Consider the following 288,358-nt stretch of genomic DNA (forward strand, 5'->3'; position numbering starts at 1 on the left):
TTTAGCTCATTCACCTAACCTATCCATATCCATTTGTAAATTTCTTATTTCTTTATTGCAACTTATTATCCCACCTATTTTAATGTTATCTGCAAATTTGGCTACAGTACCTTCTATCCCTGCATCCAAGTCATTTATATAGATTGTAAATAGTTGGGGCCCGAGGACCGAACCCTGTGGCATCCCAATAGTTACATCTTGCCAAACAGAAAAGGACCCGTTTATCCCGACTCCCTGTTTTCTGTTCGTAAGCCAATCCTCTATCCAAGCTAATAAATTGCCCCTAACCCCATGTGATCTTACCTTGTGTATTAACCTTTTGTGCGGCACCTTATCAAATGCCTTCTGGAAGTTCAGATACACTGCATCTACAGGATCCCCATTACCCACTTTACTTGTTACATCTTCGAAGAACTCTAGCAAATTAGTCAACCACGAATTACCCTTCATAAAACCATGCTGACTCTGATGGATTGCGTTTTGACTTTCTAAATGTCCTGTTATTACTTCCTTAGTAATGGATTCTAACAATTTCCCAATGACAGATGTTAAACTAACTGGTCTATAGTTTCCTACTTTCTGCCTCCCTCCCTTTTTGAATAAGGGTGTTATATTAGTATTTTTCCAATCCACTGGAACCTTTCCTGCATCCAGGGAATTTTGGAATATTATAACCAATGGATCCACTATCTTCACGGCCACTTCCTCTTCGACCCCAGAATGGAGGCCATCAGGCCCTGGGGACTTGTCTGCCTCCAATCCCAATAGTTTGCTCAGTACTTTTTCCCTAGTGATGATGATTGTTCTAACGTCCTCCCTTTCTATAACCTCTGCATTACCTGTTACTATTGGGATGGTACTAGTTTCCTCCACCGTGAAAACTGAGGCAAAATACTGATTTAGTGTCTCCGCCATTTCTGTGTTCCCTACAATTATCTCCCCAACCTCATCCTCCAAGGGACCAACATTCACTTTAGCTACTCTCTTCCCTTTTATATACTTATAGAAGCTTTTGCTATCATTTTTTATATTTTGCGCTAGTTTTCTTTCATAATTTACCTTTGCTCTTTTTATTACTTTTTTAGTAACCCTTTCTTGATCTTTAAAATTTTCCCGATCTTCCAGCCTGCCACTGGCCTTTGCAATATGGTATGCCTTAGTTTTTGTCTTTATGTTATCCTTAACTTGCTTGCTTAGTCATGGATGTTCCCTCCCCCCCCCCCCCCACACCCCCCCTCTTACAATCTTTCTTCCTCTCTGGAATATATTTTAGTTGGGAGGAATTGAATATCTCCTTAAACATCTGCCACTGCTCATCAACTGTCCGACCTTTTAGTCTTCCTGCCCAGTCCACCAGGGCCAAATCTGTCCTCATGCCTATGTAATTACCTTTTGCCTGATTACGCTCCTGTGAAGCATCTTGGGATATTTTACTACGTTGAAGGTGATATATAAATACAAGTTGTTGTTTGGGGGCTCCTTATTACCCCTCCACCAGTTTCCACTATACACCGACATGGAGGCAACTTCAGTTCAGGTGGCCAATTAAGATTGCGCATTGTCCTTGTTCGAATTAGTGTTACCTTTCAATAACCCCTCTCTGATGAAGGCTTTTGGCATTATTCCTACTCGAGTTCCAGGATCTCTGCACATTCCAGATGGCATCGTTACTGGAGAAGGTGCAGAGTCAGTAGGAGGTGTTCGAGTAACATGGAACCAACTACAGACAGACAAGCATTTGATTTCTCTTGAGATTTATTGCAAAACAAAACCATTCCCACTTTCAACCCAAGATTGTTCATGAGTTCTCTTTTACTGTGTTTTATATCCCTGTGCACTATTGGGGAGAATTAGAGGCTGAGGTTTGTGTTGTAAGACTCTTAAAAAGGGGGTCTCACTTCCCTTTAGGGTCCTGACCCCGTACTGAATATCAATCGCACAAAACATACTTTGAATACAATTTCCAGTCTATGTGGAACACCTTTATTAACTTACCAAGTGATAGGATATACTTGCAACACCGGTTGCTTAGTAGACCCACGCACAGGGCTCGTTCCCGGATGGTCAGGCCCGCTGAACGACTTCTCCTGCACGACTTCCTGCATCCAGAACCAGGGGTCACAGTCGAAGGATACGGGGTAAACATTTCAGGACTGAGATGAGGAGAAATTTCTTCACCCAGAGAGTGGTGAACCTGTGGAATTCGCTACCACAGAAAGCAGTTGAGGCCAAAACATTGTATGTTTTCAAGAAGGAGTTAGCTATAGCTCTTGGGTCTAAAGGCATCAAAGGGTATGAGGCGAAAGCAGGAACAGGTTCCTGAGTTGGATGATCAGCCAGGATCATGATGAATGGCGGAGCAGGCTCGAAGGGCCGAATGGCCGACTCCTGCTCCTATTTTCTATGTTTCTGTGACTGACCAAGTCACACTTCCTGGCTGCAGCAAAAATGTCCTTGTGAGCTGTGGCTTTCTCCTCCTTTCTGACCCTGGCACCTTAACATATAAGGTCATGTTTTGAATTGGGTCATCCGATTGGGTTTCGGTGCCTTATCAAACCCACCCTGGCTATGCAAGACCACCTGCATGTGGTCATATCCTGCTCTCAGGAGGGTGAGGTCTTTGGTGCATATCACCCATGGATATGATATCTGCATCTTGATAAGGCAAGAAGGAAATCATTCACACATATTTCAAAAGGCCAATGGCCATGAGAGTGGTTGTAGACAGGCTGCTTGATGTTTTAACAACCCAGGCTGCCACATCAGTGGCGTGTCCTGACTTGTCTGTCTGTTTAGTTTCGAGATACAGCACTGAAACAGGCCCTTCGGCCCACCGAGTCTGTGCCGACCATCAACCACCCATTTATACTAATCCTACACTAATTCCACAGTCCTACCACATCCCCACCTGTCCCTATATTCCCCTACCACCTACCTATACTAGGGGCAATTACTAATGGCCAATTTACCTACCAACCTGCAAGTCTTTGGCATGTGGGAGGAAACCGGAGCAGCCGGAGGAAACCCACGCAGACACAGGGAGAACTTGCAAACTCCACACAGGCAGTACCCAGAATTGAACCCGGGTCGCTGGAGCTGTGAGGCTACAGTGCTAACCACTGCGTCACTGTGTGTCTGTGTGTGTATGTGGGTGGCTTTGTTTAGTTACATTGTCTTTTATTTTTTAAAAGTCCAACATGAACCCCAGTGATAATGTCTTCAGTCAGAAGTCTCCTTCCTTCGTCCCGATGCCCTTCGCCTTCACATTTTTACCACCCAGTGAGCTCCACACGCTGGTCCACACCACAACTGGTTACATTTTACTTATGAACAGAAATTCTGGAGATATGAACAAATGCCTCACAGCAAAACAAAAATATAAGAGATATTCAAATGCCTTACAGTGCGCATTACCAAATGATATTACAAATAAATCTTTTTTTGCAAAAAAAAATCTGTTTGAAATATCAAGTTGTTCAGATGTTTCAGCAATGAATGTATCTGCAGATTTTTTAAAGTAGTTTTTCTCCACTTTTTGCTGACGTGCACCTTTTTCCAGTTTGTTTCTCCGTCATGAGGGTTTTTAATCTTTCATTCCCCACTCTGCACACCACTTGTTTTGTAGCCGGCAAAATGGGCACACTTTCTTCCAAGCCTTACTAAAACTGCTCTGAAGCAACTGTTGAAGACTCCCAGAGTGAGTGATCTGATGTCCCATATTCCCAGATACCCTCCCAACGTGAGTGATGCTCGTATTCCCACATGCCGATACATAATATATGCCAGTCATATTAAGACATCATGTAAATTAGGATAAATAGTTTCCAGCCCATTTTATCTCAGGAAAGCCCCACGGTGTCCTCATTACCATATTCTTTTCGAATATCTGAAATGGTTCCTGTGCTCAGCTACTCTTCCGAGTAAACAACTGACTGCCATTGAACTACTGTCAGCCTAAAGGGCAACTTCAAGAGATTGATCAAACAATTTTTATCAAGTGTGCAGTGACTTCAAGGCTGGCTGACATCATGCGAAGCCCTTGAAGTAATTACTGCTTTATTATGGCACCAAAATATTAATATTTAGAGTAATATAATTGCAGATTATCAATATTTCCTTCATCATTTAACAAAATTCTATGCGGTCCTGAGGGACTGCTGCACAGTTGGAGGTGCTGTCTTTGGGATGCGACGTTAAAGCAAGGCTGTATCTGCCATCTCGGGTCCATGTAAAAGGTGCCGTGGGTATTATTGGAAGAAGAACAAGGGAGTCCTCCCCAGTGTCCCGGCCAATATTTATCTTCCAACAAGATCATCTAGTCATTATCACATTATTGTTTGTGGGATCTTGCTGTGTTTAATTGGCTGCCGTGTTTCCTATATTACAACAGTGACTGCACTTCAAAAGTGCTTCATTGGCTTTAAAGCACTTTGGGACGTTCTGAGGTTGTGAAAGATGCCTTCGAAATGCAGGTTTTTACTTCTTTCGCCTGCTTGCAATTCTGCATTGGATGTCTGTGTGGCCATGACATTTTTTGAGTCAGTTTATAATCTGCAGGATCTACAGATGAATCTTCCATTAGATTTGGCGGTGAAGGGGTCTGTAAGCGCCCAATTTCCAAGTTGCAGAATGCATATCAAAAAATCGTGGCGTCGGTCACAGAATTTACCCTCAGTTCGTATCACCCTTGCAGTAATATTTTTCTAAAAAGAAGCAGAATCGGAAAAATCTTTTCTAGTCTTGTGTTGTCATATTTTTCGAGGAGGGGATCAGCTGGAGGAGAAATTGCCAGGTACTGTCTTGTTAAATTAATGCAATGGGTGACGATAGTGCAACTTGACCAACTCTGGAAAATTGTTTTCCCTGGGGAAATTTAAATGTTGCAAAGTTCTCTTGTTTATAAATGTTAACATCCGTATCAAAGAGCACTGTAGACGAGTACCTGGTAAAAGTGCTGCTGGCCTTGTGCTCGACTCCTTGCTGTGTGTGCACACACAGTAAACCACAACAGCACCGATTCAGAAATCTGTGCCAGGCAGCTCAATCTCCATTCTGTTTTCCTGCCTGTTTCACGGGGTTACAACTTAATGCTGTCGATTCAAAACAGAGTGTCAAAGCTTGTTAAATCTCCCAACTTGGGAGACAGTTCAAGCTGTGCTTCAGGACCTCAGCCTCTGATCAAGGCTGATGCTCCCAGTGCCAGTGCTGAGGGATGAGATGTTAAACCCAAGCCCTGTCTGCCCTCTCAAGTGGATGTAAAATAGCCTGCGGCATTCTTGGATGAAGAGGAGAGGGTTCACCCAGTGTTCTGGGCAACATTCCTCCAGGCTCATGTGAAGCATAAACACGGCCAGGTGCCAGTTAGGTCGAATGTGCTGAACATTCTTCGTGACCAACATCAGGTCAACAGATTAACTGGTCATTTATTTCATTGCTGTTCGTGGGACCTTGCTGTGCACAATTTGGCTGTGATGCTTATCTTCGTGATGGCACAAATATGAGGTCGGAAGCTCATCTCAGGGTCAAATGTAACACCAAAGTTGCAAACAGACTGGCTTAATCACAGACTGTTGCCATGAAGTCGGTAACTAGGCAACAGAGTTTGGCCTGAGGACCAAAAACAATGGCTTCAGTCTTCCCAATATTTAATTGGAGGAGATTTCGGCTCATCCAGCACTGGATGTCGGAGGAGTTGAGAGAGGTGCTGGTGAGCAATGTCCATTGTGCCTTCACTAAGACTGCCTACTTACACCTTGGAGCAGGAGTAGGCCATTCAGCCCTTCGAGCCTGTCCCGCCATTCAATGAGATCATGGCTGATCCACGGCCGAACTCCATATACCTGCCTTTGGCCCGTATCCCTTAATATCTTTGCTTAACAAAAATCAATCTATCTCAGATTTGAAATTAACTGTCCGAGCTTCAACTGCTATTTGTGGGAGCAAGTTCCAAACCTCTACCACCCTTTGTGTGAAGAAGTGCTTCCGAACATCTCTCCTAAACGGTCTGCTCCTAATTTTTAGACTATGCCCCCTAGATTTAGAATCTCCAACCAGTGGAAATAGTTTATCTTTATCTAGCCTGTCTTTTCCTGTTAATATCTTGAAGACTTCGATCAGATCACCCCTTAACCTTCTAAATTCTAGCGAAAACAGGCCCAATTTGTGCAGATCTCTCCTCGTAACGTAGTCCAGGCACATCGCCCGCCTTCGCCCCTGTCTCAGCTCATCTGCTGCTGAAACTCTCATTCATCACTTTGTTACCTCTAGACTTGACTATTCCAATGCACTCCTGGCTGGTCTCCCACATTCTGCCCTCCGTAAACTTGAGGTCATCCAGAACTCTGCTGTCTGTGTCTTAACAATTACACCACCACCTGCAAATTTCCCTCCAAGCCACGCACCATCCTGACATGGAACGATGTCGCCACGGCTTCACTGTTGCCGGTTCGAAATCTGGAACTCCATTCCTAGCAGCACTGTGGGTGTACCTACAACACAAGGACTGGACTAGTTCGAGAAGGCTGCTCACCAGCACCTCCTCAAGGGCAATTAACGATGAGCAACAAATGCTGACCTTGCCAGCGATGCCCACATCCCACGAAATGAAATAAACCTCCCACCAAGTTCCGTTCCGCAGTCACCCCTGTCCTTGTTGACCTACTTTGGCTTCTGGTCACTTTTCATCCTTGTTTTCAAATCACTCCATGGCCTCACCCCTCCCTATCTCTGTTATCTCCTGCAGTTCCACAACCCTAAGATATCTGCACTCCTTCAATTTTGTTATCTTGTTCATCCCCAATTTCAAGTGTCCTTTTGGTGGCACAGTGGTGCAGTGGTTAGCACCGCAGCCTCACAGCTCCAGTCACCCTGAGTTCAGTTCTGGGTACTCTCTGTGCAGAGTTTGAAAGTTCTCCCTGTGACCGCATGGGTTTCAACTGGGTGCTCCGGTTTTCTCCCATATGCCAAAGACTTGCAGGTTGATAGGTAAATTGGCCATTGTAAAGAAAAATTGCCCCTCGTGTAGGTAGGTGGGAAGAGAATTGAGGGGAGGTGAGAGGGAAAACGGGGTTAATGTAGGATTAGTATAAAAGAAGGAATTTTCCTCCACACAAGATCAGGGGGCAGGTTGTTCAACCTTGCCCGTCTAAGAGCGAAGTCCAAAGTACGGAAAGTCCTCATCAGGGAACTCCTCTTTGCTGACGATGCTGCTTTAACATCTCACACTGAAGAGTGCCTGCAGAGTCTCATCGATAGGTTTGCGGCTGCCTGCAATGAATTTGGCCTAACCATCAGCCTCAAGAAAACGAACATCATGGGGCAGGACGTCAGAAATGCTCCATCCATCAATATTGGCGACCACGCTCTGGAAGTGGTTCAAGAGTTCACCTACCTAGGCTCAACTATCACCAGTAACCTGTCTCTAGATGCAGAAATCAACAAGCGCATGGGAAAGGCTTCCACTGCTATGTCCAGACTGGCCAAGAGAGTGTGGGAAAATGGTGCACTGACACGGAACACAAAAGTCCGAGTGTATCAAGCCTGTGTCCTCAGTACCTTGCTCTATGGCAGCGAGGCCTGGACAACGTATGTCAGCCAAGAGCGACGTCTCAATTCATTCCATCATCGCTGCCTCCGGAGATTACTTGGCATCAGGTGGCAGGACCGTATCTCCAACACAGAAGTCCTCGATGCGGCCAACATCCCCAGCTTGTACACACTACTGAGTCAGCGGCGCTTGAGATGGCTTGGCCATGTGAGCCGCATGGAAGATGGCAGGATCCCCAAAGACACATTGTACAGCGAGCTCGCCACTGGTATCAGACCCACCGGCCGTCCATGTCTCCGCTTTAAAGATGTCTGCAAACGCGACATGAAATCCTGTGACATTGATCACAAGTTGTGGGAGTCAGTTGCCAGCGTTCGCCAGAGCTGGCAGGCAACCATAAAGACGGGGCTAAAGTGTGGCGAGTCGAAGAGACTTAGTAGTTAGCAGGAAAAAAGACAGAGGCGCAAGGGGAGAGCCAACTGTGTAACAGCCCCGACAAACAAATTTCTCTGCAGCACCTGTGGAAGAGCTTGTCACTCTAGAATTGGCCTTTATAGCCACTCCAGGCGCTGCTTCACAAACCACTGACCACCTCCAGGCGCATATCCATTGTCTCCCGAGATAAGGAGGCCAAAGAAGAAAAAGTATAAAAGGGTGTTTGATGGTCAGTGCAGACTCGTTGGGCTGAAGGGCCTGTTTCGGTGCTGCATCTCTCGATGACTCTATGGTGTTTGCACTTTCAGTTGCCTCGGCCCCAAACTCTGGAATGCCCTCCCGACACCTCTCTGTCTCTCCACCTAACTTTCCTCCTTTAAGGCACTCTTTAAACCTCTCTCTTTGACCTAGCTTTTGGTCATCTGACCTAATATCTCCTTCTGTGGCTCAGTGCAATGCTTTGTTTTGTGATGCTCCTGTGAAGTGCCTTGGGATGTTTTATTGCATTAAAGGCACTATATAGATATAAGTTGTTGTTTGTATCCATAACAGCACTTCAAAGGTAATTCTTTGGGACATCCTGATCTTGGGTTAAGGTGCTTATATAAATGCAGACTGTTTCTTCATGTGCTGATTTGTTCTGCCAGAACTGTTTCAAACCTCAGGAACATAACATCAGCCAGTGCATGTTATTAATATGGATGAGTTATTATTCGTGAGAGGTGTTACGAGGTTGACTTTTGCAATGAATTCCAAGGTGAATCACTATCTTACCTGAAAGAGCCAAGTCTTCGTGTATTGAATAGTGACTGCTTCACAAGGCGTTGGCAATGCTCTGCAGATTGCGACATTTTTCCCACCCCATTCCAGTCACATCTCAAGAGAATGATGAGTCAAAGATTTTAGCGTTTCATGATTCCCATACATTTTCAGTATCGGGTCAGGAGAAGGCAGCACTGGCCCCTGACCTGTATGTGTGTGACAAGATTCTGCTGCATTAACGGGTTCTGTTGTGGCTTCAGTCGCGTTGGCATGAAACTGTGGCAGAAATTTATTTGAGACGAAGCTGTAAATATGAATAAAATTAGAGCGTTTGTGTCACTACTGAAGCCGTCCCTCCGTATTTTTAAAATTGACATTTAGTTTGCTTGTTAAGCAAAAGCGTTTCAGCTGAAGGAGTCAAATGGAGCAGGTACATTTCATGTTTATGCACAGTGGAAGGGTCTGTTTGGCTGATTTTTCATCATATGTTGTGGGTCCAAGGCTGGGAATTTCCTGCTGGCTGGTTTTTTTCGATATTCTTTCTTGGGATGTAGGCGTTACTGACAGGCCAGCATTTGTTGCATGTTCCCTAATTGCCCTTGAACTGAGTGGTTTGCTCGGCCTTGTCAGCGGGCAGTTAAGAGTCAACCACATTGCTGTGGATCTTCAGGTAAGACAGTGCTTTACAATGGAGTCACATGTCGGCCAGACCAGGTAAGGATGGCAGATTTCCTTCCCGAAAGGACATTAGTGAACTGGATGGGTTTTTAACGACAATCGATGATAGTTTCATGGCACCATTGCTGAGACTAGCTTTCAATTCCAGATTATAATTAATTGAATTTAAATTCCACCAGCTGCCGAGGTGGGATTTGAATCTGTGCCTTCATGGCATTAGCCCAGGCCTCTGGATTATTAGTCCAGTGTCATTAGCACTATGCCACCGTCTCCTGCCCCACCTATGTAACTGAGCTGGAAGTGTGAAAAAACACTGGGATTTCCTGGCACCTAGCCAAGGCTGCAATACTAACTAGGCAGGAGAACTGTCCTGCTGTTCTTTGAAATAGCGGCCGTGGGATTTTTCATTAGCATTTGAGAAGGAGACTTGAGTATGTCGTCATGTAATTGGATCTGAGTCACAAGCTTGTGTGTGTAAGCGTCCCCCTCCTGAAACTTGGACACAAAAATCTAGGCTGACGTTCCTAGTGCCATACTGTTGGAGTGTTACATTGTCAGATGTGCCATCTTTTGGATGAGACATTAAACAGAGGTCCTGTCTGCCCTCTCAGGTACGTATAAAAGATCCCATCGTCACTATTGGAAGAAGAGCAGGAGCATTTTCCTTGGTGTTCTGGCCAATAATTATCCCTTGACCAACATCACCAAAACAGACAATGTGGTTATCTTATTTCTGTTTTTGGGAGCTTGCTGTGCGCAAATTGGCTGCCACGTGACCAACCTTACAACAGTGACTGCACTTAAAAAGTACTTCATTGGCTGTCAAGTATTTTGTAAAAGGCACTTTGGAACTGCAAGTCTTTCTTTTGGTAGGATGAAAGTCGCCAAACTCCTCCAGAATGGAACAAGCCAAGCCACAGAACTTTCCAATTCCCATGCGAGCTGTGAACTTGCAGAGCAATATTTGAATGTGATTCTGAAACCATGAGGTACGGCCGCTGGGGGACCTCATGTCTGAGGTTGGAACAGGATCCCGGGTTTTTGCAATCCTGCCTTCAAACACACTCCCGCACAGTTGGCAGTTCTGAGAGGAAGATGAAACTTTGCACTTCAGTGCTTCCACAAGAAGCTCCATTCGTGCCCCAAACCCAAACCCAAACCAAACCCAAACCAAACCCAAACCCAAACCCAAACCCAAACCCAAACCCAAACCCAAACAAAACCCAAACCCAAACCAAACCCAAACCAAACTAAACCCAAAACCAAACCAAACCCAAACCCAAACCCAAACCAAACCAAACCCAAACCCAAACCAAACCAAACCCAAACCAAACCAAACCAAACCCAAACCAAACCAAACACAAACCAAACCAAACCCAAACCCAAACACAAACCAAACCAAACCAAACCCAAACCCAAACACAAACCAAACCAAACCCAAACCCAAACCAAACCAAACCCAAACCCAAACCAAACCAAACACAAACCCAAACCAAACCAAACCCAAACCCAAACACAAACCAAACCAAACCAAACCCAAACCCAAACCAAACCCAAACTCAAACCAAACCAAACACAAACCAAACCAAACCCAAACCAAACCAAACCCAAACCCAAACCAAACCCAAACCCAAACTAAACCAAACCCAAACCCTCTGCATCGGAATGTTGTAAAACTGAGATCAAGTTGTTGCCAAACAGGCATCATCCAGCATAAGTTTGTACCAGCCTCAAGACAGCCCTGTGATGTGGTATCTTTCATTTGCTTCCATCAGGGACCAGTATAAACACAGACTAAATGACATTGACAATTTGATGTTCAGAAGAAGCTTGTGGTGAAGTTTAGGAACCTTTAACTTGCCAGTAAAATACAAATAGATATTAAATTTGGCCCTTTACTGTATTAAGAGTCTTGTGTGTAGTGCTCACTTCCTGTGAACGGTACTTACTTCCTGTCACACTTTAGCCTATCCTCTAATTCACAGTGAACAACATCACAATATATTTGTTGTGCCTACAATACTGGGCATCCAACTTTCAGTCCTAACTGCAAAGTTTCAGCCTTTACTGCCAGACTCGGCAGTCCCATGCTGAGGTAGATGGTTGGCTCTCAATAAATTCGTTGGATGCAGAGTCTCACAGTGACTTCGAACTGTCTGGAGGTGATCAACTGGGAGACACAAAATATCCCTCAGAGGCTCATATCCTTCAAACAGGGCACACCTCTAACCAGGTCTGAATAGGTGTGGGGTGCTCACTGACTAACTGTGTGGGTAAATGGCCTGCATGTGCACAACCAGATCAAAATATGGAGCCACGGTCATGACAGAACAGGTTCAATGAGCTCAATGGCCTAATCCTGTTCCTCCAGCATTGTAGACAGTCTAGATGATAGCATAAAATTTTCAGGAGATATTGACAGACTAGGTGAATGGGCAAAACTGTGGCAGATGTGAGGTTATCCATTTTGGACCAAAAAGGACAGAGCAGGGTACTTTCTAAATGGGAAGAGGTTAAGTACAGTGGATGTCCAAAGAGACTTGGGGGTTCAGGTGCATAGATCTTTAAAATGCCACGAGCAAGTGCAGAAAATAATCAAAAAGGGTAATGGAATGCTAGCCTTTATATCTAGAGGACTGGAGTATAAAGACACAGAGGTTATGCTGCAGCTGTACAAAACCCTGGTTAGACCCCACTTGGAATACTGTGAGCAGTTCTGGGCACCACACCTTAGGAAGGATATATTGGCCTCGGAGGGAGTGCAACGTAGGTTTACAAGAATGATACCTGGACTACAGGGGCTAAATTACGAGAAGAGATTACACAAATTAAGCCTGTTTTTGCTCGAATTTAGAAGGTTAAGGGGTGATCTGATCGAAGTCTTCAAGATATTAACAGGAAAAGACAGGCTAGATAAAGATAAACCATTTCCACTGGTTGGAGATTCTAAATCTAGGGGGCATAGTCTAAAAATTAGGACCAGACCGTTCAGGAGAGATGTTAGGAAGCACTTCTTCATGCAAAGGGTGGTCGAGGTTTGGAACTCTCTCCCACAAACAGCAGTTGAAGCTAGAACAGTTGTTAATTTTAAATCTGAGATCGAAAGATTTTTGTTAAGCAAAGATATTAAGGGATATGGGCCAAAGGCAGGTATATGGAGTTAGGCCGCGGATCAGCCATGATCTCATTGAATGGCGGAGGGGCTGAATGGCCTACTCCTGTTCTTATGTTCCGACATTTTCGGTGAAATGCATACAATTGAACTGGCTCCCATGAGCCACTTGACTTTTGCACTGTATATCACTGTTTCATAATGTCATGTGAGTATCCCCCCCCCCCCCCCCCCCCCACCACCCCGGCCGCCAAGAATGAGGCACATTAATTTTGTCATGAACATTGATTTTAAACTGTCAACTGGAGTGAAGAAAGGACTTGTTAGACAGATCAGCCGTGGCTGGAAAAGACATTTGCATATTAACAGAGAGTCTTAGAGGGGCAAAGGACCATTCCCTGACACATTCAACCCACAATGGACCTTGATCACCAGATCTTGTGTGTAAGAGGAGCATTCCAGAGACTGCGAAGGTGATACAATCCAAGACGTGGACAAACCAGTTAGTCATATGACTGAACTGCTTGGCAACCTGGGTTTCTCTGAATTGTACAAACAATTTGAACTCTGAGTGTCTGTTTGCTGCTGGACTGAGAAGATCTCTCCTGTCTGGCTCTCCATCTCTTTCTCGCGGAACTCCAAATCCACTGAAGATGCATGAACCCCAAGAGAGAAAAGTCTCTCGCAGCGAGCAAGGTTTAAGCAGAATACTGGGCCCCAATGAAAAGCAAGATCTATCTACAATCAAGGACTCTGCAGTGAGCTCGAAGACTCGTAACAAAAACCCTCTTCAAATATTGTCTCAAACTTTTCCCCTTTATTTTCTTCTGCTCTTTTCTGTCCCTATCTGCATGTGTATATCGCGTATGCATGCCAGCGTGGGCGCGTCGTGTATACATAGTCAACTTCTCTTCTTTAAACTGAAGAAAGCCTGTTTGTGCTGGTTTCTTTGCCTTATAATTGGAAAGCAGTGAACAAACAGTCACCAAGAGGGAGCTAAAAACACGGTGTTTAAAATTAAACCCTGTTACAATCAGACCAGGTGAAGGCTGACAGGGTGACCCCTGGATACCTTTCTCACCTGGTTGTAACACATAAACAAAACTACTGCCTCAGTGTAAAGTTAAGTATTTACTTTAATGTGAAATATTTGTCTACACCCCAGATCCCTATCTAAAAGTAGAGCTGGGGCATGAAGGAGCGAAATCAGGAAACTATTTTTCATACACATTGCAGTAGAAATCTGGAACTCTCTTCCCTAAAAGGCAATGAATGTTGGGGGCCGATTTTGAGCTTGCAGGACTGAGATGGGTTAGTTTTGCTGGGTAAGGGTATTGAGAGATCTGGAATAAAGGCGGGTAAAGTGTGTTGAGGCAAAAATCAGCCATGATCTGATTAAATCACGGCGGAGGCTTGAGGGGCTGAATGGCCTCCTCCTTTTCCTAACATTTCTGCCACAGCAGGTTATTTGATCCCACAAACACTTTTAGATGATGTTCAGTCGCCTCATTCAAGGAGCAGTTTGGGACAGACCTTGAGCAAGCATTATCACAAAGGCGAGTGTTTAGCAAATGATTAAAGTGACTGTCCCCTGCAGGAGTTCAGAACAGGGCCAGGTCTTTTACTCCAGGCGAAGATGCTGAGATTTGTCCTCTTGGTGGAAGCCATTCACTCAGGTCCCACCACCCTGGTCTGGAATGGTACCTGCTGTGAAATCGTTTCTCAAAGGAAGCCTAAAGATGGCATTATTTATTCAACAGACCACATTCTATCAAACACAACACCAAAATATCATCTTCAAATTCCACTTTAACTAACATTAGAAATAACAAAGAAAACAACAGATGAACTCCAAGTAGTTTCCTTCGTTTGTATATATTCCTGTTTATGTTATTGAAATGATACACTATACAATGACTGTGTAATTCCATAGGCAGCTCGCAAAAGCAATGCAAGCTGGGACAGACATCTATTACTGCATGAAACACACTTCTAGAAAGTTCAGAACCAAAGGAGGAAATATTTTTTACACGTAAACAGAACTTGTACGTTCCTTGGATATAAATGATATTGAGTGTAGAAAACTGTGGGAGTTTTAACACACCGGTATCTCCCTTCGGCTCCAAGAACAGCAGGTGGGTTGGGGGCTGAATGTACATACAATAAAACAGAGTAGTGGTTTTACACAACCGTTAATCACTGCAGCCGTGGCACTAAATTGGAATCCTGTCCCTCAGCCTTGAACCGTTGGGTGAGGAATATACGGTGATCCAACTCGGAAGGCTTTGCTTAAGCCTAATTGGTTACTGAAGTCCAATAAGCAGCCCAGTACTGAAGCTCCGGCGTACAGCTAGGCTTGAAGAGGCAGTCGTGCTTTTTCTTGTTTAAGCAAGCAAGGCCCCAGCCTGTTCACAGCATCGTGTCTGTGAAAAGCCAACGCTTTGGGAACTACGATTTAGTTAACACATTTCTACCAAAGCAATCACAACTTTCCCTTGCCCTCTCTCCCTTAAAATTCAATTTATTTGTATTATCTCCACAGGGTTATCATTTTTTTTTTCAATTAAGTAGGATGGACGTGGACACTTTTCTTGGGCTCCTCGAGGCTCCTATGATGTCAGGATAGTTATGATGAAATAGGAAATTGCTACCCATGCCACACTAGCACAGATGCATGTACCGAATGATTTCCCATTCCTTGGATCCGTGTAGCTTGTTACTTTTTCCATGTCTTTAATCTTGTCTTTGTTCAGTGCTGGAACTTGCGTCTGAAAGAGGAAAGAGTGTCTGTCACTCACTTGATTTTTTTTTGACAAAATGTTGTCCTTTTTTTTTTCACCCTCTGCTGGCAGCTTGTCACAGACTTGAATCTCGTCTTTGTGTCCTGATGCCTCCCGTGGCCACGCCCCTCCCTTTCTCTGTTACCTCCTCCAGCCCAGCAACCCTCCAAAAATGTCGCGTCCCGCCAATCCTGGCCTCGTGTGCATCTCCAACTTGAACCGCTGCACAATTGGTGGCTGGGCCCCTAAGCTCTCCGCCTCTCTCTACTCCTTTCAGATTTCCTTAAAACCTCCCTCTTTGACCAAGCTTTTGCTCACCTCCCTGAATAACTCCTTATATCACATCAACGGCAAATTTTGTTTGATAACGCTCCTGTGAAGCGCCTTGGACTGTTTCACGACTTTAAAGGGGTTTTTCTCCCACCAGCAGCAACCGAACAATCTGGGCCACAGCCAGATTGTGAACAACTGTTGAGGAGAGCACTGAGTGACTCACTATCAGGCCTGGCGATTGAAAGAAGCTTAGCCTCTGAAGCGAGTGGGGTCACTATCATTCACTGGTTAAAATGGCTCCCGAGCTGAAGGTCACTCAGCTGAGGTGCAAGCCATGAGCTTTGCTCATCAAAGGTTCCCCCCTGATCCATACAATTTCATTATACTTCAGTGCTCAAAGAAAAATGTGATTCGTATAGACCCCGCATCAAAATTAAATGTACCTCGGGGAGGCAGAGACTCTGATCTTTGGAATTATTGAACTTTGGTCCATCATCCTGCAACAAGAAGACAAGACAATCATTGATTAAACTATCAGAAATGTAATGTAAACTCCTGAGACTTCCTCTTTGTCACATCTGCTTCCTCTTCTTATGATCGAGTAACATTTTGTCACATTGAACATTCCTGAAAGATGATGCTAACATTTTTACTTCCTTTAATCGATGGCTCTGTAAAGCCTGCTACTGCATCGCCACCACTGATGGCGATAAGGCCCAGGTCTCCCCAACATTTTGTGCCATTTCCTCTCCATGGCTGTGAGCAGGAGAACAAATCTATCTGTACATGTGTTTATTCATTCATGGGATGTGACCGTCGCTGGCCAGGCCAGCATTTGTTGCCAATCCCCGGTTACCCTTGAGAAGGTGGTGGTGAGCTGCCTTCTTGAACTGCTACACTCCATGTGGGGTAGGTACACCCACAGTGCTGTTAGGAAGGGAGCTCCAGGATTCTGACTCAGCGACAGTGAAGGAAAGGCGATATAGTTCCGAGTCAGCATGCAACGTGGTAAAGCTTGTGGGTGTGGGATGAGCTGTCGAAGGAGGCTTGGTGAATTGCTGCAGTGTATCTTGCCGATGGTACACACTGCTGTGGTGGAGGGAGTGAATGTTGAAGGTGGTCGATGGGGTGCCGATCAAGCAAGCTGCTTTGTGCTGGATGGTGTCGAGCTTCAAGTGTTGTTGGAGCTAAACTCATCCAGGCAATTGGAGAGTTTTTAGTTTTAGAGATACAGCACTGAAACAGGCCCTTCGGCCCACCGAGTCTGTGCCGACCATCAACCACCCATTTATAGTAATCCAATACTAATTCCATATTCCTACCACATCCCCACCTGTCCCTATATTTCCCTACCACCTACCTACCTATACTCGGGGCAATTGCTAATGGCCAATTTACCTATCAACCTGCAAGTCTTTGGGCTTGTGGGAGGAAACCGGAGCACCCGGAGGAAACCCACGCAAACACAGGGAGAACTTGCAAACTCCACACAGGCAGTACCCAGATTTGAACCCGGGTCACTGGAGCTGTGAGGCTGCGGTGCTAACCACTGCGCCACTGTCCATCACACTCCTGACTTGTGCTTTATGGATGGTGGACAGGCTTTGTCAAGAGGTGAGTTACTTGCCACAGAATTCTCAGCCTCTGACCTGTTCTGGCCACAGTATAATGTATTAATATATGAAAATTGTATGTCCAGTGCATGTGGGTATCACACCTGCAGATGCAAAGCAGTTTTAAAATATTTCTGGCCAGCACCTGAAAGTTGCAAGAATTTTCCCAATTTGCATAGTTTCCTGACCACACAACATGTAAACTCTGAATGACTTGAGTTGGTGTTTACCTAACAACAAATCAACCATGTCACCTTAAATGGACAGAGTTAACTCCAAACATTTGAATTATACACAGCACAGTCAGTTGTTTCATACTCCTGTCCTTCGAAAATGTGATATGAATAACAGCAACAGTGACCATTGTAAATTAAGAATTATCCACTGATACGTACATACACACTTGGCATGCATTTAAAGACACCTTCAGTTGAAAGCTTCAGTGTGACAACTTCTTATTTGTAAATTAATTATATGTAAAAGTTGCTTAAATAAAAGTGCCAGATCAGAAATGAGCAGACAGAGAATATAGAAAAAGTAAAGGAAAAGCTGGCATAGGGAACTACGAAGGACATCTGAGAAGCAACAAATTAACGAGACGCAATCAGCAAATTCTATCAGTCCAATTGTTGTGAAATTTGCTTTGAAAATTCTTTTAGTCGCCATATTTGTTTTCTCAGCAACTGAACGGGTCGAGTTTTCCAGTGCCCGGCCTGGTGTCCAACTGGAGTTATGGATTGCCCCCACCCCCATTACACAAACCAACAGCAACATCAACTTACATTTGTATAGCGCCTTTAACAGAATAAAATGCTTCGCAGCAGCGGCATCAAGCACAATTTGACACTGAGCCATGCATGGAAACATCAGGACAGGTGACCAAAGGCTTCGTCAAAGAGTTGGGCTTCATGGAACATCTTAAAGGACAGGGAGGTGGAGAGGTTTCGGCAGGGAATTCCAGAGCCTAGGGCCCAGGCAGCAGAAGAAGCAGCCGCCAGTGGTGGGCCAGAATTAGCGGAGCGCAGGGATCTCGGCGGGTTCTGGGGCTGGAGCGGATGACTGAGATCGAGAGGGTATGAGACCAAGAAGGGATTTGAAAACGAGGATGAGAATTTCTAAACTGAGACATGGCCAGACCAGGAGCTAATGTAGGTCAGTGACCACAGGGAGTGATGGATGAACGAGGCTGGGCGTGATCCTGTGATGTAATTGCATTGTTATACATAGAGTTCAGTAAAGGAATCTTATCTCATTTGTTCTCACTTACTCTTTCCTTTTGTCATCAGTTCTCTATCAAATATAAGGGTCTCAAATGTCTGTGCAGCACAGCTTAGATTTGTTTAACTTGCATCATTTGTGAAGATCTAGCCCCACATTTACATGTGAAAAATTGTTTAAATCCCTAAAAAAAATGACTGACCTTGAACGCAGGTAGAGGAAGACTGTAAAAAATAGTGATAAGGTCACGCAACTCGTTTTTGATATGTAAATGAAATGAGTTTCTCAAGTAGGTCAGCGTTTCTCGTCAAGCCTTTTCTTTCTTCCATGTTAACAGCACAGTGATCAGAAAACCCTTCCCATCAATCTTTGTCTGACGACCAATAATCTCCGGGGAAATTAAATGAATTCAGACACCACTTATTCCTGGATCACAAGCATGTGTTTTCATAATATTTTCAATGTCAGCTGTGATGCAGTGAGTCACATTCTTGCTCTTGAGTCAGAAGGTTTGTGAGTTCAATTCCCCGTCCAGGACTTGAGCACAAACTGCAGGCTGATATTCACAGTGCAGGATTGAGGGGGTGCTGCACTGTCAGAGGAGCCATCTTTTGGATGAGACATTGAACTGAGGCCTGTCTAACTGCCTCAGGTGGATATGAAAGATTCCATGGTACTATTTCGGTCGAAAAGCAATGGAGGTGTCCCATCCAGCATCAATAAGAACAAACGATCTGGATCATTATCACATTGCTGTTTGTGGGATCTTGCTATTGTTACGAACAGGTGAGAAGGGGTCCAGGTTTCCCTCTCAGCTTTCACCTGGTCTTCCCGTAACAGGTTTAATTTTAAACACACTGTGTTTTTAGCTCCCCCTTGGTGAGTCTTTGTTCACTGCTTTCCAATTGTAAGGCAAAGAAACCAGCCAAACAGGTTTTCTTCAGTTTAAAGAAGAAAGGTTGAACTTTATGAAACGTAAACTCTAATTCAGTTAACGCCTACGGATTTGTGACGCGCCCACACGAGCACACATATGCGATACACACATGCAGATAGAGACAGGAAAGAGCAGAAGAAATAAAGTGGAAAAGTTTGAGGCAATATCTGAAGATGGCTTTTGTTACTGTTCTTTGAGCTGACTGTAGAGTCCTTGATTGCAGGCAGGTCTTGCTTTTCATTGGGGCCCAGTATTCTTAAACCTTGTGCGATGTAGGAGACTTTTCTCTCTTAAGGATCATGTGTCCTCAGTGGTTCCAGAGGCTTGTGATAAAGAGATGGGAGCAGACAGGAGAGGTCTTCTCAGTCCAGGAGCTAACAGTCTCTCATCTCAAACTGTTTGCACAATTCAAATAAAGTCAGGTTGCCCAGCAGATTAGTCATGTGACTAGTTGGTTTGACCATGTCTGTTTGTGGATTCGGCCATCTTAGCAGTCATCCTGGAATGTGAGCTTCCTCACCTTCACCGTTTGGTAATCAAAGTCCATTGTGGGTTGAATGTGTCAGGGAATGGTCCTTTGTCTCTACAAGCACTGTCTGTTAGTATGTAAATGTTTTTTCCAGCCACGGCTGATCTGTTTACCAAGTCATTTCCCATCTCCAGCAACAGTTTAAAATCAATGTTCATATGACAAAATTAATATGCCTCATTCTTGGCAGGTGAGGGTCTGCATGATACTATGCACCTACTGGCTGCTGCCTTTCCCACATTATCACAGTGGCTGCACTTCAAATAAAGCACTTCATTGGCTGTTAAGTACTTTGGGATGTCCTGAGGTTGTAAAAGGTGCTATATAAAAGCAAGTCAATTTCCTTTTAATGATAAGTTGTTTTCGTGACCATTATATGTTCACTTCAGTCCATCAGATCCTCACCGTTAGGATGGGGAAGGTTTTGCCAATTAGATCAGTTTAGTCTCTTCTGCTTTGCCTTTTTAATTGCATTCAGTTTACCGCCAAATCTAAATTTCTGAATCAGCTGTCAAACAGGATTCTCTGTGTCCATCGAGAATCAGTAGTCGTGTCTTCAAATACATTTGATCTGATTGAGCCAGGCTCTATTGGCCAGGAGTGGAGAAATTGGTTACCTGACGTAAAAAAAAACATTCTCCGTTGAGATATAAACCTTTACGTATTTGGCCATCTTTCTGGTAATCCTTTTCTGACCATGTTCGCAGAACAGTGTTTAAAGTGTAGCATCAAAGAGGTGAAGTTACAGATGTCTGCATTTAATGTGAATCGTAATCTTGTAATGAAGCTGCTGTTTCTCATTGTCAAATGCTTCCTGTCCCATCCATCCATAACTGTTAGGGGTATCGCCCCTCATCGGTGTGCAATCCTTGTGGTAGGGTGAGTTTCATCATTTTAACTCTTGTGAATTGCTGCATGTTAAGTTATGCAATCAAGGCTTTTGAGTGAGGCTTGAACCCAAAATCTTCTGACTGAGAGGCAAGAACTGGGCAAAACCAACACTTGAAGACTTAAAGAGGAATCATTTTTCTTGTCCCGATGGATGCAGACTGACTTCAGAAATTACTTTAAGCATCTGACCCACATTGTCTCCACCACAAACACCGCCTACTTCCCCGTCCGTAACACTGCCTGACCCTGCCCCTGTCTCAGCCCATCAGCCACTGCAACCCTCATTCATGTCTCCGTCACCTACAGATTTGATTATTCCATTGCCCTCCTGGCTGCTCTCCCACCATCTGTAAGCTTCAACTCTTCCAAAGCTCTTCTTGCCGTATCCTGTCCCACAAACAAGTCCCATTCAGTTGGCACCCCTGTGCTCATAATGTACTTTAGTTCCCTTCCTGACTTTGACCCTTCCTATCTCCGTTACCACCTTCAGCTCTACAACCTTCTCCGCCACCAACGACCCCTACAGCGAAACTCTCCAATCTTGTGACTCTGGCCTTTTGTCTTTTCTCTCTCCCTTAACCGCCCTTTTGCTCCACCGTCGGTGGTCATGCTTTCAGCTGCCGAGGCCCTAAACACTTGACGTCCCTCCCTGAACCTCTCCGCTTCTCTCTTCGTTTAAGACATACTGGGATGAATGGCCTCCTTCTGCACTGTAACGATTCTGTGATTCTGTGGAAGTCCTTCAATAATACCCAGCATGTGGATCAAGCTTTTGGTCATTCTCATTCATAGCTTTGTCTTTGGCTGTGCTTCCATTTTTTTTGATTGCGCCTCTTTGGGATTACATTAAAGGTACTCATGGGAAACAAGTCCCTATTGTTACATAATGGTGACTAAATGACCAATCTGTCATGAAGCAAATCTAAAACCATTGCGAAGAGATATCGCAATGCTGCACAACCCAGGATGTCTCTTAAAATAAGACGCGAAAACACAGACATATCGGGAGGAAGACTCCTGTGCATTTTAGCCATTTGTGTCCGTTGCAGCAAAAAACATAATTTTGATCAATATTGGCTCAAAAATTGGGGAAAAAATAGTTGCGTGGGATTGACCTCCTTCACTGCAGCCATCGGTCCTTATCGCTTGGGTCCTGGTAACTCATTCCTAATCCAACCATGATTCCATTCAGCTGAAGCCAGGCACTCTTTGCATGAGTTTGCATGGAGTGCTTTCTGTCTGCTGGTTCATTGGCTTAGAGACATCCTTAAATCACTTTATATTATGCTCCCAATCCCTCTTGACTGGCAAGGCTTGACTTGACCTTCTCTCAAATGCAGCTGTGATATATTGACCCAGGACATTGCTTCTTTGTTTTGAGGGAATTCTCAATGAAGAAGTTGTCATGCAGGCCCCCACCTGCTAAGAATGAGGCATATATATTTCGCCACATGGACATTAAATTTTTTAATTGTTACTGGGAAGAGAAGAAGGCCTATTACAAGGGGTTGCCAAGCCCCTGACTGGAAAGACATTTTTTTTTCATACTATCAGACAGTGTTGGAACAAAGGAACGAGTCCCTGCCCCAATACACAGGTCATACCAGTCAGTCCCGTGACCACCTGCTGGCCAACTAGGGGAGTTTTTATAATTGGCGAAACAGTGTTTGAGGACAGAAAGCTCTTTACTCCTGGACTGAGAACATCCTGTCTGCACTCATCTCGTTCTCTCACCACCTTCGGAATCCATTGAATACACATGAACCCCAAGAGAGAAAAGTCTCCTGCAGTGAACAAGGTTTCAGAAGAATACTGGGCCCCAACGAAAAGCAAGATCTACCGACAAGCAAGGACTACAGCGAGCTCGAAGCACAGTAACAAAAACTCCTCCTGTTTGTGCTCATTTCTTTGCCTTATAATTGGAAAGCAGTGAACAAGGATTCGCCAAGGGAGAGCTCAAAACACAGTGTGATTAAACAAAACCCTGTTAACAATAAGACAAGGTGAAGGCTAAAAGAGACCCCGAGACACCTTTCCCACTTGGTCGGAACAATGTTCTGACCATCAATGCTGTAACTGCGGGTAATTATTTGAGCATTTTTACTCTCCATTACCTTCGAGCACAGATTCAGTATCCATTCGCGTCAACAACATCAACTGCTTCTCAGTCAAGAGTGACGCTTGCTGTACTGGATCTATCCTCTGAATGATGGGGATTTCGAAAAAGCAACTCATTACCCTTCAGGAATCATAGAAACAGGAGTAGGCCATTTAGCCTGTCAAAGTACTTTTTGCAGCATAGTCACTGTCGTCATGCAGGAAACCCGGCAGCCTATTTGTGCACAGCAAGATCCCACGAGGAGCAATGTCACAATAACTGGGCGATCTTTTTTATTTTTTAGCAATGCTGGTTGAGAGCTGAATAGTGGACGAGGCATCAGGAAGAATTGCCCTGCTCTTCTTCTTCGAAATGGTGCCCTGGATCTTTTACATGCGTCTGAGCGGGCAGATGCAGCCTCATTTTAAGTTTTGTCCCAAAAACAGCATCTCTGGCAGTGCGGCACTCGCTCAGTACTGCACTGGGGAGTGTCAGCCTGGATTAGGTGCTCGAGGTGTCTGGAGTGGGACTAGAATATGTGATCTTTTGATTGAGAGGTGAGAGTGCTGCCCACTGAGGCATGGCTGGCACCTATTCCATTTAAAAAGAGGTGTTGATGATGAGACTCTTTAAGATACAGGCATGTTTGAAATAAATCCGCTTTTCATGTTTAGTACAATGAGACGTGCACCTCTTTATAAAAAAAATACACACTTGACATCAAATGATTGTGTTGTACTGAATGCCCTGCCTGGCCGATCCCGAGTGTGCCTGGAATACAGATGCGGAATGCTGCTTCTGCTCTGTGGACACCAGTAATTGCAACCCAGGTTTCACTGCCAATTATAAGAGGCACTTTGTACAGTCCCACTCATAAGATAATTTCGCTCCGGAGTGACTTATGGGAGGCAGAACTCTACTCCCAGCATTATTAATCGGCTCTCCGCACATGACACGGTGATTTGACAGCCTGGTCAAGTGTACCAGCACCGCACATCAAAAGCATTACACTCTTGGTTTCTTTTTTTGCAAATGAATGATATGTTGAGTGAAAAGATATAATCGTCAAGATTTTATTGCCTCATTCTCCAGCCTCGTTCATCAAGTGTGTCTTCCAGTCTCACTCTTCGCTAAACCAGCTGTTGGCGAACTTAATGTCATACACTTGACAAGTTGGCACGACACTCCGTCTGCTATTTTAACAGTTCTAATTTCATCTACCCTTCTGTCCTGACGAATTCATTTCTTTCCTCTGCTGCTTGGCTTTGCTTTTACAATTCTCATCCTCAGTCAAATCCCTCCATTCCCTCCCTATCTCTGTAAACTCCTCCTGCCCCTCAGCCCTCCGAGATCTCTGCGCTCCTCCAATTCTGCAACCTTGATTTTAATTGTCCCACCATTGGCAACCGTGCTTTCAGCTGCTGAAGCCCAAAGCTCTGGAATTGCCCTTCTGAACCTTTCTACCTCTCTACCAATCTCTCCTCATTTAAGAAGCTCCTTAAAACCTAACTCATCGACCAAGCTTTTAGTCACCTATCCTGAATATCTCTTGATGTCACTGAGATTAATTTTTGTCTGATAGCGCTCCTGTGAAGCCACTTGGGAATTTTTACTGCATTAAAAGGCGCTGTATAAATGCAAGTTGTTGTTCTGTTGCTTTCCTCTGTCAGTTGTGTCAGAATTAAATGGGAATATATGTGCAACCAGTATCCTTTCTGAAGAAATAAACTTGTCATGTGTTTGGATCTGTGATTAAATATGTGCAGATTTGTGAAGTGTTCAGAATAAGACAGAACTATTTTGGAGAATTATTTTTGGACCATCCTCTTCCTTGCTTCTGGCTGTATGATTCAGAAATTGTTCTTTGACTTGAATTTGTAAAAGCCAATGTCACTGCTTCAGTGCCAACAATGTTGCAGATGAAAAATCTCCTGTTTATAGAACTGACTCGCTGATGAGTTACACCACAGCGTCTATGAGACCCCAGTGTTTATAGCTGCAGAAGAGTTAGCAATAATGGCCCTTGACCAACAGTTTTGAGTTCAGATTGTACTGTGACAAGACTCGACATTGACTACAATCAATCTGCTAACTTGTGGCTGGACCAAGAATAATACTGACCATGTAAACAGCAGGTTTGTTGTAAATACCCAACCAGCTGAGCACTGCCGCACTGTGGGAGGGGCAGTACTGAGGGAGTGCTGTATTGTCAGAGGGTCAGTATTGAGGGAGTGCTGCACTGTTGGAGGGGCAGTACTGAGGGAGCACTGCACTGTCGAAGGGTCAGTACTGAGTGAATGCTGCTCGATCAGAAGGTCAGTACTGAGGGAGTGCTGCACTGTCAGAGGGTCAGTACTGAGGGAGTGCTGCACTGTCGGAGGGGCAGTACTGAGAGAGCACTGCACTGTCGGAGGGGCAGTACTGAAGGAGTGCTGCACTGTCGGAGGGGATGTACTGAGGGAGTGCTACACTGTAGGAGGGGCAGTACTGAGGGAGTGCTGCACTGTCGGAGGGGCAGTACTGAGGGAGTTCTGTAATGTTGGAGGGTCAGTACTGATGGAGTGGTATACTGTCGGAGGAGCAGAACGGTGGGAGTGCTGTATTGTTGGAGGGTCAGTACTGAGGGAGTGCTGTAATTTTGGAGGGTCAGGACTGTGGGAGTGCTGCAGTAATTCACAGAACAGAAGGGGAGTTCTCCCTGGTGCCTCGACAAGAATTTATCCCTCGACCAACAGAATAACTGGTCACTTATCTCATTTCTATCTGTGGGATCTTGCCGTGCAGAAATTGGCTGCCACATTTCCTACATTATAACAGCGACTTAAAAAGTACTTCATTGGCTGTAAAGCGCTTTGGAATATCCTGAGGTTGTGAAAGGCGCTGAATAAATACAAGTTATTTCTTTGTTTAATATCCTTTGGGAAGGATCTGTGTCACTGCTTACCCATTCCAGCACACGTGTGACAACAGCCCATAACAAGGGTGGTGGGTGCCTGGAACGCATTGCCAGCGGAGGTGGTAGACGCGGGCACGATAGTGTCTTTTAAGATGTATCTAGACAGATACATGAATGGGCAGGAAGTAAAGAGATACAGACCCTTCGAAAATAGGCGACAGGTTTAGATAGAGGATCTGGATCGGCGCAGGCTTGGAGGGCTGAAGGGCCTGTTCCTGTGCTGTAATTTTCTTTGTTCTATAACCACATTCTGTCCAGAATGGCCAATCAGAAAGAGGAACAACTGTGACTCAGCAGGTAGGGTGCACAGTGAAAGGCCATGAACGCGAGCTTGCCTGCCCACTGCTCCAGAACAAATTGAAAGGCTGCACGCAAGCTGGATGTACCATTTGCCCTGGAGCTGTGCAGCTGCATCTAACGCATGTCCTTCAGGTGTCACATTTTGTCACAAGCAAAAGCAATCTTTAAAAATAGAGAAGTTTGAAAAAAGATAAGTTTTTCCCCTGACCTTGCTAATCTGCTGTCCTTCCCACAAGGCGGGTGTGACAGCCAACCCAAGTCAGCTGCATTGGCAGGCTGGATGCATTGTGCCTCAGGACATTTTAGTTGAATGCGCTATATAAATGCAAATTGTTGTAGTAGTTTTAAAAAAAAAGAAATCTAACATTTTTGAACAGGTTCTTGTGCGCAATTAATTGTCATTTTCTAACTGAACAGTTCATAAGTCGGGACGTGGGATAAGCTTCCAACTAAAAATACTTTCGTCTCCTCTGTGTACTGGCTGACCTCCCGTGGCATTGCTCTGGGATAGTTTGGAGGGTGGTGGAGATCATTTGTCACAGACCACGCCTGTCCCTTTAAGGCTGTTTCTCAGGTTCTCCCTTCCCTTTTGTAGTGTTTTTAAAGATGGTTCAGTTTGATCTGTCCTCTAAGTATGGCACCCAAACTGCAGTACTTACTCTCAAACCTTTAAAATGAACAAATCTCCCAAGCTGCGCTCATTAAGAAGATAAGAAACTGTATCAGGAGTAGACCATAAGGCCCCTCGAGCCTGCTGTGCCATTCAGTACAATCATGGCTGATCTTCTGATCATTGGTTGTCTGGGGCATGGTTGAGATGCTTCCCTACTAACTTGCTTTGTCCACATAAGCAAATGAAAGTTGTTGTAAACTGCTGAGATCGCTAACTGACTGCAAATTTCAGGTTGCAGCTCAGTGACCGGCTTTTCCTTTTTTTTTGCTTTGAATCTATCTCAAGGTGTAAAACATCTGGGTCTGTAAGCTCCAGCATGGATACGATCTGGATGTTGGAGTGAAAAGTGTGCCCAATGTCGCACCTATTTTCCGGTTGTCAAGATCCGCCCAAGTATCTTCCCAAGCTCCTGAGATGGAGCAGAATGGACCCATTGCTCTGTTGAGTTTAGCAGAATAAGAGGTGATCTCACGGAAACATTTTAAATGCTCGAGGGTTTGACAGTGTCGATGCTGAGACGCTGGAGAGTCTAACTCTGTGCCAGATTTTGTCTGATAATGCTCCTGTGACGCACTTTGAGACGTTTCACCCAGTTAAAGGTGCTATATAAATGCAAGTTGTTGTAATACACTTGCGCCCCAAATTCCACACGCTGTAACTCATGTGATTGGTTTGCGATTGGATTACGCATTTAAAGGAAACTCTCAGTCCTGTTAGGGTGTGGCAACAAACGGTCAACAGGCATTTTTTTAAATACACAAATGTATACATATGTGTGTGTTAAATACTGCATTTGTAATTATCAATAAATTATCTGTGAATAATTAACAAGCACTTATGGAACGCAGTTCTGTTGATTAGACAAACCCCAGCACAAAGCACAAACACTGGCATGAACCTGATAGGCACACTGGCCTGTTTGTGTACAGTACAAGTTGCAATATTTTGAATACTTAATGTTTGGCCTTTAGAAGTTGGCGAAGTTCATCAGAAAAATCTTTACACCCACACAGCAGGTGGTCGAAGCAGGGAGCTGTGCAATTCAAGCTGGCCAAGTCTGCAAATGCTTGACGAACAAATTCATGACTTATGAGCAGGTTGTGTAAAGGCTATGTGCGTGCCCTCATCTGTTGATGCCAGGGGTCTGTGACTTTTCTCCTGGACTGGAAAAGACCTCTGTCCTGTCTGCTCTTATCTCGCTCTCACCATCTTCAGAAACCATTGGAGACATATGAACCCCAAGAGAGAAAAGTTTCCTACAGTGAACAAGGTTTAAGAAGAATACTAGGTGCCAACGAAAAGTAAGAACTGTCTACAATCAAGGACTCTACGGCGAGCTGGAAACACAGAAACAGTAACAAGAAACCCCTGTTTAGAGACTGCCTCAAACCTCTCCATTTTATTTTTCTTCTGCTCTTTTTTGTCCCTATTTGCATGTGTGTATCGCGTATGCATGCGAGCGTGGGCGCATTGTACATCCGTAGGCGTTAACCATATTAGAGTTTAAGTTTAAGGTTTAATAAATTTCACTTTTCTTCTTTAAATCTAAAGAAAACCTGCTGTGCTCATTTATTTGCCTTATAGTTGGAAAGCTGTGAACGAGGATTCACAGAAGAGGAGATCAAAACACAGTGTGTTGAAAATTAAACCCTGTGAGAATAAGACCAGGCGAAGACAGTAAAAGACCCCTAGAGACCTTTATCATCTGGTCGTAACATGGGGCTATATGAAAGACCAAGGGCGTGGGACTAATTGAATCACCCTTTGAAAGAGCTGGCAGTGAGATAATGGGCCAAATGGCCTGCTTCTGTATTGCATCATTCCATGATTCTATGAATCTTGCTCTCCTACAGCTAGGTCAAAATCCTGGAACTCTCTCTCTAACTCAAACAAATTAGCATTGAAAGGGAGGAGTTATTAGCACTTTTAGCGGGCTTAAAAGTGGATAAATCAGGCCCAGATGAGATGTATCCCAGGCTGTTATGTGAGGCAAGGGAGGAGATAGCAGGGACTCTGACACAAATTTTCAAATCCACTCTAGCCACAGAAGAGGTACCAGAGGACTGGAGGACGGCGAATGTGGTACCATTATTCAAGAAGGGTAGCAGGGATAAACCAGGTAATTACAGGCCAGTGAGTCTAACATCAGTGGTAGGGAAACTATTGGAAAAAATTCTGAGGGACAGGATAAATCTCCACTTGGAGAGGCAGGGATTCATCAAGAATAGTCAGCATGGCTTTGCCAGGGGAGATCATGTCTAACAAACTTGATTGAATTTTTCGAGGAGGTGACTAGATGTGTAGATGAGGGTAAAGCAGTTGATGTAGTCTACTTGGACTTCAGTAAGGCTTTTGATAAGGCCCCGCATGGGAGATTGCTTAAGAAGGTAAGAGCCCATGGGATCCAGGGAAATTTGGCAAATTGGATCCAAAATTGGCTTAGTGGCAGGAGGCAGAGCGTGATGGTCGAGGGTTGTTTTTGTGATTGGAAGCCTGTGACAAGTGGTGTACCGCAGGGATCGGTGCTGGGACTCTTGCTGTTTGTAGTGTCCATTAATGATTTAGACGTGAATATAGGAGGTATGATCAGTAAGTTCGCAGATGACACGAAAATTGGTGGTGTCGTAAATAGTGAGGAGCAAAGCCTTAGATTACAGGGAGATATAGATGGGCTGAAAAGATGGGCAGGGCAGTGTCAAATGGAATTTAATCCTGAGAAGTGTGAGGTGATGCATTTTGGGAGGACTAACAAGGAAAGGGAATATACAATGGATGGTAGGACCCAAGGAAGTAGAGAGGGTCAGAGGGATCTTGGTGTACTTGTCCATAGATCACTGAAGGCAGCAGCACAGGTCGATAAGGTGGTTAGGAAGGCATATGGGATACTTGCCTTTATTAGCTGAGGCATAGAATATAAGAACAGGGAGGTTATGATGGAGCTGTATAAAATGTTAGTTCGGCCACAGCTGGTGTACTGTGTACAGTTCTGGTCACCACACTATAGGAAGGATGTGATTGCACTGGAGAGGGCGCAGAGGAGATTCACCAGGATGTTGCCTGGGCTGGAGCATTTCAGCTATGAAGAGAGATTGAAAAGGCTAGGGTTGTTTTCCTTCGAGCAGAGAAGGCTGAGAGGGGACCTGATTGAGGTATACAAAATTATGAGGGGCATTGATCGGATAGATAGGAAGAATCTTTTTCCCTTCGCGGAGTTGTCAATAACCAGGGAGCATAGATTTAGGGTAAGGGGCAGGAGGTTTAGAGGCGATTTGAGGAAATATTTTTTCACCCCGAGGGTGGTTGGTATCTGGAACACACTGTCTGAAGAGGTGGTAGAGGGAGGAACCTTCACAACATTTAAGAAGTATTTAGATGAGCACTTGAAACGCCATAGCATACAAGGCTACGGGCCAAGTGCTGGAAAAAATGGGACTAGAATAGATAGGTGCTTGATGATCGGCATGGACACATGGGCCGAATGGCCTGCTTCTGTGCTGTATAACTCTATGACTAACAGCACTGTGGGTGTACCTACACCACATGGACTGCAGTGGTTCAAATAGGCAGCTCACCACCAGCGTCTCAGGGGGCAATTAGAGTAGGGTAATAAATTGTGGGCTTGTCAGTGATGGCCAAATCCCAAGAATGAATAAAACAAAAGTTATTGGGCTGGATTTTACGACGGGCGGACGGGAGCTGGCCACCGACGTAAAAGTCGGTGGCGAACCCGCATCCGCCCAGCCCGAGGATCTGACCCACATTTTACGGGTCCCTGGGCTTTGATTGTTCTGAGGCGGGACTTCCACCCGCTTGAGGGAGGAAGTTCCGCCTCAGTGCGCTGCCGGCCAATCATCGGGCTGGCAGCTCTCAGTCTCAGCAGTGCCACCGGGAGCAGTGGCCACTGCTGGGACTGCATCCCAGCGGAGGACACGGAGACGGGACGGCAGGTAAGTTTGGTTTGCCTTGCCGGGCAGATCGGTCGCGGCCCAGCGAGGCAAAGGTAGTCGTTTGAGAGGAAGGCAGGCGTCTCGGGTCCTGGGGTGGTCGGGGAGGTGGGCGAATGTGGCCACTTAAGGGCTTCGATTGGCCTGGGGCGGGCGGCCCATTTCTCGTAACCCCCCCACGGCCCACGTTAAGTGGGGCGGAGGAGGGAGCCGGCCGGGAAGGCCTCCCAGAGCCTCTCGATCCATTTTACGCCACCCCCGCACCCTCCTCACCCCCCCCCCCCCCCCCCTCATCCCCACGCCACCATCCGGCTCGCCGGGGTGCCGTAAAATTCCGGCCATTGTGTGGACTCTCCAGGTCAGTTTAGGAGAAGGCACTCCGGAGTTTTAAAAATAAATTCTTACACGGGATGTGAGTGTCGCTGGCAAGGCCAGCATTTATTGCCCATCCCGAATTGCCCTTGACAACTGAGTGGCTTGCTGCGCCATTTTAGAGGGCAGTTTACAGTCGACCACATGGGTCTGGAGTCACATATCGGTCGGACCAGATAACGACGGCAGACTTCCTTCTCTGAAGGGCATTCGTGAGCCAGATGCGTTTTTTTTTACAACAATCAATCATAGTTTCATGACATTATCACTGAGACTAATTCATTCAATTTAAATTCAAGGGGGTTTTGAACTCTTGTTTTCAGGGCATTCGTCTGGGTTTCTGGATTAGTTGTTGAGTGATATAACCACGATGCCATCAGTTAGAGTGCACTGGAACTGACTCCTCTCTCAGATCTGCACAGACTTGGGCCTGTTTAGCTCAGTTACCGCCCCTGCTTTATCTCTAAGCTATCGCAGGATGCTCCTTGCCATATCTGGGCAGAAGGGGTTGTACCTGCAGGTCAGAACACATGGTGAGAATGCTAGCGTCATCCGCTGTGGTAATCTCCTTAATGTGGTCGGAAGACTGCGCATTCTCAACTGTCTTCTCTGTCTTCATCAGCGAGGTGGCCAGAGTGGGCAGGCTCGTTTTCCACATATTCACGTCCGTCCCATTCCCGAAAGCTTGCATGGCATTTCCTTCAGAGAAAAAACACATTTTAAAAAAGGAAAGTCATTCCGAGAGGTCAGGGCATTCATTTTGCCAGGTTAGCTCACTAACATAAATCTGAAAGAAGTTGTATTGAAATGCACAGGTTGCCCTGTTATCTGATTCTTCGTTCCTGCAGCAACAACTTGCATTTCTATAGTTCTTTTAACGTAGCGAAACATCCTAAGATGTTTCACAGGAGCATTATCCGACATAATTTGACACCGAGCCAATTAAAGACAATGGGGCCGGCGACCAAAAGCTTGGTCAAAGAGGTAGGTTTTGGGGAGCATCTTAAAGGAGGAGAGACCGGTAGAGAGGCGGAGAGGTTTAGAGAGGGAATTCCAAAGCTTTGGGCTTAGGCAGCTGAAGGCACGACCACCAGTAGTGGCGCGATTAAAATCTGGGATGTGCCCTCGCAGAGTTGTGGGGCTGGAGGAGATTACAGAGATAGGGAGGGGCAGTGCTGCGGTGGGATTTGAAAACAAAAGGATGAGAATTTTAAAATCGAGGTGTTGGTGGACCACGCGTCACACTGCAGGTCAGCGAGCACTGGGCGATAGGTGAACGGGACTTGGTGTGAGTTAGGATATGGGCAGCAGAGTTTTGGGTGAGCTTAAGTTGATGAGGAGTGCAAGGTGAAAACACTTCGGTAGTTTACGGACTTCGATTCAAACTTCCAGGTCCTGACTCCGTTGTGCTACAAGTGTAGGAGGACAGACTGCAAGAACAAAGAAACAGCAAAGAATTTGTACAAAGTAATGGTTCAGGCACAGTTGGAGTACTCTGTGCAGTCTTGCTCGACAGTTATAGAAAGGACATTAAGGCCCCTTCGAGACTGTTCTGTATTGATGAGGACACTGGGCAGAATATTTCCACAGTTTCAAATTTGAAACATCCCCTGGAGATTGATCCTGTGCAGATCTTCCCCTGGGCCTGTTCACCAGTTCTTGTGTCTCCATAGCAACAGACAGACAGCCCCCTGTCCACAGAAATGTGTTCACTGAATTAGAATTGTTGGAGACCGAGTTAATTCACTCAGTAAACTTTCCGGAATAATCAGTAACTCTTCCCCAAATAGGGGTGTATTCTCCAGAACCTGTATTATTTTGCATTTATTCAGGTAAGGTTGGTTTTACAGATACACATTTTTCTGCATTTGAAGATGTTTGTATTTACTGAGCTGGGAAAAAAAAAATCTACATAATGGAAGTGACTAGAAGGATATGTTGATGGGGTGAGATGAAGGACGATGGGAGAGACTCATGTGGAACATAAAAACCAGTACGGACCAGTTGGTCCCTGCGCACTTACAGCCAATGAGATACTTCTGAAGTGTAGTCACTGTTGTAACGTAGGGAAACGCAGCAGCCATTTGCACACAGCAAGATCCCACAAGGGATATTGGCCAGATAATCTGTACTTCAGAGATGTTCTTTGAGGGATAGATATTGGCCCAGGCCACCATGAAGAACTATTCCTCAAAGTTGCACCATGGGATTTTTCATATCCATCTTTGAGGACAGATCGAGCTTCGGTTCAACATCTCGTTTGAGAGATGGCAGCTCTGACAGTGCAACACCTCCTCAGTACGACACTGGGAGCGTCAGCCTGGATTATTTGCTCAAGTGTTTGCAGTGGGGCATGATTCCATGACTTTCTGACTTAAAAGCAAGAGTGCTACCCCCTAAGCTAGTCATGACACCGACCTGATTGTTGAACATGATGAGAGACTCAGCCCTGCATTGTGCAAATCGCAAGCATTTGAACAATTATCAAAGATTGCTGTGACACTGCCCCCCTGACATTGAGATACCATTGTGCTTACACTGTTTTCTCCTTGCTATTTGTGATTTAAGAGATGACTGCCGAAGACGCTGTCACCAGCTGCTTTTATATTTTATGTAAGCCTGTGCCTCAGGGATATGTGGAGGTTGCATCTGAAAATACACCTTTCGGAGGAGAACAAAGGAGGCGCATTACTTGAGTCTGTGCAACGTTACAACACTTACTGAGGCAGGTGTTCGCTTTGAAATAGTTCAGAAACTTGTCGCATTCTTCCTTCTGGTTCCCGCTGCTGCTACACGTACACCAGGGAGCCACTACAATGTCAGTTGTGTCAATGTAGTTTGGGGTCATGTCACTTCCTGCGGCGAACAAAAAGAGGCAAAATGAAACCAAACCGATTGAGACATGTCACCTCATGGATATTAAAGAAATTGCGTTTTCTGTAGCACCTCACATGTCCACAGGACATCCCAGACCGCTTCACAGCTGATGAGGTACTTTCTGGAGTAGTTGCTGTTGCAGGAAACATGACAACCGATTTTGACACAGCAAGATCCCACAAACAGCAATGTGATCATCTGTTTGTTAGGTGTTGTTCGGTGGAAAAATTGTGGCCCAGGAGAACAATGAGTGTCGGCAGACAACAGGTTAGGCTGCTGGAGACTCAGAAAAACTAGTGAGAATTTGCAGTAGTTTTCCTCCAATTTTGGGTCCTCAAACAGTCATTGGACTACAGATTAGAACCTGCTAGGAGCCCAGTGCCTGCTTCAGGTGGATATCTGAGGCACCCAAATACTTTCTCTTCCAATTTTGCGTTGGAAATACATCAGGAGTGAATTGGGCATGGGACACAGTTAGTGGAATTAGTGGATTTGGCACATACTTTACGCGTGAAAACCAGCCACAACATCCTTTCCCTCTTTAACTCCCCAAAGCCTGTCCACCATCTACAAGGCACAAGTCAGGAGTGTGATGGAATACTCTCCACTTGTCTGGATGGGTACAACTCCAGCAACACTCAGAAAGCTCGACATCATTCAGGACAAAGCAGCCCGCTTGATCGGCACCCCGTCCACCACCTTCAACATTCAGTCCACCCCCCCCCCCACAACAGTGTGTACCATCTACGAGATGCACTGCAGCAACTCGCCAAGGCTCTGACGACAGCACCTTCCAAACCCACGACCTCTAACACCGAGAAGGACAAGGGCAGCTGGCGATTGGGAAAAGCACCACCAGCAAGTTCCCCTCTAAGTCACACATCATCCTGACTTGGAACTGTATCGCCGTTCCTTCACTGGGTCAGAATCCTGGAACTCCTTCCCAAACAGCGCTGTGTTCCCATACCACACAGACTGCAGCGGTTCAAGAAGGTGACTCACCACCACCTACTCTCGGGCAATCAGGAATGGGCAAAAATGCTCGGAATACCTCAGGACTGCAATGAGACAGGGCAGGATCAACAACTGAAAATCCTGTTGTGCTCCTGCCCGTACCCTGTCTATCATCAGTTAGTGTTAGAAACTGCAATTCAGACTGTCCAAGACTTTTTTTTACATATCTCAATCAGACACCACTGCCAGAATTTAAAAAAGGTCAGCGCTAGCAGACGGAATGTGTGGAAAGGATGATTTCCTTAAAGAGGAAGGAATTTAACTCCATATGCCTATTCCTGGAATTAAACCTGAGGCAGAAAGCTTTCAATAGAGCAATTTCTCACCCAAGCAATTTGCTTGAAAACTGCTTCCCATGAAATCGATGCTTCCATCTGTGTCCCTGAAATGTACTCAGTGCACCCTCAGCCTGGTAGAAATAGCAGCACCTTTGAGGTTTTCTGCTCTGTGTGATATTTGCCTGAATTTGTAAAATAATTCAGATTAAAGCCCTTTTGGTGAGCTCGACTTTTCTTGTGTTCTTTATGCACCGAGCGTCTATGAGATGCTGAGCTTTATTGATTGGTAATGAGAGGACAAATGACACAGCAGCTTTAACTGAAGAAAATTGCTGAGGGTTTGAACGGGAAATTACTTTTTAAGTCCAACAAAAAATCCAATTTTGAACATTTTTGTTCTAACAGGTTGCAATGCAGCAATTTTCAGGAATTGTTTTTTTTTGCTTTTCAGGAGCAATCCGACAACCAAGTTATTTTTAGAAGCCTTACATAGCCATCTGACGCCATGTTCCGAGCCAGTGGGAATGCAGAGACCCCGGTCTGTCTCACCCCAATTGATCTCAGTATCCCTGCAGCTGGGAACAGAGTTGACAGGGATGGGTAGGGGAGAGAGAGAAAGGGAGAAACCTAGCGTGATACCCTGCTCCTGATTTATCAGCCCCAACTGGAATCTTCACATGAAGCACAGGAGCACAAACATACATACGAACATAGGAATTAGCAGCAGGTGTAAGCCTGCCGCATCCATAGCCCTCTCTGGGCCGACAGCTGCCATGAAGACCGGGAGAGGCACTGGTGGGCTGCGCACGCCCGACGAATTTTATGGCTCCAGAGAAAGGTTGAGAGGAACAGCAAGAAAATCAAAACTGTCGAAATGCATTTTATTTTTCGACAGACACATCTTCCATTTAAATTGTCTAACTTCCCTGCCTGTCTGTTTTTTCTCCTGCTTCTTCTGATGTTCTGCATTGATCACCGTCTCAGGCCAAGATTCCCGAAACACTACTCTTGAATTGGCCGATGGAGGGGACTGGTGGAAAAGAACGTGCATTTGTATACCAACTTACACATCCTCCGGACACCCCAAAGTGCTTCAGAGACAAAGAAGTACTTTTTAAAGTGTCATCACTGTTCTAGTGTCGGAAATGCAACATCCATTTTGCACACAGCAAAATTCCACAAGCTACAATGCAACAATGACCAGAAAGACTGTTCCAGTAATATTGATAGAGGGATAAATACGGGCCAGGACTCTGGGTAAGGCTTGCCTGCTCTTCTCTTCCATCTACCTGAGAGAGAAAATTGAGTCATTGTTTAATGTCTCATTTAAAGACAGCATCTCCAGCCATCACTGCTCAACTGGGAGCATCAGCTTGGATTCTCTGTTTTGGAGTCGGATTTAAACCCATTGTTACCTGCCTTAGAGGTGAGAGTGCGACCAACTGAACCACAGCTCACAACAGTAATTCTTTCTCCTGTGGTGTATCTTCAGTTGGTAGCTCTCCACAGTGAGTTCCATCTTCTATTCTGCACTGTGGTGCCAAATGCACACTTCAGTCACGACAGATAAACAGTCGTGTGTTAGCATGCGGCTGGTGTACAGGAAGGGAAGCATCCTCGGTGTTATCAGCAGATGAATCATTAAGGAGCTCGGAATACATTGTTCTATTTTTAATGAGTTAACCCACTCCCACTAAACAGGAAGTGGAAATATCTCACTCACAAGCGGAACCAAATAGCTCCGTTAGTTTCGAAGGGAGAGAATGAAAAGGTGAAAGGAACAGAACTTGATTGTCTGGAGCACCTTATTATGATTTCAGAATATTAAAATAAGACTTGCATTGATTGGGCAAATGAACAAAACATTCACGGCAAGGCCAGCATTTATTGCCCACCCCTAATTGCCCTTGAGAAGGTTGTGGTGAGCCATCGCCTTGAGCTGCTGCAGTCCGTAAAGTGTAGGGACACCCACAGTGCTGTTAAGGAGGGAATTCCAGGATTTTGACTCAGCGACAGTGAAGGAACGATGATATAGTTCCAAGTCAGGATGACGTGTGACTTGGGTGGGAACTTGCAAGTGGTGGTATTGCCGTGCATCTGCTGCCTTTGTTCTTTTAGGTGGTAGAGATTGCGAGATTGGAAGGTGCTGTCGAAGGAGCCTTGGTGAGTTGTTGCGGTGCATCGTGTAGATGGTACACACTGCAGCCACTTTGAGCTGGTGGTGGAGGGAGTGGATGTTTGTGGATGGGGTGCCGATCAAGCGATCTGCCTTGTCCTGGATGGTGTCGAGCTTCCTGAGAATTGTTGGAGCTGCACTCAACCCGGCAAATGGAGAGTATTCCAGCGCACTCCTGAGTTGTGCCTGACAGATGGTGGACAGGCACTGGGGAGTCAGGAGGTGAGTTACTCGCTGCAAAATTCCCAGCCTCTGACCTGCTCTTTAGGCACAGTATGTACATGGCTGGTCCATAAAGTGACCTTCATGACCTCAGGAAATGTCAAAGTGCTTTGCAGCCAGTAAGTTACATTTGAGGTGCAGCTGCATCGAACAAGAAACCATATGCATGCAAAACCAGCAGCCATTTTGTTCAGAGGAAGAACCAAGAAGCAAATGAGATAAATGACCAGATAATTGGTGGCGTTGGGTGAGGGATAGGTTTAGTCAAGACACTTGGGAAAACTCCCCTGCTCTTCTTCAAATAGCATTCGTGGGATCTTTCGCATGCACCTGACAGAGCAACAGGGGCCTCGGTTTGATGCCTCATCTAAAAGACTGCACTGCACTGGGGGTGTCAGCCTCAATTATTTGTTCAAGTCTTTGTAGGGTTGACAACTCTCCAGGATTGACCAAAATTCTCCCGAAATTGAAGATTAATCTCCAGGTCACTACGCATGTAGTAAAATCGATGGGGCATCAAAAACAATTTTTTCATTTTCTTTGAGAAATTTCCCTTATTAGTTCTAAAAATATTGGATGTGGGAGAAAAGGTTTGTTTGACTGAGAGTCAAGAATCGTCCAATCGGTAACACAGAGTCTGTTTCTCAGTTGGCTCTGGGAAGGTGTGTGTTCTGGTAAGGATGGACATGTCGGGCAACCAGTGGTGGGAGTGTGGGATGGTCCAAGGCAGCAGGTCACGTGAGGAAACCTCCAGGAATACGTCAAATCAGAGACGGCAACCCTCAGACCCTGGAGTCTTACTGTTTACACTCAGATGGAGAAAAAAACATTTTCCCGAGCAGAATTAGAGCTGACCTGGCTCCACATGGGACTCAGAGCGAAAATGCCACATCCAACCTCCACATCTTATCAGTAGACTGACAGGAGTCTCCACTCACCTATGAGTCCTGAGTAGGAGAGTAAGCAAGCCGCGTAGTTCTCTCGGAAGCAGCCGCTCACTGATTGAGCGGAGGGTTGGCAGTTTGACAGGAAGTCTGCGAGTCGCGACCTGCAGAATGAAACAAAGAAGGAGTTAGCAGGTTTACTGGTTGGGAGCTGGTGAGGGGGGCAGAGTTGATATTCCAGCTTCACCACTTTAATCACTGAGGAAACTGAGAAGGTAGTGGAAGGAATGCGCAGGATATCGGAAAAGGTAACAGTGCAACATTACACGGGATTGGCAGTCCGTGAAGATGCCACTTTGCTGTGGTGGAAAACGGAGGACCAGATAGAGAGGGAATCTGTTAGGGGACAGTGAGAATTTGTAGCCTCACCTTTGCAAGGAGTTCGATTTTCCAAATGGCACGATGGAGAGATAATTCTGTAAGCAACATTATTCTCACGAGCAGTGGCAACTTAATTCCTTATTTAATACAAGGATGAAATAGGGTATGTTCCCAGAACACCCTGAGGTTGTGAAAGGCATTATATAATTGTAAGGTCCTTCTTTTACTAACCACATGTGCTGTTGGTTGCGAATAAAAGACTTGTATAACGTTTGAAGGATAAATATTGGCCAAGACACCTGTGCTCTTCTCCAAATTATTGCTGTGGGATCTTTTGTCCATCTTGGAGGGCAGATGAAGCCTTGGTGTAACATCTCATCCGGAAGAATAGCAGTGATGTAGACAGAGTCAGAATGAGAGAGAGAGAGACACACACACACACAAAAAAAGGCAAAAATAGGCACACAGGTATGTAAATTGGTCTCTTGTGACCTGAACTGGATATTTGTGTTTTCCATACATGCAATGCTTCAATCTGTCCTGAGGGAGGCTGGCCGAACACGCAGCAGATGAAGCCTAATTTGAATCAGTGAGGTGCTTTATTTTGCAGCATAAAGTGGGCTGTAGTCAGACTCACTTCATTCAAACATCACGACATATCTTTGCAACATGGTGCAACTTGTCCAAAAGAATTTAAGAAGATATTTCAGGATTCTGGATTTATTAATTGACCCTCAGCATGTCACGAGTTTTCTCCAGTCTTCTCAACAACAAATAAATGTCACCAGTATGCCCTTTATTTATTGGGACACGTCTAAGAAAGGAACTTAAAGATAAAGTATACTTTTCAACAAATCACATAGAAACTTATAAAACTCATCACAACATTGTCACTCGTGTCTGAATGGCACTGTAGTTCTTGTGGTTCACAGGGGTTTTGTTTATACGTTCTTGCGATGTGGGTGTCGCTGGGAAGGCCAGCATTTATTGCCCATCCCGAGTTGCTGTTGAGAAGGTGGTGGAGAGCCAGCTTCTTGAACCGCTGCAGTCCTTGTGGGGTAGGTACACCCACAGTGCTGTTGGGAAGGGAGTTCCAGGTTTTTGACCCAGCGACAGTGAAGGAATGGCGATATAGTTCCAAATCAGGATGGTGTGTGACTTGGAGGGGAACTTGCAGGTGGTGGTGTTCCCATGTGTCTGCTGCCTTGTCCTTCTAGGTGGTAGATATCACAGGTTTGGAAGGTGCTGTTGAAGGAACGTTGGTGAGTTTCATTGCATCTTGTAGATGGTACACACTGCTGCCACTGTGTGCCAGCTGTAGAGGGAGCAAATGTTTAAGGTGGTGGATGGGGTGTCGATCAAACAGGTTGCTTGATCCTGGATGTTGTCAACCTTCTTGAGTGTTTTTGGAGCTGCACCCATCCAGTCAAGTGGGGAGTATTCCATCACACTCTGGCTTTTGCCTTTTCGATGGTGGACAGGCTTTGGGGAGTCAGGAAGTGAGTTCCTTGCCGCAGAATTCCCAGCCTCTGACCTGTTCTTGTTGCCACAGTATTTATGTGGCTGGTCCAGTTCAGTTTCTGGTCAGTGGTAACTCCCAGGATGTTATTGTGGTGCGGGGGGTGGGGGTGGTGGGGGGGGGAGGTGTTCAGTGATGGTCATAAGGTTGAACATCAAGGGGAGATGGTTAGAATCTCTCTTGTTGGAGATGGTCATTGTCCAGCACATGTTACTGATGGAATATTTCTCATGCTTTCTGTTGTTATTGAAGCACAATGGGAGACAGAACTGACGAGCAGATTAAAAAGTCACATCATCAAATGGAAAGAGAATTGTCGAAGGCAACGTTAAAAAAATTGAAGAAGATGAAACAATTGAAAGCTTCCCTTTTAGAAAGCTGCTGTCTTGCTCAGATCCTCTTGGGAACACATTTGTGACAATCTTACTTTGTCTCCTTTTCATCTCGAGTGTTTGAATCTTACAGCTTAACCCAGCTGTGTTAGTGCACAGCACCGCAGTTCTGGAGTGACACAGGAGCCCTGCTCACATCTGCGTTCAGACATACCATGTCCTAACTTCATGTCAAAAATGCTTTGCTTTGCTTCCTTAGTCCTAACTTGCTGACAAGCCCAAGAGAGGGCCAGTTGTTCACAAGTTCTTGGCTGGTCGAGGAAGCTCACATTTTTGCCTCAAGAAGGTGGTTCTGAATCTTCTCCTTTGGGCGATTGCTAAGCCACTTAAGAGGGCAGCAAGCAAAAATGGCAAAGTGCAGGATTGGAGTCTCTTGTCGGCTGCTGTGCCGCACTGGTGGAGGTGCCATCTTTCAGATGAGGCATTCAGCCGAGGCCCCATCTGCCCTCCCGGGTGGAAGTTGAAGATCCCACAGCTACTATTTGGAAGAAGAGCAGGGGTCTCTACCGAGTGTCCTGGGCTCAATATTTTTCCGTCAGCCAACGAAACTACAAAGCACATTATCTGCTCATTATTTCATTGCTGTTTGGGGGATCTTGCTGTGCTTCCTACATTACAACAGTGACTACACTTCAAAGATACTGGTCCTGAGGTCACAAAAGGTGCTACAGAAATGCAAGTCTTTCTTTGTTTCTTTAATGCCTTAGTCAAGACTGATATTTGTATTCTTATGCACAAGGTTGACCCTGAATCAACTCTTCTAGCCTGTCTTCACATTAGATTAGCATGGTTGTCATGGGGTTATGTGTCTGCACTCAGAGATCAGAGTTTGTCAGTGATGTCTCACCATTGGCAAGTTGTGAAATTGAATTCAGTAAAACTGGTGATTCTGAAAGCTGCCAGCATGTTGTAAAAACCCAACTGGATCATTGGTGTTTCCTGAGCAGAAGTGACCTTCAACCCCCTCCTCAGTGTAGCCTATACGTATCTCCAATCCTGCCCTATTCGGGATGGGCAACAAATGTTGGCCTTGCCAGCGATGCTTACATCTCATGAATGAATAAAAGAAAACTATGGGACGATTTTTGATATCCTTTGAAATGGCCTGACAATCACCAAAGAACGCGGTCGATTACCATCTCCGCAAGGCAAAAATTGCAACCTGGCTATCTCTGCTCACATTCTGAGAAAAAAATACTTTTTTTCAAAAATTCCACCTGGAAAGGCTTTTACTACATTTTTAATACAGGCAACAGATCTCCCTGGCGCAGCTCGTGGTAAATCAGCTCCTTGCTCAGTATGAACTTATTATTTATCCCGCTGTGTATTTTATACATGTTCGCAAAACCACTTTTAACATAAACTGTAGAGCTCAAAGGAAAGGGTATTTTTAGCTCAGCAACAAGCGAGCATAAATAATATTCATAAAGCAGCTCTGACCAAGATCAATGATTTATCTGGAAAAGCAACTTGCAGATGCTTGCACTGGAGGAAAAGCACTGAGTTGTTCCTCGAGAGAACTAAAAAAAAAATGTCACACATCAAAAACAAACTTTGCCTTGATGTTACTTTGCATTTTTTTTTTTCTGCTGCAGATCTGCTGGGTTTAAATGTATAACACTGAGCTTGCAAGACTCAGTTATCACTGGGATATTAAAATACAGAGTTTGATTGAAAAATCATCTTTGATCTGTCAGATAGATGGGTGCTGAAATTTGTTCAAGAGGAAGCCATCAATTGCCTCCTTTTCTTTCATTTTTTCATGGAGATCATCAGTCTTCTTACTGCCAGTGCAGTCACTTGGCTCCAAATGTCAGTCCAAAGCACTTGCATCATTTGTGCATCCTGGATAAGAACACACTAATTCGCATGGCCAAAATCTCTGATGGCTGAAGGCAGTCACGGTTCTCTTGCATTTACCAGTTTCATGCAAATTGGATATTTTTGAACCTTACAACACAGAATGAGGACATTCAGCCCATCAAGCCTTTGGCGGCTCTTGGAAAGAGTGATCCAATTTGTCCCACTCCACTCCTCTTTTCCGATAGCCCTGCAGATAGTTCCTCTTCAGGTATTTATCCAATACCCTTTTGAAAGTTACTGTTGAATCTGGTTCCTTTCAGGCAGAGCTGCATAATAATAATTCTCCTCAGGTTCCTTCGCCAATGATTTTAACCCTGTTTCTTTTGGTGGAAACAGTTTCTCCTTATTCGCTCCGTCGAAATCCCTCATCATAAGCCCAGCTTCTCTTGTCTCTCCACATAACAGAAGTCCTTCACCCCGAGCTTTACTGCCAATCTCATTGTTTTGGTCACCAAGGTAAAAAGTTGGGATCTGGAAATTGAATTTTTTTCATTCAAGTACCTTGGGCTGAATTTTACCACCCCTCTGGAAGACGGCTGGGAGGCGGGAGGGGTAGTAAACTGGCATTGGGAGGGAAGCCCGGTGTATTCCTACCCTCATGGGATCTCACCAGAAGTGGGAACAACAGTGGTGCGGTCACCTGCGGACTGGAGGCGGGCAACCAATTATTTCAATTTAGTGGCCATTTAACGCCCACTTGATGCCCTCGCCGGCATGTTACAAGTATCGGGATGGGACCCTGCCATGTGGGCAAACTGCCAGGTAAACCATGGCGGTTTGCCAGCAGGTTCATGAGGACGGGGTGCGGGTTTTGGCCCCGCAGACAAGCCACCACCACCCCCCTCCCCCACCCCCACCACCCCTAGCACCAGTGGCCACATTCACGGCTCCAACCCCACCACTTGAGGGAGGGAGACAGAAAGCAAGAAACTACAGGCTAGTTAGCGTAACATCTGTCAAAGGGAAAATATTAGAAGCTATCATTAAAGACGTGATAGCAGGGCACTTGGAAAAATTCAAGATAATCAAGTGGAGTCAAAATGGTTTGTGAAAGGGAAATCGTGTTTAACCAATTTATTGGAGTTCTTTGAAGAAGTAACATGTGCCCTGGATAAAGGGAAACTGATGGATGTACTGTACTGAGGTTTCCAGAGGCATTTGATAAGGTGCTACATCGAAGTTTATTGTGGAAAATAAAAGCTCATGGTGTAGGGGGTATCATATTGGCATGGATAGAAGATTGACTAGCTAACAGGAAACAGAGAGTAGGCATAAATGGGTAATTTTCTGGTTTGCAAGATGTAACAAGTGCTGTGCTGCAGGGATCAATGAAGGGGCCTCAACTTTTTACAATTTATAGAAATGGATTGGATGAAGGGACCGAAGGTATGGTTGCTAAATTTGCTGAAGACACAAAGATAGGTAGGAAAGTAACTTGTGAAGAGGAAATAAGGTGGCTACAAAGAAATATAGATAGGTTAGTGAGTGGGCAAAGATTTGGCAAATGGAGTATACTGTGGAAAAATGTGAAATTGTCTATCTTGGCAGGAAGAATAAAAAAGAAGCATATTATCTAAATGGTGAGAGATTGCAGAGCTCTGAGATGCAGAGGGATCTGGATATCTGAGTGCATGAATCTCAAAAGGTTAATCTGCAGTTATAGCATGTAATTAGGAAAGCGAATAGAATGTCGTCGTTTACTGTGAGGGGAATTGAATACAAAAGTAGGGAGGTTATGCTTCAGTCATACAGGGCATTTATGAGACTACTTCTGGAGTACTGTTGTCACGGATTTGTAATTATTTTTCTCGGTTTAAAAAGTGTGTGTGCCTTTCAGACTCTGTTAAAAACAGTGCACCTTTAAGAGAGAGAAGGTTCTAGAATTCTGAGACACAGTGTGCAGCAGCTGCATTTTTGTTACCTTGGGCAACAGTAGGAGAGAGAGGACACATGGTAATGATTCCACTTGGCTGTGTGTGGAACTGACAGAAACCAGCTAAAACCAGTTAGTTTTGGAGAGACTTTCCAGTGAAGCATACTGAAGAGAAGAAAGCTGTCTATTTCCTCTCAGCAAAAATTCTACGATGAGCTACAAGCCAAGTTAATTCCCTGAGTAAAGAAGAAAAGCCTTTTTTTTCAAAAAAAACATTTGTATGTGTAATGCTTGCCGCAGTCGAAGATTTGAATGCCTATCTGTTGAAGGACTATTTTCATCACATCCACATGAAGACTTCAGGGGGCCGTTGACTATTTCCACATTAGAATTCCTCATCCATCAGGAAGGTAACCTGCAAAGATTTTCTTATTTTATTTATTCTTCAGAGGCAGCTTTTTTTTAAAACTCCACTTTTAAAACCAGTTAACTGTTAGTTTTTGAATGTATGTGTGTGAATGCGGGAGTTAGGTTAAAATAAGAAGTTATAAGGTCTTTGGACATAGGTTTATCTTAATAGTGTTTCAAATTTAGTTTTTCAATAAATAGTTAATTTGTTATTGTCTAAAGATACCTGGTTTGGTCTGTTTCATTCTGGGGTTACTAGATTGTTTAATTTGGCTGTTTTCTAATTGGGTGTGAAAGCTGAAAAATATGCTGCGACCTGTGGAGTGACGGGACTGAATTGACAATGTGTTGCTCTCGGCCCGGTCCTAACACTGTATGCAGTATTGGTCTCCTTATTTCAGGAAGGATGTAAATGCGTTGGAAGCAGTTCAGAGAAGGTTTATTCGAGTAATACCTGGAATGGGCAGGTTGTCTTATGAGGAAAAGTTTGACAGGTTCGGCTTGTATCTGCTGGAGTTTAGAAGAGTAAGAGGTGACGTGATTGAAACAGAAAAGATCCTGAGTGGGTCTTGACAGGGTGGATGTGGAAAAGATATTTCCCCTTGTGGGAGAATCTAGAATTAGGGGTCACTGTTTAAAAATAAGGGGTCACCCATTTAAGACAGAAATGAGGAGAAATTTTTTTTCTCAGAGGCTCGTCAGTCGTTTGAACCGCCTTCCTGAAAAGGCGGTGGAAGCGGGGTCTTTAAATATTTTTAGGGCAGAGGTAGATAGATTCTTGATAAGCAAGGGGGTGAAAGATTATTGGGGTAGGCGGGAATGTGGAATTGAGGTGACAATCAGATCAGCCAGAAACCTGTTGAATGGAGAACCAGGCTAGGGGGGCCATGTGACCAACTCCTGCTCCTAGTTGGTATGTTCATATAGAGGGTGCAACCTTCCGATAACCAGGGCCTGCCTGCCTGGCCCCAGCACATTAAAACATTTCTCACCATCCTTTTGAGGGTACTGCTGAGCTGCTAGTAATTCTGAGAGGCGGGTGGCAGTCCCGGTGGCAACCTTTGAATTGGCCGCCGCCAGTAAAATTGCCCCCGGCATCCTGCCGTCCACCTGCCAGGGCTTGGGAGCCGCTTTCAGTCCCGGCGGCGGGACTTCACTCTTCCCAGTAAAATTCTGGCCTCTGTGTCTTCGTCAAGTTAGCACTGAGCAATGAAACTCTACCCAATTTGGCAGCAAGGTTCGGATTGCAACTCTTCATATTCAGACACCCAGTGTTGGCATCAAACACTCCCAACTCAGATACAATACAGTTGGATGTGAACCCATATTTTTTGTCTTCTGCCCCAACAACATGGCTAGTCCCGACTTCTAAATGAGACCCCCTCCTGCAATATGGTGATGTTTTCCCCATTCTTCCTTCCTTCCCTTGCAAAAGGTTCCCATCTACTCTCCCTTCCATACATAATCACCCTCATCGCCTCTTCCTCTGAGACTCCCTCCGAAGTCATTTCTCTGTGTCTGACTAATCGCCAGATCTTTCAAACAAACACGACTGAATGATGCGGCTTTGAAAAGTAAATCGCCAGTGGATGAAATGTCTGAGTAAATAACAACAACAAGAAGTAGCCTTGACTATGCAACTTGCGATTTATCACAAATCAGCAGAAGTGAGACATCAATGGTGAGGACAAATATGTGTACAAATTGCATATGAATGTGCAGATAGAATTAGGAGACAATCATCTGCTTCCTTTCATGACTTTTTCATTTTATGGCCATTGAAAGTAATTTTCCCAATTATATTCTGATATTGCATTAGTCTTCGAGTTATTCTAATTTGGAGAATATCAATTGACTGAAGCTGAGAGAACAGTATGGAACAGAAATCATAAATTCTTTGATGCAGCACTTTCATCTTTGTATCCAAATTGGTTTTACACAAGAAGATCAACTCACATTGAAACGGAACAGCGGGATTTCATGGGATTTATCATCACTTTCATTAAGCGCTCATTCATCAGACGATCATTTCATGAAGATAAAATTGTGCAAATGAGAACGGGTTACTGACCCGCACGTAATGGTGCTTTCATAACATTTCAATTTTAAAACACAAGCTTCGCACTGTTGCTGCTTGACAATTTACTTTGTCTTCCCTCCTACTCCTTCAACCCTGACATGGCCTAATGGTGCTCAGCACCCATACTCAGCAACAGAAGGGGAGTTGTGGGAGGGGGTGGGTATGACAGAGGTTCTGGACTGGAGCTTCTGAAACTTATTGCAGTGGAATTGGAACTTGCCCAGTGATATTCCTACATGGTGTTGAATGTTTGTGTGTAATCGACTGATTCGTTAATTATTTCTGTCATTTAATTCAAATCTCTTTAGGGTTTGAGTTTGAATTTTGAAGTACTTGGTGACACAAGGACCTTATGTGGGTCAGCAAAAGTAATTGCAACATGGGCCTGGAAGAAAATGTCAGGGCAAAAAACTGGTGGTAAAAACCGCCCAATTTCCATTTCTAAATGACAAAAGTGAAATTGTGGTAACAAACTGTGATTTACAAGTAGTTCTGTTCTTCTTCCCATTCCTGTTTTTAAATGGAGAGGTGTTGAAATTTGCTGCGAGGTGTTAGGAACTCGCCTGCTTGCCCCCATCTCCTGTTGTAACATAGACACCGCCTCGTTAACTTTAACCTAGCCTTGCGCTGGTCATGCCGCACCTTGACTAATGCATTCTGGTCACAGGAACACAAGGGGAATCACCAACGTCTGGAAGCACTGCAGAGAAGGACCAAAAGGCGATTCCTATTGTCGGAGATCTGACCTACGAGGGAAGGTTACCAAGCTCAAGGCTCCTCCTTCTCGTCAGGTTGGTAAATAAGAGGGGAGCTTAAAGACAGATATCAGATAGGAAATAAAATAGGAGAGGTTAATCCAGGGTATTATTTTCTGGTAATTCACAAATGTAGGGCTCGGGACCTAGGTATAAAGTGATGTCGGGAAGCATTTCACGTAGAAGATCAGTGGGCTCCATGCAGGGTACTGAAGGCAAGGCAAGAATGTTCTTGAGCACTGCAATACATGGGTTGCTGCGAGTACCTTCATCACCTGGAACACAGTGGTTCAAGAAGGTGGTTCACCACCACATTCTCAAGGGGCAACTAGGAATGGGCAGTCATTGCCAGTGACGTCCACTCCGAAGAATGAATATTAAAGTTCTGTGGTCATTCAGGAGGCAGTTGAACACTGTGATGGGGTGGCCAAGGGTTTCGAGAAAAGGGTTAGGTCGTTGTCCTCCTGTGACCTTTCTGTAACCTTTCATCAGAACACTCTACTTCAGCCCAATGATGGACCTCAGCCCCAACCTCTGAAAAACCATGCCTTCCTGCCTTCCCATTTCCCTCATCTGCCCTCCTTATAGCTGTCTGAGTGAGACTGGATAATGGACATAATTGCATGCTGCAGCAACATGTCTGCAAGGAACCTGATTGAGAACATCCAAACTCATCGGACTTTTGCAGTTATTAAAGACAGAAGACCTTTATCCCAACAATTCCGGCTTGCCTTGATCCCGGGAATGAAAGTTCACAGACCCTCGCTGAGCTTTTGAACTGGGACAGACTCCTCAGGTTCAGCTAGAGCAGATCAAAGACCTCGTAACCTGTGTGGGACCAGGCAGGAATCTTGTTCCTTGCCTCGGTGAAGCCCTTCTGAGCTCTGCACACTTCCAACTGTCAGAAGTCTAAGACTGGGAGCTGGAATTTTACCAGCTCTTTTGCGATAGGCTGGGAGGCAGGAGGGGTGGTAAAAAGGTGGCGGAGGGAAGCCCGGCATGTTCCCGCTGCCAGGAGATATTCCCAACGGCAGGAATGGCAGCAGCTCGTTTAAGTAATTAATCGGCCATTTTATCACCCCGCCAGCATTTTACTGGCGTCAGACTGGTTCCCCACCGTATACGTTTACCGCCAGCTACATTGTGGGGGGGGGGGCTCCCAGTGGCGTCAGGGGAGGGCGGGGGGGAAATCCTTCCTTTCTGGAACTTACATGTCCCAAAGAGGGTAACCCAGTGGCATCGGCCGCCACGGCCCTGACACCGCCGCTGCAGGGCTCACGCCTACGATCACCGGTGTCTGCTTAACTGGCCCTGGCACATCAATTACAAGTCCTTCGAGGGCACCTCAATATGCAGGCACCCCTGGCATCTGTATCAGCATACCACACTGCCACCCACTCCCAACAGGCTGTGTGAAGAAGCCTTCCTAACTCGCACCGAGTCCCATTCACCCAACACCCGCTGCGCTCGCTGGCCGACTGTAGCTCCCAGTCTGGCAACACCTTTATTTAGTTTCTAATCCTTGTTTGCAAATCACCTCCCCCCACCATGGCCTCGTTCCTCCCTATCTCTGTGATATCCTCCAGCCCCACAACACCTCTGAGATCTCTGCGCTCAATTTTAATTTCTCCACCGTTGGTGCCTTCCGCAGCCTGGGCCCTAAGTTCTGGAATTCCCTCCCTAAACCGTTCCACCTCTGTCCTTCTCTCTCCTCCTTGAAGCCTACCTCTTTGACTGAGCTTTTGGTCACAAGAGCAGTATCTCCTTATGTGGCCCGATGTCAAATTTTGTTTGATAAATCTCCTGTGAAGTGCCTTGCGATGTTTTACTACCTTGAAGGTGCTATATAAATGAAAGTTATTGTTGTTCTGAATGAAGGCTGGAAAAGCTGGTGGAGTGTGCTGCCTGGGTACAAGGTCTCCATTATCCAGCTGATGGGGAGGAGTTGTGTTGGGCAGTGTATTCTCTATTTCGTGCTCGAGCAGCAGGCACTGGGGAGGGGAGAGAGAGAGCTGAATAGTCATGACCTCACAGCACTTCGCAGCTGTCTGCTGAGGCTGGTGAAATGAATTTTTTTTTTTTCGAAGATTATAGAATCATTGATGCCTGTTAAGTGCTTAAAGGGGACATAATTGCCTCATTCGGAGACTTTTCAGGGCAGCTGAGTTTCTGGAAAGCCTATTCTGAGTGATTCTCTGGTGACTGTGCTCTACTGCTTGTCGGGAAAGTGCAGCTTGTGTGTTGCCTTTTTGAAGCATGAAGTACTGCAATGCAGGTTTTACAGATGGGACTGAGCTTGTACGTCACAAGCCTGATTGGTGACTGGCATTACATGATCTCTGGACTCATATATGACCGTTTCCCAATATCTGCTACAATGGTGCATGAGACGTGGTTCCCTGACAGCCAGACTGTTGGGTTTTTCTTTCCCCTCCCTCTCATTTTCTTCGCCTGCATGACAATAGTGACTACACTTCAGAAGTATCTGATAGCCTGCCAAGCGCTTTTTGACGTACTGAGATCGTGAAAGGCGCTACGGAAATGCAAATGCTTCCTCTTTTCCCTGCTAATGATAAGGACCTTTTTGCTGGAGTATGGTTCCGTGGCACCAGGCATATACCAGTGCCTCCCACAAGTGAGCCAGTTGAACAGTCAAACCCTATCCACAAATTTGCACTGCCAGCAGAGGTTTGTGGGGTAAGGCTTTGGAGCAGATATTTGGGCCATGCCTGTGTCCAGGGGACTCTCAAGGATCTGTTAGCTGCCTCCAGCTGAACTGTATGGGGCAGTTATTGAATGGGAGACCCACACACACTTTCCTGATCATGCTCATAGCTGGAAAAATATCATACTGATCAATATATTTCAGGCTAAATCAAAAACTATGTTAATGTAAGATGTAAGTTTGCACAGAGACAAAGATCAGCATATAGCTCAAAGTCCGAACAATTATCCAAAAGTGGATAAGCTCACATTTTTCCACATTATATTCTATCTGCCACGTTCCTGTAAGTCTCAATAAGTCTGAGATGAGGAGAAATTTCTTTTGTCAGAGGGTTGTGCGTCTTTGGAATTCTCTCCCCCAGAGAGCTGTGGAGGATGAGTCATTGAATATATTGAAGGCTGAGATGGACAGGTTCTGTAGGAGAGTCAGGGGTTATGGGGACCAAGCAAGAAAGTGGAGTTGAGGCCAAGATCAGATCAGCCATGATCTTATTGAATGATGGAGCCGGTTTGAGAGGCCGAATGTCCTCCTCCTGCTTCTGTTTTTTTTCAGTTATGTAAAAACCACTTACACTACTATTAAGGACAGAGCCCAAGTCTGTCAAACAAGTTTCAGAGCATCACTGCCTCTAAGGAATCAGGGCAGCTGATGATGCTTATTTAAATTGTATTCCAAAGAATTAGAGGGGTCAATCTAATTTAAGAATTGGTTGATCAGTAGCACTGACGGCAATTGACTCCACAGTGCATAGAACGCACACGAACTTGCAAAGACCTGTCGCTAATTTAAACATATCTACTAACTGACAAGCAAGATCACAGCTAGGAATTTCCTCCGAGGCACACCAGCTCCGCTGCCCTAACTTTCCCGGGGAAGTGTCATCAAAATCCCACTTATGCACGTCCACTGGTGTTGCAGGAAAGTTGCTGTGATGGAACCGGGTGAGCTTGGAGGAAATTCCGGTCTATGTCAAAGTGTCAAAGGGAAATTCATGCAAACAAACCACACGGGTTGAAGTTACACATCTGACTTGGAGTTATTCCCCTGTTAGGGAAATAATTCTGGTATCCATTGGTATATATTCAGTCCTTATTGTGAAAATGGAAAATGCTGAAAATATGGAACCATTTTTTCAGTACAGGTAAAGAGAGGACACAGGTTCATATTTTATGAACTGTACTTCCATCATTTGCAGTGTTTCCTTTGACTAAACACCAACATTTCCTTGATGGTCTGAATGGCCTGCCTCCTCTTTTATCCTGCTTGGGGTAGCTGGTTCATTATCCCACGGAGAAAGTTTAACAGCAACGAAATGACACAAGCCTGGACTTTCTGAAATCACAAGTGTCAAGTGACTGAGCTTCACACCACAACCTTTCAATCACAAAGCTCTTTCTCTTCAGTCCACACCGGACCTGACGCCTCAAGACATTTTTAATTGAGGCGACTGGGACCTAATCCCCGTCCATTTGAACTGGAAGGAGTCATTTTTCATGCTCCGTGACTGGCCTCTCAGCCGATCAATGATATTAATTAAAGTTCACTTCTGCTTTAAACAATCCCTGGCGAGATCACAGTGACCCTGTGTTCTACCACACTGCTTTGCTATTGATGGCTGCGCTATGATTGAACACATAACATGTAGAACAAGTGAAGGACACCAACTAAACTCTTGTCATGACTGCTCCACATGGCTGACTCAGTCTGCTTCTTCTGAGGTTTCTTGTTATTGAACCATAGAACTTTCAGGACACGAGGAGACCATTCAGTCCACTCAACCAATACTGGCTCCAAGCTGTTCAACTGGATCTATCTGGTTTAATCCCATTTCTCTGCTCCTTCCCTGTGTCCAAGTTTCCCTGTCAAAGGGAAATTTATCTAAACAAACCACTGTCCACACAGGTTGAGGTTACCCGTTTGCTTTTGTTGGCAGTGTCTGAAGCCCTTTACTCGGTTAATTCAGGGAATAACTCTCTGCTTTCAAAGTACACTGGTTATATATCAGATTTTTATTTATTGTTTTTTTTTTCCCGACAAATCATCTTTGGCAGCGAACAAATGTGCAACTTCCAAAAGACATTCAGTACTCAAAAGGGTATATCTGCGGCATTTCGTTTCCAGTGGCAAAACATATGATTTGGGTCTTTTTTTTGTTGCGGTTAACTGCTGTTGCAACTGGTTTCCTTTGAACATTCCCCCTTTTTGTAAATCTGATTGCATGTTAGTAATTCAAATAGTGGAATCTTCATGGCAGCTGTGGCTCACTTGGTAGCACTGTTACCTCTAAGTCTCTGATATTGACCAATACCCCTTCATTGTTCTTGCTACCACCTTTGTCGTCATTATTCTAACTCCATTCTTACGTTCTCCAGCACCGCAGGGGGCCCAGGTCTGCCTTCATCACTACCACTGTTTAAATTAGATTCCATGACTAACTATGGGTGAATACTTGGTGAGTACCCTGACTCTTCCAAGGTGACTGGCCATTTGTCCTTAAGCACCATGACTCTACCCTGGATATGTCACACATTTTGCTGTTGTGCCTTCTGAGCCATTGATGCTGAATAGTGAGTTCTTCTGCCTCAGCCGCCGGTCCAAGCTTCCTGCACTTGAAAAGGGTGACGCTCCTTGTACGACATCTTGTGAAGAGTGTGTAAGGACAGCACAGGACGGACAGGGGTGGAGACAGTCAACCTTCTGGAAGAAGATGACACCAACCAACAAACGAATGAACCTTTCAGTCCTAAGGTTCCCATTTCAAACCGCACTCCAGGGCTTGAGTACAAAAAAATCCAGGCTGACACTCCAGGGCAGTACTGAGGGAGTGCTGCACTGCCGGGAGTGTTGTCTTTCGGATGAGATATTCAACTGAGGGACCAGCTGCTTGCTTAGGTGGATGTATAAGATCCCATGATACTATATCTAAGAAAAGCAGGGGATTGCTTATATCTCCTGGCTAATATTTATCCCTCAACCGACGTTAGAAAAACAGATTATCTGGTCATTATTACATTGCTGTTTGTGGGAGTTTGCACATACTGGCTGCAGCATTTCCTGCATTAAAACAGTGACTTCTGATATGATCAGGTGAGGAGGGATCACATGGCTCCCCTCTTGTCTTTCTGCTTGTTTGACCGCAACAGGGTTATTCCTTGTTAAACAGTGGATGTGCTTACTAATTAAGTGAGTATTTCATCCTTTGCCTTTGTTGTGATCATAAAAGATCCAATCAGACAGGTTTTCTTGAGTTTAAACAAGAAAGAGATTAATTTATTGCACTTACAATCTAAACCCAATCTATGTACAGAGGGTGGTAGTAGATGGAAAGTATTCAGCATGGAGCTCGGTGACCAGTGGTGTTCCGCAGGGATCTGTTCTGGGACCTCTGCTCTTTCTGATTTTTATAAATGACTTGGATGAGGAAGTGGAAGGCTGGGTTAGCAAGTTTGCCAATGACACGAAGGTTGCTGGAGTTGTGGATAGTGTGGAAGGTGTGGAAGGCTGTTGTAGGTTGCAACGGGACATTGACAGGATGCAGAGCTGGGCTGAGAAGTGGCAGATGGAGTTCAACCTGGAAAAGTGTGAAGTGATTCATTTTGGAAGGTCGAATTTGAATGCAGAATACAGGCTTAAAGACAGGATTCTTGGTAGTGTGGAAGAACAGAAGGATCTTGGGGTCCATGTCCATAGATCGCTCAAAGTTGCCACTCAAGTTGATAGGGCTGTTAAGAAAGCGTATGGTGTGTTGGCTTTCATTAACAGGGGGATTGAGTTTAAGAGCCACGAGGTTATGCTGCAGCTCTATAAAGCCCTGGTTAGACCACACTAGGAATATTGTGTTCAGTTCTGGTCGCCTCATTATAGGAAGGATGTGGAAGCTTTAGAGAGGGTGCAGAGGAGATTTACCAGGATGCTGCCTGGACTGGAGGGCATGTCTTACGAAGAAAGGTTGAGGGAGCTAGGGCTTTTCTCATTGGAGCGAAGAAGGATGAGAGGTGACTTGATAGAGGGGTACAAGATGATGAGAGGCATAGATAGAGTGGATAACCAGAGACTTTTTCCCAGGGCAGAAAGGGCTATCACCAGGGGGCATAATTTTAAGGTGATTGGAGGAAGGTTTCGGGGAGATGTCAGAGGTAGGTTCTTTACACAGAGAGTGGTGGGTGCGTGGAATGCATTGCCAGCGGTGGTGGTAGAAGCAGATACATTAGGGACATTTAAGCGACTCTTGGATAGGTACATGGATGATAGTAGTATGAAGGGTATGTAGGTAGTTTGATCCTAGAGTAGGTTAAAGGTTCAGCACAACATCGTGGGCCGAAGGGCCTGTACTGTGCTGCACTGTTCTATGTTCTATGTTCTAAGTAAAGTAATAAAACTATGCTACACTTTTGCACACACCCACACGAGAATCACACATGCACAAATAGGTGACAGAGTGATGAGGAATAGTTTGGGTTGGATTAGAGTCTAGAACAAGTAAAAATAATATTCAGTCTGTGGGGTCTGGTAATTCAGCTGTCTTCCGTCGAAAGTTGTGATCTTGAAGTATCTCGCTGGTTGAAGTGCACTTTGCAGCTTGCCCACCTGGTTCAGGTTTTCCTTGAAGACAGAGTTGTAGGTGGCTTTCTTCCACAGGTTCTCTGTCTGTAGCAATGGTAGACTTGGGTGTTCCACTGTCGCAGACAGGTTTGAAAACTTGCAGTGTATCTGGAGAAAAAAAAGAGACACACAGCCCCACTGGGGTCTTGTCTGGTTAGCACTCAAAGCTTGTCTGCTTCCAAACGACTGCCAGTTTTTTCCCAGATGGGAAGGTGGTCACATGAATGTCCAGCGCCCTCATTTACAATTTAATTAGATTCAAGCCGAGGAGTTCTCAATCTCTCTCGGGTCTCATTGTTTCAATGTTAACGCCCTGAAGGTACGTCTCCACTTTTAATGTTCCAAGATGGCTTTGAATGTTTTGCCATTCGAAGTGAAGCTGTTAGTTGATTCCAAATTCATGAGGCATTGTTCTAGTGGCGGTTATCTCCTTTGATACCTTGATGTGTAAGGTATTCAGCTGCAAATTATGGTGGCTATCTTGACTGCCATCTTTTTAGAAGTTCAATGTGGGATCTCAGCTTTCCTTTTTAAAAGTTTAGTGCAGGTTTCCAACTGATGAATTAAAAATCCTCACTTGGCATAGCATGTTTCCTCGACATTACACTTCAAAAAATACTTCACTGCTGTCAAGCACTTTGAGACATCCGGTGGTCATGAAAGGTGCTATTTAAATGCAAGTCTTTTTCCCCTTCTCAGTTCCTCGAAATCGGAATCAAAGGACTGGAGAATGGCAAGACAGCACTCAACATGTTCAAGACTGCCATTTCTGATTTGCATGGAAAAATCTAAACAGACTTTGGCTTGGCCACATGACATTTTGTTTCTATTAATGCAGACTGCATCCTGAAGATATGTGTACATTTATTAGGAAGGGGAATATTGAAAGATTTGCGGTAGGTTTTGGGTGGACGAATCATGGTATGAGCTAGGTACTCACCCGCTGCCCCAGAAATGAGGCCTGGGCTATTGTAACACCCCGGCCTCATGTGAATCCTGTTGGTCAACTGCCCAACCAGATGGGCGGGAAATTAACAGGAGGTATTGGAAAACCGCATGGTCCAGAATCCACCATCATCTTCAGGCATTGTCTCTGCCGATCTCTCCCTCCACCTTTAAGACATTCCTTAACAGCTACCTCTTTGCCCAAGCTTTTGGTCACCAGTGCCTCTACCGCCTTCTGTGACTGTGTCAAATTTTGTTTGATAATCGCTCCTGTGAAGTGATTTGGAACATTTTACTCCGTTAAAGGGGCCATATTTATCCCCATAAGGTCAAAAAGAAATTACTGTTTTAAACCTGAGATCACTTAGAGATTCATCACCACTTAAAGTCTATGGACTGGGTGGTGCTTCTATCTTTGCTGCTCTGGATCAGCAGAATCTAGGGTGAATAAATGTCCTTTCCATAAGTGCCAACACTTGGAATGTGGGCACGGACTCAATGGGCTGAATGACCTCCTCCTTTGCCATAAATGACTCGATGACTCTGTGTTTACTGGACAGAGTCACAGGATATTCTGTTTTACAGTTGTGACTCACTGGCTGGCACTCTTGCCTCTGAGCTCGAAAGTTGTGGTTTCAAGTCCCACTTAAGAACTTGGTGCAAAAATATCAAGGCTGACGTCCAGAGCAGTATTATGGAAGTGTTGCACTGTCAGACGTGATGTCTTTGCGATAAGACATTAAATCGAGGCTCAATCTGCCCTCTCAGGTGGATCCCATGGCACTACTTTGAAGAAGAAGAAGGGAGTACTCATGGCCAATATTTAATCCCTCAACCAACATGACAAAAAACACATGACCTGCTCAATATCACATTGCTCTTTGTGGGATCTTGCTGTGCAAAAATTGCCGGTCGCATTTCCTGGATTACAGCAGTGACAAAACTTCAAAAGTACTTCATTGGCTGTAAACCCCTTAGGACCGTACTGAGGTCGTGAAAAGAGCTACATAAATGCAAGTTCTTTATTAACAGAAACCGCTTACGAGTCACAGATGTTGCAATGACGGCACCATTTTAGCCACCTGCAGCAATTTTACAAAGTAATTTGGACAATGCAACAACCACTGTTCAGTAACTGAGGGAATAAAGCGCGTGCTTTATAAAGGACACTTGCAAACTCTGTGTCGGTCTTAACCATTTTACCAGCAAATGCACAAGGAAGATTGATGTTTACACACACATAGCAAGCGAATATGAGGACAGAGATCACATGGTCAACAACAATGTCGATTCTTCATTTTTTATTCACTATTTGGAAATGCAGTTAACCACCTCTGGATTCCCAATTATCCACATTTTACGAGTGGGTAATGAATGACTGTTTTTTGTACTGGAGGTGTTATGCATCAACATATTATTAGCCACTCCATCGATTTATGGTCCTGAATACATCCAAGCTCCAATTTCGTTATATTGTACTGTGGGATTTTTATTGGTGTTTCGGGATCTTATTTGTTGACTGTCCATTTTTCCCTGAAACTATACATCAGTCGCTTTTATTATTATCTGTTTCTTTACTTTATGTATTCAGCATTTATCTCTTGGTTCAACTTGCCAAGGCAAACAGCATACTCTCTGAATAATCCAGTGTGAGGCCCACATGCATGTGGAACAGGCAGGAATCACTGCTCGGATGATAGGGTTTGAACCCAACTGAGGCATTGGCAGTGAGGCCCTGAACTGGCTGTTGGGGCTGCTCGTGTGACTACTTAACGGCAGGTGCCAACCAACAATACGCCAAGCGTAAAGGAACATGCTTCAAACTCGGCTAGGCAGGCGTGTTTAAAAGGAATAAACACCTTTGCGGTCAAATAAGAGGAAGGGCAAGAGGGTCGACTGTCACCTCCTCCTCACTTGGTCGTAATAGAACATAGGAACAGGAGTCGACCATTCAACGCCTCGAGCCTGTCCCGCCATTCAGTTAGAGGGCGGCACAGTGGCGCAGTGGTTAGCACCGCAGCCTCACAGCTCCAGCGACCCGGGTTCAATTCTGGGTACTGCCTGTGTGGAGTTTGCAAGTTCTCCCTGTGTCTGCGTGGGTTTTCTCCGGGTGCTCCAGTTTCCTCCCACAAGCCAAAAGACTTGCAGGTTGGTAGGTAAATTGGCCATTATAAATTGTCACTAGTATAGGTAGGTGGTAGGGAAATGTAGGGACAGGTGGGGATGTGGTAGGAATATGGGATTGGTGAAGGATTAGTATAAATGGGTGGTTGATGGTCGGCACAGACTCGGTGGGCAGAAGGGCCTGTTTCAGTGCTGTATCTCTAAACTAAACTAAACTAAACTATTGCCAAGAAATAGCAGGGGACTTATCCCTGGTGTCCTGGTCAACATTTATCCCTTTACCTAATATCTACAAATATCCCCATCCTCAACGATGGGGGAACCCAGCACATAAGTGCAAAAGATAAGGCTAAAGCATTTGCATCCATCTTCAGCCAGAAGTGCCGAGTTGATGATCCCTCTCAGCCTCCTCCTGTGGTCCCCAGCATCACAGATGCCAGTCTTCAGCCAATTCGATTCACTCCATGTGATAGCAAGCAACAGCTGAAGGTACTGGATACAGCAAAGGCTATGGGCCCTGACAATATTCCAGCTGTAGTACTGAAGACTTGTGCTCCAGAACGAGCCATGCCCTTAGCCAAGCTGTTCCAGTACAGCTGCAACACTGGCATCTACCTGGCAACGTGGAAAATTGCCCAGGTATGTCCTGTACACAAAAAGCAGGACAAATCCAACCCGGTCAATTACCGCCCAATCAGCCTACTCTCGATCGTTAGTGAAGTGATGGATGCTGTCATCGACAGTGCTATCATTCAGCATTTGCTTAGCAATAACCCGCTCATTGATTCTCAGTTTGGGTTCCGCCAGGGCCACTCAGCTCCTGACCTCATAACAGCCTTGGTCCTAACATGGACAAAAGAGCTGAAATCCAGAGGTGAGGTGAGAGTGACTGCCTTTGACATCAAGGCAGCATTTGACCAAGTACAGCATTAAGGAGCCTGAGCAGAACTGGAGTCAATGGGAATCGGGAAAAATCTCCATTGGTTGGAGTCATTCCTAGCACAAAGGAAGATGGTTGTGGTTGTTGGAGGTCAGTCATCTCAGTCCCAAGACATTTACTGCAGGAGGTCCTCGGGGTAGTGTCCTATCCCCAAACATCTTCAGCTGCTTCATCAATGACCTTCCCTTCATCATAAGGTCAGAAGTGGGGATATTCACTGATGATTGCACAATGTTCAGCACCATTTGCAACTCCTCAGATACGGAAACAGCCCATGTCCATGTGCAGCAAGACCTGGACATCCAGGCTTGGGCTGATAAGTGGCAAGTAACATTCGTGCCACGCAAGTGCCAGGCAATGAATATCTCAAACAAGTGAGAATCTAATCTCCCCTTAACGTTCAATGGCATTACCATCGCTGAATCCCCCACTATCAACATCCTGGGGGTCACCATTAACCAGAAACTGAACTGAGCCAGCCATATAAATGCTGTGGTTACAAGAGCAGATCACAGGCTGGGATTTCTGCGGCAAGTAACTCACCTCCTGTCTCCCCAGTGGTTGTCCACCATCTACAAGGCACAAGCCAGGAGTGTGATGGAATACTCTGCACTTGCCAACACCATTCAAGAAGCTCGACAAAGCAGGACAAAGTAGCCCGCTTGATTGGCACCCCATCCACAAACACTCACTTCCTCCACCACTGACACACAATTGCAACAGTAGGTACCATCCACAAGATGCACTGCAGCAACACACCAAGGCTCCTTCAACAACACCTTACAAACCCACTACCTCTACCACCTAGAAGGACAAGAGCAGCAGATGCATGGGGACACCACCACCTACAAGCTCCCCTTCAAGCCATACACCATCCTAACTTGGAACTTTATCGCCGTCCCTTCACTGTCGCCGAGTCAAAATCCTGGACATTCCTTCCTAACAGCACTGTGGGTGTACCTATACCCCAGGGACTGCAGTGGTTCAAGAAGGCAGCTCACCACCACCTTTTCAAGGGCAATTAGGGATGGGCAATATATGTTGGCCTAGCCAGCGACGCCCACATCTCCCGAACGAATATATATATATAAAAAAATGAACTGGTCTTGTTTTTGATTGTGAAAGCTTGCTGTGCACACATTGGCTGCCCTGTTTCCGACATTACAACAGTGCTTCAAAAAGGACTTCAGGAGCTGTCAAGTGCTTTGCAACATCCTGAGGTCGTGGAAGGCACTTTAGTAATGCAAGTCCTCACTTGTCCTTTTATTGGTGATTGTTGCAAACTGAAAACATTGCTGGAGAAGAGGACGGATGTTGACAAGGTTTTAGATTGCTTACCTCTTGTACCAAGGCTGGCTGTGGCTCTGTGCCTTTTAAAATATCCACAGCGAAACAGTCCCCATGTACCTGACTGAGCAGAGCTGGTGTGCACGCTGTTGCGCAATTTTAATGTAGCATCATAATTAGTCATGGAATTGGGTGCCTCCTTCCCATTGGCTCAGTGAGTAAATGCCCCTCATGGTGTAGTACAGAGACATATGGTGATCGAGGCTCTGAGATTTCCTTATTGTAGAGAGGAGAATCGTCAACTCCTGATCGCTATTGTGTAATCTACCAGGGGAAGAACACTCAGTGAAAAAAGTCTTGCACTTAGCAATCCTCTCAGACGTATCAAAGCAATACACAAGTATTGAGTGCAATGGCAGCTGCTTCCGAGACAGAGGTAGTAGCATTTCATACGTAGCAGTCCCCACAAACAGCAATGAAAAGCATGACTGGTTAATACATATGTCCCAGTCTTGGCTGAGAGAAAAATTTGGCGAAGAGACTGGGAGGATTCCCTGCTCTTCTTCTGCAAGTCTGTGTGTCTGAGAGCCAAACCGTTTGCCACTGTCACAACCCAGGAAAATATGACAGGGTGAATAATCTAAGATTTCTGCTGTTGGAATGAGGAAACGAGCTTTCTAAAGTGAAAGCTTGGAGTCACCGCACAAGTGTCATTACCCTGTGATGCAAAGTATAGAAGTTTCGTACGTAAACATGCTCACTGTCACGCTCCATGTAAACATGCTCACTGTCACCTCCATTTAAACATGATCACTGTCACGCTCCGTATAAATATGCTCACTGTCAAGCTCTGTGTAAAAGTGCTCACTGTCACGTTCCATGTAAACGTGCTCACTGTCACGCTCCATGTAAACGTGCTCACTGTCACGCTCCATGTAAACGTGCTCACCGTCACGCTATGAGCTGTAAAACAGCCTCCATTACAAGGCGATTTGCTTTCCACGTTCGTGTTACATTCTGTGCTATGTTACGAGACACACATTCTGTTCTCGCTGTAATCTGCAAAGTGAGTCGCTCAAATGAGCTATTTTTATGAGAGTGGAGTCCACAGCTAACATATGATCTCGTCATCCCAGAGAAAATGATCTTGTAATATTCAGCTCCCTGTTTAGATGATATTTTCTCTTATATTGTTCGTACCATGTGATTTGCACCATCACTAATGTACAGACCCATTCTTGCAAATTAAATTGATTGATGCTGTGCACACGATGTCAAATAACAGATAACAATGAAGGAGTTAGATCAATGTTAGGCTTCACATCATGTTCATAAACCACACCAGTAATGGCTTTTGTGATTTACTATATTGTCTGAGCCACTTGACTGCCACTGTCTTCTCGCTCTGTCCCAATTTTTTACAATCTGAAGCATATACCTGAGAAAGATCTTCAAAATTCTGAAAGGGTTTGGATGGATTAGATGTTAAGAAAATGTTTCCACTTGTGTGGGGGAGTCCAAATAAGGTCGGTCAATATAAGATCGTCAGCAATAAATCCAGCAGGCAATTCAGGAGAAACCTCTTTACCCAGAGATGTCGAATTCGCTACCACAAGGAGTATTAACATTGAGATTTCAGCATTGCACAGCTCGCCGAAGTGAAATCTCACGGGCCTTATTGGTATTCTATCAGAAACAAAAGTGCATTAATACAGCCCCCAAAAAAAAACAGAATGCATCTCGTTACTTTCAGTCACATGATTCCCTGAAGCGACATGAAGGGGATTTAGTTCCAGCCATGCACAGCAATTATAACTCACAAGACTGTTCCCACTCATGAATTTATCTCCAGCCTGTGGGGAAAAAAAAACTTTTTTTTTTTTTTTTGCAGGCTTCCTGCCGAATGAAACACAATTTCAAATTGATGTTTTAATCCCAAATCAAGTGGTAAGAAACGAGAATTTGTGTGAAGGTGTAAAATGGAGAATCTCGGGTAAGATTCGCAAGAAGGCACTCCTGAGGGACAAAAGTGCAGCCGTTGTGGCACTGCAATCTACACTGCACTCCCTCCAAGGCCATTTGATCTTTCCTAAGGTGTAGAACCCAGACTGCTCACGGTGTTCCAGGTGTGGTCTGTCTCAGGCTTCGCATCGCTCTCGCATAACTTCCACCCCCTTGTATTCTCGTCAGCTAGATATTGTTATGAAGACCCCACCTGCCAAGAATGAGGCATTTTAGTTTTGTCACTAAAATAAAAGCAAAATACTGTGGATGCTGGAAATCTGAAATAAAAACAGAAAGTGCTGGAAATACTCAGCAGGTCTGGCAGCATCTGTGGAGAGAGAAACAGAGTTAACGTTTCAGGTCAGTGACCCGAAGAAGGGCCAATGACCTGAAACGTTAACTCTGCTTCTCTCTCCACAGATGCTGCCAGACCTGCTGGGGTTTTCCAGCACTTTCTGTTTTAATTTTATATTAATTTCATCATATGAAACATTAATTTTGAACTGATACTGGGCTGAAAAGATGACTTGTTTAAAGAGATCACGGCAGTGGCGGGAAACATTTGCATTCTAAGTGTCAGTTGCCTGGAGGAGACAATGGAACTGCTCCCTGATCCAATTAACCCTAATGGATTTTGATCACCAGGCACTGAATGTATAACAAGCCAGCATTCCATTCCACCACCCCCACCCCCACACCCACTGAGGGTGTCTGCTCAGACGGAGAATCCACAAGAAATGTGGGAGAGTTTGTTCAAAAATAAAAGCTGTTCACATGACTAACCTGCTGGCCCAGGTTTGGTTTTGAATTGTGTTCACAGAACAGTTTGAGTCAGCCAGCAATTTGAAGACAAAACAGAAGGAAGATCTCTCATCTGGCTCTCTTTCACGAATTTCCAGATCCACCGAAGCCACTTAAACCTCAAGAGAGAGGACTTCTGCATTGAAACAAGTTTGAAGACGTACACTGGGCCCCAATGAAACGGCCAGGTTTAACTGCAAAGACTCTACATCAAACTCAAAAGACAGTAAATGAACTCCAGCTATTGCTTCAAACTGTTCCCCTTTATTCTTTCTCCTTTTCCATCTCTATCTGCATGTGTGTTTATCGCGTGTGCATGCTAGCATGGTCGCGTCGCGTGTTCGTAGTAGCTTGTAACCGCATTAGAGTTTCAAGGTTAATAAACTTACACCTTTCTTGTTGAAATCTATGAAAACCTGTCTGGTTGATTTCTTTGCCTTACAATTGGAGAGCAGTGAACAGGGATTCACTGAGGGGAAGCTAACTCACGGTGTTTTAAAAATTAAACCCTGTTGCGGGCAAACCAGGAAAAGGCTGAGAGGGAACCTCGAGACCCCTTCCTCACCTGGTCGTAACAATATAAAGACCAGCTTTCCTCGCTGAGGAAACACAACTATCTATATCTTTCTCAATGTCGATCTGTATTTGCATTTCTGACATGACAACAGTGACCGCGCTTTAGAAGAGAGTAATTGGACTGTTAAGTGCTTTGAGATCTCTTGATATACACAACATTCAAGTTTGGATCTTCGAGATTTCACTCTAGTGTATAATCGGACATAAAAATCATATTTGTAAAATGCAATGTGATGGTCTGAATTATTGCATTAAAACAATAATTCAGGATGATACAGTACATACCATTCTGTGTGCAATTACAATTTGCTGTATTTACATTCAGATGCGCTCTTTTTGTTCCCAATTAATCAGTTCCCATTGAACAGATTATCAGATTTACATAAAAACATTTCAAAGTTTAGCACGAGCTATATTACCGAGCTCTAAAAACATCTAATTAAGCTCAGCAATTATCCTCATAATGGTACAACACTTCACAATGTTGTTATTTGACTCAAACAGAACACGCCACCGTTACAATGTTAACTTGGGTTGGTCTCACTCACCCCGTTGCGGTGCACATGACAGCTTCCCTCTGAGTGAACCATTTGGAAATATATGAGATGCTAAATGGGATGGAGGTAGTTCCATCAAAAGGAGACTGTTGTGATGGTGCATTTGTGAATCTGCAGTCATTTAAATATATGATTATGTTGATATTTATATCACCATAGGAAGTGATGACAGATCACATGATTCAGTTCTCTTGCACAGTCAGTTAGCACATGTAAGCTCAAGCAACAAGTCTCCATTAAAGCTCTGTGCTCAACTTCTGTGCCTGCCCTTCAACTTCATTTCTATTAATCTCAAAAGAGATAACACAACAAAGACTATCAGATATTCCAGGGCAGCAGCATAACATAGAGTTATAAATTCATTACAGCACAGAAGGAGGCTATTCGACCCATCGACTCCATGCCGGTTCTCTGTGGAGCAGTCCAGTCCCACTCCCCTGCTCTATCCCCGTAGCCCTCTAAGTTTATTTCCCTCAAGTGCCCATCCAATTTCCTTTTGAAATCATTGCTTGTCTCCACTTCCACCACCCTCATAGGCTGAGTGTTCCAGGTCATTATCACTTGCTGGGTAAAAAAATTCTTCTTTGCATTCCCCCGCCCACATCTCTCGCCCAAAACCTTAAATCTGTGTCCCCTGCTCCTTGCACCACCAGCTAATGGAAACAGTTTTGCTTTGTCTGCCTTATCTAAACCTGTCATAGTCTTGTACACCTCTATCAAACCTCCCTTCAATCTCCTTTGTTTCAAGGAGAACAACCCCAGCTTCTCCAACCTAACGTCGCTAAAATCTCTCATTCCTGGAACCATTCTGGCAAGTCCCCTTTGCACCCTTTCAAGGATCCTCACATCCTTCCTAGTTGTGGCCGAATCAGAGATTTATAAAGGTTCAGCATAACTTCTCTGCTTTTGTACTCAACACCTCTATTTATGAAGCCCAAGGTCCCTTATGCTTTGACAATTACTCTCTCAATATGTCCTGCCACCTTCAAGGATCTGTGCACTTGGACCCCCGGGTCCCTCTGACACTCCACAGAACTGTGCCGTTTAGCCTAAATTGCCTCTCCCTATCCCTTCTACCAAAATATCTCACCTCACACTTCTCTGTATTCAATTCCATCTGTCAATTGTCTTCCTGTTCTGCCAGCCTATCTATGTCCTGCTGCACAGGTTTGTAAGGGGCAAAATCAAGGCAGACATCAGGGTCATAAGAACATAAGAAATTGGAGCAAGAGTTGTCCATATGGCCCACCGAGCCATTCAATATCATGGCTGCTCTGCGACATCAACTCAGCTTGAATCGTCTCAACAACTGAGCACTCACTGACCTCCAAAGATTCACAAACTTCTGAGTGAAGAAATCTCTCATCTCAGTTCTAAATGGCCGAGCCTATATCCTGAGACTAGACGCTCCAGCCAGGGGAAACAGCCTCTCAGCATCTGCCCTGTCAAGCCCTTTGAAAATGTCATACATTTCATGGAGATCGTCTCATTCTTCTAAAGTCTGTGGAATATAGGTCCATTCTACTAAATCTCTCCTCCTCTCCTCATTGGACGACTCTCTCATCCCAGAAATATACTTCCTTATTTGGAGGTTGACCAGCAGCTGGAGCAGGGGACCTGCGAGGGTGGTTGGGGCCAGGGCACTGGATTCATTGAGAGAGCAGCTGGATGTTGTAATGACGAGCTGGTCAGGTTGACATTCTGGAAGGATGGGATGGGGTGACACGAGATGAAGGGTCCTCTTGAGCTGAACTGACTTCACCAGCACAGAACGCGATGAACTTCTATCATTTGTCTGCCAAGAGGGAGCAGGAATGCTGGATGAGATCTGTTGGAATTTGCACTCACACCACGGTGTTGCCTTTATAGGGTGGGCTACGCATCAGTCATGCACCACATTTGCCCACATACACGCTGTGGTGCATGGCATGGACAACTACTGGGTCGTAGCAGCAGCCCTGGGCAATGGGCAAAAAACTCAATCAACAGCGTTTAATTTTATGGAAGGTCCATAGGCACAAAGGTAATGCAGATGAGGGCAAAAATTCATCCCCTTTCACCACTCCTTCCAAAGATACCCATCATTCTACATCCATCACCGGATCGAACTCTCTGAAACAGCCATCCCCACATTCTACTGTATTTTTCTGTTTGCAAATCTTTTTTCATCTTTTCAAAGCGTTTCTAAATTTTGCTTCCCCCTCTGTTCCTAGTGGGGCATAAACAACTCTCTGGGTTTCCAAAAAAAAAAAACAGTTTTCAGAAAAATTCCTCCCTCCCACTCTCTCTCTCTGTGTTCTGTTGGTGATAGACTTACACCCTGTATCTTGTCTCATTGATAACTCAGCTAAACACAAACCATTCTGGGCATGAATCACTCTTTGTGTGAAGCAGCACTTCCTGACATCAGTCCTGCAACTGTGTGACAATATGTAAATCAGCAGACCAAAGGTAGTGGAAAGGTAATGCAGACAAGGATCTGGTTTTTTGCTCACAGGATGGAAAAGTGAGCCACATACAGAACTACAAAGAATGTACAGCACTGAAACAGGCCATTTGGCCCAACTGGTCCAGGCCGGTGTATAAGACCCACAGGAACATTAGCAGTCCATTCAGACCCTTCAGCCTGTTCTACCATTTGGTTCGATCCTGGCTGATCGCCACCTGAACTCCATGAACCCCAGCATGCACAGCCTTTTGTGTGGAGAGTCGCCGATTTCCTCAACTCTTTTGTGATAAAGTTCTTCCTTATGACCCTCCTGAACAGCCTAACTCCACTTTTAAGATTCTGCACCCCCGCCCCCATTCTTGACTCCCCCTACCAGAGGAAATGTTCACAGAGCACTGCAGCACCATCCCAAGAAAGACATTGTTTCCAACATCAACATCAGTAGGCAAAATATTTTTTGCCGGCTATCGGGACACAGCTTCTGTTTGACTTGATCTCCGGAATAAGTTCCAAAGGTCTGTTAAATAAATAACACTACAGTAGTAATTATTCCAGCATTCTCAGTTGAGGAGACTGGTCGGGAAAGATTTTTAGCGGAAGCAACAGATGGGAATGAGGAAGAACCAGCAACAGATTGAGCCTCTCGACTAATGTACCACAATAGACGTTTACAGTTTTAATTTCATGAGCTGCTTCAGCTGTAGTCATTCTGTGTGTTTGTTTAAATGAGCACCTCTCTAATATACTTCATAACTACACTGTTAACTGATTGATGAACTAATTGGTCTAAAATTCACTGTGCAGCAGAATCTCTCCTGTCGCCCCGATAACACGTTTCTTCAGTTCAGCCTCTTGTACTTTGGACATACTTATCTTCTAAAGTTGCAGTGATTCAGTTCTAAGATGAATTCCACATGCTTCCTTGAGAACATATATTTTCAAGGTACGCATCAGAGAATGTCTTTGTCCATTCTGCAGCTTTCATGCAAGTGGAGCATTCCCGACGTCAGTCAGCATGTCATTTTTTTGGGGGTCGCAGCTGCAAAACAGTCTTTAAAATAAAAGAGAATGAGAGCCAAGCATTTTGTGCTGGTTTCTTTTAACCTGGATCCTGAAATTTTACAAGGATCTCAGGATTTAACTATTCCCCCAACGATGTAGCTGCATTCCCAAAGAAATCTTTTGAGCAGTGGCCTTGATGGGACAGGACAGCTTAGCAGCTGAACATCACAACCACGCTCTGTATTTTACACTAAGTTTTAAGATGCTCATTTTTTGAAGAAGGAGATGACCTAATTTTGGGCAAAGATGAAAAGGAAAAATACAAATGCTGAAAATCTGAAATATTGACAGGGATTGCTGGAATTGCACCGAATGATCCCTCAGTGTCTGAAAAGATTTTGACCCAGCGAAGATGAAGCAGCGGCCAATCTATGTCTAAGCCAAGAAGGTGTGTGATTTTACAATTCTCATATCTTCTTTTCAGATTCCTCCACGGCCTTTCCCTCCCTATTTCTGGAACCTCCTCCAGCCCTACGATCCTCAAGATCTCGAAACTTCTCCAATTCTGGTCTTCTGAGCATCCCCAGTTTGAGTTGTTTCACCACTGGCAGCTGTGCCTTCAGCTGCCCAGGCCCTAAGCTATGGAATTCCTACCCTAAACCTCTCCGTCTCTTTGCCTCTCCATACTCCTTTAAGACGCTCTCCTAAAAACCTATCTCTTCCACCAAGCTTTTGGGCACCTGTCCTAATGTCTTCTTATGCGGCTTGATTTCAGACATCTGATCATGCTCCGATGAAGTGTTTCGGGATGTGTTACTCCGTTAAAGGTGCTGTATAAATGCAAGTTTACGTTATCCTGGAAAGCATCAAACTTGTTGAGTGCATTGATCCAGGCAACTGGAGAGTCCTCCATCACACTCCTGGCTTGTGCCTTGTGGGTGGTAGAGGGTGTTTTTGCGGAGCTGCTGCCATTATGTGCACGCAAGAGGTTACCTCCTCAGTCAGGTTTCTTCTGCCCTTTTATCTTGCAATTTGGATCCCAACCACCTGAGTGAGTTCTTGACAATTTGATAAAATGCATGCAAATTACCTTTAAAAAAAAACGACTGTTAATGGAATCTCTGGTCATAACAGAACCTGTCACTGTCCCCTGATGAGAGATTACTGCCGTGCCTTTTGGACTTTTATTTTTAGCAGTGTAGGTGTCTGAGTGTTAAAATGCATTTAAGTCATTATATCTTGAAAAAAGCTGTCTGGCTTTCAGCTGTGATGAGAAACTGATGGCTTTTAATGCAGAAACTTTATGACTATTGATGGGGTGCAGCTTGATGTTTGATGGCCGTCTAATAACTATCTCTCTGCAGCACACAAAAGAGCAGACATGTATCAAAATGATAGCACCATCGGCAACAGCATAATAACATCCAATACACTGAGCTATATTCTCAAGCTATGAGAATTGTAAAACCACACACACCATCCTGACTTCGACACATATTGGCTGCTCCTTCATCATTGCTGGGTCAAAATCCGGGAACTCTCCAAGCGCACCGTGGGAGCACCCTCACCACATAGACTGCAGTGGTTCAAGAAGAAAGCCGAACCCCTGCTTCTCAAGGGAAAACCAGGGATGGGCAATAGGTGCAGGGCTTGCCAGCGACACTCGCATCCAGTGAATGAATAGTTGGTTTACAGTTCTGGCATTGGGGGAAATATGCAGTGGCTGAGGGGATGGAGGGGGAGGCAAATAGAATTGGAGAGTGGGGGAAAGAGGGAACAATAGGTGAATGGAGAGGTGGGGAAAGAGACCAACATGGGCATTTCTCATGAACTGTTTCATGGGACTGTGTTTGGAGCCACTTGTGCTGCTTGCTTGCAGCAGTGAGACCAAACAGGAACAGTAAACAGTCGGGCTGCCCATAGAGGGACGTGCAGTTTGTTTCGGTGAAGGAAACTCCCCCCCACCCCCCCCAAAGAAAAGCAAGAGACGAGAAATGAGCATTGGCAACATTAATTGACAAGCGCATCATGCATTTGTGTGACTTTGCTGTATCTGTCGCTTAACGTAGACATCAACCCATTTCACCAGGTTGCTATCAGTGTTAAAACAGAAGGAGGCCAAACATCACCAACCATAATTTCAAGCCTCATACGCACATTAGGGCGGCACAGTGGCGCAGTGGTTAGCACCACAGCCTCACAGCTCCAGGGACCCGGGTTCGATTCCGGGTACTGCCTGTGTGGAGTTTACATGTTCTCCCTGTGTCTGTGTGGGTTTTCTCCGGGTGCTCCGGTTTCCTCCCACAAGCCAAAAGACTTGCAGGTTGATAGGTAAATTGGCCATTATAAATTGTCACTAGTATAGGTAGGTGGTAGGGAAATATAGGGACAGGTGGGGATGTTTGGTAGGAATATGGGATTAGCGTAGGATTAGCATAGATGGGTGGTTGATGTTCGGCACAGACTCGGTGGGCCGAAGGGCCTGTTTCAGTGCTGTATCTCTAATCTAATCTAATCTAATTGCGTCTAATTTTTCCGGATTGTGGCATGGCCTGCTTATTGCACTGTGCAGTGCATTCAAGATTGCTGCACAGCCACGAAGCTGAGAGGAGACACTGCTCGTGTGATATGAAAGTCTCGAGCTAGTACTTTTTATTATCTTTCATGTATTAAATGTTTTGTCGATTGCATGCACTTTCTATCTGTCACCCTTACTTCCAGTGATATTTCCCCCGTCACACTCTGTCAATAACACGCCTATTTTTGTAAAACAGCATTTCCTGTGGCTCACTGAGAGCAGCAGGCTGATGTTCAAGTGATACAATGAAGATTTTGTGTCCAGCACACAACCCTTGCAAGAATCACGCTTACTTCCTGTCACGCTTCAGCCATCACACTTCAGCCATTATACTTCACTTTATCCTCTGATTCATCCTGAGCAAACCCACCAGAGCCACCTTACAATATTGCACGTAATGTAACATGTCAGATGTCCCGCACACGCAAAATCTATGCCGCACCTGCAAATGATTGACTCGAATATCATTGATAAAGCAAAAGAAAAGAAAGACTTGCATTTATATAGCGCCTTTCACGACTTCAGGTCATCCCGAAGCACTTCACAGCCAATCGAGTACTTTTTTCAAGTATGGTCACTGTTGTAGGAAATGCGGCAGCCAATTTATGCACAGCAAGCTCTCACTAAACAGCAATCTGACGTCGACCAGATAATCTGCTTTTGTGATGTTGGTTGAGGGATCAATATTGGCCAGGATACCAGAGAGAACTCCCCTGCTCTCCTTCGAAATACTACCACAGGATCTTTTATGTCCATCAGAGAGGGCAAACGGGGCCTCTGTTTAAGCTCTCATCCAGAAGATAGCTCCTTCGACATGCAGCACGCTCAGTACTAAATTCAGTCTGGATGATGTGCTCAAGTCCCATTTGAAACTTCAGTAACAATGAAACATTGGTAATGGTGAACTTGATATCAAAGAAACATCAGGCCTTAGAGCGCATCACAGCACTGTGTTGAGGCAAAGCACCAATTGCACTGCAATCCAGTCCTCCCAACAGGGAGCTGCCCTCGTAGGGAACTCCGGTCAGATCAAACTCCAACAGAATAGCCCCAATTCTCCAATGCCTGCTCACTGGGAGTGTAGGATGACCCCCCCAATCACAATGTCCAGGCCCTTTGAATGGGTGGTTGGCTATTTGTGTTATTGTCTAACCCCACTGAGTGAAGCTGCAGGTGAGGCAAGGGTGGTTTAATTTGTTCCACACTTATTGAAAACTCTGGTGAAAGCCATCGCGTGATCCAAGGATATGTAAATGACCCGAGCACCGTTCAGAAAGGAGCAGTAACCTCTCCCCGATATCCTCGGCCAACATTGCGCCTTCCATCACAGAGTAACAGAATTGTTACAGCGCATGATGCTTGTGGGACGACAAGCTTCAGACCACAGCCCCAACTAACTCCAGAACTGGCCTCTCCCCTCTGGGCGACTCAGCTGGGCCGCTGAATGGAGCTTCTCCAGCAGACAAACACTCCAATCTCAGGGCTCTGGCGAATCGGAATCAGCAGGGAGGGATATCTGTGCCTATTCTCTACTAAATAGGTCACAATCTTTCAGCTGAAACACAGCCCATTCAGCCCATCGTGTCCGCACTGGCTCTCTGAAAGAGCAATTCCCTCAGTTCCATTCCCCTGCCTTCTCCCTGTAACCCTGCACACTCTTCCTTTTCATATAACCGTCTGATTCCCTTCTGAATGCTTTAATTGAACCTGCCTCCACCACACTCTCAGGCAGTGCATTCCAGACCTTAACCACTCGCTGCGTGAAAAAGTTTTTCCTCATGTCACTTTTGCTTCCGTTACCAATTATTTTAAATCAGTGACCTCTCATTCCTTATCCTTTCATGAGTGGGAACAGTTTCTCCCTATCTACTCTGTCCAGCCCCTTCATGAACTTGAATACATAGAAACACAGAAAATAGGAGCAGGAGTAGGCCATTCGGCCCTTCGGTCCTGCTCCGCCATTCAAAAAAAGATCATGGCTGATCGTCTAATTCAGTACCCTGTTCCCGTTTCCTCCCCATATCCCTTGATCCCTTTGGCATTAAGAAATATATCTATCTCCTTCTTGAATATATTTAATGATTTGGCCTCCACTGCCTTCTGCTGCAGAGAATTCCACAGGTTCACCACCCTCTGAGTGAAGAGATTTCTCCTCATCTCGGTTCTAAATGACATACCCCGTATCCTGAGACTGTAACCCCTGGTTCTGGGCTCTCCAGCCTTTGGGAACATCTTCCCTGCATTTAGCCTGTTTTGTCCTGTTAGAATTTTATAGGTTTCTATGAGATTTTTTATTTATTTAATTTAGAGATACAACACTGAAACAGGCCCTTCAGCCCACCAAGTCTGTGATGACCATCAACCACCTATTTTATACCAATCCTACATCAATCCCATATTCTCTACCGCATCCCCACAATTCTCCTACCACCTACCTACACTAGGGGTAATTTACAATGGCCAATTTACCGATCAACCTGCAAGTCTTTGGCTGTGGGAGGAAACCGGAGCACCCGGCGAAAACTCATGCAGTCACAGAAAGAACTTGCAAACTCCACACAGACAGTACCCAGAATCGAACCCGGGTCGCTGGAGCTGTGAGGCTGCGGTGCTGGCCACTGCGCCACTGTGCTGCCCTCAAGATCCCCTCTCATTCTTCTAAACTCATGAATATAGGCCTAGTTGACCCAATCTCTCCTCATACGTCAATCCTGCCATCCTGGGAATCAGCCTCGTAAATCTTCTTTGCACTCCCTCCATGGCAAGAACATCCTGCCTGAGATAAGGAGACCAAAACTGTACACAATATTCCAGATGCGGTCTCACCAAGGCCCTGTATAACTGCAGGAAGACATCCTTGCTCCTGAACTCAAATCCTCTTGCAATGAAGGCCAAAATACCATTCGGCTTCCAAACTGCTTGCTGCACCTGAATGCTTGCTTTCAGCGACTGGTGTACAAGGACACCCAGGTCTCATTGCACCTCCCCCTTTCCCAATCTATCACCATTCAGATAATAATCTGCCTTTCTGTTTTTACAACCAAAGTGGATAACCTCACATTTATCCATGGTATACTGCATCTGCCATGCATTTGCCCACTCACCCAACTTGTCCAAATCACATTGGAGCCTCTTTGCATCCTCCTCACAGCTCACATTCCCCCCCTAGCTTTGTGTCATCTGCAAACTTGGAAATGTTACATTTAGTTCCCTCACCCAAGTCATTGACATATATTGTGAATAGCTGGGGCCCAAGCACTGATCCCTGCGGTACCCCACTAGTCACTGCCTGCCACCCTGAAAAAGACCCATTTATTCCGACTCTCTGTTTCCTGTCTGTCAACCAATTCTCAATCCATGCCAGTATATTACCCCCAATCCCATGTGCTTTAATTTTGCACACGAACCTCTTATGTGGGACCTTATCAAAAGCCTTCTGAAAATCCAAATACAGCACATCCACTGGCGCTCCCTTATCTATTCTACTAGTAACATCCTCAAAAAACTCCAGGAGATTTGTTAAGCATGATTTCCATTTCGTAAACCCATGCTGACTTTACCTCTATCAAATCTCTTCTCAGCCTTCTTTTCTCCAAGGAAAACAGTCCTAACTTCTCCAATCTTCTCCTGAATCTTTTCTGCAATCATCCCAATGCCTTCATGTCTTTCCTAAAGGGTGGCACCCAGAACTGAGGCAGTTCTCCAGCTGAGGCCGAACGAATGTTTTGTCCAAGTTTAACGTAACCTTCTTGCTCTAACTCATATTACCAAAACAGATTTTCCTTGTAATATATTCTCATTGCTGTTTCCAGGACCTTGATGTGCACAAATTGGCTGCTGCATTGGCCAACATAACAGCAGTGACTACACGGCACAAAGTAATACCATAACTCCTTGGGATGTGATGAGGGATGATATCTATTCAAATTCTGCATTGCTTTCCTGGCGGTTTTACAACCAGGGCAAGGCATTGACATGAGGATGGCCTGGAGCGTGCAGGCTTGTGGGATGACGGGCTTCAGACCACAGCCTCAACTAACTCCAAAACTGGCCTCTCCCCTCTGGGCGACTCAGCTGGGCTGCTTAATGAATCTTCTGCAGCAGACAAACACTCCAATCTCAGGGCTCTGGAATCAGCAGGGAGGGATATCTGTGCCTATTCTCCACTAAATAGGTCACCATCTGTCAGCTGAAACACAGCCCAGTGCTGTAGATCCCACTAGAGACTCGTGAGCTCTGAACGTCCGTGTATCACATCAAGCACTTTCACTCTTGGGGATTTGTTAAATCTGGGTTGACTGAACAATCTTCACATGATCTGAACAGTTTCGTCTCTCTCTTTCCAACAAACCAACTGCCCATCAGAGAGTTGGACAATGAACTTTTTGACACTATCATTCTGACTGTTCAGTAGATTCACTATTAAGTCACCCACACCAACCATTTTGTCATGCACCACAGTACATGGCGTCTAGAGTTGAATGCCAACTGCACAAACCGTGGAGAGAGGATTGAGAAAACAACTGTGGGCTGTGCGATGATGGCTGGCTGTAATCTCAATGCAATGGCAAAGAAACCTAAGGGTTAATTCCACCATCCTCAGCTGCCAGCTTGATGGGATGTGGGTTGGAGACAGAGTCTGTCGGAGACCTGCACTCCCAGGCAGGTGTCATTCCCCACTTCGAGAATGGAATTCTGGAATCAGACCCAAACGTTCACTCAACACATGAAAGTTCTTGAGCCTGGAATTCTGCAGGACGTTTTTAGGGCAGGGCAGCACGCAATGAGAAAAAGAGGAAAGTTCAGACAACAGAGAGCGTGCTCCATCACTCTCTATGCCCTGTAAGAAAGAAAAACTTGCATTTCTATAGCGCCTTTTTCTGACCTCAGGATGTCCCAAAGCACTTCACAGCCAATTAAGTAGTTTTGAAGCGTAGTCACTGTTGTAATGTAGGAAATGCAGCAGTCAGTTTGCACACAGCAAGCTCCCATGAACAACAATGTGGTCATGAACAGATCGTCTGTTTTTGTGGTGACGTTGATCCAGGCATTCGTATTGGCCAGCTCACCGGGGGTAAATCCATTGCTCTTCGAAATGGTGCCATGAGATCTTTTACATGCACCTGAGAGGACAGATGAGGCCTCAGTTTAACATCTCATCCAAAAGACGGCACCTCTGACAGGCAGCACCTCCTTGTTTCGGCACAGCACTGTCCGCCTAGATTTCTGTGCTCACTTCTCCTGGGTGAGCGAATGAAGTCACAACTTTCTGACCAAGAAGCGAGAGTTCTACCCACTGAGTCATGACTGACACTGGTCAATTTGTGGCACCATTCCCTGCTCTCACACAAACTTTCACAGGTTTTCAAAACTGTGGGGTGCCTCATCTCCTTCAATCCTCCCTCACTTGTACAGTCTAATCACGCCCTTTGTAGACTTAATCTAACCTCACTCCTACTCCTTAGAAACTTGGCGGTGTGTTGCAGGATGGAGTTTATCCCTTGGCTTGCATGTCTGAACAGCTCAAGGCTGGGCTGCTGAGACATTTGCGAGAATGACTTGTTGAGGGAGCATCTCTTCTGTGACATTGGGGACGGGGAGAATGCCTCTGTCTCCCACAGCAGCACACGGCAAAATAGACCCCAACCCAACCACTCCGTGTTGTAAATCCTTAGATCGCCAAATTGTACCATGGATGTTCCCCGGGTGGGTTTGTTTCTGCAACAGTGGAAACGATTAAAAGTTTAAAAAAAAGCTTGGATTATTGTTTTGGGGGGTAAAGGGGAAATTAAAACAAAATGGAAAGGGAGACTCGATGCCGACTGTAAATACTGTCTATTAGCAGCTTGAACAGGCAGTGCAGCGGAGGGGAGATCAGGGTAGATTCAGGAGCACTCAGTCATCATGTTCTAGTAACTGGAAACTGCGATCAGAGAACTGAACGCAGTCATATCAGATCTTAACAAACATCAGGGGGCAGGCACACTGACATCACTCAGAACAATCTACTGTCCGCTGTAAAGTCATAAAACCCGACCCAATAGAACATAGAACATTACAGCACAGTACAGGCCCTTCGGCCCTCGATGTTGCGCCGGCCTCTGAAACCATCTGACCTACACTATTCCATTTTCATCCATATGTCTATCCAATGACCACTTAAATGCCCTTAAAGAACATAGATGTTTTTTATGTTGTTTAATTGCTTATTTAGCAAGTAAAAGACGCAAAATTATCAACTACTTCAGTTGCAAAACCAATTACTTCTAGACATTGGCAAAAGAACCAGAGGCAACATGAGGAAATAAATTTACTCAAGGAGTTGTTGTAATCTGGAATGCACTGCTCAAAAGGGCGGTGGAAACGTATACAATAATAACTTTCAAAAGGGAACTGGATAGATAATAGAAGTGGAAAAATTTGCAGGCTGTGGGGAAAGAGTAGAGAGAGTGGGACCATGGTACAGGAAACCATTTAAATGGAGGGAGGAAAAAGGAATATAGTGGTAGTAGGGGACAGTATAGTTGGGGGGATTGACGCTGCTCTCTGCAGCAAAGAGCGAGAGTCCAGACGGCTGTGTTGCTTGCCCGGTGCCAGGGTTTGGGACATATTCTCAGGGCTGGAGAGGAACTTACAGTGGGAGGGGGAGGATCCAGTCATCGTGGTCCATGTACGTACTAACGACAGAGGCAGGACAAGGAAAGAGGTTCTGCATAGTCAGTATGGGGAACTAGGCACCAAATTAAGAAGCAGAACCTCAAAGGTAATAAACTCTGGATTATTACCTGAGCCACGTGCAAATTGGCATAGGGCAAATAAGATTAGTGAAATTAATGCGTGGCTCAAAGACTGGTGTGGTAGAAGTGGGTTCCGGTTCGTGGGGCACTGGCACCAGTACTGGGGAAAGTGGTGGCTGTTGGGGCTGGTGTTCGAGTGAGCCACATAACTAGGGAAGTAGAGAGGGTTTCAAACTGAATAGTAGGGGCAGGGATCAAATTTGGGAAGATATGGTCCATCAAGGAGTAGAGACAAGGCAAGAGAGAAAGGTATTAATATGGGAAATGATAAACAGACTTACAGGAAGGGATAGTGCATACAAATCTATGAGTTTTTTTTTATTCATTCATGGGGCATGGGCATCGCTGGCTAGGACAGCATTTGTTGTCCATCTCTAATTGCCCTTGAACTGAGTGGCTTGCGAGGCCATTTCATAGGGCATTTAAGAGTCAGCCACATTCCTGTGGGTCTGGAGTCACATGTAGGCCAGACCAAGTGAGGATGACAGATTTGCTTCCCTGAAGAACATTCGAGAACCAGCCGGTTTTTTTACAACAATCGACAATGGTTTCATGGCCATTATTAGACTAGCTTTTTTAATTCCAGATTTATTAACTGAGTTCAAATTTCACCATCTGCCATGGTGGCATTCAAACCCATATCCCCAGAGCTTTAGACTGGGGCGTCTGGATTACTAGTCCACTGATACTACCACTACACCACAGCAACAGATAAGGCTAGAGGTTAGAAAAAATAATAAAAGGGTACAATTAAAGGCTCTGTATCTGAATGCATGTAGCATTCGAAACAAAACAGATGAACTGAGAGCGCAAATGGAAATAAATAATAGCCATTACAGAGACATGGCTACAGGATGACATTGGGATTGGGACCTGAATATTGAAGGGTATATGACATTTAGAAAGGACAGGAAACTAGGAAAAGGTGGAGCGATAGCTGTGTTAATTAATGATGGCATTAGAGCAATAGAGAGGGATGACCTATGTTCAGGAGACCAGGACATAGAAGCAGTTTGGGTAGAGATGAGAAATCCTAAAGGCAAGAAGTCACTAATGGAGTGGTGTACAGGCCACCTAACATTAACCACACTGTAGGACGGGGTATAAAGGAAGAAATAATGGCAGCTTGTCAGAAAGGTACAGCGATAATTATGGGCGATTTTAACCTACGTCTGGACTGGAAAAATCAGATGGGCAGAGGTAGCCTAGATGAGGAATACATAGAATGGTTTCGGGATAATTTCTTGGAACAATACGTTCTGGAGCAAACCAGAGAGCAGGCTATACCAGACCTGGTATTGTGCAACGAGATAGGATTAATTAATGATCTCATCGTTAAGGCGCCCATAGGTAGCAGCGATCATAATATGACTGAATTTTACATTCAGTTTGAGGGAGTAAAGAGTGGGTCCAAGACCAGTATTTTAAACTGAAAGAAGGGCAATTATGAGGGCATGAAAGCAGAGATAGCTAAAGTGAACTGGCAAAGCAGGTTAAGGAATAGGTCAATAGAGATGCAGTGGCAGACATTTAAGGGGATATTTCAGAATACATAGAATAGATACAGTTCAACGAGAAAGAAAAATTCCAAGGGCAGGATCCGCCATCTGTGGTTAACTAAAGTTTCAAGCTTAAAGAAAAAGCTTATAATTGCGCGAAGATAGGAGGCAGGTCAGAAGATTGGACAGAATATAAAAAACAGCAAAGAATGACGAAAAGATTAATAAGGAAGGTAAAATTAGAGTCCGAGAGAAAGCTAGCTGGAAATATAAAGACAGAGTTTCTCTAGATATTTTAAAAAGAAAAATTAACAAAATGAGCGTTGGTCCTATAGAAAGTGAGTCTGGGGAATTAATAATGGAAAATAAGGAGATGGTAGATGAATTGAATAGATATTTTGCATCGGTCTTCACTATTGATACAAGTAACATCCCAGTATTAGCTGTAAGTCAGGAAATGGAAGGGAGGGAGAAACTCAAGAAAATTACAATCACCAGGGAAGTGGTACTGAACAAATTGTTGGAGCTGCAGGCTGACCAGTCCCCAAGTCCTGATGGACTTCATCCTAGGGTGTTAAAAGAAGTGGCTAGTGAGATAGTTGATGCGTTAGTTTTAATTTTCCAAAATTCCCTAGATTCAGGGAAGGTTCCGTTAGATTGGAAAATAGCGAATTTAACTCCTTTATTCAAAAAGGGAGGGAAACAGGAAGCAGGAAACTCCAAGCCAGTTAGCTTAATATCTGTCTTAGGGAAAATGTTAGAAGCTGTTATTAAAGACAGTGTAACAGGACATTTAGAAAAATTCAAGGTAATCCGGTTGAGCCAACATGGTTTTGTGAAAGGGAAATCATGTTTAACCAATTTATTGGAGTTCTTTGAGGGAGTTACCTGTGCTGTGGATAATGGGGAACCGGTGGATGTACTGTACTTAGATTTCCAGAAGGCATTTGATAAGGTGCCACATCAAAGGTTTTTGCAAAAAATAAAAGCTCATGGTATCGGGGGTAACATAATGGCATTGATAGAAGATTGGCTAGCTAACAGGAAACAAAGAGTAGGCATAAATGGGTCATTTTCTGGTTGGCAAGATCTAATGAGTGGTGTGCCATAGGGATCTATGCTGTAGCCTCAACTTTTTACAAGTTATATAAATGACTTCGAAGGGACCAAAGGTATGGTTGCTAATTTTGCTGATGACACAAAGATAGATAGGAGAGTAAGTTGTGAAGAGGACATAAGGAGGCTACAAAGGAATATAGATAGGTTAAGTGAGTGGGAAAAGACCTTGCAAATAGAGTATAATGTGGGAAAGTGGGAAATCGTCCACTTTGGCAGGAAGAATAAAAAAGCATACTATCGAAATCTTGAGAGATTGCTGAGCTCTGAGTTGCAGAGGGATCTGGGTGCCCTAGTGCATGAATCGCAAAAGGTTCGTATACAGGTACAGCACATAATTCGGAAAACTAATAGAATGTTATCATTTATCGTGAGGGGAATTGATTCCAAAAGTAGGGAGGTTATGCTTCAGCCAAATAGGGTATTGGTGAGACCACATCTGCAGTACTGTGTACAGTACTGGTCTCCTTATTTGAGGATGGATGTAAATGCATTGCAGGCAGTACAGAGAAGGTTGACTAGACTAATACCTGGAATGGGCAGCTTGTCTGATGAGGAAAGGTTGGACAGGCTAGACTTGTATCCGCTGGAATTTAGAAAGGAGGCGACTTGATTGAAACATATAAGATTCTGAGGGGTCTTGACAGGGTGGATGTGGAAAGGATGTTTCCCCTTGTGGGAGTATCTGGAACTAGGGGGTCACTGTTTAAAAATAAGGGGTCGCCCATTTAAGACAGAGATGAGAAGAAACTTTTCCTCTCAGAGGGTCGTGAGTCTTTGGGATTCTTTTCCTCAAAAGGCGGTGGAAGCAGAGTTTCTGAATATTTTTAAGGCAGAGGTGGATAGATTCTTGATAAGCAAGGGGGTGGAAGGTTATCAGGGGAAGGTGGAAATGTGGAGTAAGCAGCTCAGCCATGAACCTATTGAATAGCGGAGCAGGCTTGACGGGCCGAGTGGCCTAATTCGTCTGTTCGTATGAATAGCTCTTTCCAAAAGCTGGCACAAGCACGATGGGCCGTATGCCCTCCTTCTGCGTTGTATGATTCTATGGCAGTCTGTGTGAGCTTTACCTGGTTGCCTCAATGGTTGGATTGGAATTTGTTGGGGTTGCTCCCAGACTGGCCTCAGGGTTTATTCTCCGGTTGTTTTTGTCTCTCCCAGAACATTTCATGTTTGGGAATGCATCAGTGGTAGACATGGCAGGACCATATCTTCTGGATGAACTTCGTGGTTCAAAGACCCTCCTGCCTTCCCCCCAACCCCATTTCCCCATGGGTATCTGCCTCAGCTCAATTGGTAGTGCTTTGTGGGTTTGAGTCCCACTCCAGAGACTTTAGCACAATAATCCAGACCAACAGTCCCACTGTAATACTGAGGGAGTGCTGCACTGTCAGAGGTGCCGTCTTTTGGATAAGATGTTAAAATGAGGCTCCGTCTGCTCTATCAAGTGGGCGTAAAAGATTTCGGTACTATTTGAAGATGAGCAGTTGCAGTGTCCAGGCCAGTCACTAATTGGTCATTTAACTGTGCTGTTTGTGAGATCTTGCTATGCACGATTTGATTGCCATGTTTTCTTAGGTTACAACAGTGACTACACACTAAAAATACTTCAGAGCTGTGAAGCATTTTGGGGCATCCTGAGTTTGTCAGAAGTGCTGTAGAAATACATGTTTTTTCTTTTTATCTGTCCATGTCTTCACTGGGGAACTCAAGCTTTTGCCAATCCAAATCTTATTAAAAAATCTAGAGCAAACATCCTGTTCTCAAACATCTCTCTCTTCAGCCTTTAAAATTGAAATTCCTGCTGTAAATCTTTACAATTTAATTTTACAACACAAACGGTTACGCAAACATCTTGTGCATCACTTTTCAAAAAATTTTAACCCGTCATTTTTTTCTCGCTAACTGAAATTAGTGAAAATTAACTGAAACTAACTGCGAAATAAAGTTTCAAGATTTTGAACGTATGAACAATTCCACATTTTCGCAATAGCATGATAAAATGAACCCATTTTAATCTCTTCAGTAAAGTTTTCAGAACTTCCTGAAAGTCTGAACTTTGATTCAGTATTTTCGCCCGCTCGCTCGGCTGCTCAGAGCTGACCAAGGACGTTCTGAGCAAGTGCAGGCTGAGGAGTGTTCCAGCCTGCAGTCTGTGCCTTGACAGGAGTTGAAGGACTGAATGTCGTCATGCGAGGATTTTGAGAGTTTCTTTACTATTCTACCAGCCCTGCCAAAAGACTTTGAAAGAAACTGGTGGTTGAATTCTCTGAAGATTTATTCCAGGTCAGTCTCATTTGAGACTTCAGTCAACACGAGCTGTGACCAACACACCTAAACAGTTCTCAGTCGCTGAGCTTCTCTGCAAGCCAGCAATGCTTGTTCGGGAAGAATTGAGATTCCTTCCTTTCCTCAGTCAAAAGGTTGAAGATTGAGGCCAAAAAAAATCTTTTTCAGCTCAACCTGGGATCTGAGAGCAGTTTTTTAAAAATTAAGAAATGGCAAATTGCATAAGCAATGAATATTGCAGCATTTTATTGAGATTTTTTAAAATATTGCTGACAACAATTTATGTTCATTGAAAGACTGCATAAGGCAAGTGCATTAACAGCACGCAAACTGCTTTCACACAGAACATGGAGCAACAGAAGCAGCTGAGAGCTGGGGCGGAAGAAAGGATGGGGGTGAGGTAGTGGATACTGAGGTGGAGAAAGGGACAGGGAGGGCTGTGGGTGGGGGGAATGGAGGTGGGTGGGGATGTGGAGCGGGTTGTGAATGGGCAGGCTGTATGTGATGGTGTTCGATGGGCCAGAGATGTGCAGGGGACGGCTGGAGGTCAACAGGACCTCGGCTAACGAGACAATGGAGAGCTGCCCTTTCGCTGACACGTTGCACCTTCAGTACTGCACTGAAGTGGCAGCCTAATTTATGTGGTCATTGTGTATCCCTTGAACCCATGGCCCCCTGACTCGGAGCAGCTGAGTGAAGCAGATTCCAATTATCCAAGGCACTAGTCCCCAGAAAGTCAGAGCTGTAAACTAACATACACAGGCAGAACAGAGAAAATCTCTGAAACATTTCCAGTTCACACAGCTCGTAACTAATGTCAGTTTGCCACAGCTTAATCAGTCCGTGGTTCTGTGAAACCTCAGTGCTCAAACTCTGTATTCCAGTAACAAGGATCAACAGAAGGAATTGAAAGTTAATCAATTTTTAAATATCAAACTAATTTAAAAGAACACTTTCTGATAATTGTGTATCTTTATTGAGAAAGCTATCATTTCAAGTCGATCTCTTCACTGGATCTGTACAATAACATGCCCTGGGGTAATGACCCTCCTGTCATGGCCCATTCACAACTTAAGTTACAAGGTCAGACCAATCAGTATCAAACTCGGATATCTTCCATTCACAGACTTCACAATCAAGAGAAGTTTTACAAGATAGAATCGACAGTTCTCGTGCCAAAGTCCCTCAGTACAGCCAAATTGGTTGGAGATTGAGATACTGCTTCAGGCATCCCGAAGCCTTGGGGAGTCTGTTAAGTACGGAATAAACAATGGAATCACAGCACAGAAAAAGGCCAAGGTTCACCGTGCCTGTCCTCGCTGCACAGCGGATCTATTTACTCCAATGCCATTTGCCCACTCCTATTCTGCATCTTTTAATTCAGCTTTCTCTTAAATGCCATTCCTAGACTTGAATGTCAACTTGTGTAATCTGCATTTTAATAGTAACCTCCCAATGACCCTTCTCTTACTCGTCCTATGTATGCTCTGTCTTGTTATTGATTCTCTGTCCAGTAGAAGTAATTTTCCTGTTGAGTTTACTCTCCCAATATTTCGAACACAATTATCAAATCCCCTTTTAATCTCTGCTGCAGTGAACATAGTCCCAGTTTTCCTGAGTCTCCCATTCCTGAGATCATCTTCTCGAATCCACTTGTACCTTTTTCATTGCTCTGATACCGTTTGAGCCCAGGTACCAGGTACATTGCACAGAGCACTCCAACTGTGGCTCAATCTGTGCCCTGCACAAACTCATCATCGCCTCCTTGCTCCTGTGCACCAGTAAATATAAAGTCCTGAGGTCATTCAAAAGTGCAGGTGACAGTACTGAGGTGAGAGCTTGCCTCGGCAATGAGGCTGTGTTGCACGGTTGGTACCCTGTTACTCAGATGCTCCAGGGTTTGAAAAGAAATGTTTAAAATGCACAAGTTCTCAGCGTGAGGCTGAATTAAAACCGGAGTGTGCTCCCTATTATTTCAAGTGAACACCTTGCAATTTTCCAAAAGCACTGTGAATAGTCTCATTGAGGCTTTTTATTCAAAATGGAGGCCATGAATAAGCTGCTTTCAGAGTAAATATGTGACGGTTGTCACTCTGATTGCACACATCTTTCGACAGCACTGCTGCACTCTGCTTGACCGCTGGGAAGCTTCTGAGAAGGCACATTGTCCATTGCTGTTATGGGTTCACCAATGATGTGTTATTAATCACAAGAGGCAACTCACAAGGCCTGGTAGGCTGTTTGACATTGTTCGGCTGGATTAGACCGAATGCACTACTTGGTGACTGTGCTATTTCTTTTAAGACAGCAGATCTCATCGCCTGATATTGGAAGAATGGCAGACTCTCCCCTTATCAGCAGCTGGAGGGAAGGGTGCCAAATGTTACAGGGTGGGTTATCCGTCCTCCCAACTTGAACTGGACTGCGAGTGCGCCCTCTGCCCACCAATTGGCCAACTGTGTGAAAATCACTGTCGAGTGATTGTTCCCGACACCCTGTGGGGTCTGGACCCGCATTTCATTCCAATTTTGGGGCCCCGACACCAAATGGAAAATAAGGAATAGTAAGGATATATGGGAAGGAGGGAATGGGAGAGCGATAAGTAGCGAACAAAGAGGAGAAGAGATGAGAGAGAGAAAGAACGTGAAAAATTAGGGAATAAATGAACGATTGAATGAGAAACAAGATTAAGATAATTGGCAAAAGAACAAGAGGAGACTTAGGAATTTCATTTTCTGCAATAGAATGCACTGCTTAAAAGGGTGGAGGAAGCAGATTCAACAGGCAGTTGGATATATCCTTGAAAAGGAAACAATTTCAGTGCTATGAGAAAAGAGCGCGGGGGGGGGGGGGGGTGTGGAATGGGGCAAATTGAATAGCTCTTTCAAAGAGCCAGCGCAGTAAGGATGGGCCGAATGGCCTCCTTCTAATATTCACAAGATGGAATGAGAGAGAGAAAATGAAGGAGGGAGGGAATGAGATTAACAGAGAGGGGAAAGTGAAGTGGGTGAAGAGCAAAACTGAAGAGAATGAGGGAAAGGAGAAGGAAGAACCAGATTGGGTGGGAATGAAAAAGAAAGACAAAAGATGGCAACAGAGATAGAGAGAACGAATGAAAAGCCAATGAAGAGATTGACAGATACACAAAGCCTTACAGATCATTGACAGACAGGGTATAGGATGATGGTAGAGTCCCTGTGGGGTCCATTTGAAGACGTTCTACCATCTGGGAACCATGGTTAGGAAGCTTGTAATCAGTAACAATGCAAGCCACTGTGCAACACTGCTCCTCCATCTTTTTCAGGTATCTGGGTTAGCTGAACGATCTAAACTGGGTCAGATCTATTCACATGCTGTTAAACTGTGTCGTTTTTAGTACACTTACATCTGTCTCTCTAACTTTCGGCATGCTTCCAAAGGAAACGTGTCGATGTTGATGGATTCAGTTTTTTCATTACTCGGTCATGGCTCTGTACAGAGGTTTGTCGATGGGAAGAAAATGCTCCAAGCTAGTGTCTTCCCCTCTTAATCTGTGAGCATCTCGCAATTTGGAATCAGAGGGTTAAAAGGACAAGGATATAAAATATATGGGCAGAGAGCGAGAAAGAATGAGAGGGAAAAGTAGAGAGGAAGACAAATAGAAAAAAGTAGTGATAGAATTAGAGTTGGAGAACGAGTTACAAGGAAAGTGTAAGTTATTCAAACGCTGTTGTGTGAAGCAGAGGAAATACAGCAATGTGAGAGGAAAAGAAGAGTAATGCGGTCTCCAATCGTGCACAGATGCTCCACTGTGCAAAGAATTATATAATTATTTACAGTACAGTATTACTCCCTTCTGCTTAATCCGACTGATTGCAATTGACCCAACAGATCATTGCATTATTACAGATAGGTTTGCAAGGGTGAGACTCGTCAAGTTATCTCCATGTCCCTCTGTGTCCTTTGACAAGAGAGGATATTTCAGGTGTTGGGTCATCCTCTCTTTTTGTACAGGTCAATTTGCCAGAGTTTGGTGCTGAACTTTGATAACCAACTATTTTAATAATAAAAAAACCGCACTGCTGAATCCAATTTCTGTGTTATCTTGGCCTGCGTCTTTCTCAGATGTCACTAAATTATCGTGCCAGAATAGTAATTCAAGCCGTCCATTGGCTGTCACATCTCCAGAGGGAGTGTAGGAGGTTATGAAAAGACCAGTCAGTCTTGGGTTTCTTTTTGAAATACTCTTACATTTGCTTCTCATTTGTATGGGATGGTCTCTCCATCATCCTTCTGGGTTCACTGGTAGCAAAGACCAAGTATTTCTGTGGCTTTTCAGATCTTCTTTTGGGGATTCTAAACCTCATGGCCAATTTCATTGAGGTGACTGATTTAGCTCGCAGGCTGAGGGATAAGTGTAACTCAGTGTATGAGAACACAATTACAAAAATGCAGTTTTTATAGTGACTTGCATTTCCATCGTGCTTCCCAGATGCAGGAATGATCCTGAGCCAAGGTGGCGATTTACAGGATAGGCACGGACTATGTCAGGTGGGGATTGGTGGCTGTGGCTGCCGCTGCCTCTCTTCCGCTGTCCTGACTGTGCCCCAGTGGCCTGGAGAAGGGAGCATGTGATGTCCGTGTATGATGCCTTCCACAACTGGTGGGAATAAGAGCGTCTGATGGATTCTGTTAGCAAGATTTTTGTTCAGTTGCAAAGGTTTATTGCTTCACTTACAAGATTTCATAGTTTAATTGGGCTACCTCTTTGTTTATCATTAATGGTGTCTTGAAAGGGGCTCTTGTCGTGCTGATTCCTGTCAGGTTGGGACGCTTGGGTTACCCCTATTGGCCCAATTGCAGTTGGTATAAACGCAGGAAGATCTCAAAATGCTGTATAAGGAGAGAAAGGATAGGGTGGGCACCGAGCATTGGGAAGGGGACAGGAATGGGTTAAAACCTCTGTCTCAAACCCCATTTAACAGAAGGGACTAACGCCATTGTTTAATGGTGGGCAGAGATATGGCACATGGATGATTTGTCCACTAATATCACCAAACCGCATTAGCCCCATGTTAACTAGCTAACAGCTGACACACAACCTGATAGTTTCTTCACTTCATGGGCTGGATTTTGTTCTTCCCCCAGGCGTCTGATCCGGGGGTTGGGGGGCCCGACGATGACTCCGGGTGATGCCCGACGCCAGTAAGGTCCGGCCCGATCCTCCCGACGGCAGCAAGGATCCGTGACGGTCCCCACCAACCCCCCAGCTGCTGGCCGACGGGACCACGATTTAAATAGGCAAATCGATAAAAATTAATAAATTTAAATACACTTACCTCCAATCTTGAGGGCCAGCCGCGATCTTCGGCGCGGCAGATGGCACTCCCGTGCCTTCAGATCTCTGGGGAAACACGATGCCACACTGGGGGATAGCGGGGAGGAGGTAAGTTTGTCAGGTGCGGGGATTGGGGGGGATCGGGGTCAAATACATATCATGGCTGTGGGGAATGGTGGGAAGAGTTGGTGCAGTTTGTGGGGGGAGAAGGTCAAATGTAAAAAGTAAGTGTTTTGGGAGGGAAAGGGCAAATAGTTACTGTAATTGTTTTGTTGTGGGGGCGGTCGGAAAGGGGCATAAAAAATTTCTTCATTTAATTTTGGGAGACCTTGAAACATTTAAATATGGCAGCCGGGCTGGTTGCCCTTTAAAAATGGCACTCACGCCTGCGCACAGACAGCTGACATCATTGATGGGGATGGACAGCCCGCCTCCTCCATGTGATTGTGGGGGGGTGGGGGTGGGGTGGACTGCCCCGGCTACTTAAATCAGCCGCAGCGTTTAGGATCGCAGGGGCTCTTTGGCATATGGCCCGCGTGGGTGGGCCGCCATTCTTTGGGCTCGCCACCTAGACGGGCGGGGGGCTCTTAAAATCCAGCCCAATGTGCGTAATGTTCCAGTGATAGATGCTGGAACAATTGCGCAGAGCGTTTCCCCCTTACCTGCACACGTGGTCAGTCTTGCAGATCTGGTGGAGCACCAGGCAGTTTAGCTTGTCCATGTCTTCGTATGAGCACACGGGTACAATGGTTTGCCGTCGCCTCTCCGCGCAGGCTGGGTCGTTGCAGGAGCAGAAGAGCAGCCGGTAGCTGTACTCTGCCGGCACCCGATCAAAGAACTGCCTCAGTGATTTGTGGCACTTGCGGCGATTGCAGGTGTCGGAGGGAGAGGTGCGCTTGACGCAGGTGGAGATGTAGATCGAGCGGTACCTTTTGCAGGTGTCGTTGAGGTTGCAAGCCTTGGCTGCATCCAGACACTGGTTTCCTCGAGCCCCAGTGGGTTCCATTCCTGCAACACGATGATAAAGAGAGGAAGAAAATAAATTACTTGGGCTTTAATCAAGAGTTTGTGCAGAAAATAAAAACTGACTCCTGAGAGCAGGTGATGTTTCCGCAATCTTAAATACTTGACCCCAATCGCAGATGCAGTGCTGCAGATAAATACAAGTACTCTCTTGCATTCCTTGTGGTTCCCAGGATGCCTCAACAGGATAGAAAAATCTAGATTTGGATATCTTCAAGTCTGCTGCAAAGTAATTTTGAATATAATAAAATTCCAAGTAGGCCAGGGTTGCCCAAACTTAAGCCGGGGGCCAGAAGATGCCCCTTAAAGTCCAAACAATGTTCTGCTATTAACCTTGCGAAAGGGGGAACAGGTTACTGAGTTGGATGATCAGCCACGATCATAATGAATGGCGGAGAAGGCTTGAAGGGCCGAATGGCCTACTCCTGCTCCTATTTTCTATGTTACTATGAAATCTTTACACAGTATTTCCAGCACAGAAACAGGCCACTCAACCCAACCAGTCCATGCTAGCATTTATGCTCCACTCAAACCTCCTTCCATCCTTCCTTATCTCACCGTCTCAGCTTATCTTTCTATTCCTTTCTCCCACATGTGCTCATCCAGCTCCCCCTTAAATCTATCTATTTTGCTAGCCTCAACCACTCCCCGTGGCAGCGAGTCCCGCATTCTCACCACTCTCTGGGTAAAGAAATTTCTCCTGAATTCCCTCTTGGATTTCTTGGTGACTACCTTATATTGATGACCTCTCGTTTTGTTCTTCCCAACAAATGGCAGTAATCTCCCTTATCAAAACGTTTCATCATTATACACACCTCTATTAGGTCATCCCTCAGCCTTTGCATCTCAAAAGAGGCTCAGCCTGTTCAACCTTACCTCTCAGTTGCAGGAATGATCCCTGTAAATCGTTGATGCACCAACTCTAACCCCTTTACATTCTTTTTATAATAAGGAGTCCACAACTGTGTACAGTACTTCAAGTGTGGTCCAACAAAAGTTCGATACAACTTCTCTATTTTTTAATTCTATCCTCTGGAAATAAATCTTAGAATCTTGAGGGCTTGAAATTTCGTAAACGGCCCTTAATTGCCGTTGCCTCATTGGTGAACAAATGTTAGATCAGAATAAATAACACGATCCGTCAGTAATCGCAGCTTGAGGTATCTGGGAATCAGAAGGTGCAGGGATACAAACTTGATGGTGGCCTTTGAGTACATATCCATGCACCGCACAATGGCAAAAGTTCGTCCTCTCTGCAGTAATCCATCAAGCTGCATTCAGTGATATTTCTAAACTTGAAACCTAATTAGTTCAATGTAACACAATAAAGATGGCAGGGCAAGTGATGTGTTGCAATATCTGCAGATCGAGGAACCTTGGCTCAGAGTTGATGAGCTGGAGTGCAAAATTCATTCCAGGAGGCAGTCACACCCCTTAGGCTTCAGATTTGGTCTGTTCTCAGGGACAGGTGGGTGTGACCACGAGTGAGACAGATATGGGAATCCAGAAGGTGACAATGGAGGAGCCTCAGCCCTTGCACGTGTCCAACTGGGTTCGAGGTTGTTGCAGCTTGTGTGGACAAGAGGAGGGACTGCAGGCAGGATGAGCAAACTGACCACAGCACTGCAGTGCAGGGGCCATTCAAGTGGGGGGAGTAAAAAGGCATGTAGTAGTACTATGGGACAGTATAGTAGGGGCATAGATACTGTTCTCTGCAAATGAGAGCATGAGTCCCAAAGGCTGTGTTGCCTGCCTGGTGCCAGGGTGAAGGACTTCTCTTTGGGCCCGGAGAGGAACTTGGAGTGGGAGGGGAAGGATGCAGTTGTCGTGGTCCATTTGGGTACTAGTAACATGGGTAGGACTGAAAAAAGAGGTTCTGCTGAGGGACTATAAGCAGCTGGGGGCTAAAATAAAAAGCAGAACCACAAAGGATATAATCTCTGGATTACTACCTGAGCCACGGGCAAATTGGCATAGGGTAAATAAGATCAGAGAGTTGAATGCGGGGCTCAAAGATTGGTGTGGGAGAAATGGGATTCGATTCATGGGGCACTGGCACCAGTACTGGGGAAAGAGGAAGCTGTGCTGTTGGGGTGGCCTTCACCTGAACCGCACTGGGACCAGTGCCTTGGCGAATTGTAAAACTTGGGCTGTAGAGAGGGCTTTAAACTAAATAGTTGGGGGGAGGGTTCAGGGAAGGGGAAATTTAGAAAGTTAACGAGCAAGGGTAAGGCAGGGTAGCGATAAGGGTAATGAAAACCAAGGTGTGACAGGAAGGGACAGAGATAGAGTGCACCAGCAACTAAAGTCAGAGTAGGGAAAAATGTTAAAAAGACAGAATTAAAGGCTCTTTATCTGAATGCACACAACATTTGCAATAAGATAAATGAATTGACAGCACAAACAGAAATAAATGGAGATGTTATGATAGCCCTAACAGAGATGTGGTTGCAAGGCTCGGAAGTAAATATTCAAGAGTACTTGACCTTTTAGAAGGCTGGGAAGAAAGGAAAAGGACGTGGAGTAGCTCTGTTAATAAAGGATGAGATCAGTACCATAGTGAGAAATGATCTTCACTCGGAAGATCAAAATGTAGAATCAGTTTGGGTGGAGATAAGAAATAGCAAAGGAAAGAAGTCGCTGGTGGGCAAAGCTGAGAGGCCCCTAACAGTAGCTACACTGTAGGACAAAGTATAAATCAAGAAATAATGGGGGCTTGTAGGAAAAGTACTGCAGTAATCATGGGCAATTTTAATATTCATATAGATTGGACTAATCAAATTGGCAAAGGTAGCCTGGAGAATTAGTTCATAGGGACAGTTTCTAAAAACAATACGTTCTGGAACCAACCTAGGAACAGGCTATTTTAGAACTGGTAATGTGTAATAAGACAGGATTAACAATTGACCTCATAGTAAAGGATTGTCTAGGCAAGAGTGATCATAACATAATAGAATTTCACATTCAGTTTGAGGGTAAGAAATCTGGGTATGAAACTGGTGTCTTAAACTTAAATAAAGGCAATTACAAGGGTATGAAGACAGAGTTGGCTAAAGTGGACTGGGAAAATAAGTTAAAAGGTAAGACAGTAGAGATGCAGTGGCAGACATTTAAGGAGATATTTCATAATTCTCAACAAAGATATATTCCATTGAGAAAAAAAAACTCTCTGAGAAGGATGGACCATCTGTGCCCCAGTACGGAAGTTAAGGATGGTATCAAAATGAAAGAAAAGGTGCACAATGCTGCAAAGATTACTGGTAGGCCAGAAGATTGGGAAAATTTTAGAAACCAGCAGAGGATGACTAAAAAAGGTCAAGGGGAAGAAATTAGAGTATGAGAGCAAATGAGCAAGAAATATAAAAGCAGAAAGTAAAAGCTTCCACAAATATATAAAAAGGAAGAGAGTAGCTAAAGGAAGTGTTGGTCCCTCAGAGGATGAGACTGGAAAATTAATAATGGGAAACAAGGAAATGGCAGAGACTTTGAACAATTATTTTGTATCTGTCTTCACAGCAGAAGACACAAAAAGCGTCCTAAGAATAATAGAAAATCAAGAGGCTAAAGGGAGGGAGAAACTGAAAACAATTGTCATCACTGGAGAAAAAGTACTGGGAAAACCAGTGGGACCAAAGGCTGACAAGTCCCCTGGACCTGATGGCCTGCATCCTTGGATTTTAAAAGAAGTGGCTGCAGAGATGGTGGATGCATTGATTGTCATCTTCGAAAAATTCCCTAGATTCTGGGAAGGTCCCAGCTGATTGGAAAACTGCAAATGTAACACTTCAAGAAAGGATGGGGACAGAAAGCAGGAAACAGTAGGCCAGTTAGCTCAACATCTGTCATTGGGAAGATGCTAGAATTCATTATTAAGGAAGTATTCACAGCTCCAGCGACCCGGGTTCAATTCTGGGTACTGCCTGTGTGGGATTTGCAAGTTCTCCCTGTGTCTGCGTGGGTTTTCTCCGGGTGCTCCTGTTTCCTCCCACATGCCAAAGACTTGCAGGTTGATAGGTAAATTGGCCATTAGCAATTGTCCCTAGTATAGGTAGGGAAATATAGGGACAGGTGGGGATGTGGTAGGAATATGGAATTAGTGTGGGATTAGTATAAATGGGTGGTTGATGGTCGGCACAGACTCGGTGGGCCGAAGGGCCTGTTTCAGTGCTGTATCTCTAAACTAAACTAAACTATTCGCAGGACATTTGGAAAATTATAATGCAATCATGCAGAGTCAACATGGTTTTAGGTAATGGAAATCATGTTGGACAAATTTATTAGAGTTCTTTGAGGATGTAACGAGCAGAGTGGATAAAGGGGAACCAACAGATGTCGTGAATTTGGATGTCCTAAAGGCATTCGATAAGGTGCCACATAAAAGGTTACTACACAAGATAAGAGCTCATTCTGTTGGGGGTAATATATGAGCGTGGATCGATGATTGTCTAACTAATATGAAACAGAGAGTCAGGATAAATGGGGCATTTTCAGTTTGGCAAACTGGAACTAGTGGAATGCCACAGGGATCTGTGCTGGGACCTCAACTATTTACTATCGATAAGAATGACCTGATCGAAAGGAACGAGTGTTTTGTCGCCAAATTTGCAAAAGCAAGTTGTGAGGAAGACACAAAGAGATATAGATAGGTTAAGTGAGTGGGCAAAAAATTGGCAGATGGAGTATCATGTGGGAAAATGTGAGGTTGGCAGGAGGAATAGAAAAGCAGAATATTATTGACATTGAGAGAGACTGCAGAATGCTGCAGGACAGTGGGATCTGATGTCCTTATATATGAATCACAAAAAGTTAGCATGTAGGTACAGCAACTAATTAGGAAGGCAAATGGAATGTTGGCCTTTATTGCGAGGGGGTTGGAGTATACAAGTAGGAAAGTTTTGCTCCAACTGTACAGGGCATTGGTGAGACCGCACCGAGAGTACTGCGTACAGTTTTGGCCTCCTTACTTAAGGAGGGATATACTTGCATTGGAAGCAGATCAGAGAAGGTTCACTGGGCTGATTCGTGGCTTGTCTTCTGAGGACAGGTTGAGCAGGTTGGGCCTGTACTCATTGGAGTTTAGAAGAATGAGAGGTGATCTTATTGAAACATAAAAGATTCTGAGGGGGCTTAATCAGGGTAGTTGCTGAGAGGATGTTTTCCCTCGTTGGTGAATCTAGAATTAGGGCACAGTTTCAAATTAAGGGGTTTCCCACTTAAGATGGAGATGAGGAGGAATTTCTGCTCTCAGAGGGTCGTTAGTGTTTGGAATTCTCTTCCCCAGAGAGCAGTGGAAGGTGGATTATTGAATATATTCAAGGCTGGCTTGGACAGATTTTTGATCGATAAGGGAGTCAAGGGTTATGAGGGTCTGGCAGAAAAGTGGAAGTGAGGCCACTATCGGGTCAGCCAAGATCTTATTGAATGGCGGAGCAGGCTTAAGGGCACGAATAGCCTACTGCTGCTCCCATTTCTTCTGATCTTATGCATGATTACCAGCTGGATATAGGACCATAGTAACAGACATAGGCCATTCAACCCTTCGAGCCCGCTTTATTATTCAATCAGATCATAGTTGATCTGGACCACAAATCCATTTTGCTGCCTTCGTTCCACTTCCCTTCATAACCTTCCCTCAGAAAAAGATGTTCGGCTCAGACTAGGAGATATTTAACTGACCCCCAGCATCTACAGCTTTTTCGAGGAGAGAGTCCCAGATTTCCACTATCCTTTGTGTGAAGAAGTGCTTCCCGATTGCACTGCTAAATGGCATGCTCTAATTATAAGGCTATGTCCCCTTGTTCTGGATTCCCCCACCGGAGGAGATAGATTCTCACTATCTACCCTATCGAATCCTTTTATTATTTTTAATACCTTCATTACATCACCTCTCAATCTTCTAAATGTAAGGACATAAAGCCAAGTTTATGCAATTTGTCCACATAATTTAACCTTTTAAAGCTCCCCCGTCCCTTTGATGGTGTGTTCAAGACACTGTCGACATGAAAGTTGTTGCATTCAGCGTTTACACTGGAAATGCTAGTGCTCTAAGCTGGTGAGTCAGTTTGACTGTATAGCTGGGTTACAGATGGTCTGGACACTGACCCCAGATTGTGGTGTTGTGGGTCCTGCTTCATCTCTGGCCCATGGCCCAGTGAGTCTTGGTTGTGGCACGAGGCCGGTCACCCGATCCAAGTAGAGGGTGCAGCACTTGCCAATGTGCAATTTGGGTGGTGGCTGCTTTTGGTGTGCCAACCAGCCGCTTGTCACGAATCAGAAACAGGGGCCAAATTTCAACAAATTTCTTCTGGCTCAACCTCGGGGACACGTCACTTTCTTGGACCGGGCTCCGTCTACAGCCCCTAACCTGGGGAGGGAGGGAACCTTTTGCCAAGTCGCAAAATATTTCTTACACTGGAAAATCTGATCAAATTTCTGCTCATCATCAACTGAACAATTCCATTAACTGCAGTATTAACCATCGAGAGCTACAACTGCAATGGAATCAGATCTCCAATTAAGATCAAATCGACAAAAGATCATTGTGAGAGAGCTGAATTAACAGGGACAAGCCCTGAGCGTCACAAGCATCGATTGACCAGAGTAAAAATACAAATGCTGGAAATTTGAAATAAAAGCAGAGAATTCCAGAAATGCACAGCATCTGAGCCACAAATGTGGGATGTTATTTTGGTCGTCACTCTTCTGGCGGCTGTGAATTTATTCTTTGATTACCGGAGCCCTATGGAGGAGAAAGATTTGCCTCCAAGGGGATCTCAGGAACGGGAAGGGTAGGGGAGTTGCAACTAACCTCGAGTCCTGCGGTAGGGAAGGAGGGGACGGTGAGTGGTGGGGGGAAAGGAGCCTGGATTGCCCTTCCCAATTGATAACTCCTGTCAGAAGTGCAAGCATGTCGGTGTCGAGTTCAGCAATGATGCCACCCAGATTTACGTTTCTATTGACGTGGCTCACAGTGAATAATTGTGATTTAGGTGAGGTGCCAAGGAAGGGGGTAAGGAAGGGACAAAGTGCTTCACAGCCAGTGAGTGACTTTTGGAAATACAATCGCTATTGTTACATCGGCAGCCAGTTTGTGCAGAGCAAGTGAGACGAATAATCAATTAATCACGTCATCGAGATCTTGGTTGAGGGATGAATATTGGCCAGAACAACTTGAAGAGTCCTTCCTCTTTCTGAATAGTGCCACTGCACAGAGAGACCCTGGAACGCTTCCGCCTGAAGTTGGCACCCCAACTATGTAGCACTCCCTCAGTCCTTCGCTGTCGCCTGGATTGCATGCTCATGACTGCGAAATTGAACCCAGAACCTTCTGATTCCGAGGCAGAGAGTTCCACCGACTGAGCAAAGCTGGCCTTGAGAGTAAAGTGATTGATGAGAACATTTTTTTTTTCAATGTGAGCTTGTCATTTCAGCCTCATGTGCTAAAATAGCCCCCTCACACAAGCATTCAGTAACTCATCAGATTCCTTAAGTCACTCGAGCTGCAGAAACTTAAATTGTATTTGATGTGATTCTTGATAGCTGTTCACTTTGACAATGAGTCTTGCTGAGGTGACTCTCTTTGCAATTCAAGCGTTTGCCACACCCTTCCCTGCAGAAATAATTTGTCACTAACACTAATTGAAAACTGTTTCACTCTCACCTCATCCCCAAAGCTACTCAGGACTGAACAGGCCACAAGCCACTGTATTGTTAGATACTTTATTTGCCTGCTGTGGCTCAGTTTGTAGCACCCTCATCCTTGAATCATAAAGTTCTGGGTTCGATTCCTACTTCAGGACTTGAACATAAAAATCACTGCTACACTTCCAGTGCAGTACTAATGCAGTGCTGTCTTTCGGATGGGATGTGAAACCGAGGCCCTGTCTGCCCTCTCAGGTGGAAGTAAAAGATCTCACATCATGATTTAGAAGAAGAGTTGTGCCCAGTATTCTGGCAAATATTTATTCCTCAGTCAACATGACATGAACAGTTAGTCTGATCATTATTACATTGCTGTTTGTGGCAGCTTGCTCTGTGCCATGTGACAACACTACATCAGTGATGACACTTCTAAAGTATTTCATTGGCAGTAAAGTTCTTTGAGATATCTGGTGGTCGTGAAAGGTGCGATATAAAAGCAAGTCATTTTTCATTTCACTTCAGTTACACAGGCAAGGTTAACGGGGCGATCATCACAAGCACAACGTTAGATGCTTTCAGAATTGCAAGAATGCAACAATCCCCAGATTCACATTAACAACCAGCTGCATTTCGTAGTTTGCAGGGTTATTAGATGTCGTAGGCAAAGCTGACGCGCTTTCAGTTTCTGTAGCAACCTGACGTACAACAGTCACATACTCTGAAGTCGACAGCTTGATCAATGTTGATATAAAGGATGGACCTTTCCATCAAGTTGCAGTTTGATAGAAACAAGCTATTTTCAGCCCTCAATTCACTGGTCCTGACCTGAGAGCCTTTGTTCTTTATCTCATCAGTTTTATATTAGTGTGAGTTACCAGTTGTAGTCTATTGTTCCATTTCTGATATCAGCCATGCCTCTGAGGGTAGAGATATTGTCTCTGAGTCAGGATAAATCCCACTCCTGAAACTTGAGCACAAAGGTCCAGGTTGACACTCCAGCGCAGTACTGGGGGAATGCTGCACCTGCGGAGGTGTTGTCTTTTCAAAGAGACGTTAAAGCGAGATCTAATCTGCCCTTTCAGGTGGACATAAAAGATCGCATTACACAAGCTTCAAGAAGAGTTGCAGGGGCTTATCACATTTGCGTTGCTGGGAGCTTGCTGTGCGCAAATTGGGTGGCACCTTTCCGACATTACAACAGTGACTACTGTCATGCTCGGCCCCCCACCTGCCAAGAATGAGGCACATTAATTTTGTCATGAACATTGATTTTTAACTGTTGTTGGAGCGAGGAAATGACTTGTTAAACAGCTCAGCCGTGGCTGGAAAAAATATATTTATGCACTAACAGACAGTGAAGGTGAGGAAGCGCATTCCAGGGCCTCCTAAGGAGGATACAGTCCGCAACGGTCAGGACTGGTTAGACCAGCTGGTCACATGACTACCTGGTTGTTCCAGGGTTTTCATTTGAACTGGCCTCTGAATCCACTGAAGACACGAGAGAAAGGTCTCCTACAGCAAACAAGGTTTAAGAAGAATACTGGGCCCCAACGAAAAGCAAGATCTACCTGCAATCAAGGATTCTCCAGTGAGCTCAAAGAACAGTAACAAAAACTCTTCAGATATTGCCGCAAACTTTTTCACTTTATTTTTCTTCTGCTCTTTTCTGTCTCTTGCATGTGTGTATCGGGTATGCATGCGAACGTGGGCGCGTCATGTATCCGTAGATGTTAACCGAATTAGAGTTTAAGTTTGATAAATTTCAACTTTTCTTCTTTAAACCTAAGAAAGCCTGTTTGTGCTGCTTTCTTTGCCTGATAATTGCAAGGCGGTGACCCAGGATTCACCAGGGAAGAGCTAAAAACCTGTTCCAGTGAGACCAGGTGAAGGCTGGCTTCCTTATTGTCTCTTTACTGACTGACAGTAACCTTGTACTGCAGGATCCGCTCCTGTTTTCCCTACATTCTTCAACGTAATTGTCAAGCTGCAGAGTAAATCTTAGCTATGTTCTTCATCCAAAGATTACAAAAACAGAACACGTTCGTTATTGCTCTGCACAATTAGCTGTGAGAAAACATTGCGAAGATCCATTTTTCAAAACATTATTTACATCGGTGACAGTATGCTCGCCAGCATCAACAGGTGGACTGCAAACTAAGCTGTAAACAGGGCAACACTGGAGATCGGGCGTGGGGGATGTGAGAGAATTCTCCAAGCCTGTTTGTGAAGAAGACACTGAGACTAGGATGCTTTGGTGGAGATTGTTTATTGCTTGCCACAGAGCTTACTTCTGCTCACCTAACAACACCCAACACTTGTTCACCCTATTATCTTGAACTGCCAAGTATTTATCATCCATTAACAGAACTTCAGACCTAAACAGAGGATACAGTGGTGGGGGGACAGTAGGATAAACAACAAATGCCAGTTATTGCCTGTTGAGTTCTTTGGCGATCTGCTCCCCAATGACAGACAGTAGTCCTCATTAAATCCCCCAACTGCAGGAATAGAACAGTAGCTACAATCCACTGGACATTTAGAGAGTGAGAGGCTGTGGGGAATCTGGAATCTAGGGCTATGCATAAAAACCTAAGAACGGAAGAAATAGGAGGAGGAGTAGGCCATTCAGCCCCTCAATCCTGCTCTGCCATTTAATAAGATCATGGCAGATCTGAGGTTGGCCTCAATTCCACTTTCCTGCCAGTCCGCATAACCCTTCACTCCCCTATAGTCGAAGTATCTGTCAAACTCAGCTTTGAATATATTCAATGACCCAGCCTCCACTGCTCTCCGGGGTAGAGAATTCCAAAGATTCACTCTGAGAAAAGAAATTCTGACTCATCTCTGTCTTAAATGGGAGTCCATTTCTGAAACTGTGCTCCCTAGTTCTAGATTCCCCCATGAGGGGAAACATCCTCTCAGCATCTACCCTATCAGGCCCTCTCAGAATCTTGTATGTTTCAATAAGATCACCTCTCATTCTTCTGAACTCCAATGACTACAGGCCCAACCTGCTCGGCCTTTCCTCATAACACAACCCCTTTATCCCAGCAATCGGCCGAGTGAAGCTTCTCTGATCTGCTTCCAATGCAAGTATACCCCTCCTTTAGTAAGGAGACCAAAACTGTACACACTACTCTCGGTATGGTCTCACCAATGTTTTGTATAGTTGTAGCAAGAGTTCCCTACTTTTATATTCCATCCCCCTTGTAATAAAGGCCAACTGGAGGTTGAGAATTCAAATCCTATCTTGGCAGGTCCAATACCATGCAATAAATTTGGTAATTTTTAGGTTGATAAAAACCCAACCTGCCCTCCCTGTTCCAGCTAATACCCATCTAACTCCAGTTCCACACTCTTCACAGCCTCCGGAGTGGATTTGTAAGCTTTCAGTTGCTCAATCACAAACTAGGAATGGGCAATAATTGCCACTGTCACCAATATCCCAGAAACAGTGGGCTTTTACCAGTCTTCTGGGGATGGGGTGGGTTGGGGGAAGGAGGGTCTGTAAAATTGTGAGACAAGGTCGCCTGTTGTCTCCCGCCGCCATGCTATCTTGCCAAAGGTGGGAAGGTGGCAGATGGCCCTCCCACCCAGAGGCCAGTTGAGCCACTGAAGTGGACAACTAAGGGCCCCTTCCCGCACCACTGGCTTCTTACCAGCGGTGGGTGGGCCCTCTGCTGTGTGGGGTGACCGCCAGCCAAACCATGGTCGCCTCCCAGTGGGTTCGTTGGTGGGGCGCCTCCTGCTCAGGCACCCTTTGGGCCACGGTGGAGCTCCTGGCAGCAATGGCCGCTCCTCTGGCAACGGCGCCGCCTGCCCTCATCAACACCTCCACCCCCACTTCATGGGGCCTACCTGACTGGTCCCAGCACCCCCAGACACCACTTAACTGGTTGAGAGGATGGCGTCCTTTCTTCTCGGCACAGTCCCAACAGTGGCCACCGCTCCCGGTGGCAATGCTGATCTGCTAGCCCTCTGACTGGCCGGCAGCTCTTGGGGGCGGGCAGCCGTCCTTAATAGGGACGGCATCCCCGATGGCAACCAATTAGTTGCCTGATCCCCTTAAAATGCCGCTCCGGATCCTGCAGATGGCTTTCGTGCTTATCGTCGGGGCCCCTGTCCCAAGAACAAAATTCAAGCCAATGGGTGTAATATCCCTGCCTGCCTGTTTGTTGAATAAAATACAATTTCTGCTTTACTGCTCTCCCAAGTAGCCTGTCCCATCGCTGTGGTAGAGCAATCCATAATTTGTACCATGGTTTTACATTCCGTCCTTCCTGCCAAAAGCTGTTGAACAGAAACTCAGAACCAACAAGCAGTACCGTCTGGAATGTTCACCCTCAGTGGAGAGTCAGGGGGTGGCCAAGCTCCCACAGTCTCCCTGTTCCAGAACCAACAGGTGCTTTGAATTACACAAGTTGTACAAGATATCAACCCTTCAACATTTCGTCCCAAGTGACCCAACTTTTATTATGATTACCTGGAAAACTAGTCTGCAAAAAAAATATTTGAAGCATAACACTGGGAGCTGATCAAAAGCCAGAGGGTGATGGAGGTCTGGAACTCACTGCCTGAAAGGGCGGTAGAGGCAGAAACCCGCAATGCATTGAAAAAAAAACACTTGGAAATGCAGTTGAAATGCTGTAACCTACAGGCCTATGGAACAGGAGTTGGGAAGGGCTGAATGGCCTCCTTCTGTGCTGCCAATTTCCGTGATTCTAAAATCCCCTCTGAATCAGGAAGAAGAACAGTACTCTGGTTATCTGACCACAGAAAAACAACAGCTTGCATTTGTAAAGCAAAGTCAGGACTGACACCAATGCGTCAACCAATGAGTTGCAGGTGGTGCAGAGATTCAGGCAGCAGCAAACAGAGCCTGTTTGAACAAAGTCACTCCCGAACTACAGCCAAACAGAACTCATGTTTGAAACTACAGCAAAGTATCCCGATAAAAACAGGATTATTGCTCCAGCAAAATGCAGCGAGTGGAGGACAGTTACATAACACTTGTGCGCATAAAATCAATCCCAGTCACTTGCAGCAGTGTGGATTCCAGGCATGATTAATAATGGAGGAATAAGTCAATCATCAGTATTCTGTACAGCACTTGGGTGTCACTGTATGTCACCAATAATAAAATGGCTTGCAGGCTCATTGTGTGTCACTATATGCAACCATTTTTCCAGCTATGAATAATCAATGTTAGGTCATTTGATATTTGTGAGATGAAATAAATAAAAACATGGAAATAATTGGGGATCACTCTACCACAGTAATGAGACTGGCCAGCTGGGAGAGCAGAAAAGGAGATATTTTGTGTTGTTGAACAGTTTTTTGGGGGTTTATTTCTCAGATGAGACATTAAACCAAGGCCCTATCTGCCCTCTCAGGTGGTAGAAGTGCAGGGGAGCCCTCCCCGATGTCCAAGGATAATAATTATCCCTCAACCAATACCTAAAATCAGATTGTCTGGTCATTTATGTCATTGCTGTTTGTGGAATCTTCCTGTACAAAGATTGACTGTCACATTTCCCACATTACAGCAGTGACTGCACTTCAAACAAAGTGCTTTATTGGCTGTAGGGTTCAGGAGGATGGCCTGAGGTGAAAGTGTTACAGAAATGCACATCTTTCTTTCATATTATAACATTTAACAAAGCAGATTGAAACTTCTTCAAAGAATGGATTGATTATCGACCTGCCCCAATTTCTAACACTGTCGCAGTAATGTCTTGAGCCAAATTGCCTTCAAAGACTGCTGGTCTCTGGGGAAAAAACGTTTGACAAATAATGTGTCGGGGATAGAAAATAAGCAAATTACCCACAGTGTAGCTCATGTTCTGTCTGCCGCCTGCGGTAAGCATCCTGCAATCCAAAGGGGCAAGTTAGCCTGCTGCTTTAAGACCAGTGCTCAGTGACGGAAAGCACTACTTCAACAACATTTGATCTATTTGGATCACTTCCCCACAGAGAGTGCTTTGTGGCAGAGATTTGGTCTAAGTAAGCATATCCGAGTATTTGTATCTGCTTGTAAATTTCTGGCTCCAGATCACAAGAACCCAGCATCAAATAACTGGCCTTATTCCTCTCTTCTTCAAAAATTTATTTTGCCTCTCGATAGAGTAAATAGGGAGAAGCTGCTTCGACTGGCGGGAGGGTTGGTAAACAGACGACGCAACATTTCGATAATTAGCAAAGGAATCAGAGGGGAAGATGAGAATTTCTTTCAAACACATTGATCTTGTTATGATCTGGAATGCGTTGGCATGAAAAGGACGGTGGAAGCCGATTCAACAGTAACTTTCAAAAGGGAATTGGATAAATACTTGAAAAGGAAAAAATTTGTAAAGTTATTGGGGAAGAACAGAGGGGAATGGGACTAATTAAATAGCTCTTTCAAAAAGCTGGCACAGGCACGATGTGCCAAATGGCCTTCTTCTGTGGTGCTGCAAGATTCTATGATTTACAACAAAATGTGACACTTGAGGTGTGACATGTAGAGTGATACACAAATATGTTACGTACCAGACCCTTTTTTTCCAAGATATAGACTGTGAGGATTAAACCAAAAACATTGGTGCTCTCGTAAGGTTTTCAATTGAAGGTCTATACTTTTGAGACACAACCATTGACAAGTGATTTAAATAAAGCGGAGTAGGAGTTTACACATTTACGATGATTCATCGTTAGAAGGCATGATAGTGACACCTAGTGACAGAGCAAGCAATGCGACAAGCCTTGGTTTGTTTTGTTCCAGGACATGGATATTGTCGGCAGTGACGGAAATGGGGTTACGAAGTGCGAGTTCTTGGGTTTCAACCTGGTCATGACAGTCTACGTCCAGCTAACTGCAGTCAGAGCTTAATCCACCAATCAGGAAAAGGTCCAAGTAAGTTGCACTGGTCCACAGTCTGTATCTCTGCTCAAGTTATTGATGAGGGAGGCCAGCGAGCATCTCTTTGCCCAGAAACATATGATCCTCCCATCACAGCATCTAACTGTCTTTTGAATGACTCGTGAGTTTTTGTCTCCCTACTCAGAGTACATTTCAGGTCTTGAAACTCGTGTGTGTGTGTGTGGAACGGGTATCTCCTGAACTTGTCTTTTCCCAGACTGTACCTTTCACATTCCCTTGTCCTAAAGTTATCCTTTCATTTGAAATGGTGCTCAGGAACAGCCTTTTCTGTTCTTGGTTAGGCTCCCTCTACATCCTGGCTGGAACCCCAAGCTCAGTGAGAAGCGCCATTGCTGAGGAACGGACTCTTGAAGACATGTCAAGAAGAAATCGTCAACTGTCAGGCCAGTGTCCACTTGTACACTGAGTCTACACAAGTACTAACCTTGACAAAGTGTCATTGTAGCTACATTGTTCAAAATTATAGAGTGAAGCAATGATAAATTGAATCAGAGGGATTATGACACTGATCCATCACTATTAAAAGACATTTTATCCAGGTAACTGGGCCAGCTTTCTCCACTGTTACATTTCCTGAACTATTGGTGACACCAGTTATTACGGGCAGTGTGACACAACCCTGCCACATTTTGGAGGTTTGACACGATCTGAAAGTCAGTCGAAAGTTGATGTCCAAAAACCCAGTTTCATCAGCATTTCGGTGGCAAACCAGCATCAATATAAACAAACACAACTTCCTCTGTGCTAGCTGGAACAATTAGAGCTCATTTCTAACTTCGTCTCCAAACTCCTGACTCCCAAATCACCTGTACTCCTCTCCACTTCCCATCATATACTGCCTGTAAGCCAGCCAGTAATTCCATATTTGACTGGAGTTTTATTTTAAGAGAGCTGTAAGTTTCGAAAATATATTCAGCTTCCAGTCACAGAGCAGCCCTGCTCAGGGGAGCCTCTGCAACCAAGGCCCCTCCAATTGACCCACCCACACAGACTTTAGAAAGCAGGCAAGGATTACAAGGTTAGCTCTCAGTATAACTGGAAGACAGGCCATCAGTGTATTAATCCAAGGGCAGACAATTTTCACAATGTTTCACAATTTCTGATGTGTAGTCACTGTTGTTTTGCAACCAGATGCTGTAGCAATAACCAGATGACTTGTTTTGGTAATGTTGTTTTGAGTGATGAATGTTGGATGTGACACCGGGAGAATTCTCTGTACTTCTCGCTCATAAAAATGCAGTGGGATATTTCATCCGTTAAACAAGCTGACGGGGCCTCAGTTAACATTGCCTTCATTGAGGTAGGACCTCTGATAATGCTGCACTTGCTCAGTACTGCACTGAACTGATCCAGACAATGGGGTCAATATCTGTTTGGGGTTCCTACCATTTTTCCCAGGGTTTCTACAGCTCCTCCAGTTATGTCATGAGGAGACCCTCGAGTCTGTTGAAGGTCTTGAGTGGGGCTTGGACTCACGACTTTCTGACTCAGAGGCAAAGCTGTTAGCATTTGAGCCAACCTAACTATCAAATAATTTGGCAAGTACCTTTTATCTGCAAAAGCCTTTCTCCTATTATATGGCATACTGAACCATGCTAAAATATATTTCCAGTCATTGACAATGTTCCGTCACTGTTCCATTCACCTTCATGACCAATCCTCAACTTTATTCGTTCATTGGACGTGGGTGTCACGGGCAAGGCCAGCATTTGTTGCCCGTCCATAATTACACTTGAGAAGGTGGTGCTGAGCCATCTTCTCAAACTGCTGTAGTCCATGCGGTGAAGGTACCCCCCGCAGTGCTGCTAGGGAGGGAGTTACATGATTTTGACCGAGCCACAGTAAAGGAACAGTGATATATTTCCAAGCCAGGATAGTGTGTGGCTTGGAGGGGAACTTCTCAGTGGTGTATTCGCACACAACCACTGCCCTTGCTCTTCTCGTGGCAGAGTTTGCGGGTGTGGAAAGTGCTGTCGAATGAGGCTTGGTAAGTTGCTGCAGTGCATTTTGTATATTGGACACACTGCTGCCACTGTGCACCGGTGGTGGTGGGAGTGAATGTTTAACGTGATAAGCAATGAAAAATTTCAAATACCCAAACGGAAGTGAATTAACAGAAAATGGCGAGGTAATGCCTGAATTGTAGATATGAACTCCCAGGGGCAGAGACTCTGCCTGAAGCATGATTTCCTAAAATTACTGCTCCCGCTTCAGCCCATAGACCAACCAGCGTTTATTTGCTGAATTTAATTCTACATCAGAGCTGTGTTTATTGACAACAAAGGACTCAAGAGGGGACGATAAATGTTTCCTGCTCGTCTCCTTTGTCTTCTTTTCCGCATCAGTTTCCACACATCTTTCCATTTTCACAAGGTGACTGACAGCTGGAAGAAGTATAAAATGTATTTACCTGATATATTCAGCCCTGGCATAATTACAGCCAGTTAGAGGTTGATTTAATTAAAGTCAGGTCTTTGCTCTGAATCACCTCCGAAGCACTACACACAACAGCACAGCTTCTAATTAAAGGATTCACGATGTTTAAGAAGAACAGAGACACACTTAATGGGAATCCAAGGAAAGAGTGCAAACACTATCCTTTCCAAAAATGCATTGAGTGCGGTTTCAGGAAGATACACTTGCTGCGCAAGGGAGGATTCAGAGTAATAGATGTTGCTTCTTTTACATACAAAAATGATCTAATTGTGTGTGCGCACATACACACCCAGCACAAACATGGATCATATTTGACACTCTAGTGCTGCTCGATCAGAGGTACTGGTTTTGGAAGAGTTTTTATATTTGTTCTTGGGATGTGAGCATCGCTGGCCAGGCCAGCATTTATTGCCCATCCCTAATTGCCCTCGAGCGGTTGGTGGTGAGCTGCCTTCTTGAACCGCTGCATCCCATATGATAAACCTACCTTACATCCATTTGAGTGGATGGAAAATAACTCATGGCGCTATTCAAATAATAGTGAGTACTCTTGAGTGTCCAGGCTGCTGTTTCTCCTTCAATCAAATGTGAAAAGCAGGTTAACCATTCTCAACTGTGCTTCCAAACGTGGTCAATTGGCTGTTAAACATTTGAGACGCTTCTGAGGATATCAGGAATGATATACATACCATATTAGGCTCTCTTCCTTAAAATACTCAGAATAATGTAAACTTTTCAAGTGCATGTATCTTTTAATTTATTATGAGTTATTTTGACTGTGCACGGAGAGGCTGTTTACAACTAGGCCTCATCTTTATCTGTCTCTTTTATCTGCCAAACTGCCGACACGGCGGTTAAGTCCAATTAGCCTGTGCACCCTCGCAGAAGGAAAGAGATGGGAATCACTCCATTGTGAACAACAAATGAACAACACTCTCAAATCCCACGCATGCATTGATCCACTGCCAATATGCCCATCACTTCCATCAGCCTCAATAACAGTGCTGTGCCAAAGGGAAAATCAGTGTACTCCGCCTGAAGCCACTGATACTCGATACTATATGAAAAAGAGAGACTCCTCAGGCCTGATTACAGTAATAAGATGCTGTGGGCAAGATGTGTTAGAAAAACTTACACTTCAAAAAAAAACCTTTCCAACAATGTATAATCTAATTAACCTTTTCATTCTGCCCTTTTTACTTCCCCTTTATTTCTTCTCAGTCTCCCTGCTCCAGCCCCACAGCTCCCCTTAACCCATCTTTGCTGCCTCATGAGCTCGTACAGTTAGATACAGAGTAAAGCTCCCTCTACACTGTCCCCATCAAACACTCCCAGGACAGGTACAGCACGGGGTTAGATACAGAGTAAAGGTCCCTCTACACTGTGACATGAAACAGTCTGAATCTGCACCTGCCTAAAATGGATATGGGTCCACTCCCAGCCCCAGCATCTGTTAGCTTGTTTTTAGTCTTAGAGTTATACAGCAAGGAAACAGGCCCTTCGGCCCATCGTGTCTGTGCTGGCCATCAAGCACCTATCTATTCTAATCCCATTTTCCAGCACTTGGCCTGTAGCCTTGTATGCTATGGCGTTTCAAGTGCACATCTAAATACTTCTTAAATGATGTGAGAGTTCCTGCCCCTCCCACCCCTTCAGGCAGTGTGTTCCAGCTTCCAACCACCCTCTGAGTGAAAAAAGTTCCCTCTAAACCTGCTGCCCCTTACCTTAAATCTATGCCCCCTGGTTATTGATCCCTCCGCTCAGGGAAAAAGTCTCTTCCTATCTACCCTGTCAATGCCCCTCATAATTTTGTATACCTCAAGCAGGTTCCCCCTCAGCCTTCTCTGCTCTAAGGAAACCAACCTTAGCCTATCCAGTCTCTCCTCAGAGCTGAAATGCTCCAGTCCAGGTAACATCCTGGTGAATCTCCTCTGCACCCTCTCCAGTGCAATCACATCCTCCCTGTAGTGTGGCGACCAGAACTGTACACAGTACTCCAGCTGTGGCCGAACTAGCGTTTTATACAGTTCCATCATAACCTCCCTGCTGTTATATTCTGTGGCTCAGCTAATAAAGGCAAGTATCGCATATGCCTTCCTAACCACCTTATCTACCTGTGCTGCTGCCTTCAGTGATCTATGGACCAGTACACCAAGATCCCTCTGACCCTCTGTATTTCCGAGGCTCCTACCATCATTGTGTATTCCCTTGCCTCGTTAGTCCTCCCAAAATCACCTCACACTTCTCAGGATTAAATTCCATTTGCTACTGCTCCACCCATCTCACCAGCCCATCTATATCGTCCTCTAATCTAAGGCTTTCCTCCTCACTATTTACGACACCACCAATTTTCGCGTCATCTGCAAACTTACTTATCATGCCTCCTATATTTACGTCTAAATCGTTAATGTACACTACAAACATCAAGGGTCCCAGCACCGAGCCCTGCAGTACACCACTGGTCACAGGCTTCCAATCACAAAAACAACCCTCGACCATCACCCTCTGCCTCCTGCCACGAAGCCAATTTTGGATCCAATTTGCCAAATTGCCCTGAATCCCAAAAGCTCTTACCTTCTTAACCAATTTCCCATGCGGGGCCTTATCAAAAGCCTTACTGAAATCCATGTAGACTACATCAACTGCTTTACCCTCATCGCCACATCTCGTCACCTCTTCGAAAAATTCAATCAAGTTTGTTAGACACGATCTCCCCCTGGCAAAGCCGTGCTGACTATTCTTGATGAATCCCTGCCTCTCCAAGTGGAGAATAATCCTGTCCCTCAGAATTTTCTCCAGTAGTTTCCCAACCACTTGAAACTTTTGAACACATAATTCAGAGCAACTAGGGAATGTTTTGCACCGGACTAGATCATTGAACAATTGACCAACCCTCCACAAACACAGGTCATAAAAACAGCAACATGTTACTCTGAATGTCCAAATTATTAATTTTTCTCACAAAGTTGTATGAATGCAAAATTTGGCAGCATCTCCCCATCATTGACGTCACTAGACATGACAAGGGAGGGCAAAGATCACTTCCAAACACGTAACTATATTCTTGCCTGTTCTATTTTTATCCAAGCATTTCATACCCCGGCCTCCCCCACCTTTTAATTAAAGGCCTTAATTAAATTAGCACACACACAAATGTAGCAGGAATCGATACAATTAAGGTTCTATCAAGGAGCTATTGAATTCAGTTAAAAAGCAAATGAGGCATGTTGCAAAGCACGTTGCCGATTCACTATGAGGCCATTTCGTGCTCCTGGTAGAGATTAATGTTCTCCAGTTCTTGGAGAAAGGCAGTACGAAGAGCTCACCAAACTCTTTGTCACTGAGACTGAGGACGGTCATTCAGCTGCCTGTACTGCTTCCTCCTTTTTCTTGTTGCCTAACTTCATGGCCTCACCTCTCCTGATCTATGTAACCCCCTCCATGCCCACCCCTCTGAGCTTTCCATTCCTGGACTCTCACCTCTTATGTATCCCCCTCTCTCTTCACCCCACTTTTGGTTTTCAGCCATCAATGCTCTACACTGCAATTTCCTCCCTGAACACATTCCTTTCTCCACTTCTCTCCTCCTTTGACCCTCTGTATGACATATACCTCATCTGACCCAGCTTTTGATCACCCTTCCCAGTGCCTCTTCTTTTCTTTGGTTCAGCATTTGTTTTCTGAATCTGGCTGTAATGTGCTTTGGGACATTTTTATCTGTTCCGCTACATAGATGCCTGTTATCTTTGTGGGATCTGGTGAGCAAATTGCATTTTCCTACATAACAACAGTGGCTGCTCTTCAGAAACAATTCATTAGGAATCACTTTGGCGATGCCCTGAGGGCATCATAGACATGTGACTCGCCGACAGTTCCATAAGGAATCCTGTGCAATCGGGATTCAATGTTGGGAAATGAAATCAAAAAGGAAAACATTTGTTCCAAGGTTGTGAAAGGCGCTATATAAATACAAGTTCTGTCTTTCCTTCTTGTCTTTACTTAATATCCCATTAAATTGACTGTCGATTAATTGCGTTTCCCACCAAAGGGGCAGAGATAGCAAATTACTACTACTGCGTAACCATTTTAAATCTAAATAGACGTTTTGGTGACAGAGGGCAAAGTGTGTGCCTTACCACAAGGCAGGAAGATGCATGTTTGTGAGCATAAATTCCAAGGTGGGAATAAATCCCAAGATGAATACAGACATGAACAGCCAATTACTCACCTGTCTTTGTCTCCAAAACCAGCTCATAAAGGTTTATTCCTCCACTATCTAGAAGTCTACTCTTCAGTCTCTTCTTCCTGAATTTGGGCCTAAATTCACCTTTTCCCGTATCGGAGGGTTAGTCACCCAGACTGGTCTCACAAGGCAACTAGTGGTGGGATAAGGTTCTCGTGCAACACAGACTGAAACTGAGGATCAGGTTGAAAGCCTGAATGTAAATTCAAAGAAGCAACAAAGTATAAAAGAAAATCGTAAAATACAAGTGATACAAAGCGAGAGGCTTCCCAAACCACAAGGGAAATAAAACATTCTCAGGCGGCTAATTTCCATCCAAAAGGCTCAACCATACCTATATTCATTGGAGCTCAGCAGAATGAGAGGTGATCTTATTGAAACATATCAGATTCTGAGGGGGCTTGACAGGGTAGATGTTGAGAGAATGGTACCCCTTATGGGGGAATCTAGAACTAGGGGGCACAATTTCAGAATAAGGGGTCTCCCATTTAACACAGAGATGCGGAAGAATTTCATCTCTCAGAGGGTCAGTAATCCTTGGAATTCTCTACCCAAGAGAGCAATGGAGGCTGGGTCATTGAATATATTCAAGGCAGATCTTTGATCGACAAGGGATTCAAGGGTTATGGGGGACAGGCAGGAATGTGGAGTTGAGGCCACGATCAGATCAGCCATGATTGCATTGAATGGTCGAGCAGGCTCGAGGGACCAATGCTTCTGTTCCTGTAAAGAATCAGGGACTTTGCATAAACTAGTAGACATCCTGTGGCAATGCTCATGGTGTGTCAGGGATTAAAGTGGAGTTACAATACCATCTATTGGTCACCGACTGCAACAACAATGTCACCAGCCTCTGTTTACATAGGGAATTGCCACTATAACTGATCAAATCAGCATTTTCAGTATTAAATTTGACGTGAAGAGTGTTATGATGACAGAAAATGTGTACATCTGCAATAATTTTAATGTAAACTATGGATATGATTTCTATATATTGTCCAGTTACGCATAGGTACCTGGTTCCTTCAAAGAACATGTTGAATACATGTTAAATAATTGAAGGGAACAACCTTACACGGCAATGGGGGAAGAGCAAAGGAGTGGGATTAATTGTTTAGTTCTTCCAAAGGGCTGGCACAGGCACAAAGGGTGAATGGCCTCCTTCTGTGCTTGTCATTCAATGTTCCCCCACCTTATCAGTGAAAGGGATGCATGAGATGGCTCGCCCCTAATGGACACCTGAAGATAAACAAATGCGACACAAAGGTGCTGATTTCTCGATGAGACGTTTAGTCTGCCCTTCCAGGTGAAATTCAACGATCCCATGGCACTATTTCGAAGAAAACAGGAGGGTAATTTGAATCGGGCATCAGTTCGCTATTGCCTGGCTTATGCTCCCATCCCAGACAAATTTCTATCCGTGTATCATCTGTGTTTCAGCAAATGAGAGAGAAATATTGTGCGCTGAGTTCTCCCTGGTGTCCTGCTCAATATTAATCCCTCAACCAACATCATTAAAACACATTATCTGATCATTTATCTCATTGCTGTTTGTGGGAGCTTGCTGTGTTGAAATTGGCTGCTGCATTTCCTAAATGAGAATAGTGACCACATCACACTTCATTGGCTGCAAAGCGCTTGGGGACATCCTGAGGTCATGCAAAGGGTTAGAGAAATACGAGTCTTTTTCTTTCTTAGAATGTGGCCCCTTTGGAAACAAATATTCTGATTGCTTCCATTGCCTCTCAAGGATTTATAGAATTATACAGCATAGAAGAAGGCTGTTCAACCCATTTGTGTATGTACCAGCTCTGTGAAAGAGCTATCCAATTCGTTCAATCCCCTCCTCTTTATCCATAGCCCTGCAATTTGTCAGTTTCCAATCGCCTCTTTGTTCCATCCAATCGCTTAATCTTTCAGGCACATTCCTTGCCTTTCTGTAAGAGTAGATTTTCTTGAACTTGTGCCCGTGCATTGTACATTATGATTGAGAGGCATCCTAGGGACAAAATATCAACAACCCACACAGCCAAACAGTCTGAGCTTCAACTTCAACATATTATCTGCCTTGAGGCAGGCTTGTACAAATCATCATCTCAGTGCAGCAAGCATTAATACTAGAGCCACTCTTCCAGAGTCGCAAAGCATTTGGGTAACACTCAGAAGGGGCTGCCACCCCCACTCAGCTGGATAGCAAATCAAAATATACAAAGTTAATAAACTTCACAAGTCATCAATAATCTGACCAATTAAACACACTAGGAACACATAGGAACATAGGAGCAGGAGTAGGCCATTCAGCCCATCGAGCCTGTTCCGCTTTTCAATACGATCAAGGCTGATCATCCACTTCAATGCCTTTTTCCCACACTATCCCCATATCCCTTTATGTCATTGGTATATAGAAATCTGTCAATCTCTGCTTTAAACATGCTCAATGACTGAGCTTCCACACCCTCTGTGGTAAAGAATTCCAAAGATTCACAACCCTCTGAGTAAAGAAATTTCTCCGAATCTCAGTCCTGTAAGTGCCTTCCCCCTTATTTTGAAATTGTGTCCCCTGGTTCTAGACTCCTCAACCAGGGGAAACATCTTACCTGCATCTACCCTGTCTATCCCTTTAAATATTTTGTAGGTTTCAATGAGATCACCTCTTATTCTTCGAAACTCTAGAGAATACATGCCCAGTTTTCCCAGTCTCTCGTCATAGGACTGTCCCGGCATCCCGGGAACAAGTCTGGTGAACCTTCGATGCATTTCCTCTATGGCAATAATATCCTTCCTAAGGTAAGGGGACCAAAACTTCACACAGTACTCCAAGTGCGGTCTAACCAAGGTTCTATACAATTGAAGCAAGTCTTTGCGACTCCTGTACTCAAACCCTCTTGCGGTAAAGGCTAACATACCATTAGCTTTCCTAATTGCTTGCTGCACCTGCATGTTAGCTTTCAGTGACTTATTGAAAAGGACACCCAGGTCCCTTTGTACATCTACACTTCCTAATCTCTTACCATTTAAGAAATACTCTGCACATCTATTCCTCCTACCAAAGTGGATAACCTCACATTTTTCCACATTATATTCTATCTGCTATGTTCTTGCCCACTCACTAAGTCTGTCCAATCCCTTGAAGCTGCTTTGCATCTTCCTCACAACACACATTCCCACCTATTCTTGTGTCATCTGCGAACTTGGGAATATTACATTTGGTCCCCACATCCAAATCATTGATATATATTGTGAACAGCTGGGGCTGAAGTACTGATCCTTGCAGTACCCCACGAGTCACAGCCTGCCAACGCGAGAATGACCCATTTATTCCTACTCTCTGTTTTCTGCCTGTTAGCCAATCCTTAATCCATGCCTGTATATTACCTCCTATCCCATGTGCTTCAATTTTGCTAACCAACCTCCTGTGGGGGATTTTATGAAAAGCCGTCTGAAAATCAATTCTGTTGGTAATATCCTCAAAAACTCCAACAAGTTCGTCAAACATGGTTTCCCATTCATAAATCCATGTTGACTGTGCCCAATCAGATCATTATTATCCAAGTGTCCATTTATCACATCCTTTGGAATAGATTCTAGCATTTTCCCAATGACTGATGTAAGGCTAACAGGTCTGTAGTTCCCTGTTTTCTCTCTTCCTCCCTTCTTAAATAGTGGGGTGACATTTGTTACCTTCCAATCTGCAGGAACCATTCCAGAATCTACAGAATTTTGGAAGATGATCACCAATGCATCCACTATCTCCATAGCTACCTCTTTCAATACTCTGGGATGTTGAATATCAGATCTTGGGGACTTATCAACCTTCAGCCCCATTAATTTCTCTAATACAGCCTTCCTATTAATACTAATTTCCTTCAGTTCCTCATTGCCCCTCATCCCTTGGATCTCAAATTTTGGGAGATTTCTTGTATCTTCCTCAGTGAAGACAGACACAAAGTAATCATTTAGCTTCTCTGCCATTTCTCTATTCCCCATTATAAATTCTCCTGACTCTGCCTGTAATGAACCCACATTTGTCTTTGCCAAATGTTTCCTTTTTACACACTTGAAGAAGCTTTGACAGTCTGTTTTTATGTTTTCTGCTAGTTTACATTCATATTCTATTCTCCTTTTCTTTATCAGTTTCTTCGTCCTCCTTTCCTGTATTCTAAAATCCTCCCAATCCTCAGGTTTACTACTGTTTCTGGCAACTTTATAGGTCTTTTCTTTTAATCTGATACAAACCCTATTTTCCTTTCTTAGCCACGGTTGACTGACTTTTCCTTTTGGGTTTTTGGGCCTTGAAGGAATGTATACTTGCTGTAAACTATGTAATAATTCTTTAAAGACTATCCATTGCCTATGTACTGTCATACCATTTAATGTATTTTCCCAATCCACCTCAGACAATTTGCCTTCACAATTTCCTTTGTTCAAATTTAACACCCTGGCTTCAGATTGCACTACCTCACTTTCAAACATACTGTAAAAAAATTTTCATTATGGTCACTCATCCCTAAAGGTTCTTTTACAACAAGATTATTCATTAGTCCTTTCTCATTACACAATACTGGATCTAAAATAGCCTGTTCTCTAGTCGGTTCCTCAACAAACTGCTCTAGAAAACCATCCCTAACACACTTCTTATTTCCATTGTCATTTTAAAGGCATCTTGGTAACCACTGAGGAATGTAGGTGTTTGAACCAGATGCATGCTCACAATGCTTGAGTGGATTAGCTTGTGGGTATGAAAGACAGAATGAAATTAGCACCTGCTTATGTTAGATACCTGTTGCATTAACTGACGAAAATTCACCAGATAATCTGGTGCTGGGGGTAGGATCTTCCCCAAGAGGAAGAGAGGGGCATTACAGAGAGCGATCCCACTTCTTATCTGACAGCTCAAAATAGCAGAATTGTTACGTTTTTGGTTTTCCCATCCTCCTTGTCCTGGGTACTTTAGCTTCTGTCTTTTTGATACTTCTCATCGGTCAAGCCTGTGTTTCTCCTAGCTTTACAAACATCCTCATTTTGAAACAGCTATCCAGTTCGTTCCACTGCCCCTGCTCTTTTCCCACAGCCCAGCAAATGCTTCCCTTTCAAGTGTTTATCCAATTCCCTTTTGTAAGTTACGATTGAATCTGCTGCCATCCTCCTTTCAGCCAGCGCATTCCAGATCACAACTCATTGAGTTGAAAAACAATCTTCCCTCATGTCACCGCCAGTACTTTTGACAATCACCTTAAATATGGGTGCTCTGGTTACTGACCCCACCCACCCCCCCCCCCCCCCCCCCCCCCGCTATGGGAAACAGTTTCTCCTTATTTAGTCAATCAAAACTCGAAGAAGATTTTGAAAATCTCCTCTTCGACTTCTCTGCTGGAAGGAGAAGAATCCCACTTTCCCTCGTTTCTTCACGTAACTGAAGCCTTTCAACCCCGGTATCATAATTTGTCCATCTGCCCTCTAAAATCTTGACTCGTATCTTGTAGAGGATGGTTACGGAATAGTGATGAACTCACTAATAATTTGTGGGTCTGAGGAACAATGCAGTAATTATAAATTCAAGTTTAGCACAATCTACTCATTTTCCTTCAGTAGCTAATTAACTTCACCATTATTATAATCTGCTAGTCATAGTGGGAAGCCTATAAAGGCCACTGCAGTCCTGTGCTATAAACTTCGAACAAGGTCAAGCACTGCAACGATAAGCTGTACCTCTGTGGCTGTGACAACAGATTCAGCTTTTAATTTCTCATCAGTATACCTATTAGAAAATTTAAAACTCTTTAAGACTATGAGTGTATATTCTTAATGTGCGAGTTGAAATTTCTCGCCGCACTCAATGATGATTTACTTGGAAAGAGACGATTTGATTTCAAAATAAGTTAGTACAATGTCTGTGATAAAGACTGTAGTCTTGGGGGACTGCATTAAGTAATCGGACACTAACATCGCACACTGTAATTTCAAAGCCGTTCCATATTATCACCACCTGGTGGTGCAGTGTGCTGGTCCACTGCCATGAAGTGAACAACTGGGCTTCGAGTCACCACCTTCGACTGCTGCACTTCGTGCAGAGAAAAGCCTCACGGTTGAGCTGTGTCAAAGGTCTACCTCATGAGGAATGACTTGAGATGCTTGGGTCTGGATATCAGGTGGGGTGGAAAAACAGACAGAAATTTGAAACAACCATTTGAAATTTAGGGCGGCACAGTGGCGCAGTGGTTAGCACCGCAGCCTCACAGCTCCAGGGACCCGGGTTCGATTCCGGGTACTGCCTGTGTGGAGTTTGTAAGTCCTCCCTGTGTCTGCGTGGGTTTTCTCCGGGTGCTCCGGTTTCCACCCACAAGCCAAAAGACTTGCAGGTTGATAGGTAAATTGGCCATTATAAATTGTCACTAGTATAGGTAGGTGGTAGGGAAATATAGGGATAGGTGGGGATGTTTGTTGGGAATATGGGATTAGTGTAGGATTAGTATAAATGGGTGGTTGATGTTCGGCACAGACTCGGTGGGCCGAAGGGCCTGTTTCAGTGCTGTATATCTAATCTAATCTAACCCGACTTGGGTTGTCACCCCGAAACAAATTTCTACCACTTGGTCTATTGGGCCTTGAAAGGGAATACCCAAGGTGATCTTACAGACTCATTCAAGATAGTAAATTGGATAGATAGATAGAATGGGTAAGATAACTTGAGAAATTTGCATTAAATTGTGAGAGTAGGCCAAGGGGTCATGGGTTCAAACCAGTAAAAGGTAAATTTAGGACCGAAGTTCTTCAGACGAAGAGAATGATGCACGGAATAAACCGGCACATGCAGTACTGGAGGTGAAAACCATGGAATCATTTGAGACAATTGAATGCTGCAATAAGGAAGGATCTTCCTCATCCTTTCAGATCCCTTCATGGTGCTCTGCCCTCCCTATCTCTGTCACCTCCTCCAGCTCGACAACGCTCTGAGATCTCTGCGTTCCTCCAATTCTGGCCTCTTGCGCATTCCCGATTATAATCGCTACAACATTGGCGGCCATGGCTTCAGCTGCCTGAACCCTAAGTCCCTAAACCTCTCTCTCCTCCTTTCAGGTGCTCCTTAAAACCTACTCTCGCCTGTCCGACTAGCTCCTTGGCTTGGTGTTTGATTTATGTTTCCGTGAAATGATTCCTTTTACTAAGCTCAAGGCACTATATAAATGCAAGTTGTTCTTGTGACTTTGCACAGGAGTGGATTGCTGTTCTCAGCTGCATCACTGTCGGAAGGTATTGGGAAAAGTGGGCATGAATTCTTTGAATAAGAGGATCATGTTATTTCCTGTGTCATTCCCCCAGCTGTCAGCTCTCTGTTCACATAGCCCCACAGTCGGCAATCTAGCACAGCTTCACATGCCTCCCCTTTTGGCTGCAGATGTTGTGAAATTTGGGGAGCAATTTAAAAATAACTTCTGGGATTTGAGTGGGTAGGTGAAGGAAGGAGACCGATGCCATTCCAAAAAAAATACACAGCAGTGTTGCGAATTTGTGTCCATACAAGGTAAAATCAAATTCTTTTGCAAAAAGCTCTGACTCAAGTGTGCAGCTTTTAATCAAATCCGTGGAGACTTCAGCCTCAATTCTGAAAAACATTTCCGACTCCTGCAATGAATCTGCTACCACGACGAACTGTTTCAGTCTGGCACTGTGCCTTCCACTTTTCAGCCACATCTATAAACATACTGGTGGATGCAGTTGCACTTAGAAAGCCAAGTCTTTTTAACATGCATTTTCCAAACTTACACTAATAATTAACAAGAAAATTCCGTCACTGCAGCAACCAGGTTTTTAATCTAGAGAGAAATTAGTAATACTCAAATGAATCCTCACCCTTGTTATATACGAGTACTTCGGTTCTGTACTTCTGTACAGTCCTTTATCCCTCAACTAACACCAGAAACAGATTATCTGGTCATTATCACATTGCTGTTTGTGGGAGCTTGCTGTGTACAAATTGGCTGCCTCATTTCCAACATTACAACAGTGATGACACGACAAAAAGCAACACGTTGGCTTCAAGGTAACCCCGAGGTAGCAGCAATCATAATAAGATTGAATTTTACATTCAGTTTGAGAGAGAGAAGAATGGCTAGTATTTTAAACTTAAATAAGGGCAATTATGAGGGCATGAAAGCAGCGATCGCTGAAGTAAACTGGCAAACTAGTTAAAGGATAGGGCCACAGAGATGCAGTGGCAGACATTTCAGGGGATATTTCAGAATACACAGAATAGATACATTCCAAAGAGAAAGAAAAATTCCAAGAGGAGGACCCACCATCCGTGATCAACTAAAAAAGTTCAAGTTAGTATTAAACTTTTAAAAAAGCATATAATTGCGCAAAGATGAGTGGCAGGTCAGACGATTGGACAGAATATAAAGAACAGCAAAAAATGCCGAGAAGATTGATAAGGAGGGAAAAATTAGTGTCTGAAAGAAAACTAGCTGGAAATATAAAAACAGATAATAAGAGTTTCTATAGATATTTGAAAAAGTAAGGAGTTAACAAAGTGAACGTTGTTCCTATTCGAAAGTGAGTCTGGGGAATTAATAAGGCAACATAAGGAGTTGGCTGATTAATCAAAAAGGGAGGGAGACAGAAAGCAGGAAACTACAGGCCAGTTAGCTTAACATCTGTCAGAGAGTAAATGTTGGAAGCTATTATTAAAGACGGTATAGCAGGGCACTCAGAAAAATTCAAGATAATCAGGCAGAGTCAACATGGTTTTGTGAAAGGGAAATCATGTTTAATCAATTTATTGGAGTTCTTTGAAGAAGTAACATGTGCTGTGAATAAAGGGGAACTGGTGGCTGTACTGTACTTAGATTTCCAGAAGGCATTTGATAAGGTGCCACATCAAAGGTTATTAAGGAAAATAAAAGCTCATGGTGTAGGGGGTAACATATTGGCATGGATAGAAGATTGGCGAGCTAACAGGAAACAGAGAGTAAGCATTAATATGTCATTTTCTGGTTGGCAAGATCTAATTAGTGGTTTGCCACAGGGATCAGTACTGGGGCCTCAACTTTTTATAATTTATATAAATGCATTGGATGAAGGGACCAAAGGTATGGTTGCTAAATTTGCTGACGACACAAAGATAGGCAGGAAATTAAGTTGTGAAGAGGACATAAGGAGGCGACAAAGGTACATAGATAGGTTAAGTGAGTGGGCAAAAATCTGGCAAATGGAGTATAATGTGGGAAAATGTGAAATTGTCCATTTTGACAGAAAGAATAAAAAAGCACATTATCTAAATGGTGAGAGATTGCAGAGCTCTGAGATGCAGAGGGACCTGGGTGTCCTAGTACATGAATCGCAAAAGGTTAGTGTGCAGGTACAGCAAGTAATTAGGAAAGCAAATAGAATGTTATCATTCATTGTGAGGGGAATTGAATACAAGAGTAGGGAGGTTATGCTTCAGTTATACAGGGCATTGGTGAGACCACATCCATATTTAAAGAAGGATGTGAATGCGTTGGGAACAGTTCAGAGAAGGTTTAGCAGACTAATACCTGGAGTGGGCGGGTTTTCTTATGAGGAAAGGTTGGACAGGCTAGGCTTGTATCCGCTGGAGTTTAGGAGAGTAACTATGTCACTACGCCACTCTGTCTCCCACTCCCTCACTCTCTCTCTCTCACACTCCCTCCTCTCTCTCACACACTCTCCCCTGTGTGTCTCTCTCCCACTCTCTTTCTCTCCCTCTTCTCTGTCTCTCTGTTTCCTGCTCTATCTCTCTCCCCCTGCCTCTCTGTCTCGCTATCTCTCTCTCTCCACTCTCAGTCTCTTTCCCCCTCTCTGTCACTTTCCTACTCTATCTCTGTCGCTTTTCCACTCTCTCTCTGTCTCTTTCCCATTCTCGCTCTTTCCTCCCCCTCTCTGTCTCTCTCTCCTCCCTCTATCCCCCCCTCTTTCTCTCTGTCTCTCTGTCTGTCTCTTTTCCACCCCTCTCTCTTTTTACCACTCTCTGTCTCTCTCCCCCTCCCTCTGTCTCTCTGCCCCTCCTTCTCTCTTAGTCTGCCTCTCTGTCTCTTTCCCATTCTCTCTCTCTTTCCCACTCTCTCTCTGTCTCTTTCCCACTCTGTCTCTCATGATTTCCATTATGTTGTAGTTATAATTATTCACAATATATCAAATGCCTGTCATGCTTTCTGCTTATCTCCTTGTATTTGATGTTGATGGAGTCTGTTTATATAATGCCGCAGTGGAAGAAATGATCAGACTGTCAACTGTAAGTAATGTTGCAAATCCAGCTTCAGTACAGCACTGGCAAAGATCCAGGTCTCAACCAAACCTCATGTCCTTGTGCTTGCCCTGTGCTGAGTTCCCCGAGTACAGTATTCACTCTGTGGTGCTCACCGAGAGAGAATATGTCACATGTCCACTACTCTCTGGAGCAAATAATAACTCCTTGCCACACCAGTGCATTCTGGTTTAACTATTTGATTAACAGTTGAAAGATTGCACTGAATGTAATGGGGAGCTGCCACCAAGTAATGAGTTTTTTTTATGTTGTCTGATGCAACTTAAATGAGCTGCGTGTTTTCCAGTTGGTTGGAGATCTCAAACAGGTTTATTAACAGCTAACAAGTATTTACAGTACAGAGCTAACTATTTACAGGACCTGCCTTTTGGTGTTACAGTTGCAGAGTGACCCTGGCTCTGAGTGACATGACTACGTACTGGTACGTAGCTCATTAGCCTACTGAGATGTTAACGGGACATCACTCTTGAAGGCAATCACACAACATCCCCTTTCTTTCCAAAGATAAGTGTCGTATGCTCATGGAAAAATACATAAAATTAGATAACATTAAAATTATTTACACAAGTTTCGAGATTGTAAAATCCACAAATAGAGAGGCTCAAAAGTCCATATATCGTCTTGGTGATTTGACAACTCTTACTCAGGGAGTTTGTGTCTCATCTGTTTTTTCTGAAGTTTCTCCCTCTCTGCCCTCAGCCTGCTAACATCCTCTGTTGCTTTTCTCAGGATGACCGCTTTTGAGGCTTTGTCATTCTTGAAAAGTTCCGGCACCTCATCTCGAAGATCCAACACACATTGCTTCAACTCATTCCTCCTCTACCTCCTCAGGACACTGGATGTCCTTCACCTCTCCTCATCCTCCGCACCTGAAGGCTCGGGGCTCAAGGTCGAGGACTTGTTGGGGGAGGATAACTTGGCCTCGTGGAGGTACCTGTCTGGTTTGGCTCGTTGTGGTGCTTGCGGTTCTCGAGAGAGAGCAGAAGTGAAGGCCTGGCAGAATTTTGCTGTTGCTGGATTTCCAGACTGCGCCTTTTGATGCTGGCCAGAGTCTGCGAGTGGCTTCTGGTCCTTGGAGATTTTCCCTTGGCAATGCTCTCATGGATAATTAAGATGGTGAGGTCCTCACTCACTGGCAGTCCTGCCACTGTTGGTCCGCTCAAGTCTCCTAGGCAGAACGTTTGTGGTTTCCGTGCCGACTTGCCATTGTTAATGTGCCACTGCAAGGGATGGGTGACCCATTATATACAGATAACTTGCCAGTTGTCAGTTGTATCATTGATTTCCAGTGACTCCGGTGCATATCTTTCAGGATTCGGACTGGTAGGATATTTGCACGAGTGCCAGTGTTGATCTTAACCTTGAGTGTATGTTTGCCAGCTTTCTTTGGGCACATGATGTTAATAGTGGCGAAAGCTTCCAGTTGTTTGACTTCATCAACATGATGTGTCAGGTTCACAATGTGGAACACCTGTTCGTCTTCTGTCTGAGAACTACTTCTCTCTGAGTCTCGTCTCAGGTCTGTTTCGCTGTGGGCTTTGTGTATCGGCTTACGTTTACGCAGGTCTCTGGCATTTTCCTTGCTGCTGTTGCCCTGTTTTCTGTTTGCTTGTGTCCTATTGTGACTTCTGGCTGCGTCTTCAGAGCCAGAATTCCTGCATAGGCGGGCCCAGTGTCCTTTTGCACCACAGGCCTTGCACAGGTCTTGAAATGCAGGACAGCTTCACCTTCCGAGAGCAGAGCAGACCTGCGGGGAGAACGCCAAGCGAGGAGCATATAAATACAGCCCAAGGATCGTGGCCTAGACACTTACCTTCCAGTAGCGGAGGGGAGTGGAGCGGACCTGCGGGGAGAATGCCAAGCGAGGAGCGAATAAATACAGCCCTAGGATCGCGGCCTGGACACTAACCTTCCGGCAGCGGAGCGGAGAGGAGTCCCGGCGCGCCAGGGTTTTGAAAAAAGAATTTAAAAAGTCAACAGTGACAGCACAGGAAAGCTGCAAGGTGATTGGTTGGTAAGTCACTGCTGTTAGGGAATAATTCTAAATAGCTGGGTAAGTAACCAAAGTAAAGAGAAAGGTCTACAGTTTTTATTTAATATAATAGGTCGTGTTTCTTTTTCAGGGAATCAAGGTCCCCTGTGTAAATAATCAAATTTTTAGGTAATTTAAGGGTTTAAATTAAGGGTGAGTTATGGCAGGGCAGCTCGGCAGTGTGGAGTGCTCCTCCTGTGCAATGTGGGCTGTCAAAGACACTTCCAGTGTCCAGGGCGAACACATGTGCAGGAAGCGTCCCCAGCTGCAGCTACTCAAAATCCACGTTTCGGATCTGGAGCAGCGGCTGGACACACTGTGGAGCATCCGCGAGTCTGGGATCTTCATGGATAGCACGTACAGGGAGGTGGTCACGCCGCAGGTAAAGACTGTTCAGGCAGAAAGGGAATGGGTGACCACCAGGCAGAGCAGAAATACTAGGCAGGTAGTGCAGGAGTCCCCTGGGTCCATCTCCCGATCTAACAGATCTTCCGCTTTGGACACTGTTGGGGGAGACAGCTTCTCAGGGGAATGCAGCAAGAGCCAAGTCTGTGGCAACACGGGTGGCTCAGCTGCAGAGAAGGGGAGGAAAAAGAATGGGAGAGCCGTAGTGATAGGGGATTCTATCGTAAGGGGTAGAGATAGGCATTCCTGTGGCCTCAAACGTGACTCCAGGATGGTATATTGCCTCCCTGGAGCTCGGGTCAAGGATGTCACGGAGCGGCTGCAGGACATTCTGAAGGAGGAGGGTTAGCAGTCAGAGGTCGTGGTTCATAGTGGTACCAACGACATAGGTGGAAAGAGGGATGAGGTCCTGCAACAAGAATTTAGGGAGCTAGGTTGCAGAATAAAAAGCAGGACCTCAAAGGTAGTAATCTCTGGATTACTCCCGGTGCCACGTGCGAGTGAGTAGAGGAATAGGAGGATAGAGCAGATGAATGCATGGCTGAGGAGATGATGCAGGAGAGAGGAATTCAGATTCCTGGATCACTGGGTCTGTTTCTGGCAAAGGTGGGACCTGTACAAGTTGGACGGGTTACACCTGAACTGGAACGGGACCAACATCCTTTCTGGGAGGTTTGCTAGTGCTGTTGGTGGGGGGGTTTAAACTAATTTGGCAGAGGGGGGATACAGAGTGAATGTACAGTAGGGGGTGATGCACAGTCAAATAGAGAAGAGAAACTAAGTGGGTCTGGAAGGCAGAGCAAATATAGACCTGCTAAGGCACAAGCGAATAATGCAAGGCTGGATTGCGTTTATTTTAACGCAAGAAGTCTTAAGGTAAGGCAGATGAATTGAGGGCATTGATTAACACATGCGATTATGATATTATTGCTATCACTGAGACATGGTTGAGGGAAGGGCAGGACCAGCAGCTCAATATTCCAGGGTATAGAATCTTCAGGCATGACAGCGGAGGCTGTAAAAGAGGAGGTGGCATTACACAGTCAATTACTGCAGTAAGAAGGGATGATATCTTGGAAGGTTCCTCAAATGAGGCCATATGGGTAAAACTTAAGAACAAAAAGAGGGCAATCACTTGGCTGGGAGTGTACTGCAGGCCTCCAAACAGTCAGGGAGAGATAGAGGAGCAGATATGTAGGCAAATCTCAGAGAGGTGCAAAATAATAGGGTAATAATAGTGGAGGATTTCAACTTCCCCAATATTAACTGGGATAGACTTAGTGCAAGAGGCTTAAAGGAGGCGGAATTCTTAAAGTGCATCCAGGAGAGCTATTTGAGCTAGCACGTAGAAAGTCCTACAAGAGAAGAGGCGGTACTGAACCTAATGAAGCTGGACAAGTGGTCGAAGTGTCTGTGGGGGTGCATTTTGGGGATAGTGACCATAACTCTGTAAGATTTAAGGTAGTTATGGAAAGGACAAAGACGGGCCAGAAATAAAGGTACTGAATTGGGGGAAGGCCGATTTCAATCTGATAAAACAGGATCTGGCCAAAGTGGACTGGGAGCAGCTACTTGAATGAAAGTCTACATCAGACCAGTGGGAGTCATTCAAAAAGAAAATAGTGAGAGTTCAGGGCCAACATGTACCCGTTAAGGTGAAGGGTTGGACCAACAAGTCCAGGAAACCCTGGATGTCATGGGGTATAGAGGATTGGGTAAGGAAAAAAAAGGAGGCCTGTGGCAGATTCAGAGTGCTGAAAACAGCGGAAGCACTAGAGGAGCATAGAAAGTGCAGGGGGGTACTTAAAAAAGTAATTAGGAGAGCAAAGAGGGGACATGAGAAAACACTGGCAGGCAAGATAAAGGAAAATCCCAAGGTGCTTTATAAGTATATTAAGGGCAAGAGGATAACCAGGGAAAGAGTAGGGCCCATTAGGGACCAAAGTGGCAATCTGTGTGTGGAGCCGGAGGACATAGGTGAGGTTTTAAATGATTACTTTTCATCTGTGTTCACTATGGAGAACGACGATGTAGGTGGAGAGATCAGGGAGGGGGATTGTGATATACTTGAACAAATTAGCATTGAAAGGGAGGAAATATTAGTTGTTTCAGCGGGCTTAGAAGTGGATAAATCCTCAGGCCCAGATGAGATGTATCCCAGGCTGCTATGTGAGGAAAGGGAGGAGATAGCAGGGGCTCTGACACAAATTTTCAAATCCTCGCTGGCCACAGGAGAGGTGCCAGAGGACTGGAGGACAGCAAATGTGGGACCATTATTTAAGAAGGGTAGCAGGGGTAAACTGGGGAATTACAGGCCAGTGAGGCTAACATCAGTGGTCGGTAAACTATTGGAAAAAAATTCTGAGGGACAGGATTCAACTCCACTTGGAGTGGCCGGGATTAATCAAGGATAGTCAGCAAGGCTTTGTCAGTGGGAGATCATGTCTAACAAATTTGATTGAATTTTTCAAGGAGGTGACGAGATGAGTCGATGAGGGTAAAGCAGTTGATGTCGTCTACATGGATTTCAGTAAGGCTTTTGATAAGGTCCCGCATGGGAGATTGGTAAAGAAGGTAAAAGCCCATGGGATCCAGGGAAATTTGGCAAATTGGATCAAAAATTGGCTTAGTGGCAGGAGGCAGAGGGTGATGGTCAAGGGTTGTTTTTTATGAATGGAAGCCTGTGACCAGTGGTGTACTGCAGGGATCGGTGCTGGGACCCTTGCTGTTTGTAGTGTACATTAATGATTTTGACGTGAATTTAGGAGGTATGATCAGTAAGTTTGCAGATGACGCGAAAATTGGTGGTGTCGTAAATAGTGAGGAGGAAAGCCTTAGATTACAGGATGATATAGATAGGCTGGTATGATGGGCGGAACAGTAGCAAATGGAATTTAATCCTGAGAAGTGAGAAGTGATGCATTTTGGGAGGACTAACAAGGCAAGGGAATATACAGTGGATGGTAGGACCCTAGGAAGTACAGAGGGTCAGAGGGACCTTGGACCATAGATCACCGAAGGCAGCAGCACAGGTAGATAAGGTGGTTAGGAAGGCATATGGGATACTTGCCTTTATTAGCCGAGGCATAGAATATAAGAGCAGGGAGGTTATGATGGAGCTGTATAAAACGCTAGTTAGGCCACAGCTGGAGTACTGTGTACAGTTCTGGGCACCACACTATAGGAAGGATGTGATTGCACTGGAGAGGGTGCAGAGGAGATTCACCAGGATGTTGCCTGGGCTCGAGCATTTCAGCTATGAAGGGAGACTGGATAGGCTAGGGTTGGTTTCCTTAGAGCAGAGAAGGCTGAGGGGGGACCTGATTGAGGTATACAAAATTAGGCGGGGCATAGATAGGGTAGATAGGAAGAAACTTTTTCCCTTCGCGGAGGGCTCAATAACCAGGGGGCATAGATTTAAGGTAAGGGGCAGGAGGTTTAGAGGGGATTTGAGGAAAAAAATATTCACCCAGAGGGTGGTTGGAATCTGGAACGCACTGCCTGAAGGGGTGGTAGAGGTAGGAACCCTCACAACATTTAAGAAGTATTTAGATGAGCACTTGAAATGCCCTAGCATACAAGGCTACGGGCCAAGTGCAAGAATAGGGATTAGAATAGTTGGGTGCTGTATGGCCAGCAAACACAATGGGCCAAAGGGCCTGTTCCTGTGCTGTATAACTCTCTGACTCTATGTGAGTGGGACCAACCACACTTACCACACAGCTTGCCTGCTCTTTTCAACATGGTTATCATGCCAATACTGTTGGCTGCACCTCTTGCTTGCAGGTGCTCTTGTCCAGTTAGAATGGTTTCATATTTCCTGCCATCTTCTAGCAGTGCATCAGTGCTGTGACCTTTCTTTTTCCCCAAGACGTCTTTCTGGATATCACCCTCAAGGGTATTTACAGATGGGCAATAAATGCTGCCAGTGCCATTGGCGCCCATATCCCGTGAAAGAAATTTAAAAAGTCAAGTCACGAGGTAACAAAGGCACGGGTTCGGCAGGGTTCCAGCAGCAAATTAGCTGAGGCAGGGGCGGAGTCGGGCGATAGTACAGAGGTGGAAATAAGCAGTCTTCGTGATGGCGCCGATATGTGGTCAGAAACTTATCTTGGTGTCAGATATGTGGAGTTTGAAGATTTTATCTGTGCAAGTGGACGGGTTTTGAGTTGAGTTAAAATCTCGCCAATGGCTTCGATCTGCCCAATATTTAGTTGGTGGAAATGTATATAAATTTGCTGACGATGCAAAGCTCGGTGGAAATGCAAGCTGTGAGGAGGACACAGAGGCTGCAAAGAGGTATAGACAGGTTAAGTGAATGGGCAACAAGGTGGCAGATGGAGTATAATGTGGAGAAGTGTGAGGTTATTCAGTTTGTTCGTCTGAATAGAAGAATAGAATATTTTTTAGAAGGTGTGAAACTTGCAAATGTTGATGTTGCTCTGAAAGTACTTCCATTTTTTTGTTAACTTTTGAGGACTTGTGTTTCAAAACTGATAAAAGAGTTCCATCGATGCTGGACCTCGTGTTTTTTTTTAAGAGGTCATCGGAAAGTCTTTTGGACTTTGTTTGTAAAAAGCCCTTACTGGAAGTCACATGTCTTCGGATAATTACCCAGCAGAGGTTTTTTGACTTGTGGGAGATGTTTACCGAGAAGTGACAGGTCACTGATTTATAGGGGTCAGGAAGCTTGACTCTTGAGATATTGTTTTGCTTTCGCTTTGGACAGTCAGTTGGAGTTTTAAAAATCAACCTGAAGGACAAAACTCCAGCACAGCCTGTTCCATCTCTTTGAAAAGCTCTTAGAAGCGAATGTAAGAAATCGAGAAATTGATGCTACGTTCGTCTTGAAAGCCCTGTTGCCGCATTTCTCCTGAGATGCTGGAAAAACCTGCCCACTAAATCCTCGCGGCGCCTGAACGAATCGCTCCAAAGATTTCAGTGACAGCCGTCTGCGCATATTTGGGACACCAAACCAAAAAAGGGACAACACATCTCTTTTTTCTTCAAGAATCAGCTAGTATTTGGCCAAAGTATTCTTTTTTGTCTTTTTTTGTAACAAAGCTCTGAAAAGAAAATCTCTATTTTTCCGGTTAACCAGTGGGGTGTGTGTGTGTGTGAGGGGCTGAGGTAAAAGGGAACTTTCATATTTCAATCTGTGTGTTAATGCTTTTCTTCATGACTGGTTATGTCTTGTTTTATAATAAACTGATAATTTGTTGTTTATTAAAGAAACCTGATTGGTGTATTTTATTTACCATATATTTTATTTTATACTCTTTATCCCCGAACAAAATACACCAACCAAATTTCTTTTTAAATACCACGCCCTCCCCCCTCCCCCGCCCACATGCTTACACACATACCGATTAACTGAAAAATTAAGAGATTTTCTCTGCAGAGCTCTTTCACAAAAGAAAACAAAAATAAAGGAATTCTTTGGCCAAATATTTGTTAATTCTTTCAGAAAAAAGGGAAGTGATTGAAGGATGTTAGTTGTCCCTTTTGGTCTGGTGTCTGGGTATGTGGAGGCGGATCACTGAGATCTTTCTGGAGCAGCTCGTTCTGAAGATGTTGAGAAGTAGTCCTGTAGGCATTCCAAGAGAAAAGTGGCACTCGCGACTCGCAGGTTTTTCAAAGAGGTAGAGAAAGAGGAACTGACAGACTCGATTTCTCCGGGTCTCTTGGTCAGGTGCAGGAACGATGAGCTGGGTGTTTCTCCTTGGCAGGTTGATCTCCAACTGCTTTTCAACACAGTTCACACCCTACCGGAACCAAAACAATCTCTCAAAAGCAAAACCCCAAACAGCAAGTCAGAACCTCCTGACCACCATAAATCTTGACATGTCACTTCTCTTGTAAACATCTTCTCCAAGTCAAAAATGTTTCTGTTGTTTATTGAGCTTGTGATTTCCAGTAAAGGTGGTTTTCAAACAAGACCTCTCAGTGACCCCTTGTAAAAAAGCATTCATGGAGCTTTTCAGTTTTCTCAAACAAACCAATGTCCATAATTCGAACACACGAATCCCAAAAAATTTTTTTAAAAAAGAAGCACTTTCATAGTCGGAAGGATATACTTGCAAACTTATATACATTTCCTCTAACTAGAGTGAATGTTCACTGGATTGGTCCCTGGGATGAGAGGATTGTCCAATGATGAGAGGCTGAGTAATTCGAGCTTATATTCTCTGGTGTTTAGAAGAATGATAGGTGAGCTCATTGAAACTTAGAAGATTCTGAAGGGGCTTGACAGGGTTGACACTGAGAGGTTCTTTCCCCTGGGTTGGGAATCTAGAACATGCGGGCACAGTCTGAGGATAAAGGTACGATCATTTAGGACTGAGATGAGGAGAAGTGTCTTCACTCAAAGGGCTGTGAATCTTTGGAATTCTCGATCTCAGAGGGTAGTGGATACTCCATTGTTGACTATATTTAAAGGTGGGGTAGACAGAATTTTGGTCTCTCAGGGAATCAAGGGATATGGGGAGAGCGGGGGAAGTGGAACTGAAGCCCAAGATCAGCCATGATCGTATTGAATGGCGGAGCAGGCTCGACAGTCTGTGTGGTCATCTTCTCCTGCTCCTCTCTCTCCAATGTTCTGTTCATCCAGTACTGCATGTCGGACAAGCAGTCTGATAATTGCGGCACAGTGGAGCAGTCAAGAGAAGTGGGAGTGAGGTGGAGCTGGGTGCCATCAGCGTATACGTCACAGTTTAGAATGCTTTTGCCAGAACTGAATACCAGCAGCCATTCAACTTCTGTCACATAATATGTACGTGTGTCAGCCCATGAGTTAGAATTTCATGGGTTCACAGCTCAGTTCTGAACAGAATCCAGGCTGACACTCCTAGTGCAGTACCGAGGGAGTGCTGCACTGTCGGAAGTGCCGTCTTTCAGATGAGATGTTAAACTGAGACCCCAAACGTTCAGGAGGGTGCAAAAGAGATGCACCGGACTTTATAGAAAAAGAGCCTGAAGTTCCCCCGGTGTCCTGGCCCACATTTAACTGGCAGTTGATCTTATTGCTCCTTATTGTGGAATCTTGCTGTGTACAAATTTGTTGCTGTGACATGACTACAGAGCCAGCAGTGGTTGCGCTTCAGAAGTAAGTTAGTGGTTAAGTAAACTGGGATAACGTGAGGATGTGAAATGTGACGTGCTGTTGCAAGCTTGTCTTGCTCCTTTTTGTCCTTCTTTATAACATCAGAAAATTGCCATTCATTTCACATTTTTGCCACCGCCCCAGCAGGAGTTTGACCCTGTACTGGATTCCCCAAACGCTTCAGCATTCAGAGGGAGAATGAAGCCTTCTTTAACAGTGTCTGTCAACCTGCATCAATTAACATTTTAAATGATGTAAAATATTTATAAAGCAAGCCTGACTTAATTACTTTCAAACATAGTCATTTGCTGTATCCCTACAGACGTACCACACACCGCTTGTTCATTTTGAACTTTGGCAGAGGCAGGGTTGCATTTTTAAAAATTTTAACTCATAATTATTATTTCTGAAGGAAGGGACAAAAACAGCATGCAAGGATGATGAACAGGGCCACAAAGCCAAAATCTATTGTAATTACATTGGATTCCGGGAACCTTACTGGTGTTTGGGAATCACATTCCCAACTGCTTTTCTGTGAAAATCAGAAAAGACAGTCTGAAGTTGCTTAATTCAAAAATTATCCGATAAATCCATTACTTTCAGCAATAAATCCCTCCCTTGCTTTGCTATTATCAGATCATTCAGATTTTTTTTTTGTGCCAAACTTCAAATTATCAGGACTGGATTGTGTACAAAGTGCTTCCCATTCATAGATCCTGGAGTATCTATAACCAAGGCCATGCTTGAGCAGTTTGGCTGGGATTCTGTCCTTGCCGGGTGACCTTCTGTTCGCGAGGCGGTCTGCAGCCTTCTTGAACTCCAGTGATGAGGATTCCTCATCTCACCCATCCCTGACAGGAAGTTGCGGGAGAGCGTCAAACGCAGACTTGGAGATGTCTGACTGATCGGAGTACAGCTCACAGTAGCCTTCAGTCCAGCGGGACCGCTGTTTAGTTCTGTTGATGAGTGCTTCATCATCTGCCAACTTTAGGGGAGCAACTTTAGTGATGGCAGGACCAAGTGACCTTGTTCCCTTCATACATAGCTCGTAGATTTCCTTTGTCACATGCAGTTTGGATTTCTTGACTTAAGTTGATCCAGTGTTTGTTTGCGCAGTATCTCCCTGTCCTTTGCACAGCTGTTTTGGCTACTTTCAGGTCGTGCGGTGTCTTAGCTGTTGGGTTTCATGTTGTGCATCATGCAGGCTTTTTTTTTCCATCAATGACAAATGTCATCTCAGCTGAGTAGGTCTCAAACCAGTCCTTGTTGCGGGTTCTGCCTTTACCAAATGATGCTTCTGCTGCTTCGTGGCCGATTGAACTTAGCAGCTTCCAAGCTTCCTCGATGCCAGCATCAGTGCTTTTTGTTAAGGCTTTGTTGAGTAGCAAGCATTCCAGAAACACTGCCAAGTGCTGGCAACTGTGGAACTTCCTACAACCTATCAAGGCTGAAATCGAAGACAAAAACACATCACGCCCTGATCAGAGAGTTCCTCCATGCTGATGATGCTGTGCTAGTCGCTCACACGGAATCTCAGCCACAAAGACTCATGGACTGACTCTCCCATGCCTGTAACTTGTTCTCCTTGACTATAAACATCATGAAAACTGTGGTCTTGGGACAAGGTGTTGCATCTCCACCCCTGATCACACTAAATACCCCACTGGAAGCGGTTAGCAAATTCTGTTACCTTGAGCCCACGGTGACAGACAATCCGTCCCTTGATGCAGAGCTCGATACACACATAGGGAAAGCAGCTATCACCTTTGGCCGACTTACGAAACACACACGGGATAACACCAAGCTGAACCTTAGGACCAAGTTGATGGTTTGTAAGTCCTGAATTCTTAGTGCCTTGCTGCATGGCTGTTAAACATGGAACACTTACAGCTGCCAGGTTAAAAAGCTCAATAATTTCCATCTTTGCTGTCTGTGGCACATTATGGGAATATCCTGGCAAGACAAAATCACAAATGTGGTCATCCTCTGAAAGGCAGAGCTCCCAAGCGTGTTGGTACTAATCAAACAGAGGAGGCAGCTTCAGTGGATTGGACAAGTCCGCAGGATGGAAGACTGTCACATACTCAAGGATCTTCTGTAAGGTGAGGTATCCAGGGCCAGATGACCAGTGGGGCTCCCAAAGCTCCACTTCAAGCATGTTTGCACATGTGGCATGAAGGCCCTGAATGTCGACTATCGTACCTAGGAGTCACTAGCTGGTGAAAAAGGGAAATGCCGACAGATTCTTTAGACCGGTATGCACTACCATGATGACCAGTTGCTACAGCAGCTTGGCAACAGGCACCAACACCGAAAGCAACAACTCGCATCGTCACTTGGCAGCTTCACGCGCAGAACCCGTGGCAGAGCCTGCCTCTCCAGGATTGGCCTTCCAAGCCATCAGAAAAGGTGCATCAAGAGAAGACACTCCACCCAAGTGGCTTGTTTGCGACCTGTCCATCATCTTTTGAGGATGGAAGGACACCAACCAAGGCCACTGACCTCCAGGCACTGAGAGAAATTACCATTTTTGTTACAGGGGTTATCTACAGAGCACAAACAGGCCATTTGGCCCAACCAGTCCATGCCGACGTTTATACTCATCTCGAGCCTCATCCTATCCTTCCTCATCCCACCCTATCAGCATAGCCCTCTGTTCCCTTGTCCCTCATGTGTTATCTTCCCCAGAAGTGGAAATCGTACAGTGGAGATTGTATTTTGCGACTCAGTCTGTCTTCCCAGGAAAGCCAGTGGCCTTGTCTAATTGCTCCTTCTCTAACTGTTGGTGGCATTTCTGTTTGGACCTACTCTGCAGCTATCACTGAAGAAACAGCTGAAGTATTTTGCATTGGACAGAGAAAAACACAGCACCAAAGAAACAGGTGGAGGCCATTCAGCTTCCTTCATTCAGTAAGATAATGCCAGTCTGTATCTTGACTCTATCGCCCCACCCAGGTTCTGTCACCCGGAACACCCTTACCGTACAAAATATTTTCACAGGAAATAGGAGCTGGATTAGGCCATTCAGCCCCTCGAAGCTCCTCCGCCATTCAACGAGATCACGGCTGATCTTCTCCCTCAATGCTATTTTCCTGCACTAGCCCCACATCCCTGAATATCTGGAAATCTATCGATCTCTGTCTTAAACTCTGTCAATGACTGAGCCTCCAGGGCCCTCTGGGGTAGAGAATTCCAAAGATTCACCACCCTCTGAGTGAAGAAATTCTTCCTCATCTCAGTCCTAAATGGCTTTCCCCTTATTTCAACCAGGGGAAACATCCTTCCTTCATCTCCCCTGTTGAGCCCTGTCAGAATTTTGTATGCTTCAGTGGGACTACCTCTCATTTTTTTAAAACTCCGTAGAATACAGGCTCAGTCACTCTTCATAGGGCAATCCTGCCAGCCCAGCAATCAGTCTGGTGAACCTGTGTTGCAGTCCCTCTATGGCAAGTGTTTCCTTCTTTAGTTAAGGAGACCAAAACTGTACACAGTCGTCCAGATGTAGACTCACCAAGGCTCTGCACAACTGCAGCAAGACTTCTTTACTTCTGTCCTGAAATCCTCTTGCAATCAAGGCCAATGTCAGTTTAGAAATTTTCATTTGACCCCCAGCCTCAACAGCCATTTGGGGAGAGAGTTCCAGATTTCCATTACCCTTTGTGTGAAGAAATGCTTTTGAACATCACCCCTGAATGGCCTCGCTGTAATTATAAGTCGATGTCCCCTTGTTGTGGACTCCACTCACCAGAGAAAATAGGCTATCCCTTTCCATCTACCCGATCAACTCCTTTAATCATTTTTTAAAATCTCAACCGGAACACCCCTTGAATCTTCTCCTCTCGAAGGAATCACAAACAATAAAATTAACTCCATTGAAAGGAATATTCAAAGAATAATTTGGGTGAGCCTGTTTTGGTCTGAAAGCAAATAGTGCAACAAAGTGATGGAAGACTGATTGGTAAATATTTAAAATGTAATTCATTTATTTAAATGATGTGTCAGCACTTCAGTGTTCGATCCACAGACTGCTTGTATCCCCCTGGGCCCATTATTGATTTTCTTCTTTTGCAGTCAATCTAGTGTGAGTATTTTCCATTAACATTGTCAACTTATAATGACAGTTCAAAATTACATTCCTTGGCACCTATTATAAACTGCATGTAAAGAAGTGACTCCTTGACAATGAGAACACTTAATCTGCTGTTACATCCACCTTTACATGATGATGAAGAACAGCAAAGTTAAAACATTAGCCAGGGAATATCTTTACTGAAGACCATTCAGCCAAATGGTATGCTCATGAAGATAAGGATAGAAAGATGGAAACCATACAACACAGAAGGAAGCCATTCAGCTGATCATGTCAGTGCCAGTTCTTGGCGAGAGCTATCCAATTCATTCCACACACTTGCTCTTTCGTCAAAGCCTTGCAATTTTTACTTTTCAGGTATTTATCCAGTTCCTTTTTGAAAATTACTGTCGAATCTGCTTCCACCGCCCTTTCAGGAAGCACATTCTTGAACATGGCAACTCACTCACTGCCCCCCCAAAAAAAATTCTCCTTATCTCGCTTCTGATATCTTCAATCTGTGCCCTGTGGTTGCCAACCCTCCTGCCAGCGGAAACAGTTCCTCCCCATTTATCTCAAAAACCCCACTTAATTCTGAATGCTTCTGTTAAATTTCACCTTAACTTTTCCTACTTGAAGGAGAACAACCTGGGCCTCTCCAGTTGCTCCACATAACTGATGTCTCTCCACGTGACTCCCTGGTACCTTTCTGTATAAATTGATCCGATTTTGTGTAATTTCTGGGTGCAGCCCAGACGATACATGACTTCTGACAAAGTTGAGGGGCAAACACTTTTCTCCCCTTTGTAGCTTCTGTCCATTTTGTTGGTTTTTGGAGTGAAGAGTTAAGGAGGAAGATCCAAAGAATGGGAACAACATGGCTTTGAAACGAGACAGAAAACGCTCTGGGGACCAGGAACATAAAGGCACTGTTCAACAAACGGAACAGAGAGCAGGGTCACCAGGTAGCTGATCTCAGCCACTCATGCCAGTAATCAAGGGACTACAGTCAGCCTCAGTACCTGCCTTTGGATCCTGTCACAGTACAAAGTCTTCCCAGGTTGGATATCAGAACATAGGTCACAGGGAGCAGGAGTAGGCCCGACCCAGTCATGAATAAAATTCTGATATAACACCATTTAAATTCAAACACAGTAAGAAAGGGGTCTTAAAAAAAACCAAGTCACTGGATCTCTGGAAGCTTGGAGGATGTTGTGACGGTCAGGTGAGGAGGGATAGAAAGGCTTCGCTCTTTTCCCTCTCCTTGTTTGACCGCAACAGGTTTAATCCTTTATTAAAGGAGATGCACTTGCCAATTCAGTGAGTTTTTGATTATTTCCGTGCTTTGATCATACAAATAACCAATCAGACAGGTTTTCTTGAGTTTAACAAAGAAAGGGGTTAGTTTTATTGTACTTAAACCAATCTCAGTAAAATAATAAACTACATTCCAACTTTCACGTACACACACACTCGAGGTTCACACACAAATAGTGGGGTAGGGTAGATTGGTGGAGTTAGAGTTCATAGAAAAAAGGGGTCTACAGTTTGTGGAGTTTGGTGATTCGGCTGGCTTCTAGCTGAATTCGGTGCTCCTGAGGCTTCCAGTTTGAAGAGATAGATGGCTGATTCGGTGGGTCTCTTGGAGACAGCAATGTGGACGATTTTCTCCAAGGAGTCTCTGGTTGCAGCTGCAATATGCAGGGGTGGTCAGTCAGCAGGCAGTGTTAGCAGCTTGCAAGCTAGAATGGACAGAGAGAGAATGGAGGGACCCCCACTTGCACTTGTCAGCCTGCAGCAGAGAAACACCACAGATGGGCGGGGCGGGGGGTCACATGACGGTCACCCAGTAATTCAAGCATAGTAGATGGCAGTTTGTATTTCTTCTTGCAACTTAACAGCCTATGTCTGGGGATTTCTTTCTCACAATCAGGGTCCCATTGTTCAAGTAATAGTGTTGACGCCTTGCTAATGGGAACAGACAGTTCCCTTAAATTTCCCAGGTCTTGGTTCTTGCTTGGACAGGGCAGACTCTTTGTCTCCCCCCCCTTGCAGGCCTTGGAATGTTGGACACAGTGTTGCAAATTAGGTGGCCATCTTAAGCTGCTAGCCAAGTCACTTTTGATCTGTTCCTTTTTAATTTCTTGAAGAAAAATAAATTCTGCTCTCCAGCCACTAGATTAAAAATTGGCTGCATTTGCTGACAATGTGACCACTAGGTGGCGCAGTACTTGCACATGCGCAAATGCAGCCTCATAGAATTATAGAAAGTTTAAAGCATAGAAAGAGGCCACTTGGCCCATCCTGTCTGTGCCGGCCGGAAAACGATCCACCTATTCTAATCTCACCTTCCAGCATTTGGTCCGTAGCCCTGCAGATTACGGCACTTAAGATGCATATCCTTTTGAATGAGTTGAGAGTCTCTGCCTCGGCTATCCTTTCAGGCAGTGAGTTCCAGACCATCACCACCCTCTGGGTGAAGAAGTTTTTCCTCATCTCCCCTCTAATTTTTCTGCCAATCACTTTAAATCTATGCCCGCTTGTCACTGACCTCTCTGCTAAGGTGAATATACCCTTCACCTTCACTCTATCCAGGCCCCTCAAAATTTTGTACATTTCAATCAGATCTCCCCTTCAGCCTTCTCTGATCCAAGGAGAACAACCACAGCCTATCCAATCTTTCCTCATAGCTGCATTTTTCCAGTCCTGGAAGCAACATCGTAAATCTCCTCTGTACCCTCTCTACTGCATTTACATCTTTTCTGTAATGAGGTGACCAGAACTGCACACAGTACTCAGGTTGTGGCCGAACCAATGAGTTGTACAGGTCCAGCATAACCTCCTTGCTCTTGTATTCTATACCTTGGCTAATAAAGGAAAGGATTCCATATGCCTTCTTAACCACCTTATTGACCTGTCCTGCTATCTGCAGGGATCTGTGGACATTCACTCCAAGGTCCCTTACTTCCTCTACACTTCTCAGTATTTTCCCATTAATCGTGTATTCCTATACCTTGTTTGACCTCCCCAAATGCATCACCTCACACTTCTCCAAATTGAATTCCATTTGCCACTTTTCTGCCCATCTGACCAGACCATCAATATCTTCTTGCAGCCTCCAGCTATCCTCCTCGCTATCTACCACACGGCCAATCGTCTGCAGTCTTCTTGATCATGCCCCCTACATTTACATCCAAATCTTTAATATACACCATAAAAAGCAGTGGACCCAGTACTGAGCCCTGCGGAACGCCACAGGAAACAGCCCTCCAGTCACTAAAACAGCCGTCAACAATTGCCCTTTGTTTTCTGCCACTGAGACAATTTTCTATCCACCTTGCTGCATTTCCCTGGATCCCATGGGATATTATTTTTTTAACCAGTCTGTCATGTGGGACCTTGTCAAAAGCCTTGCTAAAATCCATGTAGACCACATCAACAGCACTACCCTCAACTATCTTCCTTGTTACTTCTTCAAAAAGCTCAATCAAGTTGGTCGAACAAGATCTTCCCTGAACAAATCCATCCTTGATTAACCTGTGCCTTTCTGAGTGACAGTTTATCCTGCCTCTCGGAATAGATTCCAATAATTTGCCCACGACTGAGGTTAAACTGACTGGCCTGTAATTATTCGGTCGATCCTTTGCTCCCTTTTTAAACAGAGGTACAACATTATCAATTCTCCAATCCTCCGGCACCACACCTGTATCCAGTGAGGATTGGAAAATGATGGTCAGACCCTTTGCTATTTCCTCTCTTGTTTCTTGTAACAGCCGAGGATATTTGCATCGGTATTTGCATCGGTATTCACCGAGGAGAGGGACATTACGGATGTTGAGGTTAGGAACAGATGTTTGATTACTCTAGGTCAAGTCGGCATAAGGAGGGAGGAAGTGTTGGGTATTCTAAAGGGCATTAAGGTGGACAAGTCCCCAGGTCCGGATGGGATCTATCCCAGGTTACTGAGGGAAGCGAGAGAGGAAATAGCTGGGGCCTTAACAGATATCTTTGCAGCATCCTTAAACACGGGTGAGGTCCCGGAGGACTGGAGAATTGCTAATGTTGTCCCCTTGTTTAAGAAGGGTAGCAGGGATAATCCAGGTAATTATAGACCGGTGAGCCTGACGTCAGTGGTAGGGAAGCTGCTGGAGAAGATACTGAGGGATAGGATCTATTCCCATTTGGAAGAAAATGGGCTCATCAGTGATAGGCAACATGGTTTTGTGCAGGGAAGGTCATGTCTTACCAACTTAATAGAATTCTTTGAGGAAGTGACAAAGTTGATTGATGACGGAAGGGCTGTCGATGTCATATACATGGACTTCAGTAAGGCGTTTGATAAGGTTCCCCATGGCAGGCTGATGGAGAAAGTGAAGGCGCTTGGGGTCCAAGGTGTACTAGCTCGATGGATAAAGAACTGGCTGGGCAACAGGAGACAGAGAGTAGCAGTAGAAGGGAGTTTCTCAAAATGGAGACGTGTGACCAGTGGTGTTCCACAGGGATCCGTGCTGGGACCACTGTTGTTTGTGATATACATTAATGATTTGGAGGAAAGTATAGGTGGACTGATTAGCAAATTTGCAGACGACACTAAGATTGGTGGAGTAGCAGATAGTGAAGGGGACTGTCAGAGAATACAGCAGAATATAGATAGATTGGAGAGTTGGGCAGAGAAATGGCAGATGGAGTTCAATCAGGGCAAATGCGAGGTGATGCATTTTGGAAGATCCAATTCAAGAGCGAACTATACAGTAAATGGAAAAGTCCTGGGGAAAATTGATGTCCAGAGAGATTTGGGTGTTCAGGTCCACTGTTCCCTGAAGGTGGCAACGCAGGTAAATAGCGTGGTCAAGAAGGCATACGGCATGCTTTCCTTCATCGGACGGGGCATTGAGTACAAGAGTTGGCAGGTCATGTTACAGTTGTATAGGACTTTGGTTCGGCCACATTTGGAATACTGCGTACAGTTCTGGTCGCCACATTATCAAAAGGATGTGGATGCTTTGGAAAGGGTGCAGAGGAGGTTCACCAGGATGTTGCCTGGTATGGAGGGCGCTAGCTATGAAGAGAGGTTGAGTAGATTAGGATTATTTTCATTAGAAAGACGGAGGTTGAGGGGGGACCTGATTGAGGTGTACAAAATCATGAGAGGTATAGACAGGGTGGATAGCAAGAAGCTTTTTCCAGAGTGGGGGTTTCAATTACTAGAGGACACGAGTTCAAAGTGAAAGGGGAAAAGTTTAGGGGGGATATGCGTGGAAAGTTCTTTACGCAGAGGGTGGTGGGCACCTGGAACGCATTGCCAGCGGAGGTGGTAGATGCGGGCACGATGGAGTCTTTTAAGATGTATCTAGACAGATACATGAATGGGCAGGAAGAAAAGAGATACAGAAGCTTAGAAAATAGGCGACATATTTAGAGAGAGGATCTGGATCGGCGCAGGCTTGGAGGGCCGAAGGGCCTGTTCCTGTGCTGTAATTATCTTTGTTCTTTGTTTGTTCTTTGATACATTTCATCTGGCCCTGGTGATTTATCAACTTTCAAGGATGCTAATCCCATGAATACTTCCTCTCTCGCTATGTTTTTCACACTCTTGCTCCTGAACTACAATATCACCATCCCCTTTTGTGAAAACAAGCATTATTAAACATTCATTAAGAACCATACCAATATTTTCCGCTCCTACACATTGGTTACCTTTTTGGTCTTTTATGGGTTCTACTCTCTCCTTAGTTATCCCTTTACTCTTAATGTATTGATGAAACATCTTTGGATTCACCTTGATTTTGCTTGCCAATATTCTTTCAAGCCCTCTCTTTGCTTCCCTAATTTCCTGTTTGATTTCACCCCTCCACTTTCTATATTCCTCTCGGCTTTCTGTCGTATTGAGTTCTTGGACATAAGCTTTCCTGTTCTGCCTTAACTTACCCTGTAGGGTCCTTGACATCCATGGGGCTCTAGATTTGGCCGTCTTGCCCTTTTTCTTTGTGGGACGTCACTGTCTGCGACTTGTTTGGCAGCTGCCAGTAGTGAAGAATGGCGCTGCTCAATTTATCACAAAAGCAAAAACAAATGAAACCGAAATGCTCACAGTGGCTGCGATCGCCTCCTGCATCCCACCCCCAACAGTACCCCTCTCCCTCCTGCCATCGCGCTTCTCTTCACGGTTGCCTCCCGCACTCGTCTGCTGGCTGCTCGCTCCCCGCCTCACCACTTCTCCCACCTCGGCCGCTCGCTCCCCGCTCCCTCCCGCTCGCAGTCTCCCTCCCCTCCCCTGCCGATCTTGTCACTCTCTCTCTCTCTCTCTCTCCACTGCTTCCCCCATGCGGAGAAGAGAGGCGGCGATCGCGGGAGGAAGCGGGGACCAGAAGTGGGAGGGAGCAGAGGCAGGGCAGAGTGGGGAGAGGTGGCGAGGCAGACACCGAGCGGCCAAGGTGAAAGAAGTGGCGAAGTGGGGAGCGAGTGGCGAGCAGGCGTTGCAGTACGTGATGACCTTTTTGCGCGCTTGCACAAATTAGTGCTGGCAAGACAGGTGCTGACATTGGCTGCACATGCGCAGCACCAGACTGACAGCAAGGGTCGGTTCTGCACATGTGAGTAGCTGGGAGCGCTCTGATGACATCGGCGCCGAGCTGCATTGTCGGGAGTCACTTTGTAAAAAATTATCATTCAACATAGTATGTTGGTGTGACAACGTTCTCAGACATCACTCACTGAGGGGATGTCTCAATAAGCAAACTGCAAATTATTCTTCCAGCAATTTAGGTTCATTATTTTTAATCTCCGCTCCAAACTTTAGAAATTGCTCCAAAATGTCTGGTGATTATTTACGTAAAGTCTCCTCATCCTAGTACTTTGTCAGTTCAGTTGAACAGAATGAAGACTTCCATGCACTGTCTCAACACATCTTCAAGACTGCATTTTTGTTTCAGTTTCCCCTCATAGATTTTCCGCCATTCTCTCTCAAGTTTCTGGCGCACATTAGATTCAGTAGCCTGAACAGAAAGGGCAACATTGACACCCACGGCTTCATTCGGTGCCCAACAAACACACAGTATGAACGAGAGTTGGAGAATGACGAAGTGCAAAAGTAACAGCAGAAAGGCAGCAGAAGGGATTTCAGTGTAAAGATCCACGACCCCGATACGTTACAGCTGCACGCTGAACCCAAGACATTTATAATTCAACGGAAGGAAGAAAGCACCTTTCACACAGGAAAACAGCTCAAGACATTTCACAGTCAGGAGCCTGACACAAGCAGAAGTTGAAGCATTATCAAAGATATTAGTTCAAAGGGGACTGCTGAAGTCTAAGCAGGTTAGGGAGGCAGTTGCAGATGGTGGGTCAGCCACTGACGTTCCAGAGTCGGAGAAGGCACTGTCGACCAGTTTGGAAAAGCAGATTGTACGAGTCGCAACGTTGGATGGGGGAATGTTTGCAGAAATTGAGGGGGGGGGGGGGGAATTGCGGGGGATGGGGGCTGGTGGTGCTGCCAGGCACGGGGGAGGGGGGGGGGATGCAGTGAGGGTGAGGCTCTGGAGGGCTTCGTAGAAGATGATGAGGAGTTTGAAGTGGATAACTGCCAGGTGGAGGAGGGATGGGGAGCTGGGGATCTGGCAAAGGTCAGCCGGATGGGTGAGGGAAGGTCGACTAAGGCACTTTGAGTGTGTTAGGATCCCTGGAAACAGAATTTTGAATGAGTCGGAGTTTTATGTGGGGTGGAACTCAGGAAACAAACTGATACAAAGGACACTACAAAAAATAAAGTGATATCTCCCAATGATGTTTAATTGTTCGAGATGATACACACATACAGTCTAAGGGTTTAAGAAGCATCAGTCTGCATTATTATTTGGTACAAACAGGTTCCAACACCTCGGAAATCTATCAGTACATCCTAAAGCAGAGGGAGGTTTATTCCAAGTGACATTAACAGTACCATACCATGAAAGAAACTTGAACAAAGTTTTGAACTGCACATCTGTACGTCACCTTTATTTTTAAATGCCACCAGAGGGTTTTCTGTTTTTAAGAACTTCTCCTACCAACGTTTCTTAAAATAAATGTATTCTAATGTATATAGAAATTATATATCTCGAAAAATAATTGTTACTACATAATTCACCATGACATGATTGAATTTATCCACTGAATTGTCTTTTTTGTTTCATAATCTGTTCAATAAAACAAATGGGATAAAAATCAGGCAAATTCTACGAGAACAGATTAACCTCTCTGCGAGATATTACCAGGCAGTGAAGGTGAAGGTTAGGCCCGTTTTCTTTCCCCGTCATCAGTTCAATCCATTTTCCAAAATAAAGCTGAATTTGGAAGCAAATTGCTCACAATAATCCCTGATTGTCACCTTCGTGTGTTGTCAGAAAATCTGAACAATCCCATTTCCAACAGTTGTCAGATAAAGAGAGAACAAGAAAGACCAACAGGGTGTCCTGGGTCATCTTAAATTGTTCTCATTTAAAATTAAACACAAAGTGAGCTGAGTTTTGACAGCTTCACTTATCACCTGAGTTTTGTTTATATTTACTAACGAGAATATTGCTGTTTTCTTACAGCTATGAGACAGAGAGACAGACACAGAGACACACAGACATACACGCAGACAGAGACATGTACACACAGGTATAGAGACACAGACGCACACACACACACAGCAACAAGTGCAGAGAGACATGCACACATATACAGAGATGCACAGACGCAGACGGAAAGACACAGACGTAAACACACAGAGCCACAAAGAGACACACACATGCACACATACACACAAACAGAGAGACAGACCCACAGATACGTGTTCAGGAACCAAGCACCAAACAACAAATTAATTGTGTACATTGGACCCTTTGCACAGGAAAAACTAGTGCTGTCAGGCATGAACAAGCCCGTCCACTTCCCTCACTCGTGTCAGGCAACATGAGTCTTCCCAGGGAGCCAAACCACAATTCTAATCTGCAGTTTGCCAAATCCTAGGTACCAGTGATGCCAGACTAACAGCTTGCTTCATGTTGTCAATGTACAGAATCCTCTCCAGTTCTTCCAAAACCTCGGATAATTTCGCAGTGTTGCTCAAGCTCAGGATGAGCCCAAGTATAGCGAACTGCAATATCCCCTTTCCAGTACTGACAGATGCCAGATACCTCCAAACTGTGCATCTTGCATGTCATCTTCCACAGTATTGCCAGTTTAAAAATTGCAAGACATAAAAGAATACATATGAAATATAAAGGCCACACCAAGCGTCAGTCCAGGCTCAGCTGATAGCAATCCTGCCGATGTTCAAGCCCAGCTCCAGGCACAAGTACATAATCCGGACTGACACTCCAGTGCAGAACTGAAGGAAGTGTTGCACTGTCGGAAGTGCCATCTTTGAGTAAGGGACATTAAACTGAGGCCCCGTTGCCCTCTTAGGAGGACATACAGTGCTATCAGAGAAAGATCGGGGGAGTTCTTCCTCATGTCCTTGAGCCAATATTTATCCTTCAACCAACATCACTAAAACAGATGATCTGTTCAGTATGCTGTTGCTGTTTGTAGAAGCTTGCTGTGCACAAATTGACGCTGCATTTTCCTACATTACAACAGTGACTCCACTTCAAAGGTACGCAGTGAAGCACTTTGGGACATCCTGAGGCCCTGAAAGTTGCTGCAGGAATGTAAGTTGTTCTTCCAGTTTTCATTTAAGAGTGGACAGATTGTGGGATTCAAACGGCAAAGCACCAGACAAAATCCCGGAATACATTTTAATAAAAATGGGATCTGACTTGTTCAGTCATTGTACATGAATGGCCCTGACTTTAGGTTCTTGCGTAACATCAACTTGATGATTGCTAAAAAGTAGCGACACCTCTGATTACATGTCAGAAATCTCATGGGAGGTCCTAACATTCTCTGGACGGATCCAGTCACGGGCAATTTCCTCAGTCAGGGGTTCTGTCAAAGTTCCAGGGGCTGATTGTGAGAGCCACTGAAGAATTCTTTGCGAGTTTGGCTAGTTTATGCCTTGTCTGTCACAATTTGTGTCCGTCACGCAGTTTATGTCTGTGTCATTCTCTCATTTAGTCTGCTTCATATCATATTCCTGAAAGAGCAACAATTCTGTCCACGCGACGAAGTTTACCAGTAAAGAATGAGAAACGGAAACACTCAAAAAAAAATTTAAATCCTTTCAAAAGACATTTATTTCTCAGCAGCAGAACTAACTAATTAGCTCGGAGACCTCAGCCTCACTGTGAAGTCTGGGGTTGGAATGAAAGTGTTCCCAGATGCGCAGCTATGGGATACACCTGTGCCGACAATTCCCAGGATGGAATGGTCACGAGCGTGTCCATTGTGGGGAAATTGCAGCATCATTCAAATTCTGTCAGAGCTAAACCTCAACATGGCCAGCAAGGTGAAACAGTTCCCTCTTAAGTTGCAAATAGATATAGTAAAATGTCCCAGGGAGTCGTATCAGACATAAATGGGCACCAAGTCAGATGAGCAGACTTGAGAACACTTGGCCAAAAGTTTGGTCAAAGAGGTGGGTTTCAAAGAGCTTCTTAAAGGGGGAGAGAGAGAGGCAGAGAGGTTTAAGGAGGGAATTCCAGAGCTAAGGGCTCAGGCAGCTGAAGGCACTACCACCAATGGTGTAGCAATTAAAATCGAGCATGTTCCAGAATTATAAGAGCACTGAGTTCTCAGAGAGTTATAGAGCTGGAGGAGGTTACAGAGATAGGGAGGGGCAAAGCAATAGAGGGATTTCAAAACAAGGATGAGAATTTCAAATTTGAGGTGTTTGGGGACCAGGAGCCAATGTACGCCAGCAAGTGAGCAGAGAGGTGAGGGTGAACTGAGTGAGCAGAGAGGTGAGGGTGAACTGAGTGAGCAGAGAGGTGAGAGTGAACTGAGTGAGCACAGAGGTGAGGGTGAACTGAGTGAGCAGAGAGGTGAGGGTGAACTGGACTTGGTGCAAGTCAGGATACAGTGAGCAAAGTTTTGTATGAACTTAAGTTGATGTAGGATGGAAGCTGGGAGCCCAGCCAGGAAAGCTCGATGACCTTTATCAAACCCATGACCTCTACCACCTAGAAGGACAAGGGCAGCAGTCACATGTCACCGTTCCTTCGTTGTCGCTGGTTCAAAAACTGGAACTCCCTCTCTTAACAGCATTGTGGGCGTACCTACACCACAGGGACTGCAGCGGTTCAAGAAGGCAGCTCACCACCACCTTCTCAAGGGCAACAAGAAATGGGCAATAAATGCTGGCCTGGCCCGACGATGCCCACATCCCATGAATGAATAAAAAATAAGCCTGGGGTGGGGGGGGCATTAGAATAGTCTGACAAAGCTAATAATACAATGAGACCTTTCAAGTCATTCACAGTAACATTTCAAATCCAATTAGCTCTTTTTTAAACATTGTTATTGCATCAACGGTAAGTTGTTTGACAAAGACTTAAACGAAAGACAAGTTGTCTTTGTTTCACTCCTGTTGCTCTGTACTACAAAGGGCCTTGGAGACGGAATCAGTTTGTCCAACAGGAAGATGCAATTAATAAAACGAAGCTGAGCCAAACGCTGTTGACCTTGCCCTGTACTGCAGAGGAAGATGGGGGTGAGCCTTTGTGTAATTGTTCCAATTTGATTTTGACGAATGGCAGTCTTTCAGTTCATTAACCATAAACGACCTCAACACACGGCTGAGCAGGAAATTAAGTCTGTCATCCCAATGAACTGAACCAGCGAAAAGCAAAAACAAACAGTTTACAATGTATTTTTTTTTCTTTTTAATTCAGCATTGTGCAGGTAGGGATATGGATCCAGGGAGAAGTCCACTCACTCAATGCCCTTCGCTTTGCATTCCCAAACATGAGTGTTTGAGGTGGACACCTCCGCTCAACCACTGTGTCACTGCCACATGCGAGTGACTTCAATCAGTTTCCCAACCTGCAGTAAAACTTGAGCAGCTCCCACAATTCCCAGTGGCGGGACTGGGTCGGGCAGTTGTCCCAATTGGCTCCTCTCGATTTTCCCAGCCCCCCTCCAAGCCCACCATCTTGGGGCCGGGAGAATTCAGCCCATTGTATTCATTTCTGGGCACCACACGTCAGGAAGGTTGTCAGGGCCTTGGAGAGAGTGCGGAGATTTACTTGAATGATATTAGGGATGGGGGACCTCAGTTATGTGGAGAGACTGGAGAAGCTGGGATTGTTCTCCTTAGAGCAGAGAAGAATATGGGGGGGGGACTTTATAGAGGTTGTCAGAATGATGAAACGTTTCATAGAGTACAAAGCGAGAAACTGTTTCCACTGGCAGAAGGGTCAGTCACCAGTGGAAATAGATTTTCGATGATTGGTGAAAGAACCAGAGGGAGATGAGGAGAATATTTTTTACGCAGTGAGTTGTTCTGATCTGGAATGTGCTGCCTGAAAGGGCGATGGAAGTGGATTCAATAGTAACTTTCAAAAGGGGAAGTGGACAAATACTTGTACAAGAAAAATTTGCAGGGATGTGGGGAAAGAGCAATCCTTAGTTCACTGTTAAGATTATGATGGGGGATTAAACAGTGCATTGGGTTAAAATACTGGCCTTTATACTTCTGGGATCTAGCTTTGATCCCACCCAGATTGTTGCAATGTTGGCTATGAGTAAAATTGAAATTGTCCTGCACTAGTTCCTGATGGACGCACGCCCACAGACCTCACACTGATTGGAATCTTGCTCAAATAGGCTATGTAAAATGATCAAGTGGGAAATGGTAAAATTCACCCAGGCGCATCAGGGAGTTCTGTTGTCAGGTTGGGCTGAAGACACACGCAAACCAGTCCAGAAAACTAGCATAACCTGACTAACTTCATCAATTTGCTGACGAGTTAACACCAGGCAATTTGCGAAGTGAAATACTTACACAGGCTTTGTATTTGAAATTATTTCGCATTAAAAATGTTGGTTTGTGTAATTTCAAGTACTTTAATGCTTCACATTTAGATTTTAATTTTAACCAGAAGAGTGACATTTTATGTTTTCAACAAACCAACCAAACATGGATTCTGGAAAGTTACCTCAACAGTAGCAGCCCTGGTACTCATTCAGTTCAAAGAAATTGTTTCCTCATCGAAGCAACTCCCCACCCTCTCACACACTCTGTTCCCCATCCAACTCCCCACCCTCTCACACACTCTGTTCCCCATCCAACTCCCCACCCTCTCACACACTCTGTTCCCCATCCAACTCCCCACCCTCTCACACACACACTGTACCCCATCCAACTCCTCACCCTCTCACACACTCTGTTCCCCATCCAACTCCCCACCCTCTCACACACACACTGTACCCCATCCAACTCCCCACCCTCTCACACACTCTGTTCCCCATCCAACTCCCCACCCTCTCACACACACACTGTACCCCATCCAACTCCTCACCCTCTCACACACTCTGTTCCCCATCCAACTCCCCACCCTCTCACACACACACTGTACCCCATCCAACTCCTCACCCTCTCACACACTCTGTACCCCATCCAACTCCTCACCCTCTCACACACACACTGTTCCCCATCCAACTCCCCACCCTCTCACACACTCTGTTCCCCATCCAACTCCCCACCCTCTAACACACACTGTACCCCATCCAACTCCCCACCCTCTCACACACTCTGTTCCCCATCCAACTCCCCACCCTCTCACACACACACTGTACCCCATCCAACTCCCCACCCTCTCACACACACTGTTCCCCATCCAACTCCCCACCCTCTCACACACTCTGTTCCCCATCCAACTCCCCACCCTCTCACACACACACTGTTCCCCATCCAACTCCCCACCCTCTCACACACTCTGTTCCCCATCCAACTCCCCACCCTCTCACACACACACTGTACCCCATCCAACTCCCCACCCTCTCACACACTCTGTTCCCCATCCAACTCCCCACCCTCTCACACACACACTGTACCCCATCCAACTCCCCACCCTCTCACACACACTGTACCCCATCCAACTCCCCACCCTCTCACACACACACTGTACCCCATCCAACTCCCCACCCTCTCACACACACTGTACCCCATCCAACTCCCCACCCTCTCACACTCACACTGTGCCCCATCCAACTCCCCACCCTCTCACACACACTGTACCTCATCCAACTCCCCACCCTCTCACACTCACACTGTGCCCCATCCAACTCCCCACCCTCTCACATGCACACTGAACCCCATACAACTCTTCACCCTCTCACATTCACACTGTGCCCCATCCAACTCTTCACCCTCTCCCACACACACTGTTCCCCATCCAACTCCCCACCCTCTCACACACACTGTACCCCATCCAACTCCCCACCCTCTCACACACACTGTACCCCATCCAGCTCCCCACCCTCTCACACACACTGTTCCCCATCCAACTCCCCACCCTCTCACACACACTGTACCCCATCCAACTCCCCACCCTCTCACACTCACACTGAACCCCATCCAACTCCCCACCCTCTCACACTTACTGTACCCCATCCAACTCCCCACCCTCTCACACTCACACTGAACCCCATCCAACTCCCCACCCTCTCACACTCACACTGAACCCCATCCAACTCCCCATCCTCTCACATGCTCACTGTACCCCATCCAACTCTTCACCCTCTCCCACACACACTGTTCCCCATCCAACACCCCACCCTCTCACACACACTGTACCCCATCCAACTCCCACCCTCTCACACTCACACTGTACCCCATCCAACTCCCCACCCTCTCACACTCACACTGTACCCCATCCAACTCCCCACCCTCTCACACTCACACTGTGCCCCATCCAACTCCCCACCCTCTCACGTGCACACTGAACCCCATACAACTCTTCACCCTCTCACACTCACACTGTGCCCCATCCAACTCCCCACCCTCTCACACACACACTGTGCCCCATCCAACTCCCCACCCTCTCACACTCACACTGAACCCCATACAACTCCCCACTCCCTCCCACACACACTGTTCCCCATCCAACTCCCCACCCTCTCACACACACACTGTGCCCCATCCAACTCCCCACCCTCTCACACTCACACTGAACCCCATACAACTCCCCACTCCCTCCCAAACACACTGTACCCCATCCAACTCCCCCCCCCCTCTCACACTCACACTGGACCCCATCCAACATCCCATCCTTTCCCCTCCCAATTCATCTTAGCAGTCTTCTTCCCCTTCAGTTCCACCAGGGACCTTTCTCCTTTTCAACCCAGTAAAACTGATACAAATCTTGCATTCTCCAAGTTCCTGCTTGCCCTTGTTCTTGTTCTTGGGTCCCTGAAAACATTGTAACAAACATCCCTTGCTTTAATCAGCACAGACATCACTGAAAGATCACTCGGGAAGAAAATAATGTGACTCAGCCAAGTGATAAGTCATTTTGTCTACTCTCTGTCAACATTTGTCTCTACATGCCAACGCTCCATGTTTGCTAACCACAATCAGTGCAGCCTAGGCCCCTGTCCAGATCCTGATGGAGTCTGTTTTCCATTGCCCCTGATCGGGGCCCCCATATTCCCATTTTACAAAGCTGTGTTTTAGCGAGCCTGTTTAAATGGAATCGAGCGGGTGGGATGATTCCCCTTTAGAGAATATGCAGACCTAAAACTGCACCAAAAGGAAGAAAAAAAAACTGAAGTGTTATCAAGAATCTGACATCGGTAGAAGAGGCCCACAGGGGAAATCTATTTCTCTTAAGGTCAGTGCCGACCATTAAGTGTCAAATTCAATCCTGAAGGACCTGAGGTTTTAAACAATTTCATATTCATGGGCCCCACAGAGAGCTGCTATTTCTTTCATTGTATTAGTCCCATGGTGATCACCAGCCCTTCATGAATGCTGTCAGCAGCTGAAATGATTGCAAAAAAATACCTAACAAAACAAAAAATGAATAAAATATAACCCTTGATCTGAGATGCACGTCAATTTGGCCAGGCTGGCAACTCCTGATTGCAAGTCAGATAGGTTGAGAATTCAAGCCCTGAGCACATTATCTGGGCTGAGGTTGCAGCGTTCAGGCGTAGGCCCTGACTCATCGGGGAGCACTCTCGCCTCTGACTCAGAAGGTTGTGGGTTCGAGCCCATATTCTAGACTGACCCTCCCGGTGCCAATACTCAGGAGTGCTGCATTGTTGGAGGTTCCGTCTTTGGGATGAGATGTATAGTGTGGCCCCGTCTTCCCTCTTAGGTGGATGTTCCAGATCCCACAGCACTATTAGAAGAAGAGCGGGGGATTTCTCTCTGACATGCTGAGCAACAGCCAACACAAAAGCAGATCGTATCGTCATTCATTTAATTGTTATTTGTAGGTGCCTCTGTTCTGATAAGATGTTAAACTGAGGCTAAATTTAACTGTTGAAGTGGATGTAAAATTTTCCATGACACAATGTTGTTCTCCTGATTTTCTACCTCAACCTTCACCACCAAGGGTAGATTAACTGGTCATTTATCTAAAATTACTGTTTGGAATAATCTAGTTGTGTGAGACCCCTTGGGGACGAACGACCATAATATGATAGAAATCTTCATCAAGATGGAGAGTGACATAGTTGATTCTGAGACAAGGGTCCTGAATCTTAGTAAAGGAAACTACGAAGGTATGAGGCGCGAGTTGGCTACGATGGATTGGGAAACGTTACTTAAAGGTATGACGGTGAATAGGTAATGGCAAACATTTAAAGAGCACATGGATGAACTGCAACAATTGTTTATCCCTGTCTGGCACAAAAGTAAAACGGGAAAGGTAGCCAAACCATGGCTTACAAGGGAAATTAGAGACAGCATTAGATCCAAGGAAGAGGCATACAAATTCACCAGAAAAAACAACAGACCTGAAGATTGGGAGCAGTTTAGAATTCAGTAAAGGTGGACCAAGGGATTGATTAAGAAGGGGATAATAGAGTACGAGAGCAAGCTTGCGGGGAACATAAAAACTGACTGTAAAAGTTTCTAGAGGTATGCGAAGAGAAAAAGATTGGTGAAGACAAATGCAGGTCCCTTACAGTCAGAAACAGGGGAATTTATTATGGGGAATAAAGAAATGGCTGACCAACTAAATGCATACTTTGGTTCTGTCTTCACAAAGGAGGACACAAATAACATACCAGAAATGTTATGGAACACAGGGCTAAGTGAGAGAGAGGAACTAAGGCTTTCTATAGGTATATCAGGAATAAAAGAATGACTAGAGATAGGTTAGGGCCAATCAAGGATAGTAGTGGGAAGTTCTGTGTGGAATCGGAGGAGATAGGGGAAGTGTTAAATGAATATTTTTCGTCAGTATTTCCAGTGGAGAAAGAAAATGTTGTCGAGGAGAATACTGAGATACAGACTACTAGGCCAGATGGGATTGAGGTTCACAAGGAGGAGGTGTCAGCAATTTTGGAAAGTGTGAAAATAGATAAGTCCCCTGGGCCAGATGGGATTTATCCTAGGATTCTCTGGGAAGCCAGGGAGGAGATTGCAGAGCCTTTGTCCTTGATTTTTATGTCGTCATTGTCGACAGGAATAGTGCCGGAAGACTGGAGGATAGCAAATGTTGTCCCCTTGTTCAAGAAGGGGAGTAGAGACAGCCCTGGTAATTATAGACCTGTGAGCCTTACTTCGGTTGTGGGTAAAATGTTGGAAAAGGTTATAAGAGATAGGATTTATAATCATCTTGAAAAGAATAAGTTCATTAGAGATAGTCAGCACGGTTTTGTGAAGGGTAGGTCGTGCCTCACAAACCTTATTGAGTTTTTTGACAAGGTGACCAAACAGGTGGATGAGGGTAAAGCCGTGGATGTGGTCTATATGGATTTCAGTAAGGCGTTTGATAAAGTTCCCCACGGTAGGCTATTGCAGAAAATACAGAAGTATGGGATTGAAGGTGAATTAGTGCTTTGGATCAGAAATTGGCTAGCTGAAAGAAGACAGATGGTGGTGGTTGATGGTAAATGTTCATCCTGGAGTATAGTTTCTAGTGGTGTACCGCAAGGTTCTGTTTTGGGGCCACTGCTGTTTGTCATTTTTATAAATGACCTGGATGAGGGTGTAGAAGGGTGGGTTAGTAAATTTGCGGATGACACGAAGGTCGGTGGAGTTGTGGATAGTGCCGAAGGATGTTGTAGGTTACAGAGGGACATAGATAGGCTGCAGAGCTGGGCTGAGAGATGGCAAATGGAGTTTAATGCGGAAAAGTGTGAGGTGATTCACTTCGGAAGGAGTAACAGGATTGCAGAATACTGGGCTAATGGGAAGATTCTTGGTAGTGTAGATGAGCAGAGAGATCTTGGTGTCCAGGTACATAAATCCCTGAAAGTTGCCACCCAGGTTAATAGAGCTGTTAAGAAGGCATATGGTGTGTTAGCTTTTATTAGTAGGGGGATCGAGTTTAGGAGCCACGAGGTCATGCTGCAGCGGTACAGAACTCTGGTGCGGCCGCACCTGGAGTATTGCGTGCAGTTCTGGTCACCGCATTATAGGAAGGATGTGGAAGCTTTGGAAAAGGTGCAGAGGAGATTTACTAGGATGTTGCCTGGTATGGAGGGAAGGTCTTACGAGGAAAGGCTGAGAGACTTGAGGTTGTTTTCGTTAGAGAGAAGGAGGAGGAGAGGTGACTTAATAGAGACATATAAGATAATCAGAGGGTTGGACAGGGTGGATAGTGAGAGCCTTTTTCCTCGGATGGTGATGGCAAACACGAGGGGACATAGCTTTAAGTTGAGGGGTGATAGATATAGGACAGATGTCAGAGGTAGTTTCTTTACACAGAGAGTAGTAGGGGCGTGGAACGCCCTGCCTGCAACAGTAGTAGACTCGCCAACTTTAAGGGCATTTAAATGGTCATTGGATAGACATATGGATGAAAATGGAATAGTGTAGGTTAGATGGTTTCACAGGTCGGCGCAACATCGAGGGCTGAAGGGCCTGTACTGCGCTGTAATGTTCTATATTCTAACTAAAGGAAATCAGTATTAGTAGAGAAATGGTGTTGGGGAAATTGATGGGATTGAAGGCCGATAAATCCCGAGGGCCTGATGGTATGCATCCCAGAGTACTTAAGGAAGTGGCCCTAGAAATAGTAGATGCATTGGTGGTCATCTTCCAAGATTCTGAAGACTCTGGAACAGTTCCTACAGATTGGAGGGTAGCTAATGTAAGCCCACTATTTAAAAAGGGAGGTAGAGAGAAAGCAGGGAATTATAGACCAGTCAGCCTGACGTCTGTAGTGGGGAAAATTCTAGAGTCCATTATCAAAGATTTTATAGCAGAGCACTTCGAGAACAGTGGTAGAATTGGGCAGAGTCAGCATGGATTTACGAAACGGAAATCATGCTTGACAAATCTACGAGAATTCTTCGACGATGTAACTAGTAGAGTTGATGAGGGGGACCCAGTGGATGCGGTTTATTTGGACTTTCAGAAGGCTTTCGACAAAGTCCCACATTAGAGATTAGCATGTAAAATTAAAGCACATGGGATTGGGGGTAGTGTATTGCGATGGACAGAAAATTGGTTGGTGGACAGAAAACAAAGAGTAGGGATAAATGGGTCTTTTTCCAAATGGCAGGCAGTGACTAGTGGGGTATCGCAGGGATCGGTGCTAGGACCCCAGCTATTCACAATATACATTAATGATTTACATGAGGGAACTAAATGCAATATCTCCAAATTTGCAGATGACACAAAACTGGGTGGGAGGGTGACTTGTGAGGAGGATGCAGAGAGGCTTCAGGGTGATTTGAACAAGTTGAGTGAGTGGGCTAATGCATGGCAGATGCAGTATAATGTGGATAAATGTGAGGTTATCCAATCTGGTAGCAAAAACAGGAAGGCAGATTATTATCTGAATGGCTATAAACTGAGAGAGGGGAATATGCAGCGAGACCTGGGTGTTCTCGTACACCAGTCGTTGAAGGTAAGCATGCAGGTCCAGCAGGCAATAATAAAGGCAAATGGTATGTTGGCCTTCATAGCGAGAGGATTCGAGTACAGGAGCAGGGATGTCTTGCTGTAATTATACAGGGCTTTGGTGAGGCCACACCTGGAATATTGTGCGCAGTTTTGGTCTCCTTATCTGAGGAAGGATGCTCTTGCTATAGAGGGAGTGCAGCGAAGGTTTACCAGACTGATTCTTGGGATGGTGGGACTGATGTATGAGGAGAGATTGAGTCAGTTGGGATTATATTCGCTGGAGTTCAGAAGAGTGAGGGGGGGGGGGATCTCAAGTAATTCATCGCCTGTGAGGTGTTTTATGGCATCTTGACGACTTGATAAGGTGATGTAAAAATGCAAAATTGCTCTTTATTCCTTAAAACTAACAGGACACATCAGCAGCTGAGACAAAATCCATGCAGTAGATCAGATGATGATGTGGTAGAAATTTATCTTTGGTGATGTGGGGGAATGGCGGGCTGTTATATGCACCAGCTGATATTCAATTCCACTGACTGCAGTATTGTCTGGCGGATTCAATGACATCTGATAAGGTTCAATTTTAACCAAACTCGCCCAGCAGAATGTGACCAGGTTCAGGCGATGGCCAGTTTTAGACCCATCTGAATTTATGCCCCATTGACTTAACTGGAGCGTAAACCTGGGCAGGATGTCACAGGGACATTCCGAACCAAAGCCACCTGCTTCCCTCCGGGTGGGTCAGGTCTACTGGCAGATGATGGCCACGAACAACGTCTGGTTTACAGAAACGAAGGGACACCCGCTACAGTTCAGCGAGGCTGAGTGTAGACCAGGCAGGAGGGCAACTGTAGGTTTGGACCCCAAGGCTCATACAGTTTATTCTTCTTAAATTAATCATTGCTCCTCTTACACAGTTTTTCCATCTCTGCAGAGTCGTGACAGTCGAACTTTGTACACTGGGAATTTTAGCTCTAGCACAAAGGATAGTGGAAATCTAGAACTTTCTCCTCCGAAAAGCTGCTGAGGCTGGGGGCCAACTGAAAAGTTCAAAACTGAGATTTTTGTTAGTTATCGAGGTATCGAGGGATATGTAACCAAGGCCATTAAATGCGGCTAAGTCATAGAACAGGTGTGATCTATTTGAATACTGGAACAGGCTTGAGGGGCTGAATGGCCTCCTCCTGCCCCTAACACTGTTGGGTTCGATGTCACTTCACACATGGAAGAAGGGGAACCTATCACTTTAGCTGTTAGTTACAATATCCTCAGAATTTCTGTCGAGATCCTACATCAGATTCTCCAGCTGCCACAGGCACGATGCTGACTCCAAGTGAAAGCCAAAGACTAGATTGCTTCATCCCCGAAACCTACAGTGCTCGCAGTGCAGACACAGCTAAGCCAGGAAACTGCAATACATCAATGCACTCCTACACAAAATCCATGTTATCAGAATGTTGAATGGGCTCATAAAATATACATATGAATGTAAACTCCTCAAAATTCAATCGTAAAATGAAATTAGTACATGAAAAATTCAGCTACAGAGTAAAGCTGCCCCTGCACTGCCCCCTCCCAGGGCAGATATAGCACAGGTTAGATACATTCGTAAAGCTCCCTCTACACAGTCCCCATCAAACACTCCCAGGACAGGTACAGCACAGGGTTAGATACAGAGTAAAGCTCCCTCTACACTGTCCCCATCAAACACTCCCAGGACAGGTACAGAACGGGTTAGATACAGAGTAAAGCTCCCTCTACACTGTCCCCACCAAACCCTCCCAGGACAGGTACAGTACAGGATTAGATACAGAGTAAAGCTCCCTCTACACTGTCCCCATCAAACACTCCCAGGGCAGATATAGCACAGGTTAGATACATTCGTAAAGCTCCCTCTACACAGTCCCCATCAAACACTCCCAGGACTGGTACAGTACGGGATTAGATACAGAGTAAAGCTCCCTCTACACTGTCCCCATCAAACACTCCCAGGACAGGTACAGCACAGGGTTAGATACAGAGTAAAGCTCCCTTTACACTGTCCCCACCAAACGGTCCCAGGGCAGATGCTGCACAGGTTGAATATTTGCAATAATATAGCGGATTAAATAAAAAAATGTCGAAGGGTTTTATTGGGGAAAAATAGAGACTGAGTTGAAGGAGAAGGTATTCAGAGGGGTCACCAAAAGCTTGGTTGCAGTGATTGACTTTAAGGAAGATCCGAAAGGAGAGTTTTCATGGGGAGAGATAGCTGGAGCCACGGTCCCAGTGGTAGGGTTGGCAGTGGAAGGGGTGTGTTGCACAAGAGACTAGAACTGGAGAAAAGCAAACTTCTGCTGAGTATGGTTGGAGGAGGTAATAGGCATAAGGAAGGATGGCAGCCTGAATAGATTTAAACAAAAGAATGGGGATTTTAAATACTCTGTCCTTTATTGGCCAAGGTATAGAATACAAAAGCAGGGATGCAATGCTGGAATAAAAACAAGAAATGCTGGAAATACTCAGCAGGTCTGGCAGCATCTGTGGAGAGAGAAGCAGAGTTAACGTTTCAGGTCAGTGACCCTCCTGGAACTGTATAAAACGCTGGTTAGGCCACAGCTGGAGAATTGCGTACAGTTCTGGTCACCACGTTATAGAAAGGACATAGTTGCTTTGGAGATTTACAAGAATGTTGCAAGGGCTTGAAAGTTGCAGCTATGAGGAAAGATTGGATCGGCTAGGGTTGCTTTCCTTAGAACTGAGGAGGCTGATGGGTGACTTAATTGAGGTGTACAAAATTATGAGGGGCCGAGATAGAGTAGACAGGAAGGTCCTGTTTCCCCTAGTGGAGAGGTCAATTACCAGGGGGCACAGATTTAAGGTGACTGGTAGAAGGATTAGAGGGGACATGAGGGAAAATCTTTTTCACCCAGAGGGTGGTAGGTGTCTGGAATTCACTGCCAGAAACGGTGGTGGAGGCAGAAACCCTCAATTCTTTTATAAGCTATAAGGCTACGGACCAGGTGCTGGATGGTGGGATTAGATTGGGCGGCTAATTTTTTCAGCCGGCGCAGACACGATGGACCGAATGGCCTCCTTCTGTGCTGTAACTTTTCTGGGTTCTATGGTCCCAACAAATACTTAATACTTTTACTGAAAAACTCTACGTGAGCAGAGAGTGGGAAATTTTCTTTTGGAACCATACAGCATTTTTTTTAGCTTAAAATTAAATCAACAGGAAGAATTTCTGTCCTTGTAGCTACATTTTGATTTCCAAAGACATTCTGTTCGACGAAAACCTTTGTCTGCATTCACTTTAGTTGAAGCCAAGGAGTTTACGTGCCCCAGTGGGATTGATTCTAGTCTGGGACCGTCTCCCCCAGAAAGCTGTGGATGCTTGGCAGGGGACAATACATGCGTCCAAGACTGAGATTGAATTTTGTTAGGTCAGGTTACCAAGAGTTAAAAGCCTGCTACCCGACGGGACCCGACGACATGTGTCGGGTTCGGGTCGGGTCGAGTCGGGCCGCTCTTCCGGATCCGGCCTTCGGACTCGGGTCGGGTCGGGTCCGAGTCGGGCCGGGTCCAGGTCAGACACAGTCTCTATGACGTCATCACGCTCATGCTGCAGCTTCCTGAAGATTGGGATTCGGAAGGTAAGTGAAGGGAACATTGCGGTGGTCGGGTCCGGCTCGGGTCAGGGCAGGTCGGGCCTGGGTCGGGTGGGGCTTGCGGGGGAAATGGAGGGGCTCAGGGCGGGTCTGGCTCGGGTCTCATGTGGTTCCGTCAGGTTCGGGTCGGGGTTTTTTTTTGTGACTTTACCAAGGGAAATGGAGTGAAGAAGGGTGAATGGAGCTGACGTACAGATGAGCCATGATCTGTGGTGGAACAGGCTCGAGGGACTCTGTGGCCTCCTCCTTTCCCTAAGGCTGCGGTTACTGTATTATATAATTACAATTATATTTAGCAGGAGCTTGTCATTGAGGTAAATTAATTTTAGTTACAAGATAATTACTCGAAGACAGGCAATTGTTAAATCACCCTACAGTTCCCCCATTGTAGCATCAAATTATTCCTTTTAACATTCCAAGGTTCTGCCTTTGCGACTCAATCTGTCAATCACTGATCAATATCTGTATCAGCTTCACCTCATCAATCCTCAATTTTCCTTTGACTGGTTTGAACCTGTGTTTCCCTCATCTTACTCTTGCAGCTGATAAATTTTTGTTCGTTAAGGGTATCAAGGGGATATGGAGCTCCAGCAGGTATAAAGAGTTTAGGTACAGATCAGCCACGAGCTGACTGAATGACGGAAAAGGTGCGAGGGGCTGAATGGCCTCCTTCTGTTCTCAGAAGATCGTAGAAAGGTAGGTTTGAAGAGTAAAACCAAAGCAGAGATTGTTGAGAGTACGGGACAGGTCTATGAGCAGAATCAAAAGAGGACCATAACCTTAAACTGTTGGTGTTCGCCTTGGCTCACACTCACTCAGCACTCCTGCCTTTAAGCGGAGACACTTGCGGGTTCAGGTCCTGCTCTAGGATTTGAGTACATAATCTAGGCTGACAGTTGAGCTCAGCACTGAGGGAGTACTGCACTACCAGAAGTACCGTCTTTGAGATGTGACACTAAGTCGAGGCCCTGTCTGTCATCTGAGATGGTGAGGAAGAGTAGGAGAGTTCTCCTTGTGCCCGAACTAATACTTACCCATGAACTAACATCACCTTAAACATGTATCTCACGTGTTATTTGTTGGATTTTGCAGTGTGCGAACTGGCTGCTCTATTTCCTACATCATAACACGAATGACTCTTCAAAGGAACTTCATTGGCTAGGAAGCATTTGCTTTTTATCATACACCTGCTGTGTATTACCAGCTTTTTCTGGCTTTATTTCCAGAAGTTGCAGTGTTTTTTAAAAATCTCCGAAGTGTAGTCACCTTATAAACTATCTTCCTTTGTGTGCATGTTTTAATTTTAAATTAAATTGGGGAATGAATGATGAAACGGACTGAGGTGAGATTTCTATTGATTGTTTACAGTCAGCAGGAACACAATCTGAGTATTATCCTTATCCAGACATACAGTTTCTGGCAAACAAGGTATGTTTATGCCATCATTATCACTCAGAGCATCATATTCACAAGTTGTGCCTAGCAGACCCCCCCCCCCCCCCACCCCCACACAAACGATATGATAGATAAACCACAGTAGGAGGATTCTGCCTGTAGTTACAGGGTGAATGTCAGCACGTTGCAGGATTACTACCAGTTACAGGTAGGATATCAGGCTGTTGCATCTCTTATCAGCAGTGAGTATTACTGATAGTTACGAGGGGAATCTCAGTGTTACCAACATTCACCACCTAAGCTGTTCTCATGACTCATTTGTCCTTTTCATGTCTATTTTACTGTTAGCCTGAAATCATAATATGAGGCGCGAGTTGGCTATGGTAGATTGGGGAACGTTACTTAAAGGGATGACAGTGGATCGGCAATGGCTAGCATTTAAAGAGCACATGGATGAATCACAACAATTGTTCATTCCTGTCTGGCACAAAGGAAAACAGGAAGGGTGGCTCAACCGTGGCTTACGAAAGAAATTAAGGATAGTATTAGATCCAAGGAGGAGAAATATAAAATGGCCAGAACAAGCAGAAAACCTCAAGATTGGAAGTAGTTTAGAATTCAGCAAAGGAGGACAAAGGATTGATTAAGAAGGGGAAAATAGAGTATGAGAGGAAGCTTGCAGAGAACATAAAAACTGACTGTAAAAGCTTCTATAGATATGTGAAGAGAAAAAGATTAGTGAAGACAAATGTGGGTCCCTTACAGTCAGAAACGGGGGAATTTATAATGGGGAACAAAGAAATGGCAGACCAGTTAAATACATACTTTGGTTCTGTCTTCACAAAGGAGGACACAAATTTACCTCCCAGAAATGTTGGGGAATATAGGGTCTAGTGAGAAGGAGGAACTGTATGAAATCAGTATTAGTAGGGAAATGATGTGAGGGAAATTGATGGGATTGAAGGCCGATAAATCCCCAGGGCCTGATAATCTACATTCCAGAGTGCTTAAGGAAGTGGCCCTAGAAATAATAGATGCATTGCTGGTCATTTTCAAAAGTCGATAGACTCTGGAACAGTTCCAACGGATTGGAGGGTAGCTGATGTAACCCCAGTATTTAAAAAAGGAGGTAGAGAGAAAACAGGGAATTATAGACCAGTTAGCCTGACATCAGTAGTGGGGAAAATGCTAGAGTCCATTTTCAAAGATATAATAGCAGAGCACTTGGAAAACAATGACAGGATTGGACAAAGTCAACATGGATTTACGAAAGGGAAATTATGCTCGATAAATCTACTGTAATTTTTTGAGGATGTAACCAGTAGAATAGATAAGGGAGAACCAGTGGATGTTGTGTATTTGGACTTTCAGAAGGCTTTCGATAAGGTCCCACATAAGAGATTAGCATGCAAAATTAAAGCACATGGGATTGGGGGTAAGGTACTGACATGGATAGAGAACTAGTTGGCAGACAGGAAACAAACAGTAGGAATAAACGGGTCTTTTTCTGAGTGGCAGGCAGTGACTAGTGGGGTACCGCAGGGATCAGTGCTCGGACCCCAGCTATTGGCAATATATATTCATGATATAGATGAGGGAATTAAATGTAATATATCCAAGTTTGCAGATGACACAAAGCTGGGTGGGAGTGTGAGCTGTGAGGAGGATGTAGAGAAGTTCCTGTATGATTTGGACAGGTTGAGTGAGTGGGCAAATACATGGCAGATGCAGTGTAATGTGGATAAATGTGAGGTTATCCACTTTGGTGGCAAAAGCAGAAAGGCAGAATATTATCTGAATGGCGATAGATTGGGAAAGGGGGAGGTGCAGCAAGAGCTGGGTGTCCTTGTGCACCAGTCGCTGAAAGTAAGCATGCAGGTGCAGCAGGGAGTTAAGAAGGCAAATGGTATGTTGGCCTTCATAGCGAGAGGATTCGAGTACAGGAGCAGGGATGTCTTGCTGCAATTGTACAAGGCCTTGGTGAGGCCACATCTGGAATATTGTGCGCAGTTTTGGTCTCCTTCTCTGAGGAAGGATGTTCTTGCTATGGTGGGAGTGCAGCGAAGCTTCACTAGACTGATTCCTGGGATGGCGGGACTGACATATGAAGAGAGATTGGGTCGATTAGGCTTGTATTGGCTAGAGTTCATGAGAATGAGGGGGGATCTCACAGAAACCTACAAAATTCTAACAGGAGCCGACAGACTAGATACAGGAAGGATGTTCCCGATGTCGGGGGAGTCCAGGACCAGGGGTCACAGTCTAAGGATAAGGGGTAAGCCATTTAGGACTGAGATGAGGAGAGATTTCTTCACCCAGAGAGTGGTGAACCTGTGGAATTCTCTACCACGGAAAGCAGTTGAGGCCAAATCATTAAATATGTTCAAGGAACAGTTAGATATATTTCTTCGGGCTAATGGGATCAAGGGATACAGAGAGAAAGAGGGAACAGGTTACTGAGTTTGGATGATCAGCCGTGATCGTATTGAATGGCGGAGCAGGCTCAAAGAGCCGAATGGCCTACTCCTGCTCCTATTTTCTATGTTTCTGTCATTGGGTATCACCTCCCACTTTTTCGTACAGCTTTCCTATTCACAGGTTGTCAAACCCATATAATTGGCTCTCGTCCTTTTATTTTACTTTTACTTTGCACGTGCTGGCGTCAATATCTGTGCTCAGTCACCATTGCTTCAGGTGTAAAAATAAATTTGGTATGTAATCTACTCCATCTGATTCTGAATGGGCTACTTGTGAAGGGAAAACAAGATTTAAAATGTCAGTATTTTTGCCCACTTCACTGAGCAGGTCAATGATGCATTGTTATACGTGCTGACTGCAAATGGGGAAGTTGGGATATTCAACAAATTCAGGCAAATGACCATTAAATCAGACAGTGAATCAAAGCACTTTGATCCTAAATAACTTAGTTGCAATCACAAATTAACATTGACATGGACATCAAAAGGGAACGCCGATGATAAGAAAACTCACCATGCCGATCCCTGGAGGAGCTCTGAGTTCAGCAGGAGTGCTTTGCATGTCTCGCTGATGGCGTTTTTTTAGCAGCAATTCTTGAAACCAAGTAGGTCACAAATGGAAGAGTTTGAGGCTTGGACATACCAGACCTGGGCAGTTTGGAGATCCAACAGATGGGGACTGTGGCCAACTGTCATCTTCAGTGTGTGTACACGTGTGTTGGTGTGTTTGCGTGTGTTCTCGTTGGGAGTGCATGTCTGTGCGTGTGTGTTGTATTGTCTGTCTGTGTGTACATCAGTTGTTCCCTTTGGAAAGGAACAAGGACGAGCGAGCGAAGAGGGCCATTGCATTCCGCACCCTGTTCTGCTGAGAGCAAAGGATATCAGCCTCACTTCGTGCACATCTCACGTGCAGGCTATTCCAAGGCTATTAGCATCTCATGGGCCTCCACTCCAAGCACTACACCTTCAATGGTCAGTTTTCTATGCAGTGGAAGGATGCAGAATCAGTGGTGTGTGTTCTGTAGATCAGGCAATGACCCCATTTGCACATAGCTTGTGCATGAACTAAAACTCCTTTCTTGCACTGCAGTAGTGCTGTGCTGTGTTGGAGAGGTGCATTTTCCTGTCCTACTTATTGTCTGACATCAGTCACAGGATATCAATTTGCAGGACAGGTGGTTTATAGATTTTCCCCAAGTCCTTGGTGTACTGTCAGTCGTTAACTAATGCTCAAGGCAATCAATGCATCAAATACATTTAAGAGCTGGATATGCTTAACGAAAGCTAAAATGATAATAATGTCAATGCAGCAGGCGTATTCTTAAGAGACTCATAAAATTAGAGCAATGCTCACACTGGCATCAGCTAAGTATTATATAAAGTCAAAAACAAGCTAAACCTCCGCATGCTGAGCAGAACAGTTTCTTGGGCTTTGAGTGAGTTGCCTGTTGCCTCGTCTCCTCAAATGAAGAAATGTGCAGCTTCTTCAATCTGCTTGTCACATGACCATTTTGAACTGACCAGGTGAGGTGTGTGGTTTTCAGCAACAGCAAAAACACTGGTGCTCAAGAAGAATGAAGAAGCAAGAAAACTTGGTCACCATCTTCACAAGGTCACAACTCAAAGCCAGGGCGACTGCTGACGAAACCGAGCAAGGACTCAGTGCAATTAATCTCAAGGGGTGGGGGAATAGGAAGGAGAAGGGGTGGAAAAAACTAACAGAATGAAAGATTGGTCCAGGGCCAGGATATATCCCACTTCTTTTCATGCAGGAGTATATCTGGGAATTAATTAATGCGCATGATGTTTGTGGACAAAGTGCACAGGAGGCTAGCCCATTATTTCACACAGAACGCAGTCACTGAACCCCAATTATACAACACAGAACGCAGTCACTGAACCCCAATTATACCACACAGAACGCAGTCACTGAACCCCAATTATACAACACAGAACGCAGTCACTGAACCCTCATTATACAACACAGAACGCAGTCACTGAACCCCAATTATACCACACAGAACGCAGACACTGAACCCCAATTATACAACACAGAACGCAGTCACTGAATCCTAATTATACCACACAGAACGCAGTCACTGAACCCCAATTAGACAACAACAGAACGCAGTCACTGAACCCCAATTATACAACACAGAACGCAGTCACTGAACCCCAATTATACAACAACAGAACGCAGTCACTGAACCCCAATTATACAACACAGAACGCAGTCACTGAACCCCAATTATACCACACAGAACGCAGTCACTGAACCCCAATTATACCACACAGAACGCAATCACTGAACCCCAATTATACAACACAGAACGCAGTCACTGAACCCCAATTATACAACACAGAACGCAGTCACTGAACCCAATTATACCACACAGAACGCAGTCACTGAACCCCAATTATACAACAACAGAACGCAGTCACTGAACCCCAATTATACAACACAGAACGCAGTCACTGAACCCCAATTATACCACACAGAACGCAGTCACTGAACCCCAATTATACCACACAGAACGCAGTCACTGAACCCCAATTATATCACACAGAACGCAGTCACTGAACCCCAATTATACCACACAGAACGCAGTCACTGAACCCCAATTATACCACACAGAACGCAGTCACTGAACCCCAATTATACAACACAGAATGCAGTCACTGAACCCCAATTATACCACACAGAACGCAGTCACTAAACCCTAATTATACCACACAGAACGCAGTCACTGAACCCCATTTATACCACACAGAACGCTGTCACTGAACCCCAATTATACCACACAGAACGCAGTCACTGAACCCCAATTATACAATACAGAACGCAGTCACTGAACCCCAATTATACCACACAGAACGCAGTCACTGAACCCCAATTATACAACACAGAACGCAGTCACTGAACCCCAATTAAACCACACAGAACGCAGTCACTGAACCCCAATTATACCACACAGAACGCAGTCACTGAACCCCAATTATACAACACAGAACGCAGTCACTGAACCCCAATTATACCACACAGAACGCAGTCACTGAACCCCAATTATACAACACAGAACGAAGTCACTGAACCCCAATTATACCACACAGAACGCAGTCACTGAACCCCAATTAAACCACACAGAACGCAGTCACTGAACCCTAATTATACCACACAGAACGCAGTCACTGAACCCCAATTATACCACACAGAACGCAGTCACTGAACCCCAGTTATACCGCACAGAACGCAGTCACTGAACCCCAATTAGACAACACAGAATGCAGTCACTGAACCCCAATTATACCACACAGAACGCAGTCACTAAACCCTAATTATACCACACAGAACGCTGTCACTGAACCCCAATTATACCACACAGAACGCAGTCACTGAACCCCAATTATACCACACATAATGCAGTCACTGAACCCCAATTATACCACACAATGCAGTCACTGAACCCCAATTAAACCACACAGAACGCAGTCACTGAACCCCAATTATACCACACAGAACGCAATCACTGATCCCCAATTATACCACACAGAACGCAGTCACTGAACCCCAATTAAACCACACAGAACGCAGTCACTGAACCCCAATTATACCACACAGAACTCAGTTACTGAACCCTAACTATACCACACAGAAAGCAGTCACTGAACCCCAATTATACCACACAATGCAGTCACTGAACCCCAATTATACAACACCGAACGCAGTCACTGAACCCTAATTATACCACACATAATGCAGTCACTGAACCCCAATTATACCACACAATGCAGTCACTGAACCCCAATTATACCACACAGAACGCAGTCACTGAACACCAATTATACCACACAGAACGCACCCACACAGAATGCAGTCACTGAACCCTAATTATACAACACAGAACGCAGTCACTGAACCCCAATTATACCACACAGAACGCAGTCACTGAACCCTAATTATACCACACAGAACGCAGTCGCTGAACCCCAATTATACCACACAGAACGCAGTCACTGAACCCCAATTATACCACACAGAACAAAGTCACTGAACCCCAATTATACCACACAGAACGCAGTCACTGAACCCTAATTATACAACACAGAACACAGTCACTGAACCCCAATTATACCACACAGAACGCAGTCACTGAACCCCAATTATACCACACAGAACGCAGTCACTGAACCCCAATTACACCACACAGAACGCAGTCACTGAACCCCAATTATACTACACAGAATGCAGTCACTGAACCCCAATTATACCACACAGAACGCAGTCACTGAACCCCAATTATACCACACAGAACGCAGTCACTGAACCGCAATTATCCCACACAGAACGCAGTCACTGAACCCCAATTACACCACACAGAACGCAGTTATTGAACCCCAATTATACCACACAGAACGCAGTCACTGAACCCCAATTATACCACACAGAATGCAGTCACTGAACCCCAATTATACAACACAGAACGCAGTTACTGAACCCCAATTATACCACACAGAACGCAGTCACTGAACCCCAATTATACCACACAGAACGCTGTCACTGAACCCCAATTATACCACACAGAACGCAGTCACTGAACCCCAATTATACCACACAGAACGCAGTCACTGAACCCCAATTATACCACACAGAACGCAGTCACTGAACCCTAATTATACCACACAGAACGCAGTCACTGAACCCCAATTATACCACACAGAACGCAGTCACTGAACCCCAATTATACAACAACAGAACGCAGTCACTGAACCCCAATTATACAACACAGAACGCAGTCACTGAACCCCAATTATACCACACAGAACGCAGTCACTGAACCCCAATTATACCACACAGAACGCAATCACTGAACCCCAATTATACAACACAGAACGCAGTCACTGAACCCCAATTATACAACACAGAACGCAGTCACTGAACCCAATTATACCACACAGAACGCAGTCACTGAACCCCAATTATACAACAACAGAACGCAGTCACTGAACCCCAATTATACAACACAGAACGCAGTCACTGAACCCCAATTATACCACACAGAACGCAGTCACTGAACCCCAATTATACCACACAGAACGCAGTCACTGAACCCCAATTATATCACACAGAACGCAGTCACTGAACCCCAATTATACCACACAGAACGCAGTCACTGAACCCCAATTATACCACACAGAACGCAGTCACTGAACCCCAATTATACAACACAGAATGCAGTCACTGAACCCCAATTATACCACACAGAACGCAGTCACTAAACCCTAATTATACCACACAGAACGCAGTCACTGAACCCCATTTATACCACACAGAACGCTGTCACTGAACCCCAATTATACCACACAGAACGCAGTCACTGAACCCCAATTATACAATACAGAACGCAGTCACTGAACCCCAATTATACCACACAGAACGCAGTCACTGAACCCCAATTATACAACACAGAACGCAGTCACTGAACCCCAATTAAACCACACAGAACGCAGTGACTGAACCCCAATTATACCACACAGAACGCAGTCACTGAACCCCAATTATACAACACAGAACGCAGTCACTGAACCCCAATTATACCACACAGAACGCAGTCACTGAACCCCAATTATACAACACAGAACGAAGTCACTGAACCCCAATTATACCACACAGAACGCAGTCACTGAACCCCAATTAAACCACACAGAACGCAGTCACTGAACCCTAATTATACCACACAGAACGCAGTCACTGAACCCCAATTACACCACACAGAACGCAGTCACTGAACCCCAATTATACTACACAGAATGCAGTCACTGAACCCCAATTATACCACACAGAACGCAGTCACTGAACCCCAATTATACCACACAGAACGCAGTCACTGAACCGCAATTATCCCACACAGAACGCAGTCACTGAACCCCAATTACACCACACAGAACGCAGTTACTGAACCCCAATTATACCACACAGAATGCAGTCACTGAACCCCAATTATACCACACAGAACGCAGTCACTGAACCCCAATTATACCACACAGAACGCAGTCACTGAACCGCAATTATCCCACACAGAACGCAGTCACTGAACCCCAATTACACCACACAGAACGCAGTTACTGAACCCCAATTATACCACACAGAATGCAGTCACTGAACCCCAATTATACAACACAGAACGCAGTTACTGAACCCCAATTATACCACACAGAATGCAGTCACGGAACCCCAATTATACCACACAGAATGCAGTCACTGAACCCCAATTATACAATACAGAACGCAGTCACTGAACCCCAATTATACAACACAGAACGCAGTCACTGAACCCCAATTATACCACACAGAACGCAGTCACTGAACCCCAATTATACAACACAGAACGCTGTCACTGAACCCCAATTATACCACACAGAACGCAGTCACTGAACCCCAATGATACAAGACAGAACGCAGTCACTGAACCCCAATTATACCAGACAGAACGCAGTCACTGAACCCTAATTATACCACACAGAACGAAGTCACTGAACCCCAATTATACCACACAGAACGCAGTCACTGAACCCCAATTACACCACACAGAACGCAGTCACTGAACCCTAATTATACCACACAGAACGCAGTCACTGAACCCCAATTATACCACACAGAACGCAGTCACTGAACCCCAATTATACCACACAGAACGCAGTCACTGAACCCTAATTATACCACACAGAACGCAGTCACTGAACCCCAATTATACCACACAGAACGCAGTCACTGAACCCAAATTATACCACACAGAACGCTGTCACTGAACCCCAATTATACCACACAGAACGCAGTCACTGAACCCCAATTATACCACACAGAACGCAGTCACTGAACCCCAATTATACCACACAGAACGCAGTCACTGAACCCTAATTATACCACACAGAACGCAGTCACTGAACCCCAATTATACCACACAGAACGCAGTCACTGAACCCCAATTATACCACACAGAACGCTGTCACTGAACCCCAATTATACCACACAGAACGCAGTCACTGAACCCCAATTATACCACACAGAACGCAGTCACTGAACCCCAATTATACCACACAGAACGCTGTCACTGAACCCCAATTATACCACACAGAACGCAGTCACTGAACCCCAATTATACCACACAGAACGCAGTCACTGAACGCTAATTATGCCACACAGAACGCAGTCACTGAACCCCAATTATACAACACAGAACGCAGTCACTGAACCCTAATTATACCACACAGAACGCAGTCACTGAACCCCAATTATACCACACAGAACGCAGTCACTGAACCCCAATTATACCACACAGAACGAAGTCACTGAACCCCAATTATACCACACAGAACGCAGTCACTGAACCCCAATTATACAACACAGAACACAGTCACTGAACCCTAATTATACCACACAGAACACAGTCACTGAACCCCAATTATACCACACAGAACGCAGTCACTGAACCCCAATTATACCACACAGAACGCAGTCACTGAACCCCAATTACACCACACAGAACGCAGTCACTGAACCCCAATTATACTACACAGAACGCAGTCACTGAACCCCAATTATACCACACAGAACGCAGTCACTGAACCCCAATTATACCACACAGAACGCAGTCACTGAACCCCAATTATCCCACACAGAACGCAGTCACTGAACCCCAATTACACCACACAGAACGCAGTTACTGAACCCCAATTATACCACACAGAATGCAGTCACTGAACCCCAATTATACCACACAGAACGCAGTCACTGAACCCCAATTATACCACACAGAACGCAGTCACTGAACCGCAATTATCCCACACAGAACGCAGTCACTGAACCCCAATTACACCACACAGAACGCAGTTACTGAACCCCAATTATACCACACAGAATGCAGTCACTGAACCCCAATTATACAACACAGAACGCAGTTACTGAACCCCAATTATACCACACAGAATGCAGTCACTGAACCCCAATTATACCACACAGAATGCAGTCACTGAACCCCAATTATACAATACAGAACGCAGTCACTGAACCCCAATTATACAACACAGAACGCAGTCACTGAACCCCAATTATACCACACAGAACGCAGTCACTGAACCCCAATTATACAACACAGAACGCAGTCACTGAACCCCAATTATACCACACAGAACGCAGTCACTGAACCCCAATGATACAAGACAGAACGCAGTCACTGAACCCCAATTATACCAGACAGAACGCAGTCACTGAACCCTAATTATACCACACAGAACGAAGTCACTGAACCCCAATTATACCACACAGAACGCAGTCACTGAACCCCAATTATACCACACAGAACGCAGTCACTGAACCCTAATTATACCACACAGAACGCAGTCACTGAACCCCAACTATACCACACAGAACGCAGTCACTGAACCCCAATTATACCACACAGAACGCAGTCACTGAACCCTAATTATACCACACAGAACGCAGTCACTGAACCCCAATTATACCACACAGAACGCAGTCACTGAACCCCAATTATACCGCACAGAACGCAGTCACTGAACCCCAATTAGACAACACAGAATGCAGTCCCTGAACTCCAATTATACCACACAGAACGCAGTCACAAAACCCTAATTATACCACACAGAAGGCAGTCACTGAACCCCATTTATACCACACAGAACGCTGTCACTGAACCCCAATTATACCACACAGAACGCAGTCACTGAACCCCAATTATACAATACAGAACGCAGTCACTGAACCCCAATTATACCACACAGAACGCAGTCATGGAACCCCAATTATACAACACAGAACGCAGTCACTGAACCCCAATTATACCACACAGAACGCAGTAACTGAACCCCAATTATACCACACAGAACGCAGTCACTGAACCCCAATTATACAACACAGAACGCAGTCACTGAACCCCAATTATACCACACAGAACGAAGTCACTGAACCCCAATTATACCACACAGAACGCAGTCACTGAACCCCAATTAAACCACACAGAACGCAGTCACTGAACCCTAATTATACCACACAGAACGCAGTCACTGAACCCCAATTATACCACACAGAACGCAGTCACTGAACCCCAGTTATACCGCACAGAACGCAGTCACTGAACCCCAATTAGACAACACCGAATGCAGTCACTGAACCCCAATTATACCACACAGAACGCAGTCACGAAACCCTAATTATACCACACAGAACGCAGTCACTGAACCCCAATTATACCACACATAATGCAGTCACTGAACCCCAATTATACCACACAATGCAGTCACTGAACCCCAATTAAACCACACAGAACGCAGTCACTGAAACCCAATTATACAACACAGAACTCAGTCACTGAACCCGAACTATACCACACAGAACGCAGTCACTGAACCCCAATTATACCACACAGAACGCAGTCACTGAACCCCAATTATACCACACAATGCAGTCACTGAACCCCAATTATACAACACAGAACGCAGTCACTGAACCCTAATTATACCACACATAATGCAGTCACTGAACCCCAATTATACCACACAATGCAGTCACTGAACCCCAATTATACCACACAGAACGCAGTCACTGAACCCCAATTATACCACACAGAACGCACCCACACAGAATGCAGTCACTGAACCCTAATTATACCACACAGAACGCAGTCACTGAACCCCAATTATACCACACAGAACGCTGTCACTGAACCCCAATTATACCACACAGAACGCAGTCACTGAACCCCAATTATACCACACAGAACGCAGTCACTGAACCCCAATTATACCACACAGAACGCAGTCACTGAACCCCAATTATACAACACAGAACGCAGTCACTGAACCCTAATTATACCTCACAGAACGCAGTCGCTGAACCCCAATTATACCACACAGAACGCAGTCACTGAACCCCAATTATACCACACAGAACGAAGTCACTGAACCCCAATTATACCACACAGAACACAGTCACTGAACCCCAATTACACCACACAGAACGCAGTCACTGAACCCCAATTATACCACACAGAACGCAGTCACTGAACCCCAATTATACAACACAGAACACAGTCACTGAACCCTAATTATACCACACAGAACACAGTCACTGAACCCCAATTATACCACACAGAACGCAGTCACTGAACCCCAATTATACCACACAGAACGCAGTCACTGAACCCCAATTACACCACACAGAACGCAGTCACTGAACCCCAATTATACCACACAGAACGCAGTCACTGAACCCCAATTATACCACACAGAACGCAGTCACTGAACCCCAATTACACCACACAGAACGCAGTCACTGAACCCCAATTATACCACACAGAACGCAGTCACTGAACCCCAATTATACCACACAGAACACAGTCACTGAACCCCAATTACACCACACAGAACGCAGTCACTGAACCCCAATTATACCACACAGAACGCAGTCACTGAACCCCAATTATACAACACAGAACACAGTCACTGAACCCTAATTATACCACACAGAACACAGTCACTGAACCCCAATTATACCACACAGAACGCAGTCACTGAACCCCAATTATACCACACAGAACGCAGTCACTGAACCCCAATTACACCACACAGAACGCAGTCACTGAACCCCAATTATACCACACAGAACGCAGTCACTGAACCCCAATTATACCACACAGAACGCAGTCAGTGAACCCCAATTATACCACACAGAACGCAGTCACTGAACCGCAATTATCCCACACAGAACGCAGTCACTGAACCCCAATTACACCACACAGAACGCAGTTACTGAACCCCAATTATACCACACAGAATGCAGTCACTGAACCCCAATTATACAACACAGAACGCAGTTACTGAACCCCAATTCCTTTTGGGCCTCCTTATCTCGAGAGACAATGAATGGGAACCCCAATTATACCACACAGAATGCAGTCACTGAACCCCAATTACACCACACAGAACGCAGTTACTGAACCCCAATTAAACCACACAGAACGCAGTCACTGAACCCCAATTATACCACACAGAACGCAGTCACTAAACCCTAATTATACCACACAGAACGCAGTCACTGAACCCCATTTATACCACACAGAACGCTGTCACTGAACCCCAATTATACCACACAGAACGCAGTCACTGAACCCCAATTATACAATACAGAACGCAGTCACTGAACCCCAATTATACCACACAGAACGCAGTCACTGAACCCCAATTATACAACACAGAACGCAGTCACTGAACCCCAATTATACCACACAGAACGCAGTCACTGAACCCCAATTATACCACACAGAACGCAGTCACTGAACCCCAATTATACAACACAGAACGCAGTCACTGAACCCCAATTATACCACACAGAACGAAGTCACTGAACCCCAATTATACCACACAGAACGCAGTCACTGAACCCCAATTAAACCACACAGAACGCAGTCACTGAACCCTAATTATACCACACAGAACGCAGTCACTGAACCCCAATTATACCACACAACGCAGTCACTGAACCCCAGTTATACCGCACAGAACGCAGTCACTGAACCCCAATTAGACAACACAGAATGCAGTCACTGAACCCCAATTATACCACACAGAACGCAGTCACTAAACCCTAATTATACCACACAGAACGCTGTCACTGAACCCCAATTATACCACACAGAATGCAGTCACTGAACCCCAATTATACCACACATAATGCAGTCACTGAACCCCAATTATACCACACAATGCAGTCACTGAACCCCAATTATACCACACAGAACGCAGTCACTGAAACCCAATTATACAACACAGAACGCAGTCACTGAACCCCAATTATACCACACAATGCAGTCACTGAACCCCAATTATACAACACAGAACGCAGTCACTGAACCCTAATTATACCACACATAATGCAGTCACTGAACCCCAATTATACCACACAATGCAGTCACTGAACCCCAATTATACCACACAGAACGCAGTCACTGAACCCCAATTATACCACACAGAACGCACCCACACAGAATGCAGTCACTGAACCCTAATTATACCACACAGAACGCAGTCACTGAACCCCAATTATACCACACAGAACGCTGTCACTGAACCCCAATTATACCACACAGAACGCAGTCACTGAACCCCAATTATACCACACAGAACGCAGTCACTGAACCCCAATTATACCACACAGAATGCAGTCACTGAACCCCAATTATACAACACAGAACGCAGTCACTGAACCCTAATTATACCACACAGAACGCAGTCGCTGAACCCCAATTATACCACACAGAACGCAGTCACTGAACCCCAATTATACCACACAGAACGAAGTCACTGAACCCCAATTATACCACACAGAACGCAGTCACTGAACCCCAATTATACCACACAGAACGCAGTCACTGAAGCCCAATTACACCACACAGAACGCAGTCACTGAACCCCAATTATACCACACAGAACACAGTCACTGAACCCCAATTATACCACACAGAACGCAGTCACTGAACCCCAATTATACCACACAATGCAGTCACTGAACCCCAATTATACCACACAGAACGCAGTCACTGAACCCCAATTACACCACACAGAACGCAGTTACTGAACCCCAATTATACCACACAGAATGCAGTCACTGAACCCCAATTGTACAACACAGAACGCAGTTACTGAACCCCAATTATACCACACAGAATGCAGTCACTGAACCCCAATTCTACCACACAGAATGCAGTCACTGAACCCCAATTATACAATACAGAACGCAGTCACTGAACCCCAATTATACAACACAGAACGCAGTCACTGAACCCCAATTATACCACACAGAACGCAGTCACTGAACCCCAATTATACAACACAGAACGCAGTCACTGAACCCCAATTATACCACACAGAACGCAGTCACTGAACCCCAATTATACAAGACAGAACGCAGTCACTGAACCCCAATTATACCAGACAGAACGCAGTCACTGAACCCTAATTATACCACACAGAACGAAGTCACTGAACCCCAATTATACCACACAGAACGCAGTCACTGAACCCCAATTATACCACACAGAATGCAGTCACTGAACCCTAATTATACCACACAGAACGCAGTCACTGAACCCCAATTATACCACACAGAACGCAGTCACTGAACCCCAATTATACCACACAGAACGCAGTCACTGAACCCTAATTATACCACACAGAACGCAGTCACTGTACCCCAATTATACCACACAGAACGCAGTCACTGAACCCCAATTATACCGCACAGAACGCAGTCACTGAACCCCAATTAGACAACACAGAATGCAGTCACTGAACCCCAATTATACCACACAGAACGCAGTCACTAAACCCTAATTATACCACACAGAACGCAGTCACTGAACCCCATTTATACCACACAGAACGCTGTCACTGAACCCCAATTATACCACACAGAACGCAGTCACTGAACCCCAATTATACAATACAGAACGCAGTCACTGAACCCCAATTATACCACACAGAACGCAGTCACTGAACCCCAATTATACAACACAGAACGCAGTCACTGAACCCCAATTATACCACACAGAACGCAGTCACTGAACCCCAATTATACCACACAGAACGCAGTCACTGAACCCCAATTATACAACACAGAACGCAGTCACTGAACCCCAATTATACCACACAGAACGAAGTCACTGAACCCTAATTATACCACACAGAACGCAGTCACTGAACCCCAATTAAACCACACAGAACGCAGTCACTGAACCCTAATTATACCACACAGAACGCAGTCACTGAACCCCAATTATGCCACACAGAACGCAGTCACTGAACCCCAGTTATACCGCACAGAACGCAGTCACTGAACCCCAATTAGACAACACCGAATGCAGTCACTGAACCCCAATTATACCACACAGAACGCAGTCACGAAACCCTAATTATACCACACAGAACGCAGTCACTGAACCCCAATTATACCACACATAATGCAGTCACTGAACCCCAATTATACCACACAATGCAGTCACTGAACCCCAATTAAACCACACAGAACGCAGTCACTGAAACCCAATTATACAACACAGAACTCAGTCACTGAACCCGAACTATACCACACAGAACGCAGTCACTGAACCCCAATTATACCACACAGAACGCAGTCACTGAACCCCAATTATACCACACAATGCAGTCACTGAACCCCAATTATACAACACAGAACGCAGTCACTGAACCCTAATTATACCACACATAATGCAGTCACTGAACCCCAATTATACCACACAATGCAGTCACTGAACCCCAATTATACCACACAGAACGCAGTCACTGAACCCCAATTATACCACACAGAACGCACCCACACAGAATGCAGTCACTGAACCCTAATTATACCACACAGAACGCAGTCACTGAACCCCAATTATACCACACAGAACGCTGTCACTGAACCCCAATTATACCACACAGAACGCAGTCACTGAACCCCAATTATACCACACAGAACGCAGTCACTGAACCCCAATTATACCACACAGAACGCAGTCACTGAACCCCAATTATACCACACAGAATGCAGTCACTGAACCCCAATTATACAACACAGAACGCAGTCACTGAACCCTAATTATACCTCACAGAACGCAGTCGCTGAACCCCAATTATACCACACAGAACGCAGTCACTGAACCCCAATTATACCACACAGAACGAAGTCACTGAACCCCAATTATACCACACAGAACACAGTCACTGAACCCCAATTACACCACACAGAACGCAGTCACTGAACCCCAATTATACCACACAGAACGCAGTCACTGAACCCCAATTATACAACACAGAACACAGTCACTGAACCCTAATTATACCACACAGAACACAGTCACTGAACCCCAATTATACCACACAGAACGCAGTCACTGAACCCCAATTATACCACACAGAACGCAGTCACTGAACCCCAATTACACCACACAGAACGCAGTCACTGAACCCCAATTATACCACACAGAACGCAGTCACTGAACCCCAATTATACCACACAGAACGCAGTCACTGAACCCCAATTACACCACACAGAACGCAGTCACTGAACCCCAATTATACCACACAGAACGCAGTCACTGAACCCCAATTATACCACACAGAACACAGTCACTGAACCCCAATTACACCACACAGAACGCAGTCACTGAACCCCAATTATACCACACAGAACGCAGTCACTGAACCCCAATTATACAACACAGAACACAGTCACTGAACCCTAATTATACCACACAGAACGCAGTCACTGAACCCCAATTATACCACACAGAACGCAGTCACTGAACCCCAATTACACCACACAGAACGCAGTCACTGAACCCCAATTATACCACACAGAACGCAGTCACTGAACCCCAATTACACCACACAGAACGCAGTCACTGAACCCCAATTATACCACACAGAACGCAGTCACTGAACCCCAATTATACCACACAGAACGCAGTCAGTGAACCCCAATTATACCACACAGAACGCAGTCACTGAACCGCAATTATCCCACACAGAACGCAGTCACTGAACCCCAATTACACCACACAGAACGCAGTTACTGAACCCCAATTATACCACACAGAATGCAGTCACTGAACCCCAATTATACAACACAGAACGCAGTTCCTGAACCCCAATTCCTTTTGGGCCTCCTTATCTCGAGAGACAATGAATGGGAACCCCAATTATACCACACAGAATGCAGTCACTGAACCCCAATTACACCACACAGAACGCAGTTACTGAACCCCAATTAAACCACACAGAACGCAGTCACTGAACCCCAATTATACCGCACAGAACGCAGTCACAGAACCCCAATTAGACAACACAGAATGCAGTCACTGAACCCCAATTATACCACACAGAACGCAGTCACTAAACCCTAATTATACCACACAGAACGCAGTCACTGAACCCCATTTATACCACACAGAACGCTGTCACTGAACCCCAATTATACCACACAGAACGCAGTCACTGAACCCCAATTATACAATACAGAACGCAGTCACTGAACCCCAATTATACCACACAGAACGCAGTCACTGAACCCCAATTATACAACACAGAACGCAGTCACTGAACCCCAATTATACCACACAGAACGCAGTCACTGAACCCCAATTATACCACACAGAACGCAGTCACTGAACCCCAATTATACAACACAGAACGCAGTCACTGAACCCCAATTATACCACACAGAACGAAGTCACTGAACCCCAATTATACCACACAGAACGCAGTCACTGAACCCCAATTAAACCACACAGAACGCAGTCACTGAACCCTAATTATACCACACAGAACGCAGTCACTGAACCCCAATTATACCACACAGAACGCAGTCGCTGAACCCCAGTTATACCGCACAGAACGCAGTCACTGAACCCCAATTAGACAACACAGAATGCAGTCACTGAACCCCAATTATACCACACAGAACGCAGTCACTAAACCCTAATTATACCACACAGAACGCTGTCACTGAACCCCAATTATACCACACAGAATGCAGTCACTGAACCCCAATTATACCACACATAATGCAGTCACTGAACCCCAATTATACCACACAATGCAGTCACTGAACCCCAATTATACCACACAGAACGCAGTCACTGAAACCCAATTATACAACACAGAACGCAGTCACTGAACCCCAATTATACCACACAATGCAGTCACTGAACCCCAATTATACAACACAGAACGCAGTCACTGAACCCTAATTATACCACACATAATGCAGTCACTGAACCCCAATTATACCACACAATGCAGTCACTGAACCCCAATTATACCACACAGAACGCAGTCACTGAACCCCAATTATACCACACAGAACGCACCCACACAGAATGCAGTCACTGAACCCTAATTATACCACACAGAACGCAGTCACTGAACCCCAATTATACCACACAGAACGCTGTCACTGAACCCCAATTATACCACACAGAACGCAGTCACTGAACCCCAATTATACCACACAGAACGCAGTCACTGAACCCCAATTATACCACACAGAATGCAGTCACTGAACCCCAATTATACAACACAGAACGCAGTCACTGAACCCTAATTATACCACACAGAACGCAGTCGCTGAACCCCAATTATACCACACAGAACGCAGTCACTGAACCCCAATTATACCACACAGAACGAAGTCACTGAACCCCAATTATACCACACAGAACGCAGTCACTGAACCCCAATTATACCACACAGAACGCAGTCACTGAAGCCCAATTACACCACACAGAACGCAGTCACTGAACCCCAATTATACCACACAGAACACAGTCACTGAACCCCAATTATACCACACAGAACGCAGTCACTGAACCCCAATTATACCACACAATGCAGTCACTGAACCCCAATTATACCACACAGAACGCAGTCACTGAACCCCAATTACACCACACAGAACGCAGTTACTGAACCCCAATTATACCACACAGAATGCAGTCACTGAACCCCAATTATACAACACAGAACGCAGTTACTGAACCCCAATTATACCACACAGAATGCAGTCACTGAACCCCAATTATACCACACAGAATGCAGTCACTGAACCCCAATTATACAATACAGAACGCAGTCACTGAACCCCAATTATACAACACAGAACGCAGTCACTGAACCCCAATTATACCACACAGAACGCAGTCACTGAACCCCAATTATACAACACAGAACGCAGTCACTGAACCCCAATTATACCACACAGAACGCAGTCACTGAACCCCAATTATACAAGACAGAACGCAGTCACTGAACCCCAATTATACCAGACAGAACGCAGTCACTGAACCCTAATTATACCACACAGAACGAAGTCACTGAACCCCAATTATACCACACAGAACGCAGTCACTGAACCCCAATTATACCACACAGAACGCAGTCACTGAACCCTAATTATACCACACAGAACGCAGTCACTGAACCCCAATTATACCACACAGAACGCAGTCACTGAACCCCAATTATACCACACAGAACGCAGTCACTGAACCCTAATTATACCACACAGAACGCAGTCACTGTACCCCAATTATACCACACAGAACGCAGTCACTGAACCCCAATTATACCGCACAGAACGCAGTCACTGAACCCCAATTAGACAACACAGAATGCAGTCACTGAACCCCAATTATACCACACAGAACGCAGTCACTAAACCCTAATTATACCACACAGAACGCAGTCACTGAACCCCATTTATACCACACAGAACGCTGTCACTGAACCCCAATTATACCACACAGAACGCAGTCACTGAACCCCAATTATACAATACAGAACGCAGTCACTGAACCCCAATTATACCACACAGAACGCAGTCACTGAACCCCAATTATACAACACAGAACGCAGTCACTGAACCCCAATTATACCACACAGAACGCAGTCACTGAACCCCAATTATACCACACAGAACGCAGTCACTGAACCCCAATTATACAACACAGAACGCAGTCACTGAACCCCAATTATACCACACAGAACGAAGTCACTGAACCCTAATTATACCACACAGAACGCAGTCACTGAACCCCAATTAAACCACACAGAACGCAGTCACTGAACCCTAATTATACCACACAGAACGCAGTCACTGAACCCCAATTATGCCACACAGAACGCAGTCACTGAACCCCAGTTATACCGCACAGAACGCAGTCACTGAACCCCAATTAGACAACACAGAATGCAGTCACTGAACCCCAATTATACCACACAGAACGCAGTCACTAAACCCTAATTATACCACACAGAACGCTGTCACTGAACCCCAATTATACCACACAGAACGCAGTCACTGAACCCCAATTATACCACACATAATGCAGTCACTGAACCCCAATTATACCACACAATGCAGTCACTGAACCCCAATTAAACCACACAGAACGCAGTCACTGAACCCCAATTATACCACACAGAACGCAGTCACTGAACCCCAATTATACCACACAATGCAGTCACTGAACCCCAATTATACAACACAGAACGCAGTCACTGAACCCTAATTATACCACACATAATGCAGTCACTGAACCCCAATTATACCACACAATGCAGTCACTGAACCCCAATTATACCACACAGAACGCAGTCACTGAACCCCAATTATACCACACAGAACGCACCCACACAGAATGCAGTCACTGAACCCTAATTATACCACACAGAACGCAGTCACTGAACCCCAATTATACCACACAGAACGCTGTCACTGAACCCCAATTATACCACACAGAACGCAGTCACTGAACCCCAATTATACCACACAGAACGCAGTCACTGAACCCCAATTATACCACACAGAACGCAGTCACTGAACCCCAATTATACCACACAGAACGCAGTCACTGAACCCCAATTATACCACACAGAATGCAGTCACTGAACCCCAATTATACCACACAGAACGCAGTCACTGAACGCTAATTATACCACACTGAACGCAGTCACTGAACCCTAATTATACCACACAGAACGCAGTCACTGAACCCCATTTATACCACACAGAACGAAGTCACTGAACCCCAATTATACCACACATAATGCAGTCACTGAACCCCAATTATACCACACAATGCAGTCACTGAACCCCAATTATACCACACAGAACGCAATCACTGAACCCCAATTATACCACACAGAACGCAGTCACTGAACCCCAATTATACCACACAGAACGCAGTCACTGAACCCCAATTATACAACACAGAATGCAGTCACTGAACCCCAATTATACCACACAGAATGCAGTCACTGAACCCTAATTATACCACACAGAACGCGGTCACTGAACCCCAATTATACCACATTGAATGCGGTCACTGAACCCCAATTATACCACACAGAACGCAGTCACTGAACCCCAATTATATCACACAGAACGCAGTCACCGAACCCCAATTATACCACACAGAACGCAGTCACTGAACCCCAATTATACCACACAGAACGCAGTCACTGAACCCCAATTATACAACACAGAACGCAGTCACTGACCCCCAATTATACCACACAGAATGCAGTCACTGAACCCCAATTATACCACACAGAATGCAGTCACTGAACCCCAATTATACCACACTGAACGCAGTCACTGAACCCCAATTATACCACACAGAATGCAGTCACTGAACCCCAATTATACCACACTGAACGCAGTCACTGAACCCCAATTATACCACACAGCACACAGTCACTGAACCCCAATTATACAACACAGAACGCAGTCACTGAACCCCAATTATACCACACAGCACACAGTCACTGAACCTCAATTTCCCACACCGAACACAGTCACTGAACCCCAATTACACCACACAGAACGCAGTCACTTAACCTCAATTTCCCACACCAAACACAGTCACTGAATCCCAATTACACCACACTGAACGCAGTCACTGAACCCCAATTATACAACACAGAACGCAGTCACTGAACCCCAATTATACCACACAGCACACAGTCACTGAACCTCAATTTCCCACACCGAACACAGTCACTGAACCCCAATTACACCACACAGAACGCTGTCACTGAACCCCAATTACACCGCACAGAACGCTGTCACTAAACCCCAATTACACCACACAGAACGCTGTCACTGAACCCCAATTACACCACACAGCACGCAGTCACTGAACCTCAATTTCCCACACCGAACACAGTCACTGAACCCCAATTACACCACACAGAACGCTGTCCCTAAACCCCAATTGCACCGCACAGTACTCAAATGAACAATAGGAGGGACAAGCAAATTTAAAACAAGTAGATTTGAGTTTGAGTCATTAAAGTGAGGAATGGGAGAACAATCGGGGATAAAGCAAAGATAAAAATGTAATTTGAAGTCAAACGACACAGTTGGCCATTTTTGATCTTGCTGAATCCTGTTACTGACTTGTCTCTGTTCTGCTCTCTGGCTCAGTCGACACCGATTTTAACACCATAAAGGCACTTTTACAGTGGAACAAGTTGTCAGCAGACCTCAGTCACAAACAATAACATGATAGATTTATTTTCTCACGAGTAAAGCACGGCTTCATCTTTTTGTCATTTCGACCATTTCGTGCTTACCCCTTGACACAACCCACGTACATGCTCCTCCCACTCAAACTCCAAAGCTAATTATTCTCAATGCACAGAACACCCACAAAGCTCTCTCCGAAAGAAGTTTATTGATGTTTGGTAGCAGGGGACTGTTTTTCTGTCTGATTTTATTCATGGCCAACTTCCATTTTGCTGTTTTAATGACCTAACCAAAAGGCAATCCAGTTTATTGGGAACTGCCCGCATACAAAGAACTTCCATCCCGTGACCTCACACCAGCCAGCCAGCCTTTGATGAAGAAAAGAATTGTCAGTTGTTTATTTCCATTCTCAAGATGCATTATATTTGAGAAGAACTCTCTCTCTTTCTCAAACAAGATAATCCAGATTTGCATAACTCCGCATCGCATCGCGCTGTAAACCTCCCAGTACATCCCAGACAATCAATTTCGAAGTGTTGTCACTGCTGTAAGGTTGGTCATGAGGCAGCCTATTTAGAGTCACAGAGTGATACAGCACTTTGCGCATAGCAAGTTCCCAGATGCATCGACAAGCTGATCAGATATTCAGGCTCAGAGGTGAGAGTGCTGCCCTCTGACTATGGCTGACACATTACTTAATCTTGAAACTGGCCATTGCCTGTCAAAGAAAGACTTGCATTTATATATCGCCTTTAATGACCACTGACTGCCTCAGAGCACTGTCCAGTCAATGAAGTACTTCTGAAATGTGGTCACTGTCGTAATGTCGGAAAAACAGCAGCCAATTTGTGCACAGCAAGCTCCCACAAAAAGCAATGTGATAATGACCCAGATAATCTGATTTTATGATGCGGATTGAGGGATAATTATTGACCAGGACACCAGGGGTACCTCCCCTGCTCTTCTTCGAAATAGTACCCTGGGATCTTTTACATCCACCCAAGCAGGCAGGTGGGGCCTCAGCTTAACATCTCAACTGAAAGATGGCACCTCCGACAGTGCAGCCTTCCCTCAGTACTGCACTGGAGTGTCAGTCTTGACTTTTGCGCTCAAGCCCTTTAGCGTACCATCTTGCAATGTAACGGAATACCAGGTATTGGGTGTAGCGGACGGTCGAGCCGATACCACCGAAGACAGATTTATACCACTAAATGTTTAATCTGCTAATATTACCTTCAGCAATTTCTAGCTTCTTTCTGTATAGTTCTCTTCACGTAGAGGCAGACGACCTAAATTAATAGGATGTCATCTTTCGATAAATGTTTCCAAATAATTATATTATAAAAGGAATCTTATCTGTTACAATCCTTTCAAACAGGTGAGTGAATTGGTAATTGAGTTTTTTTGTGAGATTGTGTGTTAATTTAATTCTGTCATAAAATGTTCCTTTAATGTGAATTCCTGATAAATGAAAGAGTTCCTTGATTAAAATCTACCCTGCAACTAGGGACTACAATAATCATAAAAAAGATATAATTATCTGGAAGAATTTCTCTACTTAATTACCAGTGTCATAATTGGCACTTCCATCATTTTGGTTCATCTTCATTCAGCTTTCCGTGCAGTCTTCATTGATTTGAATGGAACCGTTTTCATTTCTCAACTGGTTTCATCCAGCTCATGTGGACAGGGAAGATAAAACAATCGCTGGAAAGAGGTAGGATGTGAATACGGAAGCCAGTTGGCAAGTGATCCAACTACACAACCCACTCCTGGCAGCATGGGAAATTTGTGTTCCTCTCATCGTAAAACTGTCGTCTGGAAGAAGCTGGGTCAGTCAGAAGAGGATCTCGATGGCATTTCGAAGACTTGATCCGAGATCGCTGCCCAACTTGTGGGTCCCCCAATTTCTTTCCCGTTTCAAATGGTGGTCATGCCTTCAGCTGTCCCGGCCCTAAGCTCTGGAATTCCCTCTGTCCCTCCGTCTCTCCATCTCTCTCTCTCTCTGTGCTCCTTCAAGACGCTCCTGAAAACCTCCCTCTTTGAGCAAGCTTTTAGTCACTTGTCCTCGTATCTCCTTATGTGGCTCGGTGTCCCAGTTTGTCTGATCATGTTCCTGTGAAGTAGCTTGGGCTACTACCCTAAAGGTGCTATATAAATGCAAGTTGTTGTCAAAAGGCGAAATTACATGTGTGCCTGTAACTTCCAGATGAGGGCAAAGGCTTGGATATGAGGATGAGGAAACATTACTTCCTGCAAAAAAAGCTTCACTTATTTGAAGGGCTAGTGGCAAATTAATGTCGGGAACGATCTAAAGTGGGCCCAGATTTAAGCCATCTGAGTGCGCCCAAGATTGCTTCCATTCCGACTCAGAAATAAACGTCACCAACATTTCCACTTATTTTGGACAAATTAGTCATCTTGTATTTGAAATATGAAACTTGAAGGCACCTGAATTATGGGAAGAGTTCAGGATTTGCTCGCACTGGAGGAGAGAAAACTTGGCAAAGAATCACAAGGATACAGAAAGGGGTCCACCGAGCCTGAGCTCGCTCTTTGAAAGAGCTGTCCAATTAATCTCACTCTCCCTGCTCTTTCCCCATAACCCTATAAATATTTCCCCCTTTCAACTCTTTATCCATTTCCCTTCTGAAATTTCCGATTGCATCTGCCTCCAACACCCGTTATTAATGATGAGATGACACAAATGAGGTAATCAATGAATGGAACCTCAGTCAGATATCTGAGATTATCAGAAATTCTAAAAGCAGGTGTTGGGAGCTCAATCTTCGAAAAAGCAGATAGTTTAAAATCTGATGACTTGAGAAAGAGGAGTGCAGTGAGTGGCAGAGGGGACAAACTTTGTAGAAAAATTTAAAAGAGAATTGGAGAGCTGTTTGAGGGGGGCTTATCATTTGGGACAGGACACAATGAACCTGCATCTGACCCGTACTTTCCTGTGTTTGGAATACACAATACATTTTCTTCTTATTTAAATACTGTAAGACCTGTGCTCGATTTAAGTCGAAACAAAGGAAGTGACGAGAGATGAATTGTCCCCAGAACTCTTTTTGAAGCTGAGGTCCCTTGTATTTTGCACTGCAGCATCTGTGAGCAGGGCCAATGTTTTACAGCATCTGAAGAGATCAAATTCTATTTCGATTACATGGGATGACAAGATTTGCACTGGTGCTTGGGGGATTTCTCAGTGGAATTTGGTCCATTAAGAGTGAAAATCTAGTGGCTTTCAGAACCACTGGAACACTTATCCTCAGATAAATCCCACACTCATTACCCTCTTTCAGAAGAGAAAATATTTTCAGAGGAGATGAGAGTAACATCATTTTCTTTACCTGAACTGATTGCAGCAAGTCGAAATATGTCAGAGAGACGTGAGTTAACTGGTTCGTAGGGCGAGCTTTCATAAAGGTCATCACCTGAAAAGAGTGAGGAATGACACAGTGATTAGAAACATCAGCACTCAGAAGGGATTCAATTCTGTTCCACCGCAATCATTTGGGATTCTTCGGGATAAAGTAAATTGGTTGTGTGAAGCTCTTTGAGGCTTTTTACTGCTGATGCTTAGGCCCAGTATAAACACGAGCTGCTTCATGCATGCCTGCGATGCACTTACAGAAATCGCAGTGGAAGTTGTTTTTGTTGTGTCACGTACTTCATCATAACCCACATGCTGCCCACCACTCCTTCCCTACTGCCTTTGAACCAGAAGTAATCAGACCACCAGGCCCTGTCAATGCAACCCAATCCAGCAGCCAGCGGCAGGTAGAGGAGCAGATATGTAGACAGATTTTGGAAAGATGTAAAGGTAACAGGGTTGTAGTGGTGGGTGATTTTAAATTCCCCAATATTGACTGGGACTCACTTAGTGCCAGGGGCTTGGATGGGGCAGAATTTGTGAGGAGCATCCAGGAGGGCTTCTTGAAACAATATGTAGATAGGCCAGCTAGGGATGGGGCCGTACTGGACCTGGTATTGGGGAATGAGCCCGGCCAGGTGGTCGAAGTTTCATTGGGGGAGCATTTCGGGAGCAGTGACCATAATTCCATAAGTTTTAAGGTACTTGCGGATAAGGATAAGAGTAGTCCTCGGGTGACGGTGCTAAATTGGGGGAAGGCTAATTATAACAATATTAGGCAGGAACTGAAGAATTTAGATTGGGGGCGGCTGTTTGAGGGTAAATCAACATCTGACATGTGGGAGTCTTTCAAACATCAGTTGATTAGAATCCAGGACCAGCATGTTCCTGTGAGGAAGAAGGATAAGTTTGGCAAGTTTCGGAAACCTTGGATAACGCGGGATATTGTGAGCCTCGTCAAAAAAAAAAGGAAGCATTCATAAGGGCGAGAAGGCTAGGAACAGACGAAGCCCTTGAGGAATACAAAGAAAGTAGGAAGGAACTTAAGCAAGGAGTCAGGAGGGCTAAAAGGGGTTATGAGAAGTCATTGGCAAACAGGATTAAGGAAAATCCCAAGGCTTTTTATACGTATATAAAGAGCAAGAGGGTAACCAGGGAAAAGATTGGCCCACTCAAGGACAGAGAAGGGAATCTATGTGTGGAGCCAGAGGAAATGGGCGAGGTACTAAATGAGTACTTTGCATCAGTATTCACCAAGGAGAAGGACTTGGTGGATGATGAGTCGAGGGAAAGGAGTGTGGATAGTCTCGGTCATGTCGTTATCAAAAAGGAGGTGTTGGGCGTCTTGCAAAACATTCAGGTAGATAAGTCCCCAGGGCCTGATGGGATCTACCCCAGAATACTGAGGGAGGCAAGGGAAGAAATTGCAGGGGCCTTGACAGAAATCTTTGTATCCTCATTGGCTACAGGTGAGGTTCCAGAGGACTGGAGAATAGCCAATGTTGTTTCTTTGTTTAAGAAGGGTGGCAAGGATAATCCAGGAAATTATAGGCCGTGAGCCTTATGTCAGTGGTAGGGAAATTGTTAGAGAGGATTCTTCAGGACAGGATTTACTCCCATTTGGAAACAAACAAACTTATTAGCAAGAGGCCAGCATGGTTTTGTGAAGGGGAGGTCGTGTCTTACCAATTTGATTGAGTTTTTTGAGGAAGTGACGAAGATGATTGATGAAGGAAGGGCAGTGGATGTTGTCTATATGGACTTCAGTAAAGCCTTTGACAAGGTCCCTCATGGCAGGCTGGTACCAAAGGTGAAGTCACACGGAATCAGAGGTGAGCTGGCAAGATGGATACAGAACTGGCTCGGTCATCGAAGACAGAGGGTAGCAGTGGAAGGGTGCTTTTCTGAATGAAGGGCTGCGGTAAGTGGTGTTCCGCAGGGATCAGTGCTGGGACCTTTGCTGTTTGTAGTATATATAAATAATTTGGAGGAAAATGTAGCTGGTCTGATTAGTAAGTTTGCGGACAACACAAAGGTTGGTGGAGTTGCGAATAGTGATGAGGATTGTCGGAGGATACAGCAGGATATAGATCGGTTGGAGACTTGGGTGGAGAAAAGGCAGATGGGGTTTAATCCGGACAAATGTGAGATAATGCATTTTGGAAGGTCTTTTGCAGGTGGGAAGTATACAGTAAATGGCAGAATCCTTAGGAGTATTGACAGACAGAGAGATCTGGGTGTACAGGTCCACAGGTCACTGAAAATGGCAACGCAGGTCGATGAGGTAGTCAAGAAGGCATGTGGCATGCTTGCCTTCATCGGTCGGGGCATAGAGTATAAAAAATGGCAAGTCATGCTGCAGCTGCACAGAACCTTAGTTAGGCCACACTTAGAATATTGCGTGCAATTCTGGTCGCCACACTACCAAAAGGACGTGGAGGCTTTGGAGAGGGTACAGAAGAGGTTTACTAGGATGTTAAAATAAAAGCAAAATACTGCGGATGCTGGAAATCTGAAATAAAAACAAGAAATGGTTTCCTCCCACATGCCAAAGACTTGCAGGTTGATAGGTAAATTGGCCATTAGCAATTGCCCCTAGTATAGGTAGGCGGTAGGGAAATATAGGGACAGGTGGGGATGTGGTAGGAATATGGGATTAGTGTAGCATTAGTATAAATGGGTGGTTGATGGTCGGCACAGACTCGGTGGGCCGAAGGGCCTGTTTCAGTGCTGTATCTCTAAACAAATGCTGGAATCACTCAGCAGGTCTGGCAGCATCTGTGGAAAGAGAAGCAGAGTTAACGTTTCGGGTCAGTGACCCTTCTTCGGAACTCAAGAAGGGTCACTGACCCGAAACGTTAACTCTGCTTCTCTTTCCACAGATGCTGCCAGACCTGCTGAGTGATTCCAGCATTTCTTGTTTTTATTTACATGGATGTTGCCTGGTCTGGAGGGCATTAGCTATGAGGAGAGGTTGGATCAACTCGGATTGTTTTCACTGGAACGACGGAGGTGGAGGGGCGACATGATAGAGGTTTACAAAGTTATGAGTGGCATGGACAGAGTGGATAGTCAGAAGCTTTTTCCCAGAGTGGAAGAGTCAGTTACTGGGGGACATAGGTTTAAGGTGAGAGGGGCAAAGTTTAGAGGGGATGTGCGAGGCAAGTTCTTTGCACAGAGGGTGGTGAGCGCCTGGAACATGTTGCCGGGGGAGGTGGTGGAAGCAGGTACCATAGGGACGTTTAAGAGGCATCTTGACAAATACATGAATAGGATGGGAATAGAGGGATACGGACCCCGGAAGTGCAGAAGGTTTTAGTTTAGGCAGGCATCAAGATCGGCACAGGCTTGGAGGGCCGAATGGCCTGTTCCTGTGCTGTCCTGTTCTTTGTTCTAGACGATTTGGCAAAACCAGTCCATCAATTAAGAATTGGTTGTGACATTTCACTCTTTGAACAGAATTGAATTTCTTGGTGGTGTTGGAACTCTATTTCCTGCCATGCCCAAGAAGGTTCATGATTTGATAGTTATTGATTTGAGAAACGAAATGGCTGTTGCATCAGATGGGAATCTTGCTCAGTGAACACATTACATACGACTACGACATTTCGATATCTGGAGATAATGTGGGTTGTTCTGACCCCTCTACCTTCAGTGTCTTTGAGGACAAATGTATCAAAGTGCGACCAAGTTATCCCAATTAATTTATTCCATGGAGTAACTCACCTCCTGACTCCCCAAAGTTTGTCCACCATCTACAAGGCACAAGTCAGGAGTGTGATGGAATACTGTCCACTTGCCTGGATGGGTACAGCCCCAACAACACTCAAGAAGCTCGACAATATCCAGGACAAAGCAGCCCGCTTGACTGGCACCCAATTCACCAACATTCACTCCTTCTACCACCGAAGCACAGTGGTAGCAGTGTGTATCATCTACAAGATGCAATGCAGCAACTCACTAAAGCTCCTTCAACAGCACCTTCCAAACCCGTGACCTCTACCACCGAGAAGGACAAGGGCAGCAGATGCATGGGATCACCACCACCTGCAAGTTCCCCTCCAAGCCACACACCATCCTGACTTGGAACTATATCGCCGTTCCTTCACTGTCGCTGGGTCAAAATCCTGGAACTCCCTTCCGAACAGCACTGTGGGTGTACCTACCCCACATGGACTGCAGCGGTTCAAGAAGGCAGCTCACCACCACCTTCTCAAGGGCAATTAGGGATGGGCAATAAATGCTACCCTAGACAGCGATGCCCACATCCCATGAATGAATAAAAAAATGCAAGATATGTTAACGAGGGGCACTTATGAGAACAGGCTCCACTGACCAGATTCATTCAAATTGACAGCACTAATTGTTCTGGCTGGCTGACGTGTTAACTGACTCGTTTTTCTCACCGCAATATCTGTTCCTATTTGTTGATAAATATCATGGTATTGATTCATCGCTGGAACTTTCTGACACAAATCCAGAAAATTTACTGGCCTGCATCTGTCACAAGCAAACTTACTCTGTTGCTTCAGTGACTGGCCTCTACTTGGTCTGTCAATGGTATTTAAAGGGATGCAGTCACTCTCTCAGTACACTCTCTCAGCTTGTCCACTAGGTAACGTGATAAAAAGTATGATGCTATCATCGCTGAAACTAGCGCTGTAAACTGAATACATTGGTGATAAATGAGACAGCAATTCCTCGAGCAGTACAGTAGCTTCATGGTCATATTACTGGACTGGTAATCCAGTAAACAGTGAGTTTAAATCCCACTGTGGCCACAAGAGAATTTTAGTTCAGTTATAAAAAATGTGAAATCAAAAGCTGGTCCCAGTACAAGCGATGATGAAGCGACTGGGGACAAAATCCAACTGCTTCATTCATGACTTTTAGAGAAGGAAATCTGCCGACCTTTCCCGGTTGGGCTGACTTTTTTTTTACATTTGTCAAAGAAAACGTAAATCAATTCTCTTGCCACAAACCCCAGCTTTCTCCCCACTATTCCATGCACCTTATCGCCTGCCCACAGTTTACCTCCTGCCCCTTATCCCCTCCGGACACGCATTACCACTGATCAGCTTCCAATCCCTCATCCCTTTATACACACCCCATTCCATCCCTTGCATCTCTTACCCCATCTGATATCGGCTAACCCCCCTCTCCTGATCCTATTCCATTACCCCTGTCCCATACCCTTGCTCTCCTATCCCACATTATAGATTCAGACAGCCATTTGGCCCATGGTGCCTGGGCCAGATCTTTAAAAGAGCCACCCAGTTAGTCCCTCTTCCCCACTCTTCCTCCATTTCCCTAACCCGTACACCCTGTTCCCCAACCCATGCCCACATGTTCCGTACACTCTGGCAGCCATTCTGTGTGCCAGGTCTCATACCCCCAGCCCCTCACCCTCTCACACCTCCCAATTGAAGACTTTATATGTGATATGTGACTCCAGTCCCATACTTATTAACTCCTTCTGAAAGGGCCCAGCAAGCTTTTCGGTCGTCTCACCACCACCTCGGCGCAATGAGGAATGGGCAATAAATGTCAACCTCGCGAATTCACATCCCCAAAAACAGGACTTACATCATCACCTGAAACAGTACTGACGCCTCTAATTTTTCTCTGAAACCTAATCTTGCTACTCTAAGAGACAACTTCGAGCAACTTAATACATCCTTAGGACATCCCAAAGCTCATAACCAAAGTTCATCATTAAATCACAGCTTTACTGATAGAACATTACACTTTTGATTGATGATATCACTGGAATTAGAGAGATCAATAATGCATGACTGAATTACCACATCCCTAATGGTGTCATGCATTTTAAATATTCATGCTCTCCCCATTTCAAATGCAATCTTTCAGATATAAGCAGAAATATTGCAAAACTGATGCAAGAATCTCCAGAGCTGAAATGGGATGTGGGCGTCGCTGGCTAAGCCAGCATTTACTGCCAATCCCAAATAGCCCTTGAGAAGGTGGTGGTGAGCTGCCTTCTTGAACTGCTGCAGTCCCCGGGGTGTAGGTACACCCACAGTGCTGTTAGGGAGGGAGTTCCAGGATTTTGACCCAGCGACAGTGAAGGAACAGTGAACTTGTCAGGATGTTGGAGGGAAACAGCTTGGAGGGAAACTTGGTGGTGTTCCCATGCATCTGCTGCCCTTGTCCTTCTAGGTGGTAGATGTCGTGGGTTTGGAAGGTGCTTGTCAGGCGCTCCTTTGTGTTGTCTTAAGCAACACAATGAGGTTCGTGGATTCCAGTATGTTGAAGATCTCTGGAAGGTTTATTAACAGGTAAAAGTAATATATACAATACAGAGCAAACTATACACAGAATCTGTGTCCAGGGTATTACAGTGCAGATTGTCTGTGGTTTACACCCACAAGACTACATCCTGGTACTTAGACCATTAGCATACTGAGTTCTTAAAGGGATATCACTCTTAAAGCAATAATACAACAGCACTGTCGAAGGAGCCTTGGTGACCCAGCAATAGTGAAGAAACCATATTGTAGATGGTACACACTGCTGCCACTGTGCGTCAGTAGTGAAGGGAGTGAATGTGGAAGGTGGTGGATGGGGTGCCAGTGCAGCAAAGGTTCACTGGATTGGTCCCTGGGATGAAGTGGTTGTCCTATGGTGAGAGGCTAAGCAAATTGGGCCTGTATTCTGTGGAGTTTAGAAGAATGAGAGGTGATCTTATTGAAGCATATAAGATTCTAAAGGGGCTTGATAGGGTAGACAGTGAGAGATTATTTCCGCTGGTCGGGGAATATAAAACATGGGGTCACAGTCTCAGGATAATGAGCCGATCATTGAGGAGTAAGATGAGAAAAAATTACTTCAGTCAGAGGGTTGTGAATTTTTGGAATTCTCTACCCCAGAGAGTTGTGGATGCTCCATCGTTGAATATATTTAACACTGGGATAGACAGAGTTTTGGTCTCTCAGGAAATCAAGGGATATGGCGAGCGGGCGGGAAAGTGGAGCTGAATCCTAAGATCAGCCATGTTCGTTTTGAATGGCCAAGAAGGCTCGATGGGCCATATGGTCTACTCTTGCTCCTATTTCTTGTGTTCTTGTGTTTTATGGCAGAAGGAGAGGGAGGTGGAGAGTTTTGGTGAGGGATAAACAGAGCTTAGGGTCTACATGACTGAAGGTCCATCTGTCAGTGTAAGGTGAAGGGAAGGGGATGTCAGGGTGATGCATAAGAAGCCAGACTTGAATGAACATAGAGTTCGAAGAGAGTTGGAGGTCTTGGGGAGATTATAGAGACAAAGGGAAGAGGCCACGGAATGATTTGAAACAAAGGTGCGAGACCGGGAGCCAATGTCAGCCAGTGAGCACAGTGGGTGATGACTGAGCGGGACTTAGTGTGAGTTAGGACATGGGCAGCAGAGTTTTGGTTGCGATGAGGTTTACAGAGGGTTACGGCTCGGCGGCCAGCCGTGAGCAGTGGAATAGTTGAGTCTTGAGGTAACACGGATGAGGGTTTCAGCAGCAGCTGGGCCGTGGCAGGGTCAGAGACTGGTGGTATTACAGAAGTGGAATTCTCCCTGAGAATTAAGTCACAGCACTCACGATAGGGGAGCATACCCTCTCATGTAAATATATCCAAACCACCATCCTTCTGAGCCTTGGCAATCTGCATCAAGCTAACAGGTGATTCAGTCTCACTGGTGCCAGTGCTTTTCTGGGTTGCAGTTGCTGGGTCTGGAGCTTTGGAACAGGGCTGTTGTTCTAATTGTCGCCTCAGTGGTGGATAAATCCTATATCAGAACACCAAGGTCTGTCAGTATTAACAACTTGAGATAGACAGGAATGAATTAGAATAGGGATTGAACCTTTCCAGTGGCCTCCAAACACCAAACTCCTGGACAGCAGAGGCTGCACTGCTTGGCTTACTTGACATGGTTGAGCACACAATGCAGGCTGACAGTGAAGTGTGGTAGCGTGGGAGTGCTACACTGTTAGGGATGCCATCCTTCAGAGGAGACATTAATCGAGGCCTGGTTGCCTCTTGTGTCGTGAGATTGGTATTCTGGAAGGAGAAGATGTCACAGGTCAAAGGCCTCCTGGACCTGAACCCTTCCAATTCCAATTCAGAATTCAGCTGCTGTCGGAAAATTGGAACGATAATAACTTAAGTTGGTAATTGAAGAGTTTCCCAGATGCAGGATATCGTGAGGCTGCTGTCTGAGCATTGGGGGAAATCAAAATAGAGAAAATGTTAAAAATATATAGAATTTTATCTTATCTTCCTGAAAATTAAATCCAGCAATCCTCACTAATATCAATTTAAATTATGAAGGATGGATGCACTAACTGCGTTTTTATTCAATTGGTTTTGTCCCTGGCGTGCTCAACTGGCATTGCTACTCTGCACCATTGCAGGGGGGGATGGGTGGTAATAACCCGTCATATTCGTTCTTTATCAGTCGCATTCTTACTCGGCCTCTCCAATCAAGCACCTAATTTTTTGCTTGGTGCCTCATTGCATATGTGATCACACTCACCCTGGAACCAGAAGGTTGTGGGTTTAAACCTCATTCCATGATCTTTGTACATAGAGCTAAAATGAAGGTTCAGCAAGAAATTGGGAAGAGATGTTAGCCTTTTTTGCAAGGGACAGTTGGAGTACAACAGTCAGATAGTCTTGCTGCAATTATTTAGGGCGTTGGTGAGACCACACCTGGAATACTGTCTGCAGTATTCGTCTCCTTACCTAAGGAAGGATCTACTTGCTTGAGAGTGGGTGCAACTAAGGTTCACTGGATTGATTCCTGGGATGAGAGGATTGTCTCAAAAGGAGAGATTGAGCAGAATGGGTCTATATTCTCCGGAGTTCAGAATAATACAAGATGATGTCTTTGAAGCGTATAAAATTCCGACAGACCCTGATAAGATAGATCCTGAGAGGCTTGTTCCCTGGCTGGAGAGTCCAGAACTCGGGGACATTGTCTCAGGATAAGGGCTCAGCCTTTTTGGACTGAGATGAGGAGAAATTTCTTTACTCAGAGGGTTGTGAATCTTTGAAATTCTCTACCCACAGAGCTGTGAATGCTCAGTTGTTGAGTATATTCAAGACTGAAATCGATAAGGGAATCAAGGAATCTTGGGATTAGTGCATAAAGGTGGAGTTGGGTTGGAAGATCAGCTGTGATCTTATTGGATGGCGGAGCAGGCTTGTGGGGGCTGCAGACCGCGCCCCTAGCCAAGCTGTTCCAGTACAGCTACAACACTGGTATCTACCCGACAATGTGGAAAATTGCCCAGGTATGTCCTGTCGACAATCAGCAGGACAAATCCAACCCGGTCAATTACCGCACTATCAGTCTGCTCTCGATCAGCAGCAAAATGATGAAGGGGTCATCGACAGTGCTATCAAGCGGCACTTGCTCAGCAACTACCTGCTCACTCACATCTGGTAAAGGTCTTGAACGCTCCATCGACTACATAGACAGACAAATTATCTCTTCAGATCTTTCCTTTGTTATTTTAAATCTGCCTTTCGAGTGTCCTTTTACATCTTCTGACACTGAGCAGAAATTACAGCACAGGACAAGGACTTTGGGCTGACTAACTTTCCTGCCAGTCAATAACCTCAGTTTTCATAACTTGCTCTTGGATTGTGCGAAATGCTACTATTTATGGGGCATCTCTAGTTGCCCTGAGAAGGTGGTGGGCATTATGTTGCAATTCTTGTTACAACTGCAAAGCCACAAGGACATGAACAGTCAACCACTATGGAGGGAACAGATAGGGGCATCAGTTTCCTATTCCTCAAGGACACGAGTGAACCATTTGGGTTGTAATTGTCATTTTGCCTCATACCCTCCCTCAAATTCAATTTTGCAGCTTGACAAAATGAAACTGAACTCATGACCAGGACATACTTGTTGAGTAAAATAACCATCACAAAGCGACCTCACTCCTGCATCACCTGCAGTGCAGCACTCCCTCAGCACTGCCCTCCGGTGCTAACCAACAACAGTGCAGCACTCCCTCAGTACCACCCTCCAGTGTTAACCAACAGTGCAGCACTCCCTCAGTACTGCCCTCCAGTGTTAACCAACAGTGCAGCACTCCCTCAGTACCACCCTCCAGTGTTAACCAACAACAGTGCAGCACTCCCTCAGTGCAACCCTCCAGTGTTAACCAACAACAGTGCAGCACTCCCTCAGTGCAACCCTCCAGTGTTAACCAACAACATTTCAGCACTCCCTCAGTCCTGCCCTCCAGTGGGAACCAACAACAGTGCAGCACTCCCTCAGTACCACCCTCCAGTGTTAACCAACAACAGTGCAGCACTCCCTCAGTACTGCCCTCCAGTGTTAACCAACAGTGCAGCACTCCCTCAGCAGTGCCCTCCAGTGTTAACCAACAGTGCAGCACTCCCTCAGCACTGCCCTCCAGTGTTAATCAACAACATTGCAGCACTCCCTCAGCACTGCCCTCCAGTGGTAACCAACACTGCAGCAGTCCCTCGGTACTACGCTCCAGTGTTAACCTGCATGATGTGCTCAAGTCTTGGAGTTGGTCAAAAATTCACAAAGTGATGACTCAGAGGTGAGAGTTCTATCTGCTGAGCTAGCCAAGCATGTCCATTGAATAATCCCGACTAATTGTTTTCAGACTAAGTCGAGTAGATCATTAGACCAATAATATGCAATCATTTGTACTATTCAATAGAACTCTCCCGATTCCAGAATAAAAAGTTCAAGCGAAATGGTGATTGACGTGTACTCCTTTCAATTTAAGTATACTGTCTTCGCTGCTCACGATGTGGTTTCCTCTACACTGGGAAGACTCAATGCAGATTGGGTGGCAGCTTTGTGGATCACTTCCGTTCAGTATGCAAGCATGACCCTGAGCTTCCAGTCACCTGTCATTTTAATTCTCCACCTTGCTCTCGCACTGACCTCTCTGGCCTCGGCCTCCTGCAGTGTTCCAATGAAACTTAATGCAAGCTGGAGAAACTGCACCTCATCTTTCAATTAGGCAGTTTACAGCCTTCCGGACTCAATACTGAATTCATCAATTTCAAACTATTATCTCTGCCCCCATTTTGTTTCCTCTTTGCATGTTTTGGCCTATCTTGTTTTTCTCTTATTTTTGAGTAGGGGTGCAGCTGCTCATCATTATGCCATTCACACCTCCTCTGGGAACATCTTTTGTTTCTTTATTTGTCCCATTACCATTCCCTTTGGCCCTGCATTGCCAACTCTTTTGTCAGTTAATCTCTCCTGTCTTCCACCTTATCACACACCTTCCCGTTTGTTCCTTTCCCGCCCTCCCCCTATTTTACTTGCTTAAAACCTATTACATTTCTAACTTTTCCCAATTCTGATGAAAGGTCATCAACCTGAAACGTTAACTCTGTTATAAAAACAAGAAACGCTGGAAATACTCAGCAGGTCTGGCAGCATCTGTGGAGAGAGAAGCAGAGTTAACGTTTCAGGTCAGTGACCCTTCATCAGAACTGCTTGTCTCACCACAGATGCTGCCAGAACTGCTGACTATTTGCAGCACTTTCTGTGTTTATTTTAAAAAGTCCTCATGTACATAATCTGATTAAAATGAAAGATTAGGTGGAATTACATTCACTGCCACCGTTTGTGTCCATTCCTTTTGAATTTGTACCCTCACCAGTAAGCACTGGAACTTTATCCACAGCCAGTGAACAGTACAACACTCGCAACATGTCTCTCAAATGAACACAAATACTCCATGGGCTTGCTTTCTGAGGATTTGTGATCTGTTAGGTGGTTGGGAAAGTGAACTCTGCGTGGAATGTTTGGCCAGTGTTTTAAGAAGGGCGGCATTTTTCCCCGGGTCTCCATCTTGCAAAACTTAGTCCCGTGCAAACTTATTAGTTGAAAGTGCAGTGCCCAAATTAAAATGTAACGTCACAGCAACAAATTTTAGAGAAGGGTACAGACGAGATAAGCGTCAGTTATCGATAGTGTAATCTGCTGGATAATTCAGAGTCGTCACCTTTCGTTCTTACTCATGCAATGCAACAATATCCCCAATTCTCCAACTATATTAAAAGAATCTTGCTTTGAGCATTCATCTTCTATTTGTTACACTTACTTCCTGTTTGATGTAACACCTTGGTAAGTCACACCTGGGCGTAACATCCACAGTTGCTTTTAAGCTACAAGTTTTGTACAGGTTGCTTTACTTACCTTTCAGGCCTCCCAACACTAGCTGGCGTTTCCTTTCCTCTAAGCTGCGTGTCCCAGCTCCGTTCCTGTAGGTTAGATTTTGGGCACGTTTTCCTGATGAGAAGAAGGAGCTTGTCAGGAAATTGGGATGGGGAAGTAGGGGAGGCACGGGATGCGATGAAGTGGAGCTTTCGGGAAGAGGATAGTGGAGTGGGATTTAGGACGACGTTGCTAAGAGACAGAGAGGGAATGGAGGAGGGGGGGAGGGGGTTAATCAGAAAATGGAACGGGTGCCCATCAGGATAACGGCATGTGGGGGTACAGATGGAGGAATGATGAGGTGGGAAGTGCTGGAGTGAGGGGAGGAAGCAGTTACGAGAAGGATAAGCTGGGCGGTGATGGAGGGATGAATGGCAGGAACAGCAAGAGGTCAGCGCGGAGTTATGGAGGATACAGCAGTTGAGGAATTATTGTGAAGGGAAAGGGGTCAGGCATATGATAGGAGTGAGGGGGAAAGATAAGAAAATGCAAGTATGTAAGGCAATGGGAATGACAGGATGGAGGGGAAGCAACTGGGATGAGGTGAGGCAGCATGGGATGTGAAAGCAACCACAGTTTCCCAACATCCACTGGCCGTAAATGTGACCCTCCACACTGAGCCTTATCAAAGAATAGTCGTAATTTATGGCAAGAAAGAAGCCACTTGGTCCATCGTGTCTGCGCCACTTAAAGAAAAAGAGCCACCGAGCTTAATCCCACTTTCCAGCATTTAGTCCGTAGCCCTGCAGGTTCCCTTCCCTACATCTCCCACCCAAAAGGAAAAGAGAAAGAAATAGAGGCACACAGAGTGAAAAACAAGAAAGAAAAAGGCAGAGATGAACAGAAAAGAACAGAGAGAAACAGAGACTGAAGTAGACCAGAGGTGGAGAAAAAAAAAACACCATTAACTTGACAGAGGCAGATAAGAGGGAGAGAAGAGAACATATCCTCTGATTAACCACAACTAGCTTCCACACATCTGTATAAAAATAGTCCTGAATCTAGCACTTCTACAGCAATGTCACATGGAATTAAAATTGCAAACAAATCTTATGATTTTCTGGAAAAAGAAGACTGAGTGATGAGCTGATGGAAGATTGTGAAAGGGTTTTGATAGGATAGATGAAGTGAAGATGGGGAAAACTGGAACTAGGGGCCATAAGTATAAGATCCAATCGGAAATTGAAGTGTCAAGAAAACACGATATGCCAAATGAGAAATATTAATTAATCAGTTGGAAACTTACATTCGGCTTTTAATGGGGAAAATCCTACACTTAACGTTCTTTAAAAAACTGGAAGCCAAGATGGCCACAGCAATTTGCATCTGAAAGACCACATTCCAAGACCCCAACCGGAGCCAGAAGTCTAACAAGAAGCCCAGCTTGGACAATGCTTTGGCTAACTGACTAGATTATCCAGATCACCCTCGTTATCAGGACATGCAAAGCCATCTTGAGCCATTCATGAGATGTCCCTCCACGGGGGAAACACTGACAATACCACCTGAGAAGGTTTTTGGGCTTTAGACTTTGGACCTCACGAAAAACAAAGGGGATTGAGAGACCCATGTGACTGTCTCCCCAGGCTGTGAAAAATTGGGAGTTTTGTTGCACACAAAGAGACAAGCAGTAACTGAGTGTGCAGCAGCAGAGAAGGCTGTGTGCCTCCCTTTCTTTCTCTCTCTCCAAAAAGCATCAAGTTTGAAAACCGTCTGCAACTGTGGACCCTCCAAGCCTATAGACTGCTACAACCAGAGACCAGAGGAAGAGAGCCAACTACAATCCTGTCTTCAAGAAAACCCTGAGTAAAGCAGGCCAACGACAAATTGCACTTTGACCAGCCAACGACTTCAAGAATACAACTCCAGCTGTAAGACCACTGAATCATCCAACCTCTGACTGTGTATTTAACTTTTATTTTTTCTGAACTTTATTCCAAACAAAAAAATCCTAATTTCCACTTTGTAATCTATTTGTGTGTGTGTGTGATCCTCGTGTGAATCTGCAGCTTTTTTTTGCGAGTTTAGATCGGGTTTAGCTTGCTGAGTTTAATAAACTTAACTTTTTCTTGTTTAAACTCAAGAAAACCTGTCCAATTGGCTTTTTCACGATTACATTGTCGGAAAAAGGTAAAACCCTCACTGAGGTGGTAAGCACAACCACTGTTTAAAAAAGAATAAACCCTGTTGCGGTCAAATAAAAGGAAGGGCAAGAGGGGCAGCTGTGACCCCCCTCCTCACCTTGGCCGTAACACAAGAGAATAGCCAGAGAGTGGTGAGAATGTGAAACTCGGTACCACAGGGAGTGGTTGAGTTAAATAGCATAGACACATTTGAGGGGAAGCTGGATAAACACATGAGGGAGAAAGGACTGGAAGGATATGTTGTTCGAGTGTGATGAATTAGTGTGGGAGGAGGCTCAGGTGGAGCATAAACACCAGTAGGAACCATGTGGGCCGAATGGCCTGCTTTTGTGCTGTAAATGCTGTAAGTACTGAATGAGCAGAAATTTCCACCAACTAAATATTGCTAAAACTGAAGCCATTGTCTGAGGCCCCACCACTAACTCCAATCCCTCACCTCCGACTCCATCCCTCTTGCTGGCAACTGTCAGAGGCGGAATCAGACTGATAACAACCTTGGTGTTATATTTGAACCCGAGATGGTCTCCTAACCATGTTTTCGTGCTGTCACTAAGACCGCCTGCTGACACTTCTGTAATATCACCTGACTCCTCCCCTGCCTCAGCTCATCTGCTGCAGAAACCCTGATCCATGCCTTTTGTTACCTCTCAACTTGACTATTCCAACGCACTCCACAAGTCGACCCTCCTTAAGATTGAGGTCATCTAAAACTTTACTGCCCATGTCCTAACTCGCACCTTGGCCCATCACCACTGTGCTTGTCAACCTACACTGGTTCCCAGTTACACAAGGCCTTGATTTTAAAATCCTCATCCTTGTTTTCAAACCACTCCATGGTTTTATCTATTCCCATCTCTGCAATAACTTCCGGCCTTATAACCCTCCAGTTCTGGTCTCCTGTCCGTCATCTGGTTTTAATCACTCCAGCATTGCCAGCCATGCCTTCAGCTGCCTGGGCCCGAGGTTTTGGAGTACCCTCCCTAAACCTCTCCGCCTCCTTTAAGATGGTCCTTAAAACCTACCTCTTTGACCAAGCTTTTGGTCACCTGTGCTAATATCTGCTTATAGAGCTTGGTGTCATATTTTGTTTTATAATCACTCCTGTGAAGCAGGTTTGAAACTCTAATTAGGTTAACGCCAACGGATACGCGACGCGCCCACACTAGTATGCATACGCGATACACACATGCAGATAGAGACAGAAAAGAGCAGAAGAAATAAAGTGGAAAAGTTTGAAGCAATATCTGAAGGTGGTTTTTGTTACTGTTCTTCGAGCTCGCTGTAAAGTTCTTGATTGTCGGTCGGTCTTGCTTTATGTTGGGGCCCAGTATTCTTCTTAAACCTTGTTTGCTGTAGGAGACTTTTCTCTCTTGAAGTTCATGTGTCCTCAGTGGGTCCAGAGGCTTGTGAGAAAGAAATGGGAGCAGACAGGAGAGGTCTTCTCACTCCAGGAGCAAACAGTCTTTCTGAGTTCAGAAGCTCTGTGGCTAGTTCAAAAAGCCCTGGAGCAGCCAGTTAGTCATGTGACCAGCTGCTTTCACCAGTCCTGGCTTTTGTAGATTGTATCACCTTAGCAGTCTCTGGAATTCTCTCCTTACACCTTCAATGTCTGGTGATCAAAATCCATTGTGGGTTGAATGTGTCAGGGAATGGTCCTTTTGTCTCCACAGGCACTGTCTGTTAGTATGCAAATGTTTTTCAGCTAAGTGTCTGGCAACCCTTGTAACAGGCCTTCTCTTCTTCCCAGCAATGTTCATATGACAAAGTTAATATGCCTCATTCTTGGCAATGGGGGGCCTACATGACACCAGCAAATATCCGACTCCACCCAATACCTTGCACCCATCAATCAGATGTTTCTCAGGTACTTTGCCAATTCTCTTGAATTTCATATTATAATTATAGAACCTTACAGTGCAGGAAGCCATTTGGTCCATCATGCCTGTGCAGGTTCTTTGAAAGAGCAATCCAGTTAGTCCCACTCTCTTGACCTTTCCCCATATCCCTGAAAATCTTTGCTTTTCAAACAATTATCCAGTTCTATTTTGAAAGATACTATTGAATCTGCTTCCACCGCCCTTCCAGGCAGTGCATTCCAGATCATAAAAACTTGCGACATCAAAAACATTCTCATCTCCCCTCTCTCTGTGATTAATGAGCATGAACAATAGCCTACTTTTAGAACATGCCTTTCATGTAAAAAAAAAAGTCCCAGCTGTTTCACAGAATAGTCAAGAAAAAAATGAAACCGACATCTTAGATACATTAATCCTTTCATCCGTCTTTTCTCTGTATTCTTCCTTGTCCATTTTTTCCTTACATTTTACATTTTCCAAGTTTAATTTTTTCCAATACATAAAGCACCTTGCCGAGCTTCATTTTCCCAAAAGGAAATCCAGTTCTGAAACTTTTAGTTACCTTAGTTCTGCTTCCTCCTGGACATCACTTTGAATTTAGGAAAACTGGGTTTTCATTGGCTGAAAACCAACTTTGACAAGCCAGATTTAGCTCAAACTTTCTCACTGGCCAAACAAAGAGGAAGGCTGAGCTGATGAGGTCTCTTACTCAGCGCTCCCAAAGCATGACTGCACAGAGATAAGTAGAATGACCACAAAGGGTGAAGGGCACTCCCACTCGTGAAGAACAACCAGTGAGATGTATCTCACTTTCTGTTGCTTTGATGCCATGCACAGCAAGGATGGTCTGCTTTGAGGTGGGTTACATCTGAGGGTTTGGCGCTTTCGAAATGCAAACTAGAGTGTAGTTTGGTTGGACACGTACAAGATTAAAGTGTCAGCCACCATTCAAATGTCACTGCTACTGCAGCCTTCCACTGACAGGTTTGATGGGTAACATTGAGATTTTGCAAAGAAAGAGCCTGACACTGACAACTTCAGATAAAACATTATGTTCGCAACACATGACTGTTCATTTCTGGACACTGCAATTATCACTTGGTGAAGAGCCTTTCTGCTAAAATCTTTGCGCCTTGTCACTCTGTCATCAACGCTCTCATTACCCAACTGTTTGATGGCTTACTTCAACATTGGTGGGACAAAGCCTTGCCCAAGACTAACTGTCCGATATCTTCCCATCAGACACAAACCAAACCAGAGATCGAATTCCATTTTGATTCCTTGAATCTGATCATCTGACAGAATGATTGTCTGAAAATGGTTTTTAATTTCTGTTATATTTTTTGTGGTTCTCACATTTGGTCCATGCCTGGAGTATGAGTGACCTGTGGTGCCAGACCATAATTTGGCAGCTCCTAATGCCCTGCCAAACTCAGAGGATGGTGGGGATGAATGGTGAAACTTTCACCATTTTAGTATCAGGTCCAGAATTGCAATCGATTTGTCTGCCTATAATATTTGGGGCCAGTTTTGACCTAACTTGCTTGTCGATGATTTCTTTCCCCAGCGTTGATCAGTGGAAAGCAAGACAGGGCAGGGTGTAAAACCGGTGTTCCACCTGATCCCATGGGTTCCCTGACCAGAGCATTAGGTTAAAATGGCGCCCTTTACGTTTGTGCAGTCTTCCTGCAAACGAGTTTTCCATGATGCAAAACGAACCGCAATTCCTTTTTACTCCTGCGTGACTAAACCATGACTTCAGGACCCAAGGCATCAGAGGCAACAAACCTCGTCAGAAGAGAAAGAAACATAATTCGGAGGAAGATCAATCAGTTCAAACCTTTCAACTCAAGGCTCATAAATCTTCATGCTCAGTCTTCTTAAAATAGTTATGATTCACTGTCACATGCTCGTAAAGTACCAACAACCAATTTGAAAGCTCGTCAGGTCAACAAATAACACTCCTGAAATGCGGACTTCTGCATGCTAGAATTTTCAGGATCTTGCCGAAGTGACCACTCTGTACAATAGTTCAGGTCTGAAGGCTCTTCACCCTTGTTTCTTTGCTTTCTAACTGGTGTGGGGGAAGAGTGTTACTTGGATGGACATGTCACACCACCAATGGCAGGAGCTCGAGGTGGGGTGGTTGGATGCCATGGATAAAACCTCCTGGAATACATCCAACCAGAGTTACCCACCTTACTGCTGACTCACTGGTGTAAAACATTGTTGCACGAGTGTGTTTTGAGATGCTACAAGATGAGGTGTGTTCAGAATTCCCTAATTATAGCAGGCTGTCGGGATAAGTGAGGGGATATGACGAGCATACAATTCAAAATGGAAACCTGAGTAGTCCCGTTAAAGATCTTGCTCCAAGCTACGTACTTATCAAGAGACCAGTCATGCCATGGAGAGCGCAGAAATAATTCGGCAAAGTCTTTTGAAACCCTCTATTCTTTCTTTAGATCGGAGCTCAATTTCCCTGTCCCCAGCCTGAGGTCCACAACCTGTACTCCATAACAACAACTTGCATTTATACAGCAACTTTAACAAAGTAACACATCCCACGGCACTTCACAGGAGAGTTATTGGACAAAACACAATGTCTCACACAGCATTCATCTACAGCTTCATGGCTATTGGCGAGAGAGTGAGTGTGAGCAAAAAAAGAACACAGAAATAGTGAGAGAGAGGAAGAAATTCCCTTTCTGTTCATGTGACTCACGAAAATTAAAACTGGAGTGTGAAACGAATAAATTATTCATGAAATCACAAGTGTTGGCCACACTGCCCATGGGTGTCTTGTAAAGTAGCAAGTCATCCATTCATTGTGGAAAAGGAAAACCTTGTTTTCTCAGGGATAATCTTAATCTTACCTGCAGCCGTAAGACTGACTGGATCGGCTCAGATTGGATTGGCTGCACATTGACTTATAAAACAGGGTGGTGTGTAAGACTGGAGGTTTCTGACCCTGACAGGTTCCCGCCGAACAGGTTGGGCTGAAGTGATCCTCTTTGATCCTCCACTGGTGTTCCACTGGTCATGGCGGAAGTGCAGTTTTTGACCAGCTGACCACAACCAATTGAGCAGGGGGCTGGGGACAGAGCATTTCAGCTAACAGAAAAAATAAAAAGGTTCAAAGGCACTTTGCTTGACTATTATAAACAGGGCTTCACCCTTGAGTGTGAAGATATAGATTTTCATTTACAAGGCCAAGTGTGATTAACAGTCAGGTCCTCGTGACTTTCCATCAAATCCTGCAGTGTCATGACAAAAGTAAAATTTTTATCTTACATTATGCCTTGCTAAATATTTCAGTATCTAGTTTAATGTTTCAGTAATTGCACTGCATTAATGTCTACGAGACATTATGCTTAATGACAAATAAATCCAAAGCCCTGAGAAAATATACAAACTACAGATTAGTTCACATCAGAGCACATCTCTGTGAAACTGATCAAAAAATTCCCAAAGCTCTCAGAACAATCTAGGTAATTCTTTGGGTGATTGTTTTCAGGAAGAGTGGTGGGTGGGTTCCCCACTCCGTGTCCCACCCACAGGTCCTCTTCTGTTCCCTGCTCTCCCGGAAGGTAAGTGCTGTAGGCCGCGATCCTCGGCCTTTATTTAACTGCTCCCCGCTCTCTGTTGCTCCCGCAGATCTGCTCCTGTCTGCTGCTCTCCCAGAAGGGAAGTTTACTTGTGTTAATTTACGTGAAGCCAAGGCTTGGATTACTATTTACCCAAACTTATGCCTTTCTCTCTTCCAGTGCTCTGCTTACGGACCTCTCCGCCTTCACCCTCTGATAATGCCCTTGTCATCATCCTTTTCTAAACTCCATCATCCTTCTCGAAGTCCCATCATCCTCCATAAACCACCCATCATGCATCTCCATGCTGAGGTCCCCTGACCTTCCACATCTCAGGGGACTGATTATAAGGTCCTCACGGCATTGTTGGAGACTATCCACAGATTCAACTCTGTCCTCCCTTTGCCATCTCCTCCAGCCGCCCGTCCTTCACTCACACCTTACACTCCTGCGACACATGGTTACCCATCGTTTACCCACTCTGCCATCATCCCCAGAAGCCTCGGCTTGCCCTCCGAAACTCCTACCCTAAAACCCATGCTTACCAACTTCCTGCCACACCTTCAACCACTCTCTTGATGGCCTTCTCCTTGATTGTACATCTCCCTGCTCCTTGACTTCCATTTCCCGCTTGGGTCTTAATTAAAGCAGAATAGAACTGTAAGTCTTTTCTGACAAGAGCAGTTTCACATGTCACAAAGAGTATCGAATTACAGGTCTTAGATGGTTATTAATCCTTGATGTGGGTTCAAGTCCCACTTGAGGACAGAAATCTAGGCTGACACTCCAGTACAATACTGAGAGAGTGCTGCACTGTTGGAGATGTTGTCTTTTGGATGAGATGTTAAAGCAAGTCCCCACTCTGCTTTCTAAGGTGAGCATAACGAAGAGGAGGGGAGTTATCCCCTGACAAATCGTTATCCCTCATCCCTCAATCAACATCCCCAGAAAAACAGATGAAAGGGGGACGGGGCATAAAAGTAGGGAAGTTCCGAGTACTGCATACAGTTTTGGTCTCCTTATTTAAGGAGGGATATACTTGCATTGGAGGCAGTTCAGAGAAGGTTCATTTAATAGATTCCTGGGATGAAGGGCTTGCATATGAAGAAAGGTTGAGCAGGTTGAGCCGATACTCATTGGAGTTTAGAAGAATGAGAGGTGATCTTATTGAAACATACAATGTTGTGAGGGCGCTTAACAGGATAGATGCTGAGAGGATGTGAAAATCTAGAACTGGGGGTGGGGGGGGCACAGTTTCAGAAAAAGACAGAGCTGAGGCAGAATTTCTTCTCTCAGAGGGTTGTTAATCTTTGGAACTCTTGACTGCAGAGAGTTGTGGAGGCTGGGTCTTGAATATATTGAATGCTGAGATGGACAGATTTTTGAACTATCGGGAAATCAAGGGTTCTGGGGAATAGATAGTACAGTGGAGTTGAGGCCACAATCAGATCAGCCATGATTGTATTAAATGGCAGAGCAGACTTGAGGGGCTGTATCGCCTACTCCTGCTCCTATTTCTTAGGTTTCCTATAGTCATTATTGCTGTTTGCGGGAGCTTGCTGTGCACAAATTGGCTGCCTCGTTTCCTACATCACAACAGTGATTGCATTTCAAAAGTAATTCATTGACTGTAAAGCGTCTTGGGACATCCTGAGGTCATGAAAGATGCGATATAAATGCAGGTATCTCTTTTTCTTTTTTTTCCCCTGATACATTCGTTAGTTGTGCTTCAGTGAAAATGGTCTAGTTGAGATAAAGCACCTTGTAACAGGGCAAATACTTTAGAACAAATAAAAAATACAGAAGTCTGAATCAGTCAGGTCAGTCAGTATATACTGAGAGAGAAAAGCCAGCTTAATATTTTGACATAAGGTCTTCTTTCGAACTTAAGAAAGGTTTTTAACCAAAATATTAAGTTTCTTTGCCACACTGACAGACACTGACTGACCAGCAATGTACTGACAGCATTTCCATCAAAGTTACTGAGTTCCAAAAACTGAATGCATTAACAAATTGAACATGCTGAAATAATCTGTTTCTGTGAATATGTGAAGCACAATGTTTAATTCACAGTTTTCACTGATAAATTTACTCTGTAGCTCAGACCAGGCAACACTGCACTAAGGTTTCCCATTGAGTGAAAAAGTCACATGTTGAATTTTTAGGAATAGCAAAAGACCACTAGACCCAACAAGTCCGACCCGACCCGGTCCGAACCCGACAGATGTCGTCGGGTCCCATTGGGTTCAGGTCGGGTAGCAGGCCTTTACCTGTCATCTCCCTCAACCCCGCCCACCATCTCCCTCAACCATCTTCCTCAACCCCGCCCACCATCTCACTTCAACTACCCCTACCCGCCATCTCCCTCAAACCTGCCCACCATGTCATCTCCAACCACCATCTCCCTCAACTCTGCCTACCGCCATCTTCCTCAACCCGCCCGCAATCACCCTCAAGCCAGGCTAACCACTATCTCCTTCAGTCCCACCCACCATCTCCCTCAAACCTGTCACCAACTCCCTCAACCCCACCCACTATCTCCTTCAACCTTGCCTACCCACTATCTCCCTCAACCCCACCTATCTGCAATCTCCCTCAACTCCGCCTCCCATCTCCCTCAACCGTGCTTCCCCACTATCTCCCTCAAAACCACCCACTATCTCCCTGAACCTCAGCTGCGTACCGTCTTACCATCTCCTTGAACCCCACCCATGCACCATAGTTCTCATCCCCACTTACCCACTATCTCCCCATATCCCTCAACCCCACTTACTCACTATCTCCCCATATCCCTCAACCCCACTTACCCACTATCTCCCCATATCTCTCAACCCCACTTACTCACTATCTCCCCATATCCCTCAACCCCACTTACCCACTATCTCCCCATATCTCTCAACCCCACTTACTCACTATCTCCCCATATCCCTCAACCCCACTTACCCACTATCTCCCCATATCCCTCAACCCCACTTACCCACTATCTCCCCATATCTCTCAACCCCACTTACTCACTATCTCCCCATATCCCTCAACCCCACTTACCCACTATCTCCCCATATCCCTCAACCCCACTTACTCACTATCTCCCCATATCCCTCAACCCCACTTACCCACTATCTCCCCATATCTCTCAACCCCACTTACCCACTATCTCCCCATATCCCTCAACCCCACTTACCCACTATCTCCCCATATCCCTCAACCCCACTTACCCACTATCTCCCCATATCCCTCAACCCCACTTACCCACTATCTCCCCATATCCCTCAATCCCACCGACCCACCATCTCCCCATATCCCTCAATCCCACCGACCCACCATCTCCCCATATCCCTCAACCCCACCGACACACTATGTCCCCAAATCACTCAACCATGCCTACCCACCAGCTCCCCATATCAGCACCATTCGCAACTCCTCAGATAATGAAGCAGCCCATCACCAGATGGAATAAGAGCTGGACAATATCCAGGCTCAGGCTGATAAGTGGCAAGGAACATTCACGCCACACAAGTGCCAGGCAATAACCATCTCCAACAAGACAGAATCTAACTATCTACCCTTGATGTTCAGTGGCGTTACCATTGCTGAATTCCCCACGATCAACATCAACAACCGTTGACCAGAAACTGAACTGGAGTAGCCATATACATACTGTGGCCACAAGAGCAAGTCAGAGGTTGGGAATTATGCGGTGAGTAACTCACCTCCTGTCTCCCCAATACCTGTCCACCATCTACAAGACACAAGTCAGGAGTGATGGAATACTCTCCACTTGCCTGGATGGGTGCAGCTCCAACACTCAAAAAGCTCGACACAATCCAGGACAAAGCAGCCCGCTTGATTGGCACCCTATCCACCACCTTCAACATTCTCTCCCTTCACCACCAACTCACAGTGGCAGCAGTGTGTACCATCTACAAGATGCACTGCAGCAACTCACCAAGGCTCCTTCGACAGCACCTTCCAAACCCGTGACCTCGACCAACTAGAAGGACATGGGCAGCAAATGCATGGGAACACCACCACCTGCAAGTGCCCCTCCGAGTCACACACCATCCTGACTTGGAACTATATCGCCGTTCCTTCACTGTCGCTGGGTCAAAATCCTGGAACTCCCTTCCTAACAGCACTGTGGGTGTACCTAACCCCAAGGACTACAAGAGTTCAAGAAGGCAGCTCACCACCACCTTCTCAAGGCCAATTAGGATGGGCAATAAATGCTGGCCGAGCCAGTGACATCCACATCCCATGAACGAAGGAAAAAAATCCCTAAATCCCTCTCCCCACCATCTCCTCATATCCCTTGACCCCCAACTACCCACCCTCTCAACCCTACTTACCCATATCTCCCCATATCCCTTCATCACACCTACCCACCTTCTCCCTCTATCCCTCAACCCCACCTACCTACCATCTCCCCATATCCCTCAACCCCACCTACCCAACCCCTCCCCATTTCATTGGAAATAGAAACAGCAGTAGGCCATTCGGCCCCTCGAGCCTGCCCTGCCATTCAACTAGATCATGGCTGATCTTCTATATCAAAGCCATTTTCCCTCACTATCCCCATATCCCTTGATATCCCTCAATCCCACCTACCCACCAATGCTCCATATCCCTCAACACCACCTACCCACCATTTCCCCATATCTCTCAGCCCCACCTACCCATCCTCTCCCCATAACCCTCGCCCCTATCTACCCACCCTCTGCCCATACCACCGAACAACCAGCCCACCTCCTCACCCCTCTCTCCAGGAACCTCTCCAGCTCCTGAACCCAATTCTTCTGTCCACTACACTTCCTGGTAGTTTTTTTCCAAAACTTTGTGGTGTAAACATTCCACTCACTTTCCTCCTTCCTCCTAACTTCCCAATTATTCACTCCTCTCATGCTATTATACCCCCTCATATCTGAACCCTTCACGACAGTGAACAATTGGATCCCTTCATTGACTTCAATCAGATCAAATCCACAGTCGCCTCTTTTGAAAAGAAAACGAGCCCAACCTTCAGCCTTCGCTCTTGAATTAGACATCTGGTGCCCAGAACCATCATATCCTCTCGGCTATGTGGCCTCTCAAGAACAATAATCAGGCAGGTTTTGCTCTTCTTGCACGGGGCTCTCTCCATCAGCTGGGCACAGCAAGGAAGGGGAAATGGGACTGCAAAGGAAGACTGCAGATAATCCCAGCCAGCATAACAGGAAATCCACACTGTCTCCCCATTAACAAAAAGCAGTGTGTAAGACAGCAGAAGTATTGAAAATCACCAATCAGTCACAAGCGCCTCAGTTTGGCGCTGACCAAAGCAAGTCAGGAGCTGGATATAAACTGGAGTGGGGGACTAAAAAAAAAATCAATTTGCTTTCTCAAACAGCATCTAATAATCAGCTAAATATAAAGCAAACATCCTTCAGAGTTAGCTCAGCCAACAATCTCGCAAATAAACTTGTGATTCAATATTTGTATTTATAACAGCCAAAGCTGTGCAGACTACTTTGCAAAAACTATTGGTTTAGTTATTTATTTTGACTTGCAGGCAGTGTAAGAAGTTGCTAATTCCTTCGCATTAGTTAATGGACCGCACATTTGCACAAACATCGGTAGAGCGAGACTTGCTTGTATTTGATGAAATCGGCACCATTGGATGAGGGGAACTTTGAGCCCAGCTTTAGAAATAATGAACAGGAGGAGGCCATTCATCCCCTCAAGCTTGCTTGACCATTCAGTTAGACCATGGCTGATCTGTACCTCAATTCCATCTACCTGCCTTGGCTCCCTGCCTTTTAATACCACCACCACCCCCATAAAAAAAATCTATCAATCTCAGTTTTGAAATTTGTTACTGATCACAGCTTTTTGGGGGAGAGAGTTCCAGATTTAAAAAACCCTTTGCCTGAAGAACTGCTTCCTGACATGATCCCTGAACGGACGAGCCCTAACTTGAAGGTTCTGTCCCTTTGTTCCGGACTCCCCACACCAGAATTAGCAGTTTCATTCTGTCAATCCCATCAATTCCTATAATCATCTGAAACACCTTGATCTTCTGTACGCAGGGGAATACGAGCCTAGTCTGTGAGTCTTTTCATAACTGGTTCTTCTGAAGGGAAATGGAGCCTAAAAACGGAGCTGGATTCTTCTCCGTAACCCGGCTGTCACAATAATAAGGCATTTTCGATGTCAGAACTGCTCCCCTGAACACCATGACACAGCCTGGAGCTTCTCATCATCACAAGTTGACTGAGATGGTAAGGAGCAAAGAAACGGGAGGGAAGCAGGGGGAAAGTGACATCAAAAAACCCCTCTTCATCATATACAGACCGCAACTCCAGATCAGCTGAAAGAAGACAAGCCAATATCCTGCCAATATCCTGCTGGGTAACAAACAAGGGTAGGTGGAAATGTGGAGTAATCAGTTCAGCCATGAACTTATTGAATGGTGGAGCAGGCTCGAGGGGTCGAGTGGCCTACTCCTGCTCCTAATTCGTATGTTGGTATGTAAACAGGGTGGTAGTGTTTAGTTCTTAACCTGGATTCAAATTATTCAAATTCTTCCTGCAGGTTGGAGAAGTCACCTTCTTGCAAACTGCTGAAATCAATCGTATGGCAGTTGTGACTCCCTGTAAATTTCAGTTTCCCAGTCAGAAGAGCCCAAGCTTTGTAACAAAATTCCAGAACATAGGAACAGAAGGAGGCCCTGTCACCCCTTCAGCCTGTTCTGCCATTCAGTGAGATCATGGTTGATATACGACGTCACTCCATACACCTCCCATACCTCTGAATACCTTCAATTTCTCTGTCTTTTTTTCATCAAAATGTTTGGTGGGTCTCCTTTGGGAGTTGTTATGTAGTCAGGTATCTGGAGAATGATTCAGCTGTTTCGTTTCTCACCTGACCTGTACCTTTGAAACCACGGCTCAGTTGCTCCCTTTGGTGATCCAAGTAATTATAGCTTGTTCTTCATTTCTCTGGTCAATTAGATGTCTTGTAGATTTCAGGCGACAGGCCAAGAGAACCCAGAATGAAATGACTGATGTTCTTTCTCTTTTTAAAAAAGAAAACCGGATTACTTTGCAGCTGGACTGAAGAGTGGCAACTGGACTACTGAGTTTGAATATCTCAGGTGAAACATCTGGGTTTGAGCATGCAGAGGAGAATAAAAGACTTGCATTTATATTGCACCTTTTGAACCTTAGGACCGCCCAAAGCCAATGAAGTACTTTTGAAGTGATATCACTGTTGTAACCTAATAGCCAATTTCCACACAGCAAGCTCCCACAAACAATATTGTGATAATGACCAGATAATCTGATTTAGTGATGTTGGTTGAGGGATAAATATTGGCCAAGTCATCGGGAAAATTCCCCTGCTCTTCCTCAGAGGGCAGACGGAAGCTTGATTTAACATCTCATCTGAAAGACTGTACCTCCAACAGTGCAGTGCTCCTTCAGTCCTGCACTGGGAGGGTCAGCCTGGATTACGTGCTGAAGTTTCTGAAGTGGACCACGAATCACGACCCAAGACACAGAGGCTCACCTGCCTCTGATGAAGCCCACCTGATTTTCCATCCATCAATTTTAAATCTACTCAGTGACGTTTGACAGACATAAACACAGCACCAGACTTTGTGGAATAAACTTGTGATCTTCAAACCCAATTTCCTTGTTACTATTAATTTAAAATAAGCATGTCTTCAAATCAAATAACTTATTTAAGATCCAAGGAAGTAATATGAATCCTGGATGTTACCGTGCGCCAGTCTATAACTATGCATTAATGCATATTGGCCAGTGTTCCAATCTTACAACCAGATGATCACAGGCTTATGTCTCGTGGCTACCTGTCCACAATACCTACTTGCCAAAGGGCAAAGGCACCAAAGTGAAAACAATAAAAGGGAAAACCAAGGTCAATCGGAAAGTAGTCATTAGTGGACACTGAGCTTGAGATTTACAAGCCTGAAGGTTATAAAAGGAGGGAAAACTGAGATAGGGAAGATTGAGAGAAAGAAGACTGGGGAAGTGAGGAATTATGTAGTTTTGAGATCTTGGGAAGGAGTGAGCTGAAGTTGGAGAAAGTCCAACAAGTTGAGATTAACAGTGTGGGATCAAGCAGCAAAAAAATGCTTGAAACATCCGGGGCTTCAAAGAGCAAAAGACCACCGAGAATATTGTTTTCGATAAAATAGAGAAAGACAAGACAAACTATGTGAGAAAGACAGAGAGATTGAAGGATGGAGGTGAGAGAAAGAGAGTGACAGAGATTGGAGGGCAGTGGTGAGAGAGAAACAGAGATTGAAGCCCAGAAGTGAGAGGGAGAGAAAGAACTGGAAGGGGACCAATATCCTTGAGGGAGGTTTGCTAGTACTACTCGGGAGGGTTTAAACTCGTCTGGCAGGGGGGTGGGACCCAAAGTAGTCGTCTCTCCGATGAGATAGTTGAGGCAAATGTAGAGGTTAAAGCAAGCAAGTCCAGCAGGTAGGCTGGGCAGGGGCAGGACAGGGAGCGTGGAAGGTCTGGTAGGCTAAACTGCATTTACCTTCATGCAAGAAGCCTTACAGATAAGGCAGATAAACTCAGAGAATGGATCGGGACATGGGATTGTGATATTATAGCTATTACAGAGACGTAGTTGAGGGATGGGCAGGACTGGCAACTCAATGTTCTGGGGTACCGATGCTTCCGGCGAAACAGAGGTGGAAGTAAGAGAGGGGGGGGAGATGCACTATTGATTAGGGAGGACATCGCGGCAGTACTTAGAGAGGATATCCCGGGGGGAATGTTCAGCGAGGCCATATGGGTAGAACTTAGAAATAAGAAAGGGGTGATCACTTTGATGGGATTATACTATAGGCCCCCCAATAGTCAGAGGGAATTGGAGGAGCATATATGTAGGGAAATCACAGATAGATGTAGGAATTATAGAGTTGTAATAGTAGGTGATTTTAACTTCCCTAATATTGACTGGGACTGCCTTAGTGCTAATGGATCAGATGGGGAAGAATTTGTTAAGTGTGTCCAGGATAGTTTTCTGAAGCAGTATGTGGATGGCCCTACTAGAGAAGGGGCTACACTCAACCTCCTCTTAGGAAATGAGGCTGGGCAGGTGCTTGATGTGTCAGTGGGGGAGCACTTTGGGACCAGTGACCATAACTCTATTAGCTTCAAGATAGTTATAGAAAAGGATAGCACTGGTCCTCAAGTTGAAGTCCTAAATTAAGGGAAGGCTAATTTCGATGGCGTCAGACAGGAACTCTCAAAAGTTGAATGGGAGAGGCTGTTTACAGGTAAAGGGACGTTTGCCAAGTGGGAAGCTTTTAAAAGTGAGATCGGAAGAGTTCAGGGCCGGCATGTTCCTGTTAGATTGAAGGGCAAGGCTGGCAAGTTTAGGGAACCTTGATTGATGAGGGATATTGAGGGTCTGGTCAGGACAAAGAAGGAGGCAGATGTCAGGTATAGGCAGCTAGGATCAAGCGAGTCCCTTGAGGAGTATAAGAGATGTAGGGGTACACTTAAGAAGGAAATTAGGAGGGTGAAAAGGGGACATGAGATTTCCCTGGTAGATAAGATAAAGGAAAATCCTAAAAGATTCTATCAGGATATTAAGAGTAAAAGGGTAGCTAGGGAGACAGTAGGTCCCCTTAAGGTTCAGTGTGACAATCTATGTGTGGAGCCACGGGAAATGGGCGAGGTCTGAATGAATACTTCTCGTCTGTATTTACCGTGGAGAATGTCATGGAAGCGAGTGAGTTCAAAGGAGGGAACAGCGATATCCTGGAGCATATCAGCATTACAAAGGAGGAGGTGTTGGAGGTTTTGAAGCGCATTAAGGTGGATAAATCCCCAGGGCCTGACCAGGTGTATGTTAGGATGCTATGGGAAACAAGGGAGGAGATTGCTGGGGCCCTGGCAGAGATTTTTGTATCATCATTAGCCACGGATGAGGTACCGGAAGACTGGAGGATAGCTAATGTTGTGCCTTTATTTAAGAAGGGCAGCAGGGATAAGCCAGGGAACTACAGGCTGGTGAGCCTTACATCAGTGGTGGGAAAGTTATTGGAAAGGATTCTGAGAGACAGGATTTATATGCATTTGGAACGGCACGGTCTGATTAATGACAGTCAGCATGGCTTTGTGCGTGGGAAATCATGTCTCATGAATTTGATTGAGTTTTATGAGGAGGTGACCAAGAGGATTGACGAGGGCAAGACATTGGACGTTGTCTACATGGATTTTCGCAAGGCCTTTGACAAGGTCCCGCATGGTCGGCTGGTCCGGAAGGTGCGAACACATGGGATCCAGGGTGAGATAGCCAATTGGATACAGAATTGGCTTGGTGATAGGAGGCAGAGGGTGATAGTGGAGGGTTGTTTTTCAGATTGGAGGCCGGTGACCAGTGGTGTGCCGCAGGGATCGGTGCTGGGCCCTCTGTTGTTTGTCATATATATTAATGACTTGGATGTGAATGTAGGGGGCATGATTAGTAAGTTTGCAGATGACACCAAAATTCGTGGTATAGTGGACAGTGAGGAAGGTTGTCTAAGGTTACAACAGGATATAGATCAACTGGGAAAGTGGGCAAGGGAGTGGCAAATGGAATTTAATGCAGACAAGTGTGAAGTGATGCATTTTGGGAAGTTAAACCAGGGCAGGACAGATACAGTGAATGGCAGGGCCCTAGGGAGTGTTGTTGAGCAGAGGGACCTTGGGGTGGAGGTACATAGTTCCCTGAAAGTGGCAACACAGGTAGACAGGGTGGTGAAGAAGGCATGCTTGCCTTCATCGGCTGAGGCATTGAGTTCAAGAGTTGGGACGTCATGGTACATAACGTTGGTTAGGCTGCATTTGGAGTACTGTGTGCAGTTCTGGTCGCCGAACGACAAGAAAGATGTGATTAAGCTCGAAAGGGTGCAGAAAAGATTCACAAGGATGTTGCCTGGTTTGGAGAGCTTGAGTTATAAAGAGAGATTGGATAGGCTGGGTATGTTTTCCCTGGAGCGAAGGAGGCTGAGAGGGGACATGATAGAGGTATATACAATTATGAGACGCATAGGTAGGGTAGATAGCCAGAGTTTGTTTCCCATGGGAGGGATGACTAAAACTAGAGTGCATAGATTTAAGGTGAGAGAAGGAGGTTTAAAGGGGATCAAAGGGATAAATTTTTCACACAAATAGTGAGTATCTGGAATGAGCTGCCTGAGGAGGTGGTGGAGGCAGGAACAGTAGCAACATTTAAGAGGCATCTGGACAGGTACTTGAATGAACAAGGCATAGAGGGATATGGAATTAGTGCAGGCAGGTGGGATTAGTATAGATGGGCATTATGGTCAGCATGGACGCGGTGGGCTGAAGGGTCTGTTTCTATGCTGTACGACTCTATGGCTCTATCACCTATCAGACTACAAATCTATGAAGAATTTTGGAAGAGTCAGCCCAGATCTGATGGAAACCATCCAGTTTTGATCTGACAGATTTATAGAAAATTGAGAGATATTTGGCCGACAAGCAGAAACTGAGCTGGCGGGCGGCAGTTTCAATTGGAAGAGATGAGAGTGCGAGAGTTGCGCTAGAAGGAAAGGAAGAAAGGGAGGCCAAGAAGGAGCCATCATTGGAATGATGCCTTGTTTCGTACACGTTGTGTGAAAACTGCTGAGCTGACAGCTTGTGTTACTGGGCTTGTTTTGTGCAACAGGTTGATAGAATGTCTCACTGATTAACCACAGCAGCAACCTGTTGAATCTTCCCTTCTATTTTGCTTCTGAACTTCAGTAAGACCACTCGGCAGACATCACAAGCGGAATCTATCAGCAATAGGAAGGAAAAAAGCAGTTTGCATGCATTCCTAAATTATGGGGGTAATATTCAAGCAGGTGATAACCGACATGGGAAGATTTGGAACCTGCTTTTTTTATATACTTTATTTATTCAACATTAAAACTGCCTTCAACTGATGACTCCTCACACAGTTGTTTGTACCAACTTAAATAGGAGGAAACCAGTGTATGCGGCTCACGCGGAATATTCACCCTAATTTCTCTATATTGTGCATAGCATGTTTATTGCACTTTGTGGTACATTCAAGATTGCTGCACGGCTCGTGTCCACGTGCCTTAGAGGGAACATCGCTCACAATATTATCCGCTCAAAGATAACGGAGGAAGGAGACAAAGGTTAGAGTGAGGATGGGGATCAGGGGAAGGTTAGAGTGAGGACGGGGATCAGGGGAAGGTTAGAGTGAGGACTGGGATCAGGGGAAGGTTACAGTGAGGATGGGGATCAGGGGAAGGTTAGAGTGAGGACTGGGATCAGGGGAAGGTTAGAGTGAGGATGGGGATCAGGGGAAGGTTAGAGTGAGGACTGGGATCAGGGGAAGGTTAGAGTGAGGACTGGGATCAGGAGAAGGTTAGAGTGAGGATGAGGATCAGGGGAAGGTTACAGTGAGGATGGGGATCAGGGGAAGGTGAGAGTGAGGACTGGGATCAGGGGAAGGTTAGAGTGAGGATGGGGATCAGGGGAAGGTTACAGTGAGGACTGGGATCAGGGGAAGGTTAGAGTGAGGACTGGGATCAGGGGAAGGTTAGAGTGAGGACAGGGATCAGGGGAAGGTTAGAGTGAGGATGGGCAGCAGGGGAAGGTTAGAGTGAGGACTGGGATCAGGGGAAGGTTAGAGTGAGGATGGGGATCAGGGGAAGGTTACAGTGAGGACTGGGATCAGGGGAAGGTTAGAGTGAGGACAGGGATCAGGGGAAGGTTAGAGTGAGGATGGGCAGCAGGGGAAGGTTAGAGTGAGGACTGGGATCAGGGGAAGGTTAGAGTGAGGATGGGGATCAGGGGAAGGTTACAGTGAGGACTGGGATCAGGGGAAGTTTAGAGTGAGGATGGGGATCAGGGGAAGGTTAGAGTGAGGATGAGGATCAGGGGAAGGTTAGAGTGAGGATGGGGATCAGGGGAAAGTTACGGTGAGGATGGGGATCAGGGGAAGGTTAGAGTGAGGATGAGGATCAGGGGAAGGTTAGAGTGAGGACTGGGATCAGGGGAAGGTTAGAGTGAGGATGGGGATCAGGGGAAGGTTAGAGTGAGGACTGGGATCAGGGGAAGGTTAGAGTAAGGATGGGCATCAGGGGAAGGTTAGAGTGAGGACAGGGATCAGGGGAAGGTTAGAGTAAGGATGGGCATCAGGGGAAGGTTAGAGTGAGGATGAGGATCAGGGGAAGGTTAGAGTGAGGACTGGGATCAGGGGAAGGTTAGAGTGTGGATGGGGATCAGGGGAAGGTTAGAGTGAGGACTGGGATCAGGGGAAGGTTACAGTGAGGATGGGGATCAGGGGAAGGTTAGAGTGAGGATGGGGATCAGGGGAAGGTTAGAGTGAGGACTGGGATCAGGGGAAGGATAGAGTGAGGATGAGGATCAGGGGAAGGTTAGAGTGAGGATGAGGATCAGGGGAAGGTTAGAGTCAGGACAGGGATCAGGGGAAGGTTAGAGTGAGGATGAGGATCAGGGGAAGGTTAGAGTGAGGATGAGGATCAGGGGAAGGTTAGAGTGAGGATGGGGATCAGGGGAAGGTTAGAGTGAGGACAGGGATCAGGGGAAGGTTAGAGTGAGGATGAGGATCAGGGGAAGGTTAGAGTGAGGATGAGGATCAGGGGAAGGTTAGAGTGAGGATGAGGATCAGGGGAAGGTTAGAGTGAGGACAGGGATCAGGGGAAGGTTAGAGTGAGGACGGGGATCAGGGGAAGGTTAGAGTGAGGATGGGGATCAGGGGAAGGTTAGAGTGAGGATGGGAATCAGGGGAAGGTTAGAGTGAGGATGTGGATCAGGGGAAGGTTAGAGTGAGGATGGGGATCAGAGGAAGGTTAGAGTGAGGATGGGGATCCGGGGAAGGTTACAGTGAGGATGGGGATCAGGGGAAAGTTACAGTGAGGATGGGGATCAGGGGAAGGTTAGAGTGAGGATGGGGATCAGGGGAAGGTTAGAGTGAGGATGGGAATCAGGGGAAGGTTAGAGTGAGGATGTGGATCAGGGGAAGGTTAGAGTGAGGATGGGGATCAGGGGAAGGTTAGAGTGAGGATGGGGATCCGGGGAAGGTTACAGTGAGGATGGGGATCAGGGGAAAGTTACAGTGAGGATGGGGATCAGGGGAAGGTTAGAGTGAGGATGGGGATCAGGGGAAGGTTAGAGTGAGGATGGGGATCCGGGGAAGGTTACAGTGAGGATGGGGATCAGGGGAAGGTTAGAGTGAGGATGAGGATCAGGGGAAGGTTAGAGTGAGGATGGGGATCAGGGGAAGGTTAGAGTGAGGATGGGGATCAGGGGAAGGTTAGAGTGAGGATGGGGATCAGGGGAAGGTTAGAGTGAGGATGAGGATCAGGGGAAGGTTAGAGTGAGGATGGGGATCCGGGGAAGGTTACAGTGAGGATGGGGATCAGGGGAAGGTTAGAGTGAGGATGAGGATCAGGGGAAGGTTAGAGTGAGGATGGGGATCAGGGGAAGGTTAGAGTGAGGATGGGGATCAGGGGAAGGTTAGAGTGAGGATGGGGATCAGGGGAAGGTTAGAGTGAGGATGGGGATCAGGGGAAGGTTAGAGTGAGGATGAGGATCAGGGGAAGGTTACAGTGAGGATGGGGATCAGGGGAAGGTTAGAGTGAGGACAGGGATCAGGGGAAGGTTACAGTGAGGACTGGGATCAGGGAAAGGTTAGAGTGAGGACTGGGATCAGGGGAAGGTTAGAGTGAGGATGAGGATCAGGGGAAGGTTACAGTGAGGATGGGGATCAGGGGAAGGTTAGAGTGAGGACTGGGATCAGGGGAAGGTTAGAGTGAGGACTGGGATCAGGGGAAGGTTAGAGTGAGGATGGGGATCAGGGGAAGGTTACAGTGAGGACTGGGATCAGGGGAAGGTTAGAGTGAGGACAGGGATCAGGGGAAGGTTACAGTGAGGACTGGGATCAGGGGAAGGTTAGAGTGAGGACAGGGATCAGGGGAAGGTTAGAGTGAGGATGGGCATCAGGGGAAGGTTAGAGTGAGGATGGGCATCAGGGGAAGGTTAGAGTGAGGACAGGGATCAGGGGAAGGTTAGAGTGAGGACAGGGATCAGGGGAAGGTTACAGTGAGGATGAGGATCAGGGGAAGGTTAGAGTGAGGACTGGGATCAGGGGAAGGTTAGAGTGAGGATGGGCATCAAGGGAAGGTTAGAGTGAGGATGGGCATCAGGGGAAGGTTAGAGTGAGGACAGGGATCAGGGGAAGGTTAGAGTGAGGACTGGGATCAGGGGAAGGTTAGAGTGAGGATGAGGATCAGGGGAAGGTTAGAGTGAGGACTGGGATCAGGGGAAGGTTAGAGTGAGGATGAGGATCAGGGGAAGGTTAGAGTGAAGACTGGGATCAGGGGAAGGTTAGAGTGAGGATGAGGATCAGGGGAAGGTTAGAGTGAGGATGGGGATCAGGGGAAGGTTAGAGTGAGGATGAGGATCAGGGGAAGGTTAGAGTGAGGATGGGGATCAGGGGAAGGTTAGAGTGAGGACGGGGATCAGGGGAAAGTTAGAGTGAGGATGAGGATCAGGGGAAGGTTAGAGTGAGGACTGGGATCAGGGGAAGGATAGAGTGAGGATGGGGTTCAGGGGAAGGTTAGAGTGAGGATTAGGATCAGGGGAAGGTTAGAGTGAGGATGAGGATCAGGGGAAGGTTAGAGTCAGGACAGGGATCAGGGGAAGATTAGAGTGAGGATGGGGATCAGGGGAAGGTTGGAGTGAGGACAGGGATCAGGGGAAGGTTAGAGTGAGGATGGGGATCAGGGGAAGGTTAGAGTGAGGATGGGGATCAGGGGAAGGTTAGAGTGAGGATGAGGATCAGGGGAAGGTTAGAGTGAGGATGGGGATCAGGGGAAGGTTAGAGTGAGGATGGGGATCAGGGGAAGGTTAGAGTGAGGATGGGGATCAGGGGAAGGTTAGAGTGAGGACTGGGATCAGGGGAAGGTTAGAGTGAGGATGGGGATCAGGGGAAGGTTAGAGTGAGGATGAGGATCAGGGGAAGGTTAGAGTGAGGATGGGGATCAGGGGAAGGTTAGAGTGAGGATGGGGATCAGGGGAAGGTTAGAGTGAGGATGAGGATCAGGGGAAGGTTAGAGTGAGGACTGGGATCAGGGGAAGGTTAGAGTGAGGATGGGGATCAGGGGAAGGTTAGAGTGAGGACTGGGATCAGGGGAAGGTTAGAGTAAGGATGGGCATCAGGGGAAGGTTAGAGTGAGGATGAGGATCAGGGGAAGGGTAGAGTGAGGACAGGGATCAGGGGAAGGTTAGAGTAAGGATGGACATCAGGGGAAGGTTAGAGTGAGGATGAGGATCAGGGGAAGGTTAGAGTGAGGACTGGGATCAGGGGAAGGTTAGAGTGAGGATGGGCATCAGGGGAAGGTTAGAGTGAGGATGGGGATCAGGGGAAGGTTAGAGTGAGGATGGGGATCAGGGGAAGGTTAGAGTGAGGATGAGGATCAGGGGAAGGTTAGAGTGAGGACTGGGATCAGGGGAAGGTTAGAGTGAGGATGGGGATCAGGGGAAGGTTAGAGTGAGGATGAGGATCAGGGGAAGGTTAGAGTGAGGATGAGAATCAGGGGAAGGTTAGAGTCAGGACAGGGATCAGGGGAAGGTTAGAGTGAGGATGAGGATCAGGGGAAGGTTAGAGTGAGGATGAGGATCACGGGAAGGTTAGAGGGAGGATGGGGATCAGGGGAAGGTTAGAGTGAGGACAGGGATCAGGGGAAGGTTAGAGTGAGGATGAGGATCAGGGGAAGGTTAGAGTGAGGATGAGGATCAGGGGAAGGTTAGAGTGAGGATGAGGATCAGGGGAAGGTTAGAGTGAGGACAGGGATCAGGGGAAGGTTAGAGTGAGGATGGGGATCAGGGGAAGGTTAGAGTGAGGATGGGGATCAGGGGAAGGTTAGAGTGAGGATGGGAATCAGGGGAAGGTTAGAGTGAGGATGTGGATCAGGGGAAGGTTAGAGTGAGGATGGGGATCAGGGGAAGGTTAGAGTGAGGATGGGGATCCGGGGAAGGTTACAGTGAGGATGGGGATCAGGGGAAGGTTAGAGTGAGGATGGGGATCAGGGGAAGGTTAGAGTGAGGATGGGGATCAGGGGAAGGTTAGAGTGAGGATGAGGATCAGGGGAAGGTTAGAGTGAGGATGGGGATCAGGGGAAGGTTAGAGTGAGGATGAGGATCAGGGGAAGGTTAGAGTGAGGATGGGGATCAGGGGAAGGTTAGAGTGAGGATGAGGATCAGGGGAAGGTTAGAGTGAGGATGAGAATCAGGGGAAGGTTGGAGTCAGGACAGGGATCAGGGGAAGGTTAGAGTGAGGATGAGGATCAGGGGAAGGTTAGAGTGAGGATGAGGATCACGGGAAGGTTAGAGGGAGGATGGGGATCAGGGGAAGGTTAGAGTGAGGACAGGGATCAGGGGAAGGTTAGAGTGAGGATGAGGATCAGGGGAAGGTTAGAGTGAGGATGAGGATCAGGGGAAGGTTAGAGTGAGGATGAGGATCAGGGGAAGGTTAGAGTGAGGACAGGGATCAGGGGAAGGTTAGAGTGAGGATGGGGATCAGGGGAAGGTTAGAGTGAGGATGGGGATCAGGGGAAGGTTAGAGTGAGGATGGGAATCAGGGGAAGGTTAGAGTGAGGATGTGGATCAGGGGAAGGTTAGAGTGAGGATGGGGATCAGGGGAAGGTTAGAGTGAGGATGGGGATCAGGGGAAGGTTAGAGTGAGGATGGGGATCCGGGGAAGGTTACAGTGAGGATGGGGATCAGGGGAAGGTTAGAGTGAGGATGGGGATCAGGGGAAGGTTAGAGTGAGGATGGGGATCAGGGGAAGGTTAGAGTGAGGATGAGGATCAGGGGAAGGTTAGAGTGAGGATGGGGATCCGGGGAAGGTTACAGTGAGGATGGGGATCAGGGGAAGGTTAGAGTGAGGATGAGGATCAGGGGAAGGTTAGAGTGAGGATGGGGATCAGGGGAAGGTTAGAGTGAGGATGGGGATCAGGGGAAGGTTAGAGTGAGGATGGGGATCAGGGGAAGGTTAGAGTGAGGATGAGGATCAGGGGAAGGTTAGAGTGAGGACGGGGATCAGGGGAAGGTTAGAGTGAGGACGGGGATCAGGGGAAGGTTAGAGTGAGGATGGGGATCAGGGGAAGGTTAGAGTGAGGATGGGGATCAGGGGAAGGTTAGAGTGAGGATGGGGATCAAGGGAAGGCTAGAGTGAGGATGAGGATCAGGGGAAGGTTAGGGTGAGGACGGGGATCAGGGGAAGGTTATGGTGAGGATGGGGATCGGGAAGGTTAGAGTGAGGATGGGGATCAGGGGAAGGTTTGATTGAGAGCGGGGATCGGGGAAGGTCAGACTGCAGGCAGGGGAAGGGTAGAATATTAGAAATTTTAAGGTTCAGAAAGAGGCCCCTTGGCCCTTCGTGTCTGTTCTAGCCCAAAACTATCCACCTATTCTCATCACCTGGAGGTGCATATCCAGACTCCTTTTGAATGAGTTGAGGGTTTCTGCCTCAACTACCCTTTCAGGCAGTGAGCTCCAGACCCCAGCAGCGTCTGGGTACAAAAAGTATTCCTCATCTCCCCTCTAATTTTTCTCCCAATCAGTCTCAATCTATGCATCCTAGTCACTGACCTCTCTGCTGAAGTAAATAGGCCCTCCAACTCCACTCTATCCAGGCCCCTCAAAGTTTTATACATTTCAATCAGATCTCCCCTCAGCTTTCTCTGTTCCAAGGAGAACAACCCCAGCCTATCCAATCTTTCCTCATAACTACATTTTCCAGTCCTGGAAACATCCTCGTAAATCTGCTCTGTACCCTTTCTCGTGCAATTACATCCTTTCTGTAATGAGGTGACCAGAACTGCACACAGTACTCAAATTGTGGCCTAACCAATGAGTTATATAGTTCCAGCATAACCTCCCTGCTCTTATATTTTATACCTCGGCTAATAAAGGAAAGGATTCCATATGCCTTCTTCACCACCTTATCGACCTGTCCTGCTACCTTCAGGGATCGGTGGCCATTCACGCCAAGGTCCCTCACTTCATCTACACCTCTCAGTACTTTCTCATTCAAGTTAGAGTGAGGACGGGGTCAGGGGAAGTTTAGAGTGGGGGCGCGGATCAGTGGGAGGTTAGAGTGAGGTTGGGTGGAGGCTAGACTGAGTACAGTACAAGCAGAATCACAGTAATGACGGGACATGATAAGGTCAGTCAGTGTACTTGACCTGTCCCAGTTCTAACTCTTCAAACAAAGCTATCTACTCCAATCCCTTTCCCTGTATCATTTTAAAAAGTTGACCTGGTTCATTTCTCTGTCACCAACAGTCCTCCTTACATTTCCAACATTTTCTAACTTTCAATATACAATTCCACTTATTTGTTTGTCATGGCAAATTCCCCGAAGATCTTAGATTCCATAACAATCTGGGGAAATTGGAGTCATTAGCCAAGTAGTAACCTTCAAGCAATGTTTAATTGCTGTGTTCTTTACAATCTGAGCTTGGCACTTCGTTCCAAAGGAAAAATATATTTTTGGTGCATTTGACGAGTCTTGTTCTGCAAAACCCATTCGGTAGTTTCAAAACATCCAAAATACATGGTGGGACAGACATTAGATACAGACACTTGAAATCTCTGTTTAATTTTTTCCTTTAAAACAGAGAACAATGATTGTGTGTATTCATCTGCCCGGGGAAACAGAGAGCATTTGAGGGAGAGTCTGAAAGATATTTGAGGGAGTGATCTAAGAGGCACTCTTTCAAGTGACAAGCCAGATGGACTTCAATGGTCCTTTTCCAGCCAGTGTTTAAAGTCTTTAAGCACAGAATGAGATTTTCGAAAATTTATGAATGAAATATAATCATCTACTTGAGTCACCTTGTGGAAAATCAAGCAGGTTCACCAAGAACTTGTCCTTGCAGATATTTAGTGTCTCTACAGTGATTTGCAGCCTTCCCCTTTTCCACGTTCCTTGGCATTTGAAAACGTTTCACAGCTACTGACAGTAATGAAGCTCTTTGACAAGATTACTCTGTGACATAATAACATGTTCAGCACCTCCAACCCGGGGAATATTATTGAGAGGTAAAACAGATCACCTTCCTAGTTTCACAAATTCAAAAAATCTGAGGCCCCCCTGCACTCTCTGGCAAACTATGAGGATTGTGCTCCTAATGCCCACGCTGAGCATGTGGACCAGAAGAGAATTCCATGGAAATCAGCCACTGCAACTTGCAGTTCCTATCAGTAACGACACCAAAGGCTCTCAGCCCTGTGTGGGACAAAACCAAAATCTCTGTTTTTGTATCTTGAGTGAATAAAGGCATCCAACCCACAGAGAGTTAAATGAACTCCATTTTGAAAGATTCTGGCTGTTGAGTGTTTTCAACTTGGATTGGAAACACTTGAAGATCGAATGGGAATGAGAAGCCTTGTGGGTTCTGCTGGAACTGGGCAACTTTCAATATTGCTCATTTATGTTCATCATTCTTGGGATGTGAGCGTTGCTGGAAAGGCCAGCATTTATTGCTCATCCCTAACTGAGCATGTGGTGGTGATCACCTACAACTGAGGAGCTTGTTCAAAAAGGGGAAATACAAGTCAACCACATCGCTGTGAGTCTGGAGTCAGATGTAAGCCAGACCCAGCCAGAACAGGAAAGAACAGCAAATTTTCTCCCCTGAAGGCTGGTGAACCAGATTGTTTTGAACAACAATCCTATAGTTTCATGATCATTATTAATGAAACTAGCAGTTGATTTTCCAGGTTTTGTAATTAATTGCATTTCAATTCCCCCAACTGCTGTGGTGGGATTTGAACTCATATCTCCAGAGCTTTAGGGTAGGTCTCTGAATGACTAATCCAGTAACATTTGCACTATGCTACTGTTCCCTTCAATAAGGTCAGAAGGTTAGCAGATGTCTTGCCTCTGAATCATGCTCAGTCCAAGGTCTAACTCCCTTGCAGTGCACTGGTTGTTTTAACTGGAGTCCAACAGTCTGTGAAAAAGACAGTATACACAGTTCAAAGTTTATTACCTTGTCTTGTCTGAATCCAAACACTTCACTTTCCAAGAGTTCTCTACAAGTGGTCTGGGTGTGAGTGCTTGTGCACACGCTCAGACTTCCTTGCCTGGTTGTGATGTTTTGCTTTTAAACTGGCCTGTCCCTTTAAGGCCACTGCTTAAGTAATCCCTGTGGGAATCCAAGTAATTTAAAATGCTCATAATGGGATGGAGACTATAGAGAAGGCCAATTCGAGTTTGGTGAACTTTATATTTGAAAAAAAACTCTCCTCAATCTCCTCTTAAGATTGCTCTGCTTCAGTAGAAATACTGAATGGGGCAGTGTCTCAACCATCATCCAGTGAATTGATACTGTACATAATCAAATTACGCAACTGGGGGTGAAGGAGACAGGATCGGTATCCAGAACTGAAGCAGATTCCAGCGAGACTCGACCCTTGACCTTGTCCCATAAATCTGCTGTAAAAATTACCGCAACAATACATCAACAGCATTAATTCTTTGAGAGATTTTTTGACCCTCTCTTCAAAGCTCAGTGATGTGCATTTTGATCAACTATTTATTGATTATTAATTTAAATCACTGCTCATTTTACAATATTAATTAAAATTAAGAATTCCTGCAAACATTCCTTGACTTCAGTTAAGAGAATACAGCAAAGTATTTTGCATTGAAGATGACTTGGAGCACATGAAAGGCATTCTGCCAATGTCTATTTTTAACTGCATCACCGTGTGAGTGTGAAACTAATAGTTATGTTCGACACTGGCTCGTACAAAGACTGTGTTTAACTATGCACCAAGTCATTTTTTTTTAAGAATACCAGCAATGCAATTGGAGAAAGAGAATAGACAAGGAAAAGAATGAAAAATTTCCTAATGTGGCAAGACATTTCACGTAATTTTCTTTTATTCTTTCATGGGATGTGAGCATCACTGAGCAGTCATTTCCCATCCCTAATTGCCCTTGAGAAGGTGGTGGTGAGCTGCCTTCTTGAACCGCTGCAGTCCATGTGGTGTAAATACACCCACAGTGCTGTTAGAAAGGGAGTTCCAGGATTTTGACCCAGCGACAGTGAAGGAACGGCGATATATTTCCAAGTCAGAATGGTGTGTGGCATGGAGGGGAACTTGCAGGTGGTGGTGTTCCCATGCATCTGCTGCCCTTGTCCTTCTAAGTAGTCGATGTCGCGGGTTTGGAAGGTGCTGTCGAAGGAGGCTTTTTGAGTTGCTGCAATGCATCTTTTAGATGGTACACACAGCTGCCACTGTGCACTAGTGGGAGAGATAATGAGTGGATGGGATGCCCATCAAGTGGGATGCTTTTTTTTGGATGGTGTCAAACTCATTGAGTGTTGTTGGAGCTGCAATCATCCAGGCAGGTAGAGAGTATTCCATCACACTCCTGACTTGTGCCTTGTAGTTGGTGGACCAGCATTGGGGAGACAGGAGGTGAGTTAAATGCTGCAGAATCTGCAGCCTCTGGCCTGCTCGTGTAGCCGTAGTACTCAAATGGCTGGTCCACTTCAGTTTCTGGTCAACGGTAACCCTCAGGATGCTGATGGTGGGGGATTCAGTGATCGTAATGCCGTCAAATTTCGAGGGGGGATAATTCTATTCCCTCTTGTTGAAGTGGTCATTGCCTGGCACTTATATGGCGTGAATGTTATTTGCCACTTATCAGCCCAAGCCTGAATGTTCTCCAGGTCTTACTGCATGTGGGCATGGGCTGCTTCAGTATCTAAGGAGTCACAAATGAAATTGAATACTGTGAAATCATCAGCGAACATCCCCACTTCTGACCTTATGATGGAGGGAAGGCCATTGATGAAGCAGCTGAAGATGGCTGAGCCTAGGACACTACCATGAGGAACCCCTGCAGTGATGTCCTGGGCCAGAGATGATTGACCTCCAAGAACCACAGTGGTGGTTTGGAGGCAGGTATTCATGCAATGGGGAGGTCCAGCCAGATTTGGCAGCTCTAACTTCATTGTCTCTGATACCAACTTTTAACCATGAATATTCTCAAACTGCTGCCGTGGGCTTTTGAACTCAAGTTTACTGGACTGTTAATCCAGAGGCCCCAGTGATATGACTGGAATGTGTTTCGAACCAATGGATATCTTACCTTGCAGTAAACTCTGGTGAATGCTCCAGTAGATGGCCAGGCACTGTTTCTCTTTCTTCATTGCCCGCTTGCAACGGCAATCGAACAGTGGGCTTCGCTGCAGCGCCACCACAGCGGCGATGCACTCGTTCTTGGCCTCAGGACCGAACAGCATGGCGGCCTTCCCCGCCAGGCACTGGCGCAGGGTCCGGTAGCGGCTGCTGCACCCTGGCTCAGCTGCGCAGAGCTCATTGCCCCGCACGCAGTCCACCCTCCAGCCACCTGGCAGGCCAGGATCCCCAACGGAACGCAGCACCTCGTCTAGATACAGTGGAGGTTAAAAAAAACAAAGACATCATAAAACGTTTTTAAAAAACGAGAATTATACCTTCAAAACAACCTTAACTATAAATCTAACCAAATAATGCACCACACAGCCATTGATAGGCTATGTATATAGATGGACAAATTATACAAACACTTAAAATATATTCATAAAGATGGCAGATAAATATTTAAAAGAATTATTTTCAAAAGATTTGGATAAATTTTCTGTGCATGAAACAATATAAAAATAACCTGTGATTTGGAAATGTATTTAATGCCTCATATTTATGCCGACGTATAATTCCAAATTCATACCCAGTGCCCAGGCTCCAGTTGACCAAATGTCACTCTACCTCTAATTGCACTGAATTTTCCAAGTGTTTTGAAGGGTTAGTTTCCAATATTGGATTACTGTCTAATTAAGACTCGCCAGGAATACTGAATAAGTTGAATTGTGGTTGGGAGTGAGGCAGGGAAGGGCTGGTGAAGGAGGAGGATTAAATCCCACGCTTGTGTTCATTATTCCACACATAACTGTAAATCAGCTGCCCTGCTATCTCCAGATTTCCCTGCTCTTCATTCAACGTCACTTCATCCTCATTAGCCGTTCTTTCTTGTTTGCCCTAAATCTCAACTTTGCTGCGTTATTGACTCAATATTATTTCAGGGTCAAAAAAGAAACATTTTTCTTCATCAGGAGTGCATTTTTTAGGTGTGGTCACTGGGCTTAATCTCTTACAAACAGGCATACATAACATCACAGCTGGTGAATGCCCTGTAGGATATACAGTAGATACATTCCTAAACCACAGCAGCAGGGACAGGGTTAGTAACTAAACATGGAACATCTGGAGCACTATCACACAGTTTATACAGACAGAACAGTATCTCCACACCCATTAGCAGCTTGCCTCCACATTCCACCCCTGTTTTTTTCAGGGAGTGTTTGTTTTCACTAATTCTCATCTCTGTGGGGGCACTTTCGCTCTCCCGAGCCCCAGTTGTGCAAATATTACATTTAGTGTCTCTCATCGATTGTACTGCTCTCTGTCTGCATTTTGGGATATTATATTCATTTACTCCACCTCCTTCCATAGGATATTATTTTTCTTTTTGCAGACGTGTTTAGGTTAATATTTTAATGCTCACATTACATTCAGCCCCATAATACTGCTCTCTCACTCTCTGCATCTGCCTATTTCTGTCTCATTGTCTCCCTCCTCTGTTCTCTCCACAGTCTCTGCACACTTGCGAACAGCATCTCTCCAACTGCAGACTGACATTTCCATCGAATTACGTGGAATTTACAGCATACAAACAGGCCATTCGGCCCAACTGATCCTTGCTGGTGTTGATTCACACGAGCCTCCTCTCATGCCTCCACATCTCATCCTATCAACATTTTCCTTCTATTCCTTTCTCCCTCGTGTGCTTATCCAGCTTCTCCTTAAATGCGTTGTGAAACTTATTATCCAGGGCCATGTATTTGTTCTCCAATTGAATTTTAAGCTTTATTTTGGCATTTATCACACTTTAATTGTTCAGCCTTGGTTTTATCCTTCCCAAATGCTCAAACTTGCCCTCAAATATCCTCGCCAATGAAGTTCCGGGAGATCTCACACAGAGAAACATTCTTCACTGTGGATTATCCTTCGCCCATACCCCTTGCTCAGGATGAAAGACATACCTTTGCATTTAAGCCAGAGGTTCAAGCTCAATTGACTTTTTAACCCTGTCCAGTTCTCAGTGCTTGCAAGCCAGAGGTGGGGGTGAACAGAATGGGGATCGTTCATTTTACATCCCATCTTCTCCTGCTCCAGACCCCTCTCTCCACATTCATTAAAGCTTTAAGTTAACTATCTCATTGGCTCTTTGCTGTCACTCTACCTCAAACTAAAGGAAATGAAGCGAATTAGCTTGTGGTCCACGGTGAGCTGACTCTCTGACACGGCTGACACTTCCATCTCCGCAGATACACTCCTCACCCTCCCAAATTCCCCCATCAAGCAGTAAATTGTTTCAAAAAAAAAAGAACTCCCTCCTTACTCACCGATGAAAATCAGAGTTATGAACAGGTTTGCACAGATCATGGTAAATTCTCAACAGATTGGGGTTATTATGGAGTGGGCAGGTGAGACTGCCTGGGTCAACCTCTGGATGTGGGACGGATTTCAGCTGCAAACAGGCATCAGTCCCTTACTCCAGTGATGCTGCTCTTTGCATTCCACGTTGTACCGATTCTCCAGCCATCTCCCCACTCGCAATCCCCGTGCAGCATGGAGAGAATTCACATTGAAGAAATCTCCACTCCGCTGTTGAATACACACCAGAACCATAAAATCACCCCCTCTGGGGAAAAAAAAAGATTGGTCCAGTTTGTTGCGCCGGTCAAAATCCACCAGCTCTCAGCCTGGCTTCTCACTTGGCCAAGTCTTCTCAAATAATGTGTCTCCGACTCTGCAATTCTCTTAAAGCGGACACTTTCTCCAACCCAATCCTGCTTTTTTCTTTTCCTCCCTTGGCTGCCGTCCTTTTCATCCAAGCGCGGATCCAAATCGAATTAAAATGCGTTCATTGCCAACTTTCGTCTCTCTTTTTCCTCTTATTTTTATGTGTTTATGCCCTCCACTTCCCCCCTCCTCTCATGCTGGAGGGACCCGCCTCCTTTAAGAGGATTTCTGGTGATCACAAGGAGTGGAAATGATAACTTGGCTTTCTGGATCTTCCCTGTGACTGGGAACATCGATTCCCTTCCCACCGGAGCTCGGATCCCATTGAAAGCGCAAGCTGCAGTGAAGTTGACGAAATCCTGAAAGGCTTGCAGGTCTCTCCGCCTCCCGTGCGGTCAGATCTGGAGCAAAACCTGAGTGCTGTGGTCCGGGAGGAAAAATCCTCGGCTCCGTCCGCTCGCCTCTGTCCCAACAAACTGAGAGAGAAGAGCTTTCGCCCAGCCTTTGGGGCGTCGCAGCAAGACACCCAGGAATGGGAACAGTTAACCAACCCCCCCACCCCCCCCACCCCACCCACTGAGCTGTTTTTGTTGTTGTTGTTGTTGTTTTTAGCAGGAGGGGAGCTCGCTGAATTCTGAGGGCACCTGCAGATGTTTGGGGAAGGAACAAAGAGGAGGGAAGGGACTGGCGTCAGAATGAACGCAAGCAAAAGGCTCGGAGCGAACGTGTGTGTGAGAGAGAGAAAGAGCGACAGAGAGAGAGGGGGAGAGATAAAGAGATCTGCCCCTGGACAGAAACGGGACTGTTTTTTTTTGTCTGTCCGGGACTGTACTGCGGAGGGTGAGAGCAGAATTGTAAAGTCTCTGCCCCTTTCTCTCTGGTGCTGGTTCATGGAATGAGTTGGTTGCTGTTTGTTCCTAATTTTGCGTGTAAATGCAGAAAGACTGCGGGTTCAATGCCCGCACCGGCTGTGGGACTTCACGGAGCTCTGCCTTTTTGCCTTGCTCCACGCGTCAGGAGTGGTGGCCCTCAAGCCAGACAACATGATCGTTCATTTCCTTATTTCCCCCTTTTTGTTGCTTCCCCGAGATGTAAAGTTGCGTCTATCTGCCTGTGCATATTCGCCTGCCGATCCATCGCCTTCTGCTGGATGATCTTCCTGTGCCACCCAGTGTCCGCAGAAGCAAGCGCTTGTGCCTGGGACGGCACACTCGCCCCTGGGTCAGAAAGTCACGAGTCTCACTCCAGAGAATGCGGCGCAAAAATCACAGAACGGCTCAAAGCGCAGAAGGAGGCCATTCGGCCCGTCGTCTCCCCTGCTGGCTCTCAGGAAGGGCAACACACCCAGTCCCACTCACCCATTTTTCTCCCCCCACCCCCCCCCCCGCCCACTTAGCTTCCCAGTGCCACTATTGAAGGAGTGCCACCCTGTCAGATGCCCCGTCTTTCGGATGAGATTTTAAATCGAGGCCCCGTCTGCCCTCTCAGGCGGATGAAAATGATCCCGCGGGCCGCGACTGGACGAAGAGCAGGGGAGTTCTCCCCAGTGTCCCGTCCCAACGTTGGTCCCTCAACCAACATCACTAAAAGCAGAGTATCAGATTGTGGTGGTGTGTTTGTGGGAGCTTGCTGTGCACAAATTGGCTGCCATTGGTTTCTTACATTGCAACAGTGACCATACACCAAAAATACCTCATTGGCTGGAAAGCACTTCGGAACATCCTGAGATTGTGAAAGGAGCTATATAAATACAAGTCCATTTTTATTTCACACTTTAAAGTATGGCATCGCCCTCCAACTGGCGGATGCCTTGGAATTCACTTTGAAACTGTATTAGAGAAAATATTAGATTTAACTAACCAGATAATTTCAGGGAAGGAATGAAGAGTGGATGGTCATTATTTTGCAATGGGACTGAAGACTGGCCCAAGAGTGACCTCTAGTGTGCAGTCAGCCCAGGGATGCAGAAGTGACGGAGTATTCACAGGGACAAGAGAAGGAATGTTCTCTGGCCCAGGATAATAAGAAAGATTTAAAGATTGGATTTGGTTCAATAACACACGTTTTCATAAATATTCCGTGGTGCGAGACACACTTGGGTTTTTTGAGAGAGATCCCACTTCAATGAATTATATCACGTTGGGGCCATACACACAGTGCAGTCACATGATTCAAATCTAACCCTTGCACGTTGCTCATTTGCTCGACTCCATCGCATAGTGGGAAAGAGTTGTGCCTGTGAATGGCCTGGGACATTGCTAAGAGAGAAAAGGAACTTTGTCACAGCAGTCTGAGAGGAAAAGTGACAGAGTTGGTGCTAAGCTTCCTAACATCACTCTTGGCCACACCTGGCCCACAGTCATGAGAGACCAGAAGATAACCAGATCTTCATCCTCAATGTCTAAAATCCTGTTTTTAAATTGCCATGAGAAAAATCTGTTTAAAAGCTGAATTTATTTATGACTAATTTAGTTCATCACGATCAGAAGTGATTATTGATTGAGAAACCCTTGAGGTTTCTGTGAGCAGAATAACAAAGAACTATTTCATCACATTGGCTCCCATATTTTTCCTTCTGTGTAATCTATACTAGAAGGTACAACAACAGCAACACAAAATTAATGTAATTTGTTAATTTATTTAATAAAAATCAACTATTCAAAGAATTGAGCTTGTCCACTCCCCTTTAAGGCATTTTGTAAGTACTGGCCCATATGGCGATACGTTGTGGATGTGTATGTGGGTTGGTTGTCTGCGTTTCTTTTTTATTCATTCTTGGGATGTGAGCATCGCTGGCAAAGCCAGCATTTATTGCCCATCCCTAATTACACTTGAACTGAATGGCTTGCTAGGCCTTTTCAGAGAGCAGTTAAGAGTCAACCACATTGCTGTGGGTCTGGAGTCAAATGTAGGCCAGACCAAGTAAGGCTGGCAGATTTCCTCCCCTGCATCAGTGCTGTATCTCTGAACTGAAGTAGTGAACCAGATGTTTTTTTAACAACAATCCTGTCGTTTAATAATCATTATTAATGAGACGAGCATTTTATTCCAGATTTTATTAAGTAATTGTATTTAAATTCCCTCAGCTGCTGTGGTGGGATTTGAACTCATGTCTCCGAAGCATGAGTCCAGGCCTCTGGTTCATTAGTCGAGTAATATTACCACTGCTACCCAGTGAAAATGTCCCCACATTTTCTTTGTGTCTGTGTGTGCAGGTGGGGTTGTGTGTGTGAGCCTGATTGTGTGGGGTTTTGTGTGTGTTTGAATGTTTGTGCAGGTGTGTGCGTTGGGAGGGGGGATTTGTGTATGTGTGGGTGTGTGAGTCTGGAGTTGTGTATGTGTGTGTGAGTCTGGAGTTGTGTGTCGGGGGGGGGGTGGGGGGTGTATGAGGCATGTACGAACTCACATATTCCAGCATGGACAGTGAACAGAACGAGGAACTTCTCGACATTATCTTTTACTCATCCTAGTTGCCACGACGCTGGGTGATTGCACCTCGTGTTTCCCTTTGCTCACTGGGATCATCTTACATCACGTCAACCGAGGTTTGAAACTGGGGCCCTTGCAGGTCGGCACGGATGAGTCACATGCCAACCTCCTGAAACGCGGCAACACAAGGAATTCGAAATTAAAACCACCATCGGTGTCTGGGACCGACTGCATGTAAGATGTTCCTGTTGAACAAACTACAAGTTGTAACCCAAAGCAAACACACAGTGCAGAGTAGATCCTTACTCAGTATAAGGGAAGACAATTGACAGAAAGCAACAAAGGTGGGACATTAAATCCCCTTATTGATGGAAAATGTGACAGGTCTCCATGGAATAATAGATTAGGTACTTGATGTAAATGGAGCAGTTATGAGGCAGTGCATATTCATGCCCTGCAGTCTCTTTCACTCTATAATTCATATTATCTTCATGCCCTCATCACAAAAGCCATCAATGCATCAACACTGTGGTCCTCAAATCATTTACATAACTGCAGCATGAATATGAAGGAAGAGGTGAAATATATCACACGGGGCTTTTAGAATGCGAAAATATTGTTCATTTATCTCAGTAATATTCCCATATTAATTTATTTCATGAATACTTTATGAGAGTTCATACATAAACGACAGACACAAACTAAACTACCCGGCCTTTGGGAGCAATTCCTTTGTACGTTTAATATTCCTGTCATGTAATTAATATTTATGGACAATGGATCTTCATCATAATGAGTGGAACAATTACAGAGAATAACATTGCATTTACAGCACAGAAACCGGCCATTCGGCCCAACTGGGTCTGTGCTGGTGCTTATGCTCCACATGTGCTCCTCCCACACGACTTCATCTCACCTTATCAGTGTATCCTTCGATTTCCTTCACACTTCTCCACGGGTCACAGCATATCAATAAATTTTCCACCGACCGTAGAGTAGTCAGTTTGAAATTCTATTTGTCCCCAGAATAAAGCACACCAACCAGGTTTCTTTAAACAACAACAACATTAACTACTTATTAGGAAAAAAAATGTCTCAATCACTAGCGAGATAAATCCATATATGTGAAAAGCTCCTTATTTCCCTCGCCCGCATGCACACACACACATACATTTAAAAAAAAACAGTGAACCGGGGGGAAAGGATTTTGGTTTACAACTGTTTCATAGGAATAAAAAGGAATAATAAAAAATAATTCGGTTTGTCACGTTCTGGTAGGACATTCTTTGGTTGGGTGAGGTGTCCCAGAGTGGAATAGTCGGATGCCACTCCAAGTCTCTCCAGCTGAGGTTGATGAACAGTCTGTGATGGGTAGGCATTCAAGGCAGTTTGGCTACAGCAGGAGTCACACACATAGCTCTTTCATCAAAAGTATAACAACAGGTCTGCATAGGACTCACAGCAGCAGTATAACAGGAGAACCTTTCTTCAGGTTCCAGGATTTCCCAAAACACAGGAGGAAACAGGAACCACACTGAATGCAGGACTTCTTCCGAGGTCTCTGCCACCTTTCAAATACAGGATTTCTTTTCAAGAGATGCAGGTTTCCGTTACAGAGAGAGGTCTTTTTCTCTCGTCTCCAGGCAGGTCAGATCTCAGTTTCAAAATGCCTGCTCCTTGTCCGACTCACTGGTTTTTCAAAGGGTCCAAAGTGAAAGTAAACCTTCCTGAGCCGATCACATGGCCAGACACAGTGTCTCCCCTGCCATTCAAAGTGTTGTTCTGAGGAGGTCAAAAACCCCTGGCTGGTTTCCATGAAACTGCTTGCTTTTCCTATTCTTGCATACAAAGTCAACATCCAAAAATTGCAGCTACTTGCAGGTGTCCATGTCCACAAAATTCCAAGATTTTAGTGCAAAAATAAAACCTCTTGTAACAATTGATACTATTCGTTCCAGTCCCTCCGAGTTCCGCATTCTCACCACACTCTGGGGGAATGCTTCTGGACATGAATCAGTACTCCAGGCTCAACCTCAACGTACTCTCGTTCATTGCACTGGTGTGATATTTTCATTCCACACCGTTCATTGTCCTTTACTGTCTGTCTTTAGAGCAGTTAGCTTCGCCTCATCAGTGCAAAGTGTCAGGTCCGTGTTGTAGATTCAGATTGTGCGGGGAAGGAAGGGGATGGATTGAATAACCTTGGCTGCCAAGATATTATTTGGGTTACCACATGTAACCCACCCTCAATGCTTCCAAGTGGCAAGCAATTATACAGGCATCAGTGCTCGTCTGGAACCTCAGCAAGTGAACTGCATTGGGCTTCATCACCAGCTCCAGTCTGTCACCAGTTAGTCCCACTTCTCCTGTTCTTTCCACCTTGCCCTGCAAATTTTATTGGGGAGAGTGTTCTCAGCTCAGCCAAGGCTTACCCTCAATGTGAAAAGTAGGTGATCTGAAGGAATGCACACCTTTCTTCCCCTGATTAAAACATAAACCTACCTTCCCTTCTGAGTTACAGTCAACCTCACCTATAAATTAAAATATATTATGCACTCAACATCTGCCCAGCTCCAATTCCATCACACCTTTCACCCTTTCCTCATTCCAGGAGCGTTTAACAGCGAATTTCCATCATGTTCGATGTTCTTGAACAATCTGATTCCAAGCTCTATTCATATCATTTTTTAAAAACAAGGAGCTGCTGATTTCTGACATAAAATAAACTATGAATTTAAATGGGGTTGATCACAAACAGGGTTGCTTGATTAAGAACAGACTTTGTCACTGTTGCTTAATATTCAACATCTTAATTCCTTCCGAGCGTCTTTTTCTTTATTCTTTGCAAGGTAATGTAGAGAATAGTAATTCCCTCTTTCTTGCCTTGATGTCTCTGTATGTATTCAGGCTGAATTAGGAAGAGAATGATTGGCAGCCTGGTGGATTCATTGTGTTGATTTGATGAGCAGTTTACTGAAAGAGCACAGATTAAATAAAATATCTCTGCTTCTGATTGAGATTGCTTGAATGCATGCGACTCTGAGCCTTTAGCAGCTGTCAGCTGCTAAAACCTTGTTTCCCACCCTTGCTACTTGGGATGTGGCAAGGACACTGGCCAGGCCACATTTCATGCCCATCCTTAGTTAACCTGAGGCAGTGAGGGTGGGCCTGGTTAGTAATGCTTTGACGTCATGGCTCAGTGCACTCTTGCCTCTGAGTAAGAAGGTCAGGACTTCAAGTTCTCCCTCCAGCAACTTGAGGGCAAAAAAATCCAGGCTGACACTCCCAATGCAGTACTGAGGGAGTGCTGCACTGTTGGAGGTGCCGTCTCTTAGATGAGACATTAAACTGACGCTCCGTCTGCCCTCTCAGGTGGATGTAAAAGATATTATGGCGTTACTTGGAAGAAGAGCAGTGGAGTTCTCCCAGGCGTCTTCTCCAATATTTATCCTTTGACCAACATCACTGATTATTATTATCTTACCGCTGTCCGTGGGAGCTTGCTGTGCACAAATTGGCTGCTGTGTTTCTTACATTATCATGGTAACTGCAGTTAATTGGGTGGGATGCCCTGAGGTTGTGAACGGCGCTATATAAATGCAAGTCTCCTTCTTTGAAGAGCTTACTACATCACCTCAGTGTCACGTAGAGGGGTGATAGGTGCCCATTTCTGAAGGACTTTCATGAGCAAGTTGAATTCTTACGACAATCCCACAGCTTTTGTTATCATGCCTATTTTGGGAGGCCATCAAATTGTCAGATTTATTGAGTTCAGTTTAATAACCTCCCTTGGTGGGATTTGAACTCCTGACCTGCACCTCTGTGATTATCCGCTGCAAGCAAGTTATCAGCTGGGAAGGTCAGTTTCAGCTTAAAGTAAATTACCTTTTGTTTTGGCGGACCAGGGGACTGCTGGGTAAGTAAAAACCTATATATTTGGGCAGTTTAAAATAACTTACCTTTTGTTGCAGCAGCTTTTTCGGAAGCAGAGATAGTGCGAGCGAGTTATCAGCTGGGAAGGTCAGTTTCAGCTTAAAGTAAATTACCTTTTGTTTTGGCGGACCAGGGGACTGCTGGGTAAGTACAAACCGATATATTTGGGCGTGGCTGAGCCCGAGACACTACACGTGTAGTGTCTCCCACCCGTCCTCCTCCTCTAACCAAAAAAAAGGACTCAGGTGTGTTGAGAAGGTAAGCTTTTTTATTTCTTCTCTATCGTGTGATTGGTTAAAAATTTACTTTTTTTTTTACTTTCTTTTTTTGATTTATCTATTAATTGGTTATTTGAAAAAGACCATAGCAGAGAAGTATCAGAAAGTATTTAACTCATAAATTTATATGAAGTAATAAAGTAATTAACTAAGTAGAGATGGCTGGGCAGGTGATGTGCTGTAGCTGTATGATGTGGGAGCTGGCTGACCCCAGTGTGAACGGCAGGGACCACATCTGCAGCAAGTGTTGGTTGCTGGAAGAACTCCGGCTCAGAGTTGATGATCTGGAATCTGAGCTTCAAACACTGCGGCACATCCGGGAGGGGGAGAGTTACCTGGACGTTTTGTTTCAGGAGGCAGTCACACCTGGTAGATTAAGTAATTCAAATTCAGTTAGTGATCAGGGACAACAGGGTGTGATTGCAAGTGAGGCAGGTAGGGGGATCCTGAGTTCAGGACTGGAGGAGCCTCAGCCTTTGACCTTATCCAACAGGTACGAGATACTTGCTCCCTGTGTGGATGAGGAAAAGGGCTGCGGGGAGGATGAGCCAACTGACCATGGCACCATGGTGCAGAAGGCCATTCAAGAGAGGGGAGCAAAAAGACAAGTGGTAGTTATAGGGGATTCTATAATTAGGGGGATAGATAGTATCCTTTGCAAGCCAGATCGGGAGTCCCGCATGGTGTGTTGCCTGCCCGGTGCCAGGGTGCAGGACATCTCTGACCGGCTTGAAAGGATATTGGAGCGGGAGGGGGAGGATCCAGTTGTTGTGGTCCACGTTGGGACAACAACATAGGCAAGGCTAGGATGGAGGACCTGTTTGGGGATTATAAAGCACTAGGAACGAAATTAAGGAACAGGTCCTCGAGGGTCATAATCTCCGGATTACTGCCCGAGCCACGTGCAAATTGGCTTAGGGATAAGAATATTAGGGAAGTAAACACGTGGCTAAGGGAGTGGTGTGGGAAAGAGGGGTTCCATTTCATGGGGCATTGGCATCAGTTTTGGAACCGGGGGGATCTGTACCGATGGGACGGTCTCCACCTGAACCGATCTGGAACCAGTGTTCTAGCGAAACGGATAAATAGGGTGGTCTCCAGGACTTTAAACTAGTGAGTCGGGGGGAAGGGAAAGGGAAAACGACAGGGAGTATGATGGTAAATAAAAAGGTAAGCAGCAGGTTAACATGTGTGCAGGAGGGTTTAAGTTCAAGGCAGACTATGAAAGAAGCAGAAAGGAAGGATAACTCAGGAGTTATTATTAGAGATGTTGGGAATCATGAGGGTAAGAAAGCTAGCATAAAGGCACTTTACCTGAATGTTCGTAGCATTCGTAACAAGGTTGATGAGTTAACGGCACAAATCATCGCGAATCAATATGATTTGGTAGCCATTACGGAGACATGGTTACAGGTTGGTCACGACTGGGAATTAAATATCCAGGGGTACCAGACTATTCGGAAGGACAGACAGGAAGGTAAGGGAGGTGGTGTAGCTCTGATATTCAAGGACGACATCAGGGCGGTGCTGAGAGATGATATAGGTTCTATGGAGAATGAGGTTGAATCCATTTGGGTGGAAATTAGAAACTCGAAGAAGAAAAAGTCATTGATAGGCGTAGTCTATAGGCCACCAAATAATAACATCACATTGGGGCGGGCAATAAACAAAGAAATAACTAATGCCTGTAAAAATGGTACGGCAATTATCATGGGGGATTTTAATCTACATGTAGATTGGTCGAACCAGCTCAGTCAGGGGAGCCTTGAGGAGAAGTTCGTTGAGTGTAACCGTGATAGTTTTCTTGAACAGTATGTAATGGAACCGACGAGGGAGCAAGCTATCCTAGATCTAGTCCTGTGTAATGAGACAGGAATAATTAATGACCTCATAGTTAGGGATCTTCTTGGAAGGAGTGATCACAGTATGGTTGAATTTAGAATACAGATGGAGAGTGTGAAGATAAAATCCAATACCAGGGTCCTGCGCTTGAACAAGGGGGACTACAATAGAATGAGGGAGGACTTGGCGAAAGTAGACTGGAAACAAAGATTTTATGGTGGGACAGTTGACGAGCAGTGGAGGACTTTCAAAGTAATTTTTCAAAGTGCTCAGCAAAAGTATATTCCAGTGAAAAGGAAGGACTGGAAGAAAAGGGGTAATCTGCCATGGGTGTCTAAGGAAATAAGGGAGGCTATCAAATTGAAAGAGAAGGCATACAAAGTGGCCAAAAACAGCATGAAACTAAAAGATTGGGAAAACTTCAAAGGTCAACAGAAAGCCACAATAAGAGCTATAAAGAAAAGTAAGATAGAACATGAGAAAAAACTAGCACAGAATATAAAGACAGATAGCAAAAGTTTCCATAAATATATAAAACGAAAAAGAGTGGCTAAAGTAAACGTTGGTCCTTTAGAGGATGAGAAGGGGAATTTAGTTATGGGATATGATGAAATGGCCGAGGCATTGAACAGGTATTTTGTATCGGTCTTCACAGTGGAGGACATTAATAACATGCCAGTAATTGACAAAGAGACGAACGTAGGTGAGGACCTGGAAACAATCATTATTATGGAAGAGGTAGTGTTGGGCAAGCTAATGGAGCGAAGGATTGATAAGTCTCCTGGCCCTGATGGAATGCATCCCAGGGTACTAAAAGAGATGGCGGGAGAAATAGCAGGTGCACTGGCGGTAATTTTCCAAAATTCGCTGGACTCTGGGGTAGTCCCAGCAGATTGGAAAACAGCACATGTGACGCCACTGTTTAAAAAGGGAGGTAGACAAAAGATGGGGAATTATAGACCGGTTAGCTTAACCTCTGTAGTGGGGAAGATGCTTGAGTCTATTATCAAGGAAGAAATAGCAGGGCATCGCGATAGAAATTGTCCCATTGGGCAGACGCAGCATGGGTTCATGAAGGGCAGGTCATGCTTGACAAATCTTTTGGTATGATGACATTCCAAGCAAGGTGGACAATGGGGACCCAGTGGATGCGGTGTACCTAGATTTCCAAAAGGCCTTCGACAAGGTGCCGCACAAGAGGCTGCTGCATAAGATAAGGATGCATGGCGTTAGGGGTAAAGTATTAGCATGGATAGAGGATTGGTTGACTAACAGGAAGCAGAGAGTGGGGATAAATGAGTGCTATTCTGGTTGGCAATCAGTCACTAGTGGTGTGCCTCAGGGATCGGTATTGGGACCGCAATTATTTACAATTTATATAGATGTTTTGGAGTTGGGGACCACGTGTAAGGTGTCAAAGTTTGCAGATGACACTAAGATGAGTGGCAGAGCAAAGTGTGCAGATGACTGTGAAACTTTGCAGAGGAACATAGATACATTGAGTGAGTGGGCAAAGGTCTGGCAGATGGAAAACAATGTTAATAAATGTGAAGTCATTCATTTCGGTAGGAGTAACAGTAAAAAGGATTATTACTTGAATGGTAAAAAGTTGCAGCATACTGCTATGCAGAGGGACCTGGGCGTCCTTGTGCATGAATCGCAGAAGGTTGGTCTGCAGGTACAGCAAGTAATTAGGAAGGCAAATGGAATTTTGTCCTTCATTGCTAAAGGGATTGAGTTTAAAAGCAGAGAGGTTATGTTGCAGCTGTATAGGGTACTGGTGAGGCCGCACCTGGAGTACTGTGTGCAGTTTTGGTCTTCTTACTTGAGAAAGGATGTACTGGCACTGGAGAGGGTGCAGAGGAGGTTCACTAGGTTGATTCCGGAGTTGAGGGGATTGGTTTATGAGGAGAGACTGAGTAGATTGGGATCATATTCATTGGAATTCAGAAGAATGAGGGGGGATCTTATCGAAACATATAAAATCATGAAGGGAATAGATAAGATACAAGTAGAGAGGATGTTTCCACTGGCAGGTGAAGCTAGGACAAGAGGGCATAGCCTCAAGATTAGAGGGAGCAGATTTAGGACTGAATTAAGAAGGAACTTCTTCACCCAGAGGGTTGTAAATCTATGGAATTCCTTGCCCAGTGAAGTAGTTGATGCTTCTTCAGTAAACGTTTTTAAAGCTAAGGTAGATATCTTTTTGAACAATAAATGAATTAAGGGATACAGTGGGAGCGCGGGTAAGTGGATCTGAGTCCACGAAAAGATCAGCCATGATCTTATTGAATGGCGGAGCAGGCTCGAGGGGCCGGACGGCCGACTCCTGCTCCTAGTTCTTATGATCTTATTACGTTTAAAGGCAGCCTTCAGAGAACAGGTTGTGCTGGTGGGAATGGGATCGTCTGTGCAGTTCTGTGCATGGTGACCTTTCATGACCTTGGGCCACTCTAAAGTGCTTTCCAGCCAATGAAGTACTTTTTGAAGTGTAGTCACTGTTGTAAAATGCAGGAAACAAATCCATGAGGGACGAGAACCAAGATGGCGAAACCAACTTTGCAGTGCCTTCATACAGCACAGTCTGCTCAATCAGAACAGAGCACACAGTTGGGGAAACCAGGCATTATGTACTGTTTAAAAAGGCTTTTTTCTTTTCTGCCATCGATAGCCTTCCCACAAAATAAACTCAATTCATGTACAGTGCCTTTAACAAGAGAGAATGTGTCACAGTGCTTCAGAAATACCCAAGGTATTTAAAATATTCTCAGGGCTCTTACAATATCCATGGACAAGAAAACTGAACTGTGGATGCTGGGAATCTGAAATAAAAGCAGAAAATTCTGGAAACTCTCAGCAGCTCTGGCTGCATCTGTGGAGAGAGAAACTCGAGTTAACGTTTCAGGTGTGTGCCTGTTCAGAAAAGGTCAACACTCAAACAAAGGTTTCAGCCCAGAAAGGTTACACTGTCTTTTCTCTTGTTCAGCACCGATTGCCACTTCCTGTGTTTTTTCAGCATTTCCTGCTTTTCCCCTCATGCATGGACTGAGGAATGTGTCTTGCCTCCATCATACACAAGTTCTGAAGCCAAACAAAACACCGAACACATTAAATAAAGATGGATATGGGTTGCCTTCATGTATTGGAGAAAGCTGAACCTTGGATCAGTCCCACTCCAAAGACCTGCGCACAAAATCTAGGCTGACACTCCCAGTGCCAGTACCAAGGGAGTGCTGCACTCTCAGAGGTGCCGTCTTTTGGATAAGATGTTAAACCGAGGCATCGTTTGCCCTCTCAGCCTGATGTAAACTGTAAACTAATGTAAACCACAGGTCTATTTAGAAGGACAGCAGAGTTCTCCCTGAGTCCTGGGCCAATATTTATCCCTGAGCCGTCATCACTAAAAAACAGATGATCTGTTCATCATCACTGTTGTTTGTGGGAGCTTTCTGTGCACAAATTGGCTGCCATATTTCCCATTTTGCAACAGTGACTGCACTTCAGAAGTACTTCATTGGCTGTAAAGTGCTTTGGGATGCCTTGAGGTCATGAACGGTGCTATAGAAATGCAGCCATTTCTTTTGGAAGTAACTGGTGACGATATTGTTGTTTTCTTTTGGCATCGACAGAACTGGCTAACTTAAAATGGTCAAAGCTCTGCTGTTTTGAAGTGCGCTAACATATTTCCTGTGACATTGCGAACCATGAGTTGGAGCGTATTCTGTTTTGTAATGATGGTTGTGCTGTCAACAAATGTGACAGAAAGTTAGTGGAATGCTATCAGGAAGTGCAGCCATTACAAGAAAGGAAAGAAAGACTTACATTGGTCTAGCGCCTTTCATGACGACCGGACGTCTCAAAGCACTTTACAGTCAATGGCGTACTTTTTTTTGAAGTGTCGTCACTGTCGTAATGGAGGAAACGCGGCTTCCAGTATGCGCACAGCAAGCTCCCGCAAACAGCAATGTGATAATGACCAGATAATCTGTCTTTTGTGATGTTGGTTGAGGGATAAATATTGGCCAGGACACCGGGGAGAACTCTCCTGCTGTCCTTCGAAATAGTGCCATGGGATCTTTCGCCTCCACCCAAGAGGGCAGGCCGACCTCAATTTTGGTCTCATCCAAAAGACGGCACCTCTGACAGTGCATCTCTCCCTCAGTACTGCTTTGGGAGCGTCAGCCTTGCTTTTTGTGCACAAGCCTGGAGTGGGACTTAAACCCGGACTTCTAATATTTTATAGATCAATTAAAGATTGAGATGCAGATGAATAAATCTCGAAAATTAAAACGTAATTTTCAGATGTTAAGAAAAATAAATTCATTATCAGGTAGCAATAAACAGCCTGAAGATGAAAATCTATTTCCGTTTATCATGTTCAAATTAACGAATGGATTAAATTAGAAACCTTTCTGCTCATCTGATAAATTTAATTGGTTTGTAATTAAATATTTACAAGGCAAGGCTTGATCTGCTAACATAAGACTAGCCAATAACATTTGAAATTAAAGACAAGCTGAATACTAATCTTGTTCATATGCAAATAAAAAGATTAAAATCTTACCTATTACACACAGTTCCTGTAAGGGTCACAATTACTTCCCGAAACACTCTTAACAGTTTCCCCATCGTACTCTGTTGACACGCTTTCTTGTTATAAATCAGTATATTCTCACTCAGTGCTGCACAACGAGTTCCCAATCCCAGCAGTGCTATCTCACCAGGGGGAAGAAAGCAATTTCCACAATGGTTTTCACCTGTAACCTCAAGAGCATGGAATATTGTAAACATGGGATGGTAAATTATACATCTAATATAGAATATCTGTGAGTATGTGTCTCTCACCTTTACATGGTCCATCTCTGACACTTCCCTTCCCTTCCTGGACTTCTCTGTCTCCATCTTTGGGGATAGGTTGTCTACTAATATCCATTATAAGCCCACCAACTCCCACAGCTACCTCGACTACACTTCTTCACACCCTACCTCCTGTAAGGACTCCATTCCATTCTCCCAGTTTCTCCGTCTCCAACGCATCTGCTCTGATGATGCTACCTTCCATGATGGTGCTTCTGATATGACCTCCTTTTTCCTCAACCGAGCTTTCCCCCCCCCACTGTTGTTGACAGGGCCCTCAACCGTGTCCGGCCCATTTCCCGCACCTCTGCCCTCAACCCTTCCTCTCCCTCCCAGAACCGTGACAGGGTTCCCCTTGTCCTCACTTTCCGCCCCATCAGCCTCCATATCCAAAGGATCATCCTCCACCATTTCTGCCACCTCCAGCGTGATGCCACTACCAAATGCATCTTCCCCTCCCTTCCCCTGCCAGCATTCCGAAGGGATCGTTCCCTCCGCGACACCCTGGTCCACTCCTCCATTACCCCCACCACCTTGTCCCCGTCCCAGGGCACCTTCCCCTGCAATCGCAGGAGGTGTAATACCTGCCCATTTACTTCCTCTCTCCTCACTATCCCAGGCCCCAAACACTCCTTTCAGGTGAAGCAGCGATTTACTTGTACTTCTTTCAATGTCGTATACTGTATTCGCTGCTCACAATGTGGTCTCCTCTACATTGGGGAGACCAAGCGCAGACTGGGTGACCGCTTTGCGGAACACCTCCGCTCAGTCTGCAAGCAGGACCCTGAGCTTCCAGTTGCTTGCCATTTCAACACATCCCCCTGCTCTCATGCTCACATCTCTGTCCTGGGATTGCTGCAGTGTTCCAGTGAACATCAACGCAAGCTCGAGGAACAGCATCTCATCTACCGATTAGGCACGCTACAGCCTGCCGGACTGAACATTGAGTTCAATAATTTCAGAGCATGACAGCCCCCCATTTTACTTTCATTTTTAGTTATTTTTTCTTTTTCTTTCTTTTTTTCTTTTTTACATTTTTTACAACCTTTTTTTTGCATTTATTTCATTTCATCTTAGTTTGTTCAGTTTGCTTACCCACTGCTTTTTTACATGTTTGCACTTGCTGTGTTCAATATTCAGTCCGTAAACACCTTATCAGTCCTAATGCTTTGTCTTTCAACACACCATTAACATATTGTTTGCCTTTGCACCATGACCTTTTGGTCAGCTATGTGGTCTGGTCCAATCTGCACCTTCTCCTTTGTTATCTCTTGCCCCACCCCCACCTCACTTGCTTACAACCTGTGACATTTCTAATATTTGTCAGTTCCGAAGAAGGGTCACTGACCCGAAACGTTAACTCTGCTTCTCTTTTCACAGATGCTGCCGGACCTGCTGAGTGGTTCCAGCATTCCTTGTTTTTATTTCAGATTTCCAGCATCCGCAGTATTTTGCTTTTATTTTAGATGTGAATGTGTGTCTATGTGTGTGGTTCTGGCATGTGTCCTTCACACAACAGAAGTCACACTTTATTAACATGCAAAATAATATTTTATGAAAGGTGAGTAACTCACCTCCTGACTCCCCAAAGCCTGTCCACCATCTACAAGGCACAGGTCAGGGCTGTGATGGAATACTCTCTACTTGCCTGGATGGGAGCAGCTCCAACAACTATCAATAAGCTCAACACCATCCAGGACAAAGCAGCCTGCTTGATTGGCACCCCATCTACAAACATTCACTCCCTCCACCACCGACGCACAGTGGCTGCAGTGTGTACCATCTACAAGATGCACTGCAGCAACGTACCAAGGCTCCTTCAACAGCACCTTCCAAACCCGCGACCTGTACCGCTGAGAAGGACAAGGGCAGCAGATGCATGCGAACACCACCATCTGCAAGTTCCCCTCCAAGCTGCACAGCATCCTGACTTATAACTATATCACTGTTCCTTCACTGTCGCTGGGTCAAAACCCTGGAACTCACTCCCCAGCAGCAGTGTGGGTGTACCAACACCACAGGGACTGCAGTAGTTCAAGAAGGCAGCTCACCACCACCTTCTCAAGGGCAATTACGGATGAGCAATAAATGTTGGCCTTGCTCCGATCCCTCGAACAGATGAAAGAAAAGAAATTCAGTTGCCAGCCTGTTCAAGAAACCTGTGAGCAGTTACCCATGTGCTTGTGAATGACGACAGCAGTTTGCAACCAGCTGCAGTGATCTGGGTAGGTCCATTGTTAGAACTTTCAAGGTCCAGGCTAAGTTAGTGGTGAGACTTCACCAGCACGCTCCTGGCCTTGGATTCAATGTGAACAAAGCCATTCCAGATCAGTTTGAAAAGACAAGCTGAGAAAACAGAAAGCAAACAAGTAAGGTTTAAGCTGGATTATTGTCAGTCTTGAATTCTGTGGGATTTCGACTGTACCCTAAACTGCTTGACGTTCCGCCATGATCTGTCTGGGTCGGAGCTAGAATGCCTGAGTAAACTGCAATCTTCACAAGCAAAATGAAAGAGTGACAGCACTACTGAGACATCTGTCTCTCTTCTCAAATAACTTGTTTGACATTAAAGTATCGATAGATTTACTCCCTGGAAGACATTTAGATAGCTGTACTTCACAGTCGTTTGCAGATATCTCCCAGGGTGTTTGAATATTAACCAGCTCACCCACAGCTTCTTTCAGCTTATACCTAAGTATATTAACTCGGCTGAAAGGAAGAACAATCACCTTTCTCTACATCTGCAAATTGACGGGAAAACGAAAGACAGACTACCTAGAAAACACTTGCATCACATCTCAATTTTATTTTATTGAAAGCAATTAGATTCCATGATTATTATCCAGTTTGCTTCGTGATAGATTTAAAAGTTAAATGATTTACTCTCCCACAGAACAGTTTTTGTTCCATTAAGCATGCATCTATATAGATACCTGGCTTGAATAGAACAGTGTCCTGGTAAGAAACTGGGCCCCACCTGCTGAATTCACTTTCAGCTCTGGTGTCCCATGTGAGTCTGGGTGAGATCTGAAAGGTTTGGGTTCAAAGTCCCAGCTAAGACCTTTGTGATGGAATAATCACTTGGATGAGTGCAGCTCCAACAACACTCAAGAAGCTCAACACCATCCAAGGCAAAGCGTTCACTTTATCAGCACCCTATCCACCACCTTAAACATTTGCTCTCTCAACCACTGGCGCATAGTGGATGCAGTGTGTACCACCAACAAGATGCAATGCAGCAACTCACCAAGGCTGCTTAGACAGCACCTTCCATACCCGCAACCTCTACCATCTAGATGAACAAAGGCAGAGATACATGGGAACACCACCATCTTCAATTTCCCCTCCAAGTCACACACCATCCTGACCTGGAACTAGATCGCCGATCGTTCAGTGTCGCTGGGTCAAAATCCTGGAACGCTCTTTCTAACAGCACTGTGGGTGTCCCTACCCCACATGGACTGCAGCGGTTCAAGAAGGTGGCTCTCCACCACCTTCTCAAGGGCAATTAGGGATGGGCAATAAATGCTGTCCTCGCCAGGGATGCCCACATCTCATGAACAAATATCCAAAAAAACACTCAAATACTGGCACATTCCCAGACATTCCCAATTTCCTGACCTCAGAAAGACAGTTTTAACTATCAGTGATGCTGAGAGGCTCTTGCTCCTGGCTGGAGAGTCTAGAACCAGGGGGCATAGTCTCAGGATAAGGGGTTAGTCTTTTTGGGCATCTGCTATCCTTGTCCTTCTCGGCGGTAAAGGTTGCAGGTTTGGATGGTGCTCTTGAAGGAGCCTTGGTGAGTTGCTGTAATACATCTTGTGGATGCTACACACTGCTACCACTGTGTGCTGGTGGTGGAAGGAGTGAATGTTTAGGTTGGTGGATGGGGTGCCTATCAAACGACTGCTGTTGGAGCCGCGCTCATCCAGGCAAGTGGAGAGTATTCCATCACACTCCTGACTTGTACCTTGTAGATGGTGGACCTGCTGTTGTAGCCACAGTATTTATACGTCTGGTCCAGTTAAGTTTCTGGTCAGTGGTAACCCCAGGATATTGATGGTGGGAAATTCAGCAATTGTAATGCCAGTGAATTTCAAGAGGAGATAATTGGATTCTCTCTTGTTGGAGATGGTCATTGCCTGGCACTTGTGTGGCGCATATGTTACTTGCCACTTATCAGCTCAAGTCTGGATGGTGTCCAGGTTTTGCTGCAGGTGAACATGGACTGTTTCAGGATCTGAAGAGTTGCAAATGTGACTGAACATTGTGCAATCATCAGTGAACCTCTCCACTTCTGACCTTATGATGGAGGGAAGGTCATTGATCAAGCAGCTGAAGATGGTTGGGCCTTGGGCATTACCCTGAGGAACTCCTGCAGAGATGTCCTGGGGCTGAGATGATTGACCTCCAACAACCACAACCATCTTCCTTTGTGCTAGGTATGACTTCAGTCAGTGAAGCGTTTTCCCTTGATTCCCACTGACTTAATTTTGCTCGGGCTCCTCGTTGCCACACCCAGTCAAACACTGCCTTGATGTCAAGGGCAATCACTCTCACCTCACCTCTCGAATTCAGCTCTTTTGTCCATGTTTGGACCAAGGCTATAATGAGGTCTGGTGCCGAGTGGCCCTGGCAGAACCCAAAATGAGCATCAGTGAGGTTATTGCTGTTTAAGTGTCACTTGATAGCACTGTCGATGATACATTCCATCACTTTGCTGATGACCGAGAGTAGACTGATGGGGCGGTAATTGGCCGGATTGGATTTGCCCTGCTTTTTGTGGATAGGAAATACCTGGGCAATTTTCTGCATTGTCAGGTAGATGCCAGTGTTGTAACTGTACTGGAACAGCTTGGCTAAGGGCGTGGCTAGTTCTGGAGCACATGTCTTCAGTACTACAGCCAGGACGCGGTCATTCTTCTGGCCTTTGCTGTAGCCAGTGCCTTCAGCTGCTTCTTCATATCACATGGAGTGAACCAAATTGGCTGAAGACAGGAATTTGTGATGTTTTGGACCTCAAGAGGAGGCCGAGATGGATCATCCACTTGGCAGTTCTGGCTGAGGATGCTCGCATATGCTTAAGCCTTGTCCTCTAAACTGACGTGCGTGGCTCCCCCATCATTGAGGCTGGGGACGTTATTGGAGCCTCCTCCTCCGGTTAGTTGTTTAATTGTCCACTGCTATTGACAACTGGATGCAACAGGACTGCAAAGGTTTGGTCTGAACCATTGATTCTGAGATCGCTTAGCTCTGTCTATATTTTAAAAAGTGGCCATTGTCGGATGGGCAGTACTGAGGGAGTACTGCACTATTGGAGGGATAGTACTGAGGGTGTGGTGCACTGTCAGAGGGATAGTAGTGAGGGTGTGGTGCACTGTCGGAAGGATAGTATTGAGGGTGTGGTGCACTGTCGGAGGGATAGTACTGAGGGTGTGGTGCACTGTCGGATGGGCAGTACTGAGGGAGTACTGCACTATTGGAGGGATAGTACTGAGGGTGTGGTGCACTGTCGGAGGGATAGTACTGAGGGTCTGGTGCACTGTCGGAGGGATAGTATTGAGGGTGTGGTGCACTATCGGAGGGATAGTCGTGAGGGTGTGGTGCACTGTTGGAGGGATAGTACTGAGGGTGTGGTGCACTGTCGGATGGGCAGTACTGAGGGAGTACTGCACTATTGGAGGGATAGTACTGAGGGTGTGGTGCACTGTCAGAGGGATAGTACTGAGGGTGTGGTGCACTGTCAGAGGGATAGTACTGAGGGTGTGGTGCACTGTCGGAGGTGCCATCCTCCAGATGTGAGGTGAAACTGAGGCCCCATCTGCCCCCTCAGGTGGATGGAAAAGATCCCATGGCCACTATTTTGAAGAAGAGAAGGGAAGTTTTCTCCCTGGTATCCTGAAAATTATTTATCTCTCACTCAACATCATAAAAACTGTTTATCTGGTCATTATCACATTGCTTTTTGTGGAAGCTTGCTGTCTCCAAATTGGCTGCCACATTTCCTACACTACAACAGTGATTGCACTTCTAAGCTACTTCATTGGCTGTCAAGTACTTTGAAATGTCCAAGGTTGTAAAAGGCACCATAGAAATGCAAGTCTTTCTTGTATTGTGAGAAACAGAACAGTGCATTGAGGAGTCAGTGCTTTACACAATGTCAACTTTATACTGCAGCAATGTCACCTCACAGTGAATCAGTGCTTAGCAGCTTGCAAGAGGAAGCAACGGACTTTCGTTATCAGTGAGCTGTTAACAGTTTGATTCAGGGAGACAACATTCTTCTGCTGAAGTAACCTATTCCATCCATGGTGCAAGCTTCAATCACTGTCTTTACTCAAAAGCCTTATTTTGCTTTTTAAAGGATACTTGAGAAAGTCTTACAGTTGTAATGGTGTGTTTGCGCACATGTGCATGGGTGTATCTGTGCTTGCTTACGTGTGTGTGTGTGTGTGTCAAATATATGTGTCTATGCATGTGCGTCTATGTGTGTGTATCTGTGTGTGTGTGTCTCTCTGTGTGTGCACATCTGGGTCTACACGTGTCTGTGCCTGTCTCTGTGTGTACGTCTCTGAGTGCGTGTGTTTGTCTGTGTCTGCACGTGTTTGTCTGTGTCTGCGCATGTTTGTGTGTGCGTGTCTCTGTCTATGTGTGTGTATGTGTCTATGTCTCTGCATCTGTGTTTGTGTGTGCGTGCTTGTGCTTGTCTCTGTGTATGTGGGTGTTTGTGTTTGTGTTTGTCTGTCACTATGTTTGTGTGTGTGTCTGTGTGTGTTTGTGTCTGTGTCTGTCTGTGTGGGTGCGTTTTGTGTCTGTGTGCGTTTCTCTGTGTCTGTGTGTTTGTGTCTGAGTCTGTGTCTTTGTGTCTGTATCTGTGCGTTTGTGAGTGTGCCAATATGTATGTTTTATGTCTGTGTGCGTATCTGTCTCTGTGTCTGTCTATGTGTGTCTGTCACTGTGTTTGTGTGTGTGTCTGTATGTGTGAGTCTGTGTCTCTGCATCTGTGTTTGTATCTGTGTGTGTCTGTGTTTGTATGTGCGTGCCTCTGTGTCTGTGTGTTTGTCTGTGTGTGTGTGTGTGTGTGTGTGTGTGTGTTTTGTGTCTGTGTATGGGTCTGTGTGTTTGTCTGTGTGTGTGTGTGTGTGTGTCTATATGTGTGTTTTGTGTCTGTGTGTGTGTGTGTGTTTTGTGTCTGTGTGTGTGTGTGTGTGTGTGTGTGTTTTGTGTCTGTGTGTGTGTGTGTGTGTGTGTGTGTGTGTGTTTTGTGTCTGTGTGTGTGTGTGTGTTTTGTGTGTGTTTTGTGTCTGTGTATGGGTCTGTGTGTTTGTCTGTGTGTGTGTGTGTGTGTCTATATGTGTGTTTTGTGTCTGTGTGTGTGTGTGTGTGTGTGTGTGTGTGTTTTGTGTGTGTGTGTGTGTGTGTGTGTGTTTTGTGTCTGTGTGTGTGTGTGTGTGTGTGTGTGTGTGTGTGTGTGTTTTGTGTCTGTGTGTGTGTGTGTGTGTGTGTGTGTTTTGTGTCTGTGTGTGTGTGTGTGTGTGTGTGTGTGTGTGTGTTTTGTGTCTGTGTGTGTGTGTGTGTGTTTTGTGTCTGTGTCTGTGTGTGTGTGTGTGTGTGTGTGTGTGTGTGTGTGTGTTTTGTGTGTGTGTTTGTCTGTGTGTGTGTGTGTGTGTGTGTGTGTGTGTGTGTGTTTTGTGTGTGTGTGTGTGTGTGTGTTTGTCTGTGTGTTTGTCTGTGTGTGTCTGTGTGTGTGTGTGTGTGTTTTGTGTCTGTGTATGGGTCTGTGTGTTTGTCTGTGTGTGTGTGTGTCTATATGTGTGTTTTGTGTCTGTGTGTGTGTGTGTGTTTTGTGTCTGTGTGTGTGTGTGTGTGTGTTTTGTGTCTGTGTGTGTGTGTGTGTGTGTGTGTGTGTTTTGTGTCTGTGTGTGTGTGTGTGTTTTGTGTGTGTTTTGTGTCTGTGTATGGGTCTGTGTGTTTGTCTGTGTGTGTGTGTGTGTGTCTATATGTGTGTTTTGTGTCTGTGTGTGTGTGTGTGTGTGTGTTTTGTGTCTGTGTGTGTGTGTGTGTTTTGTGTCTGTGTGTGTGTGTGTGTGTGTGTGTGTTTTGTGTCTGTGTGTGTGTGTGTGTGTTTTGTGTCTGTGTGTGTGTGTGTGTGTGTGTGTGTGTGTTTTGTGTCTGTGTGTGTGTGTGTGTGTGTGTGTTTTGTGTCTGTGTCTGTGTGTGTGTGTGTGTGTGTGTGTGTGTTTTGTGTGTGTGTTTGTCTGTGTGTGTGTGTGTGTGTGTGTGTGTGTTTTGTGTGTTTGTCTGTGTGTTTGTCTGTGTGTGTCTGTGTGTGTGTGTGTGTGTGTGTGTGTTTTGTGTCTGTGTATGGGTCTGTGTGTTTGTCTGTGTGTGTGTGTGTGTGTGTCTATATGTGTGTTTTGTGTCTGTGTGTGTGTGTGTGTTTTGTGTCTGTGTGTGTGTGTGTGTGTGTGTGTGTTTTGTGTCTGTGTGTGTGTGTGTGTGTGTGTGTGTGTGTGTGTTTTGTGTCTGTGTGTGTGTGTGTGTTTTGTGTGTGTTTTGTGTCGGTGTATGGGTCTGTGTGTTTGTCTGTGTGTGTGTGTGTGTGTCTATATGTGTGTTTTGTGTCTGTGTGTGTGTGTGTGTGTGTGTGTTTTGTGTCTGTGTGTGTGTGTGTGTGTGTGTGTGTTTTGTGTCTGTGTGTGTGTGTGTGTGTGTGTGTGTGTTTTGTGTCTGTGTGTGTGTGTGTGTGTGTGTGTGTTTTGTGTCTGTGTGTGTGTGTGTGTGTGTGTGTGTGTTTTGTGTCTGTGTGTGTGTGTGTGTGTGTGTGTGTTTTGTGTCTGTGTCTGTGTGTGTGTGTGTGTGTGTTTTGTGTGTGTGTTTGTCTGTGTGTGTGTGTGTGTGTGTGTGTGTGTGTGTGTGTTTTGTGTGTGTGTGTGTGTGTTTGTCTGTGTGTTTGTCTGTGTGTGTCTGTGTGTGTGTGTGTGTGTGTGTGTGTGTTTTGTGTCTGTGTATGGGTCTGTTGCTGTGTGGTCTGTGTGTTCCTCGCATTATAGATCTCACACCAGCAAAACAGCCACTTGCTTCAGGTTTGAGGGACCTTCGAAAATGCCTGAATAACAAGAAACATAAGCTGGGCTGGGGTTGCAGCTTCATCACTGGCAGAATGTTACACTTTCGGATTTTTTACTCCAGATATTATTCAGCATCTCGGAGCAATCGCAGAGATGAGTCCTCACACACTCTGACGTTCAGCTAACTCGATCTCCGTCTCAGGGAGAGTTTCCACTGAGTTCTCAGTATCTGCTGCTGTAACTTTGGCAGGAGATCAGCAGAAACCAAAAAGAAACCCGCACCACCCCTCGCGGAAATCTCAGTGCAGATCTCGGTTCTGTTTCTCATTTTATGCCTCCAGATAAGGGTTACCAACTGTTCTGATGCAGGGTCACAGACCTGAAACGTTAACTCTGCTTCTCTCTCCACAGATGCTGACAGACCCGCTGGGTATTTCCAGCATTTCTTGTTTTTATTTCAGAATTCCAGCATCTGCAGTATTTTGCTTTTATTTAAGGGTTGCCAACTCTCCAGGAATTGGCCTGGAGTCTCCAGGAATTGAACAATTCCAAGGAAACTGATAAGGGCAAAACCCCGTGAGAAAAATCATCGGGGCATCAAAAACAATTTTCATTTTCTTTGAGCACATTTGTTTATTAGTTATAAAAATATTGGAGATGGGGTAAAAAAAAAGGCTTTTTGACTGACAGTCAGCCATCAGCCAATCAAGTGTTAAGAATCTGTCAGCTTCCTGATTAGCTGTGAGAAGGCAGGGCACTGGGAGGATGGACACATTGAATGGCCAATGACAGGATTGTGGGGGCACGGAATCCTCCAGCAATATGTACAACCAGAGCTGGCAACTCCTATCCTAGTCTTCTTCTTCTTCTTTGGCCTCTTTGACTCGAGACAATGGGTAAGCGCCTGGAGGTGGTCAGTAGTTTGTGGAGCAGCGCCTGGAGTGGCTATAAAGGCCAATTCTGGAGTGACAGACTCTTCCACAGGTGCTTCAGATAAAATTGGTTGTCGGGGCTGTTACACAGTTGGCTCTCCCCTTGTGCTCTTCGACTCGCCACACTTTAGCCCCGCCTTTATGGCTGTCCGCCAGCTCTGGCGATCACTGGCAACTGACCCCCACGTCTTGTGGTCAATGTCACAGGACTTCATGTCGCGTTTGCAGGCGTCTTTAAAGCGGAGACATGGACGGCCGGTGGGTCTGATACCAGTGACGAGCTCGCTGTACAATGCTAGTCCAATGGGCTATAATCTCTGGAGTTTAAAAGAATGAGAGGCAATCTCATTGAAACATATAAAATTCTTGGAGAGGGCTTCACAGGGTCGATGCTGAGAGGCTGTTTGTCCTGGCTGGGCAATCGAAAACTCGGGGGCATCGTCTCTGGATAAAGGGTCGGCCTTTTAGGACCGAGATCAGGAGAAATGTCTTCACTCAGAGGGTTGGAATTCTCTACCCCCAGAGAACTGTGGATGCTCAGTGATTGAGTATATTCAAGACAAAGATCAATAGATTTTTGGCCATTTCAGGAATCCAGGGATTTGGGGATAGTGCAGGAAGGTGGAGTTGAAGTTGAAGATTCAGGCATGATCTTATTGAATGGTAGAGTGGGCTCGAGGGGGCATATGGCTTACTCCTATTTCCGATGTTCTCAATGACCCGTCATCTAAAAAGATCAAAGTGTACACATATGCACCGAGGTGAAAGGTTTTGGATCTTGACCTGTTCTTTATAATTTACCTGCAACAGTCAAGATTTTATTTCAAGCCACATAGTTATAAAGCTGTTAGGCTGGCAGTGACTGGGATGTATTTTAAATATATGGCACAATTTAATAGCAGATACTCTATAATATGAAGTAAAATTCAGCAATAGATTCACACATGTAATTGAGACAACATAGCTCAAAGCAATTTTTCTTTATAATGAATATTTAATCAGGATGCTTTCTGCTCTTCCAAGTATTCACTTGCATTCTATTATCACTCTGATACACACTGTCATTAGCTTGTTCTATTAATAGTAAAACGTTTTGCATGCTTGTGTTAATTCCCATTATATTCTGCAATACTCTCATTGATAAGACAGAAATCTGTTTCGCACAGCATTTTGCAAATTAAAAATTTCACAAGACTGAACCAAGCCAAGATAGCTTTGTGGATTCATTAATTCAGGCCCCGCAGTTTTGCGATTGACACAACTGGTTTTAAGGATCCCACAAGACCCTTTGCAAAAGAGCCGGGGGATGTCCCAGTGTTCTGGCCTTAACGGAGACCACCAAAACACAAACTTGCTGATCACTCATCTTGTTTGCTGGTTGTGAAATCTTCATTGTTCGTTTTCTCCACATCACAATATGAGTTATAAAGAGAGATTGGATAGGCTGGGTCTGTTTTCCCTGGAGCGAAGGAGGCTGAGAGGGGACATGATAGCGGTATATAATGTTATGAGAGGCACAGATAGGGTAGATAGCCAGAGTCTGTTTCCCATGGTAGGGGTGACTAAAACTAGAGGGCATAGATTTAAGGTGAGAGGGAGGAGGTTTAAAGGGGATCAAAGGGGTAAATTTTTCACACAAAGAATAGTGGGTATCTGGAATGAGCTGCCAGAGGAGGTGGTGGAGGCAGGAACAGTAGCGACATTTAAGAGGCATCTGCAAGGCATAGAGGGATATGGAATTAATGCAGGCAGGTGGGATTAGTATAGATAGGCATTATGGTCGGCATGGACGCGGTGGGCCGAAGGGCCTGTTTCTATGCTGTACGACTCTATGACTATGAGTCTATGAATGCTGGGGCTCAGTTGGAGATCGCAGAACTGAAATGGGTGGATTTTTGTTGGGTAAGGGTATCAAGGGATTTGGGGCAAAAGCAGGTAAATTAAGTTGAGGTACAGATCAGCCACGATCTTGGCGGAGCAGGCTATTGGAGCTGAATAGCCTACTTCTGTTCTTACAGCAATTCATTATCTGTGAAGTTCTTGAGAGACCTGTTCAGGTGCCCTTTGAACGCAAGGCCCTTCTTCTTAAAATTGGTTTCCTGTTTTGAAATAAAATTCGAGCCCAGAACCATGAATACACTGTCGTGCGAAGCAGCTACAACTTGCATTTATACCGTGCCTTCAAAGTAGTCACAGTGTCACAGAGGAGATATTAGGACACATGACCAAAGCTAGGATGAAGAGCTACTTTTTAATGGGTGGCTTAAAAGAGGAGAGAGAGGCGGAGAGGTTTTAGGAGGGAATTCCAGAACTTAGGGCCCAGGTTGCTGAAGGCACGGCCACCAATGGTGGACTGATTAAAACCTCGGATGTTCAAGAGGCCACAATTGGAGGAGCACAGATATTGCGCAGAGTTTGGGGCCAGAGGAGATTACAGATATAGAGAGGGGCAAGGCCATGGAGGGAACTGAGCCTGAGGATCAGGATTTTAAGGTCAAGGCATTCCTGCACTGGGAGCTGATTTAGGTCAGCAAGCACAGATGTGATGGATGAACGGTACATGGTGCTCGTTAGGATGCAGGCAGCAGAGCGTAGTGACAAACCACTGGTTGTGGTTGTTGGAGGTCAATCATCTGAGCTCCAGGCCGTCACTGCAGGAGTTCCTCAGGGTAATGCCCAAGGCCCAACCATCTTCAGCTGCTTCATCAATGACCTTCCTTCAATCATAAGGTCAAAAGTGGGGACATCTGCTGATGATGGCACAATATTCAGCACCATTCATGACTCCTCAGGTACTGAAGCAGTCCGTGTGGAAATGCAGCAAGACCGGAATGATATCCAGGCTTGGCATGATAAATGGCAATTAACATTCGCACCACACAAGTGCCAGGCAATGATCATCTCAGACAAGAAAGAATCTAACCATCTTCCCTTGACGTTCAATGGCATTACGACCACTGAATCCCCCACTATCAACATCCTGGGGGTCATCATTGACCAGAAACTGAACTGGAGTAGCCATATAAATACTGTGGGTACAAGAGCAGGTCAGAGGCCAGGAATTCTGTGGTGAGTAACTCACCTCCTGTCTCCCCAAAGCCTGTCCACCATCTACAAGGCACATGTCAGGAGTGTGATGGAATACTCTCCACTTGCCTGGATGGGTGCAGCTCCAACAACACTCAGGAAGCTCGACACCATCTAGGACAAAGCAGCCCGCTTGATCGTCACCCCATGCACAAGCATTCACTGCCTCCACCACCGACGCACAGTGGCAGCAGTGTGTACCATCTACAAGATGCAATGCAGCAACTCACCAAGGCTCCTTTGACAGCACCTTCCAAACCCACGACCTCTACCACCTAGAAGGACAAGGGCAGCAGATGCACGGGAACACCACCACCTGCAAGTTCCCCTCCAAAATGCACACCACCCTGATTTGGAACTATATCACCGTTCCTCCACTGTCGCTGGGTCAAAATCCTGGAGCTCCTTTCCCAATAGCACTGTGGTGTATCTAGCCTACATGGACTGCAGCAGCTCACCACCAACCTTTCAAGGGCAATTAGGGATGGGCAATCAATGCTGTCCTAGCCAGCGATGCTCACATCCCATGAGCGAATAAAAAAAAATGTAGAGCTCTGCCCCTCAATGTTCCAGTTAGTTGCCATGGACTCCACAAGGCTTGGTCATTACACCTTCCCCTCGCTTCCTTGCAGCTCCCTACACTTTGTCACTCAGTGCACTGCACAGACATTGCAGCTTTCTGCCTTTCCCATACTCCTGGTCTCATCACTCACCTTCCCTTCCTTGAGCAACTTTCTTAGCTTGGCCTACAGGTACATTGGAAGGTTGTTGATACCAAAATGAATGTTATAAGAGCCTCATTTTACTGATTATCTTGTTCTTTTTCAAGGCTTTCACTACTGTAATCTCTCAGTCACACACCACAGGGAATTGAGTCTCTTTTATTTGTCTTTTCTTGAGCTAGACAGGTGTACTAGAAATTGTATCTTAGCTTGTGTCAGTATTACATGTCACTGGGTCAATGAGAATAAATCTTGTTGTCTTTCATTAGGCTAGACAGTCAAATCGTGGATGTTTAGCCATCCTTCTCCCTCTCAAGTATTCATTCATGCAATTTTACCAACTACAAAACTAGAGAAAACAAAGACGTTTTGATCGAGCAGTTTCAATATAGTCTGCACAATGACACCAGCATTATTTGAACAAATTCAAGTCTGAATATCTTCTCCAGTAGCCGGTTCCCAATATCAATCTGCAGCCTATTCTGATGGTAGAACTCATTCTATACATTGACCAGGGTTTCTCTCTGCAGATGCTGCTTCCAGAATAGTGCGTTTTTGTTGCAGATTTATCCAGTTCCTTTTTTTAAATCTGTACAAGAGTGAGACACCAACACTGTACAGGTGTGAGACACCTGCAATGTACAAGGGTGAAACATTTACACTGTACAGGGGTGAGACACTTGCAGATGGCATGAGTGAGACAGTTAATAGTGTACAATTGTGAGAGACTCACTGTGTACAGGAGTGAGACACTTCCACTGTACAGGAGTGAGACACTTGCGCTATTCAGAAGTGAGACATTTACACTGTACTGGAGAGAGATATTTACACTGTACAGGAGTGAGATATTTACACTGTACTGGAGAGAGATATTTACACTGTACTGGAGAGACACATTTACACTGTACTGGAGAGAGGTATTTACACTGTACAGGAGTGAGATATTTACACTGTACAGGAGAGAGATATTTACACTGTACTGGAGAGAGATATTTACACTGTACAGGAGTGAGATATTTACACTGTACTGGAGAGAGATATTTACACTGTACAGGAGTGAGATATTTACACTGTACTGGAGAGAGATATTTACACTGTACTGGAGAGAGATATTTACACTGTACTGGAGAGAGACATTAACACTGTACTGGAGAGACACATTAACACTGTACTGGAGAGAGGTATTTACACTGTACAGGAGTGAGATATTTACACTGTACAGGAGAGAGATATTTACACTGTACTGGAGAGAGATATTTACACTGTACAGGAGTGAGATATTTACACTGTACTGGAGAGAGATATTTACACTGTACTGGAGAGAGATATTTACACTGTACTGGAGAGAGACATTAACACTGTACTGGAGAGACACATTAACACTGTACTGGAGAGAGGTATTTACACTGTACAGGAGTGAGATATTTACACTGTACAGGAGAGAGATATTTACACTGTACTGGAGAGAGACATTAACACTGTACTGGAGAGACACATTAACACTGTACTGGAGAGAGGTATTTACACTGTACAGGAGTGAGATATTTACACTGTACAGGAGAGAGATATTTACACTGTACTGGAGAGAGATATTTACACTGTACAGGAGTGAGATATTTACACTGTACTGGAGAGAGATATTTACACTGTACTGGAGAGAGACATTAACACTGTACTGGAGAGACACATTAACACTGTACTGGAGAGAGGTATTTACACTGTACAGGAGTGAGATATTTACACTGTACTGGAGAGAGACATTAACACTGTACTGGAGAGAGATATTTACACTGTACTGGAGAGACACATTAACACTGTACTGGAGAGAGGTATTTACACTGTACAGGAGTGAGATATTTACACTGTACTGGAGAGAGATATTTACACTGTACTGGAGAGAGACATTAACACTGTACTGGAGAGACACATTAACACTGTACTGGAGAGAGGTATTTACACTGTACAGGAGTGAGATATTTACACTGTACTGGAGAGAGATATTTACACTGTACTGGAGAGAGATATTTACACTGTACTGGAGAGAGACATTAACACTGTACTGGAGAGACACATTAACACTGTACTGGAGAGAGGTATTTACACTGTACAGGAGTGAGATATTTACACTGTACTGGAGAGAGACATTAACACTGTACTGGAGAGAGATATTTACACTGTACTGGAGAGACACATTAACACTGTACTGGAGAGAGATATTTACACTGTACAGGAGTGAGATATTTACACTGTACTGGAGAGACACATTAACACTGTACTGGAGAGAGGTATTTACACTGTACAGGAGTGAGATATTTACACTGTACTGGAGAGACACATTAACACTGTACTGGAGAGAGGTATTTACACTGTACAGGAGTGAGATATTTACACTGTACTGGAGAGACACATTTACACTGTACTGGAGAGAGGTATTTACACTGTACAGGAGTGAGATATTTACACTGTACTGGAGAGACACATTTACACTGTACTGGAGAGAGGTATTTACACTGTACAGGAGTGAGATATTTACACTGTACTGGAGAGAGATATTTACACTGTACAGGAGTGAAATATTTAGCAGGTTTGAGTCCTTAAAATGCAAAGTTATCGGAGAAAAACGTCAAAAACGAAAGGAGGCTGCTCCTGCTCGGGCTCCCCTGGTCAGGAATTCCTGTGTCCAAATTGTTCAAGAGCATGCAGATCTAGAATTGGACCGTTTTGCCACCAGCGAGCCTGCCCCATTCCATAGATCTGATTCTTCCCTCGATCTTTGTCTGCGAAGAGCTGGTCATCATCGTTTCCTGTGATGTGGGAGTCGCGAACAGGGGGTGCGTAATCTCAAAGTTAGAACCAGGCCGTCCTGGGGTGATGTCATGAAGCTGTTCTTCACACAAAGTGCAGTGGAAGTTTGAACTCTCAGCCCAAAAAGCAGTTGAGGCTAGAGGTCAACTGAAAATTCAAAACTGAGATTGACAGATTTTGTTCGGTAAGGTTACCAATTGTTCCATAACCAAGGCGAGGAGCTGACCAACCTATTTCATTTTGTGAATACATAGAGTCTGGGAAGCAATCGTCATCATTCAAATCCTTCCCCTACCCGGCTCCATGTCCCCTATATGCAAATCCACACCGAACGGCATCGCTGTAGCTGTGCCTAGGAGCTGATCTTTTCCATCTGAAAGGACACATTGATTACTGTTTTACTGATAAATGAGCCCTTGTGACAGTTACAACTCAATGTCACTGTAGCAAAGACACAGCCATGAAGAAACCATCAATTACTCCAATCACAGGGGCTGGAAATGTGAATTTAAAATCGACAGTGTAATGAGGGACCGAAACACATTCCCACTGCTATTTGATAAGCTGGCTCATAGCAAGGCATTGCTCTGCTTCTGAAGGACCCTGAATTATTTTCAGTGCATCCCTCGCAATTATATAGATTTCCATTTGCTCTCAAAGATTGCAGAAGATGCTGTAATATTGTCAGCATAAATCCTGTGGATTTTTGTTTTATGACAGAGTAGGTCACAAGAAAGTTGCTGCAGAGTAAAGAAAAAGTCTCCTCGGATGATAAAACTGCCAAAAAATGGGGAATATCTTGAAAGATGCCTCACATTGCAACTGAACTTCTGATTTTCATCAATTGCTGCTCTTTAACTATGAGAGATTAATGAACTGCAGAATTTAACAACAACACTTTAAAGTGTCAAATTATGTGCAGCCTTCAGGGAATGATGAATATCATACAGAACACAATTAAAACTCAGTTCTTTTGCAGAATTGTATTCATATTTACTGCCCTATCATGGATAAAGCTTTGCACAGAAATGCTTGTGATGTTAATAATCTAAGACAAAGCAGTCCACTTTATTGGCATCCCATCCACTACCTGTCTCCCTCCACCACTCACTGCACTGTGTCCTATCTCAAGGCAGCACCTCCCAAACCTATGACCTCTACCACATAGAACAACAAGGGCAGCGGGTACACGGAAACACCACCACCTTCAATTTCCCCTCCAATCACACAACATCCTGACTTGGAACGATATCGTCATTCCTTCATCATCACTGGGTCAAAATCCTGGAACTCCCTTCCTGATACCACTGTGGGTACACCCTACACCACATGGATTGCAACGGTTCAAGAAGGCCGCTCACTACCACCAATAAATGACACTGATGCCCACATCCTGAGAATGAATAAATATATGTTTTTTCAAACGTTCCTGTGTGATTTTGTTTCCTGTTGTCCTCTTTCCCAATCTTCGCCTTGAACATTGTCCAGGACTGACAGCCTGTATAGTTTATAAAGGATATTCTGTGTGTTCAAACGAGGATACTTTGGTTCCAAATCAATCTTTTTGTTTCTCCTCTGATTAGAAATACTGTTTTAGATGGAACTTACTTTTGCAATGTGATGTAATTGTTGTACACTTGATTAAAGTTTCTCGAGGTTGAGATTCCTGAATCGACCGGGATGTCTAAAACGTTCATTTTTAAATTAGCAGATCTCCTGCAGCGTTGCTGGTGGTCAGCCTGGGATCGGGACACAGCTGTGGTGTTTGGTTGTTAACCTGGACCGTCCCTCTCAGACCATTGCTCAAGTATTTCTTTTGGGAAAACACGCCACTGCAAAAGAAGTAGCTCCCATGTTTAAATCACAACTGATACACGTGTATTGGTAAGTCCTCTGTGAGGTGTTACGTTTTGTCGATATTTTGCTGAACGAGCTCCTTCAGTTGCACTTTTCACCCTGAACTGAAAGCAGGAAGTTCAAATATGACAGAACTTGTGGCTTTTAAATGTTGGACACGGTATGCATTTCCTTTCGATCTTCATTTGAAATTAGATAATATTTTTGCTTAATAACCAGAAATCTGCTTCTCCCCAGCATCAAAGCATAGACGTACCGGCGGTACACATCACACATCACCAATATTAAAAATCTTGCTTCTGCACACATTTCAAAGGGTCAATTTTAACCTAAAATTTGAGTCGTGTCAGCTGTGGCGCAATGGGTGACCCCTCAGTCAGAAGATTGTGGGTTCAAGTCTCAATCTAGACACTCGAGCTCAACAATCTAGGTTGACACTCCCAGTACAGTACTGAGAGAATGCTGCACTGTCGGAAGTGCCATCTTTTGGATGAGACATTAAACCAAGACCCCCATCTGCCCTCTTAGTTGGGCGTAAAATCTCATGGCACTATTTCGAAGAAGAACAGGGGGCGTCCTGGCCGATATTTATCCCTCGATCAGCATCACAAAAAACAGATTGTCCTGTCATTATCACATTGCTGTTTGTGGGAGCTTACTGTGCACAAACTGGCTGCCATGTTTTCCATGTTTTAACAATGACTACACTCCAGAAGTACCATGTTGGCTGCAAAGCACTTTGGGGCATCCTGAGGTTGTTTTATGTTAATACAAGTCCTTTTTATAAACCTGCCCTTTGGGAAATTGGCAAGATTGGGTGAAACATTGGTTTTACAGTTGCCCAATTTCACTCTCCAGAGAAGTCAAAGGGGTGCAGTATTGTGTAGCCATTGTTGCACCCGATCCCGTGGGTTTCCCGTCAAGAGAGTTAGGTTAAATTCCCCCCTTTGATGCCGACAAAACCTTGTTTCCTCTTGTCACATTTGTGGCACTTTTTTTATGTCAACTGTTTTCCCATTATAAATTCCATCATCCACTGAGATACTGGGAACTGCCCATATTAAATTTGTCACACTGTAATTATTCCATACGCCAGTGGAGTGTTTGCGTTATGTTGTATCAGGATTTGTCACACTGTAATTATTCCATACGCCAGTGGAGTGTTTGCGTTATGTGGTATCAGGATTTGTCACACTGTAATTATTCCATACGCCAGTGGAGTGTTTGCGTTATGTTGTATCAGGATTTGTCACACTGTAATTATTCCATACGCCAGTGGAGTGTTTGCGTTATGTGGTATCAGGATTTGTCACACTGTAATTATTCCATACGCCAGTGGAGTGTTTGCGTTATGTGGTATCAGGATTTGTCACACTGTAATTATTCCATACGCCAGTGGAGTGTTTGCGTTATGTGGTATCAGGATTTGTCACACTGTAATTATTCCATACGCCAGTGGAGTGTTTGCGTTATGTGGTATCAGGATTTGTCACACTGTAATTATTCCATACGCCAGTGGAGTGTTTGCGTTATGTGGTATCAGGATTTGTCACACTGTAATTATTCCATACGCCAGTGGAGTGTTTGCGTTATGTGGTATCAGGATTTGTCACACTGTAATTATTCCATACGCCAGTGGAGTGTTTGCGTTATGTGGTATCAGGATTTGTCACACTGTAATTATTCCATACGCCAGTGGAGTGTTTGCGTTATGTGGTATCAGGATTTGTCACACTGTAATTATTCCATACGCCAGTGGAGTGTTTGCGTTATGTGGTATCAGGATTTGTCACACTGTAATTATTCCATACGCCAGTGGAGTGTTTGCGTTATGTGGTATCAGGATTTGTCACACTGTAATTATTCCATACGCCAGTGGAGTGTTTGCGTTATGTTGTATCAGGATTTGTCACACTGTAATTATTCCATACGCCAGTGGAGTGTTTGCGTTATGTTGTATCAGGTTCCCATCCTATAAGAATAGTATCTCCTCCATCTTTCTAGAAATGGTGCCACACTATAATTGCATGCTTCTCCAGTGCTACCCTGAAAACAATTCAGTTTCATGTTCCCAAGTCCTCAGGCTGTGCTGCAAAAAAAAAAACTCCAACAACTCGACATCTCCGCTTGCCAAATTGGCCTACGTTTTGCGATTTAATTGTGAATGACAACAAATCTAGATATAATATAGAATGAGGGACACAATGGGTGTACATTAGCCAAGTGGTTGTGGAACTTGGACAGAGGAATTTCAGTGAAACATGGCAAGTACCTTTGTTTCCCACAGCTTCAGTCCAGAGCAACTTTGTTTTATCACTTGCACTCTCTTTTGGTGAAGGATGTCAGTCCTGAGGAACAGGTGCCCAGTGTCAGCATGAAGATGGTCACAAAAGACGCAGGTAGGTAAGGGGTAAAGTCCCCTCGAATGTGTCCCAACATCAGACCTCAGCCCCAGCCTCAGGATAGCAACTCGTCCTGCACGAGTGCAGCAATTTCTCCAATCTTGGGTTGATTCTAATTTCCCAGCACACATTCTGACTACTTTAACCTTGTGAATAGCAACAGTTTATGTGAAGTGTTTGTAATTCTACTCATTAATAATCAACCTTTGAGACTTGAGTTAAATGCGTTTGCAGATGTCATATGAGAGAAAAGGTGCACATTAAGCATGTCTAACAGTCAATGTATTCATTTCTAGGTGCACATTCAAGTGTCTCTCTTCACTCAGTCTCTTTATTACATGCCTTTATCTTGTCATTATTAAAGTCATTATGAACAAAAAGCAATAAAAGTTAATTACTTGTTTAACAGAAATTTGTACATCTAATTTAGGCATGCGGGCACCTCTTTATAATCTGTAACTAGCACCTGACATTTATCACGCCTTGCCACTCCAGAAGGTTTCAGATGAAGCTGCGCAATGCGTTTCCATGAGGAAATGTGGCCAGAAAGTTTTTGAGGTCCCCCCCCAGGGGAATCTCGCACGCAGCTCATCGCAAGCATTAACATCGAGGACTTGAAAACCCCAGGCACTACACCTGTCGTTTTCTGCTTTTGGCTGTGGTTCAGTTGGTAGCATTTTTCACCTCTGAGACACAAGGTTCTGAGTTCGTGTCCCACTCCAAGGTCTGAAGACAGAAATTAAGGCTGATGCTGCCAGGGTAGTACTGAGGGAGTGCTGCACTGTCGAAAGTGCTGCCTCTTGGATGAGACTTTAAAGTGAGGCCCATCTTCCTGCTCAAGTGGGTGCAGAAGATCCCATGGTTCTGTTTCTAAGAGGAGCAGAGGAATTATCCCCAGTGTCCTGGGGCCAATATTTATTCCTCAAACAACATTACGAAAACAGATTATCTGGTTATTATCACATTGCTGTTTGTGGGAGCTTGCTGTGCGCAAACTGGCTGCTGCGTTTCCTGCATTACAACAGTGACCAGACTTCAAAACGTACTGCGTTGGCTCCAAAACGCTTTGAGACATCCCGTGGTCATGAAAGGTGCTATATAAATGCAAGTCTTTCTTTCTTTCGCTGTCTCGGGAGCCCGATCAGTGATGAAAAAAATCTACTGAAAGTCCATCATTCCCAGAATATTACCAGGACTCCAAGGATTAACTTCTAGTGAGAGATTACATAAACTCAGCTTCCACTTCCGGGAATACAGAAGGCTAAGGGATGATTTGATTAAGCTTTTGGGGATTTTGAAATAAATTTATGGGGTAGATAGAGTGAAACACAGGGAGTCTGAGAGAGGGGACAAAACCTTGAAATCAGAGCCAGACCATTCAGGAGAGAAGTTAGGAAGCACTTCTTCAAGCAAGGGCTGGTAGAAGTGTGGATCTCTCCTACAAAAAACAGCAGTAGACACAAACTCATTTCATCATTCTAAATCTGAGATCAATGGAGTTTTGTCAGATAAGGGCATAAAATAATATGGGGGCAATGCAGTTAGATGGAGTGAAGATACAGATCCGCCATATTCTCCTTGCATGGTGTACAGACTCTTGGTCTCTTCCTGCTCCTATATTTTTTATATCTCATATTCCTATATAGTCTTTGGATTATAAATATATTTGTGTGGATTAGTGTAAAAAGAAGACCAAAGACAAGGTCACAATCTGTTTGCTCCTTCCAAATTGAAAATATTTTCAGCTATTATATATTCTGCTCCTGTATGCCTGTTTTGTTCACCCAGAATATTTGGAGCTGAGCTTCTCAACAGCGACTCTGAATATTGCCTCAGCCTTCTAGAAGCAGCCTGGTTGCTTTGTCCATCTTTAGATGCATTCATTTTTGGGAATGCATTAAGCCTGCTTTCTGCTGAATACATTTAAGATGAAATAATGAAATAAACCTCCTTGAAAGGTTGCAGGTATAATCACAACAACATGTGCTCTTTTTGTTTCTGACAAGCTTCACAGAGCCCACACTTGTGCTGGCAGCATGGTTAAGGGGGTTATCTGGTTGAACTGGAGGTCTTGAGGAGGCATTTGAAAGAGTGTCGAGGCAGAGGAGTTCAGGGACAGAGATGCAAAGTGTGAATGTTCATTGAACGTTCTGTACCAAACAGGAAAATGGCAATGGGGAGCAAGAAGGAAAATAACAGTTGCACACTAACAATGAGTGACAGGAAAGGATTTTCAGGCCCATCCAGCCGATCCCATGCACTTGCGATGCCTCATACATCATGATCTGCAAAAACCCTCCTGAACCCCTTCGGCAATTGAATCTAGTCACTCTGGCCCTGATGATGCCCTGTCTTGCCTAACTGATGTGCGATCTGATCTCTGCCCCAGACAGTTGGAAGAGTGGAGTGTATGAGCTGGGATGTACGGCTGGAGGAGTTTGTAGGATTAGATTGAGATAACGCCACTGAGCGATTCAAGACCAAAGACAAGGATTTTGAATTTATTGTGTTAGGGCTTGGGGAGAAATATCTGTACAAAATATTTTATTTATTAATTACGGTAAATGCATTTAACAATATTTGCTAACAGTTTTACACGTGTACTAGAAGCCCCGATACCACTCCAGGTCGCACTGCTTTCTTGCTTTCAGAAGGATTTGTTTATCTCTTACTTAGCAGATCTCCCATGACATTGCTCATCAATAGTCAGGGGTCTGGAGTTCGGAGGGGGAGTTTTGCTGCTGACCTGCTGACATCAATCCTTGAGCAATAGCCTGTCCCTTTAAGACAACTCTGAAAGAACTCCTGTGGGAACGCAGATAATCATAGGTGCTTGTGAACTCTTTGGGTCAATTAGAAGTCAATATCATAATTGTGTCTCAATTGCGTCTGTCACACTCCAAACATCACAATTCTTGCTCCAAATGCAAACGAAACCTTTAAAAATACAGACCACAAGAAAACCAGTTATTGGTCTGAAATTCACAGGCACTTTCCAACTCCTCACCAAACAACAATTACGCTCTGACTGACCTGGAGTTCGGTTTACTTAAAGGCTCCACAGCAGGCAAGTAATAAATTATGTGCTAAATGATAGTCAATGGAATATAAATTTCACCGAAGATCAGTTTCATTCAATTCAATGAAAGATTTTGAGAGGAGAGCAAATCTGCCCCTTGAGTACCCTATCTCAACAGACCATGAATTTTTAATCTAACTGAAGTCTCCCCAACTGTTTAATCCACCAAGGGTTAAACCCACCAATCCTTAAGAATAGAGCCAAGACAATTGAGCAGAACTTTGGACTATTCCTGTGTCCTCTGAAATATTCATGCATCCTCACAACCTTTACCATAGTCTTCGAACCTTCTTGGAAGATGCTGTTACTGAAGCAGACTACTTGAAGTGGTAGGCATTAAGTGAGCAGTAAAAAGGCTGACCTTTTTGCCCATTATTTTCTTTTTAATAAAACGTTAATGCGAGCAAATGGTTCTGTCAGTGGCACACTTATGAACAATTAGCGACACTTTTATCCGAATGAGACCTGGTTTTAATATTTATGAAATGTTAAACTGAGTTAACTGGCTGTTCAGGTGGCAGGAGAACAAGGAGTTCTCCTGGTGTCCAGGTCCAAGATACCTCCTCAAAACAGATTAACTGGTTATTTATCTCACTGCAGTTTGTGAGACCTTACTGTGTGCAATTTCGCTGCCATGTTTGCCCACAGTAACTACATTTCCTAAGTATTTCATAGGATTTGAAGCACTTGAGGCAGTGCTGAGGATGTGAAAGGCGCTATATAAATGCTAGTTCTTTATTTTTTAAGATAGATAAATATTTCCTGGAATGTGATTGTTGGCTCTGTACCGGATGTGACGTAGCACCAGCGCTCACAGAAGAAGGTGTAAGTACCTTCGGCCCATCGAGCCTGTTCGCTGGCTTCAAAAGCCTACATTTTCCGATCAGCATGGTTTAAAGCATTTAAAGAATTACACTTAGCGATGTCGATCGAAGGCTGAATATTGGCCCCGGGACACCATGGCGAACGCCCCTGCTCTTCTTTGAGTCGCACAGTGGAATCATTCACATGCTGAGAAAACAGACTTGGTTTAATCTGAGAGACGGAACCTCCAACACTACAGCACTCCCTCAGCACTGGGACTGTCAGCCGAGATTTTTGTGCTCCAGTTTCTAGAGTGAGACTTGAACCCACAGCCTTCTGAATAACAGTGCGATCCATGTGAGAATGAATAAAATCAAAGCTCTGCGTGCCTCCGTATTCCTCACTAAACTTGGATATATTTTATTTTTTATTTATTTAGAGATACAGCACTGAAACAGGCCCTTCGGCCCACCGAGTCTGTGCCGACCAAGAACCACCCATTTATACTAACCTTACAGTAATCCCATATCCCCTACCTACACGAGGGGCAATTTACAATGGCCAATTTACCTATCACCTGCAAGTCTTTGGCGGTGGGAGGAAACCGGAGCACCCGGCGGAAACCCACGCAGACACAGGGAGAACTTGCAAACTCCACACAGGCAGTACCCAGAATTGAACCCGGGTCGCTGGAGCTGTGAGGCTGCAGTGCTAACCACTGCGCCACTGTGATCGATCATTGCTATAAGTAGAAACCTGCATCCTTCCAAGGTGCTTTCTATCCATTGTAGCACTTTTGGACAGATTAAATAGTGCAATCGAAAAATCTTACCTATGATCTGGCACTTTAAAAAGTGAGCATCAGGTGTTTACAGGAGATCACGGACAGAGGATTATTACTGGAGTAATGAAGGGGGAGGTTGGCAGAAGGTTATTCGAACAAGTATTTTACCAGAAGTGACTATTGAAGCAGAACCCGTAACATTGCTTAATAGAGAATTATGTAAAGGACGGAAATAAAATGATGCAGGGGAAAGGACCAAGAAGTTAGACAGTTGAACAGGTAGCACCGCAACAATGAGCTGAATGGCGTTCTCCTGTGCTGTAACTCTCTGAGTCCCCTTTCTCTGCGGCAAGTGGGGTTCTCCATAAATGCACTTGTCCTGGTATCTCCGTCTCCTCCCAGTGAAAAACAAACATTCCAAAGATGATCATGAGCTCACATTGAAAGCATTCGCTCCCCTGCACTTGTACAGCACTCTGTGTTAAGCTGGGAACCTATCTTATTCCATCAAAAGGAACTAAAATCTCATCTTGTTCTGTCAAAACATGTCCTGGAGATATTGGTGAACTAAAATGTGCAGCCTCAGTACACCCAGTGTTCCAGAAGAAGACAAGGTTGCAGAAAACTGATTTGCGTTTTCATTGTGCAGGCCAAGTTGCCTATCTGTGACCCTGCCAATGAGGATGTGACAAGTCCATTATCAAACCAGACAGGCACAAGCTGTTAAAGAACTCGAGCCAAAACAGATTCTGTCCCTTCACAATGACGGAATGAAGTTGTATTTCTATCGAGCCTTTCATGATCTCAGGACATCCCGAAGCGCTTTATAGTCAATGAAGCACTTTTGAAGTGTAGTCACTGCTGTAATGTAGGAAATGTGGCAGCTTACCTGTGCACAGCAAGATCCCACAAACAGCAGTGTGACAATGACCAGATAATCTGATTTTATTGATGTTGGTTGAGGATTAAATATGGGCTTGGTTTAACCTGAAGGATGCACCCATGACAGTGCAGCACTCCATCAGTAGCGCACAGAGGGTGTCAGCCGAGACTTTTGTACTTAAGTCTGTGAACTGGGGCTTGAATTCACAATCTTCTGACTCAGAGACGAGATTGCTACCCGCATGAAAACTAACAAAATCAAAATGCGCCCCCCAAGTTCTGCGTGGCTCATGTTTCACGCTAAATGTGGATGCAGTACGACCTGTCATTTCCGTCCGGAGAAATCTGTCTCTTTCCCATGATGTTCTGGTGCAGACTCCTTTCGCAGCGTAACAAGCAACATGCTGGTTAGCAAACTGTAATTTATTTCATCTCTTGTAAAGCAAGCAGCCTGTAATTAGCAGTGTTTGAAAGATAAAAACTAACTACTTCAATTGCTTCATCACAAGTGAACAGCTCTTCTGTCAGGAGAGCATGGCAGGGATGCTACAGAGCCTGCCCGTGCATCATAAACCAACCACTTCACACAAAGCACTAAAAAAAAGTCATGTGCCAGGATTGACTAATTAAACTTCATTTAATTGCTTTCTTCTCTCGGAATGCATCAAATGTTTTGTTATTGTAGCACCAAATTGTATGCGCCGATGTCAAAAGGACTTGGAATTTAACAGGCCGGCGATGAATCTTTATTCAACAACATGCATTACCTTGAAGGACTGGAATGCGGCTGCCATAGATTTGTGCCTGTGGCAAAGCCCCAGGGGACTTAGCCTGAGGTGTTCCGTGCATCGAGCGAGCCACACAAAGATTGCAGCGAGCTGAATTCCAAGCAGAGGAACACCGTGTAATTGTTCGTTAAAAGACATGCTGCAGTAGAATTTTAAAATTCAAAAGATTCGCTGCGTTGTTTTATTGGCTCGGCTGGGACCTCAAAGAGTGAGAAGCACACGGTGCAATGGCAAGGGTAACACAGTCACAAGGTGTGCAAGTACTAGTGACTTTCCTGTGTCAGTGCATGCGTTGAGTAAGGCAGCGAGCTGTTATGTATTATGTGGTCTATTGGTCTATTGCTAAGCCTCATTTTTGTTTAACCTTAGTCTAAGGCCAGAAAGAAAGTCCAATGTCAGTTAGTTAGGAGTTGTTTGTTAGTTGTGGCACAAAGCAGACCCAAGACTGTCAAACAAAAACTTAATATTAGCAATCTACATTAAAAGTCTGATGACCTCCACTTCCAGTCAATTTTGCTCATTATTTACAATGCAGACTGTTGATGTAAACATGTCACACTGTAATTACATCCTCCCACCAGTCGAGTGCACTAATGCACTGTGTAGTACAGGATATCACCTTCACATCCTCTGACTCGCCAGCAAATAATGACCGTTCATCCTGGGCCAATGCCGCTCTGTGTGAGAGATCCTCTCACTCACACTGCTGAAGAATTCTTCATGAAACTGATGTGCCCTGTTCGTGTCACAAGGTTCCACTGGAGCGAGCGCTGAGACTCAGCCAGGTCGTTGGAGCGGGAGGTGTTGGGGAGAAGCAGGGCTCAACAGAAAAAAATCAGGGCAACTGGGCAACGAGACAGTTCTTTTCTGTTTCATGAATTGAATGTGTTAAACTTTAAGCTTTCCATTTAATTTTCATCAGCAAACATCAACCCAGATCAATGGTGTCAGCTGCGGTTCAGTAGGTAGCACTCTCGCCTGTGGAGTCAGACTTGTGGATTCAACTGCCACTGCAGAGACTTAAACACATAATCTAGGCTGACACTCCCAGTGCAGGCCTGAGGGAGCGCTGCACTGTCGGAGGTGCCGTTTTTTGGATGAGACATTAAACTGAGGCCCTGTCTCCCCTCTCAGATGGATGTAAAAGATCCCATGGCACTCTTCAAGGCACAGCAGGAGAGTTACTCCCAGTGTCTTGGCCAACATTTATCCTTCAATCAACATCACTAAAAAACAGTATATCTGGTCATTATCTTATTGTCGTTCCTGGAAGCTTGCTGTGCACAAATTGGCTGCGCGTTTCCTACATTACAACAGTGACGACTCTTCAAAAGTACTTAATTGGCTGTGAAGTGCTTTGCGAGTTCCTGAGGTCGCAAAAATCACTGCATAAATGACAGTCTTTATTTACAACTCATGATCCTACCCCTTGTGCCACATTTCTGAGCTTCAATTCCTTGTAGACTCCAGGGATCGAATCCAATCCTGGAGCGTTGGCAACCTCATGTGTGACTGTGTGAGATTCTGCCCCACAGTTTGAGTTGGTTGATCGAGGCTGTGCTGGTGTTTCATGTCTGCCAGACTTAACTGATTAGCATTCTAGTCTCTCATCCATGTTTGTTACAAATGCCCACAACCCCATGTCTGCAAACCCAGCTCACAATTTCACTCTGAATCAGCTTTGCTCGTAGATAAGATCATTTGTTTTCCAAGCGACAGCTTATGGCTACAAGCAGCAACCAAAATACGAATATATCCTGTGTGAGCAGAGTTCAATTTAAACCCCCAATTCATTGCCTCACTGCTGCTCACCCTCTGTTTATGTGGTTGAGTGGGTTTTTCTCACTGAAATAGTTTTGTTGTAGCGTTAGTCTACACAGCAACCAAGCGGAGTGGGTGGGGCGTGCAATCTCTAGCTGGGGTGTCCAACATGCAGCTCTGAACCAAACTCAGAAAGTCAGCCCTTCGAGTCCAGGCCACCTGTTTCCATTTCTCTTCACATTTCTTAGTTGCCCATTGGAATCTTATGGGTGTGGAGTTTTAGAAAGGGTTTCTGGCTCATCGGTGGATAAGTCGTGAATACACCCAAGAACTGTTGGTTTTCCACAACTGTAGATATCCAGGAATTAATAAGAACATGGATTTAAATTCTAGAGTGGCCCCTGAGGCTCCATTACCTCACCAAGTCTCATTCACCCATTACCCAACCCCTGCACTCGCTGATCTCCACTGGCTCCCAAAACGGCGATGCCAGACCTGCTGAGTATTTCCAGCATTTTCTGTTTTTATTTCAGATTTACAGCATCCACAGTATTTTGCTTTTATTCCTATGAACCAGACAGCTGTTCCTCCCCCTTGGTAAGCACAACCTATTGGGATGGTTTATGTTGCTTTCCATTAACAGTGGATGGCAGGTAAGTGGCGTACAAGCACTGTTCTCTCTCTTTTCCTTTCATAATCTTCCTCTGGTCCCTACTGGATTCATTGGGATGGTTTTAGGAAGGAGGACAGCTGTGGGATTGCAGGGACAGTCAAGATGCTATTGAAGATATGGAGCCTCCTTCCGTTATTCACAGGGAGCAGTGATGATATTCCTGGGTGTTTCTGGCAGTGCTCCATCAATATGAAACTGCCCTGTCATGAAAAGGGGAACAATGATCCATTCACTATACAGAAGCTTAGACTCAGTACAATGGTGAAGGCACTTTGTGTTGACATTACCTTGGGCGTAAAGCTCGTTGGATGGGCTGAACTGACTCAAAAGCTAAAAGGGGCGAAACTGCCGACTTCACTTCAGATTGGTTTCATATCTAGTGTCAGATGATGAATAGCGTTTAGACTACAAACGCAGTGCCAGTGAAAAGCTGCAATACTTCTCACTGGCACTAGCTGCAGCTTCATACTGAGAAATTAAAATTCCCAAAATGTTCAGAGAAGTGATAGAACAGAGCATCTTGGATTGGGGTAGAAAATGCTGGTAGCACACGGCGGGTCTGTGAAGAGAAAAACCAGTTTAATGTTTTAGGTGAAGAGCTTTTATCGGCACTGGGAGCTAGTAGGACCAGACAGACCTAATCGGCACCCCATCCACCACCTTAAATATTCCTAACAGCATTGTGGGTGCACCTACACCAGAATGGACTGCAGTTGTTCAAGAAGACAGCTCACCACCACCTTCTCAAGGCCAATTATGGATGGACAACAAATGCTGACCTAGCCAGAGACGCTTACAACCCATGAAAGAATAAAAAAAATTAATTCTCTCCACCAATGGCACACAGTGGCAGCAGTGTGTACCATTTACAAGATGCACTGCAGCAACTTGTCAAGACTCCTTCGACAGCACCTTCCAAACCTACAGCCTCCACCACCGAGAAGGACGAGAGCAGCAGCCGTTTGGGAACACCACCACCTGCAAGTTCCCCTCCAAGTCACCATCCTGACTTAGAAATACATCGACGTTCCTTGACTGTCGTTCAAAATCCTGGAACTCCCTTAATATCAGCACTGTGGATGTACCTACACTATATAGTCTGCCGCAGTTCAAGAAGACAGCTCACCACCACCTTCTCAAGGGCACTTTGGGATGGGCAATAAATGCTGGTTTTGCCAGCGATGCCCACATCTCATGAATGAATCAATTAAAAATAACCCTCAGTGAGGTTTTGCTGCATCTGTCTGCTCAGGGCAACAGCAACTCAGCGAGGGGAAGACTGCACCCTTTGGTTTCTGCTGAGCCCCCCATGGCTCGACTCCCCCTTCCATTCTGGCTCTTGCCTTTCCACCTCCAAGGTGTCAGCCGTGGCTTGATGGTTAGCACTCTTGCTTTTAAGTTGGAAGGTTGTGTGTTCAAGTCCTAATCCAGAGACTGGACCACACAATCTATGCTGACACTCCCAGTGCAGTATTGAGAAAGTGTTGACTTTTGGATGAGATGTTAAACTGAAGCCCCGTCTGTCGTCTAAGCTGGATGTAATAGATCCTGTAGCACTCTTTCGAAGAAGACCAGGGGAGTTCTCCCTGGTGCCTGGTCAATAGTTATCCCCTCACCCAACACATTAAAGCAATTATTTGGACATTATCATGTTGCTGTTTGTGGGACCTTGCTGTGTGAAAATTGGCTGCTGAGTTTCCCGGAGTGAATCGACTTTGAAAGTACTTCATAGGCTGTGAAATGCTTTGGGGATGACCTGACGGACGTCATGAAAGGAGCTATATAAATGCAAGTCCTTTCCTTCCTTTCTGGTTCGAATGAAGGGACTGCACCTGAAATGTTAACCTGCCATTACTCTCTGCAGATTCTGCGGTCCAGCTCTCACTACATCTTGCCTTTATTACAGACCTTGATCTTGCAGCTTTGTCTCTTTTTAATTTGCTCATTCTGGAAAGGCAGACTAACTGCCTAAGAGGAGGACAATTAACAGTTCGAATAGCTCATTCCCCGATCGTATTGAGAGAAGGAGGTTAAATGGGCCATTAGGCAGCTTTCACGAGACAAGGTAGAGGGGCCAGAGCTGACCATAGGTAATGAACGATTGTTAATTTCTGATGACTCCCTTTACAGTGACAGACATCAAGACATGTTCATCTCAAGACTGTTCTTTGATCAGCTTAATGCATCAATATTTACAGAGAGTCCCCGAGAGTCTGTTCATATTTATAGGGGATCCCAGGAGTGTATTATTTAAAAGGGGTCCCTGAAATTGTTTTATTAATTTCAGGGGCTCTCTGGGAGTCTCTTAATATTTATAGGGAATCCTCAGATGTGTGTTAATATTTACAGGGGTCCTTGGGAGTGTGTAAATATTTACAGGGGATCCTCAGATGTGTGTTAATATTTACAGGGGTCCTTGGGAGTGTGTAAATATTTACAGGGGATCCTCAGATGTGTGTTAATATTTACAGGGGTCCTTGGGAGTGTGTAAATATTTACAGGGGATCCTCAGAAGTGCGTTAATATTTACAGGGTTCTCCAAGAATGTATTAACATTTATAGGGGTCCCCGGGAGTGTGTTAATATTTATGGGGTTCCCAGGAAGGTGATAATATTGATAATGGGTCACCAGGAGTGAGTGACAGAGACAGAGACACAGAGACAGTGACAAATAGATACAGAGAGAGAGACAGAGGGAGAGAGACAGAGCTGCAGAAAGAGGGACAAATACACATATGGAGAGAGACAGAGGGAGACAGACACAGTGTTATTTAATATGTTTATGGTGCAGCATTAATATTACAGTCACAAAGCTTTGTGCAATATCTGACCACCTGTGTTGTAATATTAGAATGTCTTTCAGCATCACAGTGTGAGAGTAAAGGGTTGGCTGTTCCCAGAGTCTTTGTAACTCCCTGGAGCTGACAGTGTGAGCGTTAAGAAGAAGCGATTGTTTCAGGATGTCTATTGAAACCAAGTTTTCTGATGTATGGCTTGTGCCTGCCAGTAAATCAGCTGTGATGAGTGAAACACAGGCCCCTTGAAGTTCTTTGAGGACATTGTATGGGTGACCAAAGTCTGCCTTGCTCTACATGATTGGTTTCTTGTCTTTTTTATAATACTGTTTTCAGGCAGAACACAGAAAGATACATTTTTTTATTCCGGGGGATGTGGGCGTCTCTGGCTGGGCCAGCATTTATTGCTCATCCCTAATTGCCCTTGGGAAGGTGGTGGTGAGCTGCCTTCTTGAACCAATGCAGTCCATGGGGTAAATGTGACACACATGTGCCACCTGAAATGTGACAGATTCACCTCAGACATTTCATAAATATACTCGTGAATCTGCTGTCGCTTTGCTCGGTGGGATCAATGGGTTGCCTGCCAGTCGGGAAAATTCTCGCGGGTGATCCACATGCAAAGGGTGGTCAAAGTTTGGAACTCTCTGTCGCAAACATCAACTGATGCTACATCAATTATGAATTTTAAACATGAGATTGATAGATTTTTGTTAACCACAGGTGTTAAGGGATATGGGGCAAAAGCTGGCATGTGGAGTTTGGTCACAGATCAGCCATGATCTCATTGAATGATGGAACAGGCTTGAGGGGCTGAATGGCCTCCTCCTGTTCCTGTGTTCCGACAGATTGCTGCTGAGGCAGCAGATGTGAAATTTGCTCTCATGTAGATTTGTTGAAACAGATTGTGACAGGTTTCAGCACCATCTCTCAAGAAATCAGGAATGACAAAAACTCTTAGAGTTTTGTCTCACAATGGGTCAGAGCACCACCGTAAGAACAGAGAGTATAACCATCGCCATGTTGCCTGTTGATTTCACCAAACTAGAGGAATGGCAAGGTAGAGAGAGAGAAAAGGATTGAGAGGCAGACAGATTGAAATAGACAAAACAAATTGTGACTCAACACCGGCTTTGAACTTGGTACTGTCTCCTCGTGCACACGCCCATCATCCCCAATCCTCATCGACCCACATGGGCTTCCCAATCCCCAACACACACATCTCAAAACCATTGCTAACAGCTGTGAATAAAATGCTACAGCAGTGGTGTGTGTTTGTAGCAGCTCCATCAGCGTCCCCACATGGCTGAATGCGAAACCAGCTGGGCCTCCCAGAAAGACGAAAGATCACAAAAGGTCAGTGCAAATTTCGGAGGCCATTCAGTCCATCTAGGTCACGCTTTCCCAGAAAGGCCTCCACTTCCCCTCAGTCTGTCTGACACAATGCCTCCTGACATCAGCCCTGAATTTGCCTTTTCTACCAGTGTCTCCTGAAAATATCGAGGCCCTGTATTTGCTGCAGGATCATTCCAAATCCGTCAAGGACAGAAATTGAACAGGTTCCTTGCACAATGGTAATGAGTGTCATCCGTTTGGAACTTCAAGCTTTTTAACCTGAGAGGCTGACAAAATATGCTGCAGACTGAAGCTTAAATGGGAGCTTCCAGTTGTCCGTATGGAGAATATTGCACTGAAATACAGCCCTTTCACGCATCACTGAGCAGCAGGCATGATGAGAACCTTCTTGCGTCGAAGGCAATTCAGAGAATGTTCAATGGGTTGATTCCTGGGATGAAGGGGTTGTCTTACGAGAAAAGTTTGAGCAGGTTGGGCCTGTACTCAATGGAGTTAAGAAGAGTTATGAAGCATATAAGATTCTGAGGAGGCTTGGCAGGGTCGATGCTGGGAGGATATTTCCACTCCTGGGGGAATCTAGAACTAGGGGGCATAGTTTCAGAATATGGGGTCACCCATTTAAGACGGAGATGAAGAGGATTTGAACATATTCTTTGGAATTCTCTTCCCAGAGAGCTGAGGAAGCTGAGTCACTGAGTATGAACTAGTCAGATTCTTGAGTTACAGGGGCATCAAGGGTTACGGGAAACAGGCAGGAAAACAGAGTTGAGGCCAAGTTATCGGATCCGCCATGATCTTGTGGATGGTGGAGTAGGCCCGAGGAGGCAAATGGCCTACTCCTGCCCCTATTTCTTTTTCTAATATTCAATTATCACACTAAAACGAAGCTTAAACCTTTCTTCTGAGAATGAAGTGTGCAGCTCTGGATGTCTGTTCAGACCTTCAACAACCCTGAGCTGTGAGACTCAGCCTACCCAAGTAATGCACTCGCCTTGCAAGTGTTTTCTTCACTAAGGCTCAAGTAACATGACATAAACATTTATTCCACGTACATATTGGAATCTCCCACTACCCCCCTCCAACCCCCCCTCCAACCCCGCCTCCAGCCACCACTCCAACAACGATTCTCCTTTCTCACCCTCGGATGTTTATAACCTGACGAGTTTGTCCTCTCTCTGTAACCTCCTGCAGGCCTACAACCCTCCAAGATCTCTAGCTTCTTGTGCCACCCTGATTTTAATTGCTCCACCATTGGCAGCCATGCCTTCAGCTGCCGAGACCCTAAACTCTGGCAATCCCTCCTTAAACGTCTTCGCCTCTCTCTCTGACTTTAAGGTGCTCCTCAAAGCCCAGCTCCTTGACCACGCCTTTGGTCACCTGTTCCTAATATCTCATTCTTTGAGTTAGTGTTAATTTTTATCCGATTATACTCTTCTGAAGGGCCTTGGGATATTTTACTGTGTTGAAAGTATTATTTAAATGTAATTTGTTGTTCTTGTTGTTTTTGGTATCTTGTGGCATTTTACTGGAGGTGGGAAATTAACTCACTGGAGCAGTTTACTGGAAGCCCCTCGGAATTAAAATCTACCTCCACATGTAGTCTTCAGCTGAGATGTTAGAGGGCAGGGAATCATTCGGATCAGACAGTCTGGTGAAAAACAGCCCACATTTACAAGTCATGCATTCTTTCCTTGCTTATTTTTCATATTTTGCTTTGATATTATTTATAGTTAAATAGCAAAACTTGGAGTAATCTGGAAAGCAGAGAAGGTGAGTTAGTTGGAGAAAAGTCTTGACAGAACAGGCTGAGGATCTAGGTGGCACCACCACTGGCGGAAGAGTGCAATTACAGTGTGACATGTTTACATAGGCAGTTTCCATTATAAATGTGGCCGGAGGAAGTTACAGTGGAAAACGTTGATGCAAAAGTGTGACAAAGATGGGACAACAGAAAGTACCCTCTGTAGACAACAAGTGCCTACAGATGTAAGATTTTGAATATGTTATAGAGATTTCTGTGTTCCAGTGCAAGCTTACCATACTTAGCCCATGTCACAAAAGAAGGCCAAAACATCTGAGATAATTTACATGTTCCAATCAGGAGTCTCGCTTGGCGTGAAATGCTGGCTGGGAAATTGGGCTTATGGAGTGCCCCCAACTTAAGACACTTCCGACAAATGCCCTCACCAACAAGAGTCTCAGAAAAATTAAGCCAAGGAATTGGGTTTGGCAAAGGAACAATTCATAGATTCAGATGAGATTCCTCTGTCCGCTTTTTTAACAGACATGCTCAGGCCGCCTCTAAGTTACTGGACAGAAGAATGTCAAAAAAAACTTTGCAAGTTATTTCTGGACTATCTGCACCACCAGCCTCAATATCCTCTGCTTCAGCAGACATTTTTCCAGCATCATATAAAATTTAAGCAAATGTAGACCAACAGATACGCACTGGTCAAAATATTGTACCAAGTTTTCATGTCAGCTTGGCCCAATTGGTAGAACTCTTGCTGTGACTTGATTGGATAGGCTGGGGTTGTTCTCCTTGGAACAGAGAAGGCTGAGGGGAGATTTGATTGAAATGTATAAAATTGCGAGGGGCCTGGATAGAGTGGATTAGAATGGCCTATTTACCTTAGCAGAGAGGTCAATGACAAGGGGGGATAGATTTAAAGTAATTGGTAGAAAGATTAGAGGGGAGATGAGGAAAAGTTTTTTCACCCTCAGGGTTGTGGGGGGTCCAGAACTCACTGCTGTAAAGGTAATAGAGGCAGAAACATTCAATTCATTTAAAAGGTGTCTGGATATGCACCTCAAGTGCTGTAACCCGCAGGGCAACGGACCAAATGCTAGTAGGTGGGATTAGACTGGGTGGCTCATTTTTTGAGATCAAATCGCAGTACAGACTGAAACATGCAATCTACACTTTGGTGGAGTCCTGAGAGAGTTCTGCATTGTTCGAGATGGATGAGACACATCAAAGCAATGCCCTTTCTCCCTGTCCTGGTGGATTGTGAAAGATCTTACGCCCTTTGAAGAATGAGGAATTCTGCAGGAGTCCTGGCCAACATTCCTCCCTGAACCAAAAACATGGATTAGCTGGGGTCATCCATTTCATTTGCTGTTCATAGGACCTTGGCTATGTGCAAATTGGCACGTGTGTTTGCCTATAAAACGACAAGGCCAGAACTCTGGCTATCCCTTGGCTGTTACACACTTTGGGATGGCCTGACGATATGAAAAGGTGCTATATAATTTCAAGTTCCTTCTTTGACCACCACAAGGTTATTTGTAGTTTCACACACTCTGAGTTTGGTGCTGAAATCACAAGTTAAATATTCAGCAATCTGAAATCAAACGCTCTGTTGCATTTTATTATTTTTCACTGTTGGCCATCTGCCAAGTAATGCTCTGATTTTGCAACATTTTCAATACTTCCACTTGCCCCACGAAGGCCGCCAACTGGGCAGAAGCTGGTCGGAGACAAAGAAACATCATCCGTTGCCAACAGTGAGCTCAATCTTATGGCAGAATGACATTGCTATCAAGAGCTGAGCCGAGAAATTCTGTGCAGTAAAAGCTCAGCAGTCTTGCACTGATCCGTTATCTAACACATCTGGCCCGTTAAAGTCAGTGACAAAGCCAGCACAACAGGAGGCCATTCAGCCCATTGGTCCTGTGCCAGTCTGAGCCCTTCAAGTAGAGTCATCTACTGTCGTCCCATTCCCCTGCCCAATTCTTGTATTTCATCCTTTTCAAATGCATATCCAGATCTCTTTGAGATGAAATTACAGTCTCTGCCTCTTGTGGCAAAGATTTCCATCTTCTAATCACCCTCTGCATGAAAAGATAGCTGAATATCTCTGTCTGGTCTAGTGATAAATCTCAGTCAAGTGTCAACCATTGGAAACAATCCTTTACTACTTGCTGTCACAAAACCTTTCCAAGCTATGAAATTCATGCACCACCACCCACAACCCCCACCACCCACAACCCCCACAGTCGCCGCTCCTAACCTCTGTTCCAGGAAAAAAACAGCCCTAATTTTTTGAGCCTTTCTTCAACCTGATTTTTTGAAATCCCCTTTCAAAGCGGATTCACTATAACTCCTTTCCAGTGTGTGTGTGTTGCCCACAAATGAAAGTAATTTACAAGCTTTCAGCTCTCAGCCTTTACTCAGGAGATTGAAACAAGATGCACTGGCTCGAACTAAATGCAAGAATACTAAAGCCTTTTTGAACAGGTGGGCTCTTGCTATCTGTCTCTTGGGATCACATATGCTGCTGTCCTTAATGTTCAGTATTTGGTATCTGATATTCAAAGCAACAAAGGAAAGAGCTTCATACCTTTAGAGCATCCCAAACAAGGAATTACTTAGAAATTATTAGTGTCATGTAAACGAGGGGCAACCAAACTGCATGCAGCAAGATCCCACAAGCAGCAATGCAATGAATGTCCATTTAATTTAATTTGATGGTGCCAGTGAAAGGATAAATATTGGCCAGGACAGTGAGAGAACTCTCAGCTCTTAACTCATGCTGTGGAATCTTTCACATCCATAACAACAGGCAGGAGGACATTCAGGCCCACAAGCCTGTTCCATCATTCATTTCGATCATGGATGATCTGCACCTCAACTCTATCTACACGCCTTTATTCCATATCCCTTAATACACTTACCCGTCAAAAATCTATTAATCTCAGTGCCCTCCCACAGCATCCACAGCCAATTGGGGAGGAGAGTTCTAAATGTCCATTGCCCTTTGAATGAAAAGTGTCTTTCTTTCATTCCTGAACGGCATACCTCTGATTTTAAGGTTGTCCCTTCTTGTCCTGAATTTCCCCACCAGAGGAAATAGTTTCTCTGTATCTACCCTTAATCATTTTAACACCTCAATTAGATCACCCCTCAACTTTCTATACTCAAAGAAAAACAAGCTTATGCATCCCAACCTCGTCATGTAACATTTTAAGCCCTGCTATTATTCTGGTGGATCTGCACTGTATAGCTTCTTCCTCAGGTGCGGTGCCCATTACTGAACACGCTTCTCCAAATGGAGCCTTACAAAGCTCGGTACAACGGAAGCCTCACTTCCTCATTTTGAATTCCAATCCTCTTGCGATAAAAGCTAATATTCCAATGCCTCCTGTTTGAGCAACTAATATCTGTCTCTCAAAATGTCAGTTGCCGTGATGTCTGGAGAATAGATTGGCCTTGACTTGAGACATTCTATCTGGATTGAGGGTGAGGGAGAAAGTATTATGTTTGAAACACATCATCGGCTGATGGATCAGAGCAGCAAGGACAGCAGTTATGAAGATGAGTCATGGGCCATCCTATCAACCCAAGTTACTGAAGGCTATAGAGATATTCCACCCTTTTTTTTTTGCCCTCAACACTCAGAGTCCTCCCTTAACTCTAGCACTGATTGTAGTCTTGACAACAAACTCCTCAGCAATACCTCCATCAAAGCAGGTCTCAAGTCAACCCAAGGAAATTCACTCTTAACTCAAACAGGGTGGCTCAAATAACTGTCTGACTTGCACCTCAAACTTTCAACCTTCCAGACAAGAGTTACCATGGCTGTGTGATCTGCTTTACGACAGCATCTCACAATTCATGCTACTTTATAAAACTGAATCTGTGTGTTTGAGGTCCAGTATTAAGCTCTTATTTGTGTTTATCATGGGCCATGAGTGCTGATCTTGAAATATGTGATAGCAAGGCAGTTCCGCTTTACAGTTCTCCTGGGAGTCAGACTGAAGATCTCCAGGACTCGTTTCACTATTGACCCTTCAAACCTGTTAGGACCCAGGCGGGAGGAGTGCACTGTTTTTCTAGTTCCACTTCTCCACAGGTCACAACATATGTTTAATTTTTTCCCCAGTTACTGATATGGTCAATCATAGACTCTATTTATATCCCAGAATAAAACACACCAACCAGGTTTCTTTAATAAACAACAAAATTATCAGTTTATTATAAAGCAAGTCTTAACGAAGCAAAGCATAAACACACAGATTGAAATATAAATTTCCCTTTTTACCTTAGCCCCTCACACAGACACACACACACACAGACACACACACACACACACACACACACACACACATACCGGCTAACTGAAAAAAATAGAGATTTACTCTTTAGAGCCCTATTATAAAAAAAACAGACAAAAAATATTTTAGCCCGATACTTGCTAATTCTTGAAGAAAAAAGAGAAGATATGGAAAGATGTCAGACGTCCTTTGTTTTGGTTTGACATCCCAAATGCATAGACGGTTCTCACTGGGATCTTCCGAAAACAGTTCTTGTCTGGCGATGTTGAAAATCAGCTTGGGTAGGCTTTCCAGGAAAAATGCAGCAACAGCTTCAGTCTGTTTCTTACAGTTGCTTCTCAGAGCTTCTTAAAGAGATGGAAAAGTGGCAGGCTTTTCAAAGAGCTGGAACAGACTGAGTTGGGGTTTGTTCCCTTGGCAAGTTTTCTCCAACTGTCTTTTGAATACTGTCCTCACGCCCCCCCCCCTCCCCCACTCACTGTCCAAAATGAAACCAAAAACAATGTCACAAGAGTCAACCCTCCTGACCCCTATAAATCTTGACCTGTCACTTCTTGGTAAACATCTTTCCCCAGGTCAAAAAAATCCCTGCTGGGTAATTGTGTGAAGACAGGTGCCTTCCAGCAAGGGCTTGTTTTAGCACTCCTTGATTCTTCCGGTAACTGTTGTTTACAAGCTCAGTCCAAAATATCTTCTGATGACCTATTTTTTTTTAAAAAACACGAAGTTCCAGCAGCTATGGAATCTTTTTCCAGTTTTAACACACAAATCTTCAAATAAACAAAAAAACGGAAGCACTCGTAACACACCACAGATAGCACAAAGCTAGATGTAGGTTCAATCGACACTGCCTCTAATCAGCAATTCTCAATAGAGGTGACCATTGCTGTTTGTATTTATTATTGTCTTGATGCATTGTAGCATCTGAATGGACGGATTTCGTGCAATTTACACCTGATTTTCTAAAAGGGATGAGGCAAGCCAAAATCTGCAGTTTACTCCTTTGATACTGTAAACGAGAAGCATCAGTGTCTCTTGATAAAAGCAAAATACTGCAGATGCTGGAAATCTGAAATAAAAACAAGAAATGCTGGAATCACTCAGCAGGTCTGGCAGCATCTGTGGAAAGAGAAGCAGAGTTAACGTTTCGGGTCAGTGACCCTTCATCGGAACTTGATTGCAGTTTGAGCCTGCCATTCCAGAACTGGGACCCTTTTGGGCAGAAATGGTGAGGGAAGGTCAGTGCTTCATAACAGTATTCAAATAGGCTCTATCACATGCTGGGAATAAGTTCTCCAATCAATTGTTAAAATAAATGGATATAACTCAATAGGTAAACTCAAGCATCCAGAACCTCAGCAGTTCACAGCACAGAAAGAGGCCATTGCCCTGAGAAAGTTGACCAGCAAATCCTACTCTCCTGCACTTTCCCAATACTTGTTTAAATTTTCCTTTTCCGCTTATTTATCCAATTCTCATTTGAAGGATATTCTGCTTCCACCATTGTTTCTGATATGGCAACCCATAACTTAACAACTCTCTGGATAACAAACAATGAATGCTCCTAACCTCTTCTTGTGTTGCTTGGGTGATGCCCTCTCATTTATTTATCGCCCATTCGCTGCCTGGCATTATCACATTGCTGCTTGTCGGAGCTTGCTGTGCGTAAATTGGGTGTCAGGTTTCCTAGATTACAAATGTGGCTATACTTCAAAAGGACTTTCGAGAAAGCGCTTTGGGACATCTGGTGGTCATGAAAGGCGCTATATAAATGCAAGTCTTCCTTTCCTTTTTATTAATTTTTCATTAAAAAAAGTACTGGAAGGGGAAAAGTAATTAGAGTCAGTAGGAAGGAGTGCATGGAGCTTTGGGACAGGGGTTTCATTGCAAGGAACATCCAGAGTTTTCTTTCTCTCTCTGACAACGGTAGAGAAAGTGCAGAGCGATCAGGCCAGACAGTTCCTCCCCTTTATGAACTTCATGATTCCTGGCAAAAAATAAACATGAAATTACATAGAGTATACAGCCCAGAAACGTGCCAGTCGGCCCAACCATGTGGGAGCGAGTTCCACGTTCTCACCACTCTCCAGCTACTGCCGAATTCCTGATTGGATTTCTTGCTGACTATGTCGTATCGATGGCCTCTCGTTTTGCTCTTCCCCACAAATGGAAACATTCAAGTGGAGGGGTAGGGCAGTGGGGAGAGGAGGGGAGGGAAGAGGAGATGGAAGAGGAGGAAAGGAAGGGAGGAAAGGAAGGGAGGGAAGGGGGGGCGCAGAGAAGGGTGGAGGGAAGGACCACCTCCCCTCCGTCTGGAATGGACTCATGTTCCACAGATCAAAAGGACAAAAGCTGAGCCTGATAGAAAAATAAACATTCCATGCTTCGAGTCTGGTATCAAAATGTATAAAAATTGTAGATTAAAAAGATGGAACAAATGTCCAGTTCACTGTTACGATGCGTGAAAATAAATGACAGTTACATTTAATGACCTGTCCTCTGCTCAATTCAGACACACCATTTATACTGTTCCTTCTGTTCTCGTCATTACTTTTCCACTCATTTTCCATATATATACCAGCCAAGAAGCCAAGGGATTTGCATTTAATAGGCTGAGCAGCACTTGCTTTAAATTGTATTGCTTGCTGCAAACCTTGAGGAACTGTCAATTTCCCTTTTCAAGCTTCCGATGTGTAGACAGAATAGACAGAAAGGGTGAAAGAAAAGCTTGCATTTCTATAGCGCCTTTCACAACCTCAGGACCCCCACAGCGCTTTACAGGCCAATTAAGTACGTCCCAGTCACCGCTGGAGTGTAGGGAAAACAGCAGCCCATTTTCACACAGCAAGATCCCACAGACAGCAATGACATAATGACCAGATCATCT

General features: G+C 45.1%; 1 protein-coding gene across 2 annotated transcripts; it reads right to left on the reverse strand.

The window, feature by feature from the left end:
• Nucleotides 1–14,392: 14,392 nt before the first annotated feature.
• LOC137357255 (GDNF family receptor alpha-2-like) lies at nucleotides 14,393–231,793 on the reverse strand. Of its 2 annotated transcripts, XM_068023453.1 has the most exons (10): nucleotides 230,878–231,793; nucleotides 228,522–228,821; nucleotides 197,733–197,825; nucleotides 185,514–185,597; nucleotides 88,110–88,455; nucleotides 38,623–38,732; nucleotides 33,839–33,973; nucleotides 31,632–31,816; nucleotides 16,030–16,083; nucleotides 14,393–15,301 (listed from the first exon to the last, which is right to left on the reverse strand). In XM_068023453.1, exons 1-10 carry the CDS (start codon nucleotides 230,915–230,917, stop codon nucleotides 15,143–15,145), a joined length of 1,506 nt encoding a protein of 501 aa, XP_067879554.1. In that variant the 5' UTR covers nucleotides 230,918–231,793; the 3' UTR covers nucleotides 14,393–15,142. The 2 variants fall into 2 exon arrangements, with proteins under 2 accessions (XP_067879554.1, XP_067879555.1); XM_068023454.1 differs by lacking the exon at nucleotides 197,733–197,825 and having other exon boundaries at nucleotides 230,878–231,792.
• Nucleotides 231,794–288,358: the final 56,565 nt, after the last annotated feature.

This window comes from Heterodontus francisci, chromosome 47 (genome assembly GCF_036365525.1).
Source record: "Heterodontus francisci isolate sHetFra1 chromosome 47, sHetFra1.hap1, whole genome shotgun sequence".
Lineage (NCBI taxonomy): Eukaryota > Metazoa > Chordata > Chondrichthyes > Heterodontiformes > Heterodontidae > Heterodontus > Heterodontus francisci.

Excerpts from the sequence above, each read along its gene's own strand:
- LOC137357255 (XM_068023453.1), bottom strand. The coding sequence starts at position 230,917 with ATGATCTGTGCAAACCTGTTCATAACTCTGATTTTCATCG. Across the intron at positions 228,822-230,877 it reads CATAACTCTGATTTTCATCG|ACGAGGTGCTGCGTTCCGTT; the intron begins GTGAGTAAGGAG and ends CACTGTATCTAG. Across the intron at positions 15,302-16,029 it reads AGAGTCTCTGCCTCCCCGAG|ACGCAAGTTCCAGCACTGAA; the intron begins GTACATTTAATT and ends TTCCTCTTTCAG.